The sequence below is a fragment of the Emys orbicularis genome, chromosome 11, assembly GCF_028017835.1.
Source record: "Emys orbicularis isolate rEmyOrb1 chromosome 11, rEmyOrb1.hap1, whole genome shotgun sequence".
Taxonomy (NCBI): Eukaryota; Metazoa; Chordata; order Testudines; family Emydidae; genus Emys; species Emys orbicularis.
In genome coordinates this window covers 45,044,083-45,332,440 of record NC_088693.1, presented here as the reverse complement: position 1 = coordinate 45,332,440, position 288,358 = coordinate 45,044,083, and the positions used below count along the sequence as shown (strand labels likewise).

At 41.3% G+C, this 288,358-nt stretch overlaps 1 protein-coding gene across 4 annotated transcripts; it reads left to right on the top strand.

Moving 5' to 3' along the window:
- The first annotated feature begins 54,566 nt into the window (after window positions 1–54,566).
- ZNF385B (zinc finger protein 385B) lies at window positions 54,567–284,872 on the top strand. 4 transcript variants are annotated; one of them, XM_065413601.1, is made up of 12 exons: window positions 54,567–54,802; window positions 80,407–80,446; window positions 99,852–99,873; window positions 203,378–203,520; window positions 221,740–221,750; window positions 223,981–224,008; window positions 228,346–228,456; window positions 260,632–260,794; window positions 279,889–280,134; window positions 282,013–282,191; window positions 282,490–282,591; window positions 284,654–284,872. In XM_065413601.1, the coding sequence occupies exons 1-12, from the start codon at window positions 54,567–54,569 to the stop codon at window positions 284,870–284,872; spliced, it is 1,500 nt and encodes a 499-aa protein (XP_065269673.1). The 4 variants fall into 4 exon arrangements, with proteins under 4 accessions (XP_065269673.1, XP_065269675.1, XP_065269674.1 ...); XM_065413603.1 differs by lacking the exons at window positions 221,740–221,750; window positions 223,981–224,008; XM_065413604.1 differs by lacking the exons at window positions 80,407–80,446; window positions 99,852–99,873; window positions 221,740–221,750; window positions 223,981–224,008 and adding exons at window positions 106,564–106,572; window positions 152,906–152,956 and having other exon boundaries at window positions 54,612–54,847; window positions 203,382–203,520.
- The last annotated feature ends 3,486 nt before the right edge of the window (window positions 284,873–288,358 follow it).

The window sequence follows — 288,358 nt, the reverse complement described above, 5'->3', positions numbered from 1 at the left end:
TTTAACTTCTTGCATATTATGGACCACATAACATAAATGTCCCTTTGTGGACTACCTCCAAATTATATTTCCTAACCTTTCCCCACACCTTTTCTTTGTCAAATGATACCTGGTTAAATGGAAAAGTAATATTAGAAATAGGATAGTATTAAAGAGACACGATGACGACAAACTGTAATGTGATGTAGCTGCTTGATTCTATCCTGTTGTTGCATCTGTGCTATGCTTACTCTCCCAGATGGAGGAACATGCATTAGTAGAGACTCTCCCCTTACTCACTGCAGGCTCCAATGTTCTGTTCTTTTCAAGGGGCTTTCTCCCTTTAATTTTGTTCTATTCCATTTGTTACCTCTCTAATTTTGGTGGCGTCTTCAAATTTGATCTCAGCTGAATTTCTACCAAAGATCAGGACTTCAGTCATGAAGCAGCCACAGAGGAGCTTGTTTTAGTGAGTTTAATCTGTTTTGGGTTTTTTAATGCCTTTTGAAATGCTCAGTCCAAGAGTGGGCTACAGTTAGCAGCAAGTGTAACTGCATGAAGTCTGACATCTGTCAGGCAATTGTAAGAGAAGCAGTGCCGTGGACTACCAGTGGTTCGAGGACTGGAGTTACAGTGTGGTTGTCCTTAGAATTGGAGAACTTATGAAATAAAGACATTAATATTACTTAACATATAGTCCAGTTGGAATGGAGCTCTGAATCCTGAAGAACTTGTCAGTCTGTGCCAGGATGTAATTGGGTATAGAAGTTCACTGGAAGGTTGTCCCTCCTGATATACTGAAGTCAAGTTGCAAAGATCAGGTCATCTTTACTTATTCAGAAGAAAAAGATGGCTTCACAGTCTGAGTAGCTTGAGTGTTAAACGTCTGCTCTTTATTAATTACCTTTATAATACTTTTTTGATACAACAGTGGGTTTTTCTTTAAATATATAGATTTTTTTGAACTAGCGGTGGAGAAAGCTACAAAATGGAAACAAATACTTTGCACTTCATTCAAGAGTATCAAAGCATTTAAACAATACTTTACCCATAACAATACTATGAGTATTATACCTATTTTGTAAGCTGAGGCACATAGATATTTTACTTGACACAAGTCACGCAGAAAGCTAGTGGCAGTAGATATTTTAATAGCAAAATATTACATTTCTAATAACCTATGATTTATTATACCTATGATTCTTCAGTTGAACCCATGACTATTGAGTTAGTGTTCTCAGCATGCTGTCGGAATGCACAGAGGGTTGAAAGAATTATAATAAATTTGTTCTTGTGTGCAGTCATAAAGCAAGTATTCCACCAGCTGTACACGTAAATAGGTTTGATCACAGACTTTGCTTACTTAAACTTGTGAATATAAATCAAATATTTGCCAAATGACACAGTTTTCTGTTCTTACTTTGTGTGCAAATGTAAAATGTACAGAGATTCCCATGAACTGTGGAATATTTTGTTGAATTTTTTTGCTGTTCAAACAAGCCTAACCGTAATAGGTTTTCAATATGAATTTGTTTCTATTTTTTAAAACATCATGGTAAATATTTAGCAGTATCAAAACAAAGAAATTCCTTTCAAAATAAAGTCCTCGGTGTGTTTGGATTCTCGAGAAAGATCTATTTCCTGTTAATTAATTTGTTTTAAAAGTCTTAATATAAAATATATTGTCATTACAGTATATGTAGCAAATTATTGGGTAAAGTATGCTTTCTAATGAAATTATAAAGACACAACCGAGTCATATAGCTACACTGTATCTTTTATGACTGCCGAAAGTGCTTAAGAAATAATGGTTAGCATATTTAAGAAATAATGGTTAACATTACAATGCAGGGATGTGTTGTAGTAAAGTATACCTGATGCTTATTTAGCAACAATGCTGACATTATTTAAGCAATTTACGTGATCACAAAATATTCAGTCAATTTTGTAGGCTGCTTAATGTTAGGAAGTTTTAATAGTCTTGCTCTGTTCACAGAAAACACCTTCTTTCTGGGCCCTGCAATGCATCATATTTCATTGTCTAACATACTATGCCAAGGATTGAAGAAACATGCCCATTAATTTTGTAATTTTATTGCATATTGCCCTTTTAGATGAGCTTTCTCATCAGATTTTCTGCTATAATTCTTTTTAATCTCTAAAATGTAATAGCATACAGTCTTAACACAGATGTTACACATTCTGCACAGAACTGTGATATTTCTAGTGTATTAGCTGAAACTGACATCACCTTCTATAAACAACGTATTAATTGACATGTTAAAAATGCATTAGAGAACCTGAGCTGCTGAGGTTTGTAGAAACAGAAGCCTGGTGAGCTAATCTAAGTATATCAGTGCAGTTCAAATCTTCACTTACCATTATTGTTAATTTACCACATTATTGTTTAATTGCCAGGCAGGTTTTATAAATGGCAAGTAGTATTAATAATCTCTTCGATATGCTACAACTGTCCAATATTCTTTTGATCCTTTGCTCATTGGACTAGTATTATGTTGACTGAAATAAACTGATATTTTAGCTAATGTTTTAAAGTGAAATAATTCTACTTTTATTTGTTGAAACAGCATACATTTATGGTACATTTTCTTTGGTCTGATTACTGTATTAACACTTAAAATGTTGGCTTTTTTTGGACTTGCAGTCAAACAGATTGGAGGACAATCTTTGTGTACATGCACATTTTTATAAAAATACTTTGCCCTTAGTATCTTTCAACTAAGTATCTCCTAGCATTTTACGGGCAGTAACTGAGCCTCATCATCCTCTCTTGAGAGTTAATTTTCCCTGCTGGAGTTTCACTACATCTGTGGTGGAACACAGTACTTCTAGAACAATAACTAGACTGCTAGTTTTGGGGGCCCACAACCTCCCATACACTTCCAGATTTTGGAAAACTAAGTGCAAAGAATGATCTCCGCTTTTTTTTATTACAGTAATGTCAAAAACGTTCAATTTTAGTTAGGGTCCTACTTCGAAATTTAGGTATTTAGATAATGGTGGAATGTTGTTGGTTATCTTTCAGTCAGTGGGAGCTGTAGGCGCTCAGAAGGTTTGACAATCAAATCACTTACTTTGATACCATATTTAAATAACTACATTTTGACACAAGTTTCTAGCCCTTCTGCTGGTGAAGATAGCCTTGATAATGTAAACTGGTGGTAATGGTTGAAAGTTTAATGATCTATTTTCTCAAATATCTTGAGGAGTTCATAGTCCACACCATCCAAGGGGTGGCTTCAGGGACCCACAAAGCCGTTGGCAGTTTGGTCTCTTGAGTTTGGGTGGGGAGCAGAGACCAATTTCCAGTTGTAGAGAACATTGCTTCCTCGTCTTTTCCTGCTCGTACTAAGGCAAGTTCTCAGCGGGCTGCATTGAGTCAGTGGGAGCTGCAGGTACCCAGCACCTCAGGAAATCCAGGTGGCTGTTTAAATGCTGAAATATGTATTTGGTGGTGACTTTTCTACCTTTTGGATTGTCTACATGGGAATATTTTTTTCAGATCAACTGTAGTTATTTCATGTTAAATTGCCTTCCATCCACACACACTTTTCCTGAATTATTTGGCATCTCATTCTGCATTAGTCAGCTTTGTTTTACCTGTAAAATAGGGCTAATACCAGCTACCTACCTAATGGGAGGTTGGTGGGTTGAGAGGATTAAATAGAGGACAGCTTTGAGGACAGCTTTGACAACAGAGCAAGACTAGAAAATGGTTCAGAACAGACAGGGAAGAATACTGTATATAATTGCAATCATAGGGGAAGCTCAGATAGAATGTAGTTACTTGAGTTGAAATTTGATTTAGACATTGGTATTAAAATTCCTTTTCTTTTGAAAAATGCCATGGTATTTTTTAATGACCGTGTGTTCTGGGTCTTGGTTTTATCACAGCCAAAGGTGGCACCTCCAGAATTGGTGTCTCTTAATGCCCTTGCTGGCTGCTTATTGATTGGTTTATTGGTTGTAGCATTGGTTCAGAACTGAATCCTTAACACCACTCAACCCTACTAAGCTTGTGAGATCTAATGGGCTTACAGAACAAGCTGTTATGGCTGCAGGCCATATTTCTTTATCTGTTTGTGCAGATTTCCAAAGGTTAAAGATATGTTAAGGGGACTTTACTTAGTAGTTCATGGTGCCAAGTTCTAATTGGATGCTTTTTAGTACATACGTTCTGAACACAATAGACTTCCAGGTCTCCTTGGAACCATTACAATTTATGATGTAATTCCAGAAATTAATTAGTTTAAGGCTCATTCATGTGATAGACAGTGTTAGTGCCTCTATTGAGCGTATACACGCAATCTGCATGCTAAAAAAAGAGAAACCATTATGACATTTTTTCTGAGTTTTTTTTTATTGCACGTGCAAAATAGCAGCTCTCATTACTCATCTAATGTAGCTTACTCAAAAAATCTTAGTTCGTAATAGGAAATTAGGTTCTAGTGTTTTGCTACTTTTAAATTAGAGCAAATAAATTGTTTTTTCAATAGTATATATTTTGTCAGGTTTCAGAGGTACAAAACTTTGGGGGAGGGGAGAGTGAGAAATTGAGTGTGTCTGCTCCAAGTAAACAGATTTATTCAAGAGAAAATATGTTTTGTTGAGAAACTTTGTAAACACTTCCTCCTCTGCAGTCTTTACTCAGTCCTGTTGAAGAATACTTCCAAGGGCAGAGTAAGGACCTCCAAATAGGGTTTTGCAGCTAGCAGAAGTAGTTCCCAGTGATTTTGTATCCTTTTTCTTTCCAGCACCTACTAATATGACTATGAATCCTTGAATCAGGTTTGATTTATACATAAATGCATGTGCAAGTGCCTTGATTCAGTAAATTTTCAAGTTAAGCTAAAATGATTGAATACTACTAACTTAAAACAAACCTTAATATGGAGTTCATAAACGTTTAAAAAAATCCTGCACGTAATAACTCCACGCCGCTTTTGTTTGTTTCTAAAAATACAGCCTATTATCTTAGGCCCCGATCCTGTAACTAGCTGCACCCGGGTGGACCTCGGGAGCTGTACGGAGTCAATATCTGGTTTAAGGTTTTAGTTTGTTCCTTTTATTAATAAGGAAAAAAACTTAAACTGAAACCCATATTACACACACACAAATTAAAGAACACTATTAAGGTTGCAAAGTCAAGCATTCAAAAGTTTAAGAAATGCCAGAGTTCAGGTTTCCCGTGTACAACCTTATTACAACCCCCTTGAGCATATCATTATGATAGTCTTAAATTACATGATCAAATACTATTTTTCCTACAGGACCCCTGCCTCATTCCGTGCACAGGATGGATGGTGTTCCTTAAATAAGCAGCTATTCAATTTTCTGTCTTATTCTCATTTTCCATCATGTAGCTTTAATTACTGCATGCTATTCAAACCCTGCTTTGAAGACAGAAATTTTAATTTTCCTCATGGGCTCATCACTATAGTATCTGAGTTCTTCATAAACAATTAATTTTTTCCACAATACCCCTGTGAGGTGAGGGGTGGCAATACCCCCATTTTACAGATAGGGAACTGAGGCTTAGATATAGGTCAAAAGTTTCCACTGATTGAGTGTCCAATGTGGAACACTTATAACCTAATTTATTCAATGTACTTGATATGTTGTAAAGCACAACTCCCATTGCCTACAGTTGTAGCTGTGAGTGCTCAGCATTTCTGCAAATAAGACCTCAGAGTTTCAAGTTGGGTGCCCAGAAAATGAGGAACACAGAATTATGGGCCACCTGTGGAAAGTTTTGGTTTAAGTGATTTCCCCAGGATCGCGCAGAAACTTTGTGGAAGAGGCAGGGATGGAATACAATACTCCAGGGCAGCATTCATCTGCTTTAACGGTGAGACCATCCTCTCTTCCTGGAATCTCCTGCTTTGTTTACTACAGGCTGATGCTTTTAGATCTAGAAGTCAGGGTCCAATCCCCACACGTACACATTTTCCAACTTGTGTAGAAAAGAAGTCAGGGATCCTACAGACAACAGCTTTCTTCACGACACAGCCCCGATTCATCTCTAGAGCAGGTCCATCTTGTGCACTGAATTATTCTGAGGTTCTGTGGAAAAGAATATGTGATCATATAATTAAAGACTATCATAATGCATATGCACATGAGGGCTGAATTAAAGTTGCGTAGGCAACCTTAATTCTGACATTTCCTAACTTCTGAGTACTTGACTTTACAACCTTAATAATCTTTTAATGTGTATTATTTTTGTATGTAATTTCCGTGCTTTTTGAAAAAACGAATCGGGGGAAAAAATATTTCCATCGTGAGGCATCATATTGACATCCACATGGTTCATCCACAGGGTTGGAATCTTTAGATCCACTGCACAGTCCTTTGCCACTTGAGCTCACTGAGTAGTTGATAGATGAAGACAACCTATTACTGCTATGTGGACCAGCTAGGGGACCATTGCATTGTGCCAGTGGGTTTCCCAGATATTTGCTGACAGCAGAGGAATGGTGAGAATCAGGAATCTTGGGTTGCATTCCAGGCTGTGGAGGGGAATGTGTTCTCTACTGGGCACACTCTTCTGCCCATTTTGCCCATTGAGTTCTTCATAAACAATTAATTTTTTCCACAATACCCCTGTGCTTCGTCACCTCCAATCTGTCCCAGTCCTATCTCTTCTCTATCCCTGGCTCATTGTCCCAGTCCTGTTCTCCTTGCCTACCCAGTCCAAGTCTCCACACCTGAGGTTTCTCAGCCCAGTCTCCTTGCCCATCCAGTCTGTTTCTCTGCTCCTGGCTCCTCATCTGGTTTTAATTTCTCCCTAACACTGGCTCTCAGGCCTAGTCTCCCTTCCCAGGCTTTTTATTCAATCTCATTTCTCTCCCCTCCCTCCCCCCCGCCGCACCTTTTTGACTCCTTATCCCAGTTTTTCTCCTCCCTGGCTCCTAGTCCCCATCTTTTTGCCCCGCCAGCACCAGCTCCCCTTTGTACCCTAGCTCTTTGTCAGATCTGCCTTTCTGCCCTGCCATTTCCCCTCAACTAGTTCCTAGTCTGTGTCTCCTTGTACAGCTACTCCCAATCCCTCCCTCCTGTCCCCTCCCCTGCCAAGTTCCTTGTCTGATCCCAATGTTGTCCTCACTGGCTTCCAGTCCTAATCTCCCCTCCCAGTTTCAACATTCCTTCCCCTCCTTGCCCAGCCGGTCCAGGTCTCGCCAGACTCCTTGTCCCAATCGACTCCTTTCTGTCCCTCCATGGGGCTTTTGTCCCCTCTGCATTCAGATCAGGTGGTTTCCTCCTCCATGCTGCCTGGGGGAGGGGTCATTGAGATCACAGGAGAAGACCTGCTCTCTGTTCTTGTGCTTGTCCCCAAGCAACTGGGAGCAGGCATTACAGGGAAAGTCCGGCTTCACCCCTGTATCCCTAGTCTGGAGCATGTTCACTCACGCAATGGGGATGGCGCAGGCACAACGTGGTCAGCATTAGGAGCTGAGAGAGGCTGGAGCATGTTCAGTAGGGATGGAATCTTCAGAGGTTCTAGCTGTTAAAATCAGAAGTCTCTACTGAGCATGTGTGAACTGTGATTTTTTCCCCCCTCCCCCCATCTTATAGCTTGGCCAACTTTGGGCAGGCTTTTATGGGGATGGCAAAGGGCACATCCCTGACACCAGGGTGACTCCCCTGCCAAATTTTACATTCCTGCTCCGAAGCTTGTAGGCACTAGTGCTGTTTGGAGAAATGGCTGCCAGAATTTAACACGTGGAAAACAATGTATTTCTCCCAAGGCTAGATTTTGGGAAGAGTAAAGCCGTTTTAGCAGAGATTTTTTTCAAAAAAAAATTCTGTCTTAGGCAGACATCTGCAGGAGAAAACTCCAGTCCAGATGGTTAAAATTAGGTAAAATTACAAGCAACTAGGTCTTACAATGGAAAGTGTTGGAAAACCTAGCAATGCTACCAGTCTTGCCTATAATAAGTATACTACTATTACGAAGTATGCTGTACAACTACATACACTAATTACACTGGTCTACAATTTTTGAGAAGTCGTCTGCTTCAGAGATAAAATGTGCTATTTATTATGTATTTTGATGTGCTGAATTCAAATATGACAAATTTGTTTATTGTAAAGTGTATATGAATTAATATTAAAGGATGAAATGCATGCTTTTCATAGGCCAGTATGGTCAGGTTTTTGTGGCTGTGTTGATCTAGTTTTGAGTGGGAAGAAAAGCCAGAAGACCCAGTCAGGGCAGGCTGTGGACCTTTGTTTCATACTGGAGGCAGGTGCCCAAGCTATTCCTGAGGGAGGCAAACAGTCACCCCTAAACGCGAGGCAGGCCTGGGTTCCCCTAAGGTGGTGTCTCTCCTTTCTTCCTCTCCTGTTTGGAGGAGAGGGAGAACATGTCTGACTTCTGCTGACTCTCCCAAGAGCACATATGGTAGGCTCTCCCAGGGAGGAGTCCTGAAGAAATACCATGTGAAGAAACTCAAACATACACAACAGAAAGCTACACTGACTTTTTCAGTGAAATCCAGATATTGACAAAAACATGTCCAAGGTTGATTACACAGTCAATGATGTAGGCAATGCTGCATGGAGTAACTGCATTTGTTGGCTAAGGGCAAGTATCATTTTCACATAAGAAATACTTGACAATTGCTCACATAGTTCAAATAGGGGGAAGAAAGAGAGGAGGAGTAAACAAGAAAGCCGTAGTAACTTGTCTTAAATCTTGTTTGCTTTAGCCAATGTTTTGAATCTGTAACATAATGATTGTTTGGTGTTGGCAGTTTAAAAGATGGTCTGAAATTTTCTGACAGTGAAATCTATTCCCCCAAGATCTCCTTTGCAGCCTACCACGTATAAAAGCTTGTTTACCTTTGCTTGATCAAATCCCTGAGAAATCACTTGAGATGCTGCAGGGAACTAGTGAAGCAAGGCATTCTTGGCTGAATGGATCTGACTGTGCAACAAATTTCCAGATATTAGAGGAATCCAGTCTCTCCCTATCTTTAGGAAACCCTGCAAAACATTCCTAATGGATAACATTTTTCTACCATAACCAGAGTTGCACTTGTTAGTTGGGCAAAATATACCATATTTTTTGTGAAAAATTAAAACAAAATTAATACTTTTCCATTTTATTTATAAACTTGCTGAATTTTTCATTCTTTCAACAAAACATTTTTTTGGTTTATTTAAAATTGTTTTCCTCCTGTATCACAAAGTGTGTGTGTGTGTGTGTGTATTTTTGTATGTTTTTATTTGAAAAAACAAACAAACCTATATAATACACTTCCTCTGCCCTTCTCACATGAGAAATTTCAAAGATAGCCACTGTCTCATTCTGTGGGAAACGTGATCATTTGGACTTTAGATACTACCAAATATTAATCATCATAATGCTTTGCGTGGAATGTCTTTGCTTGCTCTTTCATAGTTTAGGACAAGGGGTATGTTCTATATGTGAAATTTCACAAAAAAGTGCAATTGCTGTAGAGTGAGGGGAGAAGCAAAATTATCTAAAACAATGGAAAAACTTTTGCATCAAATTTACTTGGGGCAGGGTGAGGGAGAGCTGGCTTATAGTTGCACAGCTATACGTTGGCCCTGCATTGATGTCTCTTGCTGTGTGTTTTCTCTCAGATTAATTCATCCTTTTAGATTTTGATTTTTTTTCTCAACAACACTCTCTCTCTACCCTTACTTCTTGAATGTTTTTTTGGTCAGTTTAGTCTCTCCCCTTGCATATATTATAATTTTTCAGTGTTTACTCCCCCTGTTTTCTCAGTCGCAATCTTCCTCTCCACTTGCAGTGTTGCCAACTCTTGCATATTTGGTGTTTTTTTTTTTTTTTTTTTTTCTTAAAGCCCTTGCTCCTGGATTCATGTTACTTCATGAGCATCTAAGCTTTATTTTGTTTACTTCCCCCCTCCCCCAACCCCCTTTATAAAAATTTTCTAGCCCTCAAGGTTGTAGAGAAAAGCTTGAGAACAAAACACAAGTGCACCTTAAAGACTCGGAAAACAGAAGGCAAATAAAAAGAACCCCAAATTGAGATTTTAAAAACTCATTATTTTGAGGGTCTAACTGATAAGTTTTTGGATTCTTGAAGCTGCACCCATTGTTCACTGCAGCATTGCAATATAGTTATGGCTGTATACATTTTTGTACTATCTGTCCCAACTTGTAAGATGAGCACCCTGAAATCCCCTTCTCTCCAATTACTCTCTTTTTAGGTCCTCAGAACTTAAACTAAAAGGTTTAAAGCAGTGGCTCTCAAACTTTTTTACTGGTGACCCCTTTCACATAGCAAGCCTCTGAGTGCGACCCCCTCTTATAAATTAAAAACACTTTTTAATATATTTAACACCATTATAAATGCTGGAGGCAAAGCGGGGTTTGGGGTGGAGGTTGACAGCTCGCGACCCCCCCATGTAATAACCTCACGACCCCCTGAGGGGTCCCAACCCCCAATTTGAGAACCCCTGGTTTAAAGTACTCTTGAAGTTGAATTGCTTATGCTTGGGATCATATCAAAAGGGTGTGTTTCTGTGTTGTTTAACTTAAAGGAACTCTGTCAACTTAAATTTTTGAATGGACTAATTATAAGAAAAGGGAATTTTAAAGTACTCCCTTATGAGCAATATCTGATTTTTTTTTATTTATTTATTAAAAATAATCTGTTCCCTAGTTCTATATTTTCTGTTTTTTTTTTCTTGCTGAGTATATACAGAAATGGTGAAACTATGTGAAAAGTAGTGTCAAATGCAGAGGAGGAGGATGGAACAAATTTGAAGGCTGCAGATCCCTTGGGATCCTCCAGATTTAAAGGCGAGATCTGCAACCTAATTCCAGGGGGAAGGGAGAGGGACAAGTCTGGTCTCCTTGGCCTCCCCCCTTCCTCCCATGACAGGACATAAGGGGATGCTCTGAGAGAGGCCCCATCTCACTTGGCTTTCTCTTTGTATGTTCCAAAGTGTTTTAGTGGAAATGTGACTCTTCAGCTTGTCAGTATTTAAATAAAATAGATTTTGTGTCATCCAAACATGAAATAAAACTGTTTTTCATTAGCGGAGATGTTTTAAATGCTTTTTTCCAGTAGAATCATTTAAAATAAGATGTATTAAAACTTGGCTTGTGAATCCTATGTGATCTGGGATGAGGAATATATGTTTTGCCTTGTCTGAAGGTATTTGGCTGGGAAATCTGAGGCATGAACACTGAGAATAATATACACTTGCTGTACCAAACCATTACCTGCAGGTATCAAATCAGACTACTAGTATGCTGAAATAATTACCTTTTTGAGCTGAAACTGTTCATGCTTTGTAGGTCAGAGGTGAATTTCTTTAAGTTCAGCTGTATGGAAACTGGGCATTTAAATAAAGAAATTAAAAGAAAAATGGACTTAAAATGAATTAGATTGTAATCTCTTTGGGGTAGGGGATTCTCTTTTTGTTCTGTTTGTGTAAAGCAGCTAGCATAATGGGGTCCTGGACCATGATTAGGGCTCCTAGGCACTACTGCTACATAAATAATAATACTTAAATGCAATACTAAGATTGAGATTTTAGTTATACAAAGCCACTAAATTAAAAATTCATACAGCACTTTCATCTCCAACCACTGGAATGTAATAGGATCATTCACCACCCGATCACAGAGCACTGGACAAATAAAATAATATAATGCAGTGATTTTCAAACTTTAGGCTGTGTACCCCTTTCAAAATAATGTTGTCTACTACATACCCCATCTTACAGTCAGATGTGATACATGTGGGGAGGGGGCACGCAGGATCTCCTCCCCCTCCCCCCCGATTTCTGCTTTTCATTTAGCAACAGCTTCTAGAGGTTTTCAAACTGTGTGCACCCCTAAGCGGATGTGCCTCACAGTTTGAAAACCTCTGGTAAAATGTAATAGGTTTTTAAAAAGAATTTTATATTATTTCTCAAGGAAACCTATAAATAGAGTTATGGGCTGTTATGTTTAAACTTAATCTATTTCCAATCTTAGATGGATGTGATCAGAGCTTTGTATCACCATGTGTATAGGACAAACTAGGTATTCCTTTCCACTGCAAACTCCTCCCTGATATCCATGTGAGTTTAGGGTACACAAGGAAAGTAGAACTGGGCCCCAAATGCTGTATGCATGTGAGTTGGTTGGTTATGAGAAAACAAACTCTAAAATGTATGGGGTCTTGTGCAATTAAAATCTGAATGTTGATGTATTTCACATACCTTTCTGCTTTTTAATATACAGTTCTTTCTGAGGAGAAAATGATCGTCTGCTTGAAAATTCTTTAATATTTGGCAATATTTTCTATAAAATTGTCAATTTTAGTGTCTGTTGCATAACAATTCAATATTATATGCTTAGTTGACTCTTTAATTAGCTCTTATTCTGTCTCCTATGATTTATAGCTCTGTGGCTCCTATGTAGAAATGATATATGACTTAATGAAGTGAAAAACCAGAATGTGTTCACATCTCCAATTTTTTAAATGTTTTTCTCTAGCTAGTTACTACTGTACTGGAGGAGAAGAAAGAAGCAGCAACTATAGGCTCATCATTTATTATAGCAAGGATAGGAAGGTCCAGCTTGCTGTGATTTGTAATTGTTTGTTACCTGGTCACTCACCTGCTTCTTGTTTTGGAAAATATAAAATACAGTTCTTCAATAAAGCAAAAATTTAAGGTGAAAAGTCGTGCGTTTTTATTTATATTTTGCTCAAATTTAATCAATTTTGATGCAGCCAGATCACAAGTTGTAAATCTAGTTGTAACTTAATTTGTTTAGTATCAGAGGGGTAGCCGTGTTAGTCTGAATCTATAAAAAGCAACAGAGGGTCCCGTGGCACCTTTAAGACTAACAGAAGTATTGGGAGCATAAGTTTTCGTGGGTAAGAACCTCACTTCTTCAGATGCAAGAAGAATCTGAAGAAGTGAGGTTCTTACCCACGAAAGCTTATGCTCCCAATACTTCTGTTAGTCTTAAAGGTGCCACAGGGACCCTCTGTTGCTTAATTTGTTTAAATTCTCATTAGAGAAACAGTATTTTAATGAGTTTAGATTTCTTGATGTTGACCACAAGTGTGTGGGGTGTTCTTTTTGTTTTTTGTTTTTTTTTCTTTTTTAAACTTCTGTCAATTGTGGATTCTCTTGGTATGTTTTCAAACAGCCACTTTGATAACTTCAGTTGCTTTTGTGTAGAAAGAAATTGTTTACCCTTCCTTTTAATCTGTTTGTTTTTACACCTGAAATATATCCTAATATTTACTTGTTGAGTTCATTTCATGACTTACAAAAGATTCCGGGTAATGTATTTAGTATTGCCAAGTCCATCACTTCATTAATAAATATTTCAGGGCTCACAGAATTTACAGGCCACTCTATTAAACTGTCACTCAAAATATCAATAAATACATCAGGGCTCACAGAATTTGCAAAATTCACATCAGAGTTTGTAATCTCTGTAATTCATGTGTGCACGGTGCCAAAGGACATTGTGAACCATAGTTGTTTCTGTATCTGTCTCCTTTGTCCATCATGTTTCTAACAGAAAAACAGCCAACATCCATGGAAATCCTACAGATGTACCTGGTTCTGAGATTGTATTTTTTGGGAACCATTGTTAACAAGCTCTATGTGAAGCCAGCACAGCTTGAAAGGATGGATACTCTTATTTCAGTTCAGGTTAAGTCAGCTAGGGAGAGATTTAAATTAATGCTCACTCTTCAAATGATCGCTCTTCAAATGAAATGTGAGCATCCATGCAGGGGTTTGTAATCGTTTAAATAAGTCAGTGCAAATTTGAGGACCTCAGTCACCAACACACCTTCCTGGAGCACCTTGCGTTTTCTTTGGAGATCTTTATCCAAGTACTTAAGATGTGATCTGATTTGTATTTTGTAAGGTGATATGTTTTGCAGGCAATTGTTAGACATTTGTCTCAGTTTATGGTAAACAGGGTAGGGGTGTGTGTGTACTCACAAAAGCTAACAGAACAAAACTGGCAGCCTCTAACATTCAAATGGTTGCCAAGCATCCTAAACGTTGTCACCATCAGGAAGCTATTAAATTAGCAAATTATTGTAGTTCTCTTTGTCTCTGGTGTTTCTAAAGCACAGACTCTTGGGAATATAAGGCTCCAATCCTGTGAATTCAATTGCACACACATTCCCAATGATTTAGTGGGGTTCCATGTAGATGCTTTTGCAGGGTTAGAACCTGAGTGCATGTTTACATTTTAAAGTTTTCTGATTTAAGGTAGGGTATGAATTTTAAAGCAAAATAGCTATTCCTGATTTACTCTGTGTGGATGCTCTTATTCTGGAATAAGAGGGCCTTGTTCCTGTTCAGATTAAGGCTACATCTACACTACAGGGGGGGTCGATTTAAGATACGCAAATTCAGCTACGCGAATAGCGTAGCTGAATTCAACGTATCGCAGCCGACTTACCCCGCTGTGAGGACGGCGGCAAAATCGACCTCCACGGCTTCTCGTCGACGGCTCTTACTCCCACCTTCGCTGGTGGAGTAAGAGCGTCGATTCGGGGATCGATTGTCGCGTCCTGATGGGACGCGATAAATCGATCCCCGAGAGGTCGATTTCTACCCGCCGATTCCGGCGGGTAGTGTAGACCAGGCCTAATACAAGGCACTCTTATTCTGGAATAAGTGTGTTCATATCAGGAAGTTATTCCTGAATAGCTCCATGGGTAGGCAAGCCCTAAATGTATTAGTGTTCAGTGTAATTAAATGTAGTGATTAGACTTTCATATTGCAGTGCAGTTTCTCTGTAAGTATGGTCTTTCATTTGTGCTCTACAGTTAAGCTTCAATGAAGAATTAACTGTCTACCCAATGTTTCACATTCATTCTAAGGCAGATTTGTTATTGGAAACCAGGGACTATTATCAGTTACCACAAGCATTTGTTCAATAAACAATACAAAAATGTCCTTCACATCTCACCCCACTTTATTTTTAAATAACGGTTTTTGCTGTGAAATGTACAGTGCCATTTCATGCTTAATAAGTAATGCTTGTCTTAGACATGGTGTAAACCTATCTTAAACCTTACCCCACTTACTGCTTTGTTTGCATGTTTGTGATGGCTTCTTCAGTATTGCAGAACAAAATGTTTTACCCTTTCCTTTCCTTTCCTTTCCTTTCCTTTCCTTTCCTTTCCTTTCCTTTCCTTCCCTGCCCTGTATGGAGGAAACTCAGACTATCTTTAAAACTAAAAGTAGTCTTGGTACAATCAACATAAAGTATTTGCTATCTTAGTATGTTTTATGCACCTGTCATAAAAATAGAAAAACTGAAAACCCACACTAGCAGTGTTTAGGTTTACTATGCTTTAGGAACATAGGGATTAGGATTTCTCTCTCCCATAAAGGACACAAATCATTTAGATTAGAAGTAATCTGATTGTATTGAGGTACAAATTATAGCACAAAGGCCATTCAAGTGGGTTAAGTGATCAGGGTTGGTAAACACCATATGACCACTGATTGGTCCATGAAAGAGTATTAACTGTAAGATAATGATGGATTTCAATCCCAATCCCTAAAGCACAACAGCTGTAGCTCCCAAATGAGTTCACTGTCATGCTGAGTTTTAGGGCACTGATTTATTCATTCCTAACTCTTTCTTACACAAGAATTAATTTGAAATATAATTCTGAACTCCTGTAGTGAGCATAGCTACTGTATTTAATTTTATTTGATTAGGACTCTATCTTGCTCCGATGGAAGTCAGTGGGAGTTTGCTATGACTTATTTCAATGGGAGCAGGAGCAGTCCCTTGTAAGCAGTTTGTCACCCTGTTTTTTCAAATGTACCATAATGTTCTCAGGAGTGTGACTCTTGTCTGGTGTGAATTTCTTTTTAAAAATCAGCTGACTTTTCTCCCCCACCCCCCTGTTAACTACCCTTCAAATCCTTCTCTGGACACACTGGGAATGACCCTGAGGGCTATACTGGCAGCAGTTGTAACTCCTGGTAGGACCTCCCAACGCCAGATAAGTCATAGGTCAGGGATCAGATGAAAGGCAGTCTGTTCATCCTCAGATTGGGGGTTGAGCAATAGCGCCGATGAGCTATCATCATAACTTTTTCTTTTTATGTTATAGAAATGTAACAAGGTAGCTATTCCACCAAACAGTGTAATTAAACAGGGATGGTGTAGCCTTGTTTGTGCCTTAAGGGAGATTTGGTGTTGCAGGAAGGATTCAGATACTGTTCAAATTATAGTGCTAAAGGTTTTTTAAAAAAATCATTCACAGCCTTTATGGCCATGGCTTCAGAATTTTAAACAAAGCAAACCACTGATGCCTTGTAAACGATAAGACAGGTACTTATTACTGTTGCTAGATAAATGAATATATAACTTACATTTATCTAGTACCTTTCACCACAAATGATCCAAATGTGCTTTATAAACAGAAATCTTGATGCTTATCACTAGAATGCAGCCATCTTCAGAGTGACAAGTGACAGCTGTTTAACACTGTACCGCAACATTACAGTTTAGGTAGGCTTGTCAGGATTAGATTTTTATTGGTAATGTCAATAAATGTCAATTTCACCATACATGCACAAACCAATGAAAAAACTATTTCCATCAATGATGATCAACATTTACAGATAGGTAAAGTAAGAAAAATTCTGCTTGAGAATTTTAGTTTGATTTAAGGATATTTACTTTGTTTTGATGTGATGTCAACAATTTGAGTTTTAACTTTATAAAGCTTAAACTTTTTAAATCTCAATGTCTCCTGTTATTAAATAATTAGTCTGACCTCCTGCCATTGCCTGACCCTCCCATAGTTTTCTGAATATTTAAATTAGTATAATAAAAATGTTTAAATATAAACATCGATATCTGTCAGAATTATAAAAAAAAATATATACATATTCTCCCAAGCCTAAATGTAGGGTATGAAGTGAAGAAAAAGACGATATCCTCTTGAAACTACTGACTGCACTTAGGCAGAGTGCACTTAAAAGTGATCAGGACATTGGGTTTAATGCTTGCTGCTGCTGCTTTTTTTTTTTTTTTTTTTTTTAAAGCAAGTTGTAGGATCTTTAATAATCATGAGTAGCTTGCCTTCTCTCTTAAATCGTCTCAAGAAAACGGGTGCTGACCCAAGAATGTGGCCATTCCCCAAAGAGATCAGATAAGTTGAATGCAAAAGGAAAAGCATTTTAACTTGGTGGCACTCACCCACCTATTTACTTGCTTTAAGAACACCAAGAATACTAACTGTGCGGGCTGGTAAACCCTTGTCTAAGCAGTCAGTCAGACTGATACAGGAAAAGGCAGTAGGTCTTTGGGGATGAGGGATTCTTTAAAAAGGTTTGGATTAGTTTCAGCTAATCCATCATTTATAATATCTGAAGGTGATTTTGTATACAATTAATCCATTCCTTAGGTGAATTCATATTCAGCCAGGCAGCCAAAATAAGATGCTTCAAGTGGGTGTTACTAGGGATTAAGGAAAATATTTTGAGGGGAAAAAATGCCCATTTTGTTATGCTGTTCTATGTGCATGTTATACTCTTTTAAGGGCTTCATCCTGTTGAAGTCAATGGCAAAATTCCTATGACTTCAGGTGTACCCAGGTTTTGCTCTTAGTCCTCTTTCACATTATTTATGATTTATTGAGCATCAGCAATCTGGTTGATGCTGTTCAATTGTATATAAGATGACATGGATACTGTCCCTAAAAGGCTTACCATCTAATTCAGATACAGAAAACAGTTTAGATTCTTCTAATGCACCGGTGAGAGTAAAACCCTGATGTCACACACAAATCTTTTAGCGGTCATTACTGAATTCTTCTGCAGAAGGAGAAAGAGATTGTTCAGCACGAGGTAGTGGACTATTGCTAATCTGAAGCCACATGAGACGTGATCAAGAAGACAAACCTGTCAGCTAAGCATTCCTGCTATCAACCTCTATTTCTTGAGTCTTTTATGTTTGAGCACCATGAGCTCAAAGGTTTAGTGAGGTTGCTTAATCTGGGTTCCTTTGATACACACATGTAATGGAAACTACTCAGTTTTTCTACTTATTAAGAACTATCTTCACTGAAAAGCATGATAAAGCAGATTGTATCCCAGTGAAAGGTCATACAAACTGCAGGCACAAAATTGGACACACACATAACAGAATGTATACGTCTTAGTATTGGCTTATACACTCAAATCAGGTAGCTCGATGTTTAGGAGCTACCGCTTGTGCCTATAATTCGTTGGGGTGCAAAGTGAGAGGGTCAGTCAAGGCCCCTTTACATCCATTGCAAGCATCTGGCCAGAAATGTAACTGGAGTGTATGTTATAGGGTAACTTACTCAAGTAGTTGTGTTAGAAGCCTTGTCATCTACCTTGAGATAGGGTGGAATAGTTTGGCAGAGATTATTGTTTTTTGTGTTGGCAAACTCATTTCACAACTTTTTGACATGTTAAACGTGGTTCATCTGTCTATGACCATTTATATAAACTCTTGGGCCCTTGGCATGCACAACTCTCTGAATAGGCGTTTCTAAAGGCAGAATTGAACCTGATAAGTGTGTCTGTGTGGGCTTTGTCTGTCCGTTGGCCGGCCTGCCTGCCCCACACCCAAAAGCCCCATTGTCTTTGGTGGGAATTTTGTTTGTTCAAGGACTGCAGGTTTGGGCTACAAGTATATAATTTAAAAAAAAAAAATTTAATAAAATGTGAATGATGGAAAAAAGCATGGCTATTCCATCATTTTCTTCAGAAAATTTACCATGGCCCAACAACCAGCTGAAATGGAGCCCAAGCTGCTGAGGGCCAGAATCTGCCCTCTTTATTCATACTGATCAACTTTTTGCTCCGCAAATAGTCTCTTAGCGACCAGTGGAACTAAGATGAAATTCAACATGAGCGAGGTGGCCTAATCTGGCCCAAAATGAATAACAAACACACACAATAATAGTGAAGCTCTTGATTCTAAAAGCCTCTTAATAACCTTAAGTACCATATAAGGGTTCCTCTGAGTTAATGACATGGTGCTTCATTCTGTGAGGCACTGAGAAAACACTGGCCCTGATCGAGCATTTAACCATATGCTTAACATGAAGCATGTGTTTGTTTTTTGCTGGATAATGGCCAGAGTATGAAGGATTTACCCTATCGTGCTGGAGCATACATGTTTTCAGGGGAAACCTCTGCTTCGAATGGGGCTGTGGATGACTCTCCCCCACGCTTTTGTAGAAGAGGGCTGTTGCTTCCATGTCACTGCCTCTTCTCTCTGGGGCCATTCAGTAGACCCCTAAGCTGGGACGGGGGACTGTGATGTCTGGGCTCTGCACAGTTTTGGGGCAGGGACTAGGCAGAACCAGCTGTGTGCTGTAGTGACATCTTCTGCAGGCCAACTGCATTTTCGTGTGGAAAGCTGACCAGGAGTACATGGTGAGTTGCAGAGGATAAAGGAAATGAGGCCTCAGCTTTGCTGCTTTATGATATGTAAAGAGGGCCTGAAAAAAAATCTGTTCATTTTACAGTAGTAGTTCAGGTCCTGTCTAGACTAGAAGACTCTTGGATGTCTGGCGAACTAGTGTAAATTATGACATCACAAAGGGGTGAAAGATGAGCTATTGAGAGAAGGGACTTTTCCTCAGATTGTTTAATGCTTTTTGGCTTTCGTCTATGCTTTAACATCTGTTTAACTTCAGTGGCTAGCACTATGAGCAAAGAGAGCCTCTGTTAGATTCAACACCATTACCTCTTCAGTTTGTGTAGGTTGACGAGTAAACAACTTTATACCTCCAGCTGTTCTCTGACAAAACCAGGACAGACCAGACTTTACATTCCTGATAGCCCCCTCTTACCTTGCACCTTTTTAAGTAAAATAACTTTTGGGCCCTCTTCATATGTCAAAGAGAAGCAAAATAAGGTACAATCTCCATTTCCTGAAAATCCACCTTTAATGTAGCAAATCTATCACTGGTAGGTCCCTTTGAGCAGGTGCTACTGCTCGAGCTTGAGCAGCACAGGGGGACTCCAATAAAGGGGCCTAGTTCTGGGGGAGGGGCGGGGAACTCTGCGTTTTCAGAACAAATGTACTGAGTGTTCTGTATCTGTATTAAGTTATTTCGGCATATTACTGGGTCCTAAACTTTAGCTGTTAATCATCTTAATTTGAGATGTGTCCATATGATTGGAAAATTCAGGCTTTAAAGGAACTTAAACAAACCAAAACCAACCCTCACTCTAAAAGGATTTAGGGAAGAGCAATTGATTCCCATTTTTGAAATGATGTAGGGCATAAGATCTCTGATAGCAGGTAGCAAAGTCTCTAGGTTAAGCGAGTGTCCTCCCTATTTTTACTTAACCACCAACGGTATTGCGATCCCCAAGCATCCAAAAATCCAGTGTCAAGCCCCAGAAAAATCATATTTTTATTTAAATTGGGTGCTTAATTGCTTTATAGTTTTGAATTTTTAGGGTTTGTTTTCAAGCTCCACAAAGACAAGAAATTATTTTTTACAGTACTTTTAAAAGTATAAGTTGAGATTGCCAGGTAATGATATGACTCCAGGAGAAAAGAAAAACATTAAATACTGAGGGACTCACGATAAACTTGTGAAAGTTGGTGTGACAGGGCACTATTACTAGCACCCTGGTTACTGCTACTGCTGCAGCTTGAAGAAAGCTGTGAGCTCAGCTATGAGTAATTAAACACTTTCTGTTGGGAGATTATTAGCCACCTGGCTGGTAATCACTGGGCTAGTGATGTAGTTGGGAGGATATAAGAGGATATACAGGAAGCAAGGGAAGGAAGGCACAGATAGTGAGCGTGGGCTGAGGAGCGAAGGCTGCAGGGAAGCCTCCTCTTGGCTGTAAGCCAGTGATACTTTGTAAGGATAGAATAAATATACAGTTGTGAAAGGGGTAACAACCTGGTGTGTGTTTGACCATGGGACAACACAAACTGGCCAGGCAAAGTAGTACACTGGGTACTGCCGGAGGCGCCCTGTGGCAGTTGGCAACATGTAGACAAGGGGGTGCTTTACACTTAATAAAATCATAGTATCATAGAATATTAGGTTTGGAAGAGACCTCAGGAGGTCATCTAGTCCAAACCCCTGCTCAAAGCAGGACCAACACCATCTAAATCATCCAAGCCAGGGCTTTGTCAAGCCGGGCCTTAAAAACATCTAAGGATGGAGATTCCACCACCTCCCTAGGTAACCCATTCCAGTGCTTCACCACCCTCCTAGTGAAAAAGTAACTCCTAATATCCAACCTAAACCTTCCTCACTGCAACTTGAGACCATTGCTTCTTGTTCTCAGTGGTGGCAGATGACAACAGCCTAGCTCCATCCTCTTTGGAACCCCCCTTCAGGTAGTTGAAGGCTGCTATCAAATCCTGCCTCACTCTTCTCTTCTGCAGACTAAATAACCCCAGTTCCCTCAGCCTCTCCTTGTAAGTCATGTGCCCCAGCCCCCTAATCATTTTTGTTGCCCTCCGCTGGACTCTCTCCAATTTGTCCCCCCACTACAGAAGGGATGTGGACTAAAACTGGACACAATACTCCAGGTCTGGCCTCACCAGTTTCGGATAGAGGGGAATAATCACTTCCCTCGATCTGCTGGCAATGCTCTTACTAATGCAGCCCAATATGCTGTTAACCTTCTTGGCAACAAGGGCACATTGTTGACTCGTATCCAGCTTCTCGTCCACTGTAATCCCCAGGTCCTTTTCTGCAGAACTCCTGCTTAGCCAGTTGGTCCCCGGCCTGTAGCGGTGCATGGGATTCTTCCTTCCTAAGTGCAGGACTCTGCACTTGTCCTTGTTGAACCTCATCAGATTTCTTTTGGCCCAATCCTCCCATTTATCTAGGGCACTCTGGACCCTATCCCTACCCTCCAGCATATCTACCTCCTCCCCCCAGCTTAGTGTCATCTGCGAACTTGCTGTGGTGCAATTCATCCCATCATCCAGATCATTAATAAAGACGTTGAACAAAACCAGCCCCAGGACAGACCCCTGGGGCACTCCGCTTGATACCGGATGCCAACTAGACATCGAGCCATTGATCACTGCCCCTTGAGCCTGACAATCTAGCCTGCTTTCTATCCACCTTATAGTCCATTTATCCACTCCATACTTCTTTAACTTGCTGGCACGAATACTGTGGGAGACCATATCAAAAGCTTTGCTAAAGTCAAGATATATCACATCCACCACTTTCCCCATATCAACAGAGCCAGTTATCTCATCATAGAAGGCAGTCAGGTTGGTCAGGCATGACTTGCCCTTGGTGAATCCATGTTGACTGTTCCTGATCACCTTCCTCTCCTCCAAGTGCTTCAAAATGGATTCCTTGAGGACCTGCTCCATGATTTTGCTGGGGACTGAAGTGAGGCTGACCGGTCTGTAGTTTCCCAAGGTTCTCTTTCTTCCCTTTTTAAAATATGGGCACTATATATCCCTTTTTCCAATCGTCCAGGACTTCCCCCGATCATCACGAATTTTCAAAGACCCTGGCTGTGCAATCACATCAGCCAACTCCCTCGGCACCCTTGGATGCATTAGATCTGGACCCATGGACTTGTGCATGTCCAGTTCTTCTAAATAGTCCTTAACCTGTTCTTTCACCACTGAGGGCTGCTCACCTCCTCCCCATACTGTGTTGCCCAGTGCAGCAGTCTGGGAGCTGACTTTGTCTGTGAAGACCGAGGCAAAAAAAGTAGAGTTGAACCTTTCAGTGTATGTGATATTTCAATAGGTGATATCCATGACATCAACCCAATGAGCCAAATATTGTCAATATGATCTCTTAAGTCTGTGGGTTTTTAGGCATTTAGTCCTGAAACTTCCTGTTAGCAGTCATCTTTATCGAGTTGCCACTTGCACACTATCTAGGAAGTTGTAATATGAATATAGTGCAAGCTGATGAGCCAGTATCGGGGTGTGTGTCTGTGGGTGGGGGGGGGGGAAGGTTTCATTAACCAGCTGAACTATTGAGATGGAATAGATGAGCAGTTTATCAGAAGGTTGTTTTGACTTACTTGGCATGGTATTTATACAGCTGATGGAGCTGTATGTTGCAAAATATAGTGATGGTATCCTTTGCCCCCTCCCCCGCCCTTATGACAAAGTGCTTAGAGATTCGAGAAAACACTCTGTATCACTAATAGATTGGGCAACTCAGACAAAGAGGACAAAAATCTATTGAAATGAGGTATGAAAATCAGCTTCATATTTAACTGCCCAGTATAGAAAAGAGCTGAAACTTTGAAAACTGAGCAGGCCAAGATAATTGTCTCATGAGAATTACATCTGCCTTTGAAGGAAAACCTTAGCTATAAACATGAAAGAAAAAGCTTCTCATTATACACCTCAGTATTTTAAAGTGGGGGGAAAAAAGACTGTTCACATTTTTGCTTTTGGCTATATTCACAGGAGGTTAACAGCCAATTTTTTCAGTGTGGCCATCATCAAGAGTTTATTCTATACTAAGATGACATTTTTATTTTTATTGGATTAGTGTGCTTGAATTCCTGTTTAGATTTCAGATTCTTAGTAATAAAATAACATGTGAAGAAATATTTGTGCCTGTAAGGAGATAACGAATGAGCTACAGTAATTATTGTATAATCTTGAAAAGAATGTAAGAATAACTATAACTAGTACATACTTGTGAGATCTTTCATGATCACGTCTCTTTGCACTAAATTAACTTTATTGGCGTATTGAATTTGAACTGCATCATGGCAGCTTGAACACATCATGTTTGTTTTATGCTTCTCACCCACAGCTGTACACACAGATTAATTGTGATTTTATTGTAGCAGCCAGAATAAATACTCTGCTATGATGTAAGAAGAATCAGAAGTCCATCAGTTGCACTAGTATCCATTTAAAGGGGCTAAGGAAGCTGACTGTATATAGAACCTGATAAACCCTCCCTATATTTCTCACTATATTTGGATGTTTGTGTAAAAGGGGGGGGGGGGGAGGGGGAGGAGGAGGAGGGGGAAATAAACCTCTTTCCAAAGACCCCTCCACAGACTTATCTTTATTACAATTTTGTGCCTTTGGTGGCTGTAATTTTTTAAAAAACAGTGACCAAAAAATACCAGTGTCCGGCATACTACTATTTAGATACTGGAGCTCGTCAATTGCTTGCTTGTGCTTGGAAACAACATCTAATAGTGATCCTGACTAAAAGATGTTGAGGGGTATACAATGAATCTTATTGCTGACTGAAATAGCATCCTGTTCACCACCCCCACCTACGTCTAACAGCCTGACCAACTAATGCAATGTGTCCTGGTATGCTCAGCTCTTCTGAAGCCAGGCCCACATTCTGAAATCTGTGGTTTTTAGGGAGAAAGTTTAAATAGCAATGGGCATTTCATCAGCCCCAAAAATGATGCAATATATTGGGCTGATGAAATGCCCATTACTATTTAAATTTACTTCTTTTCTTCAGTGCTCCCAGGAAGCGTTGCCCAATTGTGGAGTTTGTATTCTTCCTTGGAATTATATGGATAATACATCTGGTGTGTCTGTATGCTTCATTTTTTTTCTGCAAAATTTTCTTTAGATCTTGATTTGATTATTGATTCTTCTAGTGTATGGCTTCTGACAGCACAAATAATTAAACATTAGGAAAGTGATAGTCATTTAACAGATAAGAAGAAACAGACCCTTGTAGGATTATAATCTGTATTCTGGAAGTGCCTAATTGCCCAAGATCAGGATTGGGTCTTCACTATGCTCTGTACAAACATGTAATAAAAGACTGATCCTTATCATAAGAACATAAGAATGGCCATAGTGGGTCAGACCAAAGGTCCATCTAGCCCAGTATCCTATCTTCCGACAGTGGCCAATGCCAGGTGCCCCAGAGGGAATGAACAGAACAGGTTATCATCAAGTGAGCCATCCCCTTTGCTCATTCCTAGCTTCTGGCTGGCAGACAGAGGCTAGGGACACCATTCCTGCCCATCCTGGCTAATAGCCATTGATGAACCTATCCTCCATGAATTTATCTAGTTCTTTTTTGAACCCTGTCATAGTCTTGGCCTTCACAACATCCTCTTGCAAGGAGTTCCCCAGGTTGACTGTGTGTTGTGTGGAAAAAAATACTTCCTTTTGTTTGTTTTAAACCTGTTGCCTATTAATTTCATTTGGTGGCCCCTAGTTCTTGTGTTATGAGAGAGAGTAAATAACATCCAAACAGATATGACACAAGATGGAATTGAGAAGGATATAGCCTAAGCAGAGTGATGAGGATGGCAAATGCCATGTTGTTGGTTCTTTTAAAGTTGTTTTCCATATTTAACTTTATGTACAGTGGGAGCTGGTGGGAGCAGAGAGAAGGGATGAGTCAGTAGGAACGTGAGAGTGGGGAAAGGAAGGGCAATATGATTTAGGGAGGGTGGGAGGAAAGGACAGGGTGAAGGGCAGATAGCGAAGTTGGAGTAAAGAGAATCTGAGGGAGGAGTGGAAGGAAACTGGAGAAAATAACCAGTTGGCAAGAATCCAAAATCAAAATATAAGGGGAGAGATGGGATGGAAGAAGTCTGTCAGTGTTTTGAAGGAGCTACTGCTGCTAATGCTACTGCTTCCAGCTACTGTTAGGGCATGGGAGTCTCTTTGCTTCAAGGAGCTAATTTCACCCCACCGTTTTCCCCAAGCCCATGTGGTTGAGGTTGTGTGGGCGGGGTGCATAAGCCCTGGTGTCCTGTGCAGGGGGTCCCCTTGCTGATCTCAGACCAGTGAGTGGGGGAATAGCCCCTGTGACTTACACTTAAGATTCACCTTGACACGAACGGGTTAAAATACTTGCCCTTGACAGCAGATGGCACATGCCTTTGTTTAGCCCTACATGTAATAATATCTTGGTCTGTATTAACTGCCTCAGGACAAAATCAGCATCCCACCAGTCACCATCTGGCAAGGCACAGATGATGTCAGGGATTGTCATGTGTAAGCACTCTACCATTTGTGGATGTCCGAAGAAAGAAATCTGTAAACACTCCAGTCTGTACTGCTGAGGAGTCAGTGTACACAGTCTTGAGCAAGCTACTACATTTCTGTGCCGCAGTTCCCCATTGGTAATAGGAAGATATTTCCTTTCTCCCATCCTTGTCTTTTGAGTTTAGACCGTAAACTGGGGGTCTAACTTTGGGGCAGGGATTGTCTCTGTACATTGCCTAGCACAATGGGGCCATGATTTTGGTTGGTGCTTCTGTGATAAAAATAACAGTGTTGATGGGTATCCTGCAGTTATCTCTAGATGCCCTGACTGAGATCGGGATCCCATTGTGCGTGGCACTGTACATACACGTTGTAAGAGGCAGTCCCTGCCCTTAAGTCTTTCCAGTCTAAATAGACAAGATAGAAAAGGTGGGTGAAGGGAAATGGGCACAGGGTGATAAAATGAGTTGTCTAATGTCACACAGTTAGTCAGAATCCAGGTCTACTGATGCTCAGTCTAGTGCCCTATGTATTAGACTACATTGCCTCTCAGTGTATATGGTTTGTCAAATAAATCATTTGCTCTAAAATGCTATTTTTGTTTAAGGGGTCTTCTCGGGTGTGTGGCTCATATGGGCAGTTCACCGAATACACAGTGCTGTTTTAGATAGTGATGCTAGTCAGGTGTGATGCTCTGGGGTAAAATGTGCTGAGTGTAACCATCTTTGAAAGGAGGCAGTCTTTGATTCCATCTTGTACTCTGTTTTATGCTATAGCAAAGTTTTTTTTATTTTGGTGTGTGTTATAACAGACGCTTTATTTGGACTTCAGCTGCTCTGTATATGTGATCTGTATAGCTGATCACTTCATTCATGCAGTCAGTAGTTTTGGTTTTATAATCAGCCTAAAGAAAACTGAAGTACTGTAAAACCTGTGCTAGGAGACGTGCTTGCCTGCCCAAATATTAAGATCAACACTACTCAAGTGGGGGAGTTTTGCTACGTAGGAGTATGCTGGCACAGAATGTCACAATTGATGAGGTTGCCCATCGCATAGCCAAGGTCAGCTCTGCATCTGGAATACTGTCACCAAAGAGGCTCCAGGCACCAGTGCACCAAGCGAGTGCCTGGGGCGGCAAGCCACGGGGAGCGGCCTGCCGGTCGCCGTGAGGGCGGCACGCCTGCAGCTTTGGCGGCAATTTGGCGGCGGGTACGCCGAAGACGCGGGACTGGGGGACCTCCTGCAGGCGTGCCGCCAAAGGCTGCCTGACTGCTGTGCTTGGGGCGGCAAAATACATGCCGCCTATGGAATGGTAGGGGAGTCAAAATAAGTGCTAAGCTAAACATCTGTTGGGCAGTTGTGCTTACAACACTTCTATATGATTGTGAGACATGGACAACATATCACCATCACACTATGAAACTTAATCAGTTCCATATGAATGGTCTTCAGTCTGTTCGAAGGGTCAAGTGGTGGGATGGGGGTCCCAATATTGGAATAATTGTTGGATGTCTGGGATTCAAAGCAAACTCATAAAAGCTCAGCTATATTGGTTTGGGCATCTTGTTCCTGTGGCTGACTTGAGAATACCCAAGGCTATATTTTATGGTCAGTGCAAGCAAGGTACCTGTTCCTATGGTGGCCAATATAAGTTATATAAAGACGCACACTGAAGTCAAATTTGAAAGTGTCAGGTGACCCCAGCAACTGGGAAGCAATAGCTCATGACAGTGCAAGGTGGCGGCAGATTTGTCATGTCACTGTCATTGGTCTAACCTTGAGTGTATGCTTTCACTTAGTGTTTGCTGAATCCTTGTTTGTCCGTGTTGATATGAGACTCCATCATAGTTGTTCAGTTTATGAAGTAGCCATTTAGCAAAACAGCAGTTTAATATAGTGATTCGAATAGCTAAATGTGCTCTACCTGACACTGGATTCTTTATGTTGATACTTTCAGGAAAGTACATAAAGCCTCCAGTTTCAGAATATCTAAACATTGGGGTTAAAAAAAAATCTATACAGTTGTATGCTGTTTGAACTATCAATTGTTCTTTTCCGTAGAAGACTTAAAAGGCTGGAATACTCCATCTGGGGCTCTTCATATGTATGTTTCTTCAGTAGGCTCTCCAAATCATATGCTTCTGGGATTTTGTTACTAAGGAAGAGCAAAAGATCTGAAAACAAAATTGAATGGAATTTTTCACAGTATTTCCTATCAAACTTCAGATTGAAGAAACTACAGTTATGAAATGCCCATGAGTATGGAAAGATGCCACCAAATAATGCTTCTAAAATGCTAAAGTGTCAGTGAATTTATATTTCTCTTTTTAGAAAGACTTCATCCTTATTAAACCCAAAAACTGCATTAGTGTAACCTTGTGGTAGCACAGATAAAAATCAGAAGAAATTAAGGCCTCCATCCTTCTAAATTTTGTGGACATGTTTAATACACTGAGTACTGCTTAATCTTGTTGAGCTCAATGGGACTACTTACAGCACATAAAGATAAGCACATGCCTAAGTGTTTGCAGGGTCAACGTCTAAGATTTTCCAGCAAAACGTTAATATGGTCACATACATCTTTACATATTGAGATGATGATGATCGTCCATCGTTATCGATGAAGACCTCAACAACTCATTCTTTCGATGACCGGGCTCTGTGCGTCCGGAGATGACTGATCAGTCCGATTCGGGCGTGGAACGTCCTGTCACACGTCGGGCAGACATATAATGGCACTGTCGATGGTGTACGAGCAGCTCTGGACTTGCGCAGCTCACGCTTTTTTTCAGCCTCAGCAATATGCCTCGCCTCAGAGGTATTACTGCCTGTGTGAATTAGGCTGTGCCATGCTGAACGGTTCAGTGCGAAGGTTTCCCATGTGGCGGTGTTGATCTCGAAGGACTTCAGAGGTCTTCAGTGTGTCCTTGAACCGCTTCTTTTGTCCTCCATGGGAACGCTTTCCCTGAGTGAGTTCTCCGTAGAAGAGCTGTTTAGGAATGCGTTCATCTGACATTCTCATGACGTGTCCGGCCCACCTGGTCTGGGCTCTCATCAGCAGTGTGTAAACTGACGGTAGACTGGCTCTAGTAAGGACATCCGTATCGGGCACTTTGTCCTGCCATCTGATTTTAGACGCTTTCGCAGACAGGAAATGTGGAAGTGATTGAGCCTTCGTGCATGACTCCGATAGACAGTCCACGTCTTGCAGGCGTACAGCAGAGTTGGAAGCACCACTGCTCAGTAGACCTTCAGCTTCATTGGTAGGCTGATCCCTCGACGTTCCCAAACATTGGAGCGCAATCGGCCAAATGCAGAGCTGGCTTTAGCAATTCTGCAGTTTACTTCATCATCGATTGACACTGCTCGGGAAAGGGTACTGCCCAGGTACGTGAAATGGTCCACTGTCTGAAGTCTCTGTCCATTTACAGTGATGGACGGTTCTGAGTACGAAGCGTGGGGAGCTGGCTGGTGCATGACCTCAGTCGTCTTGATGTTATTGGTGAGACCAAAGTTGTTGCATGCAGTTGAAAACTTGTCCATACTGGCTTGCATTTCTGGCTCTGTACTAGCATTCAGAGCACAATCATCGGCAAAGAGAAAGTCTCGAAGTACAGTTTCCTTCACCTTGGTGATGGCACGCAGTCGCCTCAGATTAAATAGTTTCCCGTCAGTTCTACACTTCAGGCCTACTCCTTCAGTGCAGTGTTGAAAGGCATCAGTCAAAGTGGCAGAGAATATCATGCTGAACAAAGTGGGTGCTAAAACACACCCTTGCTTGACGCCGTTGGTGACTGGGAAGGCCTCAGATGTTTCACCGTCATCCAGGACACGAGCCATCATACCGTGATGAAATTGACGTACCATTCGTATAAATCTGTCTGGACAGCCAAATTTCGACATGATCCTCCACAGGCCCTGGCGACTGACAGAGTCAAATGCCTTCGTGAGGTCCACAAAAGTTGTGTAGAGTTCATGATTCTGCTCTTGACATTTCTCCTGTAGCTGGCGCACAGCGAAGATCATGTCAATAGTCCCACGTCCCTTGCGGAAGCCACACTGATTCTGGCAGTAAGCCCTTCTCCAGGTGAGTGATCAATCGGTTCAACAGAACCCGTGCAAGAACTTTCCCCGCTGTAGAAAGCAGCGAGATTCCACGGTGATTGTAGCATACCTGGCGATTGCCCTTCCTCTTATAGAGGTGCAAGATGGACGCGTCTCTAAATTCTTGTGGAATGGTTCCCTGCTTCCAGAAGGACTGAAACAGCTCAGTGAGTTTCCGTAGCAGCACGGGTCCACCGACTTTGTACACCTCTGCTGGTATGGCATCTGACCCTGGGGCTTTGCCACTTGACAGCTGATTGATAGCTTTCTTCACTTCGTCCTCTTCTGGTGAAGCATCCATGGAGTCACTGACTGCAACCTGGGGCATCTTGTCAATGGCCTCATCATTGATGACTGAGGGGCGATTGAGAATTGCTTCTAAGTGTTCAGCCCATCTCTGGAGAATCTGCGTCTTCTCTGTAAGGAGTACAGTACCATCAGAGTTCAGGAGGGGAAAGCTCCCAGAAGACTGTGGACCATAGAGTGTGTTAAGGGCTTCATAAAACTGCTTATAGTGGCTCCTGTCCGCATATGCCTGTATTTCATCTGCTTTGGTGCTCAGCCACAATTCCCGCATTTTGCGCAGTCGGTTCTGTACTGTTCTGCGAGTGTTGATAAAGGCGGTCATCTTTGCCGCTGAGGATAGATCGTTTTGATATGCACGATGCAGGCGGTGCTTCTCAGCAAGTAAGTCCTGGATTTCTGCATCATTTTCATCAAACCAGTCTTGCCGCCTGCATGTGGAGGGCCCCAATACCTTCGATGCAGCTGTATGGACAGTGTTGCGGAATCGCTCCCAGTCTTTCTCAGCATCATCCTCAATACGAAGATCAGCAAGTTCATTCTCTAGGTCTTCCGCTAGATTTTCAGTGATGCAGCTGTTCTTCAGCTTCGACACGATCCTTTTGAAAGCCTTACAGCCTTGTGGTCGTCTCTTCGGCATGATACGGAGCTTCATTTTGGATACTATGAGCCTATGATCCGTCCAACAGTCAGCGCCACACATAGCTTTTGTAACCCTGACATCTTGTCTATCCCTTCTCTTGATGATGACCTAATCGATCAAATGCCAGTGCTTGGAACGGGGATGCATCCACAAAGTCCTGTTACGGGTAGGAAGGCGGAAGACCGTATTGCTGATCAGAAGGTCATGTGCTGCACAAGTTTTCAGCAGTAACAGACCATTGCTGTTACACTTTCCCACTCCATTTTTCCCGATGACTCCTTCCCAGGCTGCGGCATCGCATCCAACTCTTGCGTTAAAATCACCAAGCAGAATCAGCTTGTCTGTGCGGTGCACTGATGATAGCAGAGTATCTAGTTCTTCGTAGAATTTATCCTTCACATCCTCTGGGTTGGTCATTGTAGGAGCACATGCGCTGATCAAAGTAGCTTGTTTTCCTTTTTGAAGTGGAAGCTGCATTATCATGAGCCGGTCATTCATACCCTTGGGGGAACTGGCAAGTTTCCGAACAAGATGATTCTTGATGGCAAAGCCAACTCCAGATTCGCGACGCTCATCACTGCTGCGGCCACTCCAGAAGAATGTATAGCCACCGCCTGACTCGGATAGCTGTCCTTCATTAGCAAGGCGAGTTTCGCTAAGGGCTGCAATGTCAATGTTGTAGTGTGTGAGCTCTCTAGCGACAAGTGCTGTTCTTCTCTCCGGTCTGTCTGCCGTGATGTTGTCCAGTAACGTGCGCACATTCCATGTGCCAATAGTGATCGGTGTCACTCTAAGTTTTGTTTTTGTTTGACCACTTTTGTGGGATCCCCGACAGCCATGGTATGCTGGCCAGGGTAAGGTGAAGCAGGCAATGTTTAGGGCACCTTTTCTAGCCCCCTCCTCGTTCTACGGAGGTGAGCAGTGCAATCCTGAATAGGGCTGCTCAGTCGCTCAAGAAGATGCCGAGCTCCACTACTGCTTCGGTCAGTGAGGAACGACCATTATGCCTGAGCCGCCTATGTGCAGGTGTGCGGCTACAACTCCCAGTGTATCCACACCTGCTGCTTCATCACTCGCCCATCGCCACAGGACTTGATATGATGTAATATGATATGATGTCGAGACTTGCGCGTGAATTGGATTAAAGTGAGGGAGAGTTGTGCAACGTCAGCCTCACTCTCTCTTCCCAGTTCCTATCTGTATCCAGTGGCAGGACAGAAGTCGAGACGGCTGGAGATAGGGCAGGGCGCAGTGGATGACCAGGACGCCTACGTGTCTTGTCGCGCTCTTAAGCTTTCCACAACGCTTGTTGTCACCACCTTCCTGACCATTAAACCAAGTTGAACCAGGTTGCCTCAGTCAGCTGGATCCAGCCTTTGCATGCAATGGGTAGACAGGCCCTAACTCACCGAGAGTCTCATACTCATCGGCTACCCTCACCTGGTTTAGCCCGCCAGTCGAGACGGTCTCCGGGGTGTGTCCGCTGTCGCATGCTGACAGCTACTTGGAGCCACAGGTGAGAGCTGGGTGTCAAGTGGGGACCAAAGTGGATGAGCTACTCCGAGTTTCCAGCAAAACATTAATATGGTCACAGACACCTTTACATATTGAGATATATATTGTACTATGAACAATGATGTACTAAGATATGGTTCACATTTAACAAGAAAAATTGGAGAAGAAAATAGATGAGTGCAAGGCAGTTATGTTGAAATGACCCTGTCAACTTGAAATCTAGTCAGTTTCAGCAAGAAACTTGATTAGATTCAGATGCTGCAGCTTGTCTGGAGTCCACCTGCCAATTCTTATGGCTTTGCAATCATATCTATGTGTGATTTTTCTTTAAGATGAATTGTGAGTCAAAAATTCAGACTTAATGAGCTGTATCACCAGACATGGGAGGTATCTCTCTTTGCCTTTGTATTCACTCCAGTACTATGGGGAAGCACTGTCTGAAAATCTTTTTTTTAAGGAGTCATGAATATTGTGTCAATTTATTCTGAGTTTCTCAAATGCTGTTAGGTACATTTACACATGTTCTCCTACATATTGACTGCTTTTCAGTCAGCACTATGTTTTTTCTGTCTACCAATATACTTTTTGCTGCTTTCAGTGGAATAAAGCCACCACAGCTTTGTAAATGTATTTGTCGAGTCTTTTATATGGAGTGCCTTCAGATATTACTTCATATGGAATTGAATTCAACACTGGGGGGAGGCAATGTAGTTGCAGATATTGGAAAACGTGGCAGTGCCTCCCCTGGATCTGTTGTGGTGACACACACACGGTAATAAATAGTGGTGACATAGTAACCATGCCAATGTCTTTAACCTTTTGATCAGATCAATAACACAGCCCAACGTTCAGAGCTCTGTGCACGAGAATAGATAATTCCAGACCTCTTGGTTATCAGATTTCAAAATCCATCAAGCTAGTAGTAAGGTCTTTTGTATGTCAGTGCTTTGCCAAACAGTGTCCACAGGTAGATAATTAACAATTTAATTTTAATAAGCTGGGAAACTTTCTAGGCCAAATTTTGCCATTACACAGGTATAAATGCACTGCATCTCTATGGGCTTCAGTGGATTGGTAACAATGCAGTTGATGAAGAATGTGTCCCCTTTTTTATCCAGTGAGCTTCAAGTTGAAAGGTGCACCAATAAATAGCTGCTCAAGTGACACTAGCCCAATAATAATCTTTCAGAGTTTACTAGGGTTCACATGTCCCACTGAACTGTAAGTTTCTTTTTATTTTGGCTGAAAATTTTTTCCAGTCATGTCCTCTAGTTTGGTTTTTCAGACACTGTACCCAAAAGTGACAACCTGTGGCTAAACTGAGAGGATAATGGAGTAACCCCATCTTCAGAATTTGTCATGTGATTATTGTATATTTAGCACCCATTTGTCTGGAAATGCAAACAACCTATTTGTCCAAATTCTTTTGGGGCCTCTGGGGTAGCCTCTTCTTTGAGTTCCCCAGGTGGGTTCTGGAGCCTCTGGCATCTGTTCCAAGAGCCCTTTAGTGCTTGTACCAAGATGCTGTTATTGACTTCCTCAGAAACTCCAGTAGTTTGGAGATTTGAGTAAAAGTGTCTCTTTTCCACATCTCCAGTAATGTCACAAGGACTGATATTTTTCAGCTCTGCAATCTCATGCTGCTTCGATTTCCCTAGTGTGGCTATCTCTAAACAAAGGATAGCCTAATCCTTTGTTTAGCCAGCCCAGATCTTATTATGTGGTTCTCAAAGTTCTTGTTTGGTTCCCTGAGCCCATCTGTGGCACCCCTCTGTTGTTTGATTACTTTCATTGCAGCTGAGATTCTTCTTTCCACCCTGTTGTCTGACGCTTTAGTTGCATAAAAGTGAAGGCTGCCTTTGTTGTCTGGCTTCCCATCATATTTTTCTTCTGCTCAGGTGAATTCTACATATTAAGAAAACTTGGGGTAACTCTTGTTTCTGTAAATTGGCTGTGTCCTCCCAAAATGTTTGAGTGAAGGGAGAGCAACAACCAGGTGAAAATACTTTTCTGGAAGCCTTCATCATCTATTTCCCCCTTTTTACTTCTCTCTGCTACAGCCCCGTAGCTGGGACATTGTCATGGTGGGTGGAGGGGGGAACTGCATGCAAGAGGGGCAGTTGTATTTGCCCTCAGAAGTTCATGTAGTTACAGAAAAATACAATCTGCCGGAAGCTTTTTTCCTTTATTTTTATGAAATAAGAAAAAGATGCATATTAATATGATCTGTATAACAAATATTCAAGCATTCAAAAATATAAAAGCGTAGATCCTAACACGAAAGTGTTGTGTAATGTAAAGACTGTTCATGAAGTTTTCTTGCATAATGTCATCTGAATTCTTCCACAAATCCATCCAGGTTCAGTTTTGAAGTCAAATCGCTTTCATATGGCAGGAGAGTTAAGTTTTTCTTTATTTCCTGAGTCATGCTGCTCCTCCGATGTGATAAAATTCTCTCCCAAACAAGAAAAAGAAGAAAGACAAGCTGCAGCTGATGTTCCAAACAATAAAACAGATATTTCAAAAAAATATGGGAAAGCCTCCTTTAATTCCTTGATGGCACCTAGAATTTCTTCAAATTCTTTACAATTTCTCTTCTTTTCTCTATGGTTTAAATACAGCCATTTCAACTTTCACCTTCTCCATATCTAATCTAAGCAAGTTGATCAAAGCACACAGGTATTCCAATTTCAAGAAGTCTGGAGAGCTGGTGGAATAGGTTGCTGACAAGCTTTTGTGTAACTTAGTTTTCTTCAGAAAATCTCCTTTGCAATTCCCCACTGGTTTTATCAATCAATTCATGATAATTCTGGGACCACAGATGCTCGTTTACACTTTGGAATCCTGGCAAGTACTCCGTGACTATGGAATCTTGAAGTTTTTGGAGCAATAACTTGACTGTTTGAGTGGTAGCTGTGTTAGTCTGTATCAGCAAAAACAACGAAGAGTCCTTGTGGCATCTTAGAGACTAACAAATTTATTTGGGCATTTCGTGTACTAAAACCCACTTCATCAGATGCATGGAGTGAAAAATACAGTAAGCTGTGTGTGTGTGTGTATGTGTATGTATATGTATATATATGTGTGTATGTATATGTATATATATGTGTGTATGTATATGTATATATATGTGTGTATGTATATATAATTACAGCACATGAAAAGATGGGAGTTGCCTTACCAAGTCGGGGGTCAGTGCTAACGAGGCCAATTCAATCAAGGTGGAAGTGGCCTATTCTCAACAGTGGGCAAGAAGGGGTGAATATCGACAGAGGGAAAATTACTTTTTGTAGTGCTAACGGTTGAGAGTAGGCCACTTCCACTTACTGTATTTGTTAGTCACCAGCCAGTCCCCGGTCAATCAGACCCAGCAAGGAAGATCTATATCGACAAAGAAGAACTGGAAAATGTAGAATACTTTGTCTCTCTTGGCAGCCACCTCTCACAGAGGGCAGACATAGACGTCAAGATTCAGCACAGAATTCGCTGTGCCAGCCTTGCCCTTTGGCACACTGTCTCACCGGGTGTTCAACAATCACGACATCAGAACACACACTAGATTTTGAGTTTATAAAGCGGTGGTAATCCCAACTCTCCTCTACGGCTGAGAGACTTGGGTGATCTACAGAAACACCTGAAAAACCTGGAATGCCAGTACCAGCACTTTCTTTGGAAGATCTTCAACATGAAGTGGGAGGATCATTGCACTAATGTCAGTGTTCTCACAGAGGCCAACATCTTCAGTGTTGAGGCCCTGATTATCCAGCACCAGCTGAAGTGGAGCGGGCACTGTGTGCACATGCCTGATGTATAATTACCAAAACAACTTCTGTACGCCCAACTCACCAAAGGAGAAAGGAAACGGAGGCCAAAAGAAACGCTTTAAAGACACCCTCAAGATAAACATCAAGAGATGTGGCATCGACACCACACACTTGGAGACAGCAGCCCAGGATAGGGATAACTGGCAAAGACTTGTCAGAGATGAAACGTTCACTTTTGAGGAAAATTGCCTTGCCCTGGTCACAGAAAAGAAAGGAAAGACAACAGTCATGCAGCAAACGCAGCCCAACCTGGTCTTCCAACACAACCTGCAACATCTTGCAGGGGCAAGATTAGAAAGGCAAAGGCACAAAATGAGCTCAAACTAGCTACGGGAATAAAGGGAAACAAGAAGACTTTTTATCAATACATTAGAAGCAAGAGGAAGACCAAAGACAGGGTAGGCCCACTGCTCAGAGAAGAGGGAGAAACAGTAACAGGAAACTTGGAAATGGCAGAGATGCTTAATGACTACTTTGTTTCGGTCTTCACCGAGAAGTCTGAAGGAATGCCTAACATAGTGAATGCTAATGGGAAGGGGGTAGGTTTAGCAGATAAAATAAAAAAAGAACAAGTTAAAAATCACTTAGAAAAGTTAGATGCCTGCAAGTCACCAGGGCCTGATGAAATGCATCCTAGAATACTCAAGGAGCTAATAGAGGAGGTATCTGAGCCTCTAGCTATTATCTTTGGAAAATCATGGGAGACGGGAGAGATTCCAGAAGACTGGAAAAGGGCAAATAAAGGGCCCATCTATAAAAAGGGAAATAAAAACAACCCAGGAAACTACAGACCAGTTAGTTTAACTTCTGTGCCAGGGAAGATAATGGAACAAGTAATTAAGGAAATCATCTGCAAAGATGGTTGGAAGATGGTAAGGTGATAGGGAATAGCCAGCATGGATTTGTAAAGAACAAAACATGTCAAACCAATCTGATAGCTTTCTTTGATAGAATAACGAGTCTTGTGGATAAGGGAGAAGCTGTGGATGTGGTATACCTAGACTTTAGTAAGGCATTTGATACGGTCTCGCATGATATTCTTATCGATAAACTAGGCAAATACAATTTAGATGAAGCTACTATAAGGTGGGTGCATAACTGGCTGGATAACCGTACTCAGAGAGTTGTTATTAATGGTTCCCAATCCTGCTGGAAAGGCATAACAAGTGGGGTTCCGCAGGGATCTGTTTTGGGACCGGCTCTGTTCAATATCTTCATTAACGACTTAGATATTGGCATAGAAAGTACGCTTATTAAGTTTGCAGATGATACCAAGCTGGGAGGGATTGCAACTGCTTTGGAGGACAGGGTCATAATTCAAAATGATCTGGACAAATTGGAGAAATTGTCTGAGGTAAACAGGATGAAGTTTAACAAAGACAAATGCAAAGTGCTCCACTTAAGAAGGAAAAATCAGTTTCACACAGACAGAATGGTAAGAGACTGTCTAGGAAGGAGTACGGCAGAAAGGGATCTAGGGGTTATAGTGGACCACAAGCTAAATATGAGTCAACAGTGTGATGCTGTTGCAAAAAAAGCAAACGTGATTCTCGGATGTATTAACAGGTGTGTTGTGAGCAAGACATGAGAAGTCATTCTTCCGCTCTACTCTGCGCTGGTTAGGCATCAACTGGAGTATTGTGTCCAGTTCTGGGCACCGCATTTCAAGAAAGATGTGGAGAAATTGGAGAGGGTCCAGAGAAGAGCAACAAGAATGATTAAAGGTCTAGAGAACATGACCTTTGAAGGAAGGCTGAAAGAATTGGGTTTGTTTAGTTTGGAAAAGAGAAGACTGAGAGGGGACATGATAGCAGTTTTCAGGTATCTAAAAGGGTGTCATAAGGAGGAGGGAGGAAAACTTGTTCACCTTAGCCTCTAAGGATAGAACAATAAGCAATGGACTTAAACTGCAGCAAGGGAGGTTTAGGTTGGACATTAGGAAAAAGTTCCTAACTGTCAGGGTGGTTAAACACTGGAATAAATTGCCTAGGGAGGTTGTGGAATCTCCATCTCTGGAGATATTTAAGAGTAGGTTAGATAAATGTCTATCAGGGATGGTCCAGACAGTATTTGGTCCTGCCATGAGGGCAGGGGACTGGACTCGATGACCTCTCGAGGTCCCTTCCAGTCCTAGAATCTATGAATCTGCCAACAAGCCTGTGGCTTAAGAATTGGACTCGTCAGTCACCTAAGGACCCATGAAAAATAAGACCCATGAAAGAGATCATCCTCGACCTCGATGGATTGCCAATGACACATCTTGTGTTATAGCAGGAACGTAATGCAGTCACTTTACTTCACTTAGCTGAAATAGGATCTATAACATACACCCCCGCCACCAGAGGCTACTGGAATTGAGACTACTGTTCTGTGGCTTTAGGACTACAGTCACTTGTGTGAGGAAACTCAGACTAAGGAACTGGGGGAGAGGGGAAAGCTGGAACTTATCTTATTTCTACAGAGGGAGAAAATATTTCCATGGGAGCAGTGCCTCCTCATGTCTGCATTAGCTACGGGGCTGTTCTGGTACATGTGAAAGATTTAAAAAAGAAAAGAAAAAAAAGAAAACCAACAACAATAAAAAAGCTCCACACGTTTTTCCCTCTGTTGGAATTTCCTAGTTATTTTAAATGCAAGCATTTATCTGTAAATCTTAGAGAAACTGCTTGCAATTCTCCCCTTAAAGAGTAAAGCTGGCATTCGCTTTACAGTGGAACTTGTAAAAGAGACTGTTAATAAGCAATTTCCTGTTTTAAGAGACCATCTCCAGATATAATGGTACAGTTCTGATCTACATCTGCTTGAAAATACCTCAGTTAATAAACTAGGGTTCTGGGGTTTCTTTTGTGGTTCCCTTAAGTAGTTGAGACAGATTTCACTGTATGTATGTGATAGTTTTTTTCCCCCCTTGTATACAATTCCTGTTCCTTGTTAAGTTTGTAAATACTGGTGAAAACAAATCTAATTGACATCTTATACTATTCAATGGACATGTTGTTTGTAAGGAAGGATATAAAAGCTTCTGTGGCCTAAAAGAGCTGTGAGATGCACACTATCTTAAAGAAAGAGGCAAAGAGGAAGTTAAGGGGAATAACAAAAGTGAATGTTGGTGAGAGGATTAAAAACAAACACAGAAAACAATCCTTCAAAACTCACTTGTTAGAGAAAATCCAGTATTTATGGGAGAGGGCTGTGATAGGTAAGGTACCATTTTCCTCCCAAAATTTCATGAGAGGTTGAGCCATACAAGTTCCTGGTTTCAAATAAGCAATTTTGGAAAGTGGAGCAGGGGAAGTGAATAATATCTCCACAAAAACAAGTTTTAACACTATTTGGGACTTTGTTAAAAATCAATTTGGAAAACATGAAAGTAATTAGTATTTATATTTTGATTCAATGTATTTTAATCAATTTTATAGAGGGTGTTTTTTCTTTTTTCAGCGTTTGTTCTTAAAAGGGTTGACTTTGACTTATTCTAAAAGCCGCTCTCTTGTTTGTTCCAGTTTTAGCTATCTGTTCAGCATTTGTATGAAACCTTAGCTGGAATAATTTAATTCTGGCTTGGGTGTGAGTATAGTCACTTGTATTAGAGAGAGGGAAAGATGGAGGCCCGTTAATGATAAATAGCAGCGTGTAGAATGAGAGAGGTGTCTAAGAAGCAGCCACTAGCTCAGGGGTCTCAAACTCAAATCATCAGGAGGGCCACATGAGGACTAGTACATTGGCCGAGGGCCGCATTACTGACACCTCCCCCCCCCACCACCTTGGCCCCGCCCCCACTCCACCCCTTCCACGAGGCCCTGCCCCCATTCCAACCCCTTCCCTGAAATCCCCACCCCAACTCTGCCCCCTTCCTGCCCCCAGGGAGGGCAGGAGGGGTGTGGTGGGGGCTCAGGGCAGGGATTTGGGGTGTGGGATGCAGGAGGGGTGTGGGGTACAGCAGGGGGTTGGGCTGCAGGAGGGGCTCGGGGGGCAGGCTCTGGCCTGACACGCACCGGGGGCAGGGCAGGCCACCTGCCTGCCTGTCCCCGCACCGCTCCGGGAAGTGGCCGGAACCTGGGGCAAGAGGGGCACAGGGCTCTGTGTGTTGCTGTTGCTTCAGGCACCACCCCCAGCAGCTCCCATTGGCCAGGAACGGGGAACTGAGGCCAATGGGAGCTGCTGGGGGTGCTGCCTGAAGCAAGAGCAACACACAGAGCCCTGTACCCCCTTTTCCCCACGTTCCAGCCGCTTCCCGGAGCGGCAGGGGGCAGGGAGCCTGCCCTTCCCCCGGTGCGCGTCGGGCTGGAGCCGCTCTAGGTAAACGCTGGGGGGGGGGCTGTGAGGAGCTCGCGGGCCACAGAAAACAACCTCGCGGGCTGCATGCGGCCCCCGGGCCGCGTGTTTGAGACCCCTGCACTAGCTTGTCAATGATGCATCATGCAGGAGCATATGCTGAAAAAGGTGCAGATAATTTTCCAATAGAGTCCAAGACTCCAAGGTGGCCCACCAGCGCCAGACTTAATTAACCTTCTGGGGACTCTGTAAGACCATCTTTTTTTGAAAGTATTTAAGGAGGTTTGAGGGTAGGTAGAGGGACTGGAGATGGAAGGATAACTACAAAAGTGGAGCTGACGCAAAATACCATGCATGTGCACATACAACTATAAACTAAAACAAAGCCAGCTGAATTCTGGTCTCATTTATGCCATTTAAATCCAGAATAACTCCACTTCCTTTAATGGAATTACTATACAATTTACTCCAGGCCAGCTAAAATAACAATCTGTTCCAAAACGTCTAATTTTAGGTTAACCAGCATTCAAGTTGTCCCTTTTTAAGGAAAACAAAGCAAAACACTTGATGCACAAATGATTTCAATTTTCTGAATTACCTTTTTCTGAACAGCTAATGTTTGTGTTGAGAAACAACCATCTGTTTTTGCAGTATAAAGAGAATCTTGTTCAAATGTTAAATATCTTCAAATGTGTTAGTGAAGATGCTGTCAGCAGGTTGTCACCCTATACCATTGAAAATAGTTTTTTGTGTACAAGAATAGCAAGCTGACTTTCTGCTCATGTGGATTATCCCTTCTATTTTTAGATATGTAAAATCAAAATACGAAGGTGCCAAAAACAATATTTGCTAGTGAGTTGTATTCTGAACCAACATGGCCATTATGTCATGAAAGTATACATCATTAACCATTTATTCCTAGTCAGTCACACATACAACTCGCAACTGTTCAACTTCTGATGTAATTTTAAACTATAGTATTTTAGGAGCTGTGCTACATGCTCAGGGAACAGTGGGGGAGAAATAAGCCAGTCTTGACTGGATGTATCTGTGGGCAGTAGACTACTGGAGAACTGGAAGCCTGACAAAAGACACTGCCTCTTTGAGGATTTTAGGAACAAAATTGAGATTTTAATGTAGGAATTCTGTATGCCTTTAATTTGGACTAAAGAATAGAGCAACAGATCTTTAGAAAGGCAAATGGTCCCTAAGACATATGGGAGATCTTTCAGGATTGGCTTCAAAATTCTCTTGTGCTTCTTTTAACACTGTCGGATACCAAGCACAAGGCACTATGCATATGCTGTTCACCACAGTATCCCAGAGGATCTTGTTGCCCAGATGGTGCAAACCATGTTTTCATATATTTTTAGGTGTATATTTAGGAAATACTGTATAGGAGAATGGAAAAGGTCATAAGAGTTTTCCAAAGGCTGCTATAGCAAAGGTTTTCAGAATAATGCTCTAGAGTCCTGTCCTTAGTGTGAAATTCCCAAGCCCCTATGAACTATTTAAACTATAGAATGAAAATCACTGCAGTGCAGGTACCCAGCACAAGACCTTCCTTATGCTTTTTTTATGCATAGACTTCTGTCGGCTATCCACACAGAAAGAGATTTCACCCATAATAAATGCATGAGATGTACGATACAAACTTCAATCCTAAATTTGTTGCTGTTGGCTGAACAAACCATTTTGAAAACACAAGTATGCTGAAAATCGATTTCATTTGATACTTTTCATGCCTGTGTCTCCCACAATTCACTTGACTATAACCTAAGGCTATGAGAGTGAATTCTGTTTGCTTATAAGTTGTTACAATATATCTTTTTCTGTATTGCTTTGCTGGCATGACTCCAGAGGGATGCTATTCTAATTACATTTCTAGAGTAGTATTCTTTTGAAGTATCAGCTAATTAGGAATGGGCATTACACAAGTTTGGCCAATACCCAGGAAAAGAATGCTTTATATAACCATCACTAATTCATTAGCGGAACCAAAAGCTTATTTCCTTTGAATGAAAATTTGCATATTCTCACCTACAAGAGTGCACTGTACATAGTCCTTTATTTGTAGCTCCTCTGAAAGCATAACTCTGTTTAAAAAGTAAATTAGCTAAATTGAAAGGCCAATTGCCTTGAGCATGAAGTATAAAGGCAGTCCATGCTTGGATTTCTTGGTCAACTGTGAGAGGCTGAGATGTGGTTTCAGAAATCCAAACAGGGTATCTCATGACATCTAAGAATTTTAAAGTAGTGGCATACATTTCTAATTTATTTTTGCTCCCAGATTATCTGCAGAATCGAGTCAGACAGATCACGACTTTGGTTTTTCTCAGTCTGGTAATTGTGTACATTAAGGAATCTATTCCAAAAAAAAAAAAAAAAAAAGATTCTATGGCTGTTTCGTTCTACTGGCCATTTGTGATCAAGAGAAATAAAGGATTTTAGCCTGTTTGAAGCAAAACTTAGTTATGCAAGAGACAAGGGAGGCGAACTGAGATGGCAGCATTGGAGCTTCCAGATGGAAGAGGTATGCTCCGCATAATACGTTTAAAAATTTAGTCAGCTGAAATGAACAAAATGAGCAAGAAAATGTTGGATTTTGATTTTTCATCCCAAAACTCAGTAATTTCAGTAATTGGGGGGGAAAAATTCAAAAATTTACCCAGAAAATATTTATCATTTTCTGGTCACCTTTAGTCAAATCCTAGCTCGTTGGGTAAATAACTGCAGTATAGGTGCTCAGATTCACATATGCTGCAAAAGCAGCAGCATTAATATGTATCCTTCTATTATGATTGACAATGGCCACATAGTGGTTGCATAGTCCCTCTGTGCAGATTATCTTTGCCTGTAGGGATTATACTTGGTTTGGTTGCTGTTACTGAGGCTTGGGCGGTACACTGTGCCACTGCCAACTCCTACAGAATCAAAAGCTGACAACAAGTGTTACTTTTTGAGAGAGGAATTTTAATTAATCATATACTAGATAATAAAGACCAAAATATTCAGAGACTTTTTCACTCTTAGCTTCTGATCCACAATCTGTTGCTGCTTTGACCAGGGTGTCCTGCTCCCCACTTGGGGCAGGGAATGGGAGAGACCCGGTTGCAGCAAAAAGGAGAATTCAGCAAATGGGGTGGAGAAGCAGATCTGAGTGAGACACTGAAGCAGTCGTGGGTTTTTCAGGAGCCCAGGTGAACAGTGCCTGCACCATTACATTAAGCTTTAAAGGCTTATTGCCAGTCAGCTCCTTTCTGGCTTCGTGTCTGGCTGGGGAAGCTGTAGAAAATGTTATTTCTGACTTTAAGTAGACCAGCTTAGGATCCTCAAGTTCAGCCAGTAGTATATCGTTGGCCTGTGCTATAGGTCTGAAAGAGGCACCTTTTGTCCAACCAGTAGCTGAAACATGACATGTAGATCTGGAGTTGTGTTTTGAATAGATAGCCAGCTCCCATGGATCCTAGATTAGGTCTTATTTCTTCTCTTTGAACTCTGTGGAAGATTTTAACTTCTATAGTTAGTTCTCCCCATGCATGCATAGGTGGGTATTTTTCACAAGTAAAGGGAGCAAAGTGTTTGCATTGCAGAAAAGAAATTTGGCTGAAGACAAATCTCGATTACTTACTTTCCAGAGCTGACACTTGAGTGGAGCTGAGTGTAGGGTAGGATCCTTATTCGTTACTAGGTGCTCCATTTAAATGTTAACTTTATAGACAAAAATATAACCCTTTAAATATAGCTTGTAACTGGTTTCAAAACCATTCTCAGCACAAGAAAATATAGTCTTAAAGATACTTTGGAAAATGTAATAAAGGTAATTTCCAGAGTTGTTAGTCTGAAGGTAAATACACCTCTACCCCGATATAATGCTGTCCTCGGCAGCCAAAAAATCTTACCGCGTTATAGGTGAAACCGCGTTATATCGAGCTTGCTTTGATCCACCTGAGTGCGCAGCCCTGCCCCCCTGGAGCGCTGCTTTACCGCATTATATCTGAATTCGTGTTATATTGGGTCGCGTTATGTCGGGGTAGAGGTGTATATGGAAACCATAATGTGTTAAATGTCCTCAGATTTAAGAATCTTAAGCAATAAACTTGAGTGAAGGAAAAAACTAAATCGGCTTCAAAGGATATAACATACTTTAAAAGAACAGACTTTGATGAGACATTGTGCCCAAAACAGAATGTCTTCATGGGGGTTGGTGAAGTGCATGCAGCAACAGCCACTGTTTTCCCCTTTAGTAGATGTACCCTGCATTCTCCTTTCACCTCCTCGCTTGCCGTGATCAGATGGTACAGGAGAAGAATGGAGCTATGAACTTCCCTTCATCCCATGTGTCATAACTACCAAGGGAAGGGTAACAGCTCTCCTGTGTATAGGGTGACCAGACAGCAAGTGTGAAAAATCAGGATGGGGGTGGGGGGTAATAGGAGCCTATATAAGAAAAAGACCCAAAAATCGGGACTGTCCCTATAAAATCGGGACATCTGGTCACCCTACCTGTGTACAGTACTATAAAATCCCTCCTGGCCAGAGACTCCAAAATCCTTTTACCTGTAAAGGGTTAAGAAGCTCAGGTAACCTGGCTGACACCTGACCCAAAGGACCAATAAGGGGACAAGATACTTTCAAATCTTGGGGGGGGGGAAGGCTTTTGTTTGTGCTCTTTGTTTTGGGGGTTGTTCGCTCTTGGGACTAAGAGGGACCAGACATCAATCCAGGCTCTCCACATCTTTCTGAACAAGTCTCTCATATTTCAAACTTGTAAGTAAACAGCCAGGCAAGGCGTGTTAGTTTACCTTTGTTTTCTCAACTTGTAAATGTACCTTTTACTAGGGTGTTTACCTCTGTTTGCTGTAACTTTGAACCTAAGGCTAGAGGGGGTCCTCTGGGCTCTTTAAGTTGGATTACCCTGTAAAGTTATTTTCCATCCTGATTTTACAGAGATGATTTTTACCTTTTTCTTTAATTAAAAGCCTTCTTTTTAAGAACCTGATTGATTTTCCTTGTTTTTAGATCCAAGGGGGTTGGATCTTGATCCACCAGGAGTTGGTGGAAGGGAGGAGGGGGGATGGTTAATTTCTCCTTGTTTTAAGATCCAAGGGGTTTGGATCTGTATTTACCAGGGAATTGGTGAAGAGTCTCTCAAGGCTACCCAGGGAAGGGAATTAGCATCGAGAGTGGTGGCAGCAGACCAGATCTAAGCTGGTAGTTAAGCTTAGAAGTTTTCATGCAGGCCCCCACATCTGTACCCTAAAGTTCAGAGTGGGGAAGCAGCCTTGACAACGGTTATCCCCTTTAGTAGATGTACCCTGCATTCTCCTTTCACCTCCTCGCTTGCCGTGATCAGATGGTACAGGAGGAGAATGGAGCTGTGAACTTCCCTTCATCCCATGCCTGATTGATAGTATCTAGCATTGCTCAACTTGCTTTCCTAGAGCACAAGAAGCAAAAGGGCAGGATTGTCACTGCTTTCTGCACAGGAGTGGGAGATTTCTCAAGATCAACACAGTCTGGCCCATAATTACTTGAATATATGGCAGTCTTTGCAGGGTTAACATGATTAGCTGGTGTTCTATCCCTGCAGGAGTCAGTGCACCTTGAGGCAGGGCCGGCTCTAGGCACCAGCAAAACAAGCTGGTGCTTGGGGCGGCACATTTTTAGGGGCGCCATGGCCGGCGCCAGAATGCCGCCCCTAAAAATGTGCCCCGGCCGCCGCTTCTCGCCCTCCCTCCCAGGCTCTCAAGCCTGGGAGGGAGGGGGAGCAGCGGCGTGCGAATCGGCTGTTTCGCGCGCCGCGGCCGCTCGGGGTCTCCCCCTCCCTCCCAGGCTCTCAAACCTGGGGGGGAGGGGGAGATCCCGAGCGGCCGTTTCGCACGCCGCTGCTCCCCCTCCCTCCCAGGCTTGAGAGCCTGGGAGGGAGGGCGAGAAGCAGCGGCCGGGGCACATCTCCCCCTCCCTCCCAGGTTTGAGAGCCTGGGAGGGAGGGGGAGAAGCGGCGCCCGCGCCGCGGCCACTCGGAGTCTCCCCCTCCCTCCCAGGCTCTCAAACCTGGGAGGGAGGGGGAGATCCCGAGCGGCCATTTCGCGCGCCGCTGCTCCCCCTTCCTCCCAGGCTTGAGAGCCTGGGGGGAGGAGGCAGGGCTGGGGATTTGGGGAAGGGGCGGAGTTGAGGCGGGGCCGGGAGTGGGGTAATTAAAAAACGGGCGGGGATGGGGGGCGGCAAAAATTGTTTTTGCTTTGGGCGGCAAAAATCCTAGAGCCGGCCCTGCTTGAGGGTATGTTATTTAGGAGCAGTATGTGGATTGATAACTTGGACAACATTGATGGCTGTTTCATGATCTCTGTAAAAGCTGACAATAGGTTTGGCACTAAAGCCAAAATTTTCAAACCTAGGTGACTGTTAGACCTTGTCTACGCTGGCAAGTTTCTGCACAGTAAAGCAGCTTTCTGTGTTGTAACTCCCCAGGTGTACACACTGTCAAGCCACTTAGTGCACAGAAACTGCGCAGTTGCAGCACTGTAAAAAAAACCCACCACGACGAGAGGCGTACAGCTTTCTGCGCCAGGGGTACAGCACTGCGGTGCCAGTGTAGACACCCTGGTCAATTACAGCACTGCGATTGGCGTCCGGGAGGTGTCCCACAATGCCTGTTCTCGCCTCTCTGGTCATCGGTTTGAACTCTACTGCCCTGTCCTCAGGTGACCAACCATCATCCCTACTCCTTAAATTCCTTGGGAATTTTGAAAGTCCCCTTCCTGTTTGCTCAGTGATGTGTGCAGTGGTCTCAGTGCATCTTTCCAGGTGACCATGCCTGCTTCACACACCCAGCAATCCCCCACTTGGAGCAATGCCAACCTGCTGGACCTCATCAGCATTTGGGGAGAGGACGCTGTCCAGTCCCAGCTGCGCTCCAGCAGTAAGATTTGATACCTACGGACAGATTTCATGATGCATGACAGAAAGGGACCGTGACTGGGACACGCTGGAATTCAGGGTCAAAGTGAAGGAGCTGTGGAATGCCTACTACAAGGCGTGGGAGGCAAACTGCTGCGCCCTTGAGCTGCTGGTTCTACAAAGAGCTGGACACTATACTTGGTGGCGACCCCACCTCCACTGTGAAGGCCACTGTGGATACTTTGGTGGCTGGCGTGCCAGTCAAGAGTGGACCAAGCCAGGAGGAGGAAATCTTGGATGAGGATGTGGAGGGAGAGGATGGCTCAGAGGCAGAGGACGACTCGGAGGTCAGAGATGCGTGCAGCCCAGAGCTATTCTCTACCACAGAGGAGGCTAGCAAGTCACTGCTGTCGGAGATTGGTGAAGCGCAAACAGGAAAGAGACCCCTGGTAAGTAGCTTTGATTTTGGGAATCGCTGAAGCGAGTTGTTGGGGGCAGGAGGGTTGCAGAAAGCAGGCTTGTATCTGTATAATGCATGTACCACCATGTGCCTAGTCTGAGCGGCGGAACAGGGTGTTGATTGGCTCCCTCACTTCCCGGGGATTTGCCTCAGATCTCCAGGAAACTCTCATGGAGATACTGGGCAATCCATGCCGTAGGCTCTTTGGCAGAGCTGCTTTGTTTCTTGCCCCATTAAGGGTAACTTTTCCACGCCACTCTACTGTCACTTGGAGGGAAACCATTGCTGCACACAGGTGAGCTACGTAAGGGCCAAGGCGGAAGCCGCTGTCTTGGAGCAGTGAGATCTTCCATGATGAACACAGCCTGTGGAAAATGTGGGGACAAGAATGATTATAAGGGCCCCCCCCCCCCTTACAGTGCTGGCTCTCCCCAAGAGCCACGTCCCCAGTGTACAGCACGGTCCTGGAACAATGATTTCCCCTGCGGTTACTCACCGTTTTGGGGGTCTTGTGGCTCGTGTGCTTGCCTGGAGTCAGCCAGTTACTGACAGGTATGTGAATAGTGGCTGTGTTTTAAATCAGTGATATGTATGTTGCGAACAACATTGCTCTGTAAAATGTTGCATTTTGGCTTCACAGATATGACCTTAGGAGACCAGCCTCTCTCTTTATCGCCAGCTGAACGGCTGCGCAGAATTAGGAAGCGGCCAAGAAGAACTAAGGAGGATTTTCTGCGTGATGTCATGATGCACTCCATGGCCAAAAAACAAGAATTGTAGGAGTGGCGGGACAGCAAGAAGAGGGACCGAAAGGAGAATGCAGCACACCAGAATGAAACCATGGAGCGGCTGTTAAAGGTTACGGAGCGCCAAGCGGACATGCTCCAGGCGCTACTAGCACTGCAAACCGAGCAGCTCCGTGCCTGCCTTCCCCTATAGCTGCTGTCTCAAAACTCTTTCCCATGCGCCCCCCAGACACTGTCAACACACTCTTATCAATCTCCTGGCTCCAGTCTGTACCTGCTGCATTCCACTCCTGCCCAGCCACAGTCCAGCCCTGCGGACTCTAAGTTCCCACTGCACTGAACACACGTCCTTCTGCAGTTTAGCCCTGTTGAAGTACAGTACCCACTGCACTGGAGAAGGTTGGATATAATACCTGGACATACACAAAACTTTAACCATCCCTGGATCCCACCTCCTCCTGGGACCCTCTCTTCCATCCCCCTCAGTGCTGATGGGTTTTTTGCCTCTCTCTCCCCTCCGGTCGTTATTTTTTAAGAAAATAATTGTTTTGGTTTGAAAGAAATCTTTATTCCACTAATTGAAAGCAAACAGAGCCTTGCAAAGCAACAGGCAATTTTCTTACACCTTCATAGTGCATCGCCTGCACCAATCACAATCACCTCCTAGCATTACAAGCACTGCACACCTGAGCATAGCAATAAATATTAGTGGTTTTCAGCTTCAAATTGCTCCCTCAAGGCATCCCGGATCCTTATGGCCTCACGCTGCGCCCCTCTAATAGCCCTGGTCTCTGGCTGTTCAAATTCAGCCTCCAGGCACTGAGCCTCAGCAGTCCAGCCCTGAGTGAAGCTTTCACCCTTCCCTTCACAAATATTACGGAGTGTACAGCACGCAGCTATAAGCATAGGAATATTGTCATCGGCCAGGTCCAGCATCCCATATAGGCCGTGCCAGTGGGCCTTTAAACAGCCAAAAGTACACTCAACAGTCATTCTGCACTTGCTCAGCCTGTTGTTGAACCGCTCCTTGCTGCTGTCAAGGTGCCCCCTGTATGGCTTCATAAGCCATGGCATTAAGGGGTAGGCAGGGTCTCCCGGGATCACAATGTGCATTTCGACTTCCCCTACGGTGATCTTCTTGTCCCTGCTTGCAGCTTCCTGAACAGGCCAGTGTTCCGAAAGATGTATGTGTCATGCACCTTTCCGGACCAGCCTGTGTTAATGTCCGTGAAACGCCCACAGTGATCCAGAAGCACCTGGAGAACCATTTAGAAATACCCCCTCTGATTAATGTGCTCGGTGGTCTGCTGCCCCAATTGGAATATGCGTGCCATCTATCACCCCTCCTCAATTAGGGAAGCCTAGGCAAAGCCATCCACAATGTCACGCATGTTGCTCAGAGTCATGGTCTTTTGGAGCAGGATGTGATTAATGGCCCTGCACGCTTCCATCGACTTTCCCACTACGAACTGGTTAGCGACCAATCGGTAGCAGTCTGTAGTAGCCAGCTTCCACAGTGCAATCGCCTCGTGCTTCTCCAATGACAGAGCAGCTCTCATTCTCGTGTCCTTGTACCGCAGGGCTGGGGCGAGCTCATCACACAGTCCCATGAACGTGGCTTTCCTCATCCGGAAGTTCTGCAGCCACTGCTTGTGATTCCAGATGTGCACGAGTATGTGATCCCACCACTCAGTGCTTGTTTCCAGCGTTCCACTGGGGTCAGCACCTCTGTGAATGCCACAAGCAATCTCATGTCATAGCTACTATGCGTGGCGAGATCAATGTCTCACGCTTCTTGCCTTTGTAGTTTAAGGAATAACTCTACTGTCACTCATGACGTGTTTGAGCGAGCTGCATATTGGTCAACAGTACGGGATCCATTCCTGCAGACCGAAGAGGCAGTACACAAACCGTTGAAAGATGGCGCCAAATGTGAATGGAAGCACAGGGATTGCTGGGATGCAAAGCAATGCATCATGGGACATTGGGACAGGACCCAGGATGCCCTGCGACCTCCTTTGCCTTCCCACAACCCTTAGCAGCAGAAGAGGAAAAGATGCTCTGTGGGATAGCTGCCCAGAGTGCACTGCTGCGAATACCGCTGCAAGTGTGAACATGCTATTGTGCAGGCAGCTGACAGTGACACACAACAGCAGTTTCCCTTCAGCGCTCTCTGAGCAGTGCTGTAACTGCCAGCTCTGTAACTCTGCCAGTGTAGAAAGGCTCCTAAAGCCATTTTTAGGCACCTTTTGAGAGATGTTTAGCACCTGTAGCTCCTAGGGGCTCTGCTGGGTTTGTTGGGTGCTCAGCACTTTTATTTAGAAACCCAACTTAAGCACACAGATTTGAAGAAAATGGCTTAACAATTTTTAGACTTCAGCCTTGTAACGTGGAAAATTGCTCTAGTATGTAATTATTTGATCTGTACTAATGCCAAACAAGACAATACTTTTTATTAGGACTGGCTGGGAAATAACAATTGTTTTGCAAATAAATAAATGTTTTTGCTCTGATGGAGAGGGCAAGACCGATTGACTCCTTCTATAGCTCTCTGGTTAGGACACTGGCCTGGGACATGGGAGCCTAAGGTTTAAGTCCTTGCTATGCCTAATTAGTGTGTGTCCTGAAAATGTAATCAAAACTGAGCTAGTTCCCTGATGTATGTAGTGTAGTTGTTATGTTGATCCCAGGATATTAGAGAGAGACAAGGTGGGAGAGGTAATGTCTTTTACTGGACCAACTTCTTTTCCCGAGAGAGACAAGCTTTCCAGCCACACACAGCTGCTCTTTAGGTCTGGGAAGGTAGTTAGCACATATTATAAGGGAACCATTCAAGGTAGAGCGGCCGTTAACACCTTTCTGGGAAGCATTTTGGTTTCAAGTAAGCAATGTCTTCCAGCAGAAAACAGTTTTGTTGAAAATTATCCAACCACCTCTACTTTATACTTTATCTGTGTTCTCTAGTGTATCATGAGATTAATACAGTTGTGCATTTTGCATACTTCCGAACAAATGGAATATCATATGTCAATAAAAGTGATAATTCAGGAAACCAAAAGTTCAACATTCTCGTACATTAGCAATCTTTTTACATAGGAGAGAGAGTAAAAGAAAGTAATTGTATGAAAAATTGAAAAGTTACAAATACTGAAGCTGCAAACAGATTAAATTTTCAGATGAAAACGTCATGTAAACTCAGCTGAGTCAGGGATCTTGGTTGCTTGCATTGAAATATGATAGTATGCTTAAATGATTTAGTGTGACAGTATCTAGCCTAGGTTGGAAGATCACAAGCGATAGGTGTTTCTTAGTCTGAAAAGTAGTTAGATGCCCAGAAACTAAAATGATTTTTAATAAGGCTCTTTGTGCGTTGATTATTCAATATGCATAAACTTTACTGACCGCTATGATACAGTTAATTTTCTTGACTTTTTTTGGGGGGGGGGGGAATGTGATTATATATAATCTTTAACATAATATTCTGCATAAGAAATAGATGTATTTAAGAAGAGTTTTTATCAATAAAATCACGCCTTAGAGAAATTCAACAAGTGATAAAATGGATGTAAGAGAGGATACCATTCTCTAGTGGTTAAAGCAAGGTTTGGGGGAGAGTTGAAATATTTCCATCCCAGCAAATGACTTGCTGTTTAACTTAGAGAAAGTAAACCTCTTTTTGCCTCACTTTCCTTCCTCCTAAGATGGTGGCTTGAAATATTTACCAGGCATAGTAACCGAAGAACCAAACCTAATCCCAGCTAAGTATGGAAGACTGGGTGGGGAGAGGAAAAGCGCTCATTCACGAGGTTCAGGGTAGCACAGTAGTACTTGGAAGGAATAGTATGATGCTGTTGGGACAGGCTGGATTCTCCATCTTATATCAGTCTCAGTAATGATCAGTATAATACTCTAGCTCTGGACTGGAGAAGGAACTTTTTCTTCTCCGAGCATCCAGATCCTTTTGGCTGATGTAAGTTCCTCCTCTAGACATTTTTTTGTCTTCTCAGGAATGAATCCAATGCCTAACTCTGCTGCTCTCATAGGGTATTTCTACACTGCAATGTAAGCTCCATGTTAATAGACTCGAGTTAGCAGACCCTGGGTTTAATCTAGAGGTTGAGTGTTTACATTCATTGTAATCCCAGGTTAGGAATTGTTGAACCCTGGGTCCCAGTCTCTGGCTCCAGCATCTACACTGCATTATGAGTCCAACCACCTATATACCAGACTTCCTAGCACCCACCCAAAATGTGGCTGCTATAGCCCTTTGTTCATGGTGCAGTGTGAGAGAACTTGATTGTCCACTAAACTTGACTGTCCAGAGGACGAAGAAAGTTGGCCCGTGGGACTATGGGATACTTTTGGAGGATTCCCAGAGCACAAGTCCAGCTGGGCTGCATCTACACTGCAAAGCAAAAAACTTGAACTCTGGGTCCTGGCTTGACTCAGGCTGAAAGACCCTCCACCCCTTTGGAGTCCTGGGAACAAGTCCTAGGTTAGTGTGATTTGTGTGTAGATGGAAGTGGGGTTAGGCTTAAGTCTGAGTTCAAACCCTGGGTTTACATTGCAGCGTAGGGCACGTTTACACAGGGGTAAAAGACTCCTAGAATGGACGCAGCTGGGTCAGCTGACTTGGCCTCACAGGGCTTGGGCTCTGGGGCTCAAAAATTGCTGTATAGAGGTTCGGGCTCATGCTGGAGCCCGAGCTCTGGGACATTCCACCTTTTTTAGCCCCAGAGCTGGAGTGAGCCCCACAAGCCTGAGTCAGCTGACTTGGGCCAGCCTGTGTAAACAAATGGCGGACATATCCACATGTTTCCCAAACAGCATGAAACTAACATGATTCTTAGTAATTTAACTGCTTACCACAAAGTGGTGAATAACAGCAATGGAACTAACCAACGTTGTTGATTTTACTTTGGCAAAACTGTGAGTAGCAGAGGCGTAGAACTTGGATGTTTAGAGTCTCAGGAAGGAAACAAGTGGGTCTGTTTTATGCTTGGGCTGCATTTGGGAGGTTATCTTCACAACCACAAGGACTAGAAACTCTCCCACCACCCAATTTTTTTTTCTTTCTTTTTTTTCTTTCTAAAATTACACTTTCATAAAACTGTCTGTCTAGTGTAATTTGCCAGGGCAACATTCCTACTCACTAGGGGCAAGTGCATTTTTAAGCCTTATGGAAATAATAAGAATTGTAAGCTTTTGGGGACAGGATCTGTCATGTACATTTGTATAGTGCCTCCCCCTACCTAGTTGGCCTCTATCTGATACTGCAATATAATTGTTTAATAATACAACAGATCTGTGAGAGAGATATTTTAAGGCATAATTGATGTTGTTGCAAAGCTTTGAGATCGTTGGGTACTATAAATGCAAAGTATTCATTATCCTTATCTATTTAAATATTCTGTTGTCCCCAAAATTTCATTATAATTTTTTGTTCTTCATCCTTTTGGTCTAATTTATTACTTTAGGAATTTGTGCACTATTAGCAAAAAGCTTCAGAACCTATTTGTAGTGAAGAGGAGGAAAAACTTAAGTAATCTTAACCTCTGCGGGGAGGAAAAACTCAACTTTTTTTTTTTTTAAAAGAGAATTGGTGGAACAAGATAATGAGTACTATTGTTCATTGAGAGTTACATATTACCAGCTTCTTCTTGCTGAACTCATCGAAGTGACACAAATACACAAAATGCACCATCCTGCACAGTTTGGAAACTTTTTTTTTTTGGATGAACCTGGTCCTCAATGCTCGATACTTTTTAAATGTATTAAGTATGTAAGATCCTTATTTAGGAATATTATTATTATTTGGTTTCTGGCATCAACACTGTGTTCATTTTATAGGTATGAAGCACCCAATAAGTCCTGACCAAATCTTTGAAGATGGAATTATGAATCCATCAACTTTTCTACGGGGCTTTGAAGAGAAAGGACTGAGGAATGATAGACCAGACTATCAATTAAGTAAAGAAAAAAAGAAGATACTATTTTCCTTCTGTGAAGTGTGCAATATACAGCTGAATTCTGCAGCACAGGCTCAGGTTCATTACAATGGGAAATCTCACCTGAAAAGAGTGAAGCAGTTGAATAATGGGAAACTACCTACAAACACAACTACAGGCACTTTGTTTGCAAGCACAAGCACAGGTACTTGATTAATATATGAGAGAGATGCTGATTTCTGGTTAGAAAAAAACTAAACTTGCAGAGATAGCAAAGCTTTTTTAATACTCCATATACAATATTAATGATTGGTAATACAGAATACTACTGGTTATTATTATTATTATTTATTATTATTACCCTTTATACTGCCATAGCCACTGTTACATTTATTTCCTTAAAAAAAAAATGGACATAGGTCTTTATTTTTGTGAAAGGAAATTATTCAAAGTCTTTCATCTTACAAAGCACTAATAGAAATGTATTGATACAATTCTAGTTGCAGCATTGAACATGTTGATTCCTTCATGTTCGTCCAGCTTTTATTAGGCAGTGTTGTGTAGCTTAAGGACTACAGGATTGGACTGTATGTATTTAAGGTATGGAATATTCAAAAATGTCTGTATCTAAAGATGTAGCATTCTATTCTCTGATATGTAGATTTTAAACAGTCCTTAATAGTAACCACTCCTGCATTCTTTTAATTTTTGTTTGTTTGTTTTGTTCCAAGAATTCTAAATTCTAGAAAGAGGTTGCAAGTGTAATTGTGAAAATATCTGGAATTTTTACCAGATTATAGTTTGGGTGCATCAGTTTTTTTGTTTAAAGCATACCACCTCCACCTCGCTCTTTATTTTATTAAAAGGAAAAAAATCAGGCTGCCTTTCTACCTCCTAAGAAGCAAAAAGGCCTCAGGTCCAATATTTTAAAAACATCCTTTGCAAGTCACCTTTGAAAGAGGGGTAACTATAATTCATTCATTGTGCTGAGAGATGCAAAAAGATAGGCATATCTCCATATAATATTATTATTATTATTATTTATTATCTCATATAACTCAAAGGGACTTTGAAAGGTCATTGAGTCCAGTCCCCTGCCTTCACTAGCAGGACCAAGTACTGTTCCTGACAGTTCTCCTCTCCCCCCCATCTCCCTAAATGGCCCCCTCAAAAATTGAATTCACAACCCTGGGTTTAGCAGGCCAATGCTCAAACCACTGAGCTATCCCTCCCCAACAAGATACCATTGTTAAGAAGAATTGCTATCTAGAGAAGGCATAGATAGTTGCTTTTATTATTTAGTATATAAAAGTATTGATCAAGTGACAGATTCCAGATCTTCATAGAAAGGATTTATTAATTTTATTATAGAAACACCGGAGCTACATTAAAGGTTAAATTGAAAACTCTGGAATACTGGATTGAAGAGATAAGACATTGCTATTTTAAATTCTTTGTTTCTCTTCCTTTTGAGTTCTTTTTTCTAGATGCTTGATTTTTTCTGTTTCCTTGGTTTGGTGTTGGTTCTTATGTTTTGATTTATTTTGAATCTAAGGATGGAATGTGTGTCACTTGGATATGTTGCTGGCAACCAGGCCCCTTTTAGAAAATGATGAAATTCAAATTGATGTGTAAATACCCTGCTGGTTTCATTGTGAAATTTTTCAAAAGTATTCTGAATGAGTGAGACACCATCATTTAATGAAATAAAATTATCTCTGTGTTGCTGGAAAATGCAACCCCTATAGTATTTGTTTGCACTGTATGTTTTGATTGCTTTGAGCTGTGTACTTATGCTGCTTTGTTAGCAATTTAAGTAACCTAAAACTGTAACTCTTGGTCCCCTGTCTCCCACACTCTTTTGTCCTTAGGCCTTCTCCATCCCAGCTGCTTGCAGCTCCTTTGGGTGTGTGCCTTGGATGCGTACCTTTACCCACATCTGCCAGTAAAAATCAGGATTGGTTGCTTCATTAAACTGCACATTACTTGAAATTAATATTTCTTTTGTTAATCAACTTGTATACTCCAGAAATATATTTACTAATTTTACTGATCTGTATAGTGCTGCTGCTATAAGAGTTAGGCATTTTATTTGTATAGTTGAATTACATTAACTTCATTATTGGTAAAAGAAAAAAATCCCTAAACATAATGCCTTTCATAGACTGTTATAAAATATACCTTTGGTCTAAGAGCCAGTACATTTACTGGAATGCAGTTCTCAGTGTTTCTGAAAAACAATAGTGAAACAATAGTGTAGCAATGTGAAGTTCCCACAAGATGGTGCTGCAAGCTTGTAACAGATACGGTACTTCATCTACAATTCTGCTAATTTTTTGCTAAGTTGTGTTGCTATATGTAGTGGATTTTTAAACAAAACAAAACTTTTTTTTTATGAATCCCTTTGCAGGACAGCAGTGATACATGTTATTCGTACTGTTGCTGGTTTTATGAATGGCCTCCTCCTACTCCACTTCATTCCCTTTTGGACAGGTAGTTTACCCAGCAGTGCTGTTGCTCCCGAAAATGCTTATCAGCCTCTTGGGATATTGGGCTTGGGGGAGTCTGCTTGTGGTTTCTGCCTTGGTTGTATTAAAACTGGAAAAATGCCTGGAAAAAGGCAAAATACCTTTTACAATGAATTAAGAACATAAGAACGGCCATACTGGGTCAACTCAGTGGTCCATCCAGCCCAGTATCCTGTCTTCTGACAGTGACCAGTGCCCGATGCTTCAGAGGGAATGAACAGAACAGGGCAATCCCCTGTCATGCAGTCCCAGCTTTTGGCAGTTGAAGGTTTAGGGACACCTGGAGCACAGGGTTGCATCCCTGACCATCTTGGCGAATAGCCAATGATTGACCTATCTTACATGAACTTATCTAGTTCTTTTTTGAACCCAGTTATATTTTTGGCCTTCACAACATTCCCTGGCAACAAGTTGCACAGGCTGACTGTGGGTAGTTTTTGAGGTAGCCTGAGACCTCATCCACTCTGTAGCCTCTGAGAACTTATCCACTTGGCCTGTACAATTGCTCATATCAAGCCAGGCTTACAGTTGTGTGAAGAAGTACTTCCTTTTGTTTGTTTTAAACCTGCTGCCTGTTAAATGAATTGGGTGACCCCTGGTTTTTGTGTTATGAGAAGTAATAAATAACACTCTCCTATTCACTTTCTCCACACAATTCATGATTTTATAGACCTCCCTCATGTCCCCCTTTAGTTGTCTCTTTTATAAGATGAACAATCCTGGTCTTTTTAATCTCTCCTCATATGGAAGTTGTTCCATACCCCTAATATTTTTTTAAAAGCAACAGAGGGTCCTGTGGCACCTTTAAGACTAACAGAGGTATTGGGAGCATAAGCTTTCGTGGGTAAGAACCTCACTTCTTCAGATGCAAGTAAGGCTTACTTGCATCTGAAGAAGTGAGGTTCTTACCCACGAAAGCTTATGCTCCCAATACCTCTGTTAGTCTTAAAGGTGCCACAGGACCCTCTGTTGCTTTTTACAGATTCAGACTAACACGGCTACCCCTCTGATACCTAATATTTTTTGTTGCCCTTCTCTGTACCCATGTACATCACAGATTCTGGAAGTGCTCTTTGTGTTCTATGCCCCACCTGTTTCTGATAAATGGAATAATTTTCTTTGGGTTCTGGGCTGCTTTAGGGAGCAAATGTGAATTAACTTGCAGATTACGCTCAGTGATGCCGTTTTGCAGTCCTTGCGTAACTGAAGGCCTGCGGAGTGGCCTCTCTGTGAGTTTGCTGGGGAACAGAGATTGGGTGTCTGTTTGCCACAGTATACTCAGTCAGCAGCATGGGTACGTAAGCCGTTATGCTGGCATGCACATCTATTTGCTCACAGGTTTCTATCCTGGCAGAACACTGTCATGCTGTAAGGCTAGATCCTGTAGCTGTTTGCCCAGGGGCATTCTGCACCTATGCAGCAATCCCTTTCACGTTAGTGGGGCCCCGTGAAGGCCCAGGGGAGCATATAGGCAGATCAAGTAGCAGGATCTAACCCTATAACATCATCTATATTTGTGACAGTTGCAGGATCTAACACATAGTAATAAAATGTAAGAACTCTATAAAATGAAAAGTATCCTCTTAGTGAATCCTGCCCATAGTTAAGATGACTCTCTGAGGCTATCAGTGAAAAATTTAAAATTACTATAAGGAAACCTTGGAAAATTGCTCTAAAAATGTACTAGCCCAGCCACAATATCTACTCATCCACCTCTGCCATGATGATGCTGGAGGGCAATCTGGGAGGGGGTAGGTATTTAGTCTTGGCTGTAAAGAAATTACTTGTCTCTGGTGAATAGGTGAGCAGAATTTGCCAGGTCAATACAGAAAGACTGAATAAGGGATAGACTATGCTCTGTTACAACAGCATAAATCTGGAGTGAGTAACACTATTGACTGCAGTGGAGTTACTCTCCATGTTTTAATTGTGAGCAGAATCTGACCCTAAATTGGAATCTGGATATAGAGCCCCAAATCCATAGCTGTGCCAGAGCTTTGTCCCTGTCCCACTTAGGGCTATTTGCGCTGCCTTGTTGGAGATCAGAATCTGGCTCTCAGTAATCTTATTGAACTAGGCCTTGAACTCCTTTCTAGTTTTCTCTTTGAAGAAAAATGTCTGTCAGTTTATTTTAGTGAGCATTGAAAAGCATGCTAGGCACCAGACAAACAGCCCTGGCCCTGAAGAGCTTAAATGCTAATAAAGTCTACTCGCGAGGGCAAAGTTACTCATGTGCGTAAGTGTTTGCAGGACTGGAATATCCCTAAATAGAGAGATGGGAGGGAGAATGGAGAACAAGGATTACAAGAACAGGAGCATGAGTTAGCACAGTTTCACTGCACACATCTTGTGTTTTTTGGGGGAAGGCGTTTTTGCTATTAGGTGCTGTGGTACCCCTAGTATAGTACATTTTCTCAATGTCAATTTTGCCTGTTTCCGTTTAGTTAGTTTTAACCTTCGCTATTTTATTTTCAAAGCTTGCTCTGAGAGAGAGGGAGGAATGTACCAGGGGGTAGGATACAGAGCCTAGTCAATGCTACTTCTAACTCTTCTTCCTCTGCTTTGTACAGCCCAAACCCCATGCACAATAGCTCAAAAAAAGGAGCTCCATAGGCTTTGAGTAGGGGGCATGATGCTGTATGGCTGGCACTCTGTCCCCATTTCAGTGTGTGCAAGAGAGTGTTACTGGATTAGGATAGCAGAAGGGGATAGTCTGGCCTTTATATAAATGATTAGTTCATATCTTTCACTAAAAGCTAAAATTAATAATTCCATTAATGTAATTTAGATGAGTATTAAATGAGGTCTAGAGGCTGTGTTCATTTCTTACTCGTAACTATTGTAGACTTTTGTCCAACCAGATCTTGTTGAGTGGAGGGCACCACTTTATTTCTGCTCCTTAAGTATCTTCAAAATTTATTTTTTTCTGGGAAAATGAAATATAGCCTAAATCAACTTATTTTCTAGCCATTCATTCATTCATTCATTCATTCATGTGTGTATGTATATATGATATATATTAAATATATACATTGCTGTTTTCTGTCATATCAAAACAATCTACCATTTTGAAACTAAGAAGGGACTTCACTGTATTGTTTTGGTGTACTTTCATTTATCAGCAAAACGTGTTTTGTGGTGATAAATGATTGAGGTATTATTATTTACATAACAGGTGTTAACTGAGACACTAATAGCTATGAATAATGTTTGTAATTCCTCATTCAAAGATGGAAAAGGTGTAGTGTAAATCTACTGGTGACTATATTAGAAAATATGTGGTAGTTGAAAAACATTGCTTTTTTCCTGCTGCTTGCTGCAGCCTGCAGGTCTGTGCAAGGTAGATCCAGTGACCAGAAAGTATACAAATACCTGGGGGAGGTCCGCTGTGGGGGAGCTATGACTCCTTCTGTATATAGTGCACATTGCCCCAGTTCCAGATATGGGCTGGTGCATAAATTGCACCTACAGGTTACCTCTTGGGATTTTTTACTTCTCCATTATTGGTTAGTTAAGGTTCATTTTTAGCAATTGGTGAAGTATTGAAGCAGAACATACAAAAATCCCCCAGAAGGAGCGGGGAGAACATCCCTTAGACTAACTAGGAATTTTAGTGGTAATTATCTACCAGCATACTCTAATTTTGTGCTTTATAGGACTGGACATGCAGTTGTTTTGGGCACACAGATTGGTACATGCCTGGCATATTTGTACATGCAAAATCGTTTTGGTATGTATTTGTACATGCAAAATTGGGGACTGTAGCTGAAAGAGTTGCACAAAACATTCTTGGGGCTCTTTTTACATTATTCACAGGCTATGTGTAGATTGAATATATTCTCCATGTTGCAAATGTGGGTGTTCCTGAATTGTTCAGTAAATTCTCCCAAGTTGGAGTTATGTCTTGGTGAAGAATTTATAATTGGGCCCTCCTTTCGTTAAGGAGCTGTTCACTTCCTGTCCTAAATTGTGTGACATTGCGGTTTGCTGTTAAACCTGGCCACATTTCCGCATAGGGGTGCGTGACATAATCTCTGGTCAGGCTGTGGGCCCCAAACCTGCAGAGGCAGACACTTACACTTCCATAGAGACCCACTGCAGTCAGAGAAGGCTCTACATAGGTATGAGAGTGTTCCCACACAGGTCTTATTGCAAGACAGGGTCCTCTGTTTATATATGATTGCTATGTCTGTAGAGCAGCGGTTCTCAAACTTTAGCAATTCGAGGACCCCCATTTTGATTTAAAATTTTTTGTGGACCCCCCAAGACTGCTTCTCAGCCCCAAGCCCCGCCCCCACTCCACCCCTTCCCCCAAGGACCCACCCCTGCTTCCTCTCTTCCCGCCCCTGCTCCACTCCTGCCCCTCCTCTTCCCTGCCTCTTTCCGCCCCCTCTCCTGAGTGCGCCCCATCCCCGCTCTTCCCCCTCCCTCCCAGTGCTTCCTGCATGCCACTGAACAGCTGTTCCCTGGTGTGCAGGAGGTGCTGGGAGGGAGTGGGAGGAGTTGATTAGCAGGGCCTGTGGACCCCAGTTTGAGAAACATTGAGGTAAAGTGTTATAGTCCTGTGGGATGAAAGGTGCTATATAAATGCAAGATGATGATGATTTTAGACAGTCATTTAGCTGTTTAAAAACACCCACTCCCCGACACTTCTGACTTAACTAAAAAAGTAAATCAATATTAACATACAGTACGTATCTTGATCTGAGATACTTTCCCTTACACCAACTGCTAATACCCTAGTATATTTAGATAATCTTGTAACTGTTTAACAGAAACTCATGTGCCTTTTTGCTTTGCAAACTTAATCTCTCCCTGATCTTCAGTTTATTCTTGTTGCAACAGTGTTGTGTATCTATATTTTGTATCTTGTACATATGCCCCTCTTACTTCTTTGTGGGAAAAGATAACCTGGATGAAGCAGATGAAAAAACAGCAAGATTTACTTATTGGGAAGTCGGGGGCGAATGGGAAAATGTCCTTTAGTAAGTAATCAAAGTGAAAAAGAAAAGTGCTTTGTCATATGCTGGCATACACTTAGCTGTTGAATTATCTCTGAAAATATTTACTATGTTCTACTGTACAGAAGATCTTAGTCTAGGCCAATACTCCATTCCCCTTCCCCCTGCAAATATTTACATTACTCTTTATATTAGAGACGGACATATCTGTGGATATTCTTGCTCTCTTAAGCTGATTTTTGTATCCTTTACATAATTGTATAAGCGAGTGCTTCTATTCATATGCAAGAGAGTCCAGGAATGACTTTTATTTTTTAATTTATTTGAATTATTTTTATTTATTTATTTCAGGCTTTTCCAATAATAAATCTCCTCTGAATACAGGCTGCTGATTCTCCTCTGTCTCCTATTCACTGTGGAAAAGGCAGAGCTATTTTTAACCTTTACAAAATTTAGATAGATGATTCTTCATTCTGTGTGGTTTTGAGCTAAATCTGTAGAGCCTTTCATAATCATATCCTTTTTATGGTTTGCTTGAATTTGATCACAGTTGCTGATTTCATGCATTGATAATGAAGGCTTAGGTTGCCTGTTTCTAAGCATAAATCCATCTCAGACTTCTACTTTGATAGTGCTCTGTGTTCAGTACGCATGAAGATATAGAACTGAAATTGCTTTGCTTTCTTTACAAATGACTCAGTGTGCTTGTCCTCCTTCCCTAAAATGTTGCCAGCGTGTAAAGGATTTTCAATGAGCAATGCAATAAGCCAGCATCTGGGAAGGTTTGAAGCTGCATTGGTATAACAGTGTACTGTCACACAGATGATCAGGGCTGGAGCCAAGTCTCTGTAGCACCGTAGATCATATTGGTCACATACTGGAAGTTTTGTTTATCTAACTTGGTTGCTATTTAAGCTGGTTAAATAGTATTGTCATAATGTGGAGTGGACTTCCTAGTAGAGGTGAGCATGATTTTATTATTAAACTTTTCTGGTTAGTTTTGAGATATCACTATTAGATGCTTACATGTTTGGCACTATTTCTGTGGGTATGTCATTTGTATTGTAGTCATTACAGTGGAAATAGCAGATGGGATAACAAAAAGGCAAGGTATATCTGATGGGGTTTTTTAATGTAAAAGTAACTCAGTAAATATATGTGTTAAGCCTCCTCCTTTCTTTGCTTGCTGTTTGCCGAGGGTATCTTACCAGTAGGTGACTTCCTATGCATTTTAAATATTTCAGAACATGTCAGTGATACTATATGATTTGCTGATCATTATAGAAGTAAGCTAATTAATAGTATGATTTGTACACCACTGGTCACAAAGAAAGCTATTACTATATACATTAAATCCAATTTTGAGTCATGATGATATGAAGAATACATAAGAGACCAATGGTATTCATAAGATAAACTAAGAAAGTAAATGAAATAAACTGCATGCTGGAGTTGACTTCTTATATAAACCTGACATTATTAATGTTAAAAGTTATGACCTCTTATGTACAGAACAACCTCCAATAATTCATTTGCTCTGACAACTTGTTTCATGAGAGAGGTATAAAATTACTGTCACTTGTGTCTAACCATGCTTTAATTAAATTTGACATTAAGTCCAGCAAGTTTTATTTAAAAATAGGGTGCTGAAGCTACTATATGAAGTTGATATTAGTAAATCTTAGTTGAAAAAGCTCTCTCAGAGCAATAAATAGTGTGTAGCTATATAAAAAGCTTGGACCAGAAATTTTACCTATTGCAAAACACACTAAATTTATTTAATCTGCAAAGTACTTATTAAGCATCACAGTGCTGCGGCTGTGCTTAGTCTATGTTGAAACCGGCTTTAATTATGTTCCGATCTGGTGGTATTAACTTGTTTAATACAGAAAAAGAGTTTAAAAATTATTATGATGTATTCAAAAGGGTATTTTGCTTGCTAAAATAATGTCTGTTTATGTAGACTACAGATTTTTTTATGAGGAACTAACACAGCTCATGCGTCTTCCTGCTAAATTTATTTGAGGCAGCTGTTTTATAGCTTTCAGCTCTAAAGTTATAGATAAGTGTGTATTTGTTTGACAGAAGATTCGAGAATTTCCATTTACTGCCAGTACATGTAAAGCTTGGCTAAGCAGACTGCATCAGGAGCACACCATTTGTATTAGCCAATCTGTCTTTGCAAGTCCCAGGGCCACTATCTTGCTAGAAGCCACTGTGTGCTTTTGAAAGCATGAAATTAGTTTTATACTGAGCACATGGTTTCTCATTTAGCAGTTCTTTTTATGGTAATGGTCAATTTATAGTTTGCTGCCAGGATTTCGGTGTTCTCTCAAAGCTGATAGCTTCTGCTAAGGTGTCCTTTGGAGATAAAAAAGAAAACCCAATTAGACCCTAACTAGGGGAGAATTCTCCCCATCGACCCATTTATTATTTGTATTCTTATTTCAAAGTTATTTTATGATGACAATCTTTCTGATAATACCCATCAAAATACATTTTCCTGCCATAGCCAGTTCATGAAATACAAAAATTAACATTGTCTTGTTACTTTGTGCATAGTTTTGTAATCAATTTGTAATAGGCTGCCTTCATGAGGGTGGCAATATTATATCCTTTTGTCTATTTCTTAGTGTATCAGGAGCACAATATGTTGAATGTAAAATAGATGGTGCAAGGTGTGTATGTCTTTGTTGAATGTTGCTATGTAGTTCTTTAGACTCCAGACTGGAATTTTTAAATCTGATATGATTGGTGTTGGTTAAATGACAGGAATACAGGAAAATGGCTGTAAATAGTTATTCTGCCCTCGACTCACCCCGAAATGCATTTTACCCGTAACCTGGTGAAACTACTTTTTATAAATGTTTAGCTCTGTTGAGCACTTTTCCTTTGAAAGTGAAAATTTCACTATGCTAAATTATGCACTGTTTCCATAATTGCAGATACTGTCAGCTAGAGGTTAAGAAGCTAAAGATGTTGACAAACGTTGAATTTACTTGGTACTAGGCTGCTTTTCCTTAGGTTAGTTTGGCCAGTTTATGCTGTTGATTCCTTTTGAAAGCTAGGCTCTCAGTTCTGTGCCTATTTAATATAGGTCTCCCTCAGTGCTTTGGAATAAATCTTGCAATAAGATCAGCGTTTACAATACAGTATATACTTCTGTGCTGGAGTTTTCTTTCCAAGTGGCAAATCCTGCCCTGCCTCTTGCACCTTGGAAGACCTGTTAGGCAGTGGAACTGATACATTTCCTCTGTGCAGGTGGCGAAGGTAAAACATGAGGAGCTCCTTCTACACCTGTGTGGGCTGAGGAACTGGTGGAGGTACAAACTGGTGGATGTACAAGTAAGCTGGTACACCAACTGTACGCCCCTTCTGTCCCATGGAAAAGGGAAGGGTGCAGAAGTTGTGAAGACAACTGGACACTGGGAGGAGCCACAAAACACCATTTTAATCTAGGGAAAGGATTCTGTTCATGCCTGGCAGCCACAGAGCTCCCTGCACCAAACCTGTGTGTTTGGGTTGGCCCTAAGAATTGAGGCATAGATACAAACTGACACAGTTGGGTTTTATGTAGTTTTAAAAATGTGGTTGCTGTCATTTTCAGATCTTTAAATTCATTGCTCCATCATTTTTCTGTAAATGCTCAAAGCATACTAAGCAAAAAAAAAAGGTTGGTGTTTGCATTTAGAAAAATCTGTGCTGCATATACCAGTAGCACAAGCTATTAAAAAAGAAGGGGAAAAAAACACCTCTTTTGTAAGTACAGTGCATTTTTCTTGCTCTGTTCTTTTTTGGACTTTTATCAAGTATTTTTATTGCTATAAAATACATGCTTGCCAAATTACAGGCAGGCTAGTTCTTTGTTCCACAACTTTACGTTGTGAGTAAGCTGCTTTCAACTTCAAAGATCTTACATCCTCTTAAATGTTTAGATCACTGCATAGCTCTCCTTCTGCCAGTTCATACTGATGGGTAGTGAGAGAATCACCTTCCAGAACAGTGGTAGTGTTGGGCAAGAAGCAGTTAGTTTCCTTGTTGGGAAATTTACTGCATTGAGAGAGTACTGAAGGGTGCTATTTTTGTATGGTGGCTTGCATGACATTTCTCTATGAAAATATTAATAATTTTTAATCTTTCTCCTTTAGGAAAACCATGTATTGATATATAGAACCTCTGAGGATTGAGAGAAAACTTTTGGATAAGCAACACCCCATTCTGGGCTTATCTATAAGAATCCCTGTAGGATACAAGGACACTGTAAGTGAAAAAGGAAAAGTGATTTTGGGGAAGTGGTGTGGGGTTTATAAAGAATCCCATTCTGCACCCTCTCTGCAGGCTGGAGAAACCCCTGGGAGGAGTTAGGTTGTTAGAAGTCTCTCCTGGAAGGTTAGGCCAAGTCCTGGGCTAGCCCCTGAAAAAGGTTCTTGGTGCTCAAGAAGTGCAGTTTTAAAGAGAGGTTGAGGTCCTGGAATATGAGGCAGTTGAAGTATCCTAGGTCCAGATGGCTTAGCACCTCAAAAATAAGGAGTGAGAGCTTAAACTTGACATTGTATTCAATGGGAGACAGCTGAGGAAGTGGAATGTGAGGCTGATGTCCTCAGCAGTTGGTAACTGAGCACAGCAGCTGGATTGTGTACCAGTTTCAATTTTCTCAGGGCTGATGGTTTCAAGTCCAGTTAGATTGCATTCCTATAATTAAGAGAAACACATGTCTTTGTGATTTATCAGTCATGTCATCATTAGCAAGGATGGGATTCAGTCTTCCAGTCAGTGATGATGGAAGAATGTTTCTTGTGAATTCTGCTATGTGAGAACTTTGCATCAGGAGGGTCCAGAAGAATTCATAGAATCATAGAAGAGTAGGATTGGAAGAGACTTCAGGAGATCATCTAGGCCAACCCCCTGCTCAAATAAAGACCAATCCCAACTAAATCATCCTAGCCAGGGCTTTGTCAAGCTGGGCCTTAAAAACCTCTAAGGATGGAGATTCCACCACCTCCCTAGGTAACCCGTTCCAGTGCCTCACCACCCTCCTAGTGAAATAGTTTTCCTAATATCTAACCTAGACCTCCCCCACTGCAACTTGAGACCATTGCTTCTTCTGTCAGCTGCCACCACTGAGAACAGCCTAGCTCCAGCCTCTTTGGAACCCCCCTTCAGGTAGTTGAAGGCTGCTATCAAATCCCCCCTCACTCTTCTTTTCTGCAGACTAAACAAGCCCAGTTCCCTCAGCCTCTCCTCGTAAGTCATGTGCCCCAGCCCCCAATCATTTTTGTTGCCCTCCTCTGGACTCTTTCCAATTTGTCCACATCCTTTCTGTAGTGGGGGGCCCAAAATGGGACACAATGCTCCAGATGTAGCCTCACCAGTGCAGAATAGAGGAGAATAATCACTTCCCCCGATCTGCTGGCAACGCTCCTACTAATGCAGCCCAATATGCTGTTGGCCTTCTTGGCAACAAGGGTATACTGTTGACTCGTATCCAGCTTCTCGTCCACTGTAATCCCCAGGTCCTTTTCTGGAGAACTGCCGCTTAGCCCGTCGGTCCACAGCCTGTAGCACTGCATGGGATACTTCTGTCCTAAGTGCAGGACTCTGCACTTGTCCTTGTTGAACGTCATCAGATTTCTTTTGGCCCAGTCCTCCAATTTGTCTAGGTCACTCTGGACCCTATCCCTATGCTCCACTGTATCTACCTCTCCCCGCAGCTTAGTGTCATCCGAGAACTTGCTGAGTGTGCAATCCATCCCATCATCCAGATCATTAATGAAGATGTTGAACAAAACCGGCCCCAGGACCAACCTCTGGGGCACTCTGCTTGATGCCAGCTGCCAACTAGACATCGAGCCATTGATCGCTACCCATTGAGCCCAATGATCTAACCAGCTTTCTATCCACCTTATAGTCCATTCATCCAATTCCTAAACTGCTGACTGGCTTTTTCAGATGAAAGCAAACTGTAGCTGTAAGCTCTGTACGGTGCCTCCCTCTGCCTACAGGCATAACATCTGTCTTGCTAGTATTTATCTTCCACCAGCTCTTTCTTATCTATGTGCAGATTTTAGCCAGATGTTAGAAAAGCTGGGTGACAGACAGTACTGTTCTTTGCATTTGTAAATCCAAGTTCTTCGAGTGCTTGCTCATGTCCATTCCTTGCTAGGTGTGTGGGTGCCGTGTGCACAGTTGCTGGAGATTTTCCCCTCATTGATATCTGTAGGGCCGGTTCTAGTGCCCTTTGAAGTTGTGTGCACATGCACTAGTATAAAGAGCACCACTGGCCCTGCGCCTTTTCAGTTCCTTCTTATCGCCTGTGATGGTTGCTGGAACGATCCTTCTTGCTGTGGCAAGGTTTCTTTCCCAGTGGTTGGACTTTCTCTGTTCAGATTCTGTATAGTTATCACAGTTAGTGTATGTAGTTCTTAGAGTTAGTGTATACAGCAGTGTTAATAGTTGTCCTTGTTGTTGGGACTTTTTTGCTCTAGGGGCTGCGCATGCCATGGTCCCCAGGCTTCAAGCCGTGCGCGTCTTGCGGCAAGCCGATGCCAGTTAGTGACCTGCACACTAGCTGTTTAAAGTGTCTGGGGGAGTCTCACATCAAAGAGAAGTGCCAGATCTGCAGGGACTTCAAACCTGGCACCAGAAAGGACAGAGACATTAATCTGAAGGCTATTCTCATGCAGGCAGCCCTCAGACCGGTCTCGGAGCCAAGCCACTCTGAATCAGTGCCGAGTACTTTGGCATCTGTGTGGAGCACTCCTACAGAACCATGTTCTTCCTGGCACCGGTCTCCATCCCTGGTGCCAAGGAAGAAACATAAGAAACAGTGCACTGAGAGAGGGCGTTCTCCAGTACCGAAGAGAGACAAGCAGGGACAAGCCACTTATCCTCCCCTGAGCCACTGATGGCACCGCAGACTCTGCCTAGAGTGCTGAGTCCAGTACAGGACCACCACCAACTCCCAGGAGCAGCCGTGGGGTCAGGCTTTTGCTGACCCTTCGACACAGGAGGTCTTTCTGGTGGTGAAGGACCTGCTGTCCCTCCTGATCCCACTGACTCCTCAAGGGCCCCCACCAGCCAAGGTGACTGGGGACAGAAGGGAAGAAGGTCTGGCAAGCTCCTTCCCGGTATAGACCACTGCGGCACCGTCCTAAGGCAAGCCCTCCATACTACTGATGCATTGGTCACTATTCTGACACTGTCTCCTGGCACTACCTGGTGGTGGAAGTAGCTACTGCACTGCCATGGTCTCCAAGGGAAGAGTCCTCTTTGGGGTCCGAAGGGGAATCCTTCACTCCGTCCAAGACCTACATGCCTCCGGACTTTGGTACTGACCCTCCTGGCCACTGGTTGATGCAGTGGCAATATTGAAACCCTTGGTTCCCCTGGTACCGGGGCTCCCTTCCCATTGCTCATACTCGGTGTCATAAAGGCGGGCTACCACCTCTTCCTATCCAGCACCAGACTCTGACTCCGGCACTGACCCTGGTGCTAACATCCAGGAAGTGGTCATAATTGACATGATGGAAGAGGAGGGAGCCCCTCCTCCAGCACAGGCCTTCTCCTCCTCATCCCCGGAAAAGGCAGTTGCAGGCCCTAGTACTCTGCTCCCTTAAGATGACTTCAGGGCCCACCAGGACCTCCTGAAAAAGGTCATGGTAAACTTGGGCCTGGAGGTGGAGGAGCTTATGGAATTGGCACACAGCCTGAGCGACATCCTGGCTGCAGCTACTTCCTCCAAAGTGGTCTTGCCCATAAACAAAGCAGTATTGGGCCCCATTAAGACACTCTGACAGACCACTTCTTCTCTGTTCCCCACATCAAAGAGGCTAGAGAAGAAATACTATGTCCCAGCAAGCAGGTTCAAATACCTTTACTCGCAACCCTCTTCCCCTGGGATCCCTGGTATTGTCAGAGGCAAATGAACAGGACAGACAGGGGTAGTCGAGTGCTATCCGTCTAAAATAAAGAAGCAAAGAGACTGGACCTGTTTGGATGCAAGGTTTATTCGACAGGCAGTTTCCAACTACGTATCTCCAACCAGCAGGCTTTGCTGGGGAGGTCCGATTTTAATCTGTGGGACTAATCCAAATTTAAAGACTCCCTTCCTCAGGAATCGAGGTAGGAATTCACGGCCATCCTAGAGGAAGGCAAGATTGTGGCCAGGAACTTCCTTCAGGCAGCTTTGGGTGCGGCTGACTCGGCAGCCAGGATTATGGCATCTGCAGTCAACATGAGGCACTGTTCATGGCTCAAATCTTCTGACCTCCTTCACCAGGTTTAGCAGCCTGTCCAGGAAATTCCCTTTGAAGGCATCCTGGACCTGCGTCGCCTCAACAAATATCTCAAGAAACTGAGGTTCCGCATGGTCTCCATGGCTTCCATCATTCCCTCCCTGGATCCAGAGACTGGTATGCCACCCTCAACGTAAAGGACATTTATTTCCCAATCTCTATTTTTTGGAGTTGCAGAAGATTTCTCAAATTTGTAGTTGGTCAATGCCACTACCAATTCACCACTCTTCCCTCTGGCCGATTGGCAGCCCCACAGGTGTTCACGAATTGTATGGTGGTAGTAGCCTTCCTCCGGCATCGAGGTGTGCAAGTCTACCTGTACTCAGTGACCGGCTGACCAAAGGTCGGTCGCAGACTCAGATGCAGCGTAGCATCAGTATAATACGAGCTGCCTTCCAGACGCTGGGTCGGTTGATAAACGAGCAGAAGTCAACCCTGGTCCCAGTTCAGAGACTAGAGTTCATTGGGGCAGTGCTCGATTTGACCCAGGCTAAAGCCTCCCTACCAGAAGCCTGATTCTGATCTATGTCAGACATGATTTCCAAGGTCATGGTCCACCCAATAACGATTGCTTGGGTCTCCCTCAAACTATTGGGTCACATGGCGGCATGTACCTGCATGGTGTGGTACGCAAGGCTATGCTTCAGACCCCTACAGCTGTGGCTGGTGTCAGTCTAATCCCCGAGAAGACACCACCTGGACTCATTACCCATTACTCTCAATCCCTCCTCCATTTCTAGCTTCGCTGACCTGGTAGGAGAGACCCAGGATCCATAATGGAGGGGGTACCATTTGCTGCCTCTCAACCATCAATAATCCTAGTCTTGGATGTGTCAAACCTGGGGTGGGAAGCCTATCTCAGCAGTTTAAGGCCCTCTGGTCCCAGGAAGAACTCTCCCTGCATTTAAATGTCAGGGAACTCAAGGCGGTATACTTGGCTTGCTATGTGTTCCTTCCATAGATCTTGGGCAAAGTGGTGCAGGTCCTGACAGACAACACTGCATCAATATTTTACATCAACGAGCAGGGAGGGGCTCGAGCTTCAGCCCTGTGCCAGGAGGCCCTCTGGCTGTGGGTCTTCTCTGTGAATCATGCCATTCATCTCAGGAGCCCGAAATGCACTGGCAGATTTCCTCCGCAGATCCTTTTCTTCTCACCCTGAGGTTATCAATGTAATCTTTCAGAGGTGGGGGCCTCCCCACGTGGACCTGTTTGCCATTAGACAGAACAGGAAATGCCATCAGTTCTGTTCACTGCTTTGGCACAGCATGGGCTCCCTCTCCGATGCCCTTCTGCTCTCTTGGGTAGACCACTTATTGTACGCCTTCCCACCAATCCCCTTGGTTCACAAAGACCTCCTAAAAATCAAATGGGACAAGGCAAAAGTTATCTTGATAGCACTGGTGTGGCCATGCCAGGATTGGTTCGGTACGCTTCTGGATCTCTCAGTGGCAGCTCCACTCAAGCTCCCAATCCGCCTAGACTTGATTTCACAAGGCCATGGCCGGTTGCTTCACCTGAACCTTGTCTTCCTGCACCTGACTGCAAGGTTGCTGCATGGCTGAACCCTGAAGAGCAGGCCTGCTTGGATTAGGTTTGACAGGTCTTGCTAGGTGGTAGAAAGCCTTCCACCAGGGCTACCTACCTGACCAAGTGGAAATGTTTCACTTGTTGGGCCTCCTAACAGAATCTCTCTCCATCCCAATCTTCGCTGAAGTCTATCTTGGATCATTTGCTCTACTGAAAGCATCAAGATCTGGCTCTCTCGTCTATTAAGGTTCACTTGGCAGTCATTTCAGCCTTCCATCCTCCAGTGAATGGCAGATCAGTGTTCTCCCACGAGATGACAATCCGGTTTCTCAAGGAGCTGGAAAGACGCTCTACTCTCAGGTTCAGAAACCAATCCACCCATGGGACCTGAATCTGGTCCTGTCAAGGCTCCCAGGGCCTCCCTTTGAGCTATTGGCATCCTGTTCCCTACAGCTTCTCTCCTGGAAGGTCGCCTTCCTAGTGGCGATTACCTCAGCCAGAAGGGTCTCTGAGATCAAAGCCCTGATGTCAAACCCCCTTATATGGTGTTCTTCATCAAGGACGATGTCCAGTTGTACCCCCATCTGGCCTTCCTAGCAAAGGTGGTGTAGCAGTTCCACAACAACCAGGATATTTTTCTGCCTGTCTCCTTTCCAAAAGCTCACGAGACCACTGAGGAACATTGGCTTCAGACATTGGATGTTAGGTGGGACCTTGTCTCTTATATTGAGAGAACTAAGCCCTTCTGCAAGACCACATAACTCTTGGTAGCAGTAGCAAAAAGGATGAGAGGGCTACCTGTCATATCCCAATGAATCTTGTCCTGGATAATTGCCTGTATATGAGCTTGCTATGAGCAGGCGAAGGTTCTGCCTCTGACCATCATGACCTCTCATTCCACAAGAACCCAGGCTTCATCAGCAACGTTCCTCACACAGGTATCAATCCAGGACATCTGCAGAGCTGCAACCTGGTCGTCAATTCATACCTTTGCTTCCCACTACACCATCACCCAACAGGCCCGTGACGATGCCAGTTTTTGGAGAGCAGTGTTGCAGTCAGCACGTCCATGAACTCCAAGCCTTCCTCCGGGGGTACTGCTTGTGAGTCACCTAGCATGGAATGGATATAAGCAAGCACTCAAAGAGGGGGAAAAAATGGTTACTAACCTTTCGTAACTGTTCTTCGAGATGTGTTGCTCATGTCCATTCCCTGATCTGGCCTCCTACCTTTCTGTCAGAATTACCGGCAAGAACGAACTGGTAGGGCATGGAGCCGGTGGCGCCCTTTATACAGGCTCATGTGTGTGTGACTGCAGAGGGCGTTAGAGCCGGCCCAACAGACACCAGTGGGGGGGAAAATCTCTGGCAATTGTGCACCCGGCATGCACACACCTAGCATGGAATCACATGAGCAACACATCTCTTAGAACAACAGTTATGAAAGGTTAGTAACAGGGTTTTTTTACATGAACAAAAACGAGGAGGTTGAAAAATGTTTATATTTTTACAAATTGAGTAGAGGCACCTTTTACGATGTATGTTAGGTAAAACTTTAAGTCAAATCCCTATCTGAACTTCATTTATGACCTAGATGGTAAGCTCTTCAGGGCAGAGGTAGTCTTATTTGTTACTTGTTTGGACAATCCTACCACAGCAGAACTCTGATCCTTGACTGGAGCCTGTATTTGCTATTGTAATACAAAAATTATTTATTTCTCTCAGTTCCTTTTCAGGAATACTATAGGTTGTGCAGTTGTGACACACTCATCAAGCTAATAAGTAAAACAGTGTCCCTGATTCTGGACTCAATTACACTGAAAATCCAGAGTAAGTTCTTTGAGTTATGTTGGTGGAACTGAGACGTGGCCCCGTGTTTTCAGTCTTGTGCAGGAAAATTTTTGTTGAGAGAATTCCACCACCCCAATGTTTTTACTTTTGGAACTCAGTAAGTGGTCTGTAAATTGTCCTGTAATACAGGCCTAGTGGTGCCTGCCTCTAGTAGTCTCTAATAATTAATCCCTAAAATAAGTAATGTATCATTTAGAACTAAGGCCATGTCTTCCAGCTCCCCCGACCTCCCCGCAAAAAACTTCTCCTCTTTTTGTTTGGAGACCTTCATGTTAGGAAACAGTTTTATCAGGATATTTTAAAATTACTTTCAAGACACGCTAGCTCAAAACTGGGTTATGGATTTTCACCAATGTGCATGAATAGTGTGTGAGTGTGCATTCTCAATTCAGAGTTAACCTGATATGATTGCAGTGACAAGATGGTAAAATATGTTTTGATTCACTGTGTAAAGGTATAAATCCATAGTTTAGGAATGACCATTTAAATGTAAGCAAAAGTAAAGACTTTATCAGTGGAGCACAATTAAATACAGTAGTAGAGCATGGAGAAAACAGAGGTGAGGTAGGCTTCCAGGCGTTAATGTGGCACATGTGGGTAAAGTCAAAGAAATCACTTCAATGAAAAGCAGGCTTGGTGGAAAGAGTTAATATTTATTGTTCGAAATAGCAGTCAGTGTACAGTGGCCAGCTTTGCTAGTGGTGTTTCATAGCCTGATAATGAGGCTCTATTAATGAGCAAGGGTGTTTTGAGGTAATTACTTTGGTTACAATTTTCAGTCACCTAGGAGCCTGAGTCCCATTGACTTTAATGAGATTTGATTCCTAAATGCCTACGTTGCTTTTGAACCACTAAGGCCCTTTTCAAAACTTCATTCTGCAGGGTAAAATTTTACCTTGGAACGAAGGTCAGCCGAAGGCACAGTTATTACAGAAGCATCCATAAGTTGTTCTTATTAGAGAGAGAGAACTAAAAACTAACATTTCTGTCTGAAAATTAACTACTATGGTTATGGAACTTTAAGCATTATTGACTGGACAAGTTAGTAGGGAATATTTTCTCAATTTTTTTCTGTTTATTTACTTAGTTCATGTGACAGCACTTGGTCTACTCATTTTCACTTTTGTTAGTCTATAATGTAGTTGGTTTCTTCCCTACAGAAAAGCCCCTTATCAGTTAGGGATCAGGAAAACATTTATCTTTAAGGAATTAAAAAAAAAATCAGAACATATTATTAAGAGGCTGTCATTAAAAGGTATTTTGTTTTATTAGCTTTTTAAAAACAATCCGGTTGACATTGCCCTTAATTGTATAAAAAGTATTTTGGCATCATTAAGGTAACTGCATGGCTACTGTGTAGCTAGTGCTGGATACTATTATAACTTCTAGAGCTAGTAAGTAGTAAAACTAAAAACCCTTAGTCACTAACATCTTCATGAATGGAAGTACCTAGTTTGGTTTGTTATCCTTTGAGGATGCATATTATTGCTTCGTGAATTTTTGGATGACTACCATCTATTTGTAAAAATGTTTATGCATTGAAAAAGTCCCATCGATTTTCGCACAAATGATCATCCCGGTGATTTATAGTAGAAGCGTGTTTATGTATTTAAAACATTAAAATAATGAATAGTATGTGTTCTTAGGTGATAGGCCACACACCACAAATTAATGATAGATAGATGAAGTGAGCAAAGTACAATCTGAAAAGAAGTAGTATGAAAATAAATAATCCAAACTATCAAGGAATATTTAAGATTAACTAAAAGACAACTATGCTCATTATGCAAATCGCTTGCTAAGCGCCAAAAAAAAAAAAAGCATCAGGTTCTTAAATGTTGCCTGTAACAAATAGTTTGACTTGCTTTTACCAAAAACTACGAAATCAGTGATTGTAAATATCCTGTATTCTGATGAGCTGAAGCAATTCTGAATCAATTTAATGGCAAACAGTAGTTCACGCTAATGTTTGTGGGGGGTGGAGGGGAGGGAAATTTTTGTGACCGCATGTTTTAATGTAGTGATATTTTTTTACTTACTATATAGTTTCAGTAGATATCAATTTTTTACTTACCACATAGTATCAGTAAGGCTACGTTTTAGTCATGGGTATTTTTAGTAAAAGTCATGGACAGTAAACAAAAATTCACGGCCTGTGACCTGGGCTCTGGGCAGCACTTACATGGGGGGCTCCCTAGAAGCAGCAATGTCCCCCACCTCACTCAGCTGCTAGGTGGAGGCGTGGCCAGGCAGCTCTGTGCACTGCCTCTGCCCAGGGCACCGCCCCCACAGCTCTCATTGGCTGGACCACATCAGCCAAGTGCACCTCCAAGAGAAACTCACAGCCTTAAGTATCAGCAATGTTTTATTTTTAACCCTGCTTTCAAAAGCATGTCAAGTTATGCAACATTGTTCACTTTCAACTCATACAATAACCTCATGTTTTAGTAATGCTTTTAGCAGATATTTTGCATTTGAAATCTAATATCCTATATTTGAAATCAGGAGACATTTATTCCTAGAATAATTAGCATTATAACCATTAACAGCAGCAGTAGAATTTTCTTTCCGTAAGTGTGCATTTAATCTGAAAACATCAATTTTGTTTGCGTTACAAGGGCAGTAAAACCTGTATATAAACACCACACCTTTTCTAATGGCACCTTAAAGACTAACAGATTTATTTGGGCATAAGCTTTTGTGGGTAAAAACCTCACTTCTTCAGATGCAACTGAAGAAGTGAGGTTTTTACCCACGAAAGCTTATGCCCAAATAAATCTGTTAGTCTTTAAGGTGCCACCAGACTCCTTGTTGTTTTTGTAGATACAGACTAACACGGCTACCCCCTGATACTTGACACCTTTTCTAAGTGACCACCTGTCATAGACAAGAACAGCAAAGGTATTTCCAAAAATGTTAACTTAATCACCTTGGAACAGGGTAAGACGAAAACCTTGCATGGTCGTCCAGTGTTAGGACTTTGGGCAATTTCCCTAAAATACTCAGTGTAGTTGTAGCCGAAGTCAACCAGTGACTTCACAGAACTAGTCTCAGGTAAAACGCATCTTCTTCTGGGAAAATGGTTGATCCGCTTTGGACTTTAGTGCTCAGACACTAAAGTTAAGCCCATGTGTAACTGTTTGCGGGATCATGCACAGGAGATTCTGAACTTTTACCTAGTACCATAAGTGCTGGAACTAGGGGTGCTGGAGGTGCTGCAGCAGCCCCTGGCTTGAAGTGGTTTCCATTATATACAGGGTTTATGGTTTGGTTCAATGGCTCTCAGCATCCCCACTATAAAAATTGTTCCAGCACCCCTGCCTACTTCTGTTGGTTGCTTTGTTTTTATAGTGAAATACTAGATGGTGACTCAGTATAATAAACCTCAGATTTTTATTTCTCGTATGTCTGATGTATCTGGCACACAGATCAATGTTTTAGCTGCATGGGACCTTTTATACTTTAAATGTCTGCTTTATACTGAGCATTTGTATTATAAATATTTTATTATAATTCAAAATCTTTAGTTTAAGTGCTTTATAAGCAGTACAATTTTTGGTGTCAAGTATGACTTAGCTTTATTATGATTCCCTACTCTTTCAAGAAAAACTTTCAGCCACCTTTATTGAAAGGCCATGTTCCTTAAAAGAGAAGCTTTTGTCAGTCCCTTGAGTTGCTTAATTCAAGTTTCTCTGTCTAGTGATCTTGTATATACAAGAAATACATTTGCGAGATTGTAAATTGATTGAAGGCCAGCTTCACCATAAAAGTCCATGGACTTAACTTGAAGTTGAGTTTATGGATTTTACCACACTTAATATGTCCAACATCATAATGGCGACAGCTCTATCTTTCTGCTCTCACACTGCTTTATTGGATAATGATTCAGTCTGTTGCACTTTATTCCCCTGAGTGTCTTCTCCAGCAAAAAAGGGCCATGTTTATAGCAAGATGCTCTTGTTTGTGGTTAAAACCTGAGCACGTGCTGGAATGACCCATTTATTTTCTGCTTTAGACAGAACACACTTCATTTTCCATCTTTTGGGGTCCATTCCTGCTGCCTGTATTGAGAAATGCTCCCATTAAAGTTAGCCAGACTTAAAGTCCATGCACACTTTGAGGAAATCAGACTATATTTTCATTTGCCTTACGCTTTGTTGCCATTATAATCTCATATAAGAACCCTGGAAGATGGTGACTTTCAGATGGAAAAGTAAGATGACAGTGAAAGTACTATGTCAGAATTACTTGAAGGCCTGACTTACATCCGTATAAGCAAGAACATTCAGAATTAGTGGGACTGTGTCAGGTCAATTTAAGCACCACATTTAGGAATAAAATGTGTAGGATGGTTTTAAAAAAAATCCCATATAACATTTATCACTTGTTATGAAAAAAATCTTGTAAAATTTCATAAGGGTGAGCGAAGTGAACAGAGGCGGTAAGGCGTCAGTATCAGAGCCAGGACTGGAATTCGGGAGTTCCTGCCTGCTAGTTCTGTGCACAGACTGATAGAGTACACCCCGTGCCAATGGGTGAACTTACATTTGGGTCTGCAATTCCAATCCATAATGAGATGAGAATGAAAATGCAGCTTTAACTCTGCCTTGGTTCTGTAGCATTAGTACAGAGCCAGAATGTTAATTGAACGTATTCTTTTCACTTATTGAGATCAAAATCTCATTTCACTTTGTATTCCAACATACAGATTGAATAAGGGTTACCTGAATTCATTATGGCTTGCTGGTTGCTGATTAACTGTGAGTTTGTCCAGGAGTTTAATCTAATCCATCTCTCTATGGGTTGGCCTGGTGTGGTAGTGCTCTTCGTTCCCAGAACCAGCAGGGACTAAGTGCAGTGAAGGCAACAAATTCAGCCCCTGTGGGGAAATGCATGCCTCACTTACTCAACAGCAATCCCTCCAGCTGTTAATGAACAGCACTGACTGTTTCCAAAAGATTTCAGAAGAATGAAAGTTTGAAGAACATGGTGCCTGAAAACACATGTGAAGGGGAATATACCTAAAATGTAGGTGACAAAACAGTACATTTTTTTTGAATGCTGAAATGCTCTGCATTTTTTTGAATGCTCAAAAAGCTATAGTCCAGAATCCGTACATGATTTTACTACAGGGTATTAGAAACCAACTGATGCTTCAATTAGTAATTGAACAGCAATAAACGGTGATGGTCCACAGGAAAGTGATTCCTTACTCTACCTTGCATATTAAGTACCCTGGAATTCTTCTTCGAGAGATGTCCCTGTGGGTGCTCCACTCCAGCTGATGTGTCCCTGTGCATTTGCTTGGAGAGTTTTGCAGCAGTGCCCATACGGGTTGTGCACGCGCGGTGCCTGCCTCACATGTGGTTGGCGCTTGAAATGTTGCGTGCACAACCTGGAGCCCTCTGTTCCTTCTCAACCGTCCCTGGCCTGAGACAGAGCTCAGCAATCCCGCTGAAAAACTTTTCATTTTTTCAGGTAAGTCTTAGTTAGTTAGACAGTTTAGTGTTCTTAGATGGTTTTGGTTTCCGTTTTGCTTTTGCCCCTATTTTAAAAAAAAAAAATTCTCCTGGTTCACTGGGTTTTAAAAGATGCTTGACCTGCAGAGAGGCGATGCCAGTCTCTGACAGGCACATTTAATGTGTCTGGCAGAATCTCATGTTCCCCAGAAATGTGCCCATTGCTCTAAATTGAAGGCTAGGGTATGAAGAGATAGGGACCTGATGCTGAAACTTATCTTAATGGAGAAGTCGTTGAGACCAGCCTCTGACCTGGGACAAGAAGGACCTTCGCGACAAAGGTCTCCAGTCTTTTCACCACTGAGGTCCCCAAAATCTAAAACATCGGTAAAAAAATGACCAGCTTCCCTACCTCAAAGAGAGCAGACCAGAAAAAAATGGTCACCTACTAGATCGCTCTCAGGAGTGCTGACTGCACTGAGACCGAGCACCTCCGATGCTCCGGACACCTCCGGCACCATCTGTGCGGTAGCCGCCACTGGTACCCACCACTCCGGTGCCAACGCTAATGCATCTAAGCTGCCCATCTCCACCATGGCACCGTTAGCACCTCCAGTGGCGTTGGCACAACAACCGCTCCGACCCCTGTGCCACAGCCCGGCGCCGCTAGTGCAATGGCACCGACATATTCCACGTCGGCTCTGATCCACACCACACCCACTGCACAACCACCACCGTCGCTGCCGAGACCGAGACTCTCGGCACCACAACACTTTAGTCATCACAAAGACCTCTACTGGTCTCTTCTACCCCAAAGTCTCCCCTTCTGGGCACCGATCTCTTGCCCACTACAGTGGTGCCACACCAGCAGCTATCTCCAATTGCCTCACACTTCTAGAGTGCTGATGAGGTCGAAGGAATATTTTCTCCTCACCACTCTTCCCCAATCAGGTCATACATACCTGAAAGATGATCACGGTCGAGATACACCTATGACCACATGCCACCAAGGTATGGACACCCATGGATGGGACCACTCGCTCCTTTTTCTGGCCCTTGGCCATACTGGAGCCCCTGGGGGTCTTACAGAAGACACCACAGCATATTCCATAGTCCACAGAGGGACAGCATCAAATCACCACCTCCACCCTCTGAAACAGCAGTAACTGAGGCACAGGAGGTATAAATGGTAGAGCTGGAAGAGGACACTGCTCCTGACACCCCACCACTCATCCATAATTAATCCTCCTTACCTGATGAGGCCATTGTTCCCCTACCACTGTGGACGACGTTACTCATTTCCAGGACTTGTTCAAAAGGGTGGCTACAGAACTCAGAATTGCCCTGAAAGAGGTGCCAGAAACTCAACATGAGTTAACTGACATCTTGCAAACATCCTCTTCATCTAAGATAGCACTGCCAATCAATGGGGCTATCATAGAATCTGCAAGAACAGTGTGGCAAACTCCAGCTACAATCCCACCAATTTGCAAAAGGACAGATCATAAATATTATGTCCCCTCGAAGGGTTCAGAATTTCTATTTAGACACCCAGCACCCAACTTGCTGGTCGTTGAGGCTGCCAACAAAAGAGGTAAACAGCAATATTTCCAATCCACCCCAGATGATAAGGACAGCAAAAGGTTGGATCTCTTTGGCCACAAAGTATACTTGTCATCCACACTCTAATTTAGTGTGTCAAATTATGCGGCATTACTCTTGTGGAGTTAAAATGGGCCAACTTATTTACAGTCAAAAAAAGTTTTTTGTTTATTTCTTTAATGGCACTCGCTTTGTAGAGGTTATCCAGTTTGTGGTGTGTATTCTTTTATTTTATTATGGCTTTTTTGTGCTTTTAGGAAAAGCAATCTCGCATTTTAGATGTAAAATTAGTTTTTAATCATTTAAAAAAATGTTTATATATACACACACACACACACACACACACACACACACACACACACACACACACACACACACACACACACACACACACACACACACACACTCTTATATATGTGTGTGTGTGTGTGTATCTATGTAATTATAGTGCCCTCCTGGCCAAGGTGGAGTCGGCTCTGCGGGGCAGCTCCGGCTAAGAAAAGGGGTACACAGAAAAACGGCAGGGAAACTCCCTTTCACCACAGTGGCTCTTGTTCCAAACCCCCCTCCCCACGCCTGTAAAAACACACACACTGGAATAGTACAGTGAATATGGGAGGGGGAAATATTTATTTACAGAGAAAAATGAAGAGAGTAAAACAAAAGGGGGAGAATATTGGGGAGTGGTAAAACAGGGTTACATTTAACATAAGGACACATGGGCCTAGTGGAACCATAATATAAAAGGATAGATGCCAAGCCATGCATCTAGACTCCGAGTTCAGGAATCGTGGGCAGAGTTCCAGTCTGGCAGTGAGTCTCCTGTGCTCCTGGTTTTCTTTGGTGTCCGTAAACTTTCCCGAACAAACCCTCTGGTGCCCTCTTCTGCTGCTCTCTGCAAACCCACACCATGACATCCTCCCTCCTTATTCCCAGTACTAAGGCACACACCCCAGAACTCATGGTTCCATACAGTTGTGGGCAACAGTGATACTGGGTCTGGCTTTGGTTTGTCCTTCTCAGGTGATTCCTTCCTGACATGCTGCTTGTCCTGGGACATTCCCAATTGTCCGCTCTATCCCTTCCAAGCTTCAGGCTGTTTTTTTTTTTTTTTTGCTTTGCTATGGGAGCTACAGACACGCATATGCCCCTGTTGCTCTCCCCACTTTGATTCCCCTCTTCCTGGAACAACCAGCACTTCCTCTGCCTCAGGATGAGATTTTAAAGGGGCTGTGCTCTCTTAACCCTAGGGGGATTATATCTCAAAGTCCTAATGTCTGAGAACTCCCAGGGTACATTTACTCTAGAAATTCAGTACCAATGGTACAGCGATAGACAACAATAGTGCTTTTTATCACTGTTTCATGAAAATCTACCTGAACCGTGCCTTGATTAGAACATACCCTATTGCTACTGTCTGTAGTCAGTGATGAGCTGCCAAAATATTAACAGGTTCCCTCCTCCTCACCCCATGAGGGGGTCGGGCCCCCCCCCGGACTCCTGCCTCATCCAACCCCCCATGTTCCTTGATGCCCCCCCCGGGACCCCTACCCCATCCACCCCCCTTCCCTGTCCCCTGACTGCCCCCTGCCGCCCCATCCAACCCCTCCTCTCATTCCTGATGGCCCTCCGGGACCCCTGCCCCATCCAGCCACTCCTTCTCTCTGTCCCCTGACTGCCCCTGGAACCCCTGCCCCTGACTGCCCCTCACGGCCCCATCCAATCACTGCTCCTTCCTGACTGCCCCCCGGGACCCTTGCTCCCATTCAATCCCCCTGTTCCCTGCCCTCTGACTGCCCCAACCCCTATCCACCCCCCCACAAGCCCCCGAACTCCCCTGCCCTCTTCCAACACCCCCTCCCTGCTCCATTACCGCGCTGCCTGGAGCCGCTTGGCTGGGGCTGGGGCCGCTCGGCCGGGACTGGCACCGGCGCCGCGGGGCCCGAGCGGGACCGGGCTGCGGCGCTCGGCGGGGGCCAGGCCAGGGCCAGGGGGCCGGGCCGGAGGGAGCTGCTCGGCCGGAGCCGGACTGGGCCGCGCCGTGCCTCCCTGGAGCCCCACCCCACCCCAGCTTGCTTACCTGCCTGCTGCTTGTTTCAGGCTTCCCGCGAACATCTGATTCGCGAGAAGCAGGGAAGGGGGAGGAGAAGGGGGGGCTGAGCGTTCAGGGGAGGATGGGGAAGTGAGCTGGGGCCGGGGATGGGGTGGACAGCTGCCCGAGCTTTTGTTAAATTTAGAAGCCCTTTTAGACCCGGTTGTCCCGGAACAACCGGCTCTAAAAGGGCTTCTAAATTTAACAACCGGTTCCTGAGAACCAGCTCCAGCTCACCACTGTCTGTAGTATAGACAAGGATCCAATGACTAGAAGAACCCTAAGGTTTCCTTCATTTCTAAAACAAATAATGCAGAAAACTTAAGTTTGGTGTATTTTCAGTATATTTTATGAAAATATGTTCTTAGATTTCTGCTTTGGTAGGGTTTTACTGGAAAGTGCATTTAGCATGCCTGAATCCATAATCTTTACTTGGACAAAACTCCCACTGACTTAATTCAAAATTTAATGAAGGACTTTGATTTAACCTCAACTGTGTATGAAGATCCACTATTCAGAGGCACCTTAATAAAGGGCTAAAAATGATACTTCAGCGTCGCACAATGTGGGGAGTTAGGAATATCACAACATCTGTAATTCCCTCTATCTGCCTTTGGCAGCCCAGATATTTTATTGTAGTATTTCACATCAAATCAACTTGGAATTTAGGAATTGTATTCTGATCTCCTTGATTGCCACACATGAAATAGCAAACAACACTAACCTCTGCTGGATCCCAGTTCTCACATTCTTGTCTTTTGAGGCTGCAGCCAAAGATTCTGTAGAAAACAGAACAATATTGGCAGCTGTTAATAAATATAATGGACACAGAACGTAAACTTTAGCGCCTGTGCACAGCTGGTGTCTGTTTTGTGCATGTCCACCCATATGCACCTTTGAATCTGAAAAAGATAAGGAGGAACATTGGTTTAGACAAAGAAAAACAATTGGTGGCTGGTAGGGAAGCAACACTATACTGTTAAATAAATTAATTAATTGTATGAATTGCAAAGATATCTGAAAAAAATGTAGGCTTTTGCATAACTACTTCTCTCATCAGTCTGTTCAAAAGCTGTTCTATAGAGTCCTAACCATGTACTGTATTTGCTGCCTCTGTTATTAAATTCAGTTCTAACAGATCATTTTTCACACAGTTTTCTGTTCCAATGGAATCTGTTTGATTAGGTCCACCTAACCTAAACTGGACTTAATCTCTAAAAAAAACTTCTGTTTATATTTGTATGATTATTCTGTTATAGCTGTGAACTGTGTTGCCTTTTCTCCTGTCTTCCCTGACTATGCTTCTAAATTAACTTTTCCATCTCAAGATGTCCTCAAGATTTAAAGATGTGTTGGCTTGGCTTCTCTTAACTCTGTAAAGTATTCATCTTATTCCTCTTTTTGTTGTTTAAAAGCAACTACAGTTTAAAAATATCTTATCAATTTATAACTGGGGCAGCCAGAGCCAAAATAAGGGGGATGTGTTGTAGGTACAGGAAGCTCTCTTCTCCCCCATCGTGCCTCTATTTCTGCTCCCCCCCGTACAAGATGATCACATTTATAAATTAAAAAGAGGATCATTGCCTCTGAGGGGATTGGGGTAAGGGTTTTAGTGAGAGATGAGGGAGAAGCTGATTGCTGGATATGAGAATCAGGAATAGAGGCAACAGAGATGGACTGATGAATTTGAATTTCCTCCTCGCCTAACTGCCACTTTATTAGCCTAATTCCAAAATTTAGACCCTCTAAACTCCAGTTCAGCTGCTGTCTAATGCCACCTCAACTCCTGCCTACCCCTGCCCAGAGCAGCCGAAGTCCTGATGCCACCAAGCAGTTGGAGTTTAAGTGCCAGCAGGATCCCCAAATTAGGCATTTGCAGCGAATAAACCTGAATGTCCCACGTGAGTGCGCTGACCACTAGCCTGTAGTGTCATTTTCACTCCTTCTGTGCCACAGAATATTTAAATAGCTTATACAAAGTGGGACAACTTCAACAGGAGTGACTGAGATAGATCCCACTGAATTCAAAATCATCCCCCTTCTTCCCCCCCCCCTCCGATTTCTTGGTTCAGCCACCAAACTGGAAAAAATCAATTATTCACTCAGTTGTAGTAGTGACTGTCCATCTCAAAGTGGGAGTGATGGTAGTGTCCTCCACCCTTCCCATCCTTGCTAGGTGGTTCCTGATTTCTGCCTCAGCTGCCTTGGAGGCTTCAGAAGAGGGAAAGGAAAAGAGTGTTGAGTGAGCTATTCCTGTGGCTCCAAGGGACTGCAAGCAGCCCTTCAAATGTCTCCAACACCATCTACAGCCATAGGCTGCAGCCTTTGATCAACTCACTACATCAGAGCTGCCATGCAAGCCTTCATCCCCACAACAATTGCAGGTTCCTCACAGGTCTCAACCACCAGAGCTGTTGACAGCAAGTAATCTATAGGAGCTGCCCTGACATTAGACCAGGCAGCAATAAGCCGTTTGATTGTAGCTTCCTTATCTTCTTCCAGAATAGGAGTAGAAACTCTTCAGTGGCTACATGCTAGTCTGACCGTTTAAGGAATTCTGGAACTGAAATCTCTAAACAGGTTGGTTAAGAAATTGAAATTCAAAATACAAACTGAGATCCATTCTAGTATCTGCTTGCAAAGATAAATTCCTAATGTCCCGGGGGTGCCTATCTATCAATACCAATCAAGCCCTCTCACTGAAGATGCTTAGGGTTCACTTATGATCAAAATCACTTTCAGTATTAAGCACTTCTTTTTGATCTAGTCTCATTACCATGAGCATTCACTCAAGATACCTGTGCTCATAGCAGAAAGAAACACAACTTTATTCTTTTCATAACTCATTACTCAGGTCTGCCACCAGAATAAAGGTGTCCCTGGACACAGCCACCAAAGACTACTAGCTCTGTTGCAGACCATTTTACACCTTTGAGCAATTATCAATTATAAACATTTTTTCCACTCTCTCAGGAGGGAGTGATCTCTTTGATCCCTGGTGAGTTGTCCTGCTTATGTTTTGTTCTGAACAGGAATTGAAAGAGAATCAGAAAAAAATTGACAAAAACAAGACTTGGTAGCACTATTCTTTCATAGGTTCATAGATTCTTAAGGCCAGAAGGGGACATTACAATAATCTAGTCTGACCTTCTCTATAACACGGACCATAACTTCTCATTGAACTAAAATATATCTTTAGAAAGACATCTAATCTTGCTTTAAAGACTTTATGTACTGAAGAATCTGCAATCCTATTCTGGATCATAATACCATAATTCTCTAATTTTCTGTGGCAATGCAGGGTCACTTCCTTCTTCCAATATGGGACAAACTTCTGACTCAGTGAGCAGGCCTCCACCCAGGAAAAGTCTGTTGACAATCCATAAATTAAGCTGAATCAACAAAAGAAAATAGGACAGAAGGCTCACTATAGCAATCAAAATCTTGAGACTTCTTGTCCTCAAAGTAGTCAGATTTGTAATAGATGAAAATTTGATGCAGATTCTTCTGTTGCAAGCAAAAGAAATCAAACATCCATCAACTATGATGAATATATTTTAAGGCCAAAAGGTACCACTATGATCACCCAGACTGACCTCCTGTATAGCACAGGTAATAGAATTTCACCCAATAATTCCTGCAGTGAAAGGTATTCTTTCCTACTATGTAGGTGCACACTGTTGAGTCCAGTAACTTGTGGTTGAACTAAAGCATATCTTTGATATCCAATCTCAATTTAAAGATTTCAAGTGATGGTGAATTTCCCACTTTCCTTTTGAAAGTTGTTCCAATGATGAATTACCCTCAGAGTTAAGAATGACATGTTTCCAATTTTTGAATTTTTCTAGCTTCCAGCCAATGGCTCTTGTGTTTTTGTCTGCTAGATTAAATAACATTTTCCCTGGTTACCTCATAGAGTCATTACAAGATGACCTGATTTTTGGAGCTTAGTGCTAACTAAGCTTTGGACTAATCGCTTGGTAAATGATTAGGTAGGTAGGTGAAGATTATGAAGAGACTGGTCAGGCCAGGTGTAGTTGCATGCTCTTTTTTTTGTTTGTTTTTGTTTTTATTTTGTTTAACAAGGCTTTCAGTTTTTCATGACGTGCAAGGGATGCTGCCAGACCTTTCCCCGGATTGTCAGGCCTGGTCCTGCCTGCAAGGTAACATTCTGTCAGGAATGGTGAGACTGTTTGAAGAAAAGAAATCTTTAGATAACAAATATCTATCTTATAATCTTCACAATAACAGCAAACAAATATGATTAGTCATCCAAGGAACAACCTGCTGCTTGTTGAGTGTTTCTAGGCTTATGCTTGTAGAGAAGGCTTCTGTGCTATTATAAATAAACCTCCCTAGCAACATTTTTTGTGGTTGTTGCATACTTTCTGTAGCTTTAACTACATGGCTTTTGTATGCTTTCTCATATTGGTTACTCAGTGTACTTTGTAGGAGGACATTATGCACTTTGTATTGTCTTTTATTATCTCTTATGCTTCCTTTGATGATCTAAGAATCTCACCAATTTCCCTGAGGTAAACTTCCCACAATTCTGAATAGACTAAAATAAAAAATTTGAGAGCATGAGTTTGCAATCACACCAGCTAGACATCTAACAAGTGCAATTCCTACAGGAAAATGCTGGAGCAGTGTAGTCTTTAAAACTTGGCTCTAATTAGTTAAAAGAAGGTGGAAGCTATTGTTACTCCTTTTTGACTCAAGCTTAGCCAGTATTCAGGGTCTTGCAGGTTATTTCTATTAGAAGGAACAAATGATGTAGTCCAGGTTTTTTTTGGATGCAATTTCATTTGTTTACGAAGAATGTACATGCAGTCCTGTTTCCGTGAACACAGTAGGCATCAAACAGGAGGCAGTTTCCTTGTTCCATATTCCATGCCTCCTCTCTTTCCAGCCAGCACCTCTAACAAGACCGCTCTCTGAGCTTTTTCTAATGGTCAACTTACAAATGGTTCTCTGGTTTTCTGCTAACTTAGTTTGCTGCTTTGGTGTTTCTGGCTGCTTTTACACTGTCGTACACCTCCCACAAAACAATACCCGTCCCTCTGCCTTTGCCGTTGTCTCCTGTGGAACTCTTCTCTCACATTGCTCAGCTCATGAGCAGCATTTGATGGGATTAGTGTTTTGCAGGGTGGATGCTATGGCTTTTGCTATCTCATTCCAGAAGGAGTTTAACTGATACTTAAAATTATCCTGAATGAAGAGTGTAGTGGGGTGGCTGCCCCACTCCTGGATAACAGGGGTTAAAAGCAGCCAAGCTAGGCTGATTGGGGAAGCAGCCACAGCTGGGGCCATTCCAATCAGGGCCCAGCTGGCCCTGATAAAAGGGCTGTGGGGCCAGGAGACAGAAGAGTCCCTCTCCAGCCCTGGAGGGAGAAGGGCTAGCTGCCTGAGAGGAAGGTACCTGAACTGGAGCAGTGCTGGGGAATAGGGCAAGAGAGCTGGGGAGCTCCAGCCTGGTAAAACCCCAGGCCGCAGGCCTTGTTGAAGGCCTGTGAAGGTACTGGGGCTACAGAGGTGCAGCCTGGAAATAGGCAAAGGCAGCTGCTCCTAACCCCTTGCAGTATGCCCCAGTGAGTGGGGGCTAGATGAGGTAAGGTGGGTTTAGAGGGTTGACAGAAAGTGCGGGCGGTACTGCTGGGGCAGAACCACGAGGTAAAGGGACACAGGGCCTGAGGCAGGTGAGGCCACCAACCTGCAGAGGGCGCTCCAGGCTGGAATCGAGCTAATTCCCAAGACGATAAGCAGGAGGCACTGCACCGGTGAGTCTTTGACTTTGCTACAAAGAGCAATTAATTATGCCCACCAGCTTGAACAAGGTTTCACTCAACCCCAGCATAAGACTATTTCAAGTTCCTATAAAGTGAATTGAATAGTGAATAGTTTTATGTGTAAGTAATGGAGTTTGTGTTTTTCTTTCCCCTGCTGCTTTTTGTGAGGATCAAATACTGTGCTGACTTATAGCCAAAGAAGTCAGAATTTCATTGAATGTTGTTTATATTTCTTTAACAGCAGAATTAACCTGAGTTCTAGAACTAACATTTGTGGGTGGTTTTCTTTCTCTCTTTATCACGACCGTGGTGCTGCCTTTACTCCTTCAGCCTTAAACTTGGATAGCACATGCCTATTGTGCCACATACAGCATGTGTAAGGGGCTAGTAACTGATGCATGCAATACATCTTTCTTTCTAAGGCATGTGCTTAGATTGTGCTAAATAGTTTGTGATATAATTTCAAAAGGTGGGAAAGAGTTTTTTCCTAAGAAACTGAACTTGCCCTTCCTCCTTCCCAAATCGTTACTAATATGGGTTTTCATTCTTTTTGCTATCAGCCAGCCCCATGTATACATCTGATGGTTCTGGTTTTACATTTAAATTTCTGTTAATTTCCTACAGAAGTTCCACCCACTACAGAAAATGGCTCACCAGCAAATATTTACTAATGTTCTCTCCCCCCCCCCCCACATTTACATAGTAATTTCTTATTAGATGTCTCCGCTTCCGGTTGTCAAATTTGTACCGCCGCTTGTCAATTTCACCAAAGGGTATGAAAATGGTAATCTCCGTTTGAGAGACACATGAGTGCTTAATGAAACACCTTAAATTTAAATTTCAGATGCAGTTACTCTGAACTGTGACAACAGTATTGTAGTTGTACAACCATAGTATTAAACTCACTCCCCAAACATTACTCCAAAATAGGTAGGAAGAGGACTGAAATGGCAGATATTACAGGTGAATAAATATATTTACTCTTAAGGGAAATGTTAACAAGGCAAATAAAGTCAAATCTGGAGATGCTAAACTCAGTACACATAATGTAGGGCTATATTGTGACAGGCAAAACTCCCTTCCTGAGCTTTCTGCTCTGTAGGTTGTGGTTGGTGGTGGAGGGGGGAATGGTAGCACAATAAACCTGCCTTCTCGCCTTCTGCTTTAGGAGATGGTCTCTCTTGAGGCTCATAGGAGGCAAAGGTCCCTTGCACTCCCTTGAGTGCAGAGTCTATTATTGTGACTGCCCCCTGCCTTGAGCATGCAAAGATGGAAGCTCCTCCCACTCCATCTCTCCTGCTAAAAGCCTATTCACAACCTGGGTCATATAGTTTGCAGAAATAGGGAACTTTTAAAGTCAAGGACTATAACTGTTAGAATCAGATTTTGGTTGAATAAATTATGTTCTAATGCATTGAAACTGCTTATCTTCTGTATAACTGAGCACTTGTTCAAATGGATCTAATGTTGAATTATTAATAATTAATATACATGTTCTGTAAAATATTCACATTGTGATGAGTCAGACTATATGTTGTTTAACAGATCTTCTTAATTCAAGGTTTTGGTGTCAAGCAGTGTGTTTGTCCACTTTCCAGTTTCTAGCAGAAAACTAAAGCAATTTTTTTAATTGACTTGTTTTATAGAAATATTTTAATAAGCTTGTGAACATAACTGAAGTAATAAATACAGCACATCATAAGGTGTTTTGGTTTTGACAAAAAACAGTATAAATGAAAAATTCCTGAGCCATTCTACATAGTGCTGTAGAGTTTCTGGGTAATGCTGCAGTTTATAGGGCAGCCCCAACAGACTGCTGTAACATAGACAGGCCCTGGGATTTTCTAACTTGTTCTAGGGGCCTCTCCAGTCCCAGGAGCAGCCTAGCAGTAGGAGTGTGCAAAAGTGGCTTAAAGCCACCTTGTTTAGCCCCTCCTCAGCCTTCCCCCTCCTCCTGCCCCCCCCCCCCCCGGGCTGTGAGATCTGTGTTGCACCTCTTAGAGGTGCACCACAGAATCTCATCTCATACATTCAAGATACTTAGTTATGTTCCAGTGGCGGTAAAGATTTAACACAAGACTTGACACTGTGCTTGGTTGATATCCAAAGGAATAACCGTAACTGAGGACAGGTGTGTGCTTTTTGTCCTACCATATATCCAATCTGTAGAAGAGTAATGACAAAGTATAGATCATAGGCAGGTAAATAATAGTTTTAATTTACCCCCATGCCAGAAGGCTGCCACAAAGCCTATACACCCCTTAAGCCCTATTTTGAGTGTGGATTTCACCTTATAGAGATCTTACTTTTAGAAGACTGACTTGCGTTTCCAGTTCACATATGTGAAAAATGCATTGCTAGCATAATTAAAACTATTAGTGGGGCTAAAGTTGCTCTCCTTGTTCCTTGCCAACTTCAGAGTGAGGCATGCTTCATTTTCTATAAGCTTCCATTTTGTCCGAGAAGCGTTTTTAACCAAGTGTGGGCTTCTGTTTTCTTAAGAAATAATTGAAATACTGTACATGGATCAAAAGGCAACTACACTGTTAGGTGGTTTCTTGATGTGGGTGCCATGAAAATGAGCATATGGGTTGTGTGACTACATTTAATATATCTGCCATTGTAAAAAAAAAAAAAAAAAAAAAGATAGGACACTGGCTTATTAAAGAATAATCTAGTTGCATTTTATTCTCCAGTGAGTCAGTTCCCATGGCTAAATGTTTTAAGACAGAAATTTTGTTATGGGTTGAGTTAAAACCTTACTGAGATTGATGGATGTGAACATACACTTCAGTTAACATAATTATAAAGGTAAATCACAAGCCCTGCTCCCCCACCTCAGACAAGAAGAGTTTTGCACTTTGTAGGCAGAGAGTGTTTTGCTTTTGGTTAGAATGTGTATGTGAAGGAAGACAGAACACAGAACTAGAGAGACAGACTGAAGAAATCCAAGCATAAGCCTTGTAGTGTGGCCCTGAAAGAAGCTAGAGAGAGTGTTTTTGAGTCTGGTGCTAGCTTCTTTGCTTGTATCACCAAGCCTCTTTAACTATCACCTGCTTTTGGTTCCTCCAGCATTTGAAATAGGACTTTGTCTATTCTTAGTAAATAAAAAAGATTGTATCAAAGAAAATATCAGACTCCTTTGCCAATTTCTGCTCCCAGTGGGAACATCCACAGGGCCCCAAACTTTGACTAACTGCTCAAGTAAAAAAAGGGGTAACACTATTTTCTCTTATACAGACTGCAGGCCATTTTTCTTTGTCTATTTTATGTGAAACTTGAATGTTTTAGCATTTGCTCTTGAAAGGGAAGAAACAATAAAATACTCTCTCTTCCCTCTCCCTCCCACCCAGGAAAAGAGGAAGCCTGGTCTGTTGGGTAAAAAATACAGGATTAGAAACCAAGAGACATGGGATCTATCCCCACAGACTTGCAGTGACATCATGGGCATGCTGCGTAGGCCCAGATTTTGGGCACCCTAACTTCTAGGTGCTCTATTTTATACAGCTGGGTTCTGATTTTTGACAGGTGGTGAGTTTCAGTATCTCAGCCATTAAGTTCAAATGGATTTGTGGATCTCAGCTCTAGGTGGGCAGCTGTTAAGGCTATAGTTCCAAAAAACTAGAGCTTTCATGCTCTGGTTTCAGGCCTAGGTTTGGGTAGAAACTGCTCAGGTTGCATTGGTCAGTTATCTTCATTGCTAGGAGCAGATCCATTGTCTGTGTTCATTCTTTTAGATATGTCAGCTATCTTTTGATACCTCTTGATTATGAGTTTGTCATTATACTTCTGGTCTGTATTTGCCATTGGCTTCTGATTAGTTTGTAGAGTGTAAGGAGTTGGTTTTGGTTTGATGCCATAAAATATTCTGGTCTTGGGTACCTGACTACCTAGAGGAAGCTGGTAGCAGGATGCTTTTGAACAGGGGTTCTTCCAGTTTTAGGGGTTGCTTTCTCATTGCACTGGCAGAGACCAAATTTGAAGCATGCTGCATGAATTATCTATTTTGTGGTCAATAGGTAAATGATTGGGTTGAGGGATACTGTGCAGGTTAATGAGGGGGCTGTGGTTTTGTTGGGTGATTTATGGTTTGGAGTTGGTTCATCTGAACAAGTTACAAGATATTTTTTTAAATCTAATTTCATATCTCTGTATACTTGAAATTTGTGTATAAGGGCTTCCAGATTGGGGCTCTTCAAAGCAATGTGAATAAATAAGGCGTATTGCAAGGCTAAATGAATTGATGTCTTTAAAGCACGCTGTAAAGCTATATAAAAACACAAAGTACTCTTATTTTTTATTGTTCCACTCATTGAATTGTGGGTGGATTGGGACACTTCTTTGGTAAGGAGCAGCTGAGTTCTGTTTATTTTCCCCACTTCATCTCACACCTGGCTGTCTTATGCAGCCAAGTGAATGGAGAGTATAAATGTCTTTGCTCTTGCTTTGTTAGCCAGCTGAATTTGGTGTTGTGAAGCAATTCAGTGAATATGTTTTGGAACTTCTACAGGTAATGAAAGCTTTACTTTGAGAGAGAGCTAGGGCAATGCTTCAGGAGACATACCCCTACCAGAAACAAAACTCATGTTTCCGTTGGCTTGAAAAGCAGGAACATCAGCTGGAGTCACTAGCATCTTTGTATATATGGGTAACTGTTACCTTACCTGCATCCTGTACCAGAGCATGCCAGTGAAGCCAGTAAATAACATAATAGGATATTTCACAGATAACCACCAAAAGAACATACTTCTCTCAAATGCTGGTAACTGATAGAAGACAAGGATAATGTAACAAGAAACCAAAGTATAACAATTACTCTTGAGGGAATTCTGTGCCAAAAATAAAAATTCTGTGCACAATATATTACAATTTTGCAAATTTTGTCAATAAATAAATGTGGAGTATCCAGCATGGCAGTGGAGAGCACAGGCCACTGACTGCATGGAGGCAAGAGATCACAGAGAAGGGAAATCAAGTTCTAGGCAATGTCTGAAAGGGAAGAAACTTAAAGTACATGAACATAATTCAAGGAAATACCTGAATGTATGAACACATCCCAAGGAAATGTTGGAAATGAGCAGAGTACCGTGTGATGGAATTTAAACATAAAAATAAGAAACGAAATGCTGCACATAATTTTATGGGCATGTGAAATTGATTGAAGGCATATTTCTTCATAACTGGGCTTTCAAGGCTAAGGCATGATCTACTCTATTATTAAAACCATTGTTCAAATAATGATTCAATTTTCAGAATGAATGACATTTCTCTAATCTTTTACTATGAGTTAAATTAGCTGTGTAGTGATTCATACTGTTACTTTATACATATACATGCATCTACATGATACACATATGCAAAAATTGGCCAAAACATTAAGATATTTTTCCAATTTGTGCATTATTAAGGGTGTGTGTGTGTGGGCGGGGGGTGAGGTATAGCAAAGTAATCTCTATCTCTAAGTGGTAATACAGGCTTTAAACAAGTAAACCACTATGAGACTAATGCAGGTGTTCCTAATGATTGATTGATACACTGTGGTGGTCTTGTGTAGTGTGCAAATATCCTTTATTAGAATCAGCAGAAATTGCAATTTAGACCTGAAAAATTTGGGGGGAATGTCCAAAATGTGACTCGCATTTTGTCACACTTATAATTCAGAAATCTTCAATCAGTTCTAATCTTGATGACAATTATTTTCCAATGTAAAGTTTTAGAAAATATTCCTAAATATTCATATATTGGTCTCTATTTTGTGCTTTATCTGTGTAAGCAAAACAGATTTATTCATCTTCTACCAATCTAGAAGCACTGCTAGCTAGGTAACCACAATCCCTTCAAACGTACCTAGCTAACAGTTTTCCTTTCCATTATAGAATTTGGCAGCAAGTGTGCCTTTTAATCTGTTCTATTCATAGTCATATATAATCCTCATCACTGTAGTTTCTGAACACCTTCCAGAAGTGCATTAAGAGACGTGACTAGCATCTATTGGATGTGGTTCTTTTTCTGCTCCTGTTCCCTGGAGGAAACTATGTAGGGATTTAAAAAATAAATATGTACATTGTGCTATGTGTGTTTTTTTTTTTAATTAAAAAAGGCAATGTTGAAGAAGTGTACCTTGCCCATGGAGCACAAGGTAGTGAGGTTTCTGTCTATCTAGATACTTTGACCCTCATCACTGTAGAATGAGCACCTCACAATCATTAATGGATTTTACTCTCACAACACCCCTGTGAGGTAGAGAAATATTATTCTGGTCCTGGTTCAGTACCTTATCCATAAGACCATCCTTCCTATTTTCAGGTTTAGGGTGGTTCTGAGATTCTGCAGGAGTTCATTCCAGTCTTGGACCAGCCCATGAGAAAGTGTTAGTCTTGTGATGGACAGCTCCATTGTTCCTGAGGGGTAGAGTTGTTGGCAGAGGTCCTCATCCCAGAGCTGAAGGTGATCGTTGAATTATCCTGGGTCCAAACCATTGTGTAATTTGAAGCTGAAGATTAAGACCTTGAATTTAACATACATTGGAAATTGATAGTGTCCCAACTTGTATTTAGCTTAGACACTCTGCTGCTTTACCCAGACATGAAGAGCTCTGTGGGATCTCAAAAGCTTGTACTTTCCACCAACACAAGTTGGTTCAGTAAAAGATATTACCTCACCTTCTTTGTCTCTCTCAAAAATGTATGCCTTATTTCAGTCTGAATTTGTCTAACTGCAACTTCCAGTTATTGAATCGTATTATACCTTTGTTTGCTAGATTGAAGAGCCCATTATTAAATATTTGTTCCCCATGTAGATACTTATACACTGTAATCAAGTCACTCCTTACCTCTGCTTCATTAAGCTGAGTAGATTGAACTCTTTAAGCCTATCTCTGTAAGGCATGTTTTGTAACCCTTTAATCATTCTCGTGGCTCTTCTCTGAATCCTCTCCAATTTATCAGCATCCTTCTTGAATGTAGGGCACCAGAATTGGATAGAGTATACCAGCAGCAGTCACGCCAGTGCCAAATATAGAGGTAAAATAACTACTCTACTCCTACTTGAGATTCCCGTTTATGGATTGCATTAGCTCATTTGGCTACAGCATCATTGGGAGCTCACATTCAGCTGATTATCCACCATGTCCCCCAATTTTTTTCCCAGAGTCACTGCTTCCTAGAATGGAGTCCCCATCCTGTAAGTATGGCCGGCATTCTTTGTTCCTAGATGTATACATTTACATTTAGCTGTATTAAAACATATATTGTTTGCTTGCACCCAGTTTACCAAGCTATTCAGATCTCTCTGAACCAATTTTTGTGTCATCAGCAAACTTTAGCAATGACGATTTTGTTTTCTTCCAGGTGACTGATTAAAAATGTTAAATAGCGTAGGGCCAAAAACAGATATCTGCTGGCCTCTCTAGAAACAGACCAACTCAATGACAATTCTCTATTTACAGTTACATTTTGAGGCCTATTAGTTAGCCAGTTTTAATCCATTTAATGTGTGCCATGTTACTTTTATGTCATTCTAGTTTTTAAAATCAAAATGTCATGCAGTACTAAGTTAAAAGCATTACAAAAGTGTAAGTATGTTGCATCAAGACTATTACTTGCAATCTCATTAAACAAAATATCAAGTTAGTTTGACAAGATCTATTTTCCATAAACCCATGCTCATTTGCATTAATTACATTATCCTCCTTTAGCTTTTTATTAATGAAGCTCTATATCAGTTGCTCCATTATCTTGCCTGGGATCCATGTCAGACTGACAGGTCTTTAGTTATATTTTGGGGTGCAACTCAAATCAGTGAGAGGTTGTCAATACTTGATCTGTAATCCTGAGTGCCTTAATGCTTTGCTGCCATAGTTCCCGGTCTAGACACTCCCAGCCAGCATACAAGCCTGCATTATCTGTGTTCAGCAGCCCTGGTTGAGTAACTCTGACTCCAACAGCCTCCTTGTTACATCACAGCCACACTCTGGTCTCTACCAGCCTTGTTTACTACTAGCCAAGTAACCCCACCATGCCCCCAGTCCCGAATTTCCTCAAAACTGCCCTGAAATGTCCAGCCTTCTCTAGTGAGCTCCTCAGCTAGCTCTTTTAAAATTCTTGCATGCAAGTTATCTGGACCTGCTGATTTTAAAAATGTCTAGCTTTAGTAGCTACTGTTTAACATTCTTCTGAGATGCTAGTAGAATGGAAAGAGTGTCATCATAGGATATGACTACATCTGTTTTTCCCAATTACAGAAAGAAATATTTAACATTTCTTTATTTTCTGTATTATTATTCATAATTCTATCATTTCTATTTTGTAATGGACTAATACCATTGTTAGGATTACTTTTAGTTCTTAATATATATATTTTTTATGTATTATTTTTTTAAAGCCACTTTATTGTCCTTAACTCTGCTGGCCATAGATGTTTACTTGTCTCCTTTTGCTTCCCTTATCAATTTTCTATAATTCCTACCTTCTGATTTATATGAATTACTGTTGATTTCCCCTTTATTCCATTTGTTCGATTTTAAATTTTATAGCTGCTTTCACTTCCCCTTAAACCAGATCATTTAAAAAAAAATTAATGCAGCCTTCTTCCTCAATTGTGGGATTGTTGCTTTTTTGGGCATCTAGTAAAGTGTTCTTAAAAATTCCAAATGATTATTAATTTTTTAATTAAATTATTCATCCCAGCTGATTTGGCTCTCAATTGTTTTCAGCTTTGTGAAACTGGCCCTGGTTTGGACCTTATTCTGTTTAAAGAGCTGGTCATCCTGTTCTTTAGTATGATTTAGTGGTCTGTAGTGACACCAACTAAAGCCCCATCTTGTGCTTTTATCTTTTAGGACATTGATCCGTAAACATTCAAGATGATCTTCTTTTGAGTATTCAGTGACTCAAAAACAAGTAATGTCACTTTTGACAGACTACTGCTCTTTCTCCCCTTTTGCCCATTCGATCCTTCCTAAATAGGTTATAACCATTGATTTGAACATTCCAGGGATGTGAATCATACCACCAGGCTTCAGTAATTTTTGATGTAGTTGGTATTATGCTCATAAATGAACAATTCCTTTCCCTCTGATTTGTTATCCAGGCTCCTAGCACTGGTGTGTAGGCAATTGAAGAATTTCTTTTCTTCATGTTCTTTGGTTCCTTGGTTAATTTTGTTCTCAATATTTTGATTTTGTGCTAAATGAGTCCTCCTATCTTCCCGCTCTCTTTATTCTCCCCTTTTGTTGTTAATTTAAAGTGCCCCTGATATTCGGCAGTAGTTAGATAGCACCAATATATCCAGGCTGGGTTTCTTCCATGTTGATTGGATTATTGCATGTTTGAAGGAAGAAGAGAGAGATTTCTTCCCTGAATGAGCAGGGGTGGCTCTAGCTTTTTTGCCGCCCCAAGCACAGCAGTCAGGCAGCCTTCGGCGGCATTCCTGCGGGAGGTCCGCTGGTCCCGTGACTTCGGTGTATCCGCCGCCAAATTGCCCCGGCGGACCTCCTGCAGGCAAGCCGCTGAAGGCTGCCTGACTGCCGCCCTCGGAGCGAACGGCAGGCCGCCCCCCTGCGGCTTGCCGCCCCAGGCACGCACTTGGTGTGCTGGTGCCTGGAGCCGCCGCTGTGAATGAGGTAATGGGAAGTTCAGTCAGTAACACCAGTTGCTTGTGACTCTTTCAACAGCCAGAAAGGGCCTAGGTCAGATATATAGGTCTTTGAGTCTCTTTCTGTGTGCCCAGTACTTCTTGTGGAGTGAGTAGTCTGAACTCGGTATGGAAGTAGGCTGTTTGTTGGTTGGCATAAGGAAACTGGATCTTGGCAGTTTGAGACACCTTCCCAGAGGTGGGTCATCTTTTCAGCAAGGTAGGAAGATACATCTTAGCACTGCTTGATGTGGGGTTTTGCTGTGGATTGTAGGCAGTTACATAGATCAGTACATGGAGGCAAATGAACAACAGACATGTAGGATGGATTTAAGCGATGGGGGAAGGGGGTAAATGTTCCGAAGGGAGGACCACAGTCTGCAAGACTTAAGGTCTTCTCTTTTCCTATAGGCAAAAACAATCCAAGTCTCATTTACCTTGGGAGCTAGTCCCTTTTTATCTTTACCTGCACTGGACACGTGCCACAAGTTGAGACAAGTTAAATCCGTTCCTTTTCCTAATTTAATCCTTTAAAAATTTTTAGGCTGTAAACTAACTGCCTTCATGATACTGGGAGGAAGGTGGAAAAAAATCTGCCAGATGTTTTGTCAGCCTGAAGCAGGCAATTGGTCAGACCTGCAGTATAGTAAATAACACAGTTCCAATGCTATACTAAGGTGTCGGGGGGGGGGGGGGGGGGAGGAGGGGAGGTAGGTAGCCGGCCAGAACCAGAAGCTTTTGAAAAGTCCGGGCCAGTTTAAATAGGTTGTTTCTCATGTATGGTTTCATGAGCTACAGGAGTGAGGGTAGGCTGGGTCTCACAGGATCACATTTCCATATCCCCAATTGGAATCTTCAGGTCTGGAAAGAAAGTCCCTGCATGCAGCCTTCTGTATAGGCCAGTGTTCCTGAAGATGCCTGTGTCATGCACCTTCCCTGACCACCCTGCATAGATGTCAGTGAAACAACTGTTATCCTCCAGCGCCTGCAATACCATAGAGAAGTATCCCTTTCTAATTATATACTCCGTTGCAAGATGGTCTGGGGCCAAAATTGGGATATCACCCCACTGCAGCTAGGGAATTCTTTTGCCGCAAAGCTATCCATTATTTCCCGCTCATTACCCAGAGTCACGGTCCTTAGTAGCAGGAAGTGATTAATGGCCCTGCACACTTGCATCACCGCATCCCCCACGGTGGACTTCCCAACCTCAAACCGATTCATGACTGACTGGTAGCTGGAGTTGCCAGCTGCCACACAGCAATCACCACTTGCTTTTCCACCATTAGGGCATCCCTCATTTTGGTGTCCTTGCGCTATAGGGCACGGGCAAGCGGTCATACACAGTTCAAGGAAGGTGGCTTTGCATATACAGAGATTGTGCAGCCACTACTCGTCATCCCATACCTGCATCACAATCTGATCCCACCACTCGGTGCTTGTTTCCTGAGCCCAATAGCAACAGTTCACCATGTGCAGCTGCTCTGTGAATGTCAACATCAATCTTGAATTTTCTTTCCATGGCACTGAGCAAGGCAAGTAGCATGGATTCCTGTTCAAATTCACAGCTCATGAAATACTGCAGAATCATCCATGTTGTGTTCATAACGCTTATCTCAAGACTGGTGAGCAGTGCAGGATCTATGCTTTCAGGCAGAGATGGTGGGCACAAAGTTTACAGGGGCAGTTGGAAATCGGTGCAAAGTGCAGTCAGAAGCCCTTGGAATTATGGGACAGAGAGAACTGCATCATGCGGGCGGTGATCCTGCCCATATGATGCACTGCGATCCATTCCCAGAACTCCTAGCTGGAGAAGGTGGCGATTTGAACAGTGGGATAGCTACCCATGGTGTACTGCTATCTCTGTCGGTGCCAGAGCGCCAACTATGGATGAGCTCTGCTGACACAAGGAATGTTGTGTGAACATGCACAAGCAATGTAATTACAGTGCTTTGATTGTCAACATAACCTAAGTCGATTTAACTATAGTGGCCACAGTGATGGCTTTAACTTCCTGATACTAATGTGGGGCTTGTGTTGTGATTATTTGGTGTTTTGGTAATGCCTAGAGGCCCCAGATCAGCTGAGATCTGGGTCCAATGGTACTAGGCACTGTAAAAACATAGAGTAAGACAGTCTCTGCCTTAAAGAGTTTAAAATATGATTTGAAACCATATTCAGTCAGTCTGTGCTTACAAATAGTTTGAAGGAACAGGGGAGGATAGGACAAGTAAATAGTAATAAGAAAATAACAAGCATTGGCCATAGGCCAGCTATTTGCCCAGCTATATGGCTTCCAGTTTGCTCTAATTTCTTTATAAAGTACATTGATTGGAGAAATATCAGACGCTACCATTGGCTGTCTAGCCATTCTGAGTTGTCACTTCTTTGTAGACATCACAGTAGAGGTGGGACTTGAAGATTTTGAAGGAGATGGGTGAGTAGCAGCTATGCAGACTTGTTCTAGGAGGGTGTACCATGCATAAGATTCAGCATAAATAAGCACACTTACAGGAGAAGCACACTAGCTGGTGATGGAGACTGGTATTAGTAGCATAACAGAAGGGAGAAGATACTTTGTGAAGGACTTTAAAGGTAACACTGGACACCAAAGCAGCCGCAGTATCAATGTTTACTATCATCAGGTCAGAGCTCTTCAACCATGCAACTCTCATAATCAAAATCTAGGTAATAGATAGGTCTGAATTACTTGCCCCAAAGCTGCAGACTTAACTGAAAGCAGTTTACAGAAGTGTGCTTGTCTTTAACACTCAGATGCTCAACTCCCAATGGGGTCTAAACCAAAATAAATCCATTTTACCCTGTATAAAACTTATACAGGATAAACTCGTGAATTGTTCGCCCTCTATAACAGATAGAGAGAGATGCACAGCTGTTTGCCAGCCGCACCCCCCCCCCCCCAGGTATTAATACATACTCTGGGTTAATTAATAAGTAAAAAGTGATTTTATTAAATACAGAAAGTAGGATTTCAGTGATTCCAAGTAGTAACAGATAGAACAAAGTGAATTACCAAGCAAAATAAAATAAAACATGCAAGTCTATGTCTAATACAGTAAGAAACTGAATACAGATAAAATTTCACCCTCAGAGATGTTCCAATAGGTTTCTTTCACAGACTGGATGCCTCCCTAGTCTGGGCACAATCCTTTCCCCAGCCCTTGTTCCAGCTCAGGTGGTAGCTAGGGGATTCTTCATGATGGCTCCTCCTTTTCTCTCTTCCACCCACTTATATATCTTTTGCTTAAGACAGGAATCCTTTGTCCCTCTGGGTTCCCACCCCCCCGTTCTCAATGGAAAAGCACCAGGTTAAAGATGGATTCCAGTTCAGATGACATGATCCCATGTCACTGTAAGACTTCATTACCTGCTTGCCAGCACACACGTATACAGGAAGACTTACAGGTAAAACAGAGCCATCTGCAGTCAATTGTCCTGGTTAATGGGAGTCATCAAGATTCCAAACCACCATTAATGGCCCACACTTTGCATAATTACAATAGGCCCTCAGAGTTATATTTCATATTTCTAGTTTCAGATACAAGAGTGTTACATTTATACAAATAGGATGATCACACTCAGTAGATTATAAGCTTTGTAATGATACCATACAATAGACATTTTGCATGAAGCATATTCCAGTTACATTAGCATATTTTCATAAAATCATATAAAGTGCAACGTCTGTGTCCATCAATATATCTGTAGTATCATTATAGTATCTAAGTACTAGTTTCCATTAGTTTGACCATAATTTTTTTCCAGTTTATTCCCTTCTGCTTTAAATTAACTGGACAGATTCTGATGTCACTTACACCTGTATAAATAATTAGTAATGCCTTTGAATCCAATGGGATTATAAAACAATGACCCAAAATGTGGTTTTGGGTCAGAATCTGACCCAAAATACTTAAAGAAGCAAAGAAACACACATTGATAAGTAACAAGGCAAAGCATAAGTTAACTGTGGAGCCAGTGTAAATATTGGAATAAACTGGATTCAGTGTTGAAAAGAATGTGCCTGAGAGATACACTAGCAATATCAGAAAAGAACCTGAAGGACAATCTATTGATTTTATTCTTATCTTGATGACCTTGTAGTTTGAGTTAATGGTTTCTAAGCTAGACTGAAAAGTTACAGGACAAGTCTCCAGTCAAGGAGAGAGGGTTATTTAGAGCAGAAACATAAACCCAGTATTTTTCCATTATATAAAGCATTAATACAAAATTGAATTTCCCCATATTTAGAGGGGATTGTGATGTTTTCAGAGTTTGTAGCTATGAGCCTGACACAGTTCAGCTGTATTAAATATTTTTTCCTTTTTAATGACATAGCTGGGAGGTCCTCTGATATAGTAAATAAGCATCATTTATTTGTAGCTAATATAAATCGTTGATAAAATTGGTTACTGTTATCTGAAAAAGATAGGAGCTTATTGATCAAAAAAACCAGGCTGTTACTTATTATGGCATTCTTGATATCCTGTTAAGCAAGAATATATGTCTGTGTATGTGTGTATTCTGCAAACGTGTGTACAAACATGTACAAGACTGGAGCCGTCCCTGGAAACCAGAGAGTGCAGGGACAGAAGTTGAATCTCGCCCCAGCTTGGAGAGTACAAGATGATGATGATTCTTTGCGGAGATCCTCAGCTGATGAAATTTCAAGGTTAATCTTAATACCCACTCACCCCTTGCACAGAGAAGTGAATTCTTCTTTACTGTCTTTATGCATAATACTGATACCAAGAAATTTGGTACCATGACTTCTGTTAGTTGGAGATGACAATGTTCTCAATTCCTTAACCTATTTATTGTTAACTGTGGAAGGAGTCAGAAGTGGAAGATCAAGAAGCACCAAGGGATAAAATAATTGCAATTCTTCAAACAATTGTATCTGTCTTGAAAATAGAAAAAAAACCCTAGATCTCATTGGCATAATTATGGGCTTTGCTAGTGGCTATTAAGGGATATTCTCGTAGGAAATACTTTACCCTTGCCCCTTCAAAAGATTTGATGTTAGTTGAACAAGATTTAATTCAACCAGTTTTTATTAACCAAGACCACAAGCCCTAATTCCAAAATGTGCAGCCCAGAGCACAGTAATTATCCATTTTTTAAAAAAAATTCCTGATGGAAAGCTCTTCAGCTAAGTACAGATAAGGGGGAAATCATGTTAAAGGGGTGGGTGTTTTTTCCTTACTAAAGAGCTGAAGAAAAATTGAAACTACATCAGAAGAAGATATAATTCTACTGACTCAGACACTTGGCTTTATCTTTCAGGACTTTAAATTACTTTGGGTATTTTTCTTAGAGAGGTTAAGCACTAAGGCCCTAATTTGTGCTTTAGAATGTCTGTAACTTTGCCAGTGAATAGTCCCTTTGGCTTTAAAGAAAAGTAAAACAGAAAAACAAAACAACAACCCCCCCCTAAAATAAAGTATAAAATCTTGTTTCTACCATGCTAAGGGCATGGCTGTATTATAACAAAAGCAGAACCAATGTACCTAATAATAACAGTAAGTGGTTATTTTATTAAAATTCTTTCAAATGCAAATTAATTCTCATTTTAACAGTGTGCACAAATTAACTGTTACTCTCTCATACAACATACACATAGTGAGGTTTAAAAATCTCTTATCACCCCTGTCGCTTAATTCTCTGATCTGCACAGTGAACTGAGACAGTAAATCTAGTAGATTTTTTCAGATTAATTTGCTGTATCAATGGTTGATCTCTAGATTCATGAGCTAGTATAATTGGATGAAAACTACCTTTCTGCTTTTCATTTGGATATTAGAGATAATGCAGTGTGTTTAAAGAGTGGAGGGGTAGGTATGGCTGTTTAACGCACTTCTCAACTTTACAGGCCATTTTCATCAATATTGCTTACCAAGGGATGGCTGGATTGATCTGATCCTATTTATCTAAATTTCTTGATAGGTGCAGTAGCTGCATCATCTTTATTAACTCTTTCACAGCTGAATACTTTCAGATAATACCAACATACATGTGTTGGCATGTATATCAAGTACATGTTGATATTTTGTGCAGCTTAATTGAGAATCAATAGGAGACTGCCACAGAGATAAAAATATTTTTATTTTTTGAACTGAATGCGCTCTGTATGATAAAATATATCACTACCATGTCGTACCTCAAATACTCCACAAGACTCGCTTCTACCATTTATTTATTTAGCGTTTACATATTTGCCAACCAAGCAATAGCGTCTTTAGCGGCCAAGTGGAGCTCTTCTACCATAATGTCTATGATAAATTCCCAATTGTGTGGGGGGTGGGGTGGGAGGGGGATTAAAAATCCCACCTGTTGTGTTGTGAATGGAGTTTATTTGGGGGTTTTGTTTTTGTTGTATTTAAATTATTTCAAAGGCACCCAGAGTAGCAAATGGGTTCCTGTTTGTGTTGTGCTATAAACCGCAGTTAATAAGTAAATAACTGAGATCTATAATTACTGATATCAAAATATCTCATGTTTATCTATGTGCACACAGCTGGTCTATGTAAGCACATATTCCTGGCACTGTTCACTTTGTACATCTGTTTGTTACACTCACTTGTAGTGGCTTGTCTTAATTTTTATTGTAAACACTTCGAGGCAGGAACTGTACTTCTGTGTGTTTGCTTGAGTTAGCTTGTTTAGTTGCCACTTTGCAAATAACAATTGCACACTACACTAGATCCAAGGTACACCAGAATTCATCTTTAAAGTTGATTTTTTCCCCCTTGTAAGTGTGAATTATATGTGCTAGTTCCCTCCCAGTTCACATAGTTATCGGTGTGCCTGTAGTGATATTAGGTTTTTTTCTGGTCTATTCGAGTGTCAATGGTTCTTAAATTGTAAAGATTGTATTTTCAGTCAGCTGCAAAAATAAGGTCCTATCTACATAGGAAAGTGTTACCAGTTATACAAGTATAGCCCACCGATGTGGACACTCTTATTCAAATATAAGATAATCTTGTTTGTTTTGTTTAGCTTAAATCCCTTCCCAAGCAACAGAACCTAAACTGCCAAAAGTAACTCTAATACTGGAATATGTGGGGATGGGTGGGAGTTATACTGGTAAAACTCATATCCGTTTCAATATAGTTTCATACAAAAAAAAATCTTTCCTACATTGCAAACAATGAGCCAAATCCTGAAAATATAGGATATAGGGCATTTAAGGACTTTAGGAATTGACCCTGAATTTTATGAATTGAAGGAGTACAATTCCCAGTGAGATAGGAGTCTGGAATGTTGATGAGTACATTTACAAATCTGAATTGATTGACTGTTATCTGCTGGAGAAAATGCCTGATTTCTGAGTGTGGGGGAGGAGTAGTATGGGGTATGCAATGTTACATGCCGATTGTAATTCACAAGGCAACGTTGGGGGTGATATTTTTTGTCAGGGTAGTTATAAAAAGGAGAGAGAAAATAAAAGCATAATGGTGGTTTCTGTTGGTTGTCTCCTTACTTTAGCAACAAAGACTCAAGACTGTAAGTTACCATCTTTCTCTCCTTGCTGAACTACACCAGCCTGTTACGTTTGACTATAGTCATATTTTTAAAATTCAAAGACACACATTGATTTGCTTTAACTTATTGTCACACTGGATCTTCAGAAAAAATATTTTATTTTAAAGAATAGATGTTTTAAAATGTTTCTCAACTAGAAGTTAAATTTTAATATTGTGGGTATGCCAAGTCATATTTCAACTTATGATAGTTTAGTCATAGGGATGATGGGTTTAACTCCATTTTCTTTTTCTCAGGGATCTTTACACAGGGCATATGCTTAATAGGTTATAATCACTTCACACAGCCTGCAGAGATCTTTGCAAGTAGCTAATATCAAAATAGATGGCAATTTCCCCTTACAGGTTGATAGCTATAGACTTCATGAGATTTCTTGATGCTATTTTAATGCACTAGTACTGTATGCTAAATTTAGATCTTCTATTACTGGAGATAACTGCTCCACTTCTACAGATTGTGGTAGATTTAGACACTATATTTCTGTCAAGCTGTGCAACTTGCAGTGTGCACTTGTTTAAACAAGTAACTCCACACATATAAGGCTACAAATCCCCAGACAATTCAGTGGGTGTTTTTCAAGAGTAAAGGCTACAGGATAAGGCCTTTACTGTATTTGATAACAAGTGTTAATTTAACATTCCTGTGACATTTTTTTAATCTCAGTTGTTTGACATAAGGCTTTCTTTTTCAGTTTAGCTTGGGAGGTAGGGCCAAATGCATCCCTGGTGTAACTCTATTGAAATCAATTGAGTTGCACTAGGGATGAGTATGGCCCAGGATACCTATTTAAATAGACAATTGAATGTGTTATTACTGTCATTCATAGGAAGGCTGAGCTCTCAACTGGAATAAAATATGTTTACAACAACTGGAAAGAGAATATATTAATATCATGTCATTTACAGCTGCCATTATTAGCTGCCATAAAGAGGTCTGATAGCTTTCAGTAGCAGATGTACATACAGTAGCACAAAATATACAGCATTTTCCATGACAGTAGTTGTTGCAAAAATGGCTAATTAAGCACATTTTCTCTTGCTAAGTTTTGTTTGGGAGTTCTTGGGAACCATCAGTTTGGGTATATGGCCAGCTAATGCTCAAAGAGGAATACGGGGTTTCTTACCGTGGGAAATTGTCCATGTCTCCCTAACAGAAGGCAAGGTGTTAGGCTCTGCCAAAAAAACAGTTGTGAGGTCATGCTTCAGAAGCAATATTTTGATGCTAATAACCTTGCCAACCTTTTTATAACTCTGGCTTTGTATAACGTGCTATTTTTGTGTGCAAGGTTGATGAGAGGTTGTGGCAAAGCAGCTCTGGCATTACCTAGAGTCCTCAGATTTCAATCTGGTTTTTAAACCTGGCTGTGGTACAAAGGTAGCACTTATCTCACTGGTCAATCATCTTCTCTTGGCAAAGGTCAAACACTAAGTGCTTGTGTTGATTCTTTGATGCAAATGAATGTGAGTTGTTGACTGGTTGCACACTTTGGCAGGGATAGACAAAGTAGTAAGTGTGTGTCTCTGTTATTACCTCTAAGAGGGCTAAGAAGAAATTGTTGGGCTATTGCTTATCTGCCCTGAAAATTATCTCACGTGGGACCTTGCAAGGTTCTCTTCTGTCATCCCTCCTATGCAATGTCTATTTGAAGCCTCCAGTAGTGTGATTTGGGCTGCAGTGGCATCAATGTATTGAGGATAGAGATAATGCAGTCTGTTGGCTGACTCATTCTGGAGCTTAGATGAGGGGTAGCTGACTGAAGCTCAAACCAGAGAAGATAAAATTGATACTGATTGGCTGGGAAAAGCACTGGGAGGAGATGGCAGAGCTAATATCTGCCCCCTTGATTGAGAGGGTTCTCCTGCCATTTGTCTGTACAAAGTGTACAAGCTAGAAATCCTCTTGGTTTTCTGGTTTCTTTTTAAAGAAGTAATCAAGAGGGTTTAGTAAGGAGGTTGCAGCCTTTCATTTCAGATGTAGTCTTTTATGATTTACCAGCTACATATTGGATTACTGCAATGCACTGTATGTGAGGCTTCCCCTGAAGACCACCTGGAAGCCTTCTGTTAGTGCAGAATGAAGCTGCCCACTTAATTAGCCATGTTTCTCACTAGTAGCCGATAGCCACTAATCTCTGTATCCTACACTGACATCCAATTTGTTTCCATGTACAACTCAAGGTGTTAATTTTGAGAAATAAAGCTCCATATAGCCTCAGTCCTGTCTTAGAGAGAGTTTTTATGTTGCATCTTCACAATTTATTTTAACTGAATCATTCAAGCTAACAGGTTCCAGAATTACCCATCTGGGGGGAGGATATATTGTGTAACAAGCTTCTGTGCAGACCCTTGTTCCTCCAGTTGGTCTGAGAGCACCCAAGTTCTTTGACTTTCAGGGCACACTGCAAGACCTAGTTATTTACACAGGCTTTTCCCCACCTGGATGATATTCTAAATTGTTGTTACTTCTATGTATATTTTCCTTTTCAATAGAAATGTTATCAGCGTCCTATAGCTACTCGGAGTTCTTCTATCCTTTATTCTCTTGACTTCATCTGGTCAATCAATAGTCTTAAAACTACAATTGAGACATACCTTTGATTTGGCTGTATGTATATAAATTGTTTAGATTTTTATTAAGTGAACCTATAACTTTAAAATGGGCAACTCTGCAGTTTTCACATCTGGTTTCTGATGGACTTGGAAAAGAATGTTTAGGAAAAAAATAGTAATTAATATATCCATTTATTTTTATAATTTAGACTATCAAACTAGGAAGGGGAATTACATGCAACTCTAACTCTTAAGTTTAACCCTTTTGTTGCCAGTCCTCCACTGCACCTACTGTGGTGCCATCTTTCCATTAAAATCAATGAAATAATAGAATACCTAATGTGTTCAATAGAACAGCAGGTGCACTTGACCTAGAAATACCTGGAACATGTGGAAGCAGTAAAAATAGTGCCCTACTTTTAAATAATTGCAGCTAGTCTCAAGAAGAAATAGGGTTTTTTTTAAAAAAAAAAAGGAAATGAAGGAATTTATTTTAACTGGTAGTACTATAGTACAATAAAGAAGTGTAAAATATTATGTCAATCTGTTGAAGATACAAATCCCTGTGTATTTAAAAAATAAAAAGATGGACCACTACTGTTTTACTACATTAAACTGCATTTGATGTTAGTGAGTATGGCATGGTGCTGCTAACTGCATCGGGCAGAGGGGTGCACAGATATCATTGGAATGTCTTGTGGTATAGGAGGCCAACAATACAAAAAAGCTTCCAGGACTTGGGTCTTAATCCATATAACCAAAAACAATCCATACAATCACGCGTAAGGGTAGCATAGCAGAGACAAAAACTCTACTGGAGCAGCCAGGAGGCTATAGGAGGGGGGTAAGTAGCACTGCTATTAAACTCACGCTCTTCTGAGTTATGCTCCTACCTAAAGACATTTTTGCAAAAATCTTATTGGACATTAATAGCACTCGTGTTCCTAACTCACTTAACTGCTTTTGAAAATTTCTCCGATACATAAACTAAATATTTAATTACTATTGTTGTATCCCAATAATGTGTACAAGGCCCATCCAAAAACCAGGCCTCTTGTGCTAGACCAGGGGTGGGCAAACTTTTTGGCCAGAGGGCCACGTCTGGGTGGGGAAATTGCATGCAGGGCCATGAATGTAGGGCTGGGTGTGGGGAGGGGGTGCGGTGTTCAGGAAGGGGCTCAGAGCAAGGGGTTGGGGTGCAGGAGAGATGCAGGATGTACCAGGGGTCTCGGGGCAGGGGGTTGGGGTGTAGGAGGGTGCAGCAGGGGGTGGGGTGCAGGAGGTTGAGGTGCAGGAGGAGTTCGGGGTGTGGGCTCTGGTCTGGTGCCGCTTACCTGGAGTGGCTCCGGGGTGGCAGTGGCTTGCAGCAGGGCTAAGACAGGCTCCCTGCCTGGCCCCGCGCCGTTCCCGGTAGCGGCCGGCACCATGTCCCTCTGGCCCCTGGGGGAGGCAGAGGGCTCCGTGCGCTGCCCTCGCCTGTGGGTATCTCCCCCGAAGCTCCCATTCCCGGCCAATGGGAGCTGCGGGGGGGCACGGTGTTTGCAGGCGAGGGCAGCACGCAGAGCCCTCTGCTCCCTCTCCACCAGGGGCCACAGGGACGTGGTGCCGGCCGCTACCGGGAGCGGCGCGGGGCCCGCGGCGCCACAGGGGTGACAATCCTGCAGGGCCGTATTCGGCCCATGGGCTGTAGTTTGCCCACCCCTGTGCTAGACTGTGTACAAACACATAGTGATAGACAGTCCTTGCCCTGAAAAGCTTCCTGTCCAAATTCTAGACTTTCCCAAGGCATGTTCACTTGCTGAAAAGTTTTCTATAGTGTGTGTGTGTGTGTGTGTGTGTGTGTGTGTGTGTGTGTGTGTGTGTGTGTGTGTTGAGTTTTGAAAGAAAACTATATAGCCCCAAACTGGGAGTTGTCTATTTTTCTTCCACTTCATGCAGCAATACATATAGAGATTTTATAAACATGGAGACTAGTATAAATTAGGGGATGCACTTTGTTTAAATTATCTTGGTATTAGGCAGTGACCCCTTTTTTGTCTGTTTTTAATGTGGTGCTATCATTTATAAGTCTGCATGAGCTCCATCTGGTGGCCAATCTGAAGTCCCTGGCTGTGTATTTTCTCCTCTTGATTAAAATCTTGGTCTGTCCTTTCAGCCAGGATTGGCCTTAGTGTTTTTTGTGAACTTGTGATGCAGTTTTTCACCCAGTCATCCCCCCCATAACCAATTCCTCTTCACTATCCTCTGTGCCACTATTCACAGGGTTTCCCGAAGGATATTTGGTGATAGTTAACATGCAAGATGAGTTTGGGCCCCCCTAATTTATCTGCCATTTAATAAAAAATACAAGAGGAATTCTTCATATCAACACCAGGCTTCTGCTGCAGGAGATGGGGAGTCTAGCTGCTCCATGTGTAACTAATTGCCAACATTTACAACAGTTTTACAGTTGTCCATTCTTGAAAAATCTACTCACCCAGGATGAACAGAGATTTTTCCAAGGCAAGGGCCATCATCCTCTTTTGCACAACTTAAGTTTCTGTGTGCGTGCGTGCATGTGTGTGTGTAATAAAAATCCACCCCCATGATGTCTGTAAAGAAAACCTTACAAATATGGACTCAGTATAAACTGATGCGGTTCTGTTTTAAGTGTCCAGCCATTCAGCTCCCGTGCTGCTGCTCCCAAGTTGCAGCAGAATGAAATACTGACTAGTGTCTCCTCCGTGACTACTGCCACAATTCAGAACCCTGCAGGAGAGAGTCAATATGACAAGCATCATCAGATCAGTTGAAATTCTGCTGCTTGGGGAAGCTGCCAGAAGGTTGGGGATTCAAGTAGTAAAGAAGCACCGCTACTCCAAACATTCTCCGCAGCTAAGATGCTTTGGGGTGGAAGTGGTGGAACAGACAGTGCTCTGTTACAGTTAATTACCCCATACAACCAGCACAGTTGCTTTACTCCTGTAAATAGTATCAGTGAGATGTGCAGGTTTCTTTGGCTGTGTTTAGTAGGCTTCATTTTCTGCCTAGTAGGCGGTTAGTACATATTTTTTTTTTTTTTTTAAATCCCTGGAAATAAGACAAGGGAATGGGAACTGCTAGGCCTTTGTGCATTGAAAGATTTTATGTATGTTTTAGCATGTTACAAACCTTAATCACGGTACTTCTGTGAGGTTGGTAAATATCTCCATCTTATAAATGGTGAAACCAAGAAAGTATGTGACTTGGCTGAAGCCATAGAGACTGTCAATGTGTAACCATAATTACCGTGTTGAGTTTCTTGCTCTGAACTTAAACTTTGTGCACACTGGCCTTTTTATTAATGTAGATGTACCGGTGCAAATCCTTAGTGTAGAGGTGGTGTGCTCCACGGTGTAAACCAAGACTTGGAAACGGGGGTAAGCTGCACCACCACAACTCACGCTTTACACTGGTGCAGCATGGCTACAGGAGGATAAAGCCCCCAGTGGAGAGAAGGCCTGAGTCTAATAGACCAAGCTCCCTCTCAGGCTATTGAGCTGTCTGTTAGGGCCAGAGGAGGAAACACTACACAGCTGAACCAGTTTTCTCTGCTGAGCATAGTCAGCTGGGTGGAAGTCGGCAGTAGTTTTACAGCTATAGCACTAACCCCCACAACTGGAAATTAGTCTAGGGTTCTTCAAATTGATCTGTGTGAAAATTGAGATTGTCAGGAGATTTCCGGGATCACAAATCACTGGAGATCCCTAGCTGCAGCCCCTGAATGCCAGCACTCTCTGTGGCTGAATCCAGAATGCCAAAATCAAACCTCAGAGAAGTGTTTTAATTAACAAAACTGTTTTCTGTTTTATTCTACTAGAATAGAGTAAAATAAATCCTCACTATTTTTCGAAGCAAACAGAAAACATGTTTCATAATGTATATTTTACAAGTGCAAAAACGTAGGGCCTTGTCTTCACTGAGAGGGCTTTGCCAGTGTAGCTATACTGGTATAACCATAGTTACAGTGGTGTAATTACATCCACAATAGGGCTCGTAGCTATGTCAGTAAAAAATCAGAGCCCTAAGCAACATAGTGTTACCAGTTTAACTTAAGTGTATACCAGGCCTAAGCTCCTAATTAAAGGGCCTGACTTGCATGGTGCTGATGCAGTGACCTGACCAGCCTAGGCTATGCTAACTGTAAGGAGAGGTGGAGGCAAACAAAGACAAAGGGGTTAACTTAACATTTTTAGAACTCTATAAGGGAAAACCCAAACATTGTATCAGAAGGATAAGTAATAGAGAACATTTCCCAAGACGATTTACAATAATACCAACATACTAACCTTTGTGAACTTGAACTTGCTACTCCTTACTCTGTGCAATTTAATACCAAACACATGATAAACAAGAACAAAAGACATTACCCAACAATATACCTTGTCACTTCAGAGAAGAATCAACTTTTCTTCTCCTTGGCTATAAGTCCAGCTCCACTCTTGCGATGCTATTCATTGCTTTCCTTCATCTTGAAGTTCTCCTTAGGCTATGTCTACACTAGAGAGCTTACAGTGGCATCGCTGTACCGATGCAGCTGCGCTGCTGTAAGGTCTCTCGTGTAGTCACTCAATGCCAACGGGAGCGCTCTCTCCCGTCGGCATAATTAAACCACCCCCAATGAGCAGTGGTAGGTATGTCAGTGGGAGAAGTTCTCCCGACGACTTAGCACTGTGCACACTACCACTTATGCCAGAGTATCTTGTGTCACTCAGGGGGGTGGAATATTGACCCCCCTGAGCGACAGAACTTTTTGCCGACATAAGTGTTAGCATAGTCATGGCTTCAGATTCGATGTTCCTGTGGCTGCACCTCTTTGTACAGATTTTATGCACAAATGGGTTTTTTTCACCTAGTGGGCCCTCACTTGTCCATTAGACACTTTTGAAATGTATTTCTCCAATAGATGTTCACACAGTCATTCTCTCTGTTCATATACTTTCGATTCTTTGTAGGTGGGCTTCCTGTTTACTGTTTTTAGGCTCTTTTTTCATCTAACACAACTTTTTGATCATGTCCCTTTTTTGCCCGTTATATTTCCTTCCAGTTTTTCCCCCTTGATTCATTCTCTCCTTTTCTCTCTACTTCCCTTCTCTTAATAGCCTCTGCTCACATACCCAGATCTATTTTTTCTGCTTTTCTTGACCTGAAATCTTTCCTGTTTCCCTTCTTTCTTCCTCTTCACTTCTCAGTCCCTTGTTTTTATGTCCTGTTCTTTTGTTTTATCATCTCACCTCCCACCCCAGCTGGGTTCATCCTCTAGTTCAGCATCATGATTCTTCTCTTTCCCTCCGTCTTCTCTAACAGCCTTTTCCAACTGTCCCCTTTTGGGTGGACTCCAAGCCTCCTCCCCAGCTCAAACTGCCCTCTCACTGGTGTCTACACTGAAAGCACTACAGTGGCGCAGCTGTGCTGCTGTATCTTTTTAAGTGTAGACCAGTCCCAAGTGCCTGCAAGCTCCAATAAAGACAGAGCGCCTGATTTTCAAAGGGGCTGAGTACTCACTGCACTCATTAACTTCAGGTGGAGTTGTGGGTATTTAGCACTTCTGAAAATCAGGCCCAATGGCAGTTGAGAACACTTAACACCTTACAGGATTGGTCCCTAAATTAGGGAAAAGAAAGATCAGTCACATAAAGGACGTGGTACTCAAGTTGGAATAGGGCTAAATAATTGAAATAGCCAAGTTAAATGAGATTTTTTGGCTCAGATATTCAAAATGTGTGTCTGTTGTATGGCAAAAAACTGGCACATAAGTTGCATATCTATTTTCCAACTCCTGTATGTAATGGGTTAAAATTACAGAAAGAGTGCAAATCCCACCTCCCTCCTGTCTCCTCCTCCCCGCCCCCACCTTCACATACCTATGTTGGCCCTTTGCAGAAGGGGGCAGAGGACTGCAGCGCTATGATTCTATTCAGGCAAATAAAATCTTCCAAGAAAATCTGTGTGAACAGATGCCATTCTAATTGGGCAATTCTAGATGACGGAAATTCATGATTAATAAAATAAATAAAATTTGATTGTTTAAAATTCATAAAATACATCGGGAATGATCTTATTCACTGCTACTAGTGATTAATCACCTCTAGGGGGTTTGGATTCATTGAGTGAATAGCCTTACAAAGAATTAAAGATCCCTTGAGCATAAACTGTCCTGTAGGAATATAGCTGTTAGTTCTTTTTACATCTTCTAGACCATCATGCATAAATGTGTATGACACAAAGGCCACTTGGGGTCTCAGTCAGAAACTTAGAGGTCAAACTCACAGGACTGAAATTTTTACCCAGACTGGAAAAAAATTACATCATACATATTGCAAATAATCTTTCAGGCAGGGGGCTTATTGAACATAACATGAACTTAGACGTAGTATTTCAAGGTGAAATAATCATCATATGAGGTGTCGCTTTGATTTAGAGCTGCAGTAGTATACCCTGCATGAAATTCATTTGACATGATAGTATTCTATCAGTTTTAGAAGCTATAGAGCCAACTAATATATAGTTTTTCCTGCAAGTTTAGAGAGAGTGGGCTGAAAATAAATTGCTTTTGTATTATTGTGTCTGTGCTATTCTATCAAGGGCCAAATTATCAGCCAGAGTTCTATCCACTCTACAGTTATTCATGCACACTTTTGGGGGTATATTCGTGTGTTCATTGCAGGTGTTGACAGGTGTTGCAAACATGCACCCCCACTAAAATTTCTAACAACTGTGTGCACATCTGTACCCACTACTCCATTAGGTTACATTTTATAGGTGCAAATTCAGACATTAATTCTGATTATTGCAGCTATTTGCATTTGTAAAGTCTACCTGTACAATTTTGTGCTAGCTGCCAAAAAAAAATTAATTGTATCTCATGTTAAAGGAGACCAATGTCAATTAATTAATTAGAATTGTAAATAAATTATTTATTTTGGCTTCATTACACAAGGTTAAAACAAAAATGAACTGCTAGCTGTTGCCATAGAAATCATACAATAGAAATCATTGAAATGTAGGACTGATACATCATTTAGTCCAGTCCCCTGCACTGGGGCAGGACTAAGTATTATCTAAACCACTGGTTCTCAACCCAGAGGGCCGTGAGCAGGTTTCAGGGAGTCTGCCAGTGATTGGTCTTCAGCCCTTGTCATGGGGCTCCATCCAGCCAAGCTGCTGTAGAATCCATCTTGGATCTCTCTTTTTCTGTCAGTCCCAGGTGAGAGCTGTTCTCTCTCTGTGGGCCCAGTTCTTAGCTTTGCCTTCTGTCACCTCTCTGTCCATTGTCTTCCTCCTCCAAAGCTAGGCTGAGTTCATGGTTCTTCCTGTTGGAGTTCCCTGTGAGGTGTCAGTTGTTAAGTCAATGGGGTTCACATTGTCTTTCCAGATCCTTGGTTGATATAAAGGCAGGTTCGAGGCAGGCTTTTATGACCCATTCACATTACCTCAGACAGTTATGTTGCACAAACTCCTCATGTCTCCTGCTGTGCCCCAAGAGCAGCATTTTAACCTTTCTGCACCTATTAGGTAGCAATAACAAGTTAAGTAAGTCACTGTCTTGCATATAATTCATAAAAATATTACAGAAAATTCCCACTTCTGTCACAACCCGCCATTGTGTCCTGTTCTGGAGGGAATACCTAGAATAGAATCATTTTTAATGTCTTTGCCCATTAAAACCTTAACCTTTCAGCTAAGACTGCCAACACCATTACCTACTGTGGTATGAATACTTGTGCACTGGGAATTGAAACAAGGCTATCGATTCTTTCACATAGCCCCTAACCAAGCGCCAGAAGATAACTTTTGGTTACTACCAGCATGAGCTGCATTTGAAAACGCCAAAGGTTCTATTATATTATCCATTGTTTGAGTCTCCCAGAAAGACCTATTCCTGCTTATTTAGATGCATCACCCTGACATTAATCTACTTACATTGATTTGCTTCACATACATTTTTTTTTATCTGATTCTCTGCTGTGTCCAGATGCTTCTTTCTATTTTTAATGTAAAACTTCATTTTGAAACTCCCAAGGGAAAGGCGAAAGAATACTAGGAATGTTTTTAATGAGTTTGTCCGTAAACCAGGGGATTAGCGTGATATAAGCTTCTGTTAGCTGCTCTTATAGAGTACCTGGATATGTCATGTCATTTGTTTCTTATGGATTCATTTTCTCAGTATAACTGACATTATGTGCTGATATTTCCTTCATGCATAGAACTTTTTGGCACGCTAGTCCCTTTTTCTCTCTCATGCATAAGCCTCTTATGGTTTTTGGGAGGATTTGAATGAAGTTTCATGGTACATTACCATTCAGGAGCCACATCATAAACTTGCTTTTTTTCATGTTAGTGCGGATGCCTTTCAAATTTTTGTGTCGTCAATCTGACACTTTTTGGTCACTGTAACCTACTCTGCTTCTATTTGTCATGTGAATTCATGATCAGTTTGCTAATTCGTATTTCCTCTTAACAGCGAGAGGAACATGCTGATAAATTACATGCTGATAAATTGTTATTGTATTGTTTCTATTCTGCCAAAGCAGTCACTGTATTATTTCCATATTTCTGATGTCAAGGGGGTGAACTTCAAAAGTAGTCAGAGTTCCTTTCAAGATATTCACAATTGTGAAGCCAAAATCTTCCCTGAGAAATGTGTGTGCAGCTCTGACTGAAATAAGTGGGAGTCCCACACATGCATACCAGGTTACGTTTTGTCTCCCAAGGGTTCAAGGACCTTCTCTTGGCATGCCAAGAATTCCCCCTTTTTCTTCCCCCTATCAACACTCCTCCTCGTCTTCCTCAGCCCACAGTGCCCTATGACGAAAGAGCTGGACAGGCCCTTCTCCTTAGTCTGACCTTGCAACTCTTTACATCTACCTTTGGGAATTACTAGAGAATGACAGTTGGGTTTCATACCTTACAGTGATTAAGTACCCTGCAGTTCCAGTATCCAAACCGCATTGGACTGTTACTAGATACCAGGTGTTCCTGTATTATACTTCCCTATTATATAGCTTTAAACTAGTGTATAAGACTCGTGTGTAGTCTTGCATTAGTGCAATTTGGGAGTAATTCCATTGCAGTTAAGCACTAGTATAACTCCATTAACTAGTGATAATCAAGTCCCTAATATACAAAATTGATGTTTTGTAATCCCCCCTTGCTTATCTGTATACAGATTACTTAGATTTTGATTCATTTATTGTGGGTTAGAGTAACAATAGCGATCAGCATATACCAATTTGAGTTGGAGGCGGCGGGGGGCATAAAAGCCTTTTCTTAATCTTTCATTCTCTGAATTTGCAAACCATTCTCCACACTTCAGTGATACCTGGTATGGTACTACAGCACTTTCCATCATAAATGCCTTCTACAGTCATTGAGGTACTATATCTTCATATAATTTGTAGCACAAGATCCAAAGTAGAAAAGAAATGTGTTGCTTCTCTTACACAACTGCAAAGCAATGACTAATTGCAATGGTTTCCAACATTTGTTATCTAGAGCTGCTGAAGATAAGTTCATAGCCAAACAGATCTTGGGTCAAAACAGCAAGTGATTTGAAGTGACTGAGTTGCACTGTAATCATTGGTACTCCATGCACATGTAAGAGTTTAAATCAAGAGAGAGTCCTGTGGCACCTTTAAGACTAACAGCTGTATTGGAGCATAAGCTTTTGTGGAGCATAAGCTTTCACCCACAAAAGCTTATGCTCCAATACATCTGTTAGTCTTAAAGGTGCCACAGGACTCCCTGTTGCTTTTTACAGATCCAGACTAACACGGCTACCCCTCTGATATGTAAGAGTTTGTGTGTGAAGATTCCTTTGCAGGATTGGGACGAAGTCCGCTAAAGTGAGATGAATTGCATAGGGCCACACTGTGCCAGGCCATTATACTGGTGTGTATAGGAAAGGGGAGCATGTTGCACTTCCTAAAGGGTGTAGCAATAGGTGTGTTTCCCCGCTATGTGCTGCGGGGAGCCATTATGAGGCAAAATTCCTCCTGATACCCTCTTTGGTGCAGGGCTGTTCTGCACTTCCCCTAATGTAGAACTGTGCTTTAAAGGCAAAATTAAGCCCACAGGAGTCAATTTAATAATGATACAAGTCTATTTTCCTTGGATAAAAGCCATAAACTGAAACAGGAATGTTTTATTTATATTTGTTAGCATGCAGCAAGCTACAAACAGGTCTAAAGATTAATAAGATGTTTATAAAATGTTTCTGGCAAACCCACATAAAGTAAATGCACAAAGGAACAGCAACAAACAAAACACAGGAGTTTGGTAGAAGAATGACAGTGGCTAGAGGTGGTTGTCCCTTTTGTATACTCCCCACCTTTGCTTGAGTCACTCACTTTCTATGTAGAGAAATATAGTTCCCTTGGGGGTCTTTGTAGATATCATCTGGGGTTTGCCGAGGGAGAAATGGATATACCAGTGATTACCATGAAAGCCATTTGACTTTAATGTTCTCCTGCCCTAGTTCTATGTCTGACAGTGGAGACACATGGTCTGAATGCTCATATGCACAGAACCAATATTTGGTACATCTGAGGGTTGGGTTGCTTTCTGCCTTCCCATCTTCCTCCAATCCTGGGCCATAATTTAGAGTAATCTCAACACTGCTCTAAATTGCACTAAAATTACACCTTGAGGTTGCTAACATGGTGGTGATCCACAGAGTGCAGCATGTTCCAGACCGGTTTCAGTTCCAAAGAGATGCTGAAAGCACTGCAAGTTGAACAAATGGAACTTTATTAAACCCTTTAGACTGCTCTGTCCAGGTGGCTGAGTTGTTTCCAGCCCGCTTCCATGGAGCGCTGTCAATAATAATTTTTCCACGGAACATGGGCTCTCTGACTCCAGTTCCATGATCATGATACATCTTCCGTATTTTACAAACATTTAAATATAAATATTAAAAACAAATAATTGACATCCAGACTCCCGCCCTATATTACTTAGATCAGAGGTTGCTAGCGCACAGCTGAGTTGGCGTCACTTCTTTACCACAGACTCGGCTGTTTGTGTGGTCTTTGAGAGCAGGCAACCAGACCAGGAGTGATCTATCTCTGTTTCCAAGTCTAGCAAACCATCTCTCTGTGGAGTCTCCTCCCCCACTGTTGAGTTGGCCTCTGGATGGTTCTCTCTCTCTCTCTCTCTCTCTCCCCATTCTGATCCTCTCAGTAGTTTCTCTGGGTGTTTGTCTGTGGGCTCATAAATGACTACTGTTCCTTTGGAGCCCTTATTCCCTCTTGCACAGTCACCTTGTGTGACCTAGTTGCCAATGCACAACTCCTTTATACCACTCCTTCTGTTGACTCTCTAAAGGCTGGATCTTCACAGGATTCTTGGCTGAACTGTCATACTCTAGTGCCTGTTTTCTCTGATTGGCAACCATCTCCTCTTAGTGTCTCCATCCTTAGCCTGCAACAGGTCATCTTTCATTGATAGCAGTGTTTTGGTCCATTGTCCCATCAGTGCCTGTGGCAGACTGTTTTGGCACCCTTGTGCCAGGGATGATGTGTGGTAGTCAAACTCGCATTTGTGCAAATTCCCTGAATTCTTCTGAGAGAAATTGGGGTTCATTATAAGTGAATACAGCATGTGGCATCCGCTGTCTTGGAAAGTGGGCTTTCAATTTCCTTATCGCTGACTCAGTTCTGGTATAAGGCAGGCATAGACATTCCAAAAATTTGAATAGTAGTCCACTGTAATCAAGTACAGTATTGTTTTTCCCTTGTAGGTCAATAAGTCCACTTCCACCTTTCCCCATGGTTGTATGGGCTTCATAGCCCTCTCTGGTGGTCAAAGGCTTTGAGGTTACGCAGATGTGTAATTTACCTGATTGCTTCTTTACCACCACCATGCTGCTTATCCAGGCTATACTGGCCTCTATAGATACTATGATACCCCTGTTCTGCTGACTTTCAAGCTCCTTGCATACTGGGTTAGGTAGTGGCACTGGAATTTACCTTCATGGTAAGCACACAGGTTCCACTGTTGGGTCTATTTCCAGTCACAGCTTTCCTTTGAGGCACCTGTCTCCTTTGAAAACATCCCCGTATGATGTTTCATTGTCCATGAGACTTCCCCTTTTGTTTCTTGTACTGCAGCTGTACAGTTCTGATATTCCATCCTGATCAGATTTATGGCTTGTATGACTGTATTCTCAAGAGGGGTCTTACCATCCACCACCACAAACCTGAGTTGTATAGTCTGTAATTTTTTGGGTTAGTTACTAAAAGGTCACATTCTCCTATGGGCTGTATTGTGCACTCATGTATTAGATTGCGCCTGCTCTTTAATATGTCTTACTTATCTAATTCATCCCAAGGAGTCACATTGCAGAAGGCCCCACTATCCAGCTGAAATTGCACAGGGCATTTCCCTATGAACATGGTTGCGTGGACAGTACAGTATACTTGTGTTTATACAAAACCCTATTATCTGAACCTCCACATATCTGAATCCTTTCCTTGTTCCCCATGTATCTCATGCTGGGGGACAAGGAAGGGCTTTGGATAATATGGAGGTTCAGATGATAGAGTAGAGACCCTTAGACATGACTGCGAGGAGGCTGACCCCCAGCTGTGGAGGAGGCCACCCTGCTTCTGAATGGCTCCTGTGGCAGTGCAGGGAGTCCTCTATAACCCTGCTGTCATGGGAGTGAGCAGGGCCATGACACTAGAGCTACAGAAGGCTCCCTGCAGCAGGACCATTGGCACTTGATCCTTGCAGGCGCAAGGTGCAGAGAAGGCTCCAGTCTTTTCTGGGGTAGAGTAGAGTCCTGGCCAAGGGGTCTCTGCTCTGCCCTATGCCATGTGTCAGCAGGGATAGGGTGTCACTGGCCCTATGGCAGTGCAGGGAGCCCTCTGCAGCCCTGCTGTCTCAGGAGTGAGTGAGAAGGGCAGAACAGAAACCCTGCTGGCCAGGGCTGTGAGGAGAAGGATGACGAGCTCCTGGCCATGGGGGAGGCTGCTCCACTGCTGAACTTCTCTTCCCTTTTGATTATCCAAATAAAATGCGTGTCCTCCATGCTATTTGGTTAATCGTGACTATACTGTATAGAGGAGGACTGGGGCTCAGGTTTCCTCCTGAAATATTACACAAGACACTATTTAAAAAGGAATAGCAAGTATTTTACTATATGCTCTCATATTAGAAACAAAATTGGACACAACTACTGTATATAACGTGCATTACAGTTGTCCGGTATTGTTCAATTTCCTTCTTTCTGCACACCATTTTCCCTTTTACCTAAGGGAAAAACATCAATTAAAAAGTGTAAACAAAATAACTTGCTACAAATTATGTTCAGCTAGGAAAGATTGTTTGTTTAAATAAAATGTTTCAGACTGTAAAGATGATCACAAACTGTGTGTGAGCTTTATTTTTATTCTATGAGTCTGTTGCAGTAAGTGGTTGCAACTCTGTTGCAAGCAAAGGGGATGCTTATACCAACAGTGAATGCAGTCCTCTGTTTGTTCCCTGAAAATGCTGTATCTTCCATTTAGACATATTTGGAGTGAAAAGGCTTGATGTTATTTCTTTGCCTTGAACTGCTAGCACAAAACAGAATATTACTTGGCACTAGACATGCAACATCTGCCAAATTGATCACCTAGGGGAATCTCATTTCCTGAGTCATTTAAAAGGAAATTCTTTATCACCACAAGTGGAATAAAGGGATTTCCCAGGTTTAAAATTGTCTGTCATCAGAAGGATTTACTGCTCATTGATATATTATAACTTTGCACTAGAAGACGTGACCACTGGCTTAAGAGGATGTCTCTGAAGATGAGCAATGATCCTATCTTCCAAAATAGTTGTTATTCTTGATTGCATTATGCATAAACATATTGTACAGTAAAGCATACACTCATTTATCTACCTAGGCATTTATGACTCATCACTGTAGTGTTTGAGCCCCAAATATGGATCAAAGCCCTATACTTCAGCTACAGATCATAAAGGTGGAATTCTTGTGGTGAAAGGATGATGAAGATTCTGAGGCAGAAAGGTTGAATATATATTATAGCATTACAGTCAAGCCTCAAACAGTTAACTTTGATTCTCTCCAGCTCAAGTTTTATCACTAGATAGAGGCAGGGCTGTCCCTAGCCATTTTGGTGCCCTATGCAGCCACTGCGTGGGGGGCTGTGTGGGGCCACAGGCCTCCGGTCCCAACCAGCTCCGCTCTGCTCCTCTGGCTCCCAGCCTTGGGGGGCAGTGGGGAACTGTCCCCCAGCACTCGCCAGCGGCACGGCTGGGAGCCAGGCAAGTGAAGCAGGCTGGGGCTGGGTCGCTCCACTTACCATGCGGTGAGTGCAGGCCCGTCCCCTGCAGCAATCCTCAGGGGAGTGGGGGTGGAGCAGGGTGGGGCTGGGGCGGGGAAGGGGCGGGGGCCTGGGGAAGAGGCGGAGCAGGGGCTGGAGCAGCACGCAGCTGTGCAGGGCACCAGGAAATGTGTGGTGCCCCACGCAGCTGCATACTTTGCATATGGGTAAGGATGGCCCTGGATAGAGACGTAGCAGGCCAAATTATACCCTCTGCTATATCTATCTATATCTATATATCCCCATTATTTTCACGTTGTCCCTTCCCTGAGAACCTATGCATCCTGTTTGCCTGCTGTGAGTTTGTATAGGTTGGCAGAGAGGATATAATCTGAGTGCAGTGTAGATGAGGCCTGCAGATCCTCTGGTGCCATGATAATGCATGAGATAGAAAGACCCAGATGTGTGTGTGGCTGGCCATTAGGAAAAAAAACTTCTTAGTGTGACACTGTAATATATAAGTACTTACCATTGAATTCATGTAAATCCCAAGGGCTAGATTTATGGAGGGAAAGTTATTCAGTGTTCAAGCATGCAAAGAGAGAGCCATGATAGTACAACATTCATGCTTTATTCCTTCCTGCTCTGTCATCAAGCTTTCCTGAAAGTAGAGTTCTCAAAGTTCCACCTAGATGTTACCCTATACACAAGCTTATCATCACACTATACCACTCCCTACTGGGAAGCTATCCTAGCAAAGGGAATTTTTTTTCTTGGGAGGAGAGCGTGCTTTGCAACTTACAACAGCAGAGTTTTGTGTACGTTTTGGTGAATTTTAGGTTATTTTCTCTCTTGCCTCTATTAGAGAAACAGTAACAGCCAGCAATATTAATGCACTATTACCAATGTTCAAAATAGCACTTTTCAAACCTACACAGATATTGGATATGTGCCTGATATTAAAGTGCAGTACAATAACAGAGCATAAACATAAATAACATTTCTTTACAGGCACAGACTGGGCTGGGGTGCAACTGGGTATTTGCCCGGTGGCTGCTTCATCCGTTAGACCACTAAGCTGCTCTACTCCCACATGACTGTGCTGAGTGCATGCCCTGCAAGCACCTTCAGACACCTTCTGCAAGAAAACCAGAACCTTCCCTCCTAGCAGCTGCTGCTTGAATTTTGGCAGGGGAGCTGAAGAGGCAGTCTGGCTTACCAACAACCTTCCCCCCATTCTACGAGATGCACAGACCTACTTACTGTACACACTTACCAGAGCTGAGACAATCTCAGAGTGGAAGCAGATGGATTTATTTATTTATTTATTTATTTATTGAGAGGAAAGTGTGGGGTGGGAGGGCAGATGGACTTTTGAGGGGAGAGGAGACGGAGTTTCATAGTAGTGTGTGACGGAAGATGAATGTTTGCTGGGGAGGAGAAGTGCGCACCGGAGAGAGGAAAGCAGCAGAATTTGATAGAAATCATGTATGTGTAGATAACTTTTATTTTAAACAGCTTAATGATGTAAACTTTTGAGCGTTGCTTTAAAAGATTTGACCCCGGCTGGTGCTAAGCCTGCTAATCCAGCACTGAGCACCTACTTAGAAAGCTGTGTATGGCTTATTTTGTCATCTTCCATTTTTTCTCCCCTCCCATCTTTGATTCATGTACTTCCATCTTACTGTTTTCTTCTGCTTCCCTTCCTTTCTCACTTTCTTCACTGCTCTTTGCTTTCTTTGAAAAGTAGGGTCACATTTCCTCCTATTTTTCCTCTATCCCACTGGTTTTATTCTTATGCTGTCTACCCTACTTCCTCTCTCATATTACATTGTATATTCCCACTTAGAGCCCTTCTTCTGTTCTCTTTGTCCTCTTATCCCTTCTGTATTCCATTGTTTATCCTTCGTTCTTTCTCCTCTTGGCATAACCACCTTTTTCTTATTACTCTTTCGCTTATCAAGTCCTCCACATCCCCACTCCATGGTCCCTTCTTTCCCTGACTCATTGGAGTTCACCCTCTCTCTAATTCCCTGCTCCCCTTGGGAAGATGTTGCTGCCAAGGATGAGACAAGTGGTGAGCTCCCTCTCTTCCTCTGACCTCTATATACTCCCCTTCTCTGTTTTCTGAGGACTGCTGCTGCCTCTGCCATTGTTGAAGAGAAGAGTGGGTACCTCTTACTCTGCCCACTGCTCAGTCATAGGCGGCTGCTGGCTGGCAATCTCTTCCCCCTGGCTCCTGGAGGCCACAATAACAATTTGGAGGAGGACAGCTGGTGGCTGGGAGGACATTTGCTGTGAGTTTAGGGCCGATGGTATACCCCCACAAGATTCTTTTCAGGTAAGAAATGCTCATGGGTGCTCAAAAACCATGGGCCTGTGAGCCTCTGGGCAGGTCCTAAAAAGGGGAGTTTGGAACTTTTCCTAATTAACGTTGTGTATTCCCACCACAAAACTCTTAAACTGAAATCAGTTTTACATTTTGAAGGCAGGCTCCAGTACACAAAAGGTTAAAAATGAAAGGTGAGATTCACAGTGAACTTTGCAAGCCCCAAAGGCTTACTCTGCCCCCACCACAGAGATTTGGAAGCTGAACTATCCTCTCTAACACTGATCGCTCCTGAGTGGGTTTGATGTATACTGCTGGTGGGCGGAGGGAGGGGGCAGTGTGGGGAATGGTGCCAAGCTGTCCTCTGCACTTACCTGCTGTGTAGTTAAAACAGAAGATGCTGAGTTCCAGTGCCATCAGTCTAGTAGCCAGGGCCGCTGAGAGCGGGTTCGGGCCCCCATGAAAAAAAATTTTCGGACCCCCCAGCAAGGGCGGACTGGCTAAAGAGGGCCAACGAGGGGGGGGAAGCCGGGCCCCGGGCTCCCTTCCGGACTGCCGGGCCCTGGTAATTTGTACCGGCTTCCCCCCCATCTCGTTGGCCCTGCTAGTAGCTTTCACAGGTAAGGAAATATCGAAGCTTGGCAAACAGAGAGAGCCATAAGGACATTCACTAAACAAATGTAACAAATGACTGTTATGCCAATTTTGAGTGCTGTCATCCTTTCCACTGTGTTTTGCTGTAATGCAAACTATTAAAAAAGGTGTAAAATATATGAAGTGGTGTTACAAATAAACTGCAGGTGTATTGCGCCATTAAACAAATCTTCACAGTAAGTACAAGAGAAAATCATTAACAGGGTGGCAGATTGTAAAATCTTTAATAGGAATGCAGGTCCCCTATGGTGAGTCACCTGAGGCTGTATCAGTGTTGCCAACTACAACTATTCAAAAATCAGGAGGCAGTTCCCCCAAAATCATGAGACTAGCTTAAAAATCATGAGAATTTTAAAAATAGGTATTCTTTTTATTTACCTTCTGGAGTTGGAGCACTGTAGGTTCACATTTTCTAGCTCTTCTCTGCAACCATATGGGCTCAAAACTTAAATGTAAGTTTTCTGTTGAGGATGGGGTTTGGATTTAGCCTGTTCAAAACTATTTGTGGGTTTGTGCTAGTATCAGTGTTAGCTATGGGTTACAGCTGGATAGTTTGATTTTTAAAAATAAAATTACCAGAAAAGGCCAGGACAATAGAGCAAGTAATTAAAATAAATAAATACACTCTTTCTCCCCCCCCCCCCCCCGTTGCCAATACTGAGAGCTGATGTGAAATAGTTCCACATACAGAGGTTTGTACATTTCCCCATAGCTGTCCTATAAGGGACAAGTTGACTTTAATGGAGGCATGCTGATTTACACCAGCTGAGGATCTGGCCCTAAGACTATTGATTTTCTTGATGGATTTTTTAAAATAAAACAATTTTATTTTTTTGAAAACCTTCCTTACTTGGTTGCTTTAAAAAGGATGTTTCTGAAGCAGAAAAAATTGGGAGTGGTGTCTGCTTAGGCAAAAGTTCCATCCACAAACCCCAAACTGACCAGGAAATGTATAAACACTGTACATGTGTGTGACTGCCACATCATTTCCAAAGGGACTTGGAGAAGCAGGACTAGTCATTGGACTGCCACGTCCTCTTCTCTCCCCCCCCTTTTCCATACGTTATGCGAGTCTAGTCCAAGAACAAATGTAAACACCCAAACAACAATATGTACTTGTACTCCATTAAAACCAGGCGAGAGAGTCATGTTTTTTAAAAAGCAACAGAGGGTCCTGTGGCACCTTTAAGACTAACAGAAGACTAACATGTTTTTTAAAATATATGAAATCTTCCCTGTTCAGATGGAACTGAGGAGGTATATCTATCAACAGGGCTCAGACTGATGGATGGCTGAGGGAACAATTCCCATAGTAAACTTTTAATAAAGCCAAATGTAGGGCCATGTTCGGACCTCACTTGCTTTGGTGTACCTTGGTGTCACAGCCCTGGTCAAGCGTCCCCTTTTTGGACATCCACCAGGCTGCTGTGTCTGGACCCACACACTGGGCCTGTGTGCTTTTTAAGCTCCCCTTCTTAACTGGATAGGCTCCAGCCACTGACTGTAGTCTCACTGGCACATTTCTTTGGACAATCTCTGATACCCACAGACAAGTGGAGGTGGGAGCCTGCAGCCCAGCTGCTTTAGACCGTTCTGGGGCACTCCATTAGCTTAAGCACACCCTTTACCAGTTCTGCACCTTGCGGGGTTGCTGGGTCTACAGCTTGACCTTTCAGGGGACATGGAATAGTTGACACACACAAACACAGACTTTGCAAAAGGATTTCTGAAACAATTGCTTTTTATTTTAGACAGCACAGAAGATATGCAGATCTAGGCAAATTAAGAGACACCTGTACGTGAATCCCTGTCTGTTTCCCCACCACTCTTGCTAGTCTTTGGGATTTGAGTCAGTGTCCTTTCAGAGTTGTAGATCCCCTCCCCGGACTTCATTCTCCCAGGTAAGGCTTCTCTTTTGAAGCCTGGAGTCTCATTCTGTGACCCATGCTGTCATTGTTCTCTAGCTCTTGGCTCATCTGGCAGTCAAAAAGGTCCCTCTTCCCTCCAAAATCCTGTCTCTTTGTTCCTCTGATTCCTTCTGTGTTTTTTAAAGGGCTGTCTCAACACCTCACTCTTTGTTGCCCTTCTGGGGAGATTTCACTGCTCCTTTTGCCCCCTATCTGTTGCAAGTGGGGTGGAATTGGTTCTCCTAACCTTCAGCTGTCCCATTTTTCTAAGGTGCTTCCATTTGAATGGAGGGTATTCAGGTTAATGACTCCCCTGTCCCTGGTCTGGGAGAGATGTGAGACTAGCCCTGACAGCCAATGGCCAATTCCACAGGCACATAAGCTTTCAGTTATATACCCATTTCATAAAAACAACCAGAATTCATAACTTGTACATAGACAGGCTCCCCAAATTGTCAGACTTGGATTGACCTCACTTGGCTTCAATGGGCTACTCTGAATTTATACTGGTGCAATGGAGCACAGGGAGAGGATTAAAGAGATTGGGAGCCTTCCTGGAGTCTTTTCTTTATATAATCTATACTTTCTATACAGATTTTCGGCTTTCTATTTCTCTAAGATCTTTCTCTCCATCAGAGGTAATTAATATTGTACAGTCTCTATGCACAAATATTCCATCATGGATTTCAATATTCAATAAGGATGCCAGCAGAAAACAGTCAATATTTTTTATTGCATGTTTGTTCAAGCTAATCTTATTCCTTTGCAGAAGTTGCCAAACATTCAAAAATAAGTAAACATTTAACTCCAGGTTAAAAAAAATAAATAAATCTCCTCACTTATATTAATTGAAGGGAAGTATGTTACATATAATGAAACCAATACAATACTCATGTAAGCAGGCACGACTTCACTGAAGTCGGTGAAATTGAACCCACTTACACAAGGGCTGATTTTGGCTCATCACTGATCTTTTTCTTAATATTTTTGCTTTAAATATCTGTGTAGTAAAATATTCTGAGCTTTGCGCATATGTAGGTATACGGGGTGGAGGGTGGGGGAGTTTTATTCCTTAATGAGAGGCAGAGGATTATTTTCAAACAAAATGCTGGACAGACACACTTAATATATACCACTTAAAAAGCTTCAGAGAAGTGACCTAGTTTTTCATGATTTTGTTGCCTCACAGTCTGAGGTGGCAACAGCTACTGACAGTCTCTCTATTGTTTCTGAGAGGTACTGTTCACCAATGGGAGTGAAGTATCATACCTCAGCTGCCCTAGGGTACAAGGCATGTTTCTCAACAGCCCATACTCAAATCTTGCTCACATCTTTAGTCAAGTCAAAAAAAGGAGTTTTTAAGGAACGTTTCCTTTGCTAAATCTGCTGTGTAGAATTTGCCATTCTGCTGAACTAACTGTAGATGAGAAACATGCTTCTGGGTAAGTAAAGCCATGTGGGAAGTTGTAACTTCTCTGTTTCCACTAACTAGCATAATAGACTGGTACTCTGTATGCTTTTTCCAGCTCTGTAGGAAGAGAAATGTATGCTATATTTTGGTAATTTATTTTGAAGAGCAGTCCATTAACATAAGTTGTACTTATTTGCTGTGGTTCAGGTACTGAAGTATCAGTTTAGGGAATCTTAGTCTCTGATTATTTAGTTGTCTGTGATGTATTTCTTTCGGATGCTTTTTATCTTTTACTAATGTATGCCATAGAGAGATGAAAATGCCAGAATCAGAATTTGAACTTTACTCTTGTTCAGATGGTAATTGTGACATTTCTAAAGGATGGCTATAAGTAAAAGTTCTTGTTAGTGAGCCAGCTGTAAGTATTTATATCTCAGATATTAACACACGTGTTTCTGTATGTGAAGTCTGCTAATGGGTAATTTAAAAAAAAATCTATTGATTGTTTAATAATGAACACCACTAATAACTCTTTAGAATTCTGCTGCAAAATCATATTGAATGATGATAGTATGGTGCATAATTCTATTAATGGTAATAGCATTTAAAATAAAGAATACCTACACTCTCTGTATTTTAGGAAACATTTTTAAGTTGTTCAGCTTGTGAAATGTTAGTGTGTTGCAGTTTTCACTGTTCTGCTTGGCAGAAATGTTAAAAAATGTGCAGGATGCCTTTCAGAAATTTCTGTAGGATGTCTTACTGAGTAGAAAACAGATGAATGCTTTCCTTCCAACCTGTAAATCTTTGTTTGTTTTACAGTTAGAAGGATTAATTTGTAGGAGACAGATTTACTTCATACAAGACAACCTTGTCTGCAGGAATGTTATTGGCAGTTTTTCCAGACATCTAAATAAATGTTGATAAAATGTTTCATTCATTGGGAATGTTATAAAACAGCCTCTGGTCTCCAGAAGCATTTTCTCATGTGTGTCTGTGGCAAATTTAGATTCTCATGATTTAATTTGTTTAAAATACCCCACAAGATTTCCTGACTTAAACTGTTCTTTCTTTCAGATCTGTCCTATTTGTGGATCATTTATTGCATCATCATTTTTGGTTTACCATGAACATGTTTTAACTTTCTAAAGGCAAAAAATTGTCTGGGTGATGTTTTTTTTATGTTGACAGGGTAGCTAAACTGTTTAGATTTTAACAAAATAGGTTTGATCTTTGTGTCTACGTGCTACAATACTAAAAGCACTTGCCATTTCAAAATCATTTGTTCCCATCTTTTTATCACTGCAGTTTGTCTTTAACAGTGCTTATGTTTTCCTTGACGTTCATAATGTGCAGACTTCTGCGCTAAACTGTCCAAGATTGTGTACAGTGACTGAATAATCATTTCAGATCTTTGCTTCTGTGTTACTGTGTATTCAAACACTGCCATGACAATATTTACATTATTGCAAGGAAATATATTTTGCAGAAATTTTAATACAGTTGTCAAAAGGCTGAGAGAACAGAGGGAGCACTGGAAAGTCTGCTTCTACCTTTTCTCTGTTCGTTCATTTCTAGATAGTTTTAACAGAAATGCATTAGATTCTTTCAGAATTTAAAATATGCCATCCTTTAGTGTGGGTGCCACCTTCAGGATGTTCAGTTCAATATCACTGATCATAATTCTCTTGCACTGCAGTTGTAGTAACAGTAAACAATATGCATGTATATGTATACATACATGTTGAAAATTACTGAGCTTGATTCAAGTCATAAGTAGTTTAAGGAATTTCACCCTTGTCATCTGTTATAGTTTCAATTATGCTGAGAGAAGAGGTGTTCTGTCATGTGAGGAAGTCAACAAAACATAGACTAAAGATCATAGCATTTCATATCGTCAGCATCCTAAGATTTCTCAGTGTATATATAGTACAAGAAAATTACTGAAACAAATGACTTAGTTATTTTCCTAGATAATCAAGATTTTCAGGGCCAGATTTTTAAAGACTCATATGCACCCATTATGCAAACTGGGTAATTGTACTCATAAATATGTTGGTAAATAGACAGTTACCCAACTGCATGTGTAACCCCCACACCACCTGGGTGTGACGTTCTGTCCCCTCTAATGGCATGCATTTAGCTCCAGAGGTCCCAGGTTCAATCCCGCCCACTGATGACCAGGGTCTGTCTGTGTTATGCATGCACAAATTTCCCGTTCCTTTGGTGACAGGTGTTCACGTTTGTATGATCATCTGCAAATTTAGCCCTTGGTGGCAAAAAATGTGTGTGCACTTTTATTTGCTGTAATACTAAAACTCTCCAAGTAAAGTTTAAGGTCATCAGATGCTGTAGTTTTAGTGAAAGTCAAAACATTTGGAAAATGACATTCAAATACGCTAATATTTCAAAGTGTAATCTCTTCTGAATAAATTCAGGAAAGATTCATCTGGAGCTCTTTCTATCCAATGCTATAATGAAGAAACAACAAAACGTAATCATTTTGGAGGTTAAAACGGCTTAAACCTTCTGGAGGGGAGAAAGGTTACTACTTAAATTTCAGATGAAAGGAGTGTTTGTGAGTTCATCTGAGTCTTGTATTCATACCTGGTTTAAAATGAGCCATGATGTACTGCAGTTTCTCTGGAACATTACATAAACGCCCTTGTTCTAAATCATGCAGTAGCTTGAAATATGCAAACAGAACTGAAAGGAACCTTGCAGCAACTTCTCCACAAGCAGGAAGCCTAATATTTACACAATAATCAATAAGGCCAGGGACACAGACAAGTAGTAACCTCTTCTAGAAAATTTGGTTTAACTGGTAAAAGAAGCTAGGATCTCTTTTAAACAACAACTTTCTTATATTAGCTAGAGATGGGTAAAACCAGGGGATGGTTTCTGCAAACTTTGTTGGCTGAGATTTTGAGTTGCGGAATCAAAACCAGGTGGTGTTCATAAGTATGTTACGTTCTGTGTGGACTCGTAAAGTTTGTGGGACAGGGAGGTTCTGGTTTTTGATCAGTGCTCTCATTAACATGATCATAAACATGTAAAGATTATAACAGACCCAAGTCTACTACTGACAGCTTCCCTTCTTTTGGGTAAAGTAGAATTGGAAGTTTGTTTCTACACCTTAACTCTTCTGCTTCTCACCAATGATTTGCCTTTACCTGATCTGTCTTGTTTGTGGCTTCTATCTTTAAGGCCAAATTCTGCTCAGCTGCTGAGGAATGTGGAAGGGAGGATGCAACAGTGTCCATGTACAATTGCAGTCCCTTTGTTCATCTGAATGCAGGGGCTGGTGCTCTCCCTTTTAGCATTCCCCGGGGTTCAAGATGCCTAAAAGAGATGCTGAGGGGTAGGGAGAACGCTAGGCTGTGGTACTGACCACTGCTGAATAGTTATAACAGGGAGAGTCCTCTTCACAGTGCTCTCCCAGTCCAGTAAGGCTGCACATGATTCCCAGCACGGGCCAGTATCTATAAAGCACAGTTGAACCCTGAGCTTGTAAAGTCTCTGTGATGGAAAAGACTCTACAGGCCTGACCCTAAGACTAACTTTGCAACTACCATGGTAGTTGTGAAGAGTTGCAGATGCTCAGCACCATTGGGCTATATGTATTTTTAAAAGGGGAAAAAAATAATCTTATGTGCAATTGTAACAACACCCTCCTCCTCCATCCTGCATCACCATCAGAGTTTGAACTTTGGGTTCAAAACATACTGTTACTAAAGACAGAAGGCTTGTCTACACTTACTGTACTGCAGCGGTGCAGCTCCACTCGTGCAGCGCTGCTGTAGTGCTTAGTGAAGACACTACCTACGTTATGCTTCTCCTGTCGACGTAGATACTCCACTTCCCCAAGAGGTGGTAGCTGTGTCAATGGGAGAAGCCCTCCTTTTCCACACCCCTGAGTTATGCAGTTATACTGATGTAAGTTGGTAGTGTAGACTAAGCCTAACAACTTTAGCTGAGAGCTGGAGAAGGCTGTTTTCTTAGGGGGAGGAAATGGGATATTAGATCCAATAAGTGGTTGGATTGGGAAGTTCAGCATGGCCTGGTTCCCCCTCTCTCCCCTCCATCCCCGAGTTGGGGCCTCCTGTACTATATGGTGTCCCCCCTGGGGAGTGGGGGGGGGGGGAGGGAACTGATGCAATGTGGTGAGTCCAACGGGTGGTTGTGGGGAGCCAAGGTCAGTCTGTCTGTCTGTTCCCCAAATCCTGGGAAAAGAGAGAGTTGGTGCCCCTACTAGAAAGGACCAAGTGCTGCTACCAGGAGTTTACATGGAGAGGTGTGGAGGGCCCAATCTGGCCTGGTCCTGTTCAGCCTGCCTCACTTTACTACAGCTGCTCTGGCAGCTCGTTGGGTTAGCATGTGCGGTGGCCGTGGCATGAGCCTGACCTAGGAATGTTCAGTGATTTTGGCATAACATTTTCCCAAGGAAAACAAGAGAAGGGAAATGGCAGTTTTTTAACACTTTTTACAACTTCACCAACTTTAGCTGTATACAATTTCATGAATCAAAGTAAAAGCACCCTTGTAGCCTGAACAGATTTTTCCCTGCCAGATTTCAAAGGCCTGATGTGAACAATGGAGGTCTGAGGGCTTCCCAAGGAAAAAGTCACCAGAATCTTTTCTAATGGAAATTGCCATATTAGGCAACCTAAATATGGGGTTGCTACCATAATTTTCTCTTCATTGTACTGCATATGCTCTTAAATTGATTTGTAACTTTTCGTGTGTGTGTGTGTGTGTGTGTGTGTGTGAAAATGGAGGCACTAGTGCTGATCGGTTAAATGACTAAGAATTTTTTGAACACGGACAAAACTCGTTTTTGCCAAACCTCATTCTCAGAAATGACCTAAACCATTTAAACTGAAAACTTCAATAAATAAAATAAAATTCAGCTTTAGGATTAGACATGGAAAGTTTCAGCCCAAATGTTTGTTTTGCAAAGTTATAAGTAACTGAAAACCGGGTCTTCTAATGGAAAGTATTGCACAACCTTAACCATATAGGCATTGTTACATACACCACCTGTAATAAAGATACAAGCAAATGAGCAAAATTGAGATTATTGTGTGAAACCTAACTGAATTCCCTAATTTTTTGTGACTGAAATCTCAACTGTATCATGGTGTTTGTCAATAGTTATTACCATATAAGAAGTATGTCCTTGACACCCTGTTTCAAAGGTGATACTACGAGACCTTTCAAGCACACTCCATAAACACAGCCCCAAACATACACCCACCTTGCTCCAGATACTTTTTTTTTAATATAACATGACTTTCCCTGATTGAGAAACACGGAGTCCTGCATTGCAGTGATAAATGTGGTTATGTGACACCCACAAATGATTTGGCATCTCACCAGAAGTTACTAGGTACTCTGGTGATCTTGAAGGCAAGGCACAATCAGCCAGTGAGGATTTTTCTGATACAGTCCTTATATTTTATATTGTTTCAACTTGACATCCTTCTTGTAAAGACATATGGGTGGAGTTTTGGAATAAATGAGTTTTCTTCCAAAGCTTTATTGTGCAAGTGAATTAAATATCTTAAGTGTGTGTTTGTTTATGGACTTGTAAGTATTTAGATGGTAATTAAAAAGTGCTCTTTTTGAGGAAATAGACATTTCAGCCATCACCCTTGATAAACATATTTGGTTAAATACTCATCAATCTGGCATGTTATGTTCTTCTTTCTAGCTCAATAGGGATGTAAATGTGTAAGACTGGAGAGACAGAGCTTTTCATTGAACTTTTCTATTTTGTAATTCTGTTCGGTGCGTAGAAACCACACTGATATGTTATTAAAAAGCCAAGATATATAGATAAGCACTCAACACAAAATATTAGTGCTAGAGTCCAACCCATCACAGCTGCATTGCTCCATCCCTGTTTGCTACAGCTTCATGTTCACAGCAACGTTGCAGCAGGCAAGTAACTATATGTTGATCTATATTAAACTGTGATGTATTGTTCAGCTGTTCTCCTTTCCCTCCCCTTTACACAGAAACTTCCAGGACTGTGAAAAAGCTAGAATACATCAAATACGTAATAGAAACCTCAGGCTGTATTTTAATTTAATATAATTGTGTTTTAATGATTGTTTCTGAGACATAAATAAAATTACAACAGCAATTCCAGCCTCTGGGCCATCAAATTATTCCCAGAGAGCTATCCAAAAATGAATAATGGGCCTGATTCTGCAAAGTGTGCTGCAAAGTAAGTAGTCCTTACTCACATGCATCAGTAAGGGTTGAAGGACTGGATTTATGTTGGTCCAACTTTTGCTCTGTTTTATGGATAATACACCAAGCCACTTGATCCTCTGTTTTGGGAAGATATTGTACCCTTCACTAATTATTTAAAATGCTGACTATGTAAAACCCATATTGTAGTTTCATTTTTTTGCATTTTTCTTTATGCTTGAGATGTCTTTGGAGTGTTTTGAAGTCGTTCAAAAAATAGCATAGTCATTACTGATGTCTGGGAGAAGTCCAGTGTTTCAACTACCTGTTATTTATTTATAGTGCTTATTTCCATAAATTTGTCACTGATATCTGTAACAGCCTCTAAGGGCTGGGGGCCTGTAGCTGGCCAGCCCCATACAGTTAGTCCTGCCTGCCTGCCACACCTGGGATGAGTTTAATAAGGACCAACTTGTATGGAAGAGCTAATTCCCCTATAAGAACAGCAGGAAGCTGCAGAAAGGTGAGGAGAGATTTAGGAAACTTTAGAGAGTGAAAAGCCCAAGCAGGGAAGATCCTGAGACCAGAAGAATTGCCTCAGCTATGAAGGCAGGTAAGACCCTGAGACACCAGGGGAGTTTGGGGCTGTGGCCAGATTAAGGCTAAAGGGAAGAATTTTGTTTATTTTCAACTTTGCTAATAAACCAGACCCTAAGGAGAGCTGAAGTTATTGGACTTGTAAAAGTCTTTCTGAGTTTGAGTAACAAAGAGTGGAAACTGAGGTGAGAGATCATTGGGACCCCTGCCCTGAGGCCGCAAGGGGGCTCCTGGAAGAAGGCTATGCATTGACCAGCTTCTAATTAGACTGCTTGTGGTAACAAGCACTACTGTGTGCCTAGTAATATTTTGCAGGCTTGAGCCATGTATCATACTCAACTTTATGGAGTTGTCCTAATACTAAAACTGAGATGTCATTGTAGATTACTCACTCTGAGTTCACATTAACATTTTAATAAGTTTCCTAGGAAAAGTTGTATAGAGAAAATAAACATTTTTGCAGCTCATATTTCTGTTGATTCAAATCACAGTAAATACATTCTGAGTTTTTCATGAAATTCTACAGGCGTGTATAACAGAAGTTAGAAGAAAGTAGGATCTATACTTTGAACATCACACAATTTTTTTGGTCATTCTCAAAATGTTTCTATTGCATTTTAGTAGAAAAATATGGAAGTCCTATGGTGGCTAAAAATTCCTTTTAATTTCTTGTGTACATTTAAACAAGATTTTGTCACTTAGTAAATACAGTGACTGCTTCATATTTCAGACAAATAGAATTCACACCCTGATAAAATTGTTCAGTAAAATTTATTTCTACATAATTTACCTCACTTAAACTCTAGCTTCTTTCTTAGTACCTTTCTAAAGCCCCAAACACCCCCATGTCCATCATTCTGCACATAAAATAGAGAAGTTAAAGAAACCAGTTCAGCCTTCTAAAGATAGGGGTTTTAGTCTTTGATTCTCCTGCAGCTGCTTTATGCTGTATCACTGATGCAAAGTGGCTCTAAAGCTGGTGTAGCTAACCATGGAAGGATCCCCCATGTAGGATAATCCTCTGGTGGCACAAAGTCAGCATTTTGGCTCCTTCACCATTCTTCCTGTGACAAGTACGGGTTGTGGCTCAGACTGTCTTGTATCCTGGCATTCTCTGCTGCCATGATTGGGTATTGTAATTTAGAGCAACCTTTAGGCTACTTTAACATATGCCAGCAGTCAGGCCCAGTGCACGGCCAGCACTGGAACAAAGTGGTTTAAGCCCCCATTTGCAGCCCCTCTCCTGACTTATTCTCTGTACTACTCAGCCTATTAGAATCAATTTATTAATTAAAAGCAACCATGACTGAAAAAGATCTGATGTACAAACAATATAAGACAAAGGTGGGTCTTATTTTGTCAACATTTCCCAATTTGGAGTTGCTGTATGTGGGACCTCAAAATGGGAAAGTAAGTGAACCTCTATTATTTAACCCTTTTCTAATACAGCTGCTTGTATAGGTACCACATCTGTACATGACTGAATTATTCTCATTCTAAGTTGACTTTTCTTTCATGTAAAAGATTTGGATCAAATAGATTTTTTTTTTTTTAATAATCTGTTGTCAGCAGTTTACTCTTGGATATGTGACTTCAGTAGAACACTGGCAGAAAGTAGACAAAGGATCAGAGAAATGATTACTTTGACAGACGGTATCTGAACATTTCACTACACGCACCCTTCATCATTACCTCACTGATCTGAAGGTTTCAGATTGCTTACCTCCATAATTTTTTGTCCTCATGTAGATCCAGCCCATATTTTGGTTTCTGAAAAGATTAGAATGATTCCTGATATGTACGTAGGTAATGAAACATGCCCAGGGGTGGAACTGTTCTTGATTGTCCCCTGGAAGTAGACTCCACTCGCTTACCAGCTGGTGTGTGAGGAAACAATCCCACAGCCAGTGCCTGAAGTTATTCCAGTTGCCATGATGGGACACCATTGCAAGTCTAAAGGAAGTCTGCCACACTAGCTCTTAGACCCTTTGATAGTCAAATAACATGGCAGACTTTTCAGGCTGAGGCTATAGCCATGAAATGTCTTTCATGCAGCAGCAGAGTCCTGTGGCTAAGATATAGCTGTGTTGATATGTAGAATGGATTTCCATCTTCAGTGGTCTCTTGCAAGCCGCATCTTTCTGCAAGAGTCAGTATTGGGAGGATTTAGCATCATAGACTGCACATTAAAATTCTGATGCCTCAATCTCATGACAAGGATTATAATGAGAAAAGAAACTAGCACAACATGAATCCCTTTTTATGACAATAACTGTAATGAATAGGATATGGTAAAGTATGATCCATTCTTGTTACAGCTCTTTTAAAAGAAATCTCGTGGTTCTCCTCGTGTGTGTGTGCGTGAAAAAAACATTTTCAAAAGAGAATATGATATTGGAAAAATACTAATTATCCATTGATGATGTCAATGAGTTTTTCATAAGACTTGTGGCTGCCTTTATATCAATGAAGTGCCCTTGCAAAGTAATCATTATGAACTGACGTCAGAATGGAAAAAGTTATGAAAGGGAATATTAACTGTAGTTTTAAAAAGGAAACTGGAAACATAAAGGATGGGATTTGCAGAAGGTCCTAAAGGAGTTAGGCATCTGGGTTGCACTGAAAAATCAATGGAATTTGGGTGCTTAATTCCCTCAACTTCTTTAAAAACCTTACCTGAAGTGTTATACCATGGTTAGGAATTTTGTATTGATTTATGTATTGCCATTTGTATGTTTCTTTAACAAAGTCAACAAGAAGAAGCTAAAAGGCAAGCTATATACTTACTCTTCAGCAGGAATTTAAAATACCAATTGAATCTGCAGCTACATTCCTTTGGGGTGGAAATTGGGCCAATGTAAAGGCTTAGTACCTTAACTGTGCTAGTAGTAAGGGTGATGAACCAATGAGTCATATTTTGAGCATAAAGAATGTAGTGTAGGCACTCATTTAGTATACACATATTTACTTTTTGGCATGGGAGGGGATATACTGTAGCTGTAATGGAACACTAGGGACCACCAATGCCTATGTGGCATACACTTCCAGATTTCAAGGTTCTATCCTGTATCTACACCTCTACCCCGATATAACGCTGTCCTCGGGAGCCAAAAAATCTTACTGCGTTATAGGTGAAACCGCGTTATATCGAACTTGCTTTGATCTGCCGGAGTGCGCAGCCCTGCCCCCCTAGAGTGCTGCTTTACCACGTTATATCCGAATTCGTGTTATATCGGGTCACATTTTATCGGGGTAGAGGTGTACTACTCCTTTGGCTGAGGACTAAGTAGGGGACCACTTTTCAATCTAACACTGCTCGTTTATCAACCAGAAGACTTCCCATTGAACTACGCAGGTGGAAGAGACCACACTCAAAAGTTAGCACCGGAACACCTACATAACAATAGGCTAAAGGGTCATCCATAAGACTTTAAATTTCTTGTGGAAACTGTATTAAAATTTTAAAAAAAGTATTTTAATGGTATTGTTTTGCTGTAAGGTAGAAAAACCAAACATTAAGTTGTAATTCATGGTACTGTACCATATGTGTAAACGCCTGCCAAATTTGAATGCAAAACTCAGCTTCCTTCTTTACTTCACAACTCAGCCAGGACATTTAGATAGTTTTACACTTTATTCAAAACTTTGTTCAACCTAGATTTTCTTCTATATTGGCCTTAACAAGTAAACATTTGAAAGCAGCTTGAAAATCCAGTGTTACTTAACAATAAATTTTTTTGTGTGTGTTCACATGGTTTGCCGGGGCTAGAGATTTAATCAGATGCCATGGATTTGGGAATGACTTTACAATGGATAGCTTTTTGTTTTCTGTTTTTGTTTTAAATGGGAGAAAACCCAGTCAGCTTGCTGCTGCTACCATTAGCAGCCCTACTGTGGCTTCAGATACCACACAGTAAGGCTCCTGCCTAAATGTAGTCATGTCTTAGTTGAAAAGTAGATAGAAATATCTAGATTGTTTCTAAAAATAGTTGTCCTATTCCCTGAAAAAGTCCACTGCCAACTCCCAGACTAGACAGGTGGCCACATAATAGAAGAAATAAGGAATGTCCCAAACTGGGTTTGATGGGCAAAAGTTATGATCTCTTAACAAGCTTCTCATTACAGTGTCATGTTCATAGCAAAATTACTCACAAATTGGTATTTAATGGAAAAGAAACTTATTTTTTCTTTTCGGAGGCTGGCTTTTAGTGTGTGTGTGTGTGTGTGTTTTTTTAAAGTATATAAGGAGGAAAGCCTCAACAGAATGTCTAATAATAATAAAAAAATTAAACTCAATATCTCCATGTATGTATTTATTTAAAATCTAACCAGACAGTTCTGGATAGATGTACAAAATCTAAGAAAAAGATCTATACATTTTATGTTTGGACTAATGTCCATAACTAAGGCCTTGTCTACATTACACAGTTTTGTGTGCTTAAAAAAAAATTAGCTTTTGTTGACAAACCGGTGGAGGTGTACATACAAATGCTCCTCCTGCCGATGTAACTCCCCTGCTGTGCTGACATAATAAAACTACCTCAACAAGAGGCGTAGGACTTATGTTGGTGTAGTTAGGGTGACGCAGTGTCAGTGTAGACACTGCGGGTTTCTTACATCGGCTGTTGCCTGCCATTCTTGTCAATTTCACGGCTCCAGCTAGAGCCTGGCTGCCCCCCTGATCCCCGCTGGGCTGCTGCCTGGGCTCTCCGCTTGGAGCCAGGCTGCCCACCTGACTCCCTGCTCCGAGCCAGGCTGCACCCGCTCCCCCCGCAAGCTCCCTGAGCCCAGCTGCACTTAGGTTCCCCGCTGGGATCCAGGAGGTCTGCCCAGGTCCTGGTGGAAAGCTGCATTGAGCTGAGAGCCCAGGCTCTCAGCCCCCCACCTCCCCAAATGGCCCTACTTAAGTTGGTGGAAGCGCTCCTAGGGAGAACACGCACCATCGACAGAAGGAGGGCTGTCTGGACGTGAACCTCTGCACACAGCCCTCCTTCTGTCAATGGTGCGTGTTCTCTGGTGCAGTAATTTCTGCAGTGGCTGGAAGTTGGCATAACTTAAGTTTTTATAGTGTAGACATGCCTAAGTCAGAGTAGGCTTCAGCACGGACTCTTTCCTTGGCCTCTCTTGCACTTCCTGGGCACAGGGTCTCTGTCTCTTACCCCTTCGTGGAATTGGGACTCAGTCCCGCTGATCTAGGCCCCTGGGATCAGTGCTGATCCCACATAGACACCCCAGTTGCTTGAGCACACTCTTTTCCAGAGTTCCACCTTGTAGATGCTCTGGTTTACAGTTTGCTTCTTCAGGGACATGTTCCAAAACCAGTCACTTTTTTTTAGCTAGCGCAAGAAATATACAGAACTAGAAAAAACAATAACAACCATATGCATTTTCTTACTTCAGCTTCCTCACTATTCTGGAGAGTTCTTTGGGTTTAGATAAGAGTCCTTTAGGGTGTCCAGGATCCCCCCTCCTGTCTATGGCTTCTCCTCTGGATCAGAGTCTCTCTCTGATCCGTACAGTCAGTGCCCTTCTGATTCTCTTACTTTAAGCTTCCTTTTAAAAGTGTCCTGTGAGAGCCCCTTTCTCTTATAACATCCAGGCCCCTTTGGCAGATGACAAAGGGGATCAGCTTCATCAAGTGATCCAGTTCCCCCACCATGTGATCCTTTACTTAGTTACCGCCTCCCTTGAGTTCAAACTGGAAAAAGTGGTTTCCTCTAGGTGGCAACCAACTCTTTGTCCAAGGGGGCTTCCATTTGAATGGATGATCATTAAACTTTAACAACCTACTTTGTTAGACATGCAAGGAATTTCTCCTGCCACCACGTTTTGGGTTGTAGCTCAATATGGAGGCAAAAGATAGCTGAAAAGGCAAACAAGACCCTCATTCAAAATGAAGTTTGCAGTCTGACAGTGATACACATGGAGAGTCCCCAGTATCCAACAGAATTTATAAACTGTACATAGATTCCCCATGCCAACAAATAATGGGAGAAAAGAGAATGAGACACTAGTAAAGATAGGAGGAGAACCTGGTCATGAGACCATAAAACCATGAAAACTAGAAGTATTGAGCAAGTGAAAGACAGGAGAATGATCACCAGTGTTTAAGACAGTAGAGAGATCATGAGGGGCAAGAAGAGAGAATTACTCCTTTGATTGAGCTAGGAAATGAGCCTTTGTATCCTGGGTTAGGGTGGTTTTCATGGAGTAGACAGGGCAAACATCAGCTTGGTGGGGGACCAAGGAGTTAGAGGAAAGTTAGCCTAGCCAACAACTTTTTACTAGTATTACTATAATTTATGCAAGATGATCTATTTAAAACACTTTTAAGAGAGTCATTTGAAGTACTTTATACTGAACATTTAATTTCCTTTAATATTTAAATATTTTCATTAATTCTAATTATTAGGACCAAGTCCACTTAAAAATTTTATATTGATTTCCATGAGACAAGAAGCTAGCCTTAAATGTATTTCAGCAGGAGTACAGTAATTGCTGACTCTTCAGTTAAGGGCCAGTTAGCATTCCCACTATAAATCAGTACTTCTGTATCAGTAGCCTAATGCACTGCTATGCAAGGAATCAATTAGACCTGTGAGAGTGTATCTCAGCTGAAAAAGTGTTGTGACTAGCTTGGTCATTTGCTCTATTCTCTTCTCACCCTGCTGAGGTTAGTAGAGTTAATCCTGATTCTCACTAATGAATGTGAGAAGAGAATTAGGCCAGTGGTATTTTCAAACAATAACATGAGGAAATTTACCAACAGTGTAATCTGTCACAAATGAAAAAAAGATCTAGATTTATGGGTCATGGAAAGCTGTGCATTAATTTTGAATCCCAAGTTCTCCAGAATGTTTCAGAAATCCATATGAGATCCTGGAGTACTGGTTTTAGGATTTAGATCTCTGATTTACCTGAAAGATGTTTAAAATCTCATGAAGACACAGTTCATGTGATTCTACATGTGAGGAGATTCAAGAGCATACATTAATTCTTCCAGGGACATTTGCAATTTTTGTTCAGTAAACTGGTTCAAGATCCATCTGTTTCAGACAGTAGCATATAATTAATATAAAACTTTTATTAAGAACTCCTATTGTGGAACAATAAATCAACTTTTCAGGGCCACCCACACAAAAGTGGAGGGCATATAAACCTCCAAGATGAGCACTTCTTAGAGGATGAGAGATTACTGTTCAAGGTGGCTCTGAACTCCTTAAACACCTAGAGATAAACATTTAAAGTTCTTTAATATTACAGTGATTGGCATATTATAAATGCATGGAATCATAATTAATATTAATAGTGTCTGATCCATCATGGAAGTGAAATGGATGTCAGTAGAAGTTGTGTGTTGATCAAAGGTAGTACTGTATATAGCCTTCTGTTTAATACACCTCTGAGAAATACTTAGAGTAGATTGGATGTCCCTGGATGAACTGCAGTTGGTTCATTTACCAGCTTTAAATTAAGACCATTTAAAAATACACAATAATTTTGCACATCCCTATTTTCCCATACATTTAAATAGGAGTTTCATCTTGAGTCCTGTGTTGCACAATGGGACTGCTGAGAAGTATCCATTCACATTATTTATAATTATGGAGAAAAATGAAACAATAATGGATATTTCTATAAATGTTTTTGAAGTTCTAGGAAAATATAAGCTATATCACAATCATAGAGGTTAAAGGTCTTTTTCCACCTCTGTCATCTGGGCCATCCCCTTGCAGTATACAGGAAAATGTACTGCAGACAACTGTCTAGTGTTTTATCCAATATTGTTTTAAAAGTCCCAAGGCATGGGGCTTCCATCAACTTTACTAGGGAGACTATCCTATTGCCTATAAACTCTTACTGTTGGGATTTTTTCCGAATATTCATCCTAATTTATCCTTTTATTTGTTTCATCCCATTACTCTGGGGTATAGCAACGAGTATCTTAGCCCTGCTCACAGTAGTATGCACTGTGTACGTGTTTTCAGTATTGGGTTTAAGAGTTTAACCAAATACTAAGACAACATTGAAATAAAACATTTTTTAAAAAAACACTAGAACTTCCCTTATAACAACTTTTGAGTCCCTGCTTCCCTCTACAGTTGAGCTACACTCCCTGAATCCTACTCTTTATTACTAGGTTGTGCAGATGACATTTTGCCATTTGGTTGTTAATTATTCTTTTATGTTTAATAAGCTTAGATTTATTTTTAGTGATTTACTTTTCTTTGTAAATAGATGTGGTGATTTAGAATACCTTTTATATGATGATAAAGTTTTTCTTGAAGCAGAAGGGTTATTTTTAGTATCTGAGAAGGGTGTCTGTTTACTGTTTTAGCTGACTGCTCCAGCAGGGTCATTAATAACAGTATCATTTTACTTTTTGAGTCCACATTTAAGTACAGTCATTAATAGCGGTATCAGTTAGTGAAAGAGAGATGATCTTTTTATTTCTTAGTAGTAGGGTTTTCTCCTAGCCAGGAATCTGGTTAAATTCCAACTAAAGGTGTATTATGCTAGTGACTCAGTTTCACTTTAGATTTAAAGAGCTGACAATAGACTTAAAAAAATTAGTTACATTACAGAGTTTAAATTGCCCTTTGACTTAAAAGTAAATGAACAGCTTTTGGAGAAGAGGTGAGGAAAGACTGGGCTGCTAGAAGAATAGACAAAATACAAATATTAGAGACTTCTAATATTTGATTTACATAGCTAGGATTCATGTAAGCATGTGTCCCCGGCTGTGTCAACAAACTTAGGGATCTATTTTCCTCCTTTGGAGGGGCAGTTATAAGAATCAGAAATCATATTATGTATTTGTAGTGGATACTTAGAGAGCTGCAGCAATGCATACAGTCCAACTAAAACTAAGATCTGGGCCACTGTCTTTGCCTTTAAAAATAAAACAAAACCAAAGAACTTTCTAGGAGAAAATCCTTTAGGTTTTGCTGGAAGTCCATATGGTAGTGATGAAATCTAGTAATTTAGAGCAAAGAAAAGGTAGAGTTTACAACAGAACCTTTGTTCAGTGTTTAACAGCTGAATATTTTGAGATATAATATCTTGTAAATATTGCATAATACAATGACAAATCAGACAGAACTGGAACCTTTTGATCAAATTAGCTCACCAAGAAAATAAGGATACTGTATAAAGAAAATAATAAAGGACCTAACATTGATTACTGAGGAAATAAATGAGTTCTTGTTACCTAACACTTGAAGTGATTATTCAAACAGGCAACAAACCTATGAGGAATGGTGGGAACCATTAAGGAAGAGTCAGTTGTGGAGTTAGAGCTGTTGCTGCTACAGCGTATAGTTAGAGCTGAACTGCAGACTACCTGCTTGCTAACAGATCTCTAAAGGGAAAGGCTTCCAGTACTCTGCACTTACAGAATAGGATCGTTTGTAACTCACTAAGGTGCAACTGGCTAAGCTAGCGTAGCCAAGATAATAAGGAAGTCCACTTGTCCCTGCATGTTGCTGTGAATTGCTAGATTCTCTCTCTCTGCATGGTTCTTCGCCTCTGTAACCTGATCTGGACCATTCTAACAAATTATATGTTTGTTCTTTATTTGCACTATACCTTGTATACTCATCTTTTTTATTTGGGCCTGTTTTATTTGAATTTCTTTCAGCTCTAAGTCTCACTAAGAGTGGTAGTCACTTAGACTGACAGTTGAAAGACCTTCAATTATAATCTCCAACCTAAAATTAAACCGTTGGCTATTTTATTTTTGGTACCATCTGGATTTTTTTTCAGTGTCAACTGCTTCTCCTCTGTCATCCCTTTGTGAAATAACCCCACCTCCTTGTTGGTCCAGTACTCCTTTTGTGGATATCGATTTAATCTCAACCCTCCCTCAGTGCTGGACCATTTTACTTCCTCTCCACCTGTGCTTACTTTCAAAAATGTGGTTAGAAAGTGATTCTTCTCTGCTGGGATAGGAGGCATTCCAAACCCAACTGTCCAAGGAACTGAGCAGAATTCAGGGCCGGCTCTGGCTTTTTTGCCGCCCTAGGCAAAAAAGCCACCCGCCGCCCCCCCCTCCCCCTCCGAGCGCTGGGGGGAGGGCGGAGAGCCCCCGGTGGCCAGAGCGCTGGGAGGAGGGCGGCGAGCCCGGCCAGGGCTCTCCGCTCTCCCCGACCGGCCGGAGCGCCGGGGGGAGGGCGGCGAGCCCGGCCGGGGCTCTCCGCTCTCCCCGACCGGCCGGGGCGCCGCCCCAAGCACATGCTTGGTGGGCTGGTGCCTGGAGCCGGCCCTGGCAGAATTCAGCTGACGCCTTGAGCCACGTAGTTGTAGGTGGGCTGTCCTGCCTCCTATCCCCTTTGTATTTCTTCAGGCTGGATAGTGGGGAGAGAGAAGATAAGAAGCTACATCTTTGTTCTTGAGAATGGGAAAAAAGTACCTTGAGGGCTAATCCATAAATTTGCTTCATATAGACCTCAGGGATGATGTGGAAGATGCACTGTGTCTGTGCAGCACTCCCCGTCTCTTTACAGAGTTGGCTTTCTCTTCTGCTGATTATCTTCTGGGAAGAATGAAAAGGCTGCGAACCTCCAAAAAGGCTTTCCTTAGTTGGATAGGTCCAAAATAGGACCTGCTTAGGAGGAATGGTGATTGGAGTAATAGAAGTACTTAGGGAGCTCATTTGGAATAGGATTTTTGTTCTTTTGGTCAAGTTACTCTTTTTTTCCTCTTCCCTATCTTGATATTGCTGTTGTTTCTGTCGTCTGCATCCTGTACCTCATGTCTCAGCAGCAGAACTACAGGTGTATGTTTCGGAAATGCTGTAATTAAAATATTTTAGTAGCACAATTCAAGATGAGATGCAATTCTCCAGTGCCCCTTAAGGAAGTCACCTTTTTCCCCTGCCACTCCCACCTACTCAAAGAAGTAAAGAAAGGACTTGTTCATAATAACAAAAAGACATTCTTTTAAAAAGTTGTTTCTACACAGAAATACCTCTGCATGGAACAGCAAATGTATGAAACCATAGGCATTGTGTGTTTTTAAAATAAAATATAGGTATATAATCTCCAGCTATGGCGACAGAAGACTTCAAACATGAGAAGCAGACTATGAAAAGCTCTGAACCAGACAGACTTTTTCTGTTAATATTCTGAGGGTTCTGTTCATTAATATTTAGCTTCTGCATGTGTGTATGGTATCATCAGTTCAAACACTTCACATTAGTCAGTTAAAAACCATGAACTAAGTGAAGCAGGCCAAAGGAATCTCTGTATTTTCCAACCATTGATTTATTGGGGCCAGTTGGTGGTACTGTAGAGATAAGTGTTTGAGGGTTTGTTTCAGGGCTGTCACTTGAAATAATTAAAGGAGCAAAGTCTATTAGACTTACATCAAGACGATCCGTTCCATTAAACACACACATTACACAGAAGCAGGTACTGTGTCAATATGAAGACACCTGAGTAAATCCATAAGAATTAGTTTTGACAGCCTTTTGCTGCTGGTCTTTATCCTGCACCTGGTGTGCTGATCTCATCATTAGCATTTCATTACCAAAGAGTATGTCAAGATGCACCAAGACCATTCAGCTGTACAGCAGGTGCATTCTTCAGAGATGTACCTGTACCAGTCTGCAGCAGAGCAGATGCATGGTAATGCTGCAATATTCAGGGGTACAACAGGCATGTTCCTCCTGAGTATACCTGCAACATCCAGTGAATGCATTCTGCTGAGAAGTATCTGCAGTGCTTTAGAAACATAGTGGGTGCATCCTATCTGGATGTACTGTGTAACAGGGTGGCTTGCCCTAGGGCCTGGAGAACCTGGGGCTAAAACAGCCTGGATTACAGGATGAATCCCACCTAAGTGGGACCAGAAAATTCCCTATAAAGGTCAGCAGGTAAGGAGGGGGATACTCAGCAAACAGAAGCCCGAGGAGCAGTAGCTGGCTTGAAAAAGCAGGAGAAGTAAGGAGTAGGATTTGGTTCTTGATGAGATGTTAAACTGTTCCTAGCTCTCCCCCAACTAAGAGGAGATGAAAATGAACTGGGGTTGGGGCCTGGTGGGTCAACGTTTACTCGAAGTCTGAATAAATTGGACTCCAGGTGGGGAAATGTTTTATTTTCTTTTGGATTGTCTTGAGTTTAAGGAACTCTATGAATTAGACAGTCGTGTTGGAGCACTGTAGAGGCACCCCTGCCCATGAAAGGGTGCTTGGGTGCTGGCCAACCCTGTTACACTGAGGTAGTCGGCAGGACATCTGAACCCTCTTCCCGTCAAGGAGGGAAGTGATAATAGTGCAGCAGCAGAGCGCAAGATGGAGGAGATATTGCGGTACCTGGTGTGATGACAGCAGACCCAGGCTGTTTTCTTGCAACTTGTACAGGCTGAAGTGCTGAGGGGGCCCAGCTGGGGAAAGGCTGGAGGGAAAGAGACTGCAGGGAGCAAGAAGGTTCTTACAGGACCCTAAATGAGCAGGGATGAAAGCTGTCCAGGAAGGGAGGCCTGAGAGAGACTCTAAATAACTAGGGAAGACATTGGGAGACCCAGAAAGGAAGAGAAGAGGTGAGGTAGGAAGTGGCCCAGGAAAAACTGCAATACAGGTAGAGGATTTGACCTAGTTGTGCAGTACAGGGCCTGGGCTGGAACACAGAGTCGACACAGAGCTTTTCTTATGTGCCTTTCATGAGGGTAGTTAAGCCGAGCAAGTGGGCTGCAGACTGAATGTGCCCTGGCTGAAGAAGAGCCCCAGAGAGGATGGAAGCTTTTTGTTTCTGTTGGACAGTTTTGAACTATAGTTTGGACAAGTGTAACCCTGGAAGGATGGACTAAAGACTGACCTGGCCAGAGGACCGAGTTACCTAACAGAGAAACCATCATGGTGCTGGAGCGACTGTCAACAGGGGGCATTAGCCCAGTGAGGAGCTGCTGTGCCGTGCCTGGCCACAAAGGGGGGTGTATAGTGGTGAGTGGACTCTGTTACATACCTGTAATGTTTGGCAGCAAAGTGGCTAAACTACCAATAATATTAAGATTACTTATACTGAAATGATACTGAAGGCCTGACCTTCTCATAAACTAGGGAAATACAACTTAAATGGAGCTACTATAAGATGGTGCATAACTGGTTGGAAAACGGTTATCAGTAGCTCATAGTCAAACTGGAAGGGCGTATCAAGTGGGGTCCCACAGGCATCAGTTCTGGATCCGGTTCTGTTCATTGTCTTCATCAATTATTTAGACAATGCCACAGAGAGCACACTTATAAAGTTTGTGGACGATACCAAGCTGGGAGGGGTGGCAAGTGCTTTGGAGAATAGGTTTAAAATTTTAAATGATCTGGACAAACTGGAGAAATGATCTGAAGCAAAGAAGATGAAATTCAATAAGGACAAATGCAAAGTACTCCACTTGGGAAGGAACAATCAGTTGCACACATACAAAATAGGAAATGACTGCCTAGGAAGGAGTACCGTGGAAAGCGATCTACAGGTCATAGCGGATCACAAGCTAAATGAGAATCAACAGTGGAACAATATTGCGCAAAAAAAAAAAAAGGCAAACATTCTGGGATATATTAGCAGGAGTGTTTTAAGCAAAACACGAGAAGTAATTCTTCTGCTCTCCTCTGCGTTGATTAGGCCTCAACTGGAGTATTGTGTCCAGTTCTGGGTACCACATTTCAGGAAAGATGTGAACAAATTGGAGAAAGTCCAGAGGAGAGCAATAAAAATGATTAAAGGTCTAGAAAACATAACCTATGAGGGAAGTTTGGAAAAAATTGGGTTTGTTTAGTCTGGAGAAGAGAAGACTGAGAGGGGACCTAACAGTTTTCAAATACATAAAAGGTGATTACGAGGAGGAGGGAGAACAATTTGTTCTCTTTAAACTCTGAGGATCGGACAAGAAGCAATGGGCTTAAATTGCAGCAAGGGTGGTTTAGGTTGCACATTAGGAAAAACTTTAACTGTCAGCGTGGTTAAGCACTGGAATAAATTGCCTAGGGAGGTTGTGGAATTTTCATCATTGGAGTTTTTTAAGAGCAAGTTAGACAAACATCTAGACCATCCCTGGCAGGTAATATTTAGTCCTGCCTTGAGTGCACGGGACTGGACTAAAGACCTCTCGAGTTCCTTTCTAGTCTTAGGGATTCTGTGATTTACTACTGAAGTTTTCCTCTCTCAAAGATATGCCTAGCTTTTATTATTATCACCATAGCAGTCCGACATTACAGAATGGGGTGTTGCATGACATCAGCTATGTGCTAATAATCCCAGCATATAACATAAGAATGACAAAAAAAATTGGACCAGTCTTGAGGACCATATTGTACTAAGTTTATGAATGGTTTATGTATCACTGTGGGCTGGGAACTGCATGCAGCTCCAGTGGGGAGGGTTATCACAGCTCCTCCAGGAACCAAAAAAGTGTGGGGTGATTAAGGTAAATCACTTAGGTTGTAAATCCCTCCAGAGAGGTACCACCCCAGAGAGATTTGCATATACTGGTTGAGACTCAGTATTCCAGAGACCAACAGAAAAAGAGAGAACTTTTAATATAAAAAGGTTGATTTTAAACTATTCAGATCCAGCAAATGGATAGTACCTTCTGTCCTAAAGGGGGGGGGCCTACTTTTGCAGCAGGTTTGGAAAGACTTTAGCCTACCAGAGCCCCATAAGACTGATTGTTTGTTTAGTGTATGTTTAAATCTGTTTATTGATTTTTTTTTTATTATATTTTTTCTGCAATGCTTTTACCTTAAGAATTAGTGTGCTTGCTTAGAAGGACCTGTGTGGTAACTTGTAACTGCTGGTAATACATTGTTCATAGCCCATTTCATTGTGTGCATGCACAGCATTTAGCACAATAGGGTCCTGATCCCTAATCAGGGCCTATAAGTGCTAGCACAATACAAATATTAATAATCCTGTTCTATTAGACTTCTAACATTAACCAGCAATATAGGCTAAAGCTGGAAAAAGGCCCTATGTTCTATTAAAGTGTGCCCCATTTATCAGCCTGTTCGTACAACTATTTGAGGTGGCTACAATGGTTTCACGTTTGTGTTCATTCAGGACTTATTTGGGGTGAGGGGGGCAGCTCTACGCATTTTGGACTTGAAGCTACAAGGTGCTGAACTTCCTGAAAAGTGTGAATGCCTTCATTCTCATTGGCTGCAAGGGACATGCATGTGCATAACTTTGAGCATAGGAGTGAACGGATTGTAATGGGAGCTGAGGACTGAGCCCTTAGTGAGTAGATTATGTACTTTGTAGAAAGGCTTGTGTTGAAGACAGTGTGGAGCTGCACTGCCCTAATGGGAGCTTAGAGAGGGACAGTGTCTCCACTGGCTCTCACCTGAAGAGGGGAAAAGTGCAATTTGTATCATTCCTTTGGCTGATGCAGCATGCTCCCTTCTCTCTGATTGGTCAGCACTCTGTATTTGTTGGAAGGATGGAGCCATGGACCTGCCTCCTCTGTTCCTCGTTTGAGGACATTTGTACCCTGCAGGCAGTAGGAGGGAAGATAACCTGTGCTCCCCTGAGTGCAGGGACTGTTATTGCACAAGGAAGGGAAAGGCTGTCCTCCCACATCCTTTAAATTTGCAAAGGGACAGGGCACAATTTAGCCCTCACTATTTTACGGTCAGTGTCAGAATGGCCAATATGAGGAATCACAAGCCAATATTAAAGAAGTGAAGTGAAGCTTTGTTTCAAGAATTCAATATATTATAATTTCAGATCAATCTGGACTGTGTGCTAACACAGTGACTAGCATCTCCTACTACAGAAGAAGCATTTCTCATGAAGGAAAATCACTATTCAGCTGTTCTTTTGTCTCCATGACAACAGCAAGAGTCTAACAACAAAAGAATAACCGCTGATGCTGTCAGCTAAAAAATCTTAAATGTTCAAGTGATTGTTGATAGCAACGAAATGGATGCCAGGACAGGGTCACTTACAGACAATAATAGTCATTGCACCTATCACTGAGGTATCATATGTGACATTTCTTAAGTAGAATACATGCCACAGGATAAGGCTGATGCAATTGGCAGGTTTTATAAATTATCGATGATGCACTGTTTTTTCTATTCAACAGGAAGCTGCCGTTCAGCTTCTGTAATAGAACAGATTACACACACAAATGAAGAGCTCCTTGTGCACAGCTTATACGAGACCACTAGACTAGATCTTAAGCTACCCTCTCAGTTTTCTAATATGATAGAAAGCAGGGCCACACTCAGGAAAGCAGGGTCGGCTCCTAAAGAAGGAGACTAGAAATTGTAAAAGCTTTATTTGTAGGCAGAATGTTGTTTTGAAAAAAGCATTTAAAAAGAAAGAAAAACTTTTCCTTTTAAAATGTGACTTTACAATGAGCTTTTGACCTTAACCCATTGGTTCCAGAAGTTAGGATGCTTTCTTGACAACTAGAGCTACAAACCATTCAAATGCTCTGGGACACAGCGTTGAGAAAATCAGACGGTGAATGCCATTGGGCTAGCAGTGGAAACCTACGATGAGACAAGAGCCCTTTCATGGTGAATGTTTCTTGCTAAACCAGAAAGATTTGGAATTAGGAGCAGGTTTTATGTAATTGAGGTGCAGGCAAATTGGAACAAAAATTCCTAACCAAAATCAGTGATAGAGGACTAGTGAAAGAAAATTTGTATAATTGAGTTTGATCATTTGTGTCCAACATTTGCAAAATCCAGTTGCCAGTTTTGCAAATTAGAATTCAGAGATGGCATGTGCTGTGGCAGAAATGCTACCTTTTAATATAGGATTAGGCTACTGCAATGTACTCTGTGTGGGACAACACTTTGACACCCTTTGGGAACTTAACTTGAACTAGGGTGACCACCTTTTCAAAAGGCAAAAGCAGGACACATGCAGGAGCCCTGCCCACCTCAACTCCCCACCCCCCAAGGCCAGAAGCCTAAGGTGGGCAGTGGTAAAAGCTGCCCAGGGAGCCTGAATTGCTGTAGGGAGTCCCAGACCCACCACCTGCCCAGGCCTGGGGGGCTCGAGAGCAACACCCAGCCCATGTCCCCACCCTATGGGGCATGCTACCCATGGCAGGTGGAGGGTCTGGGCCTTCCCACAATGGCCCGAGCTCCCTGGGCAGCTCTTACTGCTGCCTGACGCCGGGGGGACTAAGGCCCACTTCAGCCCCTGCCCCCGGAAGAGGCTGGTGCTGCCCCTGAGCCTTGGGCATGCACAAAGCGGTGCAGCAGGGAATCTGAGACAAATGCTTGTGCCAGAGTCTCCCAGTCTGAGACTGGGACTTGAACTCTGCATTTCGAGATTGTTCTGCCCAATTCGTGAGAGGTGTCACCCTAATTTGGACTCCAAAAGTTGCTGCCTGTTTATTAAACAGTGCTTTTCCTAGATAGTATATTACACCAGTGCTCTGTATTTGGAAGTTGTTGATCATTTTCTTGAATTTTAAGTGTTGATTTTGACCTATAAAATTCTAAATAGTTTGGGACCACTGTGCTTTAGAGACTGCTTACAGTCTCTGCTGCAATTAGCATATCTGCTTCGAGTTTCAAAGAGACAGGCTGTTAGGATATGCATCACTAGAAGTCCTCTACTCTGAAACTTTCTCCCCTCTCTTGCAACTAACAACTTAGGTGGCAGCTCCTCAGTCACCACAAGGGCAATGTGTTTACCAGGGGACATATGTCAGGTCAGGATTCTAACCTGCTTTATGTCAAGGTAAAGGAGAGGTGTTAATGACCAGTTACTCCACTTACAGTAGCAATAGGTTCCTAGAAAAGTGTGTATGAGAGAGAGGGAGTGCGCTTTCATTCTTTGCTCATTTTTGTAAACTCCTCCCATACCAAACCATGCTGGTGTATGGTACCAGTCCAGCTGGCATGACAGAGCCAATATAATCTTCCATGTTCCTGACACCTCATCACATGTCCAGTAGGGCATTACTAGGAAACGACTAGGATTAGATATAAACTCCTTTCGGGCTGGTACCAAAGGGGCAGTGACAAGAAAATCCAGAATTCATGAGGCTTCTGTTATTTTTAGTTTAAACCTTTGGGGGCTGAATGGTACAGGACATCCACACAGGGCTTTTACCTACTCATCCATTTGGCTGGCAGTCTGGAAAATTCTAGCGGTTCACATGGTAATGAAGTAGAAGGAAAGGGACAGACATCTGTGGGAGTAACCTACATGGGAACCAGATAAGCTTAGGCAAACTGGTTCTGATATTGATAACAGTCACCAGTGTAACTTGAAGGGGAGAGGGGGCTTCACTAAACTTCTATAAATAATTTTGTTCTGATAAGTGTGAGACCAAAAGTCTTGGAGTCTGGAGGCCTCTTTTTATTTAGAGAATGGCTACAACACTAGCAGTAGAAGCTTCCCTCAACTGACTTGTCATTGTCCCTTAACTTTGAACTACAGGCATTGCTCATGGAGAAGAGAAAAGATGGTTCATTCTGCATATCCATTCAATCCCTGGCTTCTCTGCTGAGACTGCCAACCTAGGTATTTGTTAGTGCCAAATGTGACAGTGATTTTGTGATGTGGACACCTGTGTACTATGAACTAGGCTGAGACCACCAGATCATTTTACAAAGGCCACCAATGTGTAAAAGAGCTTTAAATCATTACCAATTATACTGGATTCCAACCAGTGCCCTAGAGGTGAAAGGTTTTATATCCCATTTCCAATCTCATCCTGTTCTGTCTTTGTAGAATCTTTCTGAAAGTCGTTCTACTCTGGAAAGTGTCTCTCTAAAATGTGTGAACTGTTACTGGTATTAGACATGGACAACCTGAATATTACATTAACAGGCACCCTAAAATGCTTAAATAGTTGTTGTAACGGCTTACGTACTATTTGATTTTTTTCTGTGTAAACATTTTCTATTAAATCAATGCAATTTAATCCAGAGGAGGTCTTATTAAAATCATAATTATTAACTTTACATCATTAAACAATTAGGTCCATATATTTGGCAATTAAAGTTTCAATTTAGCTGTCTGTCATGCACTCTGCAAGTATCACAAACGACTGCTGACCCCTACATTAAACATGAAGTATATTATTCATCTTAGTGGACCATAATGAATGGCTGATTATAACTCAATAAATCCTACCTTAGAAGACTGACCTTCCACTACAGCTTGACACACAGAAAGGGCACTAAATTCTATAGTGCCCGTGACTGTGAGCTTATTTTTGCCTGCCTCCAACTTTTCATTTACCATTTCCCCCCTGCAAGTTCTTGGTGGGTTTATTGTAGAAATAATCTGACTGTAATTAATGTGGATTTTGATTGACTCAGTAGACTAAGCTAAAAGCATTGCCAGGAAAAATGTACAATTTTATGGTATAATCTACTTTAATCAGAATGCCTTAGAACATCTTAAATAGAAGTGTTTGAAAGTTCTGTAGTCACACTGGAAGAGGTGAGTATAAATTCTTCTTTGTGGATTTTTTTTTAATTGCTCCGTGTAAATGTCCTGTTGTGACCAAATGAAAGCTGCCTTTCTGTTTTCATTGATTCAGCTCACAGCATGTTGCATTCTATTAGTAAACCTATTACAGTAGGTATATGCAATAGAATTGTGACTAACAGCTGTGTTGCCAGCATTTCACCCTAACCTTTATTTAAAAGTGAAAAACTAGCAGTTAAAGCCAAATACCAGCTATATTTGAAAATATTGCCACTGTCAAATTTAGAATTTAGCACACAGTTAAGAATTCCTGTTGATCAAGAGCAGAATTTGGTATCCGTGGGAGATAGGTGTGCTATGAAAGAAATAGAAGCTCCATCAAAGTAAAATGTTGTTTTTCAAATTGAAAATATCCTGTTATCAGTGAACCAGAGAAATTATTTTGACAAAAATCAGTATTTATAGGATGGTAAATTCCTTTTCCTGGGAATAAAAATATCATTGCATAAATTCTGGGAAAGGAAAACACCTAGTACATTGAGCACCATTCAAGTCTTGGGCCCTAATGCTGTGAATAGTTACATTTTACCAGGATTATTCATATGCGTAAAGTTACTCATGTATTTAAGCATTTGTAGGATTGGGGTCATAATAACATTACCACAGTAAACACTACTCATACCACGGCATTTATAGTAGACTAGTATAGTGTATAATAGGGAATAATGCAAATACCATGATCAAATAAAGTGTGAATTTCAAAGCCAAAAATAACTGGTCTTGAGCACTGTATTGCTTTGAAGATTGTATTTGTTTCTAAAAAAAAAAATATTTTCTAGCTTGTCTTACTTTAGAATGATCAGGTTTTGATATCCTTATTTCTGTGGGATGAACCTCTGGAGTACCGAAGAACTATGGCGGTACTGATGTCCCAATACTCTGAAACTTTAATTGCAGCTCTCAATGTTCTTAGTTGACAGTTGCACTGCTTAAAACTTTGGGTTTTTTCTCAAACACAGTTTTTCTGAAACTCTTGACCAAAAGTTGGAATAAAAGCGCTCTCTATGAAAGTCATAGCAGTCAAACACACATAGGGTGAGTCCATCTTTATACATCATAACAGAGCAGCAGCAAAAAAAAAAAAAAAAAAAACCCAAAAACAAAAAACAAAACTTTTGCAATTTTCCTTTAACTACTGTTATCAGAGTACCCACTTCTGGTCATCTAGTCCCTCTTGCTACCAGTGCAGGATTGCTCCCTATATGCTCCCAGTATATTTACTGCTTCTATTGTTCGGTCTACATACAAATGTGCCAGTCAATGGGGCTCCCACCACCTCTCTTTGTGAGGATTCAAAGAGCCTAAGAATTAATCTCCAGAGGATGCTACCATAAATATATAATAAATAAAAATAATCTCAGTCAAATTGTTTTGCTTGATATTCACTCTAAATATTTCCTTTTTAAAACACATCTTGTTACTCCTAGTTCTCCACACACTCTCCACTTCCATTATACTACATAATTCTCTCCATTGGTGTTCATACCCATCAGATATTTGTAGACTGTTATCAAATCCCCACTTAGTCATCACATAGCCAGGGTATACATATTTAACTCTTAATCTTTCCTCATAAATCAGACCTTTCAACACTAAGCATTTGTTGCTTTTCTTTGATGACTCTCCAATTTGTCAGTGTTTTTCTGGTAATGAAGTGCCTATTGTTCAGCACAATAATCTAGGTGACAGAGCTGCAAAGAGAGGGTCTAATATTTTCCTGCCCTATGACAGTTGTCTTTATTCTTAGGGCTAAATCTTGTCCCCTTTGCTAAGCATCAGTAATCAAATTTAGAGCATAAGGCTGATTTACCTTCTCCCCTAGGGCTACTCCACAGCTACTGTATCAGTTCTGTCCCATGACCCTTCTGCTTCCTCACCCTCATGCTAAGGGAACAATGGCCACTGATTCTGTCTAGTAATCAAGTCACCAGCCCTCCCGTCTCTTCTTTCACATCCCTAAATCCCTAGCTACACATGCATACTGAAGAAGGGGTATGTGTGTTTGTATGTGTGAAGCCACAGTACAATCAAGGCCAGATTAAGGAAATGCAGCAACCTCCTGTGATGCATAGGCACCATTGTTGCCAACCCTGGAAAAGGTTCAGCATTCTTTACAAGGAATTTCTCTCTCAGGCCTGACAAACTCACTACGTTGTTTTCATGGTACTTATCCATGAAGAGTAGCATGTAAGGTCTCTACTGAAAGCTCATAGCTTAGTTTATCAATACTCATAATCGTGAGGTGTGTATGGGTAATATTTAAGGAATATGGTAACTATTAAAAATTATGCCCTTACGGTCTTGGAGTGAAAGTGAATCACCAGTGAATCATTACTGGGTGACAGTCCATTCCAGTGGGAGGGAGTTGTCAGTCCTCTTCGCCCAGCTGATTATGTAATATATTGCTCAGTTGTCACCAGCTGCAACAACATGGAAAAGTCTGTGGGAAAACACCAAAGATAAACTATAAACATCAAAACCACTTGGAGGTAAAAAGGAACATTAGAACAGTGTATTGCCCCATCTGTGAATAGAGACAAAAGACTAATTCAGTATGTCATAGGGTGGAGAAAGACACTGGATCAATTCACTGAGGAGATATCTTGTTGAGCTGGTGTGCTTTGTGAAAGACTGGATCCTGGGAAGCCAGTCAGCACTACAATAGATTGAACTTTGTGGGAAAACCTATTTTATTAGATAGAAAAGTAATGTTAATTGTAGGTCCTAGTTCGCCTTTTGTGATTTTGTTTTGTACTGTAACTTTTGTTTCTGGTGGAACCTTTATTCTTTGTTAAATAAATCTTCTTTTGTTTTATTGTAAGTGCTCAGAAGAGTGGTGATTTAAGGCTAATCTGATAAACTGGGGTACACTGCTTCTTTGGGAGCAGAGGATCTGGGATTTCTGTGAGTACCATGTGTTGGGCTGGATATCACAGGGGAGCAGTTCAAGGGGACTTGGGGACTGGTGTGCACTTCTTGTTGACTTGCAAGGCAAAGACAGTGCTGAAGAGGGCTTAAGTGGCTGAAGGGCTGATGGTATTAGGGAGCTAATACCTAGCCACCACAAGCAAGATTCCCTCTTGCTAGAGGCAGGGGGTAAGATGATGACTCTGTCCTGCATATCCGGAGAACTGTCACATCGATCTACACCAGGGGTCAGCAACCTTTCAGAAGTGGTGTGCCGAGTCTTCATTTATTCACTCTGATTTAAGGTTTCATGTGCCAGTAATACAATTTAACGTTTTTAAAAGGTCTCTTCCTATAAGTCTATAATATATAACTAAACTATTGTTGTATGTAAAGTAAATAAGGTTTTTAAAATGTTTAAGAAGCTTCATTTAAAATTAAATTAAAATGCAAAGCCCCCTGGACCGGTGGCCAGGACCTGGGCAGTGAGAGTGCCGCTGAAAATCAGCTCGCGTGCCGCCTTCGGCACGTGTGCCATATGTTGCCTACCCCTGATCTACACCAAAATAGAGCAACCCCCTGGGGTTCAGCCTCTGCAACCTAGGACATTCCCTCTCTCCTCTTGGTGTCACAGTAGCAAGCTACCCGCTTCTCTCTGCAGGTATAGCAGCAGGGCCTGCCTTCCCTCTGTTCCTAAAAGGCAGGGATTACAGCAAGGGGTCCCAGTACTGACCTTGTCTGCAGATCCAGGCAGATGTCATTGCATGCATTACAGTCAGCTCACATTTTCAAGCTTTTCTTGGCACCCATGCGGGCTACAATCTTACTTAAAAACAAAAACAAAATGTGAGATTTTGTTGGAATCCATATGACCCCAGGAACTAGGGCACTAGGCATAGGCCAAGAATACCTTCACCCATCTCTGAGGATAATGCATATGTTACTCAGAGAGCTGGTTTGGAAAATGGGGACATTTTTCATCGTACAATTTCAGAATTCAACTGGCTGTAATTACTCAGTCTGAATTCAGGAACCAGAGAAACACATTAAACATTTTATCGTGTACTTTGTTACATTCTTGTGATCTCTAGCTCTCTCCCCTCCCCTTTCCCCCCTCCCCTGCCACGTTTCTCTCTGTTCAATCCAGTGGTTCTTTTCAAATTTATTCAGATTTTCTCTCTAGATTCAGCCAATATGTTCAGGCCTTATTCCCTCACAACAGTAATGTTGCCTTACGATCTTATTTTAGCTATAAACCCTTGTATAACTGATTTAGGGTATTACCCATTCCAGCATCTGAAAATGAACAGCTATTCCATGCAGTCAGATGCTGTGCTTACTGGGTTTCCAGTCTGTCTCACAGACTAAAATCCTGGCTCTGAAGACATTCCAGTGTAGTTGCAACTTCTGCAGAGTTTAGGCCCTCCAAAAAAGGGGAGTGAAAGTGGGGGAGAATCCACTCCGAATTTAGAAGAAAAGTAATGACATTGGCCCTGGGATGCATTCTCATCTTAATTCATAAGGATTCTTGCACAGGTCTTCATTTACCATTTATGCTGGATAGAAAAGTAAATCTATTTCTTTTATTGGTCTTGTAGAATGAGGGCTTGAATAAGGTTCATTATTGCTGTCAATGTAATGCTCTACAATCAGAGAAAATATGCTAGTTCATTATTGGGTATTTCATTACTGAATATTTCCTATTCTGACTCTAATTATCTTGTGCGGATATTGTTGACTAATATATGCATGGGTGTGTGCGTATCACAATATCAATTTGTATTATCTACACTATACATATATCATCGGACTGGAAGGGACCTTGAGAGGTCAGCTAGTTCAGTCCCCTGCACTCATGGGATGACTAAAGTATTATCTAGATTCTAGACCATTCCTGACAAGTGTTTGTCTAACCTGCTCTTAAAAATCTCCAATGATGGAGATTCCACAACCTCCCTAGGCAATTTATTCCAGTGCCTAACCACTCCGACAGTTCGGAAGTTTTTCCGAATGTCCAACCTTAACCTCTCTTGCTGCAATTTAAGCCCATTGCTTCTTGTCCTGTCCTCAGAGGTTAAGAAAAACAATTTTTCTCCCTCCTCCTTGTAACAACCTTTTACATACTGGAAAACTATTATCATGTCCCCTCTGTCTTCTTTTTTCCAGACTAAACAAACCCAATTTTTTCACTCTTCCCTCATAGGTCATGTTTTCTAGACCTTTAATCATTTTTGATGCTCTGGACTCTCTCCAATTTGTCCACATCTTCCCTGAAATGTGGTGCCCAGAACTGGACACAGTACTCCAGTTGAAGCCTAATCAGTGCAGAGTAGAGCAGAAGAATTACGTCTCATGTCTTGCTTACAACACTCCTGCTAATACATCCCAGAATGATGTTTGCTTTTTTTGCAACAGTTTTACACCGTTGACTCATATTTAGCTCATGGTCCACTATGACCCCCAGATCCCTTTCCATGGTACTCCTTCCTAGGCAGTCATTTCCCATTTTGTATGTGTGCAACTGATTGAGCCTTCCTAAATGGAGTACTTTGCATTTGTCCTTATTGAATTTCATCCTATTTACTTCAGACCATTTCTCCAGTTTGTCCAGATCATTTTGAATTTTAATCCTATACTCCAAAGCACTTACAACCCTTCCCAGCTCGATATCGTCCACAAACTTTATAAGTGTACTCTCTATGCCATTATCTAAATCATTGATGAAGATATTGAACAGAAGCGGATCCAGAACTGATCCCTGTGGGACCCCACTCATTATGTCCTTCCAGCATGACACTGAGCCACTGATAACTACTCTCTGGGAATGGTTTTCCAACCAGTTTTGCACCCACCTTATAGTAGCTCTGTCTAGGTTGCATTTCCCTAGTTTGTTTATGGGAAGGTCATGCGAGACGGTATCAGAAACTTTACTAAAGTCAAGGTATACCATGTCTACCGCTTCCCCACCATCCACAAGGCTTGTTACCCTGTCAAAGAAAGCTGTTAGGTTGGTTTGACACAATTTGTTCTTGACAAATCCATGCTGATTGTTACTTATCACCTTATTATCTTCAGATGTTTGCAAATTGATTGCTTAATTATTTGCTCCATTATCTTTCCGGGTACAGAAGTTAAGCTGATTGGTCTATAATTCCCTGGGTTGTCCTTATTTCCCTTTTTATAGGATGGGCACTATATTTGCCCTTTTCCAGTCTTCTGGAATCTCTCCTGTCGTTCATGACTTCTCAAAGATAATTGCCAATGGCTTGGATATCTCCTCAGTCAGCTCCTTGAGTATTCTAGGATGTATTTAATCAGGCCTGGTGATTTGAAGACATCTAATTTGTCTAAGTAATCTTTAACTTCTTCTTTCCCTATTTTAGCCTCTTCTGATCCTACCTCATTTTCACTGGCATTCACCATGTTAGACGTCCAATCACCACCAACCTTCTTGGTAAAAACCGAAACAAAAAAGTCATTAAGCACCTCTGCCATTTCCACATTTTCTGTTATTGTTTTCCCCCCTTCATTGAGTAACGGTCCTAACCTGTCCAGTATGTATTAAGCACATAATAGTGATATAGTAGCAGTTACATATCCTAAATTGGCCTGTACTTTTTATATAACCCTGCTTACTTATGCTAAGTATTCCATAACCCATTGCATTCACTAAAGTAAGTTTTGGCTAGAGCAAATAGGGAAGCTGTCAAGATCAGGACAGATGAGTGCTTTACCATAGCAACAGAAAGGGATTTATTCTCACAGGCCGGTACTGGAATGTCCCAAAGGAAAAGGACAAGATATATAATAGTTCTGCGCTATTATACCTAGGAGTTGCCTTCATGACTCTTGATACCTGGAATGCATATGTTCAGAACTAAAAAATAAGGGATACACCAAGATACCAGAAAAACAAGATAGAAAGCTGATTAGTTTAAATCTAGTTTCAAATGATGGACACAGTACTTTTTACTTGTAAACAGAGAGGATATAAAAAGATGGCGTTAGGTGTGTGACTTTGGGAGCATACCTTCTGCATAAGGTGAATGTAACAATGCTGCATTCGACTGCTTCCCAGAGTCTGGTATTTTATAGGTTTTTTTCCCCTGTACTTTTTGTTTGATTTCTTTTCAGAACTGTTTACTAGGATGTTTAGGAAATTAAGCTCTGGGTGAAATTTGTCTATAGCAGTCGAAAGTTCCTTTAACCTCTGTCTACACAAAATTTGATAGAGAAATGGATGTTGAGTAGATCTACTGCAGTGGGTAGTTTTGTATGTATTTATTTTAAAAATTGGATTTAGGATTATTTTTATATGTTACTCATCTTAAAGGAAAGTTTGTGGCAACAGTTGCTAATAGACAAGCTTTGTGTTCCTTCTCTCCCATCACTTACCTTACCCTCCAAATGCTTGTTTAAGTATTTAAAAGCACATAAGAGAGTAATCCACAACAAATTTCACTGTGAAGCAGCTAGAGTTGCCACATGCATAACCTATGCACAAAAGCAAGGAAACAACAAGTAAAGCTAACTAACATGCCATCCTCTCCACCCACAGATATACCCTTTACCATTACCACATCCATCATACACTACAGACCATCCACCACAACCTTAACTATAACCTAATGGGGATGTCAGCCTTCCATTGCTCCCTTTACCACAATACTGCCTCGCAACACAGCACACTGCTACATCAAACTTCCACAACTATTAATGTTAAGCAGTGATTGTGTGAGGAAGAGGTGCGTGTGCAGAAGGGGAAGGAAAGTCATGGTGTAGGTTATATAGGTGGGGTGGGTAGGTTGTGGCCTTCATTCACAGTGTAAAATCTCTCTCTATCTTTATGCTGTGGTCCCCCTGCTACAATTATTGTCAAATGTGTAGTAGTGTTGGTGCTCTGCATCTTCCCAAATAAAGTATCTACAAGAAGTTCTTCTGAGTGCTGGTCCTATATGTATTCCATATGTGGATACACATGTGCACCCATGCACCTGAGATTCTGACTCAGGACATACAGTGGTAAGATGGATGAACGGACATCACTTGCTCCGGACCAAGGTATAAGGGGTGGTGTGGGCAAATGTCGCTTCAGTTTCATCTTACCACTGTATGGCCTGGGTCAGAATCCTCTGTCCTCAGATTTCTCAGTGCATCTTTCTCGTCAATATATTTTACAGGTTCATTAAAATAGTTTTAGTATTTTAGTGTTGTTAAGGTTTTAGTCTTAGCATAGTTAGTATAACTTAGGTTTCTCCCTGCCTCAGGAAGTCTTTCCTCCTGGACAAAGACTGTGCCCAGAATCCTAGGGTTTAAGAATGGTCTCTCCTGCCACCCCTCCTTGTCCATGAGTGACAAGTACCAATGTTGTCTCAGCAGGTTTAAAATGAATAAAAGGAAGTTCTTCACGCAGCGCACAGTCGACCTGTGGAACTCCTTGCCTGAGGAGGTTGTGAAGGCTAGGACTATAACAGGTTTTAAAAGAGAACTAGATAAATTCAAGGAGGTTAAATCCATTAATGGCTATTAGCCAGGATGGGTAAGGAATCATGTCCCTAGCCTCTGTTGTCAGAGGGTGGAGATGGATGGCAGGAGAGAGATCACTTGATCATTGCCTGTTAGGTTCACTCCCTCTGGGGCACCTGGCATTGGCCACTGTTTGCAGACAGGAGACTGAGCTGGATGGACCCTTGGTCTGACCCAGTATGGCCATTCTTATGTTGCTATCTGGGAGAGGCGCACATCTCAGCAAAGTGCAGCATCTGTTGCTCATTGCCCCCATGAATCGACAAAGCTTGTGAGCTCTGGCTGAAAAAACACCTCATGGAAAGGACTATAACACCATGGGGTCCCTACAGTGGACATCCCATCCTTGAGTCCCACCATACCTCTCCCATGAGACACTACCAGCTCCATCAGAGCATGAGGGAGAGGCGGCTGATCCTGATCCACAGATACTGATGGGTGTTTCAGCTTCCTCACCAGACAAGGCAGTTGCCCCATCTTGGCCATCCTTGCCTGACGGTCACAGGCAATATGGGAGCTTCTGTAGGGACTGGGGAATGACCTCCAGATTCCACTACAGGCAGTCTAGGATACCAACATCGGCTTTTTGATTATTTACAAACTCCTCATCCCAGTAACGTGGCTCTCCATCATGGAGCCAGCTAACATGGTCTGGCATACTCCAGCTTCTTGCGCCCCTACCCTGAAAAGGGCTGAGATGCTATTTTGTATCAGCCAAAAGAGCTGAGTCCCTCTTTACACACGCAGCATATAAATCCCTGGTGGTGCAAGTGGCCACTGAAAGGTTCAGATTACATCCCAAGGCTGCACCAACAGATAAGGGCTTGAGACAACTTGATATTGTGGGGAAGCTTTTTCCTTTACAAGTCTTCAGTTCATTTTGCTAACTACCAGTCTTCGTTACTCAAATTATTGAAATAATATTTTGCTATTAGCCGAACCAATCTTGGAACTGTTAGCAATTATCTTGGAGAACTCATGGAGGGAAGGATGAATTCCTAGAGGTCTGGAGAAGGGCAAACATAGTACCTCTCTTTTAAAAAGGGGAACAGAGGATCCAAGAAATTATAGAACAGTCAGCTGAACTTCAATACCTGGAATGATATTGGGAAAAATTATTAAACGTTCAATTTTTAAGCACCTAGAAGATAAGAAGATTATAAGGAATAGGCAGCATGGATATGTCAAGAGAAAATCATGCCAAACCAACCTAATTTCCTCCTTTGACAGGGTTACTGGCCAAGGACGTATGGAAAAGCAGTAGATGTGATATATTTTGATTTTAGTAAGACTTCTGATACAGTCCCATGTGACATTCTCATAAGAAAACTAGGTAAATGTGGTCTACATGAAATTAGTAGGGCTGTCAAGCAAGTCAAAAAATGAATCGCGATTAATCGCACAATTAATCACACTGTTAATAATAGAATACCATTTATTTAAATATTTTTTGGATGTTTTCTACATTTTCAAGTGTGTTTTCAATTACAACACAGATTACAAAGTGTACAGTGCTCAATTTATATTTATTTTTATTACAAATATATGCATTGTAAAAACAAAAGAAATATTTTTCAGTTCACCTAATACAAGAGTAGTGCAATCTCTTTATCATGAAAGTTGAATTTACAAATATAGAATTATGTACAAAACATAACGGTTTTATTTTTGAATGCAATGTAAAACTTTAGAGCCTAGAAGTCCACTCAGTCCTATTTCTTGTTCAGCAAATCGCTCGGCCAAACAAGTTTGTTTACATTTGCAGGAGATCATGCTGCCTGCTTCTTGTTCACAGTGTCACCTGAAAGTGAGAACTGATGTTTGCATGGCACTGTTGCAGCCAGTGTAGCAAGATATTTACGTGCCAGATGTGCTAAAGATTCATACGTCCCTTCATGCTTCATCCACCATTCCAGAGGGCGTGTGTCCACGCTGATGAGAGGTTCTACTCGATTAGAATCCAAAGCAGTGTGGACCGACGCATGTTCATTTTCATTATCTGAGTCAGATGCTACCAGCAGAAGGTTGATTTTCTTTTTTGGTGGTTCAGGTTCTGTAGTTTCTGCATCAGAGTGTTGCTCTTTTAAGACTTCCGAAAGCATGCTCCATACCTCATCCCTCTCAGATTTTGGAAGGCACTTCAGATTCTTAAACCTTGGGTTGAGTGCTGTAGCTATCTTTAGAAATCTCACATTGGTACCTTCTTTGCGTTTTGTCAAATCTGCAGTGAAAGTCTTCTAAAAATAAACGTGCTGAGTCATCCGAGACTACTATAACATGAAATATATGGCAAATGCAGGTAAAACAGAGCTGGAATTCAGTCACAAATTTAATTAACACTTTTTTTTTTTTAAACAAGTGTCCTCAGCATGGAAGCATGTCCTCTGGAATATTGGCCGAAGCATGAAGGGGCATACGAATGTTTAGCATATCTGGTACATAAATACCTTGCAATGCCGGCTACAAAAGTCCTATGTGAATGCCTGTTCTCACTTTCAGGTGACATTGTACATAAGAAGTGGGCAGCATTATCTCCCATAAATGTAAACAAACTTGTTTGTCTTAGTGATTGGCTGAACAAGAAGTAGGACTGAGTGGACTTGTGGGCTCTAAAGTTTTGCATTGTTTTGTTTTTGAGTGCAGTTATGTAACAAAAAAATCTACATTTGTAAGTTGTGCTTTCACAACAAAGATTGTACTACAGTACTTGTATAACTGAAAAATGCTATCTTTTGTTTATCATTTTTACAGTGCAAATATTTGTAATCAATAATAATATAAAGTGAGCAGTGTACACTTTGTATTCCATGTTGTAATTGAAATCAATATACACCTCTACCTCGATATAACACGACCCGATTTAACATGAATTCGGATATAACGCGGTAAAGCAGTGCTCCGGGGGGGGGGGGGCTGCACACTCCGGTGGATCAAAGCAAGTTCAATATAACACGGTTTCACCTATAATGCGGTAAGATTTTTTGGCTCCCGAGGACAGCTTTATATCGAGGTAGAGGTGTATTTGAAAATGTAGAAAAACATTCAAAAGCATTTAATAAATTTCAATTAGTATTCTATTGTTTAACAGCGCAATTAAAATTGCGATTAATTTTTTTGAGTTAACTGCGATTAATCGACAGCCTTAGAAATTAGTGTAAGGTGGCTGCTCATCTGGTTATAAGGCCATACTCCAATAGTATTTTTCAATGATTTTTCAATGATTTGCTGTCAAACTGACACTGCATCTAGAGGGATAGCCACAGGTATAGTCATGAAGTGAGAGTCTTGGCTGCAGTCCTCAGGGTTCCCCAGGAAGGTTCAAAATACCATACCTTTTGATGAGAAGATTGAGTATCTACACTTGTTGAAAGACTCTAGAACATCCCTCTGCTCCCTAGGCCTTTACGCTGTGTCCCCAAAGAGAAAACACTGTAAACAGATGTATAAGCCAAGACCACCTCCTCAACTTTTCTACCACCAGCACTCATGCAAACCACTGTACAAATGCCAGAGGATACAAAGACCCAGATATACAGTTCTCTTTACCACAACTGCTACTACCCCGCCCCATCACCATCCAAGGGCCATTTTTGATTGGATGACTGAGCACCACCTACTCCTATTGATACCATCCACTACTGCACACCCAACCTTTGGTTGCCTCCTCACCCTCTTCTTCCACAACGGTGTGTGTGTGTGGGGGGGGGGGGAATCACAACAATTGGGTTTCACATCAAAGTATTCACTAACCAGTATTATTCCAAAAACTTCATGCTTCCAATGAGGAGAGGAGACTTCACTCTTTAGACATCAGACGAGCTCTACCTGCAAAGGACAAAAACCATTAAACATCACCAAGACTATTTGTCTCTGTAGCGGAACGGTCGCAAGGACAAACATCTGCTCAGAGCCTCTCTAAGTGGATCTCTGGCTGGATCATTCTGTGTTACAGATTGATATGTATTCCTCCTCTGGATGGGCTAAGAGCCCATTCCACTAGAGCATAAGCAACCTCAAGGTCATCTCTAGGAGAGGTACTTATAGTGGACATCTGTAGAATGCCTACCTACAGCTACATCCATCCATTCATGAAGGATTACGCATTAGTACAAGCCTCCTCTGCAGATGCAGCTGCTAGGACTGCGGTACTACAAGCATCTATACCAACTGCATCTTTGCACCCCCTGTTTAAATACTGATTATCAATCACCCATGTGTGGGATACACTTAGGGACCAGCACTCGAAGAAGAAATGGAGTTACTTACCTGTAACTAAAGGTTCTTTGAGATGTGTGGTCCCTATCTATATTGCACTGTTCTCCCTGCTTCCCCTCCTCTTTGTATTTTATATGATTCACAGTAAGAAGAGGAACTGGAGAGGCATTGGTCTGCTCCACCCCTTCTGCCCTCAGTTCAGAGCTTGAGGAGAACAACTGTGCAAGTGTGGACCAACAGACACTACTTGCTGGTAATCTGCTATCTTAGGCACATTGTGGGCATGTGTAGCCATGTGTCGAGTACATATAGGGACTACACATCTTGAAGAACCTCCAGTTACAGGTAAGTAACTACCATTTTTTGTTCATCTCCCAGTGGGTATCTCTATTCTTACTTGCTGTCAGTTACTAGAAATGTTTTTTCTTCTGGATGGATAGCATTATTTACATTAATGTATGTAGCTCAGTTTGGGAATAACAGTGTGGATCTTTTTCTTTTTCATTCTTTTCTACTATAACATAAGAACTAAGGCCCATTTTTAAGAGTATTTAGGCATTGCGGTACTCAATATTAAGTACCTAAATCCCTTTTGAAAATGAGACATAGGCTCCTAAATCAGTTAAGCATTGCTGTACTGACCGCAGCAATGCCTAAATACCTTTAAAAATCTGGACCTAAGTAGTAGTAGTATGAAAAGGATCATGTGCTCTTATGCATGAAATTCCCATTAATCTTGATCAAAATACTTGCGCACGTAGATGAAAATGTGCCAGCCAAGTCCTTGGTCTTCCTTTTCAGTTTTCTCTGCATAGAACTACACCCATCATTATGGCTATAATGCAATGGGCCAAATTTTGCGCACACAATGGTGGAAAGCTAAGTAACTCCATTGACGTCAGTGGAATTGTTGCAGATTCACACCAGGGTAACAGATCAGAATTTGGTCCACGTGGACTAGTGTGCTGTACCTCTGAGTATTTGGTTTATGGCAAGTCTAAAATGGAGCATAATTTAACTTAAAGAAAATTTGTAAATATTTTTCCATAGTAAGAAGAGAAGGTTAAAGATGAAACACAGAGGATCTGTGAAAGTTAAACTTGTTTGTGAGATCCCAGAATGTTGAAAAAGTATACCACATTTGTTTTAAACATTATCCATATTGTAATTTAACAGACTTGAGAAAAGATTTACCTGTTAGGCATCCAGAGAATCTGAACTGCAGGTTTTCTTTTTTCTCTGTTGGTGTGAGTAGCATTAGAACTACAAGAACTATGTGTTGAAAAAAAAACATTGCTTTGTAAAACCCTAATTCACTCTTCCATAAATTTCTTCAAAAAAATTTAGAGAGAACCCTATTTCATCTGAACCTTCTCATACTTCATTTCATCCCAAAGGATAAAGTTTTTGAAAGGTTTCAACAAAATTAATTGACATATTTGAAATAGGGGAGCAAGAAAGTGTCCCTATTTTTTAAATATTATATTATATTTCACTTGGGTAAGTGACAGTCTAATTTTTAAACTTCAGTTTTGCCATGATCTGAGTACCTCATGAGGATAAGTGGTATGTATTTGTGTTTTTTTGACATGTTTGACACATAACAGGCTTCAATGAGGGAAAACACTTAAGCGTAAACACATATTTAAATGCTTTAATGAATAAGGATGCTTACCTGAATTAGGACCTAAGTAACTAAATCTAACATACTGTTCGTGCATAGTATGATAATTTCATAACATAATTTCAGTTGGTGAAATCTTTTTTTTTAATTTGTGAACCAAACTTCAGTTTTGGAAATGAAAAGTAATATAAATGAAAATAAAATATTTTAAAAACTTATTACAAATATTGTAAGAATATACATTTACCTAATGCATTTCTTTTGTTTTCAATAACATATCTAAATGCAAGAGAGGCACTATACCTGTTTAAGATAAAATGGATTCAAAACTATATAAAATGGTGTGACCAGACATTAAATGTACATTCTCTTGGAAATACAAATAGTTTTGAACAAATGATTAGGTAACCTTGTCTTCAAGACACTTATCAGGACATCTTTTTCACCTGAGTACTCTGTGATGATCAATAGAAGAAATTCCTTGTGTCCTGGGGCAGTTCTCCTGCACTTCCATTCTGCCCAGCTTTATCTCTGTTAAATATATAGTCATTGTACAAGGAAGGCTTTTGGTGCACTGTGTGCCAATCCATTTTTTTGCTATAATTTAGATAAGATATAAAGTTGAAGCCTTGATCTCTTGTTGTCATTAAATACTCTTTCTTTTTTTTTTTGCAAGAACATGGTAATCCCAGGCTCTTGGTTAAATTTCAACTCAAGTTATGTTCTGCTTTTCCAAATTCCTTCTATAGCTAAATAAATAACATTTGATTTCCCATCCTAAACTGTTGTGTAGTGTTGTGGGTATCAATATCTTTTATGGGACCTTCTGTTTGTGAAAAAGACAAGCTTTCAAGCTCATAATAATATAATATATATAACATATAGGGCTCTACTCACCCACAGTGACTCAGAGGGTTTTGTATGTGCAAATTCCACCCCTCTGTGCCACCAGGGCCTGCTGCACTCCAATGAGGAATCACTCCTAGGGGTGGACAGATAATATTTACACTCAGGATGGGCAGTTTTAAAATACCTGGAGCTCGTTAGGATCCTTGCTGATGGAGACTGCTTGAAGTATGAACTGAATTAATACAGCCCATTGGAATCCTGGCTATGTCTTCTCTATGGCCAACACTGCCCACAGGGACTTGTGCAACTGTGATCTCCCCTGTGTGGGGTGTCCACTACCAGGGCCTCTTGCTTTTTGTGCAAGAAACTGGGGTAACTCAGGACTAAATCATGATCCTAATCTCTAAAGCATGTAGGAGTCTAGATGTTCTATACAAATGTGAAGTGGTATTTTGCAGGCACTAAATGGGGAAGTGTGACCCTTAGAGCCCCTCAGTGCCAAGAGTTCATTGTCATGTAACAGCAGTACCTATCAAGCCTGACAAACTCACTACACCTAACACATTGGTGTCATGCTAAAGAATGTTGTGTGAGATATCAAATGAAAGCCAGTGATACACTGGGCATTTAATATAATTGTGAAATGTGTGTATTATCAATATATAAGGAATTATGGGTACTTACTGATATTATGCTTTAAAGTTTGCAACCAAACAAAGGGAGAAACAAGTTTTCTTCCAGACAAGAGAGCACAGTTATCTCCCTGTCTCTAATGTAAATTCAGCATGCTGATGCCAGAGACATCAGGCAGTTCATTTGCATCTGAGGTAAATGGGAGGAACAAATTAACATGAGGATGTGAAATCGGCATAGGAAGAGCTGGTGTCTGAACTTCAGGGGTTGGTGACAAAGACAACAAACTTTGGGAAATGTAAGGAGAAGCAAAACAAAATTTCAGTTAAGGTCAGTGCTCTTTGCATCCATGAATGGTGAGTCCCCAGCCATGTGGGTTGTTGATGCTAAGAAGTAGCTGTAGGTGAGAAAACTGCTTTAGATAAGGATTGTAGCCTGTTAAGTTTTTTAGTCACTAGATAGCATGTTATGCTTTTGTTTCATTTGAAGCCGGTTTCGGTTTCTATTATCCTTGCTTATTATCACTTAAATTTCTGTCCTTTATTAATAAACTTACTCTTGGTTTTACTATAAGTTCATCCCAGTGCAATGTGTTAAAGTAAAATGTGAATCCTTAGCTGAGCCAATAGGCTGGTGTGTATCTTGTCTCTTTGGAGATAGCAAACTTGGTAATTTCTGTGAGTGTCGAGAGAGAGGCTGGATACTGCAGTGAAACGCTCTTCCGGGGAGTTCGGGGACAAGAGTGTATCAAATGTTACCTGCAAGGCAACGAGGGCAGGCAGAGACCTAGGGAACTTGTTGGGCTGGCTAACAAACTGGGGTGACAGGGAGCTGTCACTCAGTTTAACACAACCAAATCTTTTGTGCTAAGGCAAGGGGGTGACAAGGTCACCCATAGCTCCGGATGCCCTGAGGAAGCGTACAGGAAGACCAAGTAGAATGCTACTGCTCATTAGCAAATTCCACTGGCACATTGCTGGTCTGTGGACCTGATGGACAAAATATAAGGAAATTCCTATTCTGAGGTATTTCTGGAACTCTTCCATGCACAGCCTTCCTCGTTTGTTGGTGGAGGCAGCCAGCTCCTCATCTATATGGACATTTTCATTCCTAAAGCAAGCTCTGATGAGATAGGATATTTGAATTGATATACAATATTGGGAAAGTAACAAGAGTTACTGTTTTATGTTCAACCAGTTACCAAAAAGCTGGATTACTCACACCACTAACGAAATGTCTCTAACTCACCCGATGAATTGCAGATCATGATGAATAAGTTCTCTGATACATGTATCAAGTTCAGCATGGTAATCAGAATCAAGAAAACAGTTGTCATGTCACAGGGCACCAACATCCCACCTAAAATCTAAATCAATAATGAAGCTCTAGACTGCCTTGTCTTAACATTAACCAGCTGACTTAGCCTTGATAGAGAACTTGGCGCAAGAATCAGTAAAGCCTCTTTCACCTTTGGCAAACTTACCTCACAGGTCTGGAACAACAAGCTGCTAACCCTGAACACAAAGGTGTCGGTTTATCAGGCTTGTGTCCTCAGTACCCTCCTTTACAGCTGTGAAAACTGGGTCACATACTCAGAACAGGTGTGGAGATTGAATAGCTTCCACCTTTGCTGTGTCAGAAAAATCCTGAGAGTCACTTGGGACCAATGGATCACTAACAACAAGCTTCTTGAGAGAACCAGCCTACAGTCTCTGCAGACTGCGCTGAACACTCGCAAGCTTCGCTGACTGGGACAAGTGGAGCGTATGCCTCAAGATCGTCTGCCAAAGACTGCTCTATGGCCAGCTCAAGAACTACCTGTGATGCAGAGGAATGCCAAAGCTGTGATACAGTGGCAAGGTCTCAGGAAATTCAGCATTCCCACTGACAACTGGGAGAACCCTGCCCACAACCGCTCAGTCTGGAGAAGTCCAGTCAAGGCTGGTGCAGTCATCACAGAGAGCCATCAGAGAGCCCAAGCTGAGGCCCACAGGAGTTCCAGGAAACAATGTGTGCTCCAGCCTCCATCTGGCAAGTGAACCTGTAGCTACTGTGGGAATGTCTGCTGCTTGTGCATTGGGCTCTTCTGCCACACTACTTTCAAGCACCATTGACTGACAGACTTTGTTGTGTTTCCTTTCATCTGTCAAGATGTTGGATGGTCATACAAGGGAATGTGTACAGTAATCTTGTATGCACATTGAATGTGTGATAGTCTTTCTTGTGGAAAAAGTAGATATAAGCATACTCAGTGCACTTACTCAAATCTCACATTGCAGAATTTCATGAAGGCACATAGTAATTGTCACATTACTGTTTTCATTAATGAAGTCTGATTAGTTTTCATTATAAGTGGAAAGCTGTCTTCATCTGTCAAACGGAGTTGCACTTAAGAAAAATGAAACATTTTTGCCACTGTAGAAGGAAAAAAGCTAAATCCCACTTACTGACATTCATTTTAGTGAGTAGAATTTTACCCACATAATCATTAGTATTCAATTCACTCTTAGACTGCCAGCTATTTGGGGCAAAGATTGTCATTTACTATGTCTGTACAGTGTCTAGCTTAGTGGGGCCCTGACCAGTTGGCCTCTAGACTCACTTTTCTTGGACAGTAACAGCAATGAGGAAAGCTTGGAGTTGGATCTCTCAGCAGAACAGCTTTGAGAAACAAAATTTAAAAGAAAAAAGTTAAATATAGAGTAAACAGTGTTTGTAGTATAGTTGGCTTATTTGCTTGGGTTTTGGACTTCACAAGAAACGAGCAGTTTTCTTGCTAAGTTACACAGAAGACAACTTTGAAGTATAAAAGCAAAGTGCCCAACCTGTGGGAAGCCTTTATAGAAGTGGCTGTGAATGTCAAAGTATTATCAGTCTTCTTTGAGTGCTGTCCCTGTGGGTGCTCCACTGCAGGTGATGGTGCGTCCCGGCGCCGTTGATCAGAGATTTTTGGTAGCAGTGCCTGTTCAGGATGCACGCGCTCAGCTGCTGTCTTGCGGCATCGTTAGGGTCAGCCTGAGCGCGCGCGTCCCGCACCTCCCTCAGTTCCTTCTTAACTGTCCTCGGCTGAAGACGGGACTCAGGGCAGTGCTGAACCTCTTCCCTGGTCACTGAAGGAAATAAGTAGAAAGAAATAGTCTTAGTTAGACAGAAATATCATAGTTCTCTCCCTTCCTTTAGAATAGTTTTAGTTTCCAAAAAAAAAAAAAAAAATCCCCTCACGTTCATCTCCCGTTGAGACGCTCTCCCCAGGCAATCATACTTCAATGATGCCGGGGTCCCCAGGCTTTAAGAAATGTGACTCCTGTAAGGAGCCTATTCCGCGGTCTGACGGACACTCACACTGTGTGAAATGCCTCGGTGAGACACACGTCCCTGCCGAGTGTATTCATTGTACCAGCCTGAAAACCAGGACTCGTCTTGACAGGAACTTGTGGCTAAAAATGCTCCTGATGGAGACATCTCTGCAGTCACCTATGGAGATGGGCAAAAGTAAACCCTCTCCCTCAAGCTCCCCTGCCAGGTCGGAACCAATTGGGAGCGCGGCTTCACCCTCTTGAGCAAAGAGGCAGGAAGCCCCAATGTCTCCACACAGAAACTTTCAAAAGGGTAAAGGGTCTCCTGCGAGATCTTTACCCTCAGTGCTGCCACTCCTCCTTGCAGCCCTTCCACCAGACTGCAAGTCCGCTCTGCGCCTCTATCTCCAGCTCCATCTACATCTAGAGCTCTTGAACTCCCTCCTGAAGAGGTGGGCTATGAACCCTTCCCTGACCAGCTCCTATCTCTCCATCAGCTGCAGAGGGAGCCCTCCTGCTTCCACAAAATGTGGATGACTTTAAGCAATTCCAGGAACTTTTCAAGAGGGTGGCACTCAGCCAGGACATTCCTTTGGAAGAAGTCCAGGAGACACAACACAGACTCCTCAAAATCCTCCAACCCTCTGCACCCTCAAAGATCGCGCTACCCATAAATGAAGCCCTCCTAGAACCAGCTGATACACTCTGGTAGACTCCTGCCTCCATACCACCAACATGCAAAAAGGCTGAACGAAAATATTATGTTCCCGCTAAAGATGTAGATTTCCTATTTTCCCACCCACAACCAAATTCTCTTTTAGTGGATGCAGCGACACACAGGACAAAACAGCCACAATACCGCCCCACCCTGCAAGACAAGAATCTCAAATGGCTTGACCTCCTGGGCCGCAAGGTTTATACCTCCTCCACTTTGCAATTTAGAATTGCAAATTATTCCGCCCTCCTCGCAAGCTATGACTTTGACAACTACAACAAGCTCTTTGATTTTACCTTCCATATCCCAGAGGACAGGAGAGCAGACTTTAAGTCAGTCCTTGTTGAGGGTCAATTGGTGTCCAGGACAGTGCCAAAAGCATCCCTGGACATGGCAGACACAGCAGCCCGCACTACCGTGACTGAGGTGGTCATGCTCAGGTCTTCCCGGCTCACTGCATCTGGTGTCCCCAAAGATCTGAAGACCAAAGTGGAGGACCTTCCCTTTGACAAAGATAAACTTTTCTCTTAAAAAAAACCGACAAAGTCCTTCACACTATGAAAGACTCTAGAGCCACCCTGCGCACACTGGGCATATACCCATCCCTCTCCCGGAGACAACAGTATCAACCTTATCAGAGGCACTGTGCACAACATCACTGGCCCCAGCCCAGACCGTTTGATATTGGGAGGAACCACAACAGACCTCCTAGGTGCAGACAAAACCATGCACAACTAGCTACCTCCCACCCATCGGGAAACAAACAGCAATTTTGAAGTGTTGGTCGGGGGTCTGCGCAACCACCCGTTGACTCTGCCACCTATTTGGCCACCGCCTCCAGGCTTTCCACCATGTCTGGAAACAGATCACACAGGGCCGCTGGGTCCTGGAAATAGTTCAGTTAGGTTACTCCATCCCTTTTATTTCCTTCCCTGTCCCCCTTCAGGGACCCTTCTCATGAGCACCTACTTTGCATAGAAGTGGCTCATTTTCTACAACTAGGTATAGTGGAACCTGTACCAACGCAACATCAGGGTAAAGGGGTCTACTTCCACTACTTTCTGACCCAAAAGAAAGGCGGGGAAGGAGACCTATATTAGACCTACACCGACTGAACAAATTTGTGCATGTACAGAAATTCAAGATGGTCACATTGGGCACAATAATACCCACGCTGGAACAAGGGGACTGGTTCACAGCCCTCGACCTACAAGATGCCTATTTTCACATAGCCATTCATCCAGCACACTCGGACACAACTACTTTCAATACAGAGTACTTCCATTCGGACTCTCCACAGCACCGTGAGTATTCTCCAAGACCCTAGCCGTAGTCGTGGCCCACCTCCGCAAGCACAGGATTATACTTTCCCCCTACCTAGATGATTGCCTTATCAAGGACAGCTCATATGACGAGACATTAAAAGTGACACATTTTACCATCTCCCTCTTCCACAGTCTAGGCCTGCAAATAAACTTCCAAAAATCCGCCTCATTACCCACACAGCAGATCAAGTTTATCGGAGCTCACCTGGATTCAATTAGAACCAAAGCCTCGCTTCAACACAACAGATTCCTCACTATTGCACATCTCATACGCACGCTCTCTGTTCGCCCCAGAATACAGGCACGAACCTGCTTACAGCTGCTTGGTCACATGGCAGCCACCGCCTTCATGGTCAAATATGCCAGACTACGCATGAGTTGTCTCCAGGATTGGCTCAACTCCAATTACAAACCCAGCAGACACAGCTTCTGCATGATGCTAACTCCTCCAGCGAACGTATTGGCCTCCCTACAATGGTGGACAAAACCAGAGAACTTATGCACAGGCGTCCCGTTTCATCAACACTCCCCAGTGCTCATGCTCACCATGGACGCTTCCCTGATAGGATGGGGAGTGCACCTAGGGGAACAAATGACACAGGGCCGCTGGTTAAACCTGGTCTGCTGGAGACCTGCTCAAAGATCTGTGTCTCAGGAGAAAAAAATCTGCATGGGAAATGTGAACTTCCTCGGCCTGACTTTCTTATGTGACCCATCTTCCTCACTGCTGGTCAATTCAGGAGGGCAGGCTAGGGGAGCAGTTTCAGGTCATTGCTACTTCCTCCCAAGTACCCTAACCTGCCCAGGCTCCCAATAGTTGGCAGGTCTCCAGCAGACCAGGTGTAACCCCAAGCGAATGGCCATTCCCCAAGATTTTAAATACCTTTAACTTAGACAGCGTTTCCAGCAAGGCTGAAGCAGGTGGTATATCAGGTTGATAATATACATATGAAAGTTTAAAATACCCATTTAAAACAGTTTTAATGATGACTGAAATTATTCCCAAGGAACCATTAATACTATTGTCAGTAATCTAGGTACTGAGAAGTTAAATATCTGATTGTTAGATTCCCCACTTGTATCATAAATGTGCCATTGAAGTATATTTTTACACCATCATGTTAATAGCTCATATAATAAACAATCCTCAATTGGGCAGTGAAATAACAGACTGTAATAGCTTTGAAGGAGCTTTAATAGTCTAGTGTATTAGTAAAACACAAATGAAAGAGTCCTTAACATAGGTTTTAAAATGTTTCTAAAAGTATGTTGTTAATTTATTTTGTCAGTTATCTGCGTAGTGGTATGAAGGACTATTGATCCATTAGGATTGTGGGGCCCATCAGTCCTGCAATAGGAGAATGTGTCAATATTTCAAGCAAAAATTTTGTTTGTACATTTTGAAGCAGTTTCTTATGTTAGATCAACACAGTACTGTAATGTGTTAGAGAATTTTTTTTGCAAAAACTGAACTTATGATTGAAATCAATATTTTTTGCAACTATATAGTTTCTAAAAATACAAAATTAAAGTGGCCACCTATCGACTCTATTTGACCACAACAATTGCTTGTTAACAATCAATAGGTAGCAACTTGTTTTGCAGATTAATTATTTGGTCATCTAACAACTGTGACTCTCAATAAGTTAAGCACTAGCAACTCTTTCACTAAAGGAAGTACAACGTACTGTATGTCTCAGAAGTATACTTCTACCCTATTACTACTGTCCCAATTCAGGGCAACTGCACTTAATCCTGCTCTATGGTACATCAAAAGCACCCACTCGCAGGGTTCCCTTGGCTGTCACCTCTCTTGCGTATCATTCCTTTTGGACAAGGGTATTTCAAGGTTGAACAGCTCCCTTTCTTCACTGTGGTGTTCCCAGCAGAAGATAGGCTGCCTAAACATATGCTTTCTCTTTCTCTTTTCTTGCTTTCTATTCAGAGACTAATAACAGGGTGATGGGCACCAGTTGTAAGTTACCATGCAGCGGTTGTCAGGACCCCAACTTCCATCTCCAGGCTACATGTCTCTGTGCACCCCAGGGCAGGACCTGTCCCCTGATGACCTGCAACTTCCTGGCAGTCAGCAGCTGGGAAGGCTTCCCTGTTACAAGTTGGAACATCCCCCTCCCCCAGGGAGAGGATCACAGGACAGGAGCTGGCTCTATCCAGCCCTTCCCGCAGGGACCTGCCTTGAGCCCCGGGGCTACAGGAGCTAGTTACAACTATCCCTGCTGCTACCGAGGAATTAAAGAGACATTTCCCCAGCAGCACTTGTGACTTTACCCTCCCCTCTGGGGCTTTCAGCACAAGATTCCTTCTTGCTGCTAACAAACCCTGGGACAGATTCTGCCATGTCAAAAAAATCATTCCCCAGTAGAAACGGTGCAAAATTGTGTGCCATCACTGCAACAGTTATTTCAGCCTGCAAATCCCCAGTTTCCATGTGTACCTTGGCTAAAGGTGCAAGGACTTTGTAACCTTCCACTAATTCTAATTCTGCCATTTTTCATGGTAACAAATCCTTCTGGATCAGGTCCCTCCTGACCACAGAGATCTCTGCACCAGTGTCCCTTAAACCTTGGAGCACTCTGCCATTAAGCTTAACAGCATGCATGTGCTCACTGCTTGGTTGTGTAGAAGCAACCTTTACAAATCCTGTGTGGTAAGAGGCAGTAGCCTGAGATATCCTGCAGCTTGATGTGTTACCTGGTGCCTTTTCCCACTCAGCCAAGGACGTTTATTCCTCAGGTGCTCAGTGGACTTACAATGATAGCACCTTTTGGGCTCCTCTGCTTGTACAGGAGACTTGGGATGAGTAATAGGGGAATGGAGAGGTGAACTCCCAGCCTCCTTTTTCCCACGGTGATTCTGCTTTCCACCAACCCTGTACCCCTCTGCCAGTGGTTTATGTTTAATTGCAGTTTGTGATTTCTCAAGAGTCTGCAAACCCAGTTAATTCACCCACTGCACCCACTTTTTTGTCCCACAAATACTATTTTACATCATCACTGTTCCTGAGTAACTAAATCACACATTTCTTCCAAGCTTATAATGCTTTTTCCCCTCACCCACTTGTCTAATAAATCACTCATTTCATTTACATAAGCCACATTACTCAATCCAGATCCCCTCTTAAGACTCCTGGATTTTACCCTGTAGGTTTCAGGTGTAATCTGGAACTGTTTCAAAACCAGTTCCTTAAATTTACCATAGTTTGAAGCATCAGCAATAGGCAGCTTATAGAATATGTCCAGAGCTCTCCCAGTCAATTTTGCAACCAAAGTAGTCATCATCTGATCTTCAGGATTCACGTTGGAGAGTGCACAGTCTCTCAAAGGTGATGAAATATTCGGCAATATCACTGGATTCATCATACTGTGGGCATAATTGCTCCCATTGATGGATGTTTGGGGAAGTGGAGCCAGCGGCTGAAGGGTCTGTCTTTTCCACTCCATTACATCCAGTTCATGCTTCTGGGTCTCAATTTGGGCCATATATTTCTCTGACTTTTAACTCCAGGGCTAGCTGCCTCTCTCTTTCCTTCTCCTCCTGGGCAGCTTTCTGTGCCTCAATTTCTTTGTCTTTTAATTCCATCGCTCTTTTGTGAGCAGCTTCCTCCCTGGTTGCCTCTGCTAATTTGAAACTCGCAGTCCTTTGCCTTCTCTTGTGCTTCCTGCCTGGCCAGCTCTAGTTTTGTAGCTGCCTTACTGGTAGTCATTTTCCTGCTTTCTTGTGCTTATTTCCCTCACCTGAAATAAACAGAAAATAACAAACCAGTAACCACTTTGTCTGTTCTCCAGCCACCACACTCAGAACTACCAGTGTCTCAAAGCAATCAGCTGTGCACAGATCCTGTTTGACTACGCCACTGTGATGGGTTCGGTCACAGAGTCCCCCTTGGGACTGTTACCTGATGTGCTGAAACTACCTCTGAGCCCATTTTCCCTGTCAGCTTAGGACTCCATAACCCTGCATTGTTGAGCCAGATACACTAGTCTGCTGCAACACAGACCTAGGTCTGATCCTTGCCCCCAAAGCTGCAGACTTTAACCAAAAACTGCTTAGCAAGTCACCTATCTCCAGCACCCAGATACCCAGTTCCCAATGGGATCCAAATCCCAAATAAATCCATTTTACTCGGTATAAAGCTTATACAGGGTAAACTCATAAATTTTCTGCCTTCTATAACACTGATAGAGAGAGATGCACAGCTGTTTGCTCCCCCAGGTATTAATCACTTACTCCGGGTTTACTAATAAACAAAAGTGATTTTATTAAGTATAAAAAGTAGGATTTAAGTGGTTTCAAGTATTAACAGACAGAACAAAGTAAGTTACCAAGCAAAATAAAACAAAACACGCATGTCTCTGCCTACTACAGTTAAGAAACTGAATACAGGTAAATCTCACCCTCAGAGATGTTCCAATAAGCTTCTTTCAGAGACTAGACTCCTGCTTAGTCTGGGCCCAATCCTTTCTCCTGGTACAGTTCTTGTTAGTTCCAGCGCAGGTGGTAATTAGGGGATTTCTCATGACTGGCAGCCCCCTTTGTTCTGTTCCACCCCCTTTTATATCTTTGGCACAAGGTGGGAATCCTTTGTGTCTCTCTGGATTCCCACCCTTCCTTCTAAATGGAAAAGCACTAGGTTTAAGATGGATTCCAGTATCATGTGACATGCTCACATGTCCTGTGAGACTTCATTACTCACTGGCCGGCATCCACGAGTACAGGAAGGCTTACAAGTAAACAGAGCCATTTACAACCAATTATCTTAGTTAATGGGAGTCATCAAGATTCCAAGCCACCATCATGACCCCATAGTTACAATAGGACTTCAGAGTAATACTTCATATTTCTAGCTTCAGATACAAGAATGATACATTCATACAAATAGGATGAACACACTCAGTAGATTATAAGCTTTGTAATGATACCTTACAAGAGACCTTTTGCATAAAGCATATTCAAGTTACATTATATTTACACTCATAAGCGTATTTCCATAAACATATGGAGTGCAACATCACACATAAAATAAAAAAAATATAAATTAATGGAGATATCCTATCTCCTAGAACTGGAAGGGACCTTGAAAAGTCATTGAGTCCAGTCCCCTGCCTTCACTAGCAGGACCAAGTACTGATTTTTGCCCCAGATCCCTAAGTGGCCCCCTCAAGGATTGAACTCACAACCCTGGGTTTAGCAGGCTAATGACCAAACCACTGAGCTATCCCCTCCCCCCAACAACATACAATTTTATTTGTAATACACTGGACCCCAAAGGTATTAAATCCAATTCAATAAGGCTATATTTATTCAATAAAGTTTGTCATAATTCCATAAGGTTTGTCCAGGATGGCAGGCTGTTGTCAATCAATCACAAGTATGTATTGGCATACATTAAAATTATTCTCAAGGACTGTCATGACTGGGGCTTGGGCAGTCATGACTAGTGGTTGGAGCAGTGGAATACAGGCCTAGTAGTCTTGCAGTGGCGATCAGAGGCCAGAAACTGGGAGTCAGAGCTGGAGGCAGGAGTCAAACCGGGGTCAAAGCTGGAGCCAGGGTCAGGAGTCAAACTAGGGGTCAGGGTCGGAGTCGGAGACCAGGGGCAGGGATCAGAAACAAGGCAGGTCAGGAAAGCAGTGCTCAGGAGTCAGGCAAGAAGGCTGGGTTCAATGTTTCAGCCAGCCAGATATTCACTCAGTTGCACAGACAACTTCCAGTGCTGCCTTCTGGCTTAAATAGTGCAGCCAGACCAATTGGTGGGGCTGGGCACTTCTCCAATCAGCACACCTATGGGTGGCTTTTCTGGTGGGGCTCACTAGAACTCAGCACACTAGTTACTAGCAAGTCGCTGGATGGTGACTGGGATGTGAAGGTTGCCTGGAAGCCTGTGGTTCGAGATCTGTGGATCCTCACAAAGACTATGTGTCAAAACACATGTAGGTGTTAGGAGCAACAAAGAGCTTAATGGATATACATATACTTCTGCAGCCGCAGTCCTGTCACTCCACAGTGCTATTCATAGGGCAACAAGTGAGGGAGGATGTGGGGAGAAAAGTGAAGAGGTTGAACTCTACCAACCTATGAATTTTGTACACGTATATGCTATTCTATAACAACACTCGTGTCTGCCTATATATTCACCTACATGCTGGCGTTTATGTTCAGTAAACTGCTATCACTTCTAATTTGGAAGCATAAATTGTCATTGGGGTCTTGCTTATCAAAAAAAGTGCATCAATGATGTTTTTAATTTAAGAAAAGAATACTCAGGTATTTTAATAATAATACATTGTATTTACATGGAATCTTTCATCCAAAAATCTCAAAAAGCACTTTTCAATTTAACCTTCAACACCTGTGTGTGTTTCGGTATGGAGGATGGTGGGAAATAATATTTCAACTCATAAGATTACAGCATAAAGAGACCTAGAGTGTTTGGCTGATTTACCCTGATGTTGTAGTCCCATGGGAGGGATATCACTATTGAGGCTGTCCTGATGTAATATTCATAAACTTGAAGGTCAGAAGGGACTGTCATGATAATCTAGTCTGACCTCCTGCCTATTACAGGCCACAGAATCTCTCCCATCCACTCCTGTAATAGACCTCTGGTATATGAGAAATAAGTTTTAAAGTACATGCCAAAGGAATCCGAGTTCAGGTTGGACTTTTAAGATTTGGAATTTCCTGTTTGAGTTATTAAACTGAATGTTGCAATAGTACTAGTTATTTAAATGGAATTTGATGAGAGTTCCTTGGAATTTTCATTAGAAAGCTTTGTCTCCATTATACATTGATTAAGTAATCAATCCATAAAGTGGATGAAGGTAAATCAGAACAGGGCACCCTTATTTAGGAATAAGAGTATCCACATGTGGGGTTATTCTGGAATAGCTCTTGCAGTTTAAATTCACACCTACCTTAATTCAAACTAACTTGCAAGTGTAGAAAGACCCTAAGTGCCTGATCTTGAGAGGTGCTGAGTATCTGCAATGCATCTTGAATTCAGGGAGTTGCAGGTGCTCAGCATTTCTCAGGATCAGATCCTTAGCTCTTAATAGATCATTCACTCCCATTCTGTTTGTCACCTTAATCCTCCATCTTTCAGTAGACTGTTATCTACATGCTAGCATAGTAAAAATAAATAAATACTATCTCTTGGTTGTCCGTTTATGCCAGCCATTAATCTCTGGCCTTTTTGGTCAGGGCCGGCTCTGGCTTTTTTGCCGCCCCAGGCAAAAAAGCCTCCCGCTGCCCCCCGGCGGGGAGCGCGGCAGGGGAGGGTGCCGAGCCCGGCCGCGGCCCCGCTCTCCCCAGCCGGCCGGAGCGCCGGGGGAGGGCGGCGAGCCCGCCGAGTCCCCACTCTCCCTGAGCGGCCGGAGCGCCGGGAGGAGGGTGGCGAGCCCGCCGCGGCCCCACTCTCCCCGACCGGCCGGAGCGCCGGGAGGAGGGCGGCAAGCCGGCCGGGGCCCCGCTCTCCCCGACAGGCCGGAGCGCCGGGGGAGGGCGGAGAGCCCGCTGCGGCTCCGCTCTCCCCGGCGGCCGGAGCGCCACGGGGGAAGGCGGCGAGACCAGTCGCGGCCCCGCTCTTGGGCTGGAGCGCCGCTGGGTGCCCCAACAGCCCCAGTGTGTTTTAAAAACAAAAACAAAAAAAAACCCCAACCCTGAGCGCCGCCCCCCTCCAGGTGCTTGGTAGCACATGCTTGGTAGGCTGGTGCCTGGAGCCGGCCCTGTTTTTGGTGGAGCTTCCATGTGGTATATTTATAGACAATCTCTATTTGACTCTTTACACATTTAAGAGCTACAATTAATGCACTTTAAACATGTACTCCAGTATTAATTGTTCTGGCAGTAAAGGAGTAGAATTAGCCATGCTTTGCTATAGTATCTATCAAAACAAATGAATTCTCTCTTCTATCTCCATGGGATAAGGCATGCTATATTCAGAACTGGAATGAAAGTGATTTATCACTAAGAATAGTGTGCAATTTGAGAATATGAACAAGAGAAGTTATTTTGGGACATGGCTCTGAACAAATACAATGAACTAAATTCATCTGTGTGTGTGTGTGTGTGTGTGTGTGTAACTCCATCCATGTTAGTCCAAGCTGAACACTTTCAAAGGAAAACTGGTGTAAACAAGACCTATGCATAGAGGAAGGCATTAGATATTGCCATCTAATAAATTGGAGCCTTTTGTTAGACTTGAACAAAATGTGCTGCATCCTGAGGCTAAAGGATTATAAATAACTTGGGCCCTGATCCTGCAATGAATTGTGTGTAGACAGATTCCTGGAGCTCATTGCAGGATTTGTACCTCAATCAGGAACTCTGTGACTGCAATTGGTTACTCATTTTGAACTGTTTTACAGCTGTAAAAGTGCTTCATTGTTTGGGTGAACATTTACTTTAACAAAGTATATATGTGTGTATATTGAACTAAAGGAAGTTCAATCCACAGCATACTGTATCAGAAGAAAGGTTACACTTCATTCTGCTTGATATAGAAGTCTTTTAAAGTTGCTTTATGGAGCCTCTCATCTACCTTCTATTTACATCTGTTTATTTTGATGTAATATTTATTTTTGTTTGCTTTTAAATCATTTATCAAAACAGAGCTTAAACCTTTTGATCATTTCCCAAGTGATCAGAGGAGGGATTTTCAAAAGTATCCAAGCCCCTTTGGAGTACAAGTCCCACTGAAAGTCAATTTTAGGGTTTTATCAAAAATCCCACCCCAATCTGTTCTCTATTTAATTGAAAAGAAGTACTTTAAAAAAAATTGCTGCTTCAAATTTGTCAGTAATCTAGATACCAAGAAGTTAAATATCTGATTGTTTGATTCCCCACTTGTGTCATAAATGTGCCATTGAAGTATATTTTTACACCATCATGTTAATAGCTCATATAATAAACAATCCTCAATTGGGCAGTGAAATAACAGACTATAATAGCTTTGAAGGAGCTTTAATAGTCTAGTGTATTAGTAAAACACAAATGAAAGAGTCCTTAACATAGGTTTTAAAATGTTTCTAAAAGTATGTTGTTAATTTATTTTGTCAGTTATCTGCGTAGTGGTATGAAGGACTATTGATCCATTCAGACTGTGGGGCCCATCTGTCCTGCAATAGGAGAATGTCAATATTTCAAACAGAAATTTTGTTTGTATACTTGAAGCAGTTTCTTATGTTAGATGAACACAGTACTGTAATGTGTTACAGAGAATTTCCCCTCCCACGTCATCTAAAATGCCCATGATTAAGGGCTGATGCCATTTGTTTTTTCAAAATCTTTAAAAACGAGCCATAAAAACACACAGCTGAAGTTTTAATCTATATAAGAACAGAATCAACTTTTCAACAGTTTAAAAACGGTCTGTAGAAACACTATTAAAATATATATTGTCAGTCTTTTAGGTTATATTTGGTCTTATGATGTCATTAGGTAGGCTATCCTCCCTCTGGAATCAAGTTGCAAACACAGTCCTGAACAGTAATTAGAGCTAAGCAGCAATTACAGCACACATGATTTGTTCAGACTTATCACTTGCCTGCTGTCTCCTTGCACCAAACATCACAAAAGCACCCCGGTGAAATGAAGGAATTATTTATCTCTAAATCTAATTCCACATATAATGCTGAAGTGGTCACGGGCTATGATCTTGCACACTAAGGTAAGCATTACTCTGTGTTTAGCACATACAGGGGTTTTCCCCCAACTGTGAATATAAATATAACACATCAGAAATTAATTTACGATAAAGTAAAGAAGTATTTAGTTAAAACAGCTGTCTTTTGTTGTTTTTGGAAGGTGGGGGGGGGGTTTGTTTATTGGTTAATCCAATCTTTTCCTAAATTTTTTTCCTGCAAATACAGTAAACGTACAAGGGAAAAATTTAATCCCTGATATAACTCCATTGAAGTCAATGGAATCACAAAAGGGATAAATATGGACCAGAATTTATGAAGTATCAAAGCAAGTTTTGCCCTTTTTCCCCTTCTGTGTTAAAGAAAGTTGCTAATTTAGTTGTTGTGTAGCCTAACAGTCCTGTTTATGGTTTGCTGTCATTCTTGTTCCAGTGATTTTATCACATTACAACCAGCACTTGTTAAAAGTTGGAACAATTATTAGAAGCTTTCTGTGTCTCCACACACTCCTTCCGATCCCTCCCAAAGCATTGGGATAGGAGAAGAGCTGTGATAGCTCACAGTTAATGTGGGAGGATTTGGCTAGTTGTACAGTGTGGTGAGAGAATGTTCCGGAACAGTGAGAGAAGGAAGAGTAATAACGTAGGGAGGAGAGGGGATGCAGAAGATGGGGAAAGGAGGAAGATTAGTGCAATAATAATTTTTTTTCTATAGTGACTTATCTGAGGACCTCAGAGCACTTTACAGACGTTAATAAGTTAAGTCTCTGAACACTACTGTGAGGTGAGTATTTTGAGTCCCATTTAACAGATTGGAAAACCGAGATTAAGGGCCTTGTCGATGGCCACACAGTATGTGTCAGAGCCAGGAACAGAATCTAGTCATCCTGACTCCCAAGTCTTGCACTTTACCCACAAAGTTATTTGGACTGCAATATCATCAGTACACAGCTGATACTCGGCTCAACGTCTTTACATTTCAGATTCGACTCATTCTCCTACCACCTGAATGAGGTAGGGATCTGGAAAAAAGTAACTGACTGGCTGAGGGGTGAAAACATTATCTACCATCTCAGATAAGATGTAGCAATGGCTTTGACATTGCTTGTAAATACTGACCTCACAATAGTCCTCCATGTATTTTTTTTTTTACCTCCAGGCTAAAATACTCTACTGTACTCAGATCTATACTTGATGTGTCCCTGGAAACTCCAGTAAGTGCAGAATGTGGGTGCTGCTCTCCTGAGTGGGGCAAGGTGCTGTGAACACATAACACTTGGGTTAAACTCAGCTTGGAGGCGCTTCCTGTCCACAGCCAATTTAAGGCTCCCAGCTGCAAAATATTTTCCCTTTGAAAGTTTGTCAGAACCTGAATCTAACAATTTTTTCAGCACAATAAAGGAACTCTAGAGTTTGCTAAAAGAATCTAAGTTGGATTTGTTCTGCACTTATAACTCAAGCAGGAAGCCCATATAACTTGGTTTGTAGTAAAGCGTACGATTGGATGAGTCTAAGCATGCAAGTAGCCTGTTCCTTGTTTTAAAATCATTTTCTTGTATGTTTTGTTCCATTTACTAAATAAACCTACTTCTTTGAAGAAGACTGTTCATCACTGTATAGCTCTGGTCACAGACTGCCAAAGGGAAGAGATGCAGGTATCCATTCAGACCTGCGTAACAATAAATGGTTGGCAAAAATGGGGTGTTGAACGCAGATTCTGGTCTAAGTGAGTGAGAATTGTAAAATTCCAGCCCAGACACATAGATGCTGGAACTAGGGGTGCTGGGGGTGCGGCAGCACCTCCTGGCTTGAAGTAGTTTCTATAATATACAGGGCTTACAGTTGGGTTTAATGGCTTTCAGCACCTCCTCTATACAAATTGTTCCAGCACACCTGCCCAGACAAGTAAAGGCACAAGCCTGACACCTAATGGAGTACACTCAGAGAGACCAGAAAGGGGGCAGAGGTTCAGGCAGCCCTGTAACTATGATACTTTGGTGGGATTGTGACAGTGATGATATAGATAGATAGATATTAGAAGGAAAAAGTAAGAAAATTTATTTTCTTGTCTTCTTTTGGGGAAGACAATAGGAAAAGACAGAAATAAAGAGCTATCTACAGCTCAGGAAAAGTCAGCTAGTAGAATTGTGCAAAGAAAGGAACCTGAACTCTAGAGAGCTGAAAAAGACACAGCTGGTTAGCCTGCTATGTTCTGATGACCAGAAAAGAAATGGCATCCCAGAACCAGATGAGGACTGAGGAGGATGACCCAGTTCGTTCAGGGCACCTGTAGATGTTAAGGAAGACAGGCTTGAACAAACCAGGACATTCTGAGGAGGACAATGGGGTCTCAGACATTGCATGTAGCAACTGGACCCTGTTGAGATGGAGTTCCCTGAACCAGAGGAGTCTAGAGTGGGAGAACCTGCAGCATGGGAGCGAAAAGCAGGAGGGCCAGAGATGCTGGTCCCGAGCTCATGCTAGTGCAGCCTCAGGGAAGGTTTAATTTAAACCCAGCTACCTATGGTCCCAAAAGGCTGTTTCAGCAGTGGGGAATTGCAATGCATAGGGACACCCTGGCTACACTTCTTTTCTTTGGCTCATCCCCTTTTCTGGGATTGAGGTGGTGTTGCACCACCTGTGAATTCCTCTATTGTGAGTGAATCCTCCACTGACTGGTTTGACTGCCTTTCTGGCTTTATGCCCTGTAACAATTCAAAGCAGCCATACTGAGATCAAGGATCTAGCCAGTTCTGTATGTGATAATCTTTGTTTAGGAATAAGCTGAAGAGTCACAAATATATAGGGTGAAATCCTGACCTATTGTGGTCCATGGCAAAACTCCAATTGTCTTCAGTAGGGTCAAGATTTTGCTCATAGTACCTAAGAGTACTGCATGTATTAATAGCCAACTGTGTTTATTTAGAATGGTGCAATCCAGTGCAGCAGAGTAGAATATGCTAGGTTATGACATGCCACGCAGCTTTCTAATTGAACAAATGGCTTTGTTGGTTTTAGAAGTCTGCAAAATTAGCTTTGTAGAGAAACAAATGACAAATATTTCCATGCTACCTACAGATAAAAGCAAATCACAGTTGTACTTCAGCCAGCACATTGCTTCTAAATGTAGTGAAGGATGCGTCTTAATTTATTTAATTGCTTAAGCTTGACAAACAGCCAATTCTAATAAATATGCACTGATATTAGTATGGTGTTTTTCGGGTTCATTTGACTTGGAAATATAAATATTGAAGAAGAAACAAGTGGAACAGTACAGCACAGTGGCTGCCAAAATGAAATTGTATATGGCATGAGTATTTCCTCTTCTGAAATTTGTATTGTTCAGGAGCACATGCAGGACAAAAGTTAGAGAGAGAAATACTGTACAGGTTACACAATCTGCAGGTTAAAATTTGAACAGATTATCATAAAGATATAGGTGCTCTGAAGGTTAATTCAAACAGCTGTGACCTAACAATTTTAACATGATTATTTCAGGTGAAGAGGTAAAAATACCTTTCTCAATTCTAATTGTTTGGGTGCTTTTTGCCCTTTTTGGTATTTACAATACATCGTCCAGGATGATTTGTTGTTGATTTTTAAGCTGTTTAACATATAGAAGAGTTACAGGTGTAAATTAAGCTTTCCTTGATTAATGTTGATTCGTTTTCCTGTAAAATATTGAAAGTATTGTTTTTCTTTAACAACAAAAAGCTTTAAGATACACATCTGTTTTTTTTCTGTTTCTAATTTTTGATACGTGTACTGAATTTTAGAGACTGGAGAACAAATTCCTAGAGTGCCTTTCATGTATTATTACTTATAAATATTATAACTGATTGAAAACATCAACTTTTTTGTGATAAACTCCACACATGTGAACTTCATGCATAGTATTCACAATCTGTTTTAAACGTGAGGGAATTGAGGGAGAAAATTCTACTGAGGAAAAAACATCTTAATTCATAGAAATGAAAATGGTGCACAATCCTCAGTATTCCAGAGTACACAAGTTAGGCAAGATAATATCTTTTACTATACTAGAAATTGGTTCAGTAAAAGATATTACCTGACTTACCTTATCTCTATCATATCCTGGGATTAACATGACTGCTACAACACTACAAACAGCTCACTATTCTAGTGAGGAAGGCCCCAATCTCTCTCAGCCTTGCGCATACACTTAATTTCAAGGATGGTGAATATTTCCATTGATGTCAGTGGGACTACTCACATGTTTAAAGTTAAGCATGTATATAGTGCTTGTAAGGTCAGGGCCTAAGAATGGAGCCTATTTCACAGCATGCAGTGCATTTATAATTAGGCTAGTGAGGTAATTAGAGTCTAGTTATAGTATTATCCTTTATATTATATTTAAACTATTTAAGATATTGGGCTTCATCCTGCCCCTGCTGAAGTCAGTAGCTCAGAACATTTTTATTGGTGGCATGTTTTACTTTGATAACTCGTGCTGTTGACATTGTGAGGTTGATATTGGGAAAGGGATTACGGGTAAATCATTATACTGTGTATTTTGTAGCTACAACATTCCAGGACGAAAACCTCATAAAAATTTCCATAGATGTGAAGTGAATGAAAATGTGTTGTCCTGTCATGTAAATTATTTACCCAGTGATTTACTAGCAATCATTTTTATCTAAACTAGTTATTCTGGGAACTCTTCAGATATTTTTGCTGTATATCTCTCAACTGCATAATCAATATGTAAATACATCCAATATATCTACTGTAAACTTTTTTATTGTACACTTACATTTTTTGCAAGCTGTTTATAACTCCTAATATTGTGTGGGGAAAAATAGGTAAGCAGGGGTGTGAAATCCTGGCATGTTAAGTCAAAACTCCAATTAATTGCAAAAGGGTCATGATTTCATTCCAGGTTTGTATACTGTATGGCATGTTTAGGAGAAATTCTAAATACATTTGACATGTAGAAACACTTTATTTCAAAGTATCTGCTTTTCTACAACTCAGAGTGTGAGAGCGCATGCATGCAGAATCCTGTTAATACATATAATCATAAGACATTTCTTTGTGGATGATTGATAATGGAAATATTAGTGTTACATTCCACATTTTCATTTCGAAGGACAGAATGATTTTCATAGTCTGGCTTGTTTATTATGTGAAGTTGAGTTAGTTATCTATAATAGTGCTATAACTTATCTATATAGTTCCTACAGTTTTATACAATATGGTCATGCCATATGAAATGAATGCAGAGTTTGTTGCAGCAGTTATGTCAAAAAGGCAAAACCCTTCAGAACCTAATAAGATCCAAAATGTTTGGTGTGTCAGTTTCTCTAGTTTTGTTTCTATGCAAGGTCAGACACGGACTAAAATAAAGTGTTTCTGTGGATTGCCTTGCCTCCTGATTTTTGGGCAAGTGGACTTTCTACTAATCATATCTTACCCAATAGCCATTAGTAACCAGTCTGGATGAATAGTCATTCCTACTGCCTTTTGAAATACCATCTTTGACAATTCTACAGGTTTTAAATAGGTAGCCATGTATGTCGATGCAAGTGCTTCATATTCTTTAGATCACTTCATAGGTCAGTGGAAGAATTGACTGTTCCATTGATGTTTGAATAAGGTTTGAGAGGAATGAAGTCAATACAACTTCTAGATTTCAAATTATGTATGCATCACAAAGGTTTTAGTGGTAATCATATTGACTCTTGAAGGAACTCATTCATTAATTAGTACAGTACTTTGGGGATATAAACGGCTTAGTATTTTTCCTATTGTCAGTGGAAAGCAATGGAAGTGTCTCATACACACTGCTGTTTTGATTCACAAGTTATTTTTAAAAATAAGTTATGTTGCCTGGGCAGTGCTGCTCTCTCAGGATCATGTTAATTTGCCATTTGGGAAATTCAGATAAAGAATTGGTCTTGAAAGTCACTCTCTCTCCTTTAGCTCTGACAAGCCATGGGAGCCTAGTGGTAGCAAATGGCAAGCACTAGCTTTTATTCTGCTGACTGTGTCTTAGGGAAAAAAATAGAAGAAAACCTGATAGATTTATTCGCATAGCATTTTGTTTTCACGGGGAGGGGAGGGTTCTCAAAGTTCATCTTCCTGAAAATGCTTAATGCACTACTTCTAAAATACAGCTTTGCTTCAATATTATGATACCTGCACCTCACCATTTTCAGAACTAAATACAAAATTCATTTATTTGACTTCGCTTTCTCTTAGTAATCTCTCTCTCTCTCTCTCTCTCTCTCTCTCTCTCTCTCTCTCTCTGATATACTCAGAGACGTACAACACTTTCACTCACACAACTAAGCAAAAAAATAAACAGAAAATCCCCGAAGCCTATAAACTAATCAGGGGAGCAAGAGAGAGATTATTTCTGTTTTTAAATGCATGTAATTCAGATACTATGGGAATGAGTCATATAAATACTTAGATTTAGTGACCTGCAAGGGTCCACTATATTTGTATACCATTTCTAGAAATATCAGCTCCTAATGAAAGTAGATAGTAATGGGTCATATTGCAGCAGGGATCCAGATAATGGAGCATCATTTTAATAGTGATTCTGCTCTGAAGGGAGAACCCTAATTGATTATTTTTAATACATATTTCATTAGATCATTAAAAATATGATTTACTTGAACACATCACTCTTTCCATATAGTTGTCTATAAATAAGTGTACTAAGGACTCAAAGGACTTCTTGGAGGGATGTCAGAGTCCTTAGAGGAGTAGATGTTGGTTCGGATCATTATTTTTTAGTGGCCACCTTACAAGTTAAACTCAAAAAGCTCACAAAGATAGACCAAAAAGAGTGTTACAGCAATAGAGAAGTTCAAGGACAAAGAAACAGGTCAGATTCCAGATTGCACTTCACAACCATACCAGTGTTTAGCAAGACCGAGCTGTTGGAAGGCAGGAAGACATATGGTCAAACTGGAGGAAGATGGTAGTCAAGACAACCGAGGAAGAAGTGGGCTGCCAAAGATGGCAGAAGAAAGATGCATGAATTGCATCTGGAACATGAGCAGTTACTGACTAGCAGAAAGTTATGAATGCAAAAAAGGAACAGTGCAAGACACATGCGCAACTCTTAAAGGTGGATGCAAAATACAGAGAAAAGGATAAAGAAGAGTTTCAGGGAAGATAGAAATGCGTGGGATCAGGAGAAAACTGCAGAGGCAGAAGAAGCAGCACAGAGGGGAGACTTGAAGAAGCTTCATAAAACAGTGAAAGATCTCTCAGGAAGAACCAGACTCTCACTGGAGATAAGAACATAAGAATGGCCCTACTGGGTCAGACCAAAGGTCCATCTAGCCCAGTATCCTGTCTTCGGACAGTGGCCAGTGCCAGGTGCTGCCCCAAAGGCAGAGGTGAAAGTAAGCCGGTACCGTACGAAAGTAAGAGCCTGGACCAGCTTTCCCAGGCAGCGGGGCTCAGGCGGCGATTTAAAGGGCCCGGGGCTACAGCCGCTGCTACCGCCCCAGGCCCTTTAAATCTCCGCCGGCTCTGGCAGCAGGGCTCTGGCAGCAATTTAAAGGGCCTGGGGCAGTATCAGCGGCCGGAGCCCCGAGCCCCACTGTCGGAGCCTTGGGGTAGCGGCGGCGGGGCTCTGGCAGTGATTTAAAGGGCCAGGGGCTCCCGGCCGCCACTACCGCAGTGGAGCCCTGGGCCCTTTAAATCGCTAACGGCTCCGGCAGCGGGGCTCCAGTGGCGATTTTAAAGGGCTCTTTAAATCACCACCCGAGCCCCGCTGCCAGAGCCCCAGGGTAGCAGCAGCAGCCGGGAGCCCCCAGGGCACCGTCGGCAATTTAAAGGGCCTGGGGCTCTGCTGTGGTAGTGGCGGCCGGAGCCCCAGGCCCTTTAAATGGCCCCCAAATCCCGGGGCTCCCAGCAGCCTCTGCCGCTACCACAGCCGGAGCCCCGGGCCCTTTAAATCTTGATTTAAAGGGCCCAGGGCTCTAAAGGCCCCGCCTCTTCCAGTTGAGGCTACACCCCTTCTGGTTGAAGACCCCCCACCCACCTCCCGCTCAGGACTCCGGCGTACCAGTAAGTCCTTTAAGTTAGCTTCACCCCCGCCCTGAGGGAATGAACAGAACAGGTAACCATCAAATAATCCATCCCCTGTCGCTCATTTCCAGCTTCTGGCAAACACAGACTAGGGACACCATTGTTGCCCATCTTGGCTAATAGCCATTGATGGACCTATCCTCCATGAATTTATCTAATTCTTTTTTGAACCCTGTTATGGTCTTGGCCTTCACAACATCCTCTGGCAAGGAGTTCCACAGGTTGACTGTGCATGGTGTGAAGAAATACTTCCTTTTGTTTGTTTTAAACCTGCTGCCTATTCATTTCATTTGGTGACCCATAGTTCTTGTGTTATGAGAAGTAGTAAACAACACTTCCTTATCTACTTTCTCTACACCAGTCATGATTTTATAGACCTCAATCATATCTCCCCTTAGCCGTCTCTTTTCCAAGCTTAAAAGTCCCAGTCTTATTAATCTTTCCTCATGTGGAAGCTGTTCCATACCCCTAATCATTTTTGTTGCCCTTTTCTGAACCTTTTCCAATTCCAATATATCTTTTTTGAGATGAGGTGACCACATCTGCACACAGTATTCAAGATGTGGGAGTACCATGGATTTATATAGAAGCAACATTATCTATCCCCTTCTTAATTATTTCCAGCATTCTGTTTGCTTTTTTGACTGCCACTGCACATTGAGTGGATGTTTTCAGAGAACTATCCACAATGACTCCAAGATCTTTCTTGAATGATAACGGACCCCATCATTTTATATGTATAGTTGGGATTATGCTTTCCAATGTGCATTACTTTGCATTTATCAACATTAAATTTCATCTGCCATTTTGTTGCCCAGTCACTCAGTTTTGAGAGATCCTTTTGCTCTTCTCAGTCTGCCTGGGTCTTAACTATATTTAGTAATTTGTATCATCTGCAAATTTTGCCATCTCACTGTTTACCCCTTTTTCCAGATCATTTATGAATATGTTGAATAGGACTGGTCCCAGAACAGACCCCTGGGGGACACCACTATTTACCTCTCTCCATTCTGAAAACTGACCATTTATACCTACCCTTTGTTTCCTATCTTTTAACCAGTTACCAATCCATGAGAGCACCTTCCCTCTTATCCCATGGCAGCTTACTTTGCGTAAGAGCCTTTGGTGAGGGACCTTGTCAAAGGCTTTCTGAAAATCTTATCTCCACTGGATCCCCTTGGTCCACATGCTTGTTGACTCCCCTCAAAGAATTCTAGTAGATTGGTGAGGTATGATTTCCCTTTACTAAAACCATGTTGATTCTTCCTCAACAAATTATGTTCATCTATATGTCTGATAATATTGTTTCAACCAGTTTGCCCGGTACTGAAGTAAGACTCACAGGCCTGTAATTGCCAGGATCACTTCTGGAGCCCTTTTTAAAAATTGGCATCACATTAGCTATCCTCCAGTCATCTGGTACAGAAGCTGATTTAAATGATCGGTTACAGACTACAGTTTAGTAGTTCTGCAATTTCACATTTGAGTTCCTTCAGAACTCTTGGGTGAATACCATCTAGTCCTGGTGACTTATTGCTGTTTAATTTATCAATTTGTTCCAAAACCTCCTCTAATGATACCTCAATCTGTGACAGTTCCTCAGATCTGTCACGTAAAAAGAATGGCTCAGGTTTGGGATGCCCATCAGGAACTCTCATGGACAGAAAATACATGAAGAACAAGTCAGACAATGGAAAGAACATTTCCATGCCGAATTAACTGTCCAGAATCAATGATCATGCACGTGTTCAAGAGAAATGCCAGTGCTAAGTTAGAAATAGAAAAGGGGCCAGTAACACCCAATGAAATTAAAGCAGACATCAAAGGTCTCAAACAGGAGAAAGTTCTTTGGGTTGACAGAATTTAAGCAGAAGTACTAAAGGCAGGAGATGAAATTCTTACTGAGCAGTTACCAAGACAGTGTAATGAAATATGGATGAAAGAACAAGTGCCACAAGACTAGAAAGATGGAATTATTATGGTGTTGCCAAAAAAGGGTGATCTTACTCAGTGCACGAATTGGAGAGGTATTGTACTATTATCAGTCCTTGGCAAAGTATTGACTACTAGGATGCTGAATAGAATGAAGAAAGCAGTGGATGAAATATTGTATGAAAAATAGGCTGAGTTCCATCTAGGTAGAGCATGTTTTGAACAGATATTCACTCTTCGATGGATCACTGAAAAAGCTACTGCTTAGCAAAGCCTCATTTTCATCAATTCTATTGACTTTAAGAAAGCGTTCCATAGTCTCTACAGAGACACCCTGTGGAATATTGCTAGAAGCTATGAGATATCAGACAAGCTGCTCAACATAATACTTTTATATAATGCAAGTAGATGTACAGTAAGATTGGATACAGGCCTGGGTGAGTGGTTTGATATTATGACCGGAGTTAGACAAGGATATTTATCACCAATCCTCCTTGCATTAGCAATAGATTGGGTGATAAAGTGGTCAACAAGAAGCATAGTAAATGGTGTAAAATGGGTTAGCAGGGATGAATTAAAAGACCATGACTTTGCTGACAATATTGCTTTACTAAGCATGGAACAGAACGATTGCTCTTACATCAGAGGTACAACAAGAAGCAGCAAAAATTGGACTGAAAGTAAATGCAGAGAAAACAAAGATTAGGAAGGTAGGAAATGGAACAACAGATGCAAAGGTGCATGTGGATGGAAAAGAAATGGAACAGGGTGGAAAAGTTCTGCTATCTGGGGAGTGTGATGACATTTGAAGATGGCTGCAATAAAGCGATTCATACAAGATTAGGAAAAGCAAACAGCACTTTTGGAAGGGTGAACACCATGTGATCAAAGAGAGGTCTCCCCACTAAACTGAAGACTATACCCTGTGATTGTACTGAGCGTGCTACTGTACAGAGCAGAGACTTGGCTGATGGTGATGACTAACAGGATGAGACCGGAATCTGCCCATCACAGATGGCTGAGGAAGATACTTTGCTTTTCATGGAAAGACAAAATAACAAATGTGAGAATAGGGGCACTGACAGAACTGGACATGCTAAAAAATTTTATCAAAGAAAGAGGGCTCAAATGGTTGGGACATGTACATTGTATGGAAGATGGGAGACTTGCTAAGCAAGCATTAAATTGCATACCTAAGGGAGGGGAGAGAAAGTGAGGAAGGCCAAGGAAGAGCTGGCAGAAGAGAGTGAGAGGATATTGAACAAGCTGGCATCATCTAGGAAGAAGTACTACAACTAGTGGGTAACTGTGATCATTGGAGGAACTAGACTGCCTGATGTGTCAGAGACACAAGACAAACTCCAGTTTAAGGTAAGGACTCATACAAGACTTTCTTTTTTTAGTGCAGTGATCCTTTTCAGGCTATAGGCAGTGGAGCTGAAGCAAACTTTATTCAGTCTGAAAGCCTCAGTGTTGCCTCTGGCTCAGAATTGTTTATATTTAAAAAACACTTCAGCGTGTTCTTGAAAAATATTTTTGACAATGTTCAAAAGTTCCTAGTGCAAATTAGTAAATGGTACTGAAAGCTTTACAGCCCTGAAAAGGTTCACAGATTAGTGCACATAGAATTTTCATAGAGTGTGAGATTTAAACCATTTTAAACATCTCCTGTCTGCGCCTCAGGGTTCCAAACCTTTAAAGGAAAAATCAGGTACTTTGGATGACAATCTAAAATCTAAGGTGAGGGTGACTGAGTGCACTGTGATTGCAGCCTATGAATGAATTCAGCCAGTGTCTGCACAGCCAAGGGGATGATTGTTGTCCATCTTGAAGGTGTGTTCTAAGTTCCAGCAATTGATTTGATGATCTGGCCTGATGTTCTGAAAATGCAGCACTAAAGAGAGAAAAGAAAACACAAAACCCCACCCATTTCTTCAGAGGTTCCTATTCTGCTACCATCCCATTCATTTGCATCTTCTTCTTGCCTTGAGTGGTTGTTGTTACTATGCAAAGCAACCCTAAAGGTTTGTCTACACTGGCACTTTACAGCGCTGCAGAGGTGTGAAAAAACACCCACCACCACCCCTGAGCGCTGCAAGTTTCAGTGCTGTAAAGTGGCAGTGTAGACAGTGCACGGCTCCCAGCGCTGGGAGCTATTCCCCTCGTGGAGGTGGGTTTTTTATAGCCCCAGCGCTGGTGCCACAACTACACAGCCACGCTAAAGCACTGCCGCGGCAGCACTTTAATGTTGCTAATGAAGACATGCCTTTAGTGATTCAGCATGGCTGGAACTAGTGGAAGGATTTGAAGATGGGGAGAGGAGGATGGGCAGCCACTAAACTGAGCAGATGGTAAATTTAGTTTTAAAAAAATTAGAGAGCCCTTTCTAAATAGGGATTAGCAGTGTGCATGACAATATGCAAACTATCATCTCTCTGCCAATACTCTTTAGAATAACTGGTCTTTCCTGTCCTGCATGGTAGCTTTGTGAAGCACACCGATCTGGTACTGGATGAGATGTACTTGGGATTTGAGTGTAGATTTTTAGAGGTGAAAGACTGTCGCCCAAATCTGTGTTATCTAACCTCCTCCCCATTCTCACATAGCAAATTTTGTTGGGACAGGTAACCTTGCATTGGAACCATGAGAGAAGTCTTGTGTTATACAGGAGAGTGACTGAAGTAACGCTTCCCACCATCTCTAACAGTACAACAGCCGTACTTTCACCATCTAATCTATTAACTATACATAGTTCTTTGCTGTCAAACAAATCAAACTACAGTAGTTAACCCTAACAGCTTCTGATAATCAGTGGAAAAAAATCTGTCTCTGATTTTCAGGTAGTTTGAAGCCATACCTGGATGATAGCAGATGCTATCTAAGAGACATAGTATTTGTTACATTGTTCTGAGACACATTTGTGCAGGAAGTGAAAGGAGAATTTATTCTAATAAAATGGGAAGCACTCTGGATCTTCAGCTAGGATCAAAGAAACTGATTTCGTCCCTTAGCTTGTCAGAGTGGTTCTGCCGAGGACTAATATTTTTTGGCAAAGTCTCTGCCTGTTTCTTGAACCTGATGATGTAACTGTAGATAATTCATGCAGCTGGAGTCAGAGCAGAAGCAGCAGCAGATGAACTAGAAAAAATAAGTCACATTATAGAACACCAGGAAACAAGCTTGTAGGAAATCTTTTGAGTTTTTTTATTATTATTTTAATCCAAACACCAGATATTTCTTTTGTAGACTATATCCTAATAGTACATGTGGAAAGAGTTTTCTTATTTCTTGAAGCCATTATAATAAAAAAAATGGTAAAACAGTGTTTAAACTAAAAACTAGCAGGTTGAGGTGCGTGAATGAATTTGCTAGAAAGATCACTTATATTTATGCCCAAGATTTACTAATATTTTAAAACAATCTGACACAGTAAAATGTCTGCATCATTAAAATGCTAATGAAATGGTAAACATCTGCTAAATTTGTAATGATAATGAACATTGTCAGCTACATCTTTGTTGTGCCAGTATTCCTGCTTGGTTCATATTTGCATACAAATTTGATTGGGTGACAGTGGGATTGTGTTTGACCTTTAGGGAGAATTTTGGTGCAACTCGGTGTTCCATTCTGCTTGATCTGATGACTCTCAAGTGTAGAGGTTCTAGCTTTGTCACTTTTGGTCATCTCTTCCTGCTTACGTTGCCAGGGATTTTTACAGGGAGGTTGGGGGGAGGGAGGAGAGTCAATGGGCCTCCGTGACTTGATTGGCAGGGGTAGTAGAGGAGAGGGATTTTTCACTCCCCCCCACCAGTTGACTTTAAAATAGTTGAACACAGGTTTATGTGTGAACTGCCTTCGCTAATCAAATTGTGGGGTGCATGTTTTATGTAAGTTCTGTAGAATCTCTGAATCTATCCTGGTATCCTGAAGATATTCCAGATTTAATTACTCTGACATCCCATATGATGGACTGCACAAATTGCAGTGAGGCTTCTGGTGTATGTTGTGTTAAATTTGAGATATCAGTAGTCAGCCAGGATGTACCAAGAAGAGTGCACAGAGATATGGAAAAAATAGTGAAAACTTATTTCTATGATGAATACTCACCACAGCCTAGTTAGAAGGGATGGGAGGTCAGTCATTACAAAAACTCAGCCTTAATTTTAATTTTAAACTGAAATTATAGCTCAGTTGTAATTGAAGCAATATTTAGAAGTTTGGCTAAATCAAAATATGTAAATATTTGTTATTGAAGAATTAAATTGACAATGGCTGGAACATTACCTAATTAGAAGCACAGTGTGTAATTAAATACATTGTGGCAGTGTGAATACAATACTGAATTCTGTGTATCTAATATATCAGAATCAGCTAGTAAAAATACAATACAATCATCTTTTTGCAGCTGAGGACAATTCCTTTGGTAAATCTCTTGATGCACTATTATCCTGTTGATCTATTTTTTCATTGCAGATATAAGGAAGAGGCTGTATGTGCATTAGACTGCCATTACTTTTTTAGTGTTTATGAATTCACACAAATAAGCTCTGACCTACAGTTAATTAAGCACAATTCTTGATGAGTTTCACAAGTCTATGCAAAATTTAAAATCTAATTTACTTAAAGATTGCAAACAGTATTTTAAATTTTGCAAATGATGGGGTTGGGAAAGGAGAAAATGTAGGATAATTTTATCAGGATTAATCTTCCTCTCAAGAAGGAATGTAACCAGCCTGGTGGGGCACTGCTGCAATCTTCTGTCCATCTCTTCTGTGACCCCAGGATTTACCAATGCACGAAGATGGAAGGATTGTGGTCTGTAATTAATCTAATAAACTATAACATTACATTCTTATGCAGTGGCTGAAACTAATGTATTTACCCTCTCCTATTCAGTAGTATCTACAAAGGACCTGTCTTGGATGGTAGACTATCTAATCAACCCAGGTAGCCACAGCATCACAACACTCAATCTGATTCTCAAATATAGTAGAATAGATTTTAAATAGTGTGTATGAACCTATGCTGGTGAGATCAAAAGAAGAGGGAACAAATGAATTGCCTTTTCCGAGTGAAGTTTCACTCAGTGTCCCACTCAGAGATTCTAAATGCACTGGGACAGATCTACTTAGACTGCCTGGCATCTCTCAGACGGGTGTGGGTGAGTGGTGAGGTTTGATGAGGAAGAGAGAGTTGCACTTGCTGCTCCACAGCCTACTTCCTGCCTGGTTCTAAAAGGCCCAGGGACCCTGTATGGGGAGCAGCATACACTAATCGCAATCCTTGGGAGCAGAGAAACATCTAACACAGGACTGCTCTCCTCCCTATCACTGATTAGCCATTGGAGAAAGGAGGAAGAAGGTAACTGGAGGGCTAGTGATAGGAACAGTATTAATGGAGAGGCAATTAATCTATTAGATGGGGGCAAGGGAAGCTAGCAGGTGGAGAAGGCAGATGATCAACTGGTTGCGGTGATTGCAGGGCAATGGACGAATTGACTGGGGTTGGCTGTGTGGTAAAGGGATCAGTTGAGTGGTTGTGGGGAAGAGGATGGAATCCTGATGTTAGAGGATCAGTTGCTTGGTTAGAGATGTATGTGGAGCTGAGGATGTGATCAGTAGGATTGCATGGAGGGGTGTGATACTTTTGATTGATTGACCTGATGAGCTGAGAGGCTGCAAGGGGTGTGCAGCACAGATGATGAGTTGGGCAGTTTCAGGGGGAAAGGGGTGGGTTTGGGCAGAGACTGGATTGGCAGCCCTGAGGAAGAGAAATGATGGGTAGGTAATCAGTTGACTGGAAAGCCTTGGAAGGGTTGAAGGTCAGTGCATTGTTTGTATTAAATGTTTAATTTACAGTATCTAGAAGTCACTTGACACATTAATTGAAGAATATTTTGCAACCCCAAATAGCAGAATGTAAATCCAATTATTACAGATTTGCATTTGGAGCTCCAGAAATAACATTTTTAAAGTAAGGTATACAAAAAGTCTAATCTGGGGTGTGAATGCCCTCTGTTTCAGAAGAAGAGCAAGGGAAGGGAGCAGGGGGAGAAAGAGACATCTTTGGTGAATTAAGCCCCCGGGCAAATATACAGAATTCCCACTGGAAAATCCAGCCAGAGATTAGGCTCAGAGTTGCCTTCTCCTGCCCTCAGGAGAGGGTGAGGGGAAGGGAAGTGTACAGCTAGGGAGCCAGCAAAATGTGGCTTTGCTGTGAACCATTCTGCGAAGAGGGGGAGAGCATGACTCTCTGCAGATAACTGACAAGAAATTTCTTTGTGGATATTGGGACACCTGTGCCATTAGATGGACAAACCTCCTATACTTTCTGTTGGTGCAAACCTCTTTGCTCCTCTCCCCCTGTGAGATGAGGGAGTCAGGAGCTATGCAGAAAGAAAGGATATATGCCTGCTTTTGTATTAAATATTAATCTGTTCAGTTTTAGACAGTCATCAATTAGGAAAGATTCCACCTGTTTGAGGCCACATTTTGTCTGTGTGTATTTATAAAAAGGGTTCCCATTGACTTAAAATTTGGAAAGCCTTAGTTTGGAAAGAAAGATGTAGGGTTAAACTAAAATATTCAAGAAATATTGTTGAAGGGTGATGTTGAGGGAAAGTAGGAAATTTGGTTTATTTTTATGCTGTATGGTTATTTAGTATAAACATATGTTGTGGGCTTACTACTTATTTCTTGATTTCTTGCATTTTTAATCAGTAGGCCTTTTTTTAGATTTAAAAAAAAATCTTTGAGTCATGCTTGTGCAGCATTAAGCACATTACAGATGCCATTATAAGGGAGAAAAATGAATGCACAACTCATATTAAAAATACCTCTGTATACCAGCTTGCATAAATGTCCACTCTCACTAATCTCATAGGCAACTCTGAATTGCAAAAGCATCTGTTTGTAATAGGTGCCCAGCCCTGCCTTTCTGGCTCATCAGAATTTTTGAGCCTTAGAAGTGTTTTTATTCTGCCTGTCCAATGTGATTTATGCACCATATGTCTCCTCTTCAGAATCTGAGCAGCTATGGGTATGGGGAAGTGTTCTGCCTCATCTAGACGGTGAAGAAGTAGGCATGTTTTAATGGTATTAACTCCTACTGACCCACTTTATCAAATGTGTGTCATGTTTATTTCTTACAGGTTGTTAGAGAGGTGATATTTCTCTACCTTTACAGAGTGTATGTGCATAAGGAAAGGGCATTTTTGTCTAAGAGGGAGTGATGAATTCCTGTTTTTGGTTTGTTCTTGGCAGGCAGTACATGCCATACTACTACACTTCCTGCCCTTGTGCGCACACCGACTCTGATGATGCAGCCTTCACTGGATATCAAGCCCTTTATGTCCTTTCCTGTGGACAGTAGTTCTGCTGTTGGACTCTTCCCAAATTTTAACACAGTAAGTAAATTTGTGTTCATGTTATTAGCCCCCTCCTCAGTCTGTGCTTTCTCTGCAGACTCTAATAATCAGTACATGAAGCCTGTCTTACAACACTGTGTATTGGTTACATCAAACATTAGATAACCCTTTTCAACTCTTATGATAGCTAATTTCAGACCTATGGAACAGTGACAGAAAGAAATTCAGTATTCATTTGTATATACCTTCCCTTTTAGCACATCCTGTTGCATGGTTCCTGATGCATGGTTACTGTCGAGGTTCCAACAAATACAAACTATTTACTTTTGGGGGATGTGGTTGGCATGTAAAAACAACACAATATACAGTTAGCAAGCAATAGTGGTCTTGTGTGAGTGTGTGCACGTGACATGCATGCATATACTATGAAATAGAAAGACCAAAGATGATTTTGGGAAAAAAATCATTTTCATATTAAAGATAATAGGCAAGCCTTCAGCTGATACAAATCAGCCTAAAACCATTGTAACCAATGGAGTTACTCAGACTTTCACTAATTGAATATGTGGCCTATCACTAAATGAAGAGAAGTGAAACTGAAATTGATGTTTAATCAGCCAAGGAGAAAAACAATTTCTCATTAACTCATATTTACTTTTGATTCATTTTCTGTTTACTGTGTTTTTTTTCCTGAAGAATTGCACCTCTATTTTCGCAATGCATTTGCAGTAAAATTACTGCAACATACAGTTAAATCATTGACAAAGCTGCTGTCCAAATTTTTTTGAGTAAAAATTTTTTTTTACAGTCTAATCTTTATTTTTAATTGCTCTTACTTCCTTAATTGCCCCATAATAGATTCTAAATATTATTAAAATCCCTATTGTTAATATCCTTTACAGTTCATTAAATTATTCTCATATGCTTATTGCATACAACTTAAAATTAATATTTTGTATGTTTGCTGAGCTTGTTTTTTTTCCATGTTCAGATAATTCCTCAGGGAATCAGTCTGTAAATAACAAGTTAATAGCGACAGAAAGGAGAATGGTTCAGGTCATTGTGTGAATAAATTCTGTCCAGTCAGTAAATATAGTTTGTTCACACATAAGGATTACATGAATTGTATAGCATCATAGTATTCACTGTAGTCAGAAAAAAATTGCATTATCAGCACCACCAGACAGTGCTTATTTGAACCACTGCCAAATGTTTCCTTTTGCAAACTTATCTTCCGTATGACGTGAAAACAGCAAGAGGATTTTTCCTCATGACTTGTAAATATATTCTGCAGAGAGGTCTTGTGTTGTGGTACATAGTGCTGGAGGGTGATTATGGAGTAGCATACCAGCAACTTCTTTCAAAGACCATTATAAGACATTTTGAATATTAATGTATTCATTGGAAAATACACACAAGATGTATGTGTGCATATGCAAAAAAGCATTCCAGATGTGCTTAAGGTGTGAGGGAGCCAAAAACAAAAATGGTACTGCAAATGAGGGCATATCATTCTCCAATATACAATAATTGCGATATGTTCTGTTCTAAGGTACTTAAGCATCTTATTTGTTTTTCTTTGTTTAATGCTGCTGTACGTTAGCCAGACTCTTTAACTGAACTTTTTCTCTGAGGATCCTGCAAATGTCAAGCCTATCAGTATGCATTATTTATTACCATTATTATTGACCATTTAAATTGCAGTAGTATCTGGAGGCCAGTCTGACTGAACATGTTGACTGTTTTTGCCTACACCTATTTCTTTACACTTACCCAAGCTAACTTCCATCTGCCTCGTTCCCCATCCAGTGTTTAAACCCACCTGGAGACACCCACAATTCTGTGGTATTTAGTAACCAAAAGAGCAGCAAACTTCAACTACTTGCTGTCTACTTTCTCCCTTGAAATCACTGATAACTATATTAAATAGCACTGGTACATGTCACAGACACACGACATTTTAACCTCCATTCTCTGAGAAGCAGTAGTTTACTTTTACTCCCTTTTTAATTCACAAGAATTTGCCCCTCCTCCCCCATTATTTATTTTTCTTAATAGCCTTTTATGATGGGCTTTGTCATCTGCTAATGGGCACAATGATCCCTGACTGTCTTGTATTCATTCTTATTAACTAAACATATGTACTGCAAATATATATTTTACATCATGATAATATGAGTGATGGCTTTAGGACCAAACCCTGTTGTTTTTCTCTGTCATCGTAAGCCTGAGCAAATGGTGTGTAGGGCGGGGTGGGAGAGGGGGTGTATGTGAAATCTGACCACTCTCAAACATTGCAAAATTTAGGTAGACAAAAGGGAACCCAAATGAATACATAATGTATGTAAGATCTAGGTCACCTATGTCTGGGCCTGAAGGAAGCCATACAATTAAAAGGGCTTTGCATCACCTTCCCAAGTGCCAATAGCACATCATGGATTAACAGTATGCATTAGATATTGTAGGACCCTGTGAGTTTCCAGGCCTAGAAACCTACAGATTTCACCCATGAGAGTAATTAAAAGAAATTTAGGCCCTGATCTCACAATGAATTAGCATTAACCACTGTGAAGTCCAATTAACTTTGATGGGATAGATGTAAAGGCTGGATCAGGGTCTTCATTTATGTCTTCATACCTTTTTGAGGGTTGGAAAAGAACTCCTGAAAATGAAACATCATGGGATATACTTGTCTCTGTTTGTATTGAACTGCCAGTTCACTAAATGTTTTCTAAAACTTGACATAGGTAGAGACGATTTCTGGCTTGTTAATTGTAATGATTCAACAAGAAAAGAACTTCTGCTTTACGTTTGATGATGCAGCAAGTATCAGGGCAAGAAAATAGAATGACGATAAATGGTAGTAAATGGAAAATGTCTTAAAAGGAACATCCCTGAGAGAGCACGTTATTTCCTGAAGAGCATAGTATTTCCAGAAGAATTCTCTCCTTTATTTATGGAAGTATATATAAAACTAGGTTAGACCCTTTTGGAAATAGTTAATCTTGACAGTTTTTAATATTGAAAACATCTGTGATACTACAGATGTAACATAAGTATTCTCACTTCATTTGCTAAAATATGCTGTTTTCTGATTAGTTGTTTCTCTGCTTGCATGGGTTATTTTTAAGTGTAATATACATTTTCTGCACTGATTTGATTTTTTTTAAAGTGTGTTTATTTTCCTGACTGAATTGTTTGTGTGGCTCAATAAGAAGTTTTAGAATATGTGGTGGCTCTGGATTTTAATTACTCGTATATTCTATCTACGAGGGGGTAAATTCAGCCCACCATTGGCCTTATATTTAAAATGTAATTGAAATCAAATTGCTGCCTCCCTGTGTGGGTGCAGTAGATGGGGGACAAAAATGGACGGCTATTTATGTGATAGTTATGTAAGGAGGAGCCTTCGTTTAGTTGCTGCTGTTCAGGGTGCTAAGGGGGAAGCTAGCCAATGCAGACAGCACTAACAAGGCCAGCAAATGCGTGTCCGGGCAAAGTGCATGGAAAGTGTCAGAGTAGGCATGGCCCTGCCAGGACCTGGACCTTGATTGCAGAGTACCCCTTTAACAGAAGTGTAGCAACTGTCACCTCAAGTGTGCTTCCCCAGTCAGCCTTCAGAGATTGTTTGCCCTCCTATTGAATCGAAATAATGACTTAAAAGACCTTTGCTCAGCTACTGATCTTCGCTGTACTGCACAGCTCTAACCCATCCATAGCAGAACCCTATATGCACAACTTGGGCTGGATCCTCAGCTGGTGTAAATTGACACATGGATCTGAGGATCTAGCCCTTTGTATGTAAGATGTGGCATTTTATGAGTTGTATACCCAATTTACAGGTAACATACTGTACAAAAATGTGCTTATTAATCTGGGTTCATTTTTAGCCTGCAAAAAATTGTATGTTTAGAAATCATTAAAACCTTCCAAAATTGGTTAAGTAATTGATTCTAGACAAGTATATTTTTAGACATCTACTGTTAAAACAATAGGGTAGATCACCCATCACCTACAAGCATGTCAGCTGAAGTTATCTCTGAAGGAAATGTATTATTACATTAAAAAAAAACACTAAGATAAAAACGTTAAGGTTGCAAAGACAAGCACTCAAAAGTTAGGAAATGTCATAATTAAGGATGCCTGTGCAACCTTAATTTGGCCCCTTATGCATATGCATTATGATACAGTCTTATATAATCACTGCCTCATTCACCACACAACTTCTAGCTCCTGCAACAAATAAGGCAAGGATCCTACAGACAACAGCCTCTTTCAGCACCCAGCTATGATTAATTGCCTGATCACCATCCATTCTGTGTACCGAATGAGGCTGTGGTCTTGCAGAAAAAATAGTTTGTGATCAGGTAGCAAAAAGTGTAGCACAATGCATATGCACAAGGTTATAACTAGCTGGGAAATAGAATTTCAGTTATACAATAAAATTCCATTCTTGGAAATTGCAGTTTTACCACAGAAAATTTTGATTTTGCAGGAAGTGAATTTTCAGTCAGAGAGTTCTCAACCAGCTCTAGTGACAAGCAATTGAAAATAGGATCTTTTATTAGAAAGTGTTGAGTAGCCTACCTTGTTGCTCGCAGTGCCATCTACAATGAGAGGTGTATGTTTTCCAAAAGACTAGAAGGTTTCTACTATCTCCTCAGAAGAGTGGATTTTGGAAGAGAGCAGCACTCCATGATGTAAATTTCTTCAAAATAATACAAGCAAATTGTCATTCTGTTACTGTGTAAAAGCAATATCAAACAGTTTCTGAGTATCATAATAGAAAATAATCAGCAATTCATATGCTTTCCTTCTGAGCTTGCCTTGGCCTCGGGGATAATCAAGCATTATAATCTCAGTGACAGCTTTCATATTAGTGAAATATTCCACATCTAACTAGATCCTGATTGATTTCTAAATGCCAACTCGCACCTTTATGTTTTGGAGAACTCGGAGGGTACCGTGGTCTAGTTATTGCTGCAATGCCTATTCCTCTTCAAGCAGGGCACATAGGCTGATTCTGTACTCATATATGGGTCCTCTCTCACAAACTGGACAGAGGCATCCATAGCTGTCAGTCCAGGTGAGCCAGGTTGGTGGGAGGGAATAGCTGCCTGATAACTTACTGTCAGAAGCCGCTGTCTCTGCTCTAGTCCTGGGCAGGCAGCTCAGGGCCCCTCACTCCAGACATGTCATGGAGTCACCAGGCCGATGCCCTGGAACTGCTCTGTATGAAGCCAGTCAGGACTCTGGTGTTGCATGCCGCCTCCTCTCTCTGAGCACGCTGTCTCCAGGGCAAGAAGCTTACACAGCTTCGGCCTTCCTGCATCTGACCTCGGAGCATTCAGCAACCCTTTTCACACCGTGCGTTTCCTGCAATGAGTTTGCCTGGGTGGGGCTCCTGGGGAAGCCAAACAGCCCTGCAACTCAACTCCGCAGTCAGGCGTGATTTTCAGCCAGTGTGTGAAACAGAAGGTTTATTAGTTGACAGGAACACAGGGTAGAACAGAACTTGTTAGCACAGAAATCAGTGACTTTCAGCCAAGTCCATCTTGGGGGAACCCCGGCCCACACGCCCTGGACTCCCCAACTCCTTGAGTCCCCCACAGCAGACTAAACTTGACCCTGCTGCCTTGCCTCCAACACGCCCATTGCTCCTCCTCCAGTCTTTGTGTCGCTTTCCTGGGCAACGTGTCACCTGGTTGCATCCCCCTCCTGGTACTCAGGTTACGAAGGGCACCATCCATAGCTTACATGCAGGCAGCTGGAGCAGCCTCACAGACCGCCGAGAGTCTCAGCAAAAGTCACACACCCTTATCCCCACCACCTTGGCACTGGTGCAAGACACAGGGAAACTGAGGCACGCAGTGTTCATGCAAAACAGTAAGACTCTCATACACCCACATACAACATAACAAGAGGAAAACCTCACTTTGTCACACACGACTATATCCAGGAGAGTTCATTGCTCTTCCTGTTTCTCCTTTTCAGTTTTTGTTCCTTATATTTTTGTTTTCTGCTCCTCCTTTGCCTTCTCTTCTCCCCCACGGATCAGATTTGTTCTCCTGTAGGGAGTCCTGTGATGAGCAGATTCAAGATGGGAGCCTAGCAGGACAGCTCCCAGTGAGCTCCCTCTCCCACTCAGACTTGCAAGTGTCTGCTTACAGGTGCACTCGGATGACAGGGCTCTGCTGCAGCAGGAGAAGCCTGTCCTTTCCCCAACAGGGGCTGAATTGCAGCTACTTAAGAAATGGGGTGGGGAAGATGAGGGTGTCTGCTACAGTTCCAGAACATGCTCTGGAGCAGGAGTTCAGCAGTAGCAGCACCGTAGGGAGCAGGAACAGCACTGGAGCAACAGCAGCCTCCTCCAGTTCCCATAAGAAAAGAGTAGGCCAGTGCATCCTCCCTTCTTTATATCTGCACTATGTAACCTGCCCAGCTGCTTTGAGCCTCCCTTATCTGAAGTGCTGGGCTGACTGCTGCCCCCCCCCCCCCAGCATACTACCCCAGAGATCAGTGTGTGCCTGGGAAGAGCTGCCCCCAAAGCCCTATCTACCAGCAGCTAATTGAACAAGCTCCCCACAATGTGCCCACAAGGAAAACCATAATAAAGAGTTTATAAGCTGCCTTAGGAACCAATGGTGAGCTGCATCAGGAAGCTTCCCCAGGCATGCTGCTGCCATGCTTCCACACTTACCTGGGGAAGGGACTGTAACATACCAATGCAACCCAAAAAGAGGGAGTGATGCTGGGTAACAAGGAGCGTGTAGCTCCTGTGGCTCTCCGCAGCAAGTCCAGAGTGTGTGAGTGTGTGTGTTCCAGCGTTGCCAGCTCTCAGGATTTTATTGCAAGTCTCCCACTATTTGGTATTTTTCTTAAAGCCCCAGGCCTTGGAGACATGAACATCTCAGCTTTCACGTATCCTCTCCTCACGCACACAGCCACACTATTGCACTAAGTACAGCCAATGCAGAGGGCAGCAGCAGTCCCTGATTGCCACATAGTAATTTACCACAAAACAAATCAATAGGCAAGAAGACAGAATAGTAACATTGTCAACCACAGGGTTAAAAAAAATCACTAGTTGGGTCCCAAAAATCAAGAGACAACAAAATAGTACATTTTTGGACTTTTTATTTGCCTCTTGGTTTTTGTGCCATTAGGGTTTACCTTTCCCCAATTTTATCCAAAATTAAGAGGGGTAGAAATGGGGGGAGGGGGTAAATGAAAGCTGAGATTCTATCCGACTCCAAGAGGTGGGGCTTTACAAAAAACACCAAATATTGGAAGACTTGCAATAAAATCATGAGTTGGCGATGCTGGAACACAGTTAAAATTAGTGAATGGAGATCAGGCTGTTATGTTTTATGTGAACCAGACACTTTGCCAATGGGTTTCACAGCTATTTGCTGACAGCAAAGAGAAGTATAGACTCAGGACTCCTAGATTAAATTCCAGGTTCCATAAGGAAATGTGCTTTAGTAGTAATGGACACTTCTGCCACTGTCCTGCAGTAAGTTTGTCTCTGTCCACCTCCCCTCCCATCTGCCCCCAACCTCCCTTGCTCCTATCCTCCCCGTCCCTATGTGCTTCTTTCTGTCCTCGGGATTCTGCAACCTCTTTCCCTATGTCCTCGCCTTTCTGTATGCTAAGTCAATCTACTTCCTCCTTCTGGTCACAGCTTAGATGCCAGCAGGTTAGGCACATGAAAGACAGTCTCCCTGTTTTCAGTTGAGCACAACAGGAGCTTAGAGTAACAATTGCAGGGAAAGTCCTGCTCAGCATGTAGGAGCTGGAGTTTGCTTACTACAAATACTCTTCAAAGAATTTAGCAGCAAAACTAACAAGTCTCTACTGAGCATGTAAGAACTGAGATTTTTTTCAAGAGCCAAATTTGGGCAGTTTTTCATGGGCACAGCAAAAGGCATATCCCTGACACCAGGGTGATCTCCCTGCCAAATTTCAAGTCCATGCATCGCAGCAAAATACTTACAACCAATTTGCTAACATGGGCAAAACAAAGCGTTTTCCCCTAATCTTGTTCTTGGAAATAGTTGAATCATTTTTGCTGAAGCTTTCTAGAAGCATTCAGCCTGAGGCACACACCTGACAAAGAAAATTTCAGGACAAACAATTAAAGTTTTACAAAATTATTATCAACTGAAAACAGGGTCTTATAACAGGAACTGCTGGACAGTCATAACTATAGGTGTTGAAACTTGCACCACTTGTAAATATACATACACACATGGGTTGGCAAACTCCTATTAGGACTCTCTTTAGAGAGCTACTCTTTGTTAGGTCATAGACTCTAGAAATGGGGGGGGGGAGAGAACTCTCTAAAGTCTTCTAATCCATTTTGTTGCCAATGCAAGAAAGATCCTAGCTAACCTAATTTGAACTATATTTAGAGGGAAATCTCCCTATATGTGTGTAATTGTTTAAATATTTCAATAGTTCTGGAAGTTAATGGGTAGGCCCCTGTAGCAATCTTTGACCAATTATCAAGAGGGGACCATACCTACAAGTAGGGAATCAGCTGAATGTCTTTCTCTTAGAAAAGACAGGTTAGACAACCTTTTTCTAGTCTAATGCCTAGACTTGAGGTTTGAGATGCAAATTTTCAAAAACTACTTCTAATTTTGTGCACAAATCAAGCAATTAGCTGTCTACCTAATTTCATATAAAAATGCTATGTGTATGCAAGAATTTTGTCACTTGCTCTAAGTGCAAATAAAAGGCCACATTCAGTCCTCAGAAAATCTGTTTCTTAACCTTTTCTATGTATTATTGCAAAATGTTTGAAACCAATTTCTTCGACACTTTAGCAGTTCATTTCTTTTATAGGTCAGCACAGGGAAAAGCCAAGAAATCTTTATCTTGGTGGAAGTGCTTTCCTTTTATTAGAGGTACAAGCTTGTTTAGAGAAACAAGAAAGCTATTTAAAAAGAGAAGTTTGTTAGCTATAAATATTTTAGGTATTAGAACATTGAAGGATGTTTTGCAAATACAGTATGAGAAAAACAACTCTTCTCGCAGCTCATATTAGCAAAATATAGCCTAGAACAAGATGGCCGCATATGCAGCACCATGTTAGTTTCAGTGATAACTCTTGTACAGTAGGCTCTTAGAAAAATCTAAATTCTCAATGTGTGTCCGTCTAATAGAAAAAGAAGTCTTAAAGAATTCTCTTCACATCCATGCTGGTTTTATACTAGTGGCTTTACCCAACCCTTACTCAGAGCTATGGTGTCAAGTATCAAGTGGTAGCCGTGTTAGTCTGTATCTACAAAAACAATAAGGAGTCTGGTGGCACCTTAAAGACTAACAGATTTATTTGGGCATAAGCTTTCGTGGATAAAAACCTCACTTCTTCAGATGCATACAAGAAGTGAGGTTTTTACCCATGAAAGCTTATGCCCAAATAAATCTGTTAGTCTTTAAGGTGCCACCAGACTCCTTATTGTTTTTTCAGAGTTATGGTGTATTCTTCCATGCAAATAGCCAGGAATGAATTTTTATTCTGCCAGAATATTGCACCCGGTAATCCAGGCTCCTGACACTTTTTCAAACTGGGTGAGTACAATGTATAATCTACAGGGGGTTGACAGTGAAGGTCACTGTGACAGTGTGGACTAGGTCTGGAGGTCCCCTGCTGGAGGCCTCATGGCTCTGCCTGACCCTGTCCCAGAAAAGAGTGGAGTAGAAGTCCTCCAGGTGGGCCAGAGTGGCTGCATGGGAAACAGCCAATCAGAGGAGCTGCTGGAGTGGCCAATCCGGGACCAGAAGGGCCATATAAAAAGAAGCAGCAGAGGCAGAGCAGTCAGTTGCTGCCTGGAGCTAGAAGAGGAAATATCGGGTGCCTGGATGGTTGGAAGAGCAGCACGACCATGGACAGCTCAGTGCAGGCAGGACTGTGTCCAGAGAGGGCTGCTGAAGACCAGGGGAGCTAAGAAGGAGCTCCGGGCTAGCTGTGGGGCTGAGCAAAGACTGAGCCAAGAGCCTAGCCAGACCAAGTGAGGGTACCATGATGGGCCCTGCTGGTCTGGTTAAAGGCTGAGCCCATTTAGGGCTGCTGAAAAGGGGACACACAACTGAGGGTACCACCATGGATCCCTGTTGGACTGTTACAGGAGAGCAGTGTCTCTAGGGAGGAAGCCTTGGCGGGAATGTAAAGACTGTATACCCTGGAAGGGTTTGTTTTTGTTCCACCTGCAGACAGCTCCGGTCACTGAAGATGTGCTGAAGAAACCATCGGCCAGAGGGGCACTCGCAAGAGGCAAGTGCCACCCTGTTCCAACCAAGAACTAAGAAATAACAGGCTTACACCTGACCAGAACGTGGGGTGCTCTTGTGAGGCAGGAGAGCCCCTAGTAGATCCCAGATTTCCATATTCTTGTGAGGCAGGCTCACATCAACCAGGAGGTGGCGCTCGTGAGGCGGGTGCTGACCCTGTTATAGTCGCACACAAATTGCAGCTGGTAAGGAGAAGCTTCTACTTTTCTATTGAGACTTTTGTCCTTATCTTCTCAATTCATGTGCAAGACCTATTCTTTCTTTAAGTGTCAGGTTAGATCTGATTAATCATGAAGAAATCCTTCATTGATTCCCTTCCACACTTTACTTTTACCAGAAGTTCTTCAAAGGATATTGGTTAATGTGTTTTTTCTGATCAAAAGGCTATTGATTTTTAAGTCAAGAAAACACATTGCTCCCTTAGTTGATTACAAGGAGCGGATGACAGTTATCAACTGGCATACCAATGGCAGACTCAGCTCTGGTCTGCCTTTCATCTCTATATTTGGGATTTTGCAACATGGCTATAATAAAAATGTGGTCTAGTGAGTATATTGTTTCTAGGGCTGTCAATTAATCACAGTTAACTCATGCGATTAATCACGATTACTTTTTTTTGAGTTAATCGCATTTAAAACAATAGAATACCAATTAAAATGTATTAAATATTTTTGAATGTTTTTCTACATTTTCAATATTGATTTCAATTACAACACAGAATACAAAGTGCACAGTGCTCACTTTATATTATTATTTTTGATTACAAATATATGCACTGTAAAAATGATAAAAGAAATACTATTTTTCAGTTAACCTCATACAAGTACTGAAGTGCAATCTCTTTATCGTGAAAGTGTAACTTACAAATGCAGATTTTTTTTTTTTGGTTACATAACTGCACTCAAAAACATAACAGTGTAAAACTTTAGAGCCTACAAGTCCGCTCAGTCCTACTTCTTATTCTACCAGTCACTAAGACAAACAAGTTCCTTTACATTGACAGGAGATACTGCTGCCTGTTTCTTATTTACAATGTCACCTGAAAGTGAGAACAGGCATTCACGTGGCACTTTTGTAGCCGGCATTGCAAGGTATTTACATGCCAGTTATGCTAAACACTCGTGTGCCCCTTCATGCTTTGGCCACCATTCCAGAGGATATGTTTCCATGCTGATGATGCTCGTTAAAAAATAATGCATCAATTAAATTTGTGACTGTACTCCTTGTGGGGAGAATTGTATGTGCCCTGCTCTGTTTTACCCACATTTTGCATATATTTCATGTTATAGCAGTCTCAGATGATGACCCAGCACATATTCGTTTTAAGAACACTTTCACTGCAGATTTGACAAAATGCAAAGAAGGTAGCAATATGAGATTTCTAAAAATAGCTACAGCACTCAACCCAAGGTTTAAGTATCTGAAGTGCCGTCCAAAATCTGAGAGGGACGTGGTGTGGAGCATGCTTTTAGAAGTCTTAAAAGAGCAACACTCTGATGCGGAAACTACAGAACTCAAACCACCAAAAAAGAAAATCAATCTTCTGCTGGTGGCATCTGACTCAGATGATGAAAATGAACATGCGTCAGTCTGCAATGCTTTGGATCATTATCAAGAAAAACCCATCATCAGCATGGAAGCATGTCCTCTGGAATGGTGGTGGAAGCATGAAGGGACATATGAATCTTTAGCGCATCTAGCCCGTAAATATCTTGCAACGCCAGTTACAACAGTGCCAGGTGAACGCCTGTTCTCACTTTCAGGTGACATTGTAAACAAGAAGCAAGCAGCATTATCTCCTGCAAATTGTAACCAACCTTGTTTGTCTGAGTGATTGGCTGACCAAGAAGTAAGACTGAGTGGACTTGTAGGCAATAAAGTTTTACATTGTTTCATTTTTGAATTCAGTTATTTTGTACATAGTTCTACATCTGTAGGTTCAACTTTCATGATAAAGAGATTGCACTACAGTACTTGTATGAGGAGAATTGAAAAATACAATTTTTTAGTTTTTTACAGTGCCAATATTTGTAATAAAAAATAAATATCAAGTGAGCACTGTACACTTGGTATTCTGTATTGTAATTGAAATTAACATATTTGAAAATGTAGTAAACATCCAAAAATATTTAAAATAAATGGTATTCTATTGTTTAACAGTGCAATTAATCACGATTAATTTTTTTAATCACTTGACAGCCCTACTTGTTTCCTCTCTCTAGCTATTGTATTTTATATGTATATGAAAAGTAGCAGTGTTAGAGTTGGCCAGTAAAGATTAGGCTTCTCATGTCTTTTTCCTTCCCCACATACTTGGCCCAGCCTAAATTCTTTTGTACGGCTCAGCATCACAAAGGGGACTTAAAGCTGCTTTGGTGGGGATGCTGGGAATTTCCATATCATCCAGAGATGGCATAAAGTCTGTACTTCCCACACCCTCTATCCTTCATACCATGAGCATTCTGGGGGTGAGAGGGGATTCCTCCAGCTAGCACAATTTAGAGCAGCCCTCTTCTAGGGAAAGGGATTGTTCAATCCCCAGCCAGTTCCAAGTTCAGGGGAGATGAAAAGGGGGCTTAGAGCCACATTTGCTTCCCCTCACATCAGCATTTTTTCATGTAGATTTTCTTGTCTCATTCTAACAGACTCACTGTAACCAGAATAACTCTGCTTTCAGTGTATGTTAAACATTTAATATAAAGAGACACATTTTGAGTAAGAATTTGACTTCTTGCACGTCTTAGAAACAGTAACATGATTTCATTCCCCCTCCCACCCCCACCCCCACCCCAGATCTGGAGGCAAAAATAGGTGTGTTTTTTCCAAATGTGAGCAGATTTTGAGTAACAGCGTCAGTAATAATAAATAACAGTTACATAACATCTTCATCAGAGGATCATAAAGTGCTTTAAACACTTTAAATAGCCTTCTCAACATCTCTGTGAGGTTGTAAATACTATAACCCTCACTTTACAGATGAGTAATACAAAGCATAGAGTTTAAGTGACTTGCCTAAGGTTAAATGGTGAGTCAGTAGAGCCCCTAGTAGATCCCAGATTTCCATATTCCCAAACTTATGCTCACCATTAGAGCTTCCTCCCTTGAATTTCTGACTTGTCTTTACTAGTTTGCATTTCACAGTCCTGTATATTTTCCATACAGACACTAATGTAATAGCAGTGGTGTACGCTGGCTGAGCTAAAAGAGAAGCTGTTAACTTAATACTCTCAAGCTGGATTCCATTTCCAATAAAAAGGAAACTTTTAGTCTCAAATTCACCAATTTCTTTCTCTCTCTCTGGGTGAAATCTCTTTTGTCAGTGCACTTATCCTGAAGTGTCTTCAGCATCTTTTAGGTTGTTTACATCAGCTTCAAACCAGCAGTCTTATCTGAAATGTAACATTTCCTGCCATAAGGGGAACCTGTCATGTAAACAGTTCAGGATGGTATCCTGAATACCATCCTCCAGTTAAAGATCAGTTGTCACTGACATTATAAACCCAGGGTTTTTTTTTTTTTAGAGAACAGTGCTCCCCTCCTGAGAATATCCTGCATAGGGGCCTGGGCCCTCTGTCAGTACTTTTCCTGTGGAGTGTCCTTCTGATTCTTAATAGTTTGAGCCAGGATCTTTGTAAAGAACAGACAAGCGGTTTAGTTTATTATAGTTTTTAAAATTATCCTCTTCATTACTTTCTGTTTTTTACAGCACCAGTAGTATGTGTGCAGAGCATATTCTTTCCAGGGGCTCAGTTCCCACACTGAACAGCACCAAACAAGAAATTATTTTTAGCCTTTATTAAACACATACAAAAATAATGAATGGGGGGAAGAGAGAACAGTCAACCTCCCCCCAAAATAGTAATTAAAAAATAAATTCCCATAAATGTGCATTTTTCTGAGTTTCTGAATCTGTCTCTGTAGAGTTTTTTAAAGGCCTAATCCCTTGCTTGAATGTTTCTTAACTCTCGTTGCTGGAGGGAGCAGGAAGGAGATCTAGTTTTAGATGACAGTTTATTTTTTTTTTTATTAAAGTCTGAACTTGTTTATTTTTCAGACAAAACAAGACAGACACACACATAAAGGGAGAAAAGAAAGAGAATAGCAAAAGATCAGAAAATATAACTTTTGTGTCTGATTGTAGTTCAATTCTTGACAGACCATGGGTAGAGAGTTGGCAATGGTGCACTACTCAACTAGCCACTCCTTGGGTAGGGAATTTGACATGCCTTGCTCTGAAAACCTTTTTCTTGGCTGATTTCTGAGATGCAAAGTTTTACTGAAGTCAGGCTGTTGGGCCTTACGCTTAGGCTGCCAAACTGGGCGTAGCAAAGCATTGCAAGATTATATTTGTTTGAGTCAGACTATTATTAGAAGGAAAAAAAGAGAGAGGTAGGAGTGAGGTGGAAATTAACGCATGAGATGGAGAATAGTAGGCATCTTAGAATAACATCTCAAGAGTTTTTCAAGGCACCGCCATAGAGATGGCGATCTCATCTGGTTATTTTCTCCTTGTATGATCTGTTCATAACATCTTTCAGGGTCAGGTAAAGGAAGGTCTAACAGTGTGAATGATAGTAAATCCCTAGGTCTCAGCACAGGGTGGCAGAGAAGGATTAGTGACCATGATGGTGATGGAGAACATTAGCGCCTAGTGCAAGGCTGTGGCCAAAAGGGTTAATACAATCCTCGGATGAAGATACAGGGGCATATTGATTAGGGCCAGGAAAATATTACAGTATTGGTTAAACTGCTACTGGGATACTGTCTAGTTCTGGTGTCCACACTTCACAAAAGATGATGGAAAAACTGGAGAGGTATTAGAGAAAAGCTACAAAATGATCTGAGGTCTGGAAAAGATGCCTTATCATGAGACACTTAAGCAGCTTAATCTATTTAGCCTAACAAAGAGAGGGTTAAGAAGTGATGTGATTACAATCTAGAAGTACCTACGCATGGAGAAGGTGTGGTACTCAGGCTGCCCTTCAATCTAAGAGAGATAGGCACCAGTTTCACTGGCTAGAAGTTGAAGTAAGAAAAATTTATACTAACAATAAGACTCAACTTTTAAATTGTGAGGGTAATTAGTCATTGGAATGGTTTCCTGAGGGAGGTGGTAAATTCATCATCACTTGGAACTTTTAAATGGAGATTGGATGTCTTTCTAAAAACCAGTGCTCTGGCTAACCACAAGTTATGGGATTTCATAGTAGGGAAGGGTAACTCTCCACTGGATGAGGGTCAAAGGCTTGTGCTACTCAGGAAGTCAGACAAGATGATCATAATGGTCCCTTCTGGCCTTAAAATCCACAAACCCATACATTACTGAAGAGTTTGCTTGCAGTACCCTCCATTGCTGCACCCTGTGGATTTAAGCAGGTAGAAGGAAAATCTGGTGGAGTAGAAACAGATTTTGTCTTGCTCCATCCAAGCCTGCCTGTTTCCCATCAATCCACCAAAAAGGGGTTTTCATGGGAAAACATGCTACAGAGGCAGTACTCCCCATTTCTGTGGGCACAGCCTCCCCTCTCCATATAGGCAAAGGGAAGGGAGGGGAGCCTAAATGGTACGGTTGGGAGACAGAAAATCAATGCCAAATACTCAACCTAGTACTCATGGCTGCTAATAAAAATAATGCAGAATTCAAAACAAATTATAAAGGCCTAATTTACACTGCCAGAAGGGAGAAGGTAAAGAATTGAAATTTCTAATCTAGCCTCAGTTACCATTACTGTGTAACATTTGGGGCACAGACACTCCCAGCTCTGGGAACACTGCAGGACAGTAACAAATCAGGTTTCTGCTCCATCCTAACAGTCCCTGAACTCTGAATTTTCTCTGTCTGGACACTGCACATAATTTTAACATAGTTTTTGGTGTATTTCTGTACTGTCTGGCACATCAGCAAATGGGGAATAATGAATTATTATATGCTTTTTAAATTTGTCATTTTATTAGACTATTTTGGGCTCAGTTTCACTGATAGAGCCCAGGTTACAATCCCCAGGCCAGTGAGAAGCCCCAGAGTGGGGGTCACAGCCACACATGTTATTCCACACCTGGAACTTGCTGGCACAGTTCACAAAGTGATCAGTGCTGATTTGGGGCAAATGCTATAGGGTTCACCGACAGAGTTCAGAGTTTCTCCCATCATGGGAACCACTGGGGGGTGAGGAAGACATACAATGATATTGATAAAACCATCCCTCAACTCTGATTTCTACCTCAAGCACTTCTGCCCCTCTCAGGGCAAGGGTTGCAAACTGCACCCTACCTGTGCGCTCACAGGAAAAGCAAGGCCAGTACTGAAAAACAATAATGATGGCAGAGATAAATCTCCCAATGAAATCCTGGCCCCACTGAAATCAATGGGAGTTTTGCCATTGACTTCAGTGAAACTAGGGTTTCACCCTCTGTGCTGATACTATGTGTAATTAAGGAATCAAAGCACATAATAGCTATATAAAGATGATGATGTTAGGAGCACCCCTCAATGAGGTGACAAGATTATCACAGATGACCATAATTAGGAGTCACTATTCTTTCTTCTAGAATTGGCTATTCTCATGTTCTTGCAGTCAACTGCTAGGGATTTTGAGGAAGCTGTCTCTTACCTCAAATCCCCACCAGTTGTGTGTGTATGTGTGACTTTTCCAACTCCAAAACATTTTACAATACACCAGCAGGGCATACTACAGCAGAGAACATTGATGGTTTTCAAAATCAAAAACAATGAGTGTCATCAGTGCTGACTCCAGGGTGTCTGGTAATGTAAAATGAGCAAGAAAAAAATATTATAACACACTGTTCAGTTGAATCTTAAATTACACTTGGCTTTGACCCAGTGACAAAGGTTATAGCAACATTTCTCTAAGCATGTGTATATGTTATATACTGTGTATTGTGACAAATGTAGTAGTAGTAGAGAATTGTAAATGATTCTTGCCGAAGTGCATAATTTATCATTGAGCAGAGGACTGGGGTGGAATAGTATTTATTTGCCTAATATTTTAATTGTTTTCACATTCAACTTTTTCTACTGTCAATCTGTGATTTTTACAGTGGACATTTTAAATGTGTGCTCTGTTTTGAATAAATGTGTCTATCTTCATAACTCTTATCAGTTATCAAAATATGTAGAGTACTGGGGAGAGAGATGGTTTGAGAGGGTGTTAATATGACAGAATTTGAATTAAGCTCCCATATATAGTGGTTCTTCATCATGGCAGCATGTCCACCTCTCCTGAAGAGGTTTAAAGTTGAAATGCAGAATGAAATCATGTTGGCATCAAGCCTAGTGCTCTAGAGAGAAGTTGAAAAATAGACTAGATCTGACCCTATGAGTTTGCTTGTTACTGGTTGCCTAACTATTTATTTTAAATAATAAAAGAAAAAAATGGAAGAGTTGTCTAAAATGGGTTTGTATAAATACCAGCATTTAAAACGTAAACCCGTGCCTTACCGATGGGTAGGTAATTATGTGTGATACACTGTCTCAGTTCATAAATGGAAAACATTGCAAGATTGCGTTTATAAAGCAGTAGAGCTGATTGTGCCTGCAAATCAATTATTAGTTGCTTTAGCTGTAGATTTTTAAAAGGCTTTTATGAGAGCAGGATGGGAGAAAAGGCATCTCGATTGGTGGCTCCCAGATTTTGAACACATATTGAGTCAGAAGTTATACCAATTTAAACTTTTATACCCGCTTATCAACATATAGTTTACAACCAGTTTCCTTGCACACAATTTCAAAATGTCGCTCAGGGTCTCTCATAATTTGTAGCAACTCCAAGGAGTGTTTAAAAACCAGATGGCAATTTTGAATTGAATGGAGAGCCTATGGCGTTGTTAGAGTATGAATTGCAGTATTTCTGATGTGAGAGAAGACAGGCATCGGAGGCAGAAGAGTCAAGACTTGGAGAGGCATCAATGTGGAAATTGTAATCATTGAGGTGAGAGGAGAAAAGGTTTGGGTGAAAATTTCATCAGTTTGGAGTAGTGGCAGCAGAATACATGGATGCCTTACAGAGGTATGGATATAAATGATGGGAGGAAAAGGAGAGTTCTTGGGCCAGGCTGGTGCCAGAGTTAGTCAGTGGAGAAAAATGGCAGCCACATCTCTAGGTCAATATACACCCAAAGCTGGATGACTGCCAGATTTGTTTTATTACCAATACCTCTCTAGTAATAGGCAAAAATCAAAAGTTTCCTTTCAGATAGGCATCCAGATACTTATCCAAGCTTCAGAACTACAAATTGTCAGAGAGTTTAAATCCATAAGAACAGGTAGATTTGTAATTTCGCAAGAATAGCTAATCTTGTAGTATTTGGTAGCTTAGCTGAAGCAAAAGGTTTGGAAACACCTAGATTTCTTGGAACAAAAGTGGGTCACATCTTGGCAGGCTCAACTCAGCTCTTCACCTTTGAGGTACATAAACAGGGTTCTGTGCAGCTGTGTGTGCATATTGCACAAAAAGTTCTCTTTGCTATATATGAATAACAGAGATCCTGATATATTGTATAACAGTAGGGTTTGTTTTGGTGTTATTGACCAAACATTTCCTTTCCTCCTTCTTACTGGTCTGTAATTTACCATGACTTTTTTGTTGCTTCCCTCCACCCCAGAAATGACTGCATTTCTGACAGCTATCCATGTACTTTGTGAAGCACCTTGGGAGCCTTTGAAATGAAAGGAGTTATATAAATGTAAGGTAAATATCAGGAGGATATTCCTGATTCTGGTCCCGGCTGAAATCAGGAGGTGTAGAGGGGGAAAAAATGAGTGACCAGTGCTGCAATCCCCTCAAATCTAATAATCTGTGCTCTCAAGAGGTAGTCACGGTGATTTCATTGGAACTAATAGCGTGAGTAAGGATTGCTCAGGTTATTATGGGTTTGCAGTAAAGGCTTGAGTGTGGTTTAAGCTTTTGGCATTATTTCTGCTTAGTTTTATTTAACCCAAATGGTTTCCCCTTTATTTCATATATGCATTTGCAATAAAAGAATGAAATAGAAAAGGTTTTTAATCTTCAATATCATTACCACCCACCTTCAGTGCAAAATCTATTAACTCTTTACTATGCCTGTAGCTCATATTATAGTCCAAATAATAAGCATCCAGATGCTAGATTGTTTCTTGTATTTATAGCCGATATAATATATATCGGATGTTCATCTTTCTTACAGAAAACATTCTTAACTACTGGAACTTGATAGACCGCAGAGCTTCCATGAGTTACAAACACCACCTAAATCAGCAAATTACACCCTTATTCAAAACGACATGTATCTAATTTTATTTAGTGATCCCAGATCAGTTTACCCCACAGCATTAACCTTCTGGCAGACAGATACTATGTTACTATTCAAACATGCTGTAATCCAGCCTAGTTTCTGACATATTTAAATCCTATTAATTGTTAATGTTCCACCTTCTTGAATTCTAATCATGACCAGGCTGCTTTCAGTTCCTCTCTTTGGGAAAGATCATCAACTACTCCCCTGGGAATCTTGAGCTGTAGCTTCTGGAGGCTGGGTGCTCTGTATTGTTCACGAGAGTTTGTCCTTGTGCTGCTGTATCTGTTTGAATTTGAGATTTTATGCATAATCTGTGTTGTAGTTTCTAAACTGCTAATTGCCTAATGTTAATCTGTGGATTATTATCTGGAGTACATAGGAGAATCGCTGCTGGTTTTACTTTTTTAGTAGATCTGCAGATAAGTGTTTTCTTCACTGTTCCTTTTTTCTGATCTCAGACACTTCAGACGGGTTGAGGTACTTTTAATCACTAAACTATTCTGTTCTAGATTAGCAAGTCTAGCTGTTTAATTGAAAAAGCAAAACATACGTTGTGCTAAAATACTAATGCATTAAGTACAAACATTTAAATGTCAGTTACATCCCAACAAATTTGATACAGGAGCAAAATTCTAAATATGATCTCATATATGTTTCTGCTAGATTAATATTATACAATGAATGATCAAAAAGTTTGGGATGCAGAAGTTCCGTATCCTGTTCTTTAGATCAGCATTCTGCTACAGTGTGCTTATTTTGTAGAGTGATGCAATAAGGGGTAGAGTTCAGAAATAGAAATTGTTTTACTAATTTTTATTTAATTTGCTTAATGTATTTAATTTTACTTAATTTCTAGCTTTGGAGTTATTCTTAAGCATTGTCACTGTATTCTGGAAACACTGGGAGGTTATTCCATTCTAATCATTTTGATACAGTCCCACATGACATTGTCGTAACCAAACTAGGGAAATGTTGTCTAGATGAAATTTCTATAACATGAGTATGCAACTAGTTGAAAGAAGATACTCAGAGTAGCTAGCAATTGTTTGCTGTCAAACTGGGAAGGGCGTATCTAGTGGGACCTCCAGGGGTCAGTCCAGAGTCTATCACCATTCAAGGGCAGGATAAGCATTTTGGAGGACAGGATTAGATTTCAAAATGATCTTGACCAATTAGAGAATTGGTCTGAAATCAACAACATGAAGTTCAATAAAGAAACACTACACTGAGTAAGGAAAAAAATCAGATGCACGTATACAAAATGGGTATTAAATGGCTAGGCAGGCAGAAAAGAATCTAGGGGCTATAGTGGATCATAAATTGAATATGACCTAACAATGTGATGCAGTTGTAAAAGGCTAATATTCTGGGGTGTAACAGAAGTGTGGTACGTAAGTCATAGGAGGTAATTGTCCCACTCTACTCAGCACTGGTGAGGCCTCAGCTGAAGTATTGTGTCCAGTTTGGATGCCACATTTTAGGAAAGTTGTGAATAAATTGGAGGGTCCAGAGGAGGGCAATAAAAATAAGTTTTAGAAAACCTGACCTATGAGGAAATGTTGGAAAAAAACTGGGCATGTTTCGTCTTGAGAAAAAAAGACTGGGGGGTGGGGACTTGATAAGTCTTCAAATATGTTAAGGGCTGTTAGAGAGAGGAAATGGTAGGCAAGAAGTAATAGGCTTAATCTGTATCAAGGTAGATTTAGGTTAGATATTATGAAAAACCTCCTGTCAGGATAACGAAGTGCTGGAACAATTTACCAAGGGAGGTGGTGGAATATCTGACGGTTTTTAAGAACAGGTTAGACAAACACCTGCCAGAGATGATCTAGGTTAGCTTGGTCCTGCCTCAGTGCAGGGGGCTGTACTAAATGATCTCTCACAGTCCCCTCCAGCCCTATGTTTCAATGATGTTTTATTCAAGCTTTATAGTTTATTATTTTTCTTGTTGCTCTTCTTTGACAATGTTGTAGTATCATTTTATAACAAAGTAATCCGCTGTAGTTGAGCTGCATTTGTTTTTTAATTATTTTTGTTTCTATGACTCTTAAGGCAGTGAAATACAGTATTTACTATCAAAAGCAGGTAAACATTACATCACAGTTCCCAAAAGGATAAATGCTAGCTATGAACTTTACAAAACCCTTTTTTTGGATTGGAGGTAATGGGGACAGCATCTCACTATATTCCAAAAAGTTATTCATCAGTTAAGTGTTACGTAATAGAAAACCTCTTAGCTATGCTACAAAAGATATTTCTTGAATGTATGTATGTATGTGTGCACATGTATGTATGTGTTTATATTAAGAAAATCCTCACTAATGCAGTTTTCTTTCTCCGGAAGCATCAAAATTGTTTTAAGGGGGATAACTAGAATATTTAGCCACCAGCTTCAGAAAATCTGGAAGTAGCTAATTCACTGCAAAAACCTGATCTAAAGAATAACTAACTTCAACTTTCTTCCCCCGTCTCTTTATCAAATTAAGTTTAATGTCAAATGCAAGCTTTGCATCATCCTAGTCATATGGCTCTTTTGTATATTATTGTAGCAAGAAAATCACTGCTGAGACTGAAAAATAATCTGCAAGAAAAATATAACCCTTTAGCAAAAATCAAACTACTCCCTCCTGCGATGAGAAATTACTCCTCAGGGAATTCTGCATCAAAAAATTAAAAATTCGGCACACAATATTTTAAAATTCTGCAAAATTCTGCAGATTTTATTTAACTGCATAATCACACCAGTTTCAATTATTTTGGTAATTTGTTTCAAAACACTTGTCAGCAACGATGTCTGTAACAATACAGACAACAAAAAAGATTCAGGAAATGTTTTTTGACAAATAGATTCCTTACTAGGCATATCAATACAGAACTGTGAGTAATAATTCATTTAAACTTCAATACAGAAACTTATTTCCTGCACCCCTCAGAAGTAGTGCAAAGGCTTGGGGGAGTCGGGGGTAACAGAGGAGATGAGGGAGAAGGAAGTAATTGCTGGCAAAGAGCCAGGGTGTGAACTTGGAGGGTTGTTGGATGTGGGTGGGAGAAGTATGGAACAGGTTTTTTGGGGGCAGGAAGGGATTATTAGGGAGCTTTCACCATGCAGACCCTGGCTGACCCTTACCTTCTCTCATTCAGTCAGGCATATCTGCCCCTGTCCCCATGTGTCTCTGCACCCCTCCATCCCAATGTGTCCTTTCACCCCCACTCAGCCACCCTTCCCTTCCCCATTCCTATGTATCCCTGCATCCCTCTCCCTCCATCCCCATGTGGTCCTGCAACCCCACTCAGACACCCCTCCCCTATGTGTCCCTGCACCCCCCCCTCCCCATGTGTCCCTGTGCCCCCACTCAGCCACTCCATTCTCCATGAGTCCCTGCACTCCCAATCCCTTTCAGCCCCTACCCCAGTCTGTCCCCCCCCACTTCTGAACTCCAGTCTGTGACCCCACTGAAGCCCCATGTCCCCCATGATGTCCATCCCCCCCATATCCTGTGCCTCCCGACCTGGCCCCACCATAGGGCGCTGTGAGGAAGGCAGCCTCTGTCTCTTCCCTATCCAAAGCTGGGGCTGTTCTGGTGCCACAGTGGCCCCTGGTGGGCAAAAGGAGTAACTGCAGCACATTTCCAGAAGAATGTATTTTCTGCAGGGGAAAAAAAAATTCTGTGCGTCACATGAATTGTGCACATGTGCAGTGACACAGAATTCCCCCAAGAGTAGGAACCCTAAACAAAGTTAGGAAATTTAAACTTTGTTCATTGTAGACCACTATTTTTCCTCCCCATTTTTGCCAGACCTATGCTTATCTTTAAATAAATTAATCACGTATAAGCACGTATAGATATAGAAGTAAAATACATTATTCTAAACTGGGGTGGGGACTACATTTTACTTTGTATTTTTACAGTGGCTCACACAATGGGGCCTTATTTTTAACTGGTGCTTATGGCTGCTACCATGATACAAATGTGAGATAACAATTATAATTTTTTCCCCTCAATACCCTGAGCAAGTTCCTCAGAGTTAGCAGAGGTACCAATAGAGCTGTCTGGAATCCTTCAGGCTTCTCAGTTGCCAATGGAGGCAAGCTTGATATCCAGCAGGAGTTCTGATACTTAGGAAAGGCTTCTTTAGTTCCAGTTCTTGAGAATTCTCTGTCAAGCTCAGGATTCAGACACTTTATGTTTTCAGTTTGTCTCAAGTGTGTCTTATTTTCTCAGTGTCAAAGCATTTTCTCTGGTATGGTAACTGCTACATCTTTAATTGGTGCAAAGTCATTTTTAAACACTTCCTGGGTAGTACTCATTACTTGAATATTCTCTTGGATTGTATCACTCATCAATTCTATTTTGGAAATCCTTGAGGAATATGAATCAATTTTTCCAGGCAAGTAAGTGTTGTAAAAGAGTGTGTAAAGAAACTCCTCTCACAAAGATGTCTCCATGAGAGAAGATTTTCCCAATTAATTTGTGTGTGTGAGGTGAGTGGGAAGCTGCTACAGGTCTGCTGCTACTTGCAGCCCCTTCCATATGCCCTTGGAATTGGACTTGAGAAAAAAGGCCCTCAGGAGCATTGTCACTGATGTGGATTTCTCTGGTAACTGTCGCTTACTGGGTAGCCTGTTTTGAATAGCTACCAACCCACCAAAAGGAAAGAAATAGGAATTTATTACCAAGGAAGAAAGTGTGTGTGTGGGGGGAAATATAGATTTAAAATTGTCCCCTGCTCCCTCTAATGCCCCCAAACTCCTATCTCTAGTTTTACATCCCAAAGCCAGCTTAGCTACGTATACTACATAGGATGATTCTGGAGCGTACTTGTGCCACAAAAACCAAAGGCTCTTATCTCCCCCTCTTTCCACAGTGCTGATACTTTTCCTTGCAAAGAAAGAGACAAACAAATGTTAGTGCTTCTGGGGGAGGTGGAGTGCTTAGTGGTGTGGCTATCGAAGCAGCATATGGTGCAGGAGAGACTTATGGACTCCTTGCCTCTTGATGTGATAGTGGTGCTCTGGGTGGTAAGGGAGGTAGACTATCCAGTGGTCTGTGATGGGGGTAGCTGAGTTGCTTTTTTGTAAACTCTGGCATGATACAAATTCCCTATCTTGAGATAAATCTAATCATTTTTATTATGAGGTTTGAAATACTATTTCCTCCTGTTTATTAAAAAAATGGAACTTGCAGGGGGAAAATGTTATTTTGAGCCTTTTCTGCACTGTTTATTGTCCTGTGAAGTTGTAAATTGAATATTTTATTATTTGCTCTCCAGATGGATCCTGTGCAAAAAGCAGTCATAAACCACACATTTGGAGTATCCATTCCCCCAAAGAAGAAACAAGTTATTTCCTGTAATGTCTGTCAGCTTCGCTTTAACTCTGATGTGAGTATCATTATATTTTTTCTAGCAGTGCGTCTAATTATTCCAAACATCTTTTCCCAATTAAATCCTCTACAGTTCTGCCCACGCTCATGCCAGCCATTTAGGATGACATTTTGCCCACTCGCAAGTGAGTTTGTAATGGCATCCCACACTGTGATTTTTAACTTTTTTTGGTACTTGCAGGGCCGGCTCTAGGCACCAGCCCTCCAAGCATGTGCTCGGGGGCAGCACTTTCTAAGGAGCGGCACTCCGCCCCCCCCCCTTTTTTTTTTAATTTTTATTTTTTTGCTTGGGGCGGCAAGCAAAGCCACTGGCCCTGTCAGCCCGCGAGCCAGGATCCGCGCCCCCTGCCCAGCCTGGCAGCGCCCTGCACAGCCCACTTGGGCGGGGAAATGCCGTGCCGGGGAACTCGCAGCGGCAGCAGGACCCCTCCTCCCTTCCTGCATCCTGGGCCCCGCTTTCCTCCCTCCCTGGCTCCTCACACACTCCGGGAGCCCCTCTCACTGCCAGAGCCCGGGCTCGGCTCCCCCTCCCTCCTCAGCTCCTCACACACTCCGGGAGCCCCTCTCACCACTGCCGCAGCCCAGGCTCGGCTCCAGGGCCCAGGCTGCGGCAGCGAGAGGGGCTCCCGGAGTGTGTGAGGAGCCAGGGAGGGAGGGAAGCGGGGTCCCCTGAAGCCGAGCCCAGGCTGCGGCGGCGAGGGGCTCCCGGAGTGTGTGAGTAGCGGGGAGGGAGGGAAGCAGGGTCTCCTGGAGCCGAGCCTGGGCTGCGGCGGCGAGGGGCTCCCGGAGAGTGTGAGGAGGTGGGCTGGGCTCGTCCGTGCTGAGCAGGTAGCCCCGGAGCCGGAGATCCTCGCCTTCCCGCCCGCCAGGGCTGGGCCAGGGCGTGGTGAGGCTGAAGAGCAGCAGGTCCAGGGGGCTCTCCAGGTCCTGGGCTGCCAGCATGTCGGGGGTGAGGGCGGTGAGCACAAACTGATCCACCTCGGCCACCAGCAGCGCCGCAAAGCCCAGGGAGGGGGCTGTGTTCTCCGCGCCGCCCCGCAGCCACACCGCCACCTGGAAGTACTCCCGCTCCGCGCCACCCAGCAGCTCCACCAGCATGGGGACAGAGTCGCGGCTGGGCCAGGGCTTGGCCGCCATGTGCTGGTAGCGGATCCCACGTTTGTGGGGGGGGGGGGCCCAGTGCTGGGGCAGCAGGGGGTGTGCGGGGGGGGGGGGCAGTGGTGGCTGCGGGGGGGAGCTCAGGGCTGGGGTGGGGGGCAGACAAAATTTTTTTTGCATGGGGCGGCAAAAAACCTAGAGCCGGCCCTGGGTACTTGGCAGTTTATATGCTTAGACTTAGTTGCCTGACCATGACTGCCACCACCAGGGGAAATCTACCAAAAGAGCAGAAAGACCTGTCTAGTAACTTGCTCCTTCTTTCTGTAGTTTGAGACTAGATAGTGTTGTTTTTCTAAAGTCCCAGTTTTGGAAAGCATCCCTCTTCAGTACAACACTTAAGCACATGTGTAAGTGCTTTTCCTGAATCAGGGCCTAAGTACTTTGGGTTCAGGTGCACTGGTGAACTACAGAAAAGACCAGATCACAATCCAGTGTCCTACGGATTAATGATACTTTATTTGCCAACAAACTAATATCTAAGATTTCCAGAAAGCCTTTGACAAGGTCCCTCACCAAAGGCTCTTACGTAAATTAAGTTGTCATGGGATAAGAGGGAAGATCCTTTCATGGATTGAGAATTGGTTAAAAGACAGGGAACAAAGGGTAGGAATAAATGGTAAATTTTCAGAATGGAGAGGGGTAACTAGTGGTGTTCCCCAAGGATCAGTCCTAGGACCAGTCCTATTCAACTTATTCATAAATGATCTGGAGAAAGGGGTAAAAAGTGAGGTGGCAAAGTTTGCAGATGATACTAAACTACTCAAGATAGTTAAGACCAAAGCAGACTGTGAAGAACTTCAAAAAGATCTCACAAAACTAAGTGATTGGGCAACAAAATGGCAAATGAAATTTAATATGGATAAATGTAAAGTAATGCACATTGGGAAAAATAACCCCAACTATACATACAATGTGATGGGGGCTAATTTAGCTACAACTAGTCAGGAAAAAGATCTTGGAGTCATCGTGGATAGTTCTCTGAAGACGTCCACGCAGTGTGCAGCAGCAGTCAAAAAAGCAAACAGGATGTTAGGAATCATTAAAAAGGGAATAGAAAATAAGACCGAAAATATCTTATTGCCCTTATATAAATCCATGGTACGCCCACATCTTGAATACTGCGTACAGATGTGGTCATCTCATCTCAAAAAAGATATACTGGCATTAGAAAAGGTTCAGAGAAGGGCAACTAAAATGATTAGGGGGTTGGAATGGGTTCCATATGAGGAGAGATTAAAGAGGCTAGGACTTTTCAGCTTGGAAAAGAGGAGACTAAGGGGGGATATGATAGAGGTATACAAAATCATGAGTGATGTGGAGAAAGTGAATAAGGAAAAGTTATTTACTTGTTCCCACAATACAAGAACTAGGGGCCACCAAATGAAATTAATGGGCAGCAGGTTTAAAACAAATAAAAGGAAATTCTTCTTCACACAGCGCACAGTCAACTTGTAGCACTCCTTGCCTGAGGACGTTGTGAAGGCTAGGACTATAACAGGGTTTAAAAGAGAACTGGATAAATTCATGGAGGTTCAGTCCATTCATGGCTATTAGCCAGGATGGGTAAGGAATGGTGTCCCTAGCCTCTGTTTGTCAGAGGGTGGAGATGGACGGCAGGAGAGAGATCACTTGATCATTTACCTGTTAGGTTCACTCCCTCTGGGGCACCTGGCATTGGCCACTGTCAGTAGACAGGATACTGGGCTGGATGGACCTTTGGTCTGACCCAGTCTGGCCATTCTTATGTTATAAGTGAACAGCACAAAGAATTCAAGAGAAATGGAGGCAGACAGACTTCCTCCAAGTGTATGTGTCCTTTATATTTTACATCTGTTTCCTTTTTAGAAGAAATCTCTTCTTCCTCCTGTGTTCCTGCATGCGTTACTGATAACCTCGCCTCAGATCCCTCCAATTACACCCTTCCAATAGTAAATATTTTCAGTTCAGATAAGTGGGGATTTTGACTTCCTGTTGTCCCTTTAGTCTGGCCAAGTTCTGTGAAGCTCTGTCTGCTGCAATGCAATGCAGGTCGAAATGTGCTCTAAAAGAGCTCACTGAATGAATGCATATGAGCAGATTCAGATTTTCCCTGAGTAGTTAATGTCAAGAGAACTAATTTCCATGTGCAAGACTCTTAAGACATACCATATCCAATCATGAAGAATGGCTTTTAATGCTATTAAGCAATCATTAACACAAATGAAAACATCTCCGAGCAAACATAACATTTATAAGAAGCAAGTGTGTGCTGTCTCTAATGATACTGAAGTATTAAAATATTTGCTATTTTTATCTCCTTATAAGAAATACTTTTCAAAAGTTTTTGAAAGCTTCTCCCTAGAGCCCTATTTTTTTTTTCCATTCTACCCCTTTCTGGTACTGCTTTGGCCATGCTCTTCCCTGAATTACTGCTTCTCAGCTTTCTTACGGAGACCACAAGACTGCCCCCACAATTACATCTAGGAAAGTCTCCTGAGATGGGGTCTGTTCAGTTTGGCCTTCCTTTCTTTGCTGGCAGAGGTTTGTAGCACTGCCATCCTGTGTCAATAGCTGGCCTCAGAATGGATTCATCAGATTATACTCTCCTCCTTTTTAAATGTAGTTCCCTTATTTTCCCCTCTGAAAGAGAATAGTTGTTCCATTACAGATCAATAGATTTTACTTTATTACCTTACACATGAAATAATACATTTCTCATACATGGCTATTTGCTGGACTGGATGTCACTCCTGGGTTAGACCTACTGATGCCACCTCAATGGGGGCACCACAGCCTCTTTCTTCCTTTCACCTTTTGAATTCAGGCTCCCTCTGGTGGGCTGCTGTATCACTGCACTTTGAATAGTTTTTTCAGACTGAGAGAGCAGTTTTGTTCTCCACAGCATATAGCGGTACAGTAGTAGCAACATTTCCTTTAATCGGTCTGCGGGGAACTTCTTATTTATTGGATTGTCAGTCATCAGAACCACACTTTTCACTGTTTTCCCTCAGCAGTGCACCAGAGTGGTCTATCCCATATTTCCAGTCTGCCTGTACCAGCAGACCATTCCAAGAGTTGAAATCTGCAGGATAATAGCCTGATTTTTTTTTCTCCTCTTAGGTTCCTCAGTATGCATGCCAGAGCAGCCTACTCTAAGCTGCCACTTTACAGGGCCTGCCATTCACTCTGCGCACAGCAGTATAGCGGAAGCTAGCAGCAGAGAGTCCAGTAGGATTGGACCTAGTGCAATGCACAATCCATGTGACTGTAATCTGGCAGTAAGAGAAAGTGCCCATATGTGACAAAGCTACTGCAGCTGGGTCTATCTCGACACCGTTTTAAAGAAAGGGAAGGTTCTCAAACATCGGTACACCTGTCAGCTCTTTACTCCAACGCTTTCAATCTCCACTTTGTCAGAAGACTTTCCGCTGTCACTTCAAGGCAATCACAGAAGGGGTCAAAAGTGAATAGTTGTAAAAATGGCAGTTTTGCAACCCCTGTAAAGCCTTATGACTCATGATGTATAGAATACCCGTGAACATTAGAGTCAAATGGGGACCCTGGAGTATTACCACCACCTTCATTCCCTTGCAGTCTCTCCCATTTTGGGGAGAGGACAAATAAGGAGTTTCAGTAGTGTTGACTAAGCTGAGATTCCCTAAAGCATTTATCCCTACATTAGCTGAATGACTTACTGCTAAAAATGTTCATAAAAGGAAAACTCTTTCCACATAGCCCAGTGCCAGCCGCAATTCCTAATTAGCCAAACCCACTAAAAAGTAAACCTTCCTTGCTATTATATCAGGGTCTTGTTTTTCTTGAAGCTCAAATGGTAATTATCCCAGTTTTCTAGTTTTAATTCTTCTCTTTACTGTTCTCAAGTAGTTTGCCTTCCAGTGTTTGTGGTTCATGCTCATGTTGCTGTTCTGCTCATACAAGCCACGACCCCCAAACCCTTCAGTTCTTCGGCCTGTACATTTAGCTCTACTGTTGGACACTCATAGTACCTCCAAAGCAGTTGACAATGATTAGAAGCCCTGCTTCACAAAATTCTCAAGGAATACCTTGACATTCCACATCAAGAGGGACAATTAGACCATGGTGGTATATGTGAATGGCCGAGGAGGAACAGAATACAAATCTGAACCACAGATCACTAAACTCCTTTCATTCCATGAGAAGCACACCTGTCTGTTACAGTGGCATCTTGCAGAACAAGACAAAACTTCAAAGCCAACATGCTCAATTGTCATTTGTTAGTAGAAAACAAGCAGAAGCTGAACAAGGACATCCTTCGCTCTGTGAAACAAGTGATTTCTCTCCCCCCCCCCCCCCCGTATCTAGACTTATACTTTTCCAGTTGTTCTAAATTGTGGGTGAGTATTTTGGTCTCATCGATGGCATCTCTTGGCATGGAAGAGGGACACCTTTTCCTTCTAGTGGGCAGATGTATTCATGTATGCCCTTCCAATCTCCTTCTAATCACCAAATTTATTTGGAAAAATAAGACTAGATAAAGCATCAGTGACCCTGACTGTATTGGCCTCAGTCTAATCTTTGCCGATTTGATTTTACAGCACAGAACCTGAGAGTCTGAGCTTTCAACAACATGGATACTCCTGGGAACTGGCTAACTTTAATAGAAAGTCTCTGAAACATTCCATAATCACAGCATACAAGACTATTTGGAAGATTTGTTCACCAGGTATAGGGGTTTCAGTTTAAATCCACTCCAAACATATGGCATTGGGTCCTCCCATTTCTTGTGGGAGTGCTCCATAAGAGATTCCCAGTTACCTACAGATTCAGTCTTCTGCCCATGGATTTCTGGTGTCAGCCTTCTCTTGAGAGCTCCTATTTCTTCATAAATTGCATTGGCATAAGAAAGCTCCTTATCAATCCTCTAGTGGAGACCTCCCCATATTTTTTTTTCCTTATAGCAATTATGGAAAGTGGAAGAATAAGTGAAATATGAACATTGTCAATTAAAGAACCCTGTCTTTAGTTCTTCCATGAAAAGATGGTGCTTAGTCCTCATCTGGACTTTGTTCAAAGTGAAAAAGAACACAGTTCAAATTAATGTGTTTCACATTTTTGTCGTCAGTCCAAATATTAGAAAAATACCTTAATACTTACCATGTGAAATGGTCTTTAAAGTTCATCTTCATTGGACTAGAGTAGAGAAAGTTCTTCCTTGAGGGGGGAATCCTAAAAAATGTATGAAGCACTTCAATTATCGCTCAGATCTAACATGGTAGCCATTAGATGCATCTAGTCAGACCCTTCCTAGGGTCATCAGATTACATTCAGTAAAAGTTTGCATTCAGACTGTTGGGCTGAGAAGCACAGAGCTTTGTACAATGAGGTTTATAATGCAGCCATGTCGGATTTACAATTCCTTCTCCAAAATCTACACAACTGGCATTCTTTCCTTGGCTGGCAAAGGTTTTGGTCATTCCAGCTTCCCTCGACTTAAACTATGCAAGCAAATAAAATGAAAATGACAAAAAATGATTAAATTTTTTATTTCTGTTTCTCCTAAAAGAATTTCAGTAGTGTTCCAGTTGAAGTTTCTTCCCTGGATCTTAGTGCTATTTACCTTTCCATGAGTAATATTTAGACCAGTGGATGCTCATGTATGAGAAAAATAAAAATTACACATAAGGTGTAACTAATTTTCTCTCTCCTATGAAGGGCACCCACTGCTCTGGACCAGTAGATCAGAATATTGCTGATTAAAATTCAATTGGTAGATGTCAAACCTTCCATTCAATTAATCATATATCCTACAGTGGTTTCAGTAATGTTTTCTACCAGTTTACACAATTTCAGCTTTAAATGTAGTCTCCTGACAACAGCGTATGGTGTTGCAGCTGTCCAGCAAAGAGAGTCTGAAGTCAAAGGAGGAAGGATTTTAAAAAGTCTGAACCATCTCCATTGTGGTGGAATGAGCATATTTAGTGCATGAATCATGTCCAAACTTGTGGATGCCCTTTATTATGAGAAATAAAAATTGCAGGTTAAAGACATTCATTTTCTCTTTCACTATATTTATCATAATTTAGAGAGATGCAGTTTCCTGACTGAAATATTCTACTGTGCCCAAGCTTCGGATTCTTTTATGTAGTTTAAAAAAGAAATGTTTAGGATAATGTCAAGAAAAGATGTATTTATGGACTTGAGACCCAGCTGGTTTTGTCTTGATTTTTTTTCTTTCTAACTTCTTGAAAAGAGACTGTTGGATCCTAACAAACATTTAGAGCAAACCTCTTCTTGTCAGTTACAGATTAGTCTGTCAGCATGTGTGGAAAAATATACATCTTCAAGATAGCCTGTCCTCTTATCCTGAATCTGACTTATAAGAAGTCAGGCAAATTGAGCCTTAACATGATGCACACACTTACGTTTGGCTTTTATTTGTTTTCTCTTTCAAAAACTCACTATCAAATGATAGTTTTTTCTATTAAAATTTAATATGTATTTTAATTAAAATCTAATACTTCAAGTATACCAGTTTTACCATGCCAATGGTGACAACTGGTGGTATAAGTAATAGAATCCATACTGCACAAAGTGGCAATTTTTCTGTAGAAGTCCCTGCTTCGCTATAGTAAATCCACATTAATGCCACATGCCTTGTTCTGCTCAATCAAACCTGTTCACATTTGTTCCAAAAAAGTAATACTTGAATAGCAGATAGTAGATTTAGAGTTACATGCTACTGACAAGTCAGGTTATGGTGGAAAACTAATTAATATCACAGTTCTAACTTTGTGCCCCCCATCAGTTGTGCGTATAGACTCTGCAGGAACAATCAGGTAGTTAGACCTCTCTTGTGTATACAATATTAGGATTTCTGATACCAAACATATGGTAAGTGGAAGCATCGGGTGAAAAGATAACTTATAAAGTAGTCAAGTTGACAGAACCTAAATAATATTATGCATTCGCTCAGAGAAGTGGACAGCCAATCAAAGGTACCCAGTCCTAACTAGTTAGTAATAGAATGTCAGATACCCTTAAACATAGAGCAAAGTCAAAAGACAGATATTGCACTTACAGATTGATTTTATTAAATGCTGAACTGAAAGCATAAAAGACCACTTCACTTCTTTCAACACAGAGATGGTTTAAAAATTGATCTTTATGGTTAATTTTGACCATCATATGCCAAAGCCCATGAATTTCTATTAGAAGAGCATGAATTTCATGCACGTTCATTTAGATTTTAATAAGTCATCATTGTTGGCCATCTTTCAAATCTGAGAATAGGCAGATGTGTGAGTATATGCCTAAGGGCTCACAGGAAAAGCTCAAAGAGCTCCATGACACAGTGGAGAGAAAAATTACATTTCTGAATGAATCATATTTAGATTCACAGAAGCCCACACAAGTGTCTGTGGGAAATCCACAAGTGCGCCAGATACTGCGTATAGTCAGAGTATATATAATAATAGTGAAAGAATTGTATATAACATTCCCTTTGGTATTACTAAATGCTAATTTCTTATAATTGCACTAATTTACATTTTAATGTAAGAACTTAAATGATGGAGATGGACACATTCTTCAATAACATTTCTAAATCGGAAAGAGATTGAGTTGATATAAAAACAACGAGGAGTCTTTGTGGCACCTTAGAGACTAACAAATTTATTAGGGCATAAGCTTTCGTGGGCTATAACCCACTTCATCAGATGCATGGAGTGGAAAATACAGTAAGCAGGAATAAATACACAGCACATGAAAAGATGGGAGTTGCCTTATTGAGTGGGGGGGGGGTCAGTGCTAACGAGGCCAATTCAATTACGGTGGATGTGGCCCATTCTCAACAGTTGACAAGAAGGGGTGAATATCAACAGAGGGAAAATTACTTTTTGTAGTGCTAATGAGGCCAATTCAATCAAAGTGGATGTGGCCCATTCGCAGCAGTTGACAAGAAGGTGTGAGTATCAACAGAGGGTGGTGCAGAAAATATGGAAGGCAGAGTTGAAATGTAAACAGCTGAACACCATAGCTGATGTATCTCAACAAGTAAAATATATTGGAGAAGACACTATGCATCACAATTCAATGTGATTGTGCCCAATTTTAAGTGCTAGCGTAGCCTCCTTTGTCTTTCTCTCCATACTCTCAGCAGTACACAATGTTGGAAGGCAAAAAGCTACAGTTTTATTTACACAACACAAAGATATGCAAATATACAAGCACTGATAATAAACAATTCCCAAATGAACTTTTACAAATTAACACTAGTCAGCAGAGCCGTCCCTTGGGTAGGGTGAATTGAGGCAACTGCTCCAGGCCCCGCACTTTGGGGGGCCCCACGGGCCGGTACAATTGGTGGGTGCAGTCGGTTCCAGAAGAGACGAATCAGTCACTTCCACCCCAGGCCCCGCACTCCCCCTAGGGACAGCCCTGCTAGTCAGCTTGCCAGTGGGCAAAGCAATTCACTCTAGGAACAACATGTCTTTTCCATCTGAATAGTACCAAATTCATTCATAGTTTTGTCATTTCATATTTTATATGCAGTGATGTGTGCATATTACAAAGATATGCTCACACATTAGTAAAGTTGCACTGTTTAATTTTTTGTAAAGAAATCTCAAGATGCAAAAATTAATGTTTCCACAAAAATGTTAACTCAGGCCTTGGCTACACTGGCAATTCACAGCGCTGCACTTGCTGCGCTCAGGGGTGTGAAAAAACACCCTCCCTGAGCGCAGCGAGTGCAGCGCTGTAAAGCGCCAGTGTAATCAGCGCCTGCAGCGCTGCAAGCTATTCCCCTCGGAGAGGTGGAGTACTTGCAGCGCTGCGAGAGAGCTCTCCCAGCGCTGGCGGCGCGACTACACTCGCGCTTCACAGCGCTGCCACGGCAGCGCTGTGAATCCGCAAGTGTAGCCAAGGCCATAGTCACATTGCCCAATGGGTCTGATTCACCATGTGTTAGTCCAGGTTACACTGGCAGCTCTCCACAGAGCTACACCAGCATAAAACATGAGAGAATCAGGTCCATTCTGTGTATTTTTGGTAGATATTTTAAAACATACAAAGTAATCTATTAAGTTACGCATTGAGAGACTGATTTTCAGAAGTGCTGCACACTCAGCTGCGCACTATAGTTGCTCAGCATCTGTAAAATAAAACCAGGCCTCTAGCAAATAAAATAGAAGGATAAAATGTTATGTATGTTCAGTATGACCAAGTTAATGTTGCTGAAAGAATCTTATCTTTCAAATTTCTTGACTTGAAGTTTAACTGTGCAGTGCTAATGTCAAAATAACATTAGTTTCCTTAGCTCTGATAACTGACAGCAGAGCTCAAATAACCTAAGGTGCTTTAAGTGAGACCTGGTTCAAAGCACCTTCTGTCTACACACAAGTCACACTAACCCAGGGCTTAGACCCCAGGTCCCCTGGGGCTAGAGGGTCTGAGTCTGCATCAAGCCTGCACCCAGAGTTCAAGCCCTATCACTTTGCAGTGTAGACACAGGCCCACAGGACTAGTGCTCTGGGAATCCACCAAAAATATTCCACAATCCCATGGCTCGACTTTTTGTACTCTGGACAGTCAAGTTTTCCCACACTGCACTATTAACAAAGGGCTAGAGTGGCCATATTTGGGGAGGGTGCTAGGAAGTCTGGGGCACAGGTGGTTGGACTCAAGCCCACATAATGCAGTGTAGATGCTGGAGCCCCAGATTGGGACCTAGGATTCCACAATTCCTAATCTGGGATTGCAAATGAGTGTGGATGCTCCTAAATTAACAAACTCAGGGTCTGCTAACTCAAGTTCTACTAACCCACAGCTTACATTGCAGTGTAGATAAACCCTCCCCCCACATGAGGTCCCAGAGCCCAGGATCCAGCCTGTGCCCGAACATCTACCCCACCATTTTACAGCCCCACAGCCTGGGCCCTGCAAGCCCGAGTCAGCTGACACAGGCCAGCCATGGGTGTTTAATTGTGATGTAAACATACCCTTAGAGTCCTGGGTGGGATTGTACTCAGGGTGGCTAGCCTGTTCTGCCCACCCACACCACCACAGCGACACTTCTATTTTTAGCATGCTAGTTTGATCAAAGTAACTGTGTGGATATACAAACAAGGTAGAAATTACACTTCCAGCTCAAAGTGTAGATTTATTCTTCGTTTGAGCTACCTTCACATGGTGGACACAGAAAGTAAATTAGCTGACTAGGGGATAGGAAGGCACAGGTTAGAACAGCCAGAAAAAGCCCATTTTCTGCTTCTTAAGCTGTTTTGGACCTCATTCCTGCACACACTCACAGATGTGATTATTTCCACTACTTTCCTGTCACTGGTAGCAAAGTTTAGCATGGGCATAAGTGTTTGCAGGACTGGGGGCTCATCTAGCTGTGCATATATGCACAGTATGATCCCTGACTCACTAACTTATAAATCCCAGAACTTTCTGTGGAATGCTCAAGAGAAAATATGCTGAGGTGGAGTGCAATCAAATGACCTTTTTAACTTCTTGTAGTTAACCACTGGTGTTCTCAGGCTTTTAGTCACCATGTATCCTGTAGCTAAATGGAAATCTTAGCACATGATTCTGTATGTGTGGTTAGCCCTTATCTGGATGTTTCTGCAGGCAAGAAATCTGCTCTGAATGCTGTTAGTGCTCTTTGCAGGCCCCTCAAATTCATCCTGCTTTATACTTTTGCCACATTTTGATTTGACCTCTTGTTGAAGTGCATTGGAATGAGCTATAAACCAGCTCAGTTAGAGTACCAATGCCAAAATGTCTAGTGCCTTGGCACCTGCTTTAGTCGGACAGTGTGGGGCTTTATACTGATGGTGGTGGTTGTGATCGTTCATCAAATAGGGAAAGAGTGATGGTCTAACAGTATAATTGCATCAGTTAATGTTTAGCTGAATGTCAACTTTATTTCAATCCCTATCACTATGTCAATGAATCTCAGCCATTCCATAGACATACAGGGTAGTATATAATATGTCCAGATATCTGGAAAATGAACAAATTCAGCCTATTTTCCCCTGTGACAGTAGCTAGCATGGAAGAGGCTAAAGTCCAATGGGCAACTAATTATCTTTGCTTTTTTTAAAGGGTGGATTTTGGTGCTATTAAAGAGGAAGAATTGACAGGATTTAGTGAGAAGACTGCATATGGGGGTAAAAGGAGAGAGAAGAATGGAAGATGACACCAAGATTATGAGCCTGGGAGACAGGAAGGTCAGTAGAGTTGTCAATTGTGACAGAAAAGGGAGGTGGTGGAGAGGGACTAGAGGGAAGATAAGAAATTCAGTTTAGGAGAGTCTGCATCTGAGATGGTGGTGAGGCAACCTAGAGAGATGTTAGAGAGACAGTTGATGCTACACTGGACATAGATGGAGGTTTCAGAGATGGGGAGCGAGATCTGAGAATCATGTGGATGGAGGTGGCAGCTGATGAGATGGTTGAGCACATGGAGTAGGTAAGATTTCCAAGGGAAAATACAGAGAGAGAAAGTAGGGGATGAGGTATGGGGACAGATATGGGAAGAGAAAGATGAGGAGCCACTGAAGGAGATGTTGGATGATTGAGCTGCAAGGTAGGAAAAGAACCAACAGTCATGGGAAATAAGAGAGGAGAGGAATCGGAGAATGAAAGATGATGAATAGTGGAAACTTGTAGAGACATCAAGAACAATAAGAATAGAGAAGCATCCCTTTATAGCTAGGAAGTGATTATTACTGACAGTGGTCAGTTTTGGTGGATGGCCATCCACACACTGCTAGATTTATCAGAAGCATTTAACACAGGTGATCACAAGGCATTACTAAATCAACCTAACAGAGGTGGATTGACTTGCATTGTGCTGACTCCAATCCTTTCTCTTGGATTGATCTCAGGTATGTAATGGATAGCTACTCCTCTGCCTTAAATGCCTTACCTGTGGGGTCACATAATGCTCAATCCTATTCCCCACTTTTAGGCTATATTTTGGATAGGATAGAACTCCACAAGTAAATGGTCTGTGGCAGTTAATAGGAACTGGGCATTCAAATCTACTTGGTGGCTTTGAAAATCCAACCCTAAATCTCTTGAGGAGATTGTAGGATGCCATGGATTTAATACCAGAAATATGTAGCTTATGCCCACTTCTGCATTTCCTTCACTGAGCACCAAGTCTCCCAACTCTTCAGGTATCTGAACAATATTAGTATGGGTGAAAGGACACAGGCTGAAAGTTATTTTAGCCAAGATAAAGTTTATGCGATCTGTAAAATGAAATGTTCTGAGAACATTTCTCCGTGCTTTGAGGGCATCAACCCTCTGATCATCAAGGTGATATATGCGGTCTGTGATTCATTCTCAGCCCCTCACTGAGGCTGAGCACCAAAGTCTCATGGGTGAAAAATACCTTCCTGTCTGATCTTGACCTCGATATCCTGATGCATGATTTTATCATTTCCAGGCTCAGCTTCTGCAACATGCAGTGGCTGGGACTGAAAGTGAATAACTCAAAGAAACTCCAGGTGGAACAAAATGCAGCAGCCCTTTTTATAATGACCCTGGGGCATCATAACCCATCACTTGTGTTCCCCACATTACAGTATCCTTGTTGTGAAATTCTGGATCCAATATAAAGCCCTGCTCTTAGTTATTAAAACCCTAAATGGATTGAGTGCCAAATATCTTTGAGAGCACCGTTTTCTCTGTGACCAAAGCCAATCCGGAGAGCTGCATTCCTCAGGAACTCTTGTTGGCAGTGCCTAGTGTGGAACATGTACATGAAGGGGATCAAGCCATCTCTGCAGCTATGGGATTTGCTTCTACAGAATATTAGAATAACCACAGACCTCTTCATCATCAAATCAAAATGTAAACTTATCTCTTAATCGAGCTTATTCTTCCCACATTAACTTCTGCAAGATAGCAAACAATACATTACTAAGTTAAGCCTTCCAAATGGACATTATCTCAGCAATGAAAGGCCAATGGGAAAATGGTGTGGAGACTCCACACTGGGGCACATGGCACAATGGCCTCCTCAGAAAAATGAAATCGTAAATTTAAAGTAAAATGCATTTACTGTTCTCTGAGTTTAATGCACAATTCTCAGCTTCTCACAGAAAAACAGTTTTTACAAATAAGGAATGCACGTGGAACAGCTGCTATAGTGCCCCAGACTGTTTTGTGCATGCTCCAGTAGAGGTGGCCAAAGCAAGCAGCGGGATTGCATTGGGAGACCTGGAAGCCAGAAACGAGAACCCACCTAAAATTGAGATAGAGCCAGCATGTGAGTGTTTTGAAAGTGCTTTTTTTCCTCTCTCAAAATTCTAATAGTGCTCTCATATTATGGCATGCCCAGATGGATAGATAGGCTTTCATAAAAAATGCTTTGATATTTAGTATATATTGTCTGGTTTGTTGTTATTAATCAGTTGCATTACAGTAGCTCTCAGTCAAGCCAGCAGCCTGCTCAAATTGGCTGGATCCTCTGTGTCATCCAGCAGAGGGACAAGTAGCAATGGGGAAAGGGAGAAAAAAATCACAACTTCCTATCCCACCCGGGCTCGCTTTCTGTCTGCTCTTGGCTGATTCTTCTTCTTTATTCTGGCCACCAGACCAGTCTACGGCTTCTCCCACCAGCTGCCATGTGGCACTAGTCCCCATACCAGCTGTAGAACCTTAGCCAGATTGTCCCTGAGACAGCTATGCTATTAGAAGTGTCTGAAAATTCAACATGCAGCCACAACAGAAGAGAAAGTCACAGCTGCAAAGGCATCTGTTTGGCTTCTGCAAAGCATCATGCTTCTTTTTCTTCTTACATAAGGGTCTTCGGTTTATGGTCAAATAATTTTTCTGCTCTCTTGTCCTCTTCACTTTGTGTTGATTCTTCACTGGAAGTGTTGGAGCCGGGGCACTGTGAAAGCACTGAGTGCAAGATCTATTCCCTTACATTGCCTCGGTCAATTCTCTTTCCTCCCCGTGCCCCACTAGCCCCTCCCCCCCAACAAACAGGCTCACGAGTCCATTCTTTATGTACATGTGTCCAATCATCTTCCTTTTAAAATCTGAACATTACCAGTTATTGATCACCTATAAAGCAAAGATGTGTGTGTTTGCTTCCTCCCCACACACATACACCATCTCTTGGGGAAAGGTCTTTGGCTGCTCAACAAGCGCTAGCTCCAGTTTAAGTCTTTAGAGAGAGTAATAATTTCACAATTAAAAGCTAACTCGATTTCTGTGAAATATGGCAGTATAATGAGTATCAAGGTAGCTCAGTAGCACTTTGTGGTGTCAACTAAGAGGGACTCGATTCAGGAAAGAAAACAAATTTTACAAGCAACTCAGAGAAGGCAGATTTTATTGCAGGGCGACAAATCCACGCCCTCAGAGATGCTGAAGGCCACATTAGAATTGAATTCAGTAATAGCGGATTAATTAAAAAGATACCATGATGATGATTGTTTTGTTTTTTAAGTATAAGTAGCCAAAAGGCAAGTTTTTGAAGTTTAAATAAAGGTTACTGGATAAATGGTAACTTGGTAAGTTTGAATGACTAGCTGGTGCTGTCAAAAAAAATAACACGAGAATCAATAACATCAAATAGAAATCTACAAAACTATAGCCTGCTTTTGTCAAACATTTTACATTTTCCATATAAATAAGACTATTTATATTGATTCTTTGGGTTTCGAGGCAGTGAAGCAGATAGGAGGTAATTAAAAGCATAAATCTCAGGAGCTTTGTGAAGGTAATTCTCAGCTTTGTAGACAGAGCTGACAAAATGATGAACATTTTTAGCTTCAACATGACAGAAATATTGCGTGATTACAGGGTGCAGGGACATAATGTGCTGAAAGTTCTGTTCAATAGCAGCTATTGAATAAAGCTTCTAACTAAGTTCAGTCGGATTTTTAAAATGTAGCACTTACTTATTAAGGGTCTGATTTGCACTGTTTCTCTCTGTTCTTTCCATGTCCTTTTCAATAATACCCTATTTTAAGTTAATATTTGGGGGAACCAGGCTTTAAATAGAATTACTTTATTTTCCAACAATTAACATTGTGAAATCAGAATTTAAAAAATATTTAATGTATAGCTGCATTGTAACTAAAGTTACACTTTAACTTTGAATTTTTCCTCAACTCAGCCTTTAATTAATTTCAGGGAAATTACTCAATCTGGAAGATTCTTTTTAAATTCTATTTTACTGTTTGACAAACAAATTTAGTAGAGATTATATAGAAAATAGTTTTATTCTGAAATCCCCAATAATATATGAACACTCAAATGTACATGCTGTTATAAAGTGATAGTTTTTATATTTTACCAAATATTCTATGTAATCAAATATTTGGTGGGCAATTTACTATTTTATGGAAGCAAGTTTGATAGCTCATGTTGTGTGGAGTGAATTAAAATGTGAATTCATGTGGGATGTTAATGCTTCACTACAACTCTCAGCCTGTAAAATTAAGCATGTGTGTAAGTGTGTGACTAGTCTCAATGACTTCAATGAGACTACTTGCATATTTGAAGTTAAGCACATGAATAAGCAGTTGCAGGATCAGAACCTAGAAAAACTTAATCCAGTCTTCGTACATAAATGTGATTACATGGGCTTTAAAGGCATTGCACTCGCACCAGGGCAGTGTTTGGCCTGAAATTGTGCCTTTGCTGTCATGATGCAAAAAAAAAAAAAAAAGTATCTAACAATCTATGTTTCTGTAATACTGGGTTTCCTGCTTTATGTAAAAAAGCAAGATGTGTGTCCATGTGTGAAGGGGTTCTACTCACGGCAGGTTCGCCTCCTTGTAGCTGGGTCTGGGAATTAGCTTTTGCTCTATCCGGTACACCCTTCCATCGGTTGCTCGCGTTGTGTCTCCCCCCCGCCCCCCATGACTTGGCACACTCCCATTTTGAGACTCAACTCTCTGGCCAGGTTATTATATAGTCCTCCTCCTTTTGGGGTAATAACATCCTGTCACACACATGTCCAGACTCTCTCATACCGTCTTCCATTCCAAGTCTCCAGGTCCTGTGCCACTTTCTAGTGATGGGTAGAGGAACCCAGTCCTGCCCACTGTTCTGGGTTCCAGCCCAGGGACCCTATGATTAGCAACCTACGTCTGCTCCGATCTAAAATCATGTTGTTGTTTCCCTGGGCTCCTTCCTATCTCACATCTTTATTTCCTTGCCTATCTCTGGGTTTACTGCTGGAGAGTCCTCTGCTTTCCATGGCTACTTCATCCCTCCCAGCCTCTTGCCAGACTCTCTAGTACAGGGCAGGACCCCAGTGCTTTCTCTTCCCCTGGATTTCCTCCTTGTCCTTGGCCAAATCCCTTTCACTCCAGGAAATGGCAGCAGACCTCCTCCGCACAGCCCCTTCCTGCTTTCATTTCCTGGCTTTACACTCCAATCCCAGTTCCTCCCCCAGCTGGGCTTTGTCTGCAATTAGGCCTTATCAATCCCTGACTTCCTTCCAGGTGCAGCATATAAGGTAAATTGGCCCCTTTGGGCCCACATTAATTTGCTTAGTGCTTATGTGGGTTGGATACCCCATGACACTGTGTGAGAACATTTGCAATCCCTACGTGCTTCTATGTGTGTATCCAGTATAAATGACTTCAACAATTATAAGTCAGAACAATTAAAAGCTCACAAAGAAGGTGCCAATTTCTTTGGTGGGCCACAATCCATCTCTCTTGTGGTTAAAGCACAAACCCTGGAGTCAGAAGATCTGAATTCTCTTCCCAGTTACTCCAGGTTGAGTTTGGGAGGTGCTGAGAACCCACTGCTCCCATTGATTTAAACTAACATTGTGAGTGCTCAGCACTTCTGAAAATCATGCCCTTAATTTGCTTAGTTTCACACTTAAAATGAGAATTATAACTACATAATTGTTAGGGGTTTTCTGAGGCTTTATTTATTAATTCTCAGACAAAAACTACATCAAGGTGGAATAAGGCGTGAGAGTATGTCTCAATAATTAGGGGTAAAAAAATTACAGGGATACTGTAATTATTCCAAAACCAAGTACTGTGAACCCAGGAAATTTCAGCATTAAGGTTATACTTACAGGAAATCCAAACAAGTTAAAGTATTGAAATATTCACTGAAGGTATCAGAGCAACCTTAACTGTACTCTGCAGTGATACCATGCAATTACCATAAAATTCTGATTAAGGCATTTCAGCGTTTACATTAGATGTTGACACGGCTTTTTAAGACATACAAGGTTTTGTTCACCCTCATGGTGACACTATAGGGCAGAGTTAAGGTTGTTTGGGTTTTTAATTGTGCCTTCAAGTTTCTAATCAGGAACTGACCCAGAACATCCAAAATCAGCTTAGAGTGTTGAATTGCTAGGGGACTTCCACTTAAATTGAACCTGATGAAGCAGAGCAATACATGCTCCTGCAGAAACAAGAACCTTCCGTTTAGGGAAATTTTGCTGCAGGTTGTCATTGAAAAGAACGGGAAGGCTAGCATGTCATTTATTTAGACTACATGTGACTGGCTGACCCTACTGAGATAAATTCATTTAATTACTCTTTCATATATCAACGAGAGAGTCTCAAACTCATTTACCTGTAAACTGTGAAATGAATAGCTGACTATTTAAAATTTATTGTCAGACTTCAGTCATGACATAGTTTCCCATAAATTATCCTTTGTTCTACAGTCTTACTTGGATTTAAAATGTTTCTTTAAGGTCATGCCATTACAAAGGAATATCTGTGATGTATCCTTATTATTTTAACAAATAAATTAAAATGAAAAAGTTATAGGTAAAGCAAACTATTTTACAATTAATAGGGTTACAATATAATATAAGATAGCATTCATGCTGTCATGGGAAGAATGTGTACATGTATTCCTTGTATAAAACAGGAAGATTTGTAGTACAGATGATGTATTGGATGCAACCCAGCATGCAAACCAGTAGATTACATTCCACAATTTTAACATCCTGGTGTTTACATTTCAAACTGGATGTCTTCATAACTAGGAAATGAATATGTTAATTCTCAATTAACAATCAACTTCAGGTTTTAAATAAAAACTTAGCATCTGGGAGTTTGTGTTTCTCCATGGGAAATGTTTTCAAAAGAAATAGCCTATCATAAACTGTTCATTAAAATCCAGTATACTTATAGATTAGAAGGCTGATTGATGTTTGTTGTTGTTGTATTATAAAGCTTTCATTGCTTGTTTTGTCTTTTATTTACTATTCAGAGATGTTGAATGGCACTAAAAGGCCAGATTCATCAAAAGGATAATGAGCAGATACTTTTTGGGGTACAGATTTTAAGAACAGTGGGGTATGTCTGGCATGCTTATTGGCATTTCAGTACCCAGAACATTCTTGGCTATTTCATAGCAATGTTGGTGTCTGAAGAGACACACACATTTTTCACAAAGTCCAAATCCTATAAAGACTTACACGCGTGCTTAACTTTATGCACTGAATCCCATGGAATTCAGTGTGGCTTGCAGTGTGTAAAGTTAAGCACATATGTAAGTCTCTGAAGGATCTGGCCCAAGTCTGTAAGTGTTTCCAGTTCTTTTTGGCAATCTATGAAAGGTTTTCCCCACTGTTAGCCTCCAAATCTATTTTGTTTTAAAGTTGTTCATGTTCATTAAACTTTTAAATCACTAATTATTGTTTTTCTATCATTTATAGAGAAACATTGAACTTCTAAATTAAACAAATGTGAATTAGATGTTGGCAATAGAACAAGTCAGGAACTGGATTTCCTATTTCACAGGGAATTTTGCTGTTTAGATTCCCTCCCCCCCCCCCCATTCAGAAACAGATTGAAAACCAAACAAATCAAAATCCCACAAAACAAAATTTAAAAAAATCATTTCAGGTCAATCAAAACTTTTCATTTTGATAAAATGAAAATATTTTGTTCCAATTTCCACATTTTAAAACTTTAAAAATGTTTTTATATAAAACAATTAATTTCATTTGAAAAGTCATTTTGAAATGAGAAATCAAAATGTTTCATTCAAAATTTGTTAAAATGGGACATCTTGCTATTATCCAAACACTCTGTTTTGTTTTTTTACAAGATTTCATTGAAATTGGCACATACTGAAACCTTTTCATTTTGATGAAAATATTTGTCCAAAAAAGTTTCAGTGGAAAATGTTCTCATCAGCTCTGTTTATAGTACGTTTTTATATCAAGTGCATTTTTATAGAAATATAGAATATAGGGCTGGCCTTCTGAAGCCAGTTGGCCAAAATTTTCAAACTTGGGTGCATAAAGTTAGGCATCTAACTTATTTGGGCACCTAATTATTTACCATGATTTTCATAGGTGCTGAGCAACCACAGCTGCCTTTGATTTCAAAGGAAAAGGTTGAGTATTAAGTCATTACTCTTTGAACTATTTATTTCCACTCTCTGGAATTGTAACAAATAAGAACAACACTAATTCAGATTCTTCAGAGTAAAAAAAAAGATGAGCGGCAAGTCGAGCATTTTCTTTAAGTCAGTTAGCCTGCTGAACAGGCAGCTTGAACTTCAAGATATGATATTCATATACTTGTAAGCCCCGTTCCTACATTTTAAAGTGGCTGGTTCTAGATTACTGGAAACAGTAATTTTCTCATTCAAATTGGTACCATTTCAGCCCCCCAGCACACTGCTTTTAAGTAGCATTATCCAATCAGACTGTATTTCCTCTTTCTAGGAATACGAAAGGTCCTATCCATTAGCTAACTACTAAAATCTGAGTTAAGCTTTTGAAATAATATTTTCTCTTATCCTACTGTACTAGGTACGACATTCTGCTTTTTAAATGAACATTAAAAAGTGCTTATAGTGACCAATGTAAACTTGCCACTTTTAACCACATTTTACAATTGCATTTAAAACTATATTTTTATCTTCCTAAAATCAGATAATTTCTCCTCCTAAGTTGTTCACTGTTGCATTCATGGGACCAAAATCTGCCCTCAATCATACGCATAGCTCTCATTGACTTTAACGAGAGCTGCCTGCATACACTCGAGCAGAATCTGGAACACAGGAATTAAGTATATAAAATACTCTACTTATAGATGAGGGAGTAGAACCTTCTCTATACTTTGCCTTTTTGAGAAGGGATTTTAAAGTATGAGGTATATTTATAGCTTGATGTATAGCATTGGATAATGACTTTTGGCACATTGTTTTCTGGGTTTCATTCGGAGAGTGAAGTAACAGATCTATTAAGCATCTTTTCAACATTGCTGTATATTTTGAGTTTATCATTTACTTACCCAAGCTCGCCCTACTAGTATATAGCCCAGTCCTGCAGTCCTTACACACACAATTTCCACTGGAGTCAATGGAAATTTTGCATGAGTAAGAAAAGCAATATCAGGTCTCAAATTTAAAGTACAGGACAAGATATTTTATTAACAATAACTGTGACAAATATTGATCTCACTTTATAGTACACAATGCGGTGTCTAGTGTATTTGTAGTTTTCAGGTGAAACTTTCATGCTAAAATATGAATATAAATTGCTCATTAAATACATAGAGTCCTGGAGCCCAAGTCATTGTTACAAAAAGCTCTGCAATGCAATCAAAGCACCGTGTTCCATTTTATTCTGGAGGGTTGTGGGACGTGTTACAGACAGCTCATGAAGGAGTCTGCACTCCTTGTGTGCCGTGGAACTTCCCTTGTGCCCCAGTATGTGGCAAGAAGGGCAGAAGAGAAAAGTGATGGGGTGATTGCTCTGAGATTAAGTGGATCTACTATCCCAGGGATTCTCAACCTTTTTTCTTTCTGAGCCCCCCCTCTTCCCTTCCCCCCCCCCCCAGCTATAAAAACTCCACAGCCCACCTGTGCCACAACAACTGTTTTTCTGCATATAAAAGCCAGGGCCAGCATTAGGGGCTAGCATGCAGAGCAATTGCCTGGGGCCACACACCACAGGGGGCCCTGCGAAGCTAAGTTGCTCAGGCTTCTGCTTCAGCCCTGGGTGGCGGGGCTTGGAGCCCCAGGAGGTGGAGCTTCAGCTTTCTGCCCTGGGTCCAAGCAAGTCTAATGTCGGCCCTGCTTGGCAGACCCCCTGAAACCTGCTCACAGCCCCCCAGGGTGTCCCAGACCCTTGGTTGAAAACCACTGCACTTTCCGTATGCTCCTTCCCCCAGAGGTGGGGATGCAGCAGTCATGAGGAACATGAAGTAGCAACTACCAAGTAGCAAGGAAAGGAGGAGCCAGTCCTCCACTCCAACTCCCATAGACCTCCCCAACTTACAAGTTTCCCCATGTTAATGGCCTTCCAAAGATTCACTTGCGCCCAGGATTTGTCCATATGACTTTTATGAAAAATTTGCTGGTAGCACTGCCTATGATTAAGGTTGCCTGACATGTCCCATTATAAGACCCTGTTTTTCAGTTGCTTAAACTTTGCCTAACTTTAACCATTTCAAGCGGAAATATCCATGCCAGTCTGCATGCATGCATGTATAATTGTTTTTAAATTTCAGCTGTTTCTGAGAACAACAATAGAGGAAAATATATTGTTTTACCCAAGTTAAAAATGCTGGTGATCTTTTCTTTAAACCGGTCTTGCACCTTGATGCATGGTGTTGGGACTTGAAATTTGCTAGATATGTGAACTTTGTGTTAGGGATGTGCCTTTTGCTGTCCCCATGAAAATCTCCCCAAATTTGGGCAAGTTATAAACATTTGAAAAATCATGGGTCAGGCAAGCTTCACTTTTAGCAGGTAACAGATTTGAATTTCCATTCTCCCTGAGCATGCACAAGCCTCTCACAGCTCCTAGTGCTGATCAGACTGCACATGGCCATCACCAATGAGTGAATGAATGTGTGCCAGCCCAAGACTACAAGGGGTAAAGCTGGATTTTCCGTGTAATTTCTTCTCCCAGCAGCTCAGGCCAAGGGAGGCCAGGCACTAAAACTGGGAGCAGGGAGGCTGCCTCTCCTGTGCTTTGAAAGATATCCCTCCCCCTCCCCCCAAGCAGGTACCAAGACAGTTTGAAGGAAGAAGCTCTTTGATTTGAATGCATGAGGTAACAAGGAGTCTGATGGGACTGTGATGGGATGGCGGGAGTGACTGGGAAAAATACTGGGGGTGATAGAGCTGGGGTGGCTGGGAATGGGGAGCCGTGGGGGGCCAGAACTGGTTGAGCAAGCAGATTTGACCTGGGAATATGGGGTCAGGGAAGAAGGATGGAACTGGTTGGACGAAAAAACTGGGAGTTGAGGGAAATGGTGGGGACTGGGCTCAAGTTGGATGGGAGGATAACCCTGAGATCAGACAAGGAGTTCAGGGGTGGGGGTGAGAATGGGATTGGGAACCAGTGGGTGGAGAAATGGGAATGGCGTGGGGGAGGGGAGACCAGACAGACAAGGAGCTGGGATACAGGGGAAGAACTGGAACTGGCTGGGCTAAAGAGACTGGGAAAAGGAACTGGGGCAGGAAACCGATTCAGTGAGCAGCCTGGGGGGGGTGGGAGGAGAGGGGATGGGACTAGGTCTGGGAACCAGTGCGGCGGAGGGTGGAGAGAGCTTGGAAGTGGGAGTGGGGAACTGGGACTGGCTGGACAGGAAGACTGGGAGTCAAGAAGTTGGGGTTGGAGGGGGGATAGGGCATGGAGAAGGGGATTTGGGGATAGACTGGGACCTGGACAGGCAGCCTGCAAAAGGGGGTCAAGTTTGGGGGGAATGTGCAGAAGTGTTTGTGCCCACTAGAGTATACTCCCCTCAAGAGCCTGGAATGGAACCTAGGAAAAATCTGGTTTAAGTGGCATACCCATCATTCCATAGAACTCTGTCAGAGTCAGGGATAGGATCCAATTCTCCAGAGCAGCATTCAGCTACCTTAACCATAAGACAGACGTTTCTCTTCCTGCATCCCCTGTCTCATTCACCTACACACCTTCCAACTTCTGCAGCACATGAGGCAGGGCCCCATAGAAAACAACCTCTTTCACTTCACAGTCCTAAAATTAATCCACAGAACAGGTCTATTGTCTGCACTGAGTGAACAGGGGTCCTGTGGAAAAAACAGTATGTGATCACATAATTAAAGACTGTATCATATTCCATATGCACATAGGGGCCAAATTAAGATTGCACAGCCAACCTTAATTATGGCATTTCCTAACTGTTGATGCTTGACTTTGTAACCTTAACAATGGTAATGTGCAGTGTTTTCCCCAGAAATTGAAATGGGGGAGGGGGTGTTCAAAAAATACGGGGCAGAGGTGAGGACCGATGAGGGGTGAGACTACTAAGGCGAAGGTGGGCTATATGGCACCGTAGTAACAACTGGAAAATGTTTCACGACCATTTTATTAGGTTTAACTCATGGTTTTTAAATCATCACACCAATTAAAGTTGGCCACACAAGCCTACTATGAAGCACTATATCTACATCCTTCTTGGTTTCTTGTTGTAATTTTGCACAACTCTGTTAATCAACTTCTCGAATGCAGTGCATTCGGTTTGGGTGGCTTCTCATGTGTCCAGTACTTCCAGTCCTTCATGATATGCTCATGATCAAGCAGAAGGCGACTTCCTTCAGAACACAAAATTCTATTCAATGAGGAAAAAGAACGCTCAACTGTAGCTGTTGTGACTGGGAGTAGAAAGAGATGAATTCCTACTTTTCATCCCAGGAAACAGCACAAAAATTGGGTCAAACCACTAGTGATGATAAAGAAGAAGTTGAAGTCAAATCTTCATTCATTCATCGTATGATATTCCATCCTGTGTTCAAATTCTCTATTCTGTCCTGATCACATAGCAGCCCCATTGCAGGTAGTGCCTCACTCCACTCAACTGTTCGTGTTTTAGAAGACAGGCATCTGTAAAAGCTACGTAGAGGGTGATAGAGTCCAAAAGCTGTTGTTGTAGAGATGTAAGAATCAAATCTGTACTTTACTTTTTCAGCTGGCTTAACAAACACTTCTTGTCCTCTTCATTTAAGGAGTTAATATAAGTGCCCTAATTAGTCAACTTCTGAACTGAAGTATTTGCTTCTTCCAGTTCATTTTCAATGGATCTCTCTCTGATTGATCCAAGTGTAGCTTACATTGCTGGACAGAAATCTACTACTGTTGTAGCAGATGCCTGGATGGCATTGTTTAATGACCCAAGTGGTTTCAACAGTAGACTTACAAGAAAGAACGGCGATTGTCTTCTCCAAACTTAGTAGCAAAAGTAGTCCACCAGCCTCACTACTTAGATCTGTCCCATTTCGGTAGTTACTTTCCAAAGCCAATAATAATGGTTGCAGTAATTTCAAGACAACAGCCAAGGATTACTCATGAGAAAACCACTGTGTTTGCCCAGGTTGGACTAATTTGAACTTCAGTCTGTGTATCTTCTATATTTTCCAAGATGTTCAGTCCTTTTGGACTCTTGCTGAAAAAAGAGTATAATGAAGACATTAAATTTATGAAATGCCCTTTGAAGATTCTGCAGCTCGTACTAGTGCTAGTTGGAGTAGATGGCCTCTGCAATGTGTATTGGAGAGATTAGGGTTACAATGTTCTCTGAGCAAAGTGTGTACTCAACTATGTCTTCTAGAGAAGTTTTGCAGCTCCATCAAATGCACAAGCAACCATCTCTTTGGGGTTCAATTTACAAGCATTTAACTTTTCTAAGTTGTGGGTTGTCAGAGATGCAGCCGATGTGTCTTCTAGAAACTGAACATCTAGAAATTCATCTACTGGCCTACCACTGACATCAAGATAATGTATGCAGTGACTTAATACTAGACACCCATTTGCATCGGTGCATTCTTCAGCCATGTATGCACACTTTCTGAATGCGGTGAGAGAGTTCTTCACTTTTTCAACTGCTAAGTCTTTCACTGTTGCACTGCATGCTTCTAACCAGTCAGTTGAGTTCCTTGCAGAAAGATAGTAAGCATTTGCTGGTCTTGGTCGGAACCAGTGTCCAACTTCAGGATTAACAAATGACAATGCACTTACCACACACTACAAACTGGAGGCCATTGTTATCTGTTGCTTAACGAGAGAGTATGTTGTGACAGCCATGTTTGTTCGCATAAACTGTGTTGTGACTCCAGCATTTTTAACAGCCTCATTAAGTATTTCTAAAATTGGCTTTAACAATGACTGGCTTATAAGGCTTTCTGCATGTTGATAAAGTCCACAGGACTGGTGTTTTGCAGCCTTTTCGCATAGTTTGTCAGCATTGGCTTTGCTGCTCAGTCTGGCAAACCAAGATCCCCCACTTTTACGATATAAATCCTTGCTATGCTCACATATTGAATACTGAATTCAGTTCTGGTCACCTCATCTCAAAAAAGAGATATTGGAGTTGGAAAAGGTACAGAGAAGGGCAACTAAAATGATTAGGGGTATGGAACAGCTTCCATATGAGGAGAGATTAAAAAGACTGGGACTTTCCAGCTTGGAAAAGAGACTACTAAGGAGGGATATGATAGAGGTCTATAAAATCTTGACTTGTGTGGAGAAAGTGAATCATTTCCTTCACATAACAGAAGAACTAGGGATCACTCAATGAAATTAATAGATAGGTTTAAAACAAACAAAAGGAAGTACTTCTTGACACAACACACAGTCAACCTGTGGAACTTTTTGCCAGGGGATGTTGTGAAGGCCAAAACTAGAACAGGGCACAAAAAAGAACTAGATAAATTCATGGAAGATATGTCCATCAATGGCTATTAGCCAGCATAGGCAGGGATGCAACACCATGCTCTAAGAGCCAGAAGCTGGGAGTGGACGACGGGGGATGGATCACTCGATAATTGCCCTATTCTGTTAATTCCCTTTGAAGCACCTGGCATTGGCCACTGTTGGAAGACAGAGTACTGGGCTAGATGGACCATTGGTCTGACCCAATATGGCCGTTCTTATGTTTTTATAATTAATTTTTACATAAGAATGTTTAATACAGAAACTCCCAACACCAGCCAAAATTGATCACTTGGGCATCACAGCTCTGTCTGCTGGATACATAGGCAGAGTAAATGAGTTCATGTAAATACAGTCTGGTCCTGAAGCCTTCCCCCCACCCCAGTTCATCACTAGCTTTCAGGGGAGAGCTCATTCAGACCTTGCTTACAAATCATGATTTGATAATGATAAGGTTGGCCAGCATTGCCTAAACAAATGTGCCAACGTTGTCAGAAAAAACGGCTGTGTAAAGAAGTTAGTCTTTGTTCATATTTTTCAAGCCTATTATACTTTTTCAGGTACAAGTATTTTATCATACACTTTATATGCTTTTAAAATATGTATTAATGTTTCAGTTTCAATTCAAATTTCCAACCAATGACTAAACTGGCAACACTGCATGTAACTAGTTGACTGGGGGGGGTGTTGGAGGAATTCAGGGAGGGTGTAGGGAAATCCCTAGTAGTGTGTGTTTGTTTAACCTTGCTTTTTTGTGTATAATATTGATATTTCTGGTATAGAATTTGCATGAATTAAATTAATTTAATTTGGCCCAAATTAACTATTGCCAAAAATGTCCCTTCAGTTTGCCCTTGAAATATTGTAGCGCTAATATATTAACTTTCTGTATTGTTTTATTTTCTATTGGGTTTTAATCTCTAAGTAGCAAATTATGTATCTAATAAAACATAGGCTAATTTCACATTTGGCTTTTTTAACCTTATATGCAAATTTCTTTTATATTTTCTGCAAAAATGGAAGTAAATGTAATATCTCCTAACTTAATTAAAAATTCATACTTGGAAGTCTAGTGGGCTAATTTAAAAGACACTCAGAATGTTAGAATAATGTATGTAGTCCCTGCTAGCAGGCCTGTATTACATCTTAGTGTTTGTTAATTAGAATTGAGTTTATGAAAACATACAATACAAAGAAGTTTGCCTGTGTGACTTCTGTACTAAAGATCTTCTCAAAGTAGGAGGCAACTGGGTAATAAACAGAGACAAATCAATTACCCATTGTTGGACCTGAAGTTGCAAAACAGCCATCATTTCCTCCTGCTTGCAGGGCTCAAGGAAAGTCCACAGAGTACTGCTTCTTGCAATATAACAATATTACTGCCGAGCTACCAAAGAAAAGTAGAAGTAAGTATCATGCAGGCATAGAAGCAGAAATGTTTTAAAGACTTATTTAAAGGATAATGGATCAAATTCTGCCTCCCACTGCACCTGTGCATTTCCTTTGGAATTGCTGTCCCTAGTGACAGTGAATCTGTCTTAGTGACAATAAAATAAAAAAAATTGTGTTAAAAAATTAATGCCTGTTTTTAATTCTGTAGGATAATCCTTGGGTAAAATGCTAACAGTTAACAATTTACTATCTATATCATAGTCATTATAAACACTGTATGGATTTTTCTTTTTCATCTGGTACTGCTACGGGTATATGCCAATAACGTAAAAGGATATGTAGTTTTGAAAATATAAGGTCATCTAAAACTGTAACTAAAGTTTGCAATGTTTTATGTGTTATGCATCTCCAGTGACTTTACAATGAGTTTCAAACAAAAATGAAATATAAAACAAAGATATTATAACTGGTATCTTGTATTATAAATCCTTGCTAATAATTACTCCCAGTAGAAAATAGTGGTTCAAAATAAATATTAGTCGATTACCTAGATTCCATAAATTAACCCCCAAATTAACACTCAGGCTGGGCTTTTCTAAGGAGTATAATAGAGTTAGGTTTCTTTAGGCTTCTTAGAAAAGCCCAGCCTCAAATTACAGTTGGCAAATAATTTGCAAAACTATTAAATTCTATATGTTTAAACAATCATATAATTGCTAGTGCTTTTTCTAAATATAATGATCTGTGGCAGCTTTTGCATGGTCCACGCTTCAAGAAGGATGTTGAAAAATTGGAGAGAGTTCAGAGATAAGTCATGAAAATGAGAGAGAGATTCCAGCTCAGCTAATTTAGCTTAACAAAGTGAAGGTTACGGGGTGTCTTGATCAGTCTTTAAGTACCTACATCGGGAATAGAAATTTGATAGTAGAGGACTCTTCAATCTGGCGGACAAAGGTATAATAAAATCCAATAGCCGGTAACTGAAGCTAGACAAATTCTCACTGGATATAAGGTGTAAATTAATCATTGGTACAATTTACCCAGCATTGTGTGGGATTCTCCATCACTGGTAACTTTTAAATCCAGAGCGATGCTTTTCTAAAAGATATGTTCTAATTCAAGCAGAATTAATTTTTGGAAGTCCTATGGCCTGAGTTATGTAAGAGATCAGAGTAGATGATCACAATGGTTCCATCTGGTCTTATAAACTATGAATTTGTGATTGTGTGATAATACATAGATATAATTACCATCTAGTGGAAATCAAAAATTAAATACTATGGCTGAGCTACCCAGCAGAATTCAGTGAAGGCTTTGCATATATTTATAAAAAGCTTACATTAGTTTTAATTCTATCTGGACTTGTTTGTTTTCAACAGGTCTCTTGTACAATAGATGACGATTGAATGAAGTGAATCAAAAACAGTAGTATGATGTTGCAGGTACTTTCATTGCAAATATCAGCAGAAAGGCTTATTAGCAATGTACTGATGTAGTAAGCCTTTCTATTTGGTGCCCCTACGTTTTTTATGTTGTAGATTTTGGCCTCAGGCAGCACATGATCTTGTCACCAGAACATGTATGCATTGAGCATAATTGTAGTTAAAATATTTAAGGGGACACCATCAACTTGAAAATCATATTTAAATCTGAAAATTTGGTGGTGGTTTTCCCCCAGCTAAAGACCCTTTCTAAACCTAAATAGGGGAGTAGAAAAACCCTTTAAAAATTAAGATTTTTTTTTTAAATCAGGACATACTATTTAAAGGGTGCTTTATCAGAAAACTTGCATTTTTTGAAACTAATTTCAAAAAATTCAGCTAAGTGTCCCTTTAAATACTGTATGTAAAGTAGTGATTATGCTGTACAGTTAGCTGCTGCTCTATAATCTTTGCATTGTGTCTTATTATATGTTAATACTGCAGAGGTTTTGAAGTCTAGAGTAGTTTCATCACAACTAATTGTTAGAATCTGTACTGTAAATATTGTACCCAGTATTTTAATATTAGGTTGTTAGTTTCTTGGAAAGGTTTGCAGAGTACAGTTAACCTCGTATTTCTTATTGCTGAACACTTGCTTAACAAAACTTTTTCAGAAGTATACAGTCTGGTAGAACATGCGGTCTATTCTGTTCCTTTAGAGCAGAAAGCATTTACTTTTATTTTACAGTACATGTGCTCACCTATGAAGCTGCAATATACACCAGTATAAGTACTTCATCTCACCTAAGTGGCTGCTTTTAGCTGCATGCCTTGGTGATTTTAATGGTTTCAATAATTTTCATGAAGACTTTAGTGAACACAGATTTGTGTGTATTCTCTTGTCTGTTTCACTTGTTCCTGCTGTTTGCTTACATACCACGTTCATGATAAGGCTCTGTGATTACATGCTGTGCCAATGGTGACTGTACTGTGGTGCCTAGTTACATTGAGCCCTCATACAATTGCCCTCTTTATAGCAACGCTGCTTTAGAACACCTAAAGTGTTTGGATCCCAAAGTCAATGTTCATAAAGCATGTGTAGTTTGTTTCATGGTTTGCTTCATTTAACATAGTGAGCAAAATGCAATAGTCCTAATCCAATGATAGAGAGATGTTAACAATGTACATTTGCATGAACACAGTAAATGTTTCTTGTGCTGATATTTACATGTGGAGCACTGAGATGTGATCATCTGTCAGTATGAAAAACATGATTGCTCTCAACGTTTTAGTTTGAATTAAATCACAATATTAACTTACATAGTTAATATGTGTCCTTCAATAGTGGCACCTATTTAACAGAAGTTTCAAATCTTTAAAAGGATGATTTTTACAAATAGATACTCTCATTAGTAATGCAAAGCTATTGCTAAAAATACTGTTTAAATGTATGTTAAAACATCTTATGGATTGTGTATAAATATAAGATATTTCAGCACTTTTCTATTCTATAAAGGCTGTTAATGAAATTAGTTTTTTTGGAAGTCAGCTTTGTGTTAAAAAACCATAGCTTAAAATTTTCAAACTTGGAGGTCTAAATAAGTGGCCTGATTTCTATAGGTGGATGGTATGTACAATCAATGGGAGCAATGGGTGCTCAGAACCTCTGAAAATCAGTACACTTAGGCACCTACATAACTTTAGGCATGCAAATTTGAAAACTTTGCCCTTAGTTTCTATGAATAACTTTGACAAAACATACACCAAACGTTATTTTACACTACTAATTTTGTGCAGAACTGTGTAGTATAAATTTTATAACGTTTTAGGAAAGAAGCTAATAAGAAGTACAACCTTTTCCAGGGTGTCCTGTCCTTCGTATTCCAACATTTGAAGGCTTTGGAAAGAGCTCTACAGGACTATTGATAAAATATAACATAAATTGGTAACCATTTTATGCATTTCATATGTTTCATTTGGGGCTATTAAAGTTAATAGCAATTATGTTTCTTTTTTTCATCCCTTCCCCCTTGATCTAATAGTGAAGTCACAATCTTATTAATGCCCATTTCAATTGCTATTAGTGTAATGATGCAAATACTTTATAACTCTTGTACTAGGTCAAGGAGAAAAATTGATTATTTAATCATGTTACAGCATAGAGTATATCTTTCTAACTATAAGCAATAAAGATTAGGGAAGAGCACATGAAAATTAAATAGACGTTTTCTATATTGGATGTGTTTATATTTACATAGAGGTTTAAATCTTTCATGGGTATGACAGTAAGGAATTAGATAAGCAGCTGTCAATTCTAATATAGACTTGAAACCTCATGTTCCAAGGTGCTGAAAGTACATACTCTTCATTAAAATCTCTGTCAAAATGCAAGTCTTCCCCTCTGAATATATAAAACACATTAACCTTTGGAAAATAATTAACAAGGTGCTACTAAAGTTTGTCAGGTGGAATAATATGGTGCCTATTATTGAAAGTATCATTTTTTTCTACATTATCATCCATTGTGTTATATGGAAGTACAAAAAATGAGCCTGATTTGTTCTCCTTTGTAGAGCCAGGCCGAGGCCCACTACAAAGGAAGTAAACATGCCAAGAAGGTCAAAGCACTAGAGGCAACGAAAAATAAACCAAAAGCTGGTTCTTCCAAGGACAGTGCAAAGGCTAACACAAGCTGCTCTACCACGCCAGTCACAGCCAACATCTCTGACAAATCAGGTCAATGACAATTTTTGTTCTCTACATTCTTTGCTTGTCCTTTTTTGTGTTTGTGTGAGAGTCTGACTGAGTGTTAGTGGTCTGTGACTTGTTTTTGTAAACTGCTAATATGCTTTGCTATACAGGAATGATTGTATTTGATATTCAGTACCAAAACATCTTTAACACACATGAAACATTCCCTATATCACAGTGCTAAGGCTTAATTTCAAATAATGTTTATAAGACTCTCCTGTGAAATTTATATTTACAAAATATGCAACATGTTGTCCCAATGCCATCTAAACTTGTGATTGTGAATAGATTAGAATTGCTCTATTCAGCTTCCATTAAAGTCATTGTGTCTTGAGGGCAAAAGTTGTCTCCAAGAAACTCCCTTTCTGAAAAGTGGAGGCCTGCTCAAACCAAATGAGGATAGTTATGGCTACAAAAATCTCCTTCAACAAATACATGGGAGCCTTTTAGCATAGATTTTTTTTTTTTATGGCTTCCACAACCTCACGTAAGCTTCCATGTTATTTGTTCTGCTGTTTCTTCTGGTAATTTCAGAAATATTGTTGACCCTAGTGTGTGTGAGTTACTGTTTCAGTTTTGCTCTGTTCCCTCTGTGATATGTTGCTGAATAAAGCAGAAATGTTTCCTGAACTTTCTGGCACAGTGTGAAATACTACTATAATCCTTATCCAGTAGAAAGCAGCCACTATGGGTTTTCCAGGCTATGAAATGCAATAGACTTTGTCTGAGAGGTTTGCTGCTTCCTTCATGACCACTGTTTATCACCCTTTTCCCAGGAGCTGAGCTTTGACACAAATGCCGTAAGGAGAATGACATTAGAAAATTTTGATGTGGAAGTGACTTATTCCCATGCTAATTGCCGTTTAGGACTCAATCCTGCACTCTTTATACAGGCAAAACTCTCATGGATTGGGCCTTTAGCCTGAAAAGGTTGAGGTTCAGTTTGGTTTACCTAATCCATCTACATTTTACTTTTGTGTGAAACAATATAAATCCAGGTAGCACCTTCCAATAAATAAAACCAAGACTTTATAAAACAATAAAACAGATGGCGGGCACACAGTAATGGTCAATATAACTGAAATAAGAGAAGAGCGAGTGAGTGACTGGAGAGGCAGATTCAGGTCATGTTCTAAAATTAGACAATGAAAGAGAGAATTTAATTGTGAAAGGTATGTGCAAATGCTAAGATATTTTAAAGCACTCTAACTTTGTGGATCTTGCAATGGAAAATATCTCATGTTATCTCCTTGAATGTAAAACTAAAAAACAAACCCCTAAAACTGAATCTACTGTTTGGCTTGAAAATTTCAAGTTAAAATAGCCTGTCACTCCATTTCTACTGCCACTTGTCCGGGTTTTACTGTCACACCTGTTTCATTGTAGAAGCCTGTGGTTGCAACTTTATTAAATTTGACGCAAACCTGGGGTTACCCAGCAAATTTTAATCCCAGCAATGACAATTAAATCAAAGAGTAGACACCCTGTAGGTCAAAACAAGGGTCCAAATAATGGGAGTTGGAATCTCCTTCACTATATCACAAGACCAATCCTTCTGCTGGCAGATGGGCCCACCAGTAGAGAGATGTTTCATATAGTGCTTGAGCCAGACCACAAGCCTGTCCCAAGCATATTTGCCTCATGCCATGTGCCTTTACCCCACTTGCTCTCTAATCCATGCCTAGTTTTAGAAAGGGGTTAAGACCACCTAATTCCACTACAAGGAACTCCAACCTACAAAGTTGCTACCATATCATTATTTATTTGTTAACATGAACTAAAAAAAATATCCCAGGTACCTTTCAGCTTCACACTAGTGCAGGTTTTTCTAGCATTCAGAATAAATCACAATGGCAGATCAGTGAACTGCTGCCTTACCAGCTAAGAACAAATGAGCCCAAAAGGTGCAGGTCCCTATGGAGGAGACAAAGTCATAACTGCCTGACCTTGCTCTGCTGAACTTGGCAAGTAAGATCCTGGTGGGGAGCTGGGAATCTGTTTGAAGCAGTGGATTCTACAAGTATACTTTCAATGACCATATCACCATCTAATCCCAGAGCTACTGAGTCAGAGATGGAGTGGGAAAATGCAACGGAAGTTTTATTAGGTTACTGTCTAGAAAACCAGATAATGCTATCTATTAGATGTGATTTTGTAAAACTTTAGTAGAAAAAATATATATGTTAGAGTGGGTTTTACCTTATTGTATATTTGCTGCAACAGAGAGAATCATTTATGTTGCCTTTGGGAATTTGGAGAATGATCGGGTTTTTTTTTCTCTTTACTCTTAATATTTCAGCATATCTTTCCCTCTCTGAGGGATGGGTTCTTTTTAATATCTGTATTATGGGTAAATTTATTTTAGTTGGTCTTAAAGATTTTTAATGTGGGACCCTTAGCTTGCATCTGTATTTTTGTTTCTCTTTAACTCTGTTTCTCTTGTTTTGCGAAGCTTTAAGTTCTCTTTGCTCATCTTTGGTTCTCTGTTCTTTTTTGGACCCAATTTTTTTTTGTAATTTTTCTACCATTGCTGTATCAGTGCAGTTCTGCTTATGGTAGCATAGCATGGATGGGGAGTGTTTATGTAGACTGACCACTGGCTTTTACCACTGTCATCTACATGTGCTCTGAATGTAGTTAGAAACTTTGGTAGTAGATTGCCAATGACCTGTTTACATTAGTGCTTATGTGATGGTCACCATCTTGGCCAACACATTGGAGATTGAACTGGGGACTTCCAGAGCTGAAAGAGTTAGCTTGAGCTAAAGAGCCAAACAGTCTAGCTAGGAAGACTCTCAACCTCCATGGATCAGGCACTGGGAGGGACCTGAAGCACTCACTCACCAGTAGGTTATGATCCTATTTCTTCATCAACTAGGAATGATGTGAGACAGGCCTCAGTTCACATTTCACAAGTCCGTCATCGAGTCACTACCTAGTAGTGTCACTTCTATTGCTTCTTAAAAAATAATCTTTCTGCCAAAGGTAAACATTTAACTCTTCCCATATGCCTCTTTGTGCTTTTAAAATCGATTATCCAAACAAAATCCTTTCATTTCTCCTGAATGTTTACCTCCATTCACAATTTCCCGCTCATTTTAAAGACGGTATCTGCATAATTGCCAATATTTAGGGGGCTTTTTTTGCCAGTGATAATTCTCCAGCCAACCCAGTGAATTTGGGGAAAATAAGGCTTCTTCAGTTGGACATAATTCTATATGCTCTGGTAAATTCAAGGTTATTTCTTGTATGGCTAGCATTAGTTACCAGGGCCTCGAAGTGCAGGCAGTTCTCAGGGTATTTATTCTTTAAGAATTTTCTCTCCTATTAAACATCATCCAAACCTTCAATTCTAAGCTACTGATATTGTGATATAGTATCAGTATATGTCTTTTAGTTCTGTGTGTGTACAGTGCCTAGCGCAATGGAGTCCTGGTCTTTGATTGGGAATCCTAGGCACCACAGTAATACAAATAATAAAAAATAATATTGATGATGGAACATTGTGTGAAAAGTGCAGAAATCCCAGCACTAGCCATGCAGAAGTGCCTGTAAACCAACGTGAGAAACAAAATGGGTGAGGTAATATCTTTTATTGGACCAACTTCTGTTGGTGAGAGGGACAAGCTTTCAAGCCACCCAGAGCTCTTCTTCAGGTCTGAAAAAGATATTCCAAGTGTCACAGCTAAATGCAAGATGGAACAGTAGTTAACACATATTCTAAGGGACCATTCAAGGTAGTATCATGAAAGTGGTGAATCCAATAGAAGAGTGATAGCCCTAGCCACGTAGATCCTCTAGGCAAGCGACAGTGACTTTTCTTGAGCCCTGCTGCTGTGCTCAAGTACTGTTCTGCTGCGTGCAGAATAAATCTCTGCAGTCCTGAAGTCTTAAACTCTACCTGTCCTGCAGGAAGTGGGGTTGTGTGATTCTGTAAAATAGAAACTCATTATTACTTGGTGGGATTCACCCCATGGAGCAAGAAATTCCCTGAAGCACAGGTTGAATGTTAAGGCTCTTAAGCCCTTATCCAGCAAAGCACTTAACCTTGTGTTTAACTGGATGTATGAATAGTCCCTCTGATGTCCTGCTTCCTTGACCATTAGCCTTTGCTGACAACATTGGCAGCATCCACAACATGAAAGGGGGAATGTAATTTGAGAGGAAAAAAACAAAGGTAGGGGCACCAGATGGGGAGACTGAGATGACTTCCGGGGAGAGCAACACACATAGCCTTCTTAACAGTGGGAAGATGAAAAGCCTGACATTTTCACGCCTCACACTCCTGCCTCCGGTCTCATGTCTGCTATTTGAAAAATACAGTATTTTTGTCTTAACATCAGGAAATAATATATCCCTTACCGTAAGAGAAACTGTCTGGGTACAGTGCTGGGCCACAATCTAGAGCAGCCCTTAAGCACTTGCTTAACTTTAAGCACATGATTAGTCTCACTGAAGAGATGCTTTCTTCAGCTGGGACTGCCCTAACCAAAATGGGAAGTGTGTGCGCCAATCTTTCCCCAGCTACTGCATAACAGACTTGCAGTTGGCTCTACAGTGTTATTTTATGGAATACAGTAGATTTATAGTTGCATCAATGCCATGCATGGGTGTGCATGGTCATAATAGCAATGTCAGTGTTCATAGTGTATAGTAAAAGATATTATCAATGGCATGTACAGCACAGACTTTGCTCCCATAGGGAGAGACTTCATAAATTTGGTAGGTGTTTTCAAATGAACTATTTATATATTGAATCTGTCAACAGCTTTGTTGGGTTGCCTGCCCACAAAGCTTTTCTTATCCATAGTGGTGTGGGTGTGTTTGTTAAATATCCTCTCTCTGCGGGTTTGCCAGAAATTCCCATTTTCTCAACTTTATTGTAGGCAAATATACTGAGTAAGAATAACAAAAACTGATTGAAAACAATCCAAAAAATGTACTTGCAATGTATTGAAATGGTAAACTATATCATAGTCATGAGAAATCACTGTAATTAATACAATAGTCATGGTGTCTGTATACCACACTAGTGTCTGTTTACTATTGCTGGGGGGGGAGGGTGTTTGTTTATGACAGTGCTTGAATCTTTAAATAAGAAAGCAGTAAGGAAAATAGAAAAGGGGAAAAGAGGTGTATAAGAAGAAAGAAGGTAGAAGAGAGGATAGTGGATAAGTAAAAGGATAAATGTCTGGGAAGAATGGTGATCTAGATACAACATGAAAGGTGAAATTTATGGGCTAGGATCTTGTGGAAGATCCCAAAAGGAAAAGAATTCATGCAGGTTGTTGTTTCTTAAAAAGGTGATCATCTCTGTGATGAATGAGGGTATCATTTGCTCCTGTTTGGGGAGTATAAATTTAATCCCCGATATAAGCAATACAAGTTTTAAAATTTAAGAAATCCAAGTCAATGGGACTTGTCTCTGCTCCTACCAGGGCTGTAATTGGCCATTTGAAATGAAGGGTTTGGGTCTTTCCCTTAGAATAGGACTAGTGCTTCTAATACTGGTCTTCTAAAATAATCCTGGAAGAAGAGTAACTTCATCTATACCTAATAGGGGTAGTCTGGGCAAAATTGAGGGGGGAAATTTAGTAGAAGTTGGAGAAGTAAGGTTACACTCTTGGTGCCAAGGCAGTTAGTTTCATCACATCACCAGAGTGTAAGTAATAGAGATGCCAGAGTGCTAATACCTCCAATAGTTTGGAGTCTAAGCTGAGTAGAATTTTGCCCATGGCTAATATTAGTTCTGCCATAGTGAAGGCTGTGCTGAGATGTGCGCTTGAAACAGGTTTAAAATTCCTCTCTTTCACACTTCAGTAATTGAATTTAGTGTCCAAATTTCAAACAGACCAGGTGCTGTGTGGGTGCTTTGTGCTACACTGCTGGCACATTTTTGGCTGTAAAAGTGATTTAGCTGCCAACACAAGTATTATCCTAGCAAAGGGGGATCCTACAGTTGCTTGAAGTCAGTATAGCAACTATTCTCCAAATACACACACACACACACACACACCATGATTTTGTTTGTTTTAGCCAATGTTCATTTTTAATACCATATTTAATTACTAAAAACACATTTGAAACAAACCCATTTATATCTATGGGTTAGTAGTTGCTGTGGGTGGAAAGCTGGTTTAGGAAGTGGTGCCATTCACAGCTGTATATGTAATCTGTGGAGACCATAAAAAAAGTAAAGTTTAGATTGCTGGCATACAAACACATCACATGAAAAGCTTTTTATTATCACTCCGGTTTTAATTCTGCAACTGCTTGTAAAACTAAGTTATAGTGTGTGAAATGTATTCTGTTTCTTATAGCCTTAAAGCTGTAAATACAAGCAATAAAGTTGCTCATTATTTCCAGATAAAGAAAATATATTTGCTGCCCATCAGCTTATTTGAAATGCAGTTTGTGGGTCAAATCCTGATGTCCTTACTCAGTACTTACCATACTCAGGCAAAACTGCCCCTGAAGTCAATGAGAATGCACAATTACATGTGTCATTTAACTGAAATGAAGATGAGTGTTTCACAGTTGACTTCAGTGGCGGTTTTGCCTGAGCAAGTACTGAGTAAGGAGCTCAGATACAGCCCCGTGTGAATATACTTGCATGCAAAATGCCAGTTCATCATCTTTCATACATTTATTTAGACACCCATGGGTTTTTTAATCGTTTCCAGTCATTTTAGTAGCTGTGGGTTAGAATTTAGGATTAGTTTTGCCCAAAATGCAAGTAAAACATGTTTTCCAGTAAAATGTTTCAGATTCAAAGATGCAGATAACATTATTTTTATTGTTTAGCAGATGAATCAAAGCATTTTTAAACAGAAGTGAAAGGTACCTGGATGTAATGCAAAAAGTTTGCTATATTCTATTAATATTTTTTCTAAACATTCCTACATCACTGTATGCTTGAACAGACACATGCAGTATTGCAAAAAATTTCCCCTCCAATACCTATAAAATGCATATGACCGAGTTTGCAACAGGAATATAAAATATTTGCAAAATAATAAATATCTGGTGTCAGAAGAAGACAGATTAAACAAACTAATACATTTACTTTTGCCCAGATGTGAGCCATATATTTCAATGAAAAATTCTACAATACTGTGTACAGTATTTCCAGCTTGTCCAATCTATATTATAATTTCCCAAGCCTGGCCTAGATTTTCTGTTGCAGCCAGTATACATCAATACATTTGAGGAAGGTGAGAGACAAAGGTGGTTTTAAGTTCTGCCCAGCTCCCCACACCAGCAAAGGATCCCTAGAACAGACACCCCCAACCTTCACACTTTACCCCAGGAATGCGCCTTATACCAATGGCTGGCCATGGTATTCCCTCATTTGGGCAGATCCACCATATTTTCTGCAGCTTTGAAGTGTTGGCAGAGTAGGGACATGAATCTGGCTTAATGTGTGTTAATTTCTATTGAAAGTCTTCCCAACCTATTTTGCTATGGATGAGGTATGTCACTGGAAAGCCAGAGACCTATGAGTGTGCATTAAGCTTTTGGGTTGGCTTGTTGTTTTTGTTTGTTTTAGTAAGTGAACTGGTTCCTTTTCTGGTGTGAATTGACATAGCTCCATAGAAGTCAATGGAGCAATGTAAGTTTACACCAACTGAGAATCTGGCCCTCTGTATGCAAATTTGCATGTGGATAGATGAAGTCTGAGATTAGATTCCATTGAAAATAAATTCTTATAACTACAACAGTAGCTTTTTGTCAGAGATTCAGTCTTCGGCAAATAATCCTTATTATACCAGTAACTAGGAAAAGTCTCACAGATGTTTGCAGATTGTGCTAAGTAAGTCTGAAACCCAGGCATTGTATCTATTTGGTGATGGAGGGGGAAAGGTGTGATGGGACAGTGAGGCCTGTAGCCTGCCTTCAACAAACAGAATAAGAGAATTGTATTGTTACATAGCTGCATCCTAGTTCTACTCACACTCCTCACAAAACCACCACAACACTTAGCACAATAGGCACACTGCTCAGGAGAAGCCCAGGACTGAAATATAAGGGAATGTTGTGGGTCAAGATTGTGCAGTTGCAGAGTTGCATGTGGCTATTTGTACATTTCCTGACTCTAGCCAGTCCATTTTCATTAGTATAAAACTCACCCAAACTTTCAAACATAAATATTTGAGGGCATACATATATTTCGATTAGTTAAAATCATTTGAAATCCTGAAAACAAGCCAAATTCTTTATAAGAAAGTAGCCTAAGGACCTTGGAATGCAGAATCAGAAATAAAATGTCATAGAAATTAACAAGTGTCAACATCACCACTGTACCAGCTCCAAACAGATAACATTTCTGGAAATGACAGTTCATCTCAGCAACTTTAGAAGTAGTGGTGTGCTTAATCAAATAATCAGTCTAGTTACAGAGCATTCCCAATTTTTCAGAGATGTCGAAATATTCTCTGATGTAGCCACAACATCTCTAAAATAAGTATTTAGCTTATATTTGAGAGCTTTGAGATTTAATACTGTACATTTTCTAGCTTCTATTTGCTACTCTTTTTTTTTTTTAAGCAAAATTGTTGTCCTTAGACTATGCAGACAAAAATAACCTTTTAATTGAATAAAATCTGGCAGTTTGTTTCAAAGTAGTATGTTGAAGAAAAATATTTACAAACATGAAAGGTAGCCAAGATGTTAGGAAACATTGGACCGTGCTGATTTGCATAAAGGTTTGCGATGTTATTTTTCCAATACGGAGCCCTACAGGCCTCTCACTCGCTTCTCACTACACTGCATAACTGGTTAGGTTGTAGGTATGCTGACTACACCCATTAGTTTCTCTATTCAGAAAATAGAGAGAGCAGAAAATAATTATTTCAGAATCGCTTATCAAAACTGGCTAACTCGTGTTTTACTGTGTGCCAAGGAGAGTAATGTAGTTCTGCTTTTTTTGTTCCTTTTTTTGGTTTGTTTTTGAATGATATTGAGATGTAAGAAGGGTGCTTATGAATGCAGTAAAGAATGTAACTATTAATGACTTAATTGCTTTCTTACTCCTGCCCAATTCATTATGAAGACAAGGTAGGTGAGGTAATATATTTTATTGGACTAACTTCTGTTGGTGAAAGAGACAAGCTTTCAAGTTTCCACAGTTCTTAGACAGCGCTCTGTCCTTGGTCCCCTTAATTTCTCCCTCTGCACCTTATCTCTGGGTCATCTCCTCCACAAAAACAATTCTACTACCGTCTTTTTGCTGAAAACTCACAGATCTACATATCTGCTCCAGACCTGTCTCCTTCTGTTTGAACTAAAATCTTGGACTGTCTCGCTGCCTTTTCCTTGCGAATATCTGGCCATTATCTCAATCACAACATGGCTAAAACAGAACTCCTCATCTACCCCCCTCCCCAAGCCTTCCAACCCCCAGCACTCCTTTCTCAATTATTGTGACAGCACCACCATCCTGCATATCAGTCAATGCCCTCTGGGCATCTCCTTCAACTCAGCCCTTTCTCTAGGCTGTGTCTAAATTTTGCAGATTCTTTCTGCATAACATCTCTAAGATGCGCCCTTTCCTATCCAACCTCACCACTAAAACTCTCATCCAGGCTCTCACCTTACATCTCAATTACTGCAACATCCTTTCCTCTGGCCTTGACAGATGCAGCCTTGCCCCCATAGTCATTAAGAATGCTGCTGGGAAAGATAATTTTCCTAGCCTGTCACTTTGACCGTGTCACCCCTCTTTTTGCATCCCTGCACTGGCCCCCCCTTCTTTATAGCACCAAACATAAGCTACTTGTCTTCAATTTCAAAGCCCTTTATGATCTGTCTCCACTCTCTACCTATCATCTCTTATTTACTATCAAGATGGTGATTCCTCCCTCCAATTGACCTATGATGCCAGCCTTCATCACCTGCTTGCTAAATTTTCAGTCACCTTTGTGCCTTCTCCCATGCTGCCCCTCATGCATGGGAGGAATTCCACATAATTCAGTCACCTTTGTGCCTTCTCCCATGCTGCCCCTCATGCATGGGAGAAATTCCACATAAACAATCCGCAAAGCCACTCCCTTGATCTTCACATCTCTCCTTAAAACTCTCCTTTTCTGTGATGCCTACAAAACAACTTGACAATGGTTAGGCTACTGGTGTGCTGAGACCACTGCCTGTCATGCTGACCAATACTGTCTCACTATTTCCTTGTACTCCCCCATCCAGCTGTGTCCATCTATTGTCTCTTGTCTTATACTTCGCTTGTAAGATGGTTGGGGCAGAGAACCATCTTTTAGTTGTGTGTTTGTACAGTGCCTAGCACAATGGGGCCTGATCCATGACTAAGGCTCCTAGATGCTACAGCAACAGAGGGTCCTGTGGCACCTTTAAGACTAACAGAAGTATTGGAGCATAAGCTTTCATGGGTGAATGCCCACTTGCGTCTGATGAAGTGGGTATTCACCCACGAAAGCTTATGCTCCAATACTTCTGTTAGTCTTAAAGGTGCCACAGGACCCTCTGTTGCTTTTTACAGATTCAGACTAACACAGCTACCCCTCTGATAGATGCTACAGAAGTGGCTCTCAAACTTTTGTACTGGTGACCCCTTTCACACAGCAAGCCTCTGAGTGCGACCCCCCCCTTATAAATTAAAAACACTTTTTAATGTATTTAACACCTTTACAAATGCTGGAGGCAAAGCAGGGTTTGGGGTAGAGGTTGAGAGCTCGTGACCCCCCCTCCCCACCATGTAATATCCTCGCGACCCCCTGAGGGGTCCCGAACCCCTGTACTACAGTAATATAAATAATAAATAATATCAACTAACTGGCCTCTTTTCAACATATTTGGTTGCCATATTCTATAACGTATGGGAGGAAGAAATGTGCTATCACTAACCGATACAAAATAAATGTCAGTTTCAGTTTTAGTTCAGATGTGGCAAATATCAAAAACGTTAAATCCAAACGTCTAATTTCAGGAGTAAAAGTTTTTACCCTTTGATGAACACTTTCACTGTGGCCAGGTCTAAACTATAAACTTACAACGGTATAACTATATCGCTCAGGGGCATGAAAAATCCACACCCTGAGCGATGTAATTACACCGACTGCCGGTGTAGACAGCGCTGTCTCAGCAGGAGGGCTTCTCTACAGGAGAAGCTCTCCTGTAGACATAGTAGCACCTTTACAAAGCACTACAGCAGTGCAGCCGTACCGCTGGAGCGTTTTAAGTGTAGAACTGCCCTGTCTGTCTGGAATGATGCCAATTTAATTACATGCATATGCATTCCAGGGAACATCCTTGGATCGCATACAGTTGTAATTAATTTAATTATCACTGTTGCTCCACACTACAGTGGAAGAGTATTTTTACAATAAGAATAAAAAAAGTGATAACCACTGTGGGCCTCCCTCACCACTGCACACTCCAAAGGCCACTTACTGCAGCCCAGTTATTTCCGTGGACAGGTATGGTACTGTTGCAATTACAGGGCCAAATTCAGACTTGGTATAACTAGTCATGACTCTGGCTTCAAAGGAGTCCTGCCTACTTTACATCAGGTCTGAATTTGACCCACAATCAACACTTGAATATCATGTCAGTGCCTTGTAACTCAATTTGTATGAGAATTCAGGGATATTATGGGAAATGGCTTAGCAATAAATTCATTAAGGCTCTTCAGAGTAATCAAAAATTATACATATTTATAAAAGTAATTTCTTCACCAGTAACATTGTGGCAGAGGGAAGCACTTATCACAACTGAAGTCTATAAACTTTAAGTGTTTACATCTATACATCTATATCCGTTCCAATATTCGCAAACATATTAATCTGTTCAAAGGAAATTCACTCCATTCGTGGAGTAACGAAGCTGAAATATCTATGCAGTGGTTTAATTGGCAGGCCCACTGAAGTAAACTAATGGGAGTTGTACTCATTTACACCAGGCCTAAATTTCATATACAAATTCATTATAGAATTATCTGTAACTATCAAAGACTAAAAAGAGTTAACTAACAAACCCTACATAGATAACTAGGTAGAAGACATGCATATAGATATAAGACACAACTAGCCAAATATCAGGGTAAGACCTGTCCTGTATATGCATTATTTATTAATTCTGTATACTTTGACACTGAAATATGAAGTTGAGCTTTTTCACTTTCCTAGCTTTGCTAAAGTATTTCAACAGCAAGGTACATTTCATACTGGATTTCTATTTTATTTTTATCAAAATTTTCATGGCTTTGTTTTAGAGATTTTTATTGTAAGTTGTGCAAATTGCCTCTTATGAACTACTCTTGTTGACTACCTTTGGGCCAGGTCATGACTTCCGATGACAAATCAAGCTTTGGAGCAATGTATCCAATAGTTACTAGAGAGAGATTCTGAACTGTGAGAAGTGCCACCTTTCCATTAATGTGCTAAATCAAAGTCTTCTATCCTTCTCTATGTGACTGTCTAGGATGATGTTAAAGATCTTTTAATGGCTTTTTCTTTTTTTAGAGTAAAAAATAACTGATCAGAATTCCTTCAATCAAATCAATTTTAACATCCAACACTGTAACTGTTGCTGAGTATACAATAGCTATTACTTTAGTCTACCCTGGCACTCTCTTTTAGCCTGTAACTTGCAAGATGTACATTTAATTGTAAAGTGCTTTGGGGCACCTTGAGTATGTAAAGCATCATAAAATTAAATACAATTCTACTTAAATATGTCAGTAAATGCAGGAGAGCGTCAGCCTCGATTATGGTCACATTTTTGTTTGTGATGATTTGAGATATGTTTGTTTACTCAGTTGAGAGATTAATCACAAAATTTCCAAGACATGGTAGAAATGTATCTCTCAATATGAACTGAGATTCTTCCCCTCACCCTCCGCTTATAACTTGGTATTTAAGATCCCCAAAAAGAACAAATAAAATGAATTGTCCTGCATCCAGCTATTAAGTGCACAAAACTAATTATGGAGCTGGCTTTCCAGAATGAAGTATTATCCATCAGTGTTTTGTTTTTATCAGTAGGGCCTTAGACATCTGAACATGGCTTCTCTCTTTCTCTCCAAGAAGGCCTTCACCTAGCTAAGGTAATTACTCTGCTTAGCTGAGTCTCCAAATGAGGTGGTCTTAAGATTTCACTTTCCCGTTCTTCTCAGCTGTCTTTTCTTCCTTTTGCTAATTTTGTACCCCTCACCATGCGTTCTTGGTGTCTCTGTGTTCTTTGCCTTTAATGAGCTGTTTTTTAGAAAGTGACATTTACATTTTTTACAAAAATGCCCCACTTTCTAACCAAAAAACAGAATCCAAAGAGGGCTCCAGGACAGCCACATTTCACAAGAGGGGGCTTTAAGGACTAAGTGTGATCCTGGGTTCTAATAGCATCTGGGCTGATGCCCCAGTGACCTTTGGGAAAACAACTGACTCCCTGGTGCCCTAATCAAAACAGCTCTCTACAAAGCATAGGTGGGGGGGGGGGGGAGGAGGATGCCAGAAAGGTAGCACTTCTCCCTTCTGCACCATAGGGAGAAGAGTTCTGCATGGACGGCTCCCTCTGAGTGCACATCCTCAGTGTGTGAATGGGGCCAAATTGTGCAAACTCAATTGTATAGGGTGAACCAAGGAAATGTAAGTCTGAGTACAGTGAATATAGGCTGAATGTCAGGGGGGAAAAGTTCTAGGGTGAAATCCGTGGCACTACCGAAGTCAATGACAAAACTCACCTTGAACAGTCAAATCTATTGGACTGTGCAATAGCACTTCCCAGGAGTGAAGCAGAAGCTGCAAATTGTAAGTCATTTCAAATAAACCTGCATTGGCAGGGAAATGGACATGTTGACCTGCCTAGATCGTTTTCATCTCTATTTGCTATGAGTGTATGATATGCAAATCCAAACAGAAATAGTTCTAATTAGCTAAATATGCCACCGATTCTAGAATCCAATTCTCACACTAAATATAAGCCAAACATTCATACATAGATGAAAGCAACTTCAAAGCCAAGGCTGAAACAATGGAGGTAAGAGACAACAGCATTTGTATTGCTGAGCCCAAAGCGATACTTAATTAGTTTTTTCTCATGTCTTATTTCAAAATAAAAGCAGAATTCAGTAAGAGCTGGGACTCCACCAGCAATTTTACTGCTCCCGGTGCTTAAGAAAAAAAGGAGATTTAATCCTTAATTGCAGACAAGAATATAACAGACAAAAATATCCTCTGTACTTAGGAAAAGAGCACAGTCCTATACTGTCCAGTAGTATGGGGTAGATTGTGACTAGTCCCACATAGGGGTAAGTACAAAAAAGGACACACAAGACTTACCCAATCATTTTCGGCACCACGCAGAGACTAGGCCGAATTACAGCTACTGTATTCTCAGTATGTCTTGTGCTGCCTATAGCCACTAGGATGAGCAGCAGCTCTAGCCTTTCCAACAGGGTCTGGGAAAAGGAAGGGCCTGGGCAGAGTCGCAGCCTTCTGCTCCAGCTAGTGGAATTGGGTTGTCGTGGGGGTGGAGGGAGTGTATGCTGCATTCTTCTAAACCTTACGGGTGTAACAGAGGCCACACTGGCCTGAGGTACTGGTTGCTCCTGGAGGTGTTGAACTAAATTCTGTACTGATTTATCCCCTGTCCAAGTCCGTTGACTTCAGTGGGCTTGGAACAGATATAAGAATTATGCCTCCAGGAATGCCAGCAGGGCAGCCTTACAACGGGGCTGTAGCTTTACAGCCACATCTTACCTTATATCTAGATTTTATATAATGATTCCAATAGTATCTAGGATGAAACACTTCTAAATATACCGACATTTTATATATTATGAAGTCATCTAGGCTCTTAAGCAGTATGCAAGTGACCAGTTTCTTCTTTAATATTAAATATATGCTATAAATACAAATAAAATAATCTTCTGTATATATTGTGCATGTGAATATGATTTGTGTTTATCTGCTTTGCACAGATGAATACTCAGAAGGCATTTCTAAAAGTGGTAGTTAATGGTGATGTGGCTCCGAGGGATTGAAAACAATAAGTAGTTAACTAAAACCCATTTGAAGAAATGTAATTTAATGATTCTAGAAGCCAAAAGAGCCAAATCCTACTCTACAGGGTAGCCAAACACTTGTCTAGCTTATTCTACTGGATATGGGAACTAAAACATTACATTAACTGTTCAGTCAGGATTTTAAACACGTTCTCTAAATATTTAGAAAGATGGAGGGAAACATTAATCTAAATGGGGATGGGGGTAGGGTGTGTGCAGTGTATACAACACACTCTCTCTCTCTCTATCTCTATCTCTCTCGCTGGGTGGAGTGATTATTTGAATTGGGAACCTTTCCAGAATTTAAATAGCTGACAGAACCTTGCCTGACAACATGCTAATAGCATCTTGCTAGTTTCCTAGATGTTTGCAGTCAGTTTGTTATATAGTTTTGTTCCTTATTAAGAATAATGAAAATGACAAATCTAGGGACTATTTTAAATCCTGGCTAAAGCAGTACATCAGTTAGCATTTGAGGCACAGGATTTACTTCTTGTTGGCTGAGGTGATTGGCAATGGGATACGGAATCTTTCATTTCGGTCATCTGTTAAATCCAGCGATGGAAAACTGTCATCATCTGATGGTGATTGGTGGCCTATGTGAAATGGGTTTTGTGTTCTCAGCCTAGTGTTCACAGGGATGCAGCACAAAAAATATCCTCCCAGGTGGCCCCTGTTATAGACAGTCTGAGCAGAGAAGCCAGGGATTGAATGGGCACGGAGACTGAACAGTCCACTCGCTCTTAGAAGACAGTCAGTCTCTTCAAGGCAGCATGGAGAAGCTTGCATTACTGATGCTTGTCCTATACCTTCTCTTTAGAGAAACAGAAGACTTGAGTTTCCAGGATTGGCACGTTTTGCCAGCACTAAATTTACACAAACACATTTAGAAAATAAAATATTAAGATGCACACTACAGGCATTCCAGGGTTTATAAACACAAGGCATCAGCTATTTTCTATGGATAAAACACAATGGAAATATAGTCAATGTTTTGGGTGAAGATTATAGCATATAGTTCTATAAATATTATTGTTTTTAAACATTTCATGCTTTTTTTATCACTTATCACATGCTTTTAAAGGCCTGAGCCTACAGCATACTGAAGACTTCTCTTCAATGGGAGTCAAGAGCACAGCACCTTTCAGAACGTGCACTACATCTCATAGTATCTGGACTCTTCATACAGACAACACAAGTGATAGACTATTCTTATGTAGCCTGAGTCCATGAATGGGTAGCCAATAGCTGTTTCATTTGTACATTGTTAGCACCTCTACTAGCTTTCCCTATTATTGTTTGTCTATTTGGGGGGGGGGAGAGTATACTTTATAAATATTCATTTGTGATGTTATTTCCATGGATTGGCTTTCTGCAGATGTGAATGATTACTACAGCCATATTAAAATTCTGAAGTAGATGGCGAATGATCTAATACCACTTCCTTTGGTAATATTTTATCAATTCAAAAATGTTTAGCATACCCCTTTCATAAACCTGGCCCTCTGAATGGGATTCACTTTTGGTCAATTTAAATGTTAAATATAGTTTACTTGTGTTGTGTAATTTTAAAATAGTTTTTATGGCTATATTGAATTATATAACCAAATATGTATTAACATTTCTTTTCCCTTTATCTCAGTGATCTAAAATTCAAAGATTTACTGCTCTGCAATTACTGCCGTTGCTCTCTAGTATCAAGTGCCTGTTCATATTTTGTATACGCTTTTAGGTTTGTGAGTTATGCTCATACATACAATGTTTCAATGAAGAGTTCAATCCTGTGTTCAGCACCCCTTTAGCGTCGATGGTAGCTCCACACACAGAATGATGGTAGAACAAAACCCCAGTTGTTGTATACATACATTGCAAGGGCCAAATTTTGAAGGTAATTCTGCACCCACAATTGGGCCCAGATTTTCAAAAGATCTCAGCATCTATTTAGGGATCTAAATAAATGGCCAGATTTTCAAATTAGCTCAGCACATTGGGTGCTGATTTTTCTTGAAAATCTGGCCAATGGGAGCTGAGCACTTTTGAACCTCTTCTCCTTACGTAGGTGCCTAATTGAAAACTGGACTCTTTAAAAATTTGGTTCCAATTGTGGGTGCTGAGCACTTGAAAATCTGGCCCCAGATGCACGTCTGTTAGAAACTGAAATTCAGGAGATGGCAACCCACACTACTTACCTAGGAAGAAAACATCCACTGAATACACTGCATTTCTCAGAGTTTGAGGCATATGCTTCTTTTTTCATTTACGTTAAGCAAACATCTATCAGCCCGTTGTATTTTACTGGTTTGGGAGTATTGGGCCATATCCTGCAGTCCTTTCTTAGCCAAAAAGCCATGGACTTCGGTGCAGGCCTTATGTAAGGCCTGAGGATGTGATTTAGTAGTCCATCCGTGTACAGCAAAGCATTTTAAACATAGGATTAACTTTAGGCAGTACTTAAATCCCATTTTATTCAATGGGACTTACACACATGAAAGAATTTAAGAGTGTGCTTAACTGCTTTTGTGACTAGAAATGGACTTAAGCTTGCACTTAAGTGATTTGCTGGATAGGTTCTGAAAGACTGTGCCCAGTGTCACTGCAGACAGCTGTGGGCCTTGTGATATAAACTACATTTTTAAAGCTACTTTTAAGAGCTTCTCTGTAGTTTAGCTGATTCCTGCTTGACTGTGATGGGAAGGTACCAAAGCAGCACTGAGTATAAAGATAAACAATATATATATATATGTTTAAGAAATGTATTTTGAGCTTAAGTTGAACAGTTTTAATTTTAAATTTTTCTGGGAAAGTAATATACAAAACTGTGCTTTTATAATCTGATCCTATAATCTGCGTCTTTTCATGCAAGTCTTCCTCTGGGCTTTTGTCTTTGTGTCTTGTATCATGTCCTCTCTATGTGCTTGTCTAGTAAGCCATAATATGACTAATCCTAAATGCAGAGCTGGCCTTTGAGACTATGCTAATATTTGAGACCTAGAAATGTCAAGGCTAATCTCCTCTTGTATTTTAAAAAATTAAGTATCTAACTCTTTTCCATGCAAAAGTATTCTTGTAAATACAAACTGGCAGTCACATTGATGTCAACTGATCAGCAGAGTTGAAAGTTTCTCAATGTGGTTCCCCTCCCCCACTCTCACCCCCCCACCCCGATGATAGCAGTTTATTCATGTAGCTGTGACACCCTGGAGGTAGCTTATGACACCTATGCTGCCTAGGCTACTGCTGATATTAGGGCCACCTCAGTCCCCCCTCCCAAGGGGCTGGATGGCTGCTTATAGGTGTGCTTTCTTCTCTGCTCAGCAGTCATCTCTGGTCACAATGAGGAGCAGCTCAATAGCACAAGAGGCAGTAAGGTCTAATAAACTAACAATATAATGGAGAGCAGCAGACTCCTACATTCTAATTGGCTCTCACAAACGCCCTCTGCAGCTTCAGTCAAGTCACTTGATCTCTCCACTTTGGGATCCCTACCTGTAAAATGAAACAACAATACCTACTGACCAGTCTCAGAGGAGGCCTGGATGCTTGATTAATGGGTGTAAAATGATACATAAGAGAATTGAATTAAAACCTTTAGGCCCCCCAGTTTATACCGGGAATTATGCCTTGAATAATCTTATCTAAATATTGGCAGCTATGCATTGACCCCCTATAGTGAGTAAAGCACTATATTCAACTTGTATAACTGAAATGAGGGAAATGGGTCTCAAGATTATGGCGGAACTTCAGGGGTATCCTCCCAGTGAAATTATTTTGAAAATCCCTCCTATTTGATGCAATTTGGGCCATTCCAAAAGCAAACAAAGTGCTCTTCAGAAATATTTTTATGATCTCAGGGTTAAGTCTCTGGTAATGATAATTTAGCAGTTTCCCGAGAGCCCAGGAAATCATCCCCAAAATCAGTTAAGTTTGATGGCAGAAATTTTGCAAGTGTTCTTGAGATTTCCCCCTCTAGGACATCACTGCCCTGTGTATATTCCCTATGTGATTTGATGTGTATAAAACCTTACAATACACATGTGTTTGTTTCTTTTAGAAGATAAAGGGAAAGCGAAAACCAGTGGTTCTAGTCAGCCTTCAAATACTGAAGTGGGCCTGTTCCTTCCCAAACCTGGAGCTATAACATTAGCACCTATAACATCGACATCATCCTCTAAGAGCACAAATGGAGCAACTAGCACAGTTTCTGAATCCGAAGAGGAGAAAGCCAAAAAATTACTTTACTGTTCACTATGCAAAGTGGCTGTGAACTCCCTATCACAGCTAGAAGCACACAACACAGGTGAGTTCCTACAACACATAAGTATGTGACTGTCATTTTTTAAAAAATAAAACACTAGAGTTAAAATCCTTTATATTCTCAGGCACAAGAGCTTTTAAATACCTATTTTTGAAGATATCCTTTACACAATCCCCTGTTGTCTAGACCGATGATTTCACCAAACAGCCCATGATATCTAACTGTACTTTGTCCTGACTCCAGAGGTGCTTCCAACTAACATGAAGTTTTCAACTTCATTGTAAATTCTGTACTACCTCAAGTTCCAATATATAATATATTTATTCGTATCATGCCTAGTTAAATGCTGCAGTTGGTAAAGTATAGTTTTTATGCAATAACTTGAGGATTCGCTTTTTAGATTTGATGTCATAGAGGCTTTGAACAACTGAGACTAGATGCTTATAAAGTATATGTTGCCTTTAAATCTCTTTCCTTACCTCAAGAGAAATATTAAGTCCAAGAACCCCTTCCTTTGTAGCTCTTTGAGAGAGGAAGGAAGGAACATCTATCCTCCCTCTTCCCACATAAAATTGGATGGATGGGAACAAACTCCAAAAGACTTTTGTGGTGCAACCTTTGCTTGGCATCCTCTCTCCTGGACTGCAGGTCTCGGGAGGGTCAGGACCCCAACAATCACATTGATTCATTCCGGAGAGACATCATTAAGACCAGGATTTCTTGTGGATCCTCATTCTTCATGGATTCCTACACTTAAAGTCAGGGGGTGAAATCCTGGCCCCATTGAAGTCAATGGCAAAAGTTTCATTGAGTTAGAGGAACCAAGATTTCATCCAGGATCTCTTCCTCCATACTCCTCACACTGCACTAAAGGCAACACAATTAGCTTCCATCCATATTTTCTTTTGGTTTACAGGCCGCAGGTCTCTAACCCCTTCACTGAGGAGCCACTGAATAGGAAGAGGTAGCTAGTCTGCTTTAAACAGGATTACCCAATTCCTGTTTATATGCAGATTTTAGTATCCTCCTTGGCCACACCTAAGGTGACCAGATGTCCCGATTTTATAGGGACAGTCCCGATTTTTGGGTCTTTTTCTTATATAGGCTCATATTACCCCCCACCCCCGTCACGATTTTTCTCATTTGCTGTCTGGTCACCCTAGCCCAGAGGTGAAAGTAAGCCGGTACGGTACGGCTTTTCCGGCGATGATTTAAAGGGTCCAGGGCTCCAGCTGCTGCGGGGAACCCCGGGCCCTTTAAATCACTGCCGGAGCAGCAGCGGCAGGGCTCCTGCGATGATTTAAAGGGCCTGGAGCTCCATGGCGGCCGGAGCCCCAGGCCCTTTAATTCGCCCCGGGGCTCCCAGCCGCCTCTGCAGCTGGTAGCTCTGGGGTGATTTAAAGGCCCTTGGGGCTCCCAGCCACAGCCACAGGGCCTTTAAATCTTGAAAGGTCCCACCTCTTCTGGTTGAGGCCACACCCCCGATCAGGACTCCCACATACCTGTAAGTCCTTTAAGTTACTTTCACCCCTGCCCTAGCCACATCCCCTTATTCCCACATGAGCCACTTGCAGAATGGAAAATGGCAATAACCTGGATCATGAGATGGAGAGGGAAATATTCCAATGTGTCCCTCTTTCCTTTCTGCACAAACCCTCAGACTTCTTTATGGTTTGTTCACCTCTGTACCATGCAATGGTGAAGTGTGTAGTGTAGTGATCAAAGTCAAGATAATGCATAATCTAAACATGTGTGTGGAGTATTTGCCCATTCTAGTTCCTAAACAATCATTTCATGTTATGGAAAATCTAAAAAGGGATGGAAACTGCAGCAATGCTCTAAAATAAGTTTATTGTGATTTGTAGCTTAAGAAAAAACATTCCATCTTTGTTAATCCTTATGCATCTAATTGTCCATTAGGTTCCAAACACAAGACAATGGTGGAAGCTCGGAATGGTGCAGGTCCAATTAAATCTTATCCTAGACTTGGATCCAGGCTGAAGATTCAGAATGGCAGTAAGGGCTCAGGACTGCAGAACAAGACATTTCATTGTGAAATCTGTGATGTCCATGTCAATTCAGAAATTCAACTTAAACAGGTACCTCAAATACCTTGGAAGCTTTTGCCTGAGTGCTAGTGGCTTTGTGCCCTTGCAGCTTGGATCACGGGATCCTGTGTATTTGATTAATTCCTAGTTCATGTGATTTACTCCAAACTATTGGGCTTTATTTAGCAAGACACAACTACTTAGATCATTGCTGCATCCCTTAAGCCTTAATTGTCTCACAGTGTCTTCGACAGGGGACTTGGTACATGCAGCCGAAAAATCAGTTCCAAAAAGAATAAAACCATGAGATCTCTAAACTGCTTCTTAATGTATTCTTTTTTTATTTCAGCACATTTCCAGCAGAAGGCACAAGGACAGAGTGGCAGGGAAGCCTATGAAACCTAAATATAGCCCTTACAACAAACTTCAGCGCAGCCCAAGTATTTTAGCAGTAAGTACTGTTACTATGCAGCATCACTGCTGTATATGTGAGCTTGTGACCTTGGGACTCCCACTGCAAAGAGACTAGGAGTATGACGGGGTAGAAAGCTTGTGAGTATCTCCCCCTGCAGGCTGAATCTGGATTAGCATCAGATTTGAAGATGGTTATGTATTCTGTCTGCCTGCTCAAAGGCGAAATAGCACTCCAGTTATTTACTGCTACAAGGGAGGGAATAAACAGTGGGCTGTGGAATGGATTGTGTATCTAGTGGATAGGTGTGAACGCTTCTGTTTTTAGTACACTCCCTCTCTTAAAAGGGCACACACTGCCTATCTGAGCATTTAAGAAAACATGATGTTATGAGGCTTAAGGTGTAAACCTAAAAAAATACTGACTTATCTCGCACAAACAGCAAAATAAAGTGTGCGCTGTATAGGCTGGTGTGAGAGAGTTGTGAGGAGTTTAGGAGCATTAATTGCTTATCATCGAGGCATTTATTACTGGGCTACTAGATCACCATTTCCTGCCTTGGTCCCCAAAAGCCCTCAGCCCTTTCTTCCCCTTTCTTCACTCTGGGGTTTCTCCCCACCAGGATCCCCCATAACACTGTCTTGCTGGTTTCTCTAGCCTAGGGGCAGGCTGCTCACCACTCAGCCTGATTCTAGCTCAGGAAGAGTTGCATGCTCTCTGCTCACTAGTTAAGTCATCCTGCGATGGGTTCATTAGAGAGCAGTGTGCACAACCCACACAACAAAAGTGCTTTTATGTGTTGGAACTAAAGAGATGCAAATACTCCATGTCCAAAAGTGAGACACTATCCAAAAAGCATATGAAACCCCTGCAGAAGTTGAAATATTAATGTTTCTTTGTAATCATATAGTCTAATGAAAATGCTTCAAGCTTTCTCTAACACTCCCCATTCACTAGCTTCGGGTCACACTAATCTTGCTCACTTCTGTAAAGCATTATATTTTTATCTCTTGGGTTTAAAACCGACGGTAATAGAGTCAGGATATAAGTCTCTCTCCTCCAACCCACAAATATTTAACCTACACCAACCCACAAGTGGAGTTACACTGTATATATTTCATGGGTAATTTTACAGTACCCACACCAGATTTGTTGGGGATCTTAAATTGAGCCGACTTTTTTCAAAATGATTGTTTGTTTTTTTTAAATTAGTCTTGGAGACTAGAAAATATGCTGAAAGGAACAAGTGTGCATTAGCAGAGAAAGAACTAGATGAACTGATGGCTGTTTCCCATCTCTGACTTCTACCTTTTTCTACAGCTCATTTTTATAAGTGAAAAGAAATGAGGAAAATGCACCTTGCTATTTTGTAGAGTCCTGTGGAAGTCATGATCTTGACCCTTTTTTCCCAATCTTGAGTTTTCTGTTGATAGTTATTATAATTTACAGATATTCACTCTTGTAAATTACCTCTAACCCCCACACACTGGAGCACCCACATCTACTCCTTGTGGATTTGTGTGTACTTAAATGCGCAGTTCGTTTGTTTAAATTGTCCTCTGTGTCAGAAGACCGTGTGGATACAATTTTCAAAATTGCTGAGACAAGGTTTCCCATTCAGTAGATGCAATTTGCACCTGCATTTTTATACCAGCAAAATTAATTGCAGGTGGATATTGGAGTACTTGTTCTTGTACTTTCCTGATTTGCACCTGTAGTCAAGCAGTTAACATTACAAGCACTGACATTTTCACCCACAGTTCAGGTGCAGGTGTGAAAATGCCAGTGCAAATTTTGCAGTTGAACATGTGATCTAATATCTCTTCTGTAAAGCAGCATGTGTTCATTTGCCCTTTTGGCTACAAGCAAACATCTCAAACAGCTGCTACTAGAAATGGTTAAAATTGGAGCAAAGGAAATACAGTAATTATAAATCAGGTGTGAAGTACTAAGAAGCAATTGAAAACAGCTTTTATTCATGCTGTCCAGAAAGATAAAAAGCTTAAAAGCTTAATGAACATTTTGCCAGGGTTAATGTTTTTACTCATTGTAAAAATGGTGGCGGGAATAGTATTTACATTTCTTTTTTTCTTTTTTTCAGGCAAAACTTGCATTCCAAAAAGATATGATTAAGCCCTTAGCACCTGCTTTCCTTTCATCTTCTCTTGCTGCGGCTGCAGCTGTGTCATCCGCTCTGTCCCTCCCTCCCCGTCCTTCCGCCTCTTTGTTCCAGGCACCTGCAATCCCACCAGCTCTCCTAAGGCCGGGCCACGGTCCCATACGTGCGACTCCTGCATCGATCCTTTTTGCACCATACTAATTTCGTAGTGTTAATAAGATAACTATGGCCAGTAGAAGGGGGAAAAAGGAAGCAAAGCAAGCAAGGATTTTATTTCAAAATGTCTTTCTCTTTTATAATGCCATGCAGTGTGGCACCCCAACAGTCCAAGTCACAGAATTTTTCATGGACAGGTACTGTATTCTAGAAGCCTAGATAACGTCTCCGTCTCTCTCTCTCTTTAATTTCAAATAATTTGTCTGAGAATGGTTTACCAAAAGCTTAATGGCTCATAAAAAGCTAGCATCAAGATTCATTCATCTGTTTGTTGGTTGGGGTGTTTTTAATATGTATATGATGCACCTTGGAAACAAGGAACACAGAATATTTCCTGACTGACTTGAAAACTAGGGTCTTCCTCGCTCACACATATGTAAATAGGTCTCTGGAATCCAACTGGGTATATTCTAGTGTGAAAAAAGGTAGATTAACCAAGTGCTTAATTGTGGATAACATCTTAATAACTGATTGCATCCTTTTCTTTTCAGTGTGCTCTTGTTGACAGGAATTGTGTACTGTTTTAGACCGCAGTACTGGTGTATCTTGTGTAGTACTAGAGATGTATTGCCTGTCTCAGTTAGACATTTTTAGTTGCTGTGCAAATGTTTGGAAGCAATGCAGCTTTGAAGCTTTTTTTTATTAATGTATTTCTCTTGTTTCACGTTTTAGTTAGATTAAAAATAGAAAGCCATATAACATATAGTTAAGATTACTACTTGTTTACTATTTTCATTTTAACTTATTTTGTAGTTTCCTCACTGGTGTTGCTAAGCAATGTTTAACATTAAAAGAAAGCAAGCTTTTCAATTGCACATTACCACAGTTCACATGCATTGTTCAAGAAGACAATGGGCCGTGTATTTATACGTAAATATCCTTTCTTCATTTCTAAACTTGTTTCCTTTGTAACAATGCTGCATAATGTTGTGGCTCCCTAATGCAATAATGTACAGAACATACAATATTTATAATTGACTGACTGTCTTTTCTGTTTACTGACTATATTGAAGTTCTGCCCTCCCTCGTCTCTTGTCCCTACCCCCTTTTATAAAGGTAATATCAATATGCAGTACTCAGACTGAAGTCTTTGTGCGATATTGAGGGCAACAAGTATAATAAAGGAATAAAATAGAGTTAACTCTTTTAGAACATCTTTATCTGCAATCCGTAAATAGTAAAATGTCTGTGTATTTTTTTAAATGTATCTTTTCAATAAAACAATATGAAAAAATATAAGCACTTCTTGTGTTTGGGGTATTTTTTAATGGGCAAAAAAAATTGCATGGAACAAATAGATCCACTAAGGCAGTGGTTCTCAACCTTTCCAGACTCTACTGATCACCTTTCAGGAGTCTGATTTGTCTTGTGTACCCTCAGTTTGACCTCACTTAAAAACTACTTGCTTACAAAATCAGACATAAAAATACAAAAATATCACAGCACACTATTACTGAAAAATTGCTTACTTTGTCATTGTTACCATATCATTATAAAATAAATCAATTGAAATATAAATATTGTACTTACATTTCAGTGTATAGTGTATAGAGAGCAGTATAAAGTCACTGTCTGTATGAAATTTTAACTTGTACTGACTTCGCTAGTGCTTTTTATGTAGCCTGTTGTAAAAGTAGGCAAATATCTAAATGAGTTGATGTACCCTCTGAAAGACCTCTGTGTACCCCCAAGGGTATGTGTACCCCTGGTTGAGAACCACTGAGCTAAGGGAATCTCTAGTCCAGTAGACAGCAATATCCCAGAGTATAATTATAGTACCTGTACTAATTTCCTAAAAACTGTCAACATTTCTCCCCTACATTTTTTAGGCTTTTTATTGGTGGTTTTTGTAGCTCATCTTAAAATATTCAATCTGTTGGCAACCTCGAAGAAAAACTGCTGAACCAGATGAATGTATAAAATCAGAAATGAAACACCACTCTAATATGCTACCAAATGACCATGTATGGGATTATCATTAAAAACAAAGTTGATTGTGGTTTAGACTGGAAGCAGGATATTTTGAAAACATTTATTCTATATTAATACAAAAAAGTCATTGTGAAGCAGTTAGGGTTACTACACACACAAAACATGTCTAAGGCAAAGCCATAAAAGCAAGGAAATGAAAACTTAAGCCACCTAACCGTACATACTCTGTACTTCTCTATCCCCAAGCATACACCTTACTACTACAATTACCATACACCACAGGCCATGTACCATTACCTTAACTCTGCCCCCTTTTCACCCTTCTGCTCACACCCTTTACTTTATTATTTCTACCGCCCCCACCCCACCCAACACTAGTTTGGGATATTTGGTGTTGTGGGAAGATAGTTTGGTAAAGCATTGTGTGCAGATGAGCAGTTAAAGGGAATGATAGAAGGCTGATGGCCCTCAGGGGGTGGAGTTAAGGTTGTGGAACATGGTCTGTGGTATACATGCACGAGTTCTCTCTCGCTGTATATATGTGTGTGCGCTCTCTCTCTATATATATAGATATAGATATATGTATGAATTTCTACATACTATGTAATAATCCTATTGAGAATACGGGTTACAGAGTACAGACAGACATGCTTTCGTGCACACTGATTTGGGCCTGATGCTGTAACTCTTACTCATATTGAGTATTAATCTCAGTGAGTACTTGCATGAAGAAGTGTTATAATATACGGAGATATACCTATCTATCTTATAGAACTGGAAGGGACCCTGAAAGGTCATCGAGTCCAGCCCCCTGCCTTCCTTAGCAGGACCAAGTACTGATTTTGCCCCAGATCCCTAAGTGGCTCCCTCAAGGACTGAACTCATAACACTGGGTTTAGCAGGCCAATGCTCAAACCACTGAGCTATCCCTCCCCCCATGTTGTGTTACTCAACATGAGTTAGTTCTGCTGAATCAGAGCTTTAGCTGGTTGTATGGGAAATGGCAGTGTTCTATGGAGTAAAATACTCACCTTTTTGCTGTCGCCTGAAAGCACTACTTTGGGTAGGGGGTGGAGGGTGTTATTTACTGTTCAGGTACAATTGTGTGAATAGGGCTCAAATTAAATAGCTTCAGGTTAATGCAGTTTCCCATAACCACAAAGAAACACCTATATGAGGTGCATATAACCCTTAACCATAGGAGGTGCTATCAAATAATAGATTTCCTAGACAATTGACTGTTTTAAGATGAGTTTTTTTCCAAAGGCATCCTAGGTAGAAGAAATACTCTATAAGATGTCATCCACAGTGAAAGAATATGTAATTGCATCCATGAATGAGTGAAAGCGCTTAACCCATAGAGCCCAAAGGGCTCAAACAACCAGGCTGTGAGCCAAGAAACTAACGCTCCCATTCAAATTCATGTCAGAACTCGTGCGCTTTTCTTTGTTTATGTACACTGTGTGCTCTACTTTCAACTAAAGTCAAATCCATGGGGCACATGGGACTGAATGTTTGAGGTAATATTTGCATGATAAA

Excerpts from the sequence above, each read along its gene's own strand:
- ZNF385B (XM_065413601.1), top strand. The coding sequence starts at position 54,567 with ATGAAGCACCCAATAAGTCCTGACCAAATCTTTGAAGATGGAATTATG. Across the intron at positions 224,009-228,345 it reads ATTCTAATCATTTTGATACA|ATGGATCCTGTGCAAAAAGC; the intron begins GTCCCACATGAC and ends TTTGCTCTCCAG. Across the intron at positions 282,192-282,489 it reads CAGAAATTCAACTTAAACAG|CACATTTCCAGCAGAAGGCA; the intron begins GTACCTCAAATA and ends TTTTTATTTCAG.